General features: G+C 45.6%; 2 protein-coding genes across 15 annotated transcripts; both read right to left on the reverse strand.

Annotated features, from left to right (window-relative positions):
* Positions 1–12,104: 12,104 nt before the first annotated feature.
* On the reverse strand, positions 12,105–140,782 carry ZMYND8 (zinc finger MYND-type containing 8; the record flags this gene model as incomplete). Of its 14 annotated transcripts, XM_079720310.1 has the most annotated exons (23): positions 12,105–13,684; positions 15,546–15,629; positions 19,928–19,994; positions 21,149–21,306; positions 23,169–23,408; positions 25,894–25,972; positions 27,793–27,873; positions 39,047–39,237; positions 41,180–41,563; positions 46,484–46,996; positions 49,676–49,828; positions 59,408–59,548; positions 69,971–70,452; positions 75,803–75,918; positions 77,212–77,289; positions 80,113–80,168; positions 83,204–83,291; positions 84,411–84,503; positions 87,022–87,135; positions 90,594–90,812; positions 101,012–101,160; positions 132,182–132,252; positions 140,748–140,782. In XM_079720310.1, 23 exons carry the CDS (start codon positions 140,780–140,782, stop codon positions 13,545–13,547), a joined length of 3,732 nt encoding a protein of 1,243 aa, XP_079576436.1. In that variant the 3' UTR covers positions 12,105–13,544. The 14 variants fall into 14 exon arrangements, with proteins under 14 accessions (XP_079576436.1, XP_079576442.1, XP_079576448.1 ...); XM_079720316.1 differs by lacking the exons at positions 15,546–15,629; positions 140,748–140,782 and adding an exon at positions 134,185–134,213 and having other exon boundaries at positions 90,594–90,737; XM_079720322.1 differs by lacking the exon at positions 140,748–140,782 and having other exon boundaries at positions 41,327–41,563; positions 90,594–90,737; positions 132,182–132,221.
* LOC307063548 (spliceosome-associated protein CWC15 homolog) lies at positions 113,311–114,128 on the reverse strand. The gene has a single exon (XM_079719753.1). The coding sequence runs from the start codon at positions 114,044–114,046 to the stop codon at positions 113,351–113,353; it is 696 nt and encodes a 231-aa protein (XP_079575879.1). The 5' UTR covers positions 114,047–114,128; the 3' UTR covers positions 113,311–113,350.
* Positions 140,783–288,358: the final 147,576 nt, after the last annotated feature.

Consider the following 288,358-nt stretch of genomic DNA (forward strand, 5'->3'; position numbering starts at 1 on the left):
TAAATCACAGCAAGATCTTTTTTGATCCACCTCCTAGAGTAATGGAAATAAAAACAAAAATAGACGAATGGGACCTAATGAAACTTAAAAGCATTTGCACAGCAAAGGAAACTACAAACAAGATGAAAAGACAACCCTCAGAATGGGAGAAAATATTTGCAAACGAATCAATGGTCAAAGGATTAATCTCCAAAATATATAAACAGCTCATGCAGCTCAATATCAAAAAACAAACAACCCAATCCAAAAATGGGCAGAAGACCTAAACAGACATTTCTCCAAAGAAGACATACAGATGGCCAGGAAGCACATGAAAAGCTGCTCAACACCACTAATTATTAGAGAAATGCAAATCAAAACTACAATGAGGTATCACCTCACACCAGTTAGAAAGGGCATCATCAGAAAATCTACAAACAACAAATGCTGGGAGGGTGTGGAGAAAAGGGAACCCTCTTGCACTGTTGGTGGGAATGTAAATTGATACAGCCACTATGGAGAACAGTATGGAGGTTCCTTAAAAATCTAAAAATAGAATTACCATATGACCCAGCAATCCCACTACTGGGCATATACCCAGAGAAAACCATAATTCAAAAAGACACATGCACCCCAATGTTCATTGCAGCACTATTTACAATAGCTAGGTCATGGAAGCAACCTAAATGCCCATCGACAGATGAATGGATAAAGAAGATGTGGTACATATATACAATGGAATATTACTCAGCCATAAAAAGGAACCAAATTGAGTCATTTGTAGTGACGTGGATGGATCTAGAGAATGTCATACAGAGTGAAGTAAGTCAGAAAGAGAAAAACAAATGTCGTATATTAATGCATATATGTGGAACCTAGAAAAATAAGACAGATGAACCGGTTTGCAGGGCAGAAATTGAGACACAGATGTAGAGAACAAATGTATGGACACCAAGCGGGGAAAGTGGTGGGGGGTTGGGGGGGTGGGGGGATGAATTGGGAGATTGGGATTGACATGTATACACTAATATGTATAAAATGGATAACTAATAAGAACCTGCCGTATAAAAAAATTAACAAAATAAAATTCAAAAACAATTCTGTTTAGAGTTTAATAAAGAGTAAATTACCTATAAAAAAGAAACTTTAACAGGCTTCCATTAGAGGCGCTAATAGCAGACTCTCAGCCATCCACACAGGAAGAGGCTTGGGGTGAAACAGATAGACCTGCCCCTTAATCCTGAAATTAACTGCCTAGACAGTCAACTACTTCTCTGTTGTGATGACTAAATGTCAAAGGCTGGTGCTGACAGTCCACAGTCTGTAAGGTAAGTGTTTTACTCTGAATTCTACATGACTCAGAGCTGCCAGTGGGCACGGACAGTGTCTTTCTCATTCTGTAACAGAGATGGCAATTACTGTATGTTGGATGATGCATGGATGGATGAGTGGATGGAAGATAGATGCATGCATGCATGGATGGATGGATGGATAGCTAAGATTCAGTGGTCCCAGGTTGCTTTCCTTCACTGTTTCCCCAGCAGTATCTTGCAGCTCTCTAGAACATTCTTAGAAGTAGAGTAACTGGACTATGCAGCACTCCCAAAGAAAAGCTCTTGGCCTCCCAGAAGTCTGAGCATTGACTCAAGAACTTCCTGGCCAGCTCAGCAGAAGGACAGTGAACCAAAGAAGTCTTCAGGTCAACCGCTGGGGCTGAAGGCATTTGCCTGTCAAGGGATTTAGAAGTCAGAGAGCTACCACTGGGATTTTTTCCAATTGCAAAGGACACAAATACAATCAAAGGAGCTTAAGAAACAGAAGTCTTTGGCTTACTTGACTGAAAGGTTCAGGAATGTGTGATCTCAGACCCCGTCACCACCACCCCCCCAAATGCAGAATTCAAGATGTGTCTTTAAATTTTTTTTAATTTGGTCTCTTTCTCTCTATCCCTGGATTCTGTTTCCTCTAATTTGGCTTCATTTGTAGGCAATAATCCACATGCTTGGAATAGAAGCTGTGGCGGGAATGATTCAACAAAGATTTCCATTGATAAAGTATTGCTTAATTCTTAAAAGGATAACTGTTTAGGAAAGATAGGTTAAATTTATTATGTGAGTTTAAAATGTCCTTATGGTTTAAGTATTTTGAGTTGATTCTTCCTTAGTTACTTACAGCCAAAAGCATCTCAACTTATATAGCACATAGTAAATAATGTTATTAGTAAGTAGTAGTATTATATCACATGGGCTCATATTTCTACTCAGGAAATCAATCACTCATGTTACCAACTGGACCAGGCATTTTTTTCATCAGATATTCATTGAGCATCTACAAGGCACTGATAGTGTCCCAGGCACAACAGACACAAATTTGAATAAGACATTGTCCTTGCAAAAAAAATTTGATAAATTTGACCACCTTAAAGAAACATTATTAAAAAACATAAGTAGAGACAAAAGCCAAATTGAAATTCAAATCACAGACAAGAGCAAGAGTTAATCCCTGTAATATATAAAGAGCTCTTAGAAATAAATAGGCCAACAACCAAATAAAAAATTGTCAAAGGTCATGAACAGCCATTTTATATATTTTTCCAAAATATAACTGGTTCTTAAACTTATAAAAAGATGCTCAATCTTACTCATAATAAGAGAAACGAATACATCGATACCATATTTTTCATCAGATTGACAAAAATTTGAAAGTTTTATGACTCACAGTACTGGTGGAGCTGTGCGGCTTCATGCGTTGCTTGTGGAAGCTGAACTTGGTACAAATCCTAAGGAGGGAAAGTTGGCAACGTTTATCCAATTTGTAAGTTTCACCCAGCAATTCCACTTCTGAGAATCTATCTACAGATATATTTACGTAAGTATGAACATTCTGCACAGAGTTATTTTCTACAACACTGTTTCTAACAGCAAAGAATGAAAACAACCCAAATATCCATCAGTAGTGGACTGATTAAATGGAAATAGATATATATAATGGAATATTATGCAGCCATAAAAAAAGAACAAGACCAGTCCCTATGGATCAATTTGGAAAGATCTAAACATACCACTAAGTGAAGAAGAACAATTGTAGAACCGTGTGTGTTGCATGCCACCTTTTGTGTAAAAAGGGAGAAAAAGTAAGAAATATTTGCAAGAAACTTTGGAAGGATATATGGGACAACAAAACAATGACCCTCAGAGGGCTATCAGACACATGGATGACAAGTGGGAGAGTGCCTTATTCATATATTGAATTTGCGAATGGATTACCGTAAGAACATCTTGAAGGTCAGGTGTCAGTTCTGGAGACTTCTCTGTCAATAGCCCATTTCCCTTGGGGGCCTGTTTCTAGCCAGTTTCCCCCAAACGGCAACACTCACCCTTTCACTCTGTGCCTCATGGTGCTGGTGCAAAGGCTGAGGAAGACTGTTCTGGAAATCAGGCGACCTCGTTCCTGCTCCATCCCAGGAAGCCTCACCCCCACTGAGCCACCATTGCCAAAAGCAGGGTCTCAGTGGTCCAAGTCAGGGACTCTATCATGTTTCGGGGCAGCTGTGCTACATCCATTCCTCTACTCTGCCGGGTGAAGCCCACTTACCAGGCGCTCTTCTCGGCTTCTGGAAGCAGAGGTGAAAACACACAGAGGCATCCCAACTCTCATGAACCTGAGGTCACAGGCTTGCTCTCCTGCCTGAGCCACAACCCAAGTTCCCTTCCAAGAGCCGCCCGGAGGTCCAGAGAGATGGGGCCATGGGACCCTCAGTGGGGAGGGGAAGGTGGGCCTTGGAGGCCTAAGTCAGTCAACTTCAAAGGGGATCCTGAGAACGTCCTTTGGAACGAGATCACAGTATCCATCCGGTGAAACATTCAGGGTCCACAACTGGCCCCTGGGCTCGTCCAGGGGTAAACACAGAGGATCTTTTTCTTGAGTGAGATTTTGGCTTTCACGATACACAGCGAGGCAGTGTTCTGTCAACGGTGAGGGCTGCTTTCCTCACCGGACACTGGCTGAGTCCAGAAGGAGACACTGGGGTGATGCGGTGCAATCAGAACAGCACGGGTGCACAATGGACAGTCTGGTCACCTCTGAGGAGGGGACACCTGAGCTCAGACCTGGATGATGAGAAAAGCCAGGGAAAGCATTCCAGGGAGAACTTCCAGGCAAGCAAAACTTCCGAGCTGGGTGGAAAGAAAGGCCGGAGTGGCTGGAGGACAAAGGCCAGGTCAAGGCCAGGCCAAGGCCAGGCCAGATCTGGTTGGACCCCTTTGGCTGTGGATTTTTGATTTCATTGGAGTTTGGATTTTATTCCAAATCCAGTGAGAAGACACCAGAGAGTTTCAAGCAGGAGAAGGGCATAATCTGGCTTATATTTTTAAAAATCACCCTGGTTGCTGCGTGGGGGAATGATTTAGAGGGGGAAGGATAGAGGCAAGGCATCCGATCAGGGGCTTCCCTGGAGGACCAGTGGTTAAGATTCCGCGCTTCCACTGCAGGGGGCACGGGTTCGATCCCTGGCCAGGGAACTAAGGTCCCGCATGACGCATGGTGTGGCCAAAAAAACAAAAGTGGGGCTTCCTTGGTGGCGCAGTGGTTGAGAGTCAGCCTGCCGATGCAGGGGACACGGGTTCATGCCCTGGTCCGGGAAGATCCCACATGCCGCGGAACAGCTGGGCCCGTGAGCCATGGCCGCTGATCCTGCGCATCCAGAGCCTGTGCTCCGCAACGGGAGAGGCCTTAGCAGTGAGAGGCCCGCGTGCCGCAAAAAAAAAAACACACAAAAGTGGTCATGGGATTTCTCGTGAACTTGAAGATATTTTCTCATTTTATAATCTACACACATTTTACTGCACGAAGCTCAAGTGTGCATCATGATGTGTTTTTACACGATTACACTTGGGTAACCACCCCCCAGATCAGGATGGACGACGTCTCCAGGTGCCCAAAAGGGCCCCCATGGTCCTTCCCAGCCTCTACCAGCCTTCCACCACTCTGATTTCTGTCACCCAGATCTACAAGTTCCTATAAATGGGCCCATACAGAATGCAGCCTGGTTTCTTTACTCACAATGATTTTGAGAGGCTTCTAGGATGTTGCCTGGATTGATAGTTCATTCTGGGTAAAGGACAATTTGAGTTGAGAGCGCTCGTCCATTCTCCCCCCAGCGCTGTCAGCCCCCGTGATGATGCCAGCTCAGTGCCCGAGAAGCTATGCTTGCAGTGACCACCAGAGGGCAGTGCGACCCCTCCGCTGGCCCAAGCTGCCCGCAGGTGCCACCTGAAGTCATGCCTGGAAACAACGCTGCAAGGATTCCGGAAGCATCTCCTTCGGACTGAGCCCTTGCTTCAGGGATTGCTTCCCTGAAATTGCAGCGCCATCGACGATGTGTTCAGGCCCAAGAGTTAAGGATTAATTGACCGGCTGCAGCCACCATGGGGCTCCCAGTAGAGAACACCATGGTGGCCTCAAGAACCATCAGCAACCACAGGGCCAGGAAGCACTTCTTCCCACACTCAGCCCAACTTGAAAAGTTAGCTGCTCTAATGCTTCACAGTACCATTGTCATAATAGTTTAAATTGCTGGACAAAATGTTGGGATTTCTTTTTATATCCAGAAGTTTATTCGAGGATGGTGGATAAGCCAGCTCCAGCCAAATACTAATTTTAAAATTCAACCATAAGTATTTGGCCAAAAATGAGTATTTGGTGAGCTCCAGTTGCAGGCAAGGGGGTGTCTCTTTGCCCTTCTCGCCGCCTCCCCACTCCACGGTATCAGGACCGCAGAAGCCCAGCCCTCCCCTCTCTCGGCCCTTGGATCCTACTGACCACCTGGTGTGGTTGAATGGGGAGCTGCACAAACAAGCCCGGCTTCTAACATTTATTAAACGCCTACTGTGTCCCAGGCACCGGGCTAAGCCCTTGACCTGCATTAGCTCCTTTCATCCTTACAGCCATGCCAGGTGCTGTCTGGAGAGGAGGGAGAGCAGGTGGTTAAGACACGGGCCTGGGGTCAAAGCCCAGCTCTTCCTTTTACTGTTTGTAGGAACTTCACCTCTCTGAACCTCAGCTTTCTCAGCTGTAAAATGGGGGTGACAAGAGAACCCACCTCACAGATTTGTTGCCAGCACTGAATGCATTCAGACATGAACAACACTTTTTGTTTGAAAGCCACTTTTTTGGTCACTCCACAATAAGAAATGCATATTATGTTGAGACCCAGTCTAACACAGATACGTGTGTGTGCATATAAATACAGATGTATGTATATTATGTGTGTATAACTAAAATATGTTTCACAAAGCAATGCTGACCCATAATACTATGATACATCCTGTTATTTTCCATCCTGTTCTATTTTTGTTTTAAATGATGCATGTCACAATCCACTAAATCGATTCCATGACCCACTGTTTGGAAAATACTGGTTTAGAAAAAGGCCCGGCAAACCATGTTGTTTTCAGAAGTCCCATTTTACAGAAGGGGGAAACTGAGGCCCAGAGTGTTGTGGCTTGCCTATGACCTCACAGCCAGAAGGCTGGCAGAGTTCAGACTCCAACCCAGGATCTCTGACTCCTAAATTAAGGCTCTTCGGTACGAGATGCAAACTGGTGGCTCACAGGCCACACCCACCACACAGACAAGTTTGATTATTAATATGTTCTCAAAATTTGATCACACTATATAGAACTTGGGAGATGTAACACAAAATCTAAATTTTCAACTTCTCCCTAAAAAATAAAAAAAGGGCAATCTGGCAACATGGGGCCTGCACACATGTACACGTGATCAGCAAGAGCCACACCGCAGGTGCCCCTTTGAGCTGCTACATGCTGCTCTCCAGGCTCGCCCATCTGCCACAGTCTCCACTATGCCCTATTGTGTCCCTGACACCAAGGCCAAGCATCAGTTGCCATTTATCATCACACATGCCAGCTGTGTTTTTCATAGTGGAGAAATATTTTTCTATCAAAAAAGGAAAAACAAAAACTAAACCAAGGAACCAACATGTTTCAAGGGGAAAAAAATAGATGCACAAATGTCTTCTCACATATTTAAATACAAAGAAAACATGTCTATGTCAACTTTATTCCCAACCTGTTTCACTGATTTCTATTCCCTGACTTGTCCGGGAAGCAGAGTTTGTAACCCCCATCTTAACCACTACCCTTTATCTACCTCTGTCTGTTTGGTCCACAGTTGTGTCCCCATCACCTGACACTGCTTAGCCAAGAAAAGGTGCCTAATTAAGAATGAATGAAAGAGTGAATAAATGGCTTTTATACAAAAGCTTCTCCAATATTAACAAATATACGGGGACTTCCCTGGCAACCCAGTGATTATGACTCTGCACTTCCACGGCAGGGGGCCGGGTTCGATCCCTGGTCAGGGAACCAAGATTCCTGCATGCTGTGCTACACAGCCAAAAAACCCAAATATATGGTAATGGTTAGGCGCAGGCATTTTTTGGTCATCAGACAGCTCAAGTCCCACTTCTGCCACTAACTAGCTGTGTTACCTCAGGCAGTTTCCTCGGTCTCTCTGGGCCTGATATCCTCAGCTGCAAAATGCAGGTTATTAGGGTGCCATGTACATAAATGAACAGGAATGTGAAAGATGCTGAATAAACGAAGTTCCCTTCTCCTCCTTCAGTTCATCAAGGTGAACCGAGGTCAGTACTTGATTGTGTTAACAAGTTCCCTGGTACCCAGGTGACAGGCCTTGGATTATCTGCTGGGCCAGGGAGGCAACGGTTTCCCATTAACATCACGCCCTGAAAAGAGAGGCCTGGGTAGGGAAAGCCCTGGGCCAGATGGCAAAGCCAAGGGTTTGATCCCCAGGCACATCTCTGGGTGAAAACTGGCTTTTTCAACATCCAACCATTCCTCCCGCTGCTTACCTTCCTGAACTGAAGAGGCTGGAAAGCTGAAAATTCAATTTCCCAGACTCCCTTGCAGCCAGGGGTCTGCGGCATTTAAGGGCCTACCAATCAGCTGTGTCCACAATACACCTGGACTTGTGCTGAGTTAAGAGAGTTGAAAGGGCTGGGCATGGGGCACCAGGCTGCAGGTTTAGACCAAGGCAAAGCAGCCGTGGGTCTGGCCCCAGAAGCTGACTCAGCAGTGATGCCTCCTGTTCCTGGGGCAGCAGTGGCTCCCCTGGAGCCCAGTCCTGCAGTGTGGCTTCCTCAGCCCTCCCTGTGATTCTGTAAATACTCATAATGTGTCAGTCACACGCCATCAGGGAAGCAGCTAGATTTAGCCCACGTCCTTGGGGTAGTTTATTCCGAGAGTAAGACCTTACACGTTATCCGTGGGAGGAGGTACAGAAGTGAGGTCTGAAAAGGGACTTCTGGAGCCACCAACCGGGCCATCTGAGAGGCCGTGGGGTCTGTCTAGCCGCCAAAGTGAGGCTGCAGAGGGATGCTAGTAGAGAAATCGACGGGGAACCATTATCTCTGCAGCCAAACGTCCAGTGACAGGCGAGGTGCTGATGCCCAGGAGTCAGGAGGAAGACCTGGACGCAGCCGGAGGACAGCAAGGACACGCTGGAGCCTGCTGGCACACCTGCAGCTATTTGTCACCACATCAAACCGCAGCGACCTTGCAAGAGTAGAAGCTGTTACTTCCTTTCCGCCTTCAAACTCTCACCCGAGTTGCTCTTTCGGTCGATTCCAATTTGAAACCCTTCAAAGATAGGGATTCTGGGAAACGTAGTCCCAGCCTAGCCAAGTTGACACAGCTGAGTACGGACCATTTGGCTTACTAAACCCTTCTGCTTTAACTAGCTGGTTGAATTCTGCTCTCGAAAACTGACCTGATAAGAGACTTCGGACAGTTCCTCAGTGGGTGCTTGTCAACATTTTTGTCAACTCAAGGCCTTTTGTTTGGACAATTTCCCACCTTAAGACTCTCCACCAGAAGCAGCCTGAAACTCACTTTCCCAGCTTCCCTTGCAGTTAGACTGTAAGCATGTGACTAGGCTCAACCAATCAGATACACCCAAATGGTACCCAGGCTCAGCCAATCAAACACATCCAGATGGTACTTAGACTCAATCAGATACACCCGCGTGGAACCTAAGCTTAGCCAATTCAGATACACCTACAGGTGAAAGCAATGAAACTGGATTCTGATGCATGGAATTCAATCTAGCAGGAGGTGGAAGGCACATAACCAGTGTCACTAGTGAGAGTTGCAGTGTCTGGGCCCAGTGACAGTGACATGAAGGTCCCGCGATGTAATTTATATATTGTTCATGGCTGTCTCTCCAGCCCTCCCTTCCAAAGATGTACAAGTCAATTAACATCCTTTGATAAATCCCTTTCCTGCTCAAACTACCTAGAGTGCACTCTGTTGTTTGCAACCAAAAACCTGACTCACCTCTAAATTCACTTAACCATCAAGTCTCAGTTTCCCAACCTAAACAAAAAGCAAAACAATACCCACCCCATGGGCAGTGGAGTCAGGGAGAGGCGTTTTGTAAACTTACCACGGTGCCACAGACACTGGGGCAGCGTCTTCTGAGGGACCACTGCACTGAGCTGTAAGTCAGGCAGACTGATTTGAATCCTGGCTCTGGCACTGACTGACCTGTTGTGTGACCTTGGGCAGGTCAATTTCCTCACCTGGAGAATGGGACTATGATTAGTGCTTGCCTCGTGGAGTTATCATGAAGACCAAAAGATTCCAGCACAGAGCAATCCCCCAGCACACAGCTGAGCATGTGGGACATACCCACACTGGTGATGCTGGAAGGAATATGAGTGACCTTTGTCTTGCTGGATTAAAGAAAATGAGCAACAATATAGGTGGTGTTCCTGATGTACCCTGATGTGAAGGGGGCCTGTGAATGCTGAAGTTTAGAAAACATTTATATGTTCGAAACACAACCCTGACTACACTTAAATCGTATACTTAAAAATGGTTAAAAGGGCAAATTTTGTAACATATATTTTGCCACAATTTTTAAATAAAAATTAATAATGTAATATACCAAAAATCATTGAATTATATACTTTAAATAGACAGATTTATGGTATATGAATTCTCTCTCTAAAGCTGTTTAAAAGAACCAACCACCCTGGCTTCCCATCTCCTTCGGATCATAATTCAGCCCCGACTTCTCTTCCCTCTCTGATCTCATCAGCCCCACCTCCACGCTGAATCCCTCGTTCTGGCCTCACTCGCCTTCCTCCTCTTCCTGGATGACGCCAGCCCCACCTCAAGCCTTTTATATTTGCTTTTCCTTCTGCCTGGAATGTTCTTCCAACCAGGTTAGAGGCTCTGAGCTCTGGCTGCCCATCGGAATCACCTGAGGAGCTTTACAAAGCCCCACCTCGGAGAGTCAGATGTCATTACTTGGGGCAGGAGGGTGGTGCCTGCTTTGCTGTTTTAAATCCGCCCAGGTGGGGACTTCCCTGGTGGTCCAGTGGTTAAGAACCCGCCTCCCCATGCAGGGGATGTGAGTTCATATCCCTGGTCGAGGAACTAAGATCCCACATCCCACATGCCACGGGGCAACTAAGCCCGCAAACCACAACTACTGAGCCCGCAAGCTCTGAAGCCCGTGCGCTACAACTAGAGAGAAGCCCGCGCACCGCAAAGAGGAGCCTGCGTGCCGCAACTAAAACCCGACGCAGCCAAATAAATAAATAATTCAAAAATAAATAAATAAATCTTCCCAGGCGCTTCTAACATTCAGCCAGTGTTAATAAATCGCTGCTCCAGACATCATGCTCAGTCCCCACCACGTTTACATTTCAGCTCAAAGGGCAGCTCCTTCGAGAGGCCATCCCCAATCAATACCATCTACCTCCCCTCCGTACCCTATTTACCTTCAGTGAGTCTATTCTACCTAGGATTCTATCATATGCATATCTGACTGCTTCCCAGTGAGAATGTCAGACGGATGAGGCCAGAGGCTGTGTCCCCAGTGCTTGGCTCACACAGATGCTCAGGACAGAGCTGTTGCCGCAATGAACCTCCACCAGTTCCCCTTGGTCCAACTCCGGCTCTGGGGACTGCAGTTCTCCATGGAGGCCACCAGGCGGCGATAGTGCCCAACTGCGTTAAAAGTAGCCCCTAGGACCCACCATCCTGCCCTGTGTCTGGCCATCGCTGAGGAAGAAGCAAGGACCATGGCAGAGAGCATGGTGTCCTCCCTCTCCTCATTCCTAGACTCAGAGCCACGGGGCCCTGAAAACATTCCACCCAGACTAAAGTCAGAGGGAGAAGGCCCCGCTGCCCTGTCTGGAACCTCCAAGCCCTTCCCCACATACCTGGCCACTCACCGAGCCCCCGATGCAGCTGCTTGGGTTGACTCCCACGGGTCCCCTCACATAGCTCATGACTCGCACCAAGGAACCTGCAGGTCTGTTTGCCATGGCCAGTGTCTGCAGACACGCTGAATATCCATCGACTGGGGGCTGTGACATATGCTGTCTCCTTCCACACGACAGGTTCCCACACCCACAAAGAGGAACAAAGAAGCTGTTGTAAGGTCCTCTCTAAACCAGTCCCATTTTGTTCCTTTCACAGCACCAGTCAGTGATGGCCTGCGGGCCAAATCCAGTCCATGCCCTGCTTTTGTCCAGCCTTGAGCTGAGAAGTGTTTACATGTTCAAATGGTTGGGAAAAAAAAATCAAAGTAATTCTGTGACACATGAAGATGAAATGACCAGGGTGTGCCTGGGTACAGCCAAGGCCCCACGCTGCCCACGGAACTCCTAGGAGCTCAGGACCCCATCGTGGCCACGGAAAGGCAATTCACTCCCCTGCCACTGTTTTTCCAAGACTGACCCAGGATTTCCCTTCTGTTCTACATCTCTGTCAGTAAATTCCCAGGAACTGGACTTCCCAGGAAAGCACCACTAGGGGCCCTTATTTATAATGTGCCCGCCACCCATGGAGATGTCGTTCCTAACCTCTCGTGGCCCCGTCTCCTGTGTTTGATCGGGCAAACGTGACACGGCCATCCTGACCAAATGGAAAACTGCATCGAGGACGACCAAGCCATTTTTCCAAAACAGTTTAATTAAAAAAAGGTGAAGAATCTGAAAAAATTGGGGGGTGGGGGAACCCAAAAGAGCATACCGTGCGAGTCCACTGGCTCAGTCACAAAGAAACACCATCATCAAAAAAGATATTTAAGTTTAATACAAATTTTATACAAAGAAAATGTGAAAAAATACTTCCATATGCTAAAAGCAATTATGCTTCACAAATAAGGCCAGCTAGGCTATTTTTTTTTTTGACAACTGCAATTCACAAATGTTCTTTCTCTCCTGTTTTCTTTTAATACTCTCTTTTTATTTCTTCTCTAATATGGGTAACTAGCTGGAAACTGTACAGTTCGCATCCTCTTATCAACAATGAAGAGAAAGGAAACGAGACTAAAATGTACAACAGAAGGTACTGGAATGATATCGTACAATTAGTTTTTCTCATATACATACATCACCTTTTTGCTTTGTTCAATGCTTCTTGTTTTACACAACATACAAAATGGTACTACAGCATACGTAGTGTAACAGACAGCACGGCGGTGTCCTGCGTCCTCTCACACTGCCTTTGTTTCATGCTGACATAAAACGTAAAATTCCATCATATAAATAATACATACATGCTTCATCCCAGACTGAAATGCCCTCCGCGTGCGTCTTGCCTTGGACTTCTCACTTCCGCAAAGCACAGCCCGTCTCTTACCAAGTGGGCGTGAGTGTCTTTAAAGGAACCACAAAGCAAAGAAAAGATCTGTTTCAGAGCTTCTGACTTGAACGCTTTCTAAGTTCTTCCCTTCTGCAACCGAGCTGAGCAGGGCTTGTTTCTAGTTGATATTCTGTAAACAAGGACATTGGGTTTTTTTTCCCTTTTATAGGAGTCATCACGGAAATCACAGAAAATAAACGAGCTCCTCCACATGTCCTTCTGGTCCAGAGAGCTTATCTTGTAAAACATGATAACATAGCATTTGAAAGGGGGCCAATGGTTGGATGTGATGTGCCCACGACAGCACCGAATCTGTGCCAGAAATTCCTGATCCCAATGTGCTGTGTACAGACATAAGAATGGAAGCGGCTCACTTTCCCCTGGGCATCCCAGGATGAGGACCTGTGTGCCACGGTGATCCCCATGCCCTCTCCATACCACTGTGACAGGTGGGCTGACTGACCATCCCTTCTCCAACATCCAAACATTCTTTTTGTTGTTGGGTGTGTTTCTTTTTTTTTTTATTGTTTTTCTCTCTCTCTTTTTTTTTATAAGTTAAAGTCAATACAAATATAAAAAGGGGAAGGTACTCTAGGCTCAATGACATCCACAAATTGTACATTATTTACATCTAAAGCATAGGTTTCATGTGGGTGGAACAGTCCTCTGTCAAGGCTAATGCTGGACGTGACGTAGTGTGGGCTGCCCTCCGTGCCAGGTGCAAAGGCCAAGTCTGAATGGTTGGCATCCTCCAGTCTGAGGGTGGCGATTCTCCTGTCTCACATTTCTTTGCTGTTTCCGGTTTTCCTGGTGTCTGGGTTTTTTTTCCTCCATGGGATGGGTGACTTGTGCCCCGACGTGTCCCTAGTCCCAGAAGGTGTCCAGCCGAGACTCTTTCGGGATGAGGCTCTTCGAACTGGTGCCGGCGCTGTGCTCAGAGCGAGCCGATCCCCGTTTCTCATCGCTGCCGCTCCAGCAACTGGATTTACTGCTCCGGGAATGGTCTGGGTTGGGGGGAAGTCAACCGGAAGGCAGGTTTTTAGCATTCCTGCCCACCTCCAGTGAATCGGGGCCATCCCTCTGTGTGATCTGCACCTGCTTCCTGGTACCACCTTCCCCGCCCGACTCCACACAACACAGGTGGTCCAAATCCTGCCACCATTTACCGCCCTGAATTTGCGGGTCTGTGGCGTATACGGGCAGAACTTATGTTTTTAGGATTTAACGAGAGCCGATTGGAAAAACAGGAGGGAATCACGCTCAGAGAGAATAAAGGTGAGTGGGGACAGGTACTCAGTTATTGAGGAAGGCACTTCTTGTGTGGTACCTGGGACCAGGCACCCCTCCTACATGACCAGACACCAAGCACCCCATGCCCTTGTGTCCTACCTTGGCCACTAAAAAAGGCACTGAAATTTGGCATTCGATCTACTTACTTCTGTTAATGGAGTTTCTTGAGTCAGTTTATAGGCAACTTGAAAAACAGGACTTATAACCAAACCACCCAAAGCAGAGGAGTGAGGACCAGAATGGTTAAGCCCAGCTGGGCTTAATGGTGAAGACCCAATGGCTCCCAGTAAGGACAAGCTTAAGGGTCACTGAAGGATGCAAGAACCAGAGTAAGACCTACGGGAGCTTCAAGGACACGTGTGCCACAAGGAGCTACATCGTGGCTGAGTAAGATACGAGGACACTGAAGGAAGAGCCAAGTGAGGTGTCTGTCCAACTGTGAGACAGCCCCAGCCTGCAGGCTCAGCGGGATGGCTGACTCTAAGAGACCCCATCATATCTTAGATCATTTACCCAGTTCAGACAGATTGGGACAAAACTTTCTTTTTTAACTTCTTGAGGTGGGGTGATAATATTTGATTGAGAAGAGTTGGCTGTCAAGCTTAGAGACAGAATTGGAGTGAGGGAGCAAGGGACCGTATCATCGCCTAGGGGGTGACCTTTCTGGTGATACGGCAGGCATGTATGTGGTCCTGAGGTCTGTTTCTGCAAGATAAGTAGTGAAGAGAATGATCAAAGGATCTCCCAAGTAACATATTCATTCAGGAGAGAACTATTCTTAGTCGCTTGCATCTGTGACCAAAAGGGGGCAGTATTGTGGTGGGCAGAGGGCAGGGGCGCGGAGGGGCGCCAGGGTGGAGCTGTCTTACGGATCCTGAATCCACCTCTTCTTAAGCGGTCTTCCCTACTCGTGATGCCTACACCGTGAGTTCTCTGGAAGGTCAGTGATACAGCTGGTTATCACCACAAGGAGAAAATCCTACAACAATGCGATCAAGTCACACTGAGTCTCCCCAGCTCTGCTGAAGGCGGAGGCCAGCTGGGCCACTTAGAAGAAACAGGAGCAGGGCTGAGCTCAGCACAGAAGCTGCATCCCAGAGCGAGGCTGGCCACCTGAGTCACTGCAGAGCCTGACTCCTCCCACAGACCGGACATGGGGCGGTGGTTGATTCGCCCCATCACTGCAGAGGACAATGGGTGTTAGTCTAGGACCCTTTATGAAAAGAGCGAGGATGAGGCCCCTTCAAGAAGCCAGACTGGGGACTTCCCTGACAGTCCAGTGGTTAGGACTCCACGCTTTCATTGCCGAGGGTATGGGATCGATCCCTGGTCGGGGAGCTAAGATCCCACAAGCTGAACGGCGTGGCCCCCCAAAAAACTCTTTTCCTACTGCGGTTTTCCGATGGCCACCAGAGGCAAAGCTAAGAAGAAACAAGGCAAAGCAAGACCCATCACTCAGGAGAACAGGAGAAGACACGCCCACAAAGAAAAACACACACAGACACACACAAAACGAGCCTTCCGCGCGCCGGGAAAAGTTCCCCGGCAGCTTCCGTGAGGCGGGGTCATACTTACACTTCTGGGCTGGGTAGCTGGGGTGCGGCTGGTGGTCTGTGCTGGTTGGGACAGAGGCAGGTTGCTTGTCACACCTGTTGCTAACTGAAGAGATAGCACAGGCAGCCTCAGAGTCTGGCAGAGGGCTCAAATCCGCACACCCCCAAGGCCTCGCTACTCTGCTCAGCAACAGGCTACTACTGGTCTTAGCGCTGGGTGGCTGCTTTGTTGATGTCCCCATTTTCCAACTTAATGCATTCACAGGAGACTAAGGCTTTTAAAAATGCATATTAAACCATGAACAGGATCACGGGACACAGCACGGCATTACAGATGGGAAATATGGTGTACAATGACATAAAAGCAACTACGTAAAGCCATAAATTCGCAGAATTTTGAAAGCAAAATTCTAGGAACCACTAGCTCTGCCAAGACCTTAATTCAGCCAGGGCAAGGGGAGGCACCAGCACCCCAATTTAGGTGGAAAGCTCCACCCAAGGAATCCAGATTTTTCAGGGCAAGTAATCACTCATCTACTGCCAAGGCTGATGACAGAACAGGGAAGACAGGGCGACGGAGGTGCATGTGGTGAGAAAGACTGAGGAAGAGGCTACAGATGAGATATCAGTGGGCCACTCCTCGGCCGTGACGGAAGGACACCAACAAATAATACCTGAGATGGAAAGGGTCTAAAATGCGTGATAGGAAAAGTGTCTCAATAAAATAACTGTCATAGGGCTTCCCTGGTGGCGCAATGGTTGAGAGTCCGCCTGCCGATGCAGGGGACGCGGGTTTGTGCCCCGGTCCGGGAGGATCCCACATGCCGCGGAGCGGCTGGGCCCGTGAGCCATGGCCGCTGAGCCTGCGCGTCCAGAGCCTGTGCTCCGCAACGGGAGAGGCCACAGCAGTGAGAGGCCTGCGTACCGCAAAAAAAAAAATAATAATAATAATAACTGTCATAGTGAAGAATTTGGGGGAAATCATTGAAGGTATGATAAAGGAAACATTAAAAAGAAAAAAAAAACAACCAGAAACTCCAGGGAAAAGTAAGGCTATATACAAAGGTGGAAATGTAATCACAGTAAACATCTGCAACAAACGGCACGATCAGAATGATGGAAACACAGATTATCGTTTGTCCATTTTTTAGGCTCAGCCAACAGCTGAAAGTGAGAAGACCCAACTGAAGTTACAGGAAAGGATGCACATGTTCTCCACCTTGGTGATGGGAGAGTCAAAGTGGGAAGACGGGGCTTCCCTGGTGGCGCAGTGGTTGGGAGTCCGCCTGCCGATGCAGGGGACGCGGGTTCGTGCCCCGGTCCGGGAAGATCCCACATGCCGTGGAGCGGCTAGGTCCGTGAGCCATGGCCGCTGAGCCTGCGCGTCCGGAGCCTGTGCTCCGCAATGGGAGAGGCCACAGCAGTGAGAGGCCCACGTACCGCAAAAAAAAAAAAGTGGGAAGATGGCAAGTCTGGATATGACAGGGGTAGGAGAGGTGAGGGAGATGGTGGGCACCCAGAGAGGGGGCAAGAGATACTGTCCCCAGCTGATAGAACAAGAACTAAGGAGGAAGTGTTTTACTTGACCAAAGTAACCCATAGGCACATCAAACAGTGACATAAGTAGTTTGGGAGGGGGGCGAGTAGAGAGGTGATAAAAGACCCCAATTATCTTCTAAAGCCAGAAGTCAACAAGCAACGTCTAGATAAAAGTCCAGAAACAGAAGTATGGGGAAACACGTTATTTACATTATTTACAAATAAGGTGGTTAAGTGCCAGATGTACCCAAAGACAGCCATGGAGACTGGGACTAGAAACTCTTTTTCCCAGTACAGCTTTATTTTCTCTAACTATAGTCATCCCTTGGTGTCAGGGATGGTACAGGGGATTGGTTCCAGGACCCACCGCAGATACTAAGTTCCATGGACACTAAGTCTCATGGTCGGCCCTCCATATCCAAATCCATGGATTCAACTAACCACAGATCGTATAGAATGGTATCGACTAAGGGAAAAAATCCACGTATACGTGGACCCGTGCAGTTGAAACCCGTGTTGTTCAAGGGTCAACTGGATATGCGCGCGTTGCTTTACAGTCTTAAAATGAAGAGACAAGTGAACAGGAGAGGCCCACGCCCACCCCGAGGAAGCTCCTACCCCCTACTAAACCTTCCTCCCTCCCGACTAGACCCTCATCTTAACCAGCCTAGTTCCAGAAGAGTATAAAGAGCTCAGAAACCTCGGTGTGTGTCAACCTCTGTAAAGCCCACGTTCCTCCACAAGACTCCATCTACACGGTCAGCAAGCAGTGAGCGCTAGCAGAAACCATCAGACGTAAGAGGAATCAGAAAACGAGCCAGTCTGTCTGCTCTGACGCCAACCATCACCCAGGGTGCTTTGGTGAGTAAATAGGGGAAAGTGAGAAGTCGTGAGCTCACTGTCCTGACCTGGCCTGCAGTGACCTCCCGCCTGGCTCCCTTCGGCCCACACTCCAAGATAACACGGCAGCACTGCCTGAAAAATGCTTTTTCCTCCAGCTGCTGACAATGTGGGACCTTTCCCTCCCTCCCTGCCCCCCCATCTCATCATTAGCCTCCTTGGGATGATCTTCTCCCCACTCCCCACCCCCGGCGCCAAGTCACCAGCGTCTTCCAGGCTGCTGGCTTCCTCTCTCCAACTTCCCTTTCTACCCCCTCGGACACCAGGGTGCTTCAGGTCGAGGAGGTGGGGGAGGTCAGCCAACAACGGCCCGTGGGCCAAATCCAGGCCAGTGCCTGTTTTTACAAGTACAGGTTCACGGGAGCACAGGCCCACCCATCTGTGTATGTCATCGGTGGCTGCTTTCATCCGACAACGGCAGTCGAGCAGTTCTGACAGACACTGTGTGGCCCTCGAAGCTTAAAATATTTACTCTCTGGTCCTTTACAGAAAGTCTGCCAACCCCTGTGCTAGGTAACATCTCATCCACCTCGGAACTGGGGTACGATGCATCTCCCAACCGCCTTCCTGCACGCAAGCTTCCCTGTCCCAGTAGATTCCATACTCCCAGGGCATCACTAATCTTCCCAAGGCCCGTTAATCTTCCCACATGGATTGCACCATTTTGCTGCTCCAAAACCTCAACAGCACCCCCTGTCTGCAGCAGTATTTCCAACTTGAGCCCTTCTCACTCCACCTTGGCAATTTTGACATGTCCACTCAGTTCATGCTTTTATTTCAAACTCATTTTCAACATAAGTCAAACAGAAACTCTTATATCATCACCAAAAGCAGGAAAGCAATAATACCTGCCATACATAGAAGACAACTCTACAAATCAACATAATGAAAACCAAACTGTAGCAGAAAATTCTAGGTGGGTGCCATGCTGCTGAAGTTAAAAAGACAGATATCAAAAAAAAAAAAAAGAAGAAGAAGAAGAAGATATTAAAGGGATGAAGAAGATACCTTAGCACCAAACTGAACTTGTTCTCAGAGATGTAACCAGAGGACTGAAGGGGGAGTGAGAAGTGAGTTTTTTCAACAGGTGGTTCAATTGTATTTAATGCCAAGTTCGTGAAGTCAGCTCATGCCACTACCCCTGGTGCACCCCGAACCTGAATCCCACTTTCCAGCCCTTCAGGAAACTTTCTCCAGCCACCCTAACAAAGGACATCGCTTCTTCCTCTATGCACTAAAAGAAAATGTTTGGTTTTCAGTTGAAGAGAATGACCCGGCAGACAGAAAGATCCTAGAGCTGAAGGACCTTGAATTAAGCAGAACTGTCCTCACTGAAGACACCTTCTTTGAACCCTTCTGGAATGCCCTCAAACCGGTTTAGGAGGGTGCAGGGGAAAGACCCTTTGGGCTAGAAAAGAGGACAGCTCAAACTGCACAGAAGGGGAAAACCAAATGTCAGTGTCAGATAATCCCCCAAAACAGCCTACCAGGTTATCCCTCAAGTAGAAAGAGTTTTACAGAAAGATCATCTACCTAAAAATTTTCTTTTTTCCTCTGAATGCTCAAGTACCCTCATCCACTAAATGAGGGCATTGGGACCTCAGGGATAGTTTCACAGTTTCATTTCCTGTGGTCATTTCTCTGAGGGCAGAAGAACTGCCCAACCCAAATGCATCTTCTACGCCACCCCAGGTCAGCAACGGAACCCTATGTCTTTGATGTGGAACCCCAAGAAATCAAACAAGTACAGGTAAATCCTGATCCGTTTGGAGAAGTGCCTGAAAGCCACCTTGCCCCACCACTCCTTCACCCCCGCTGACCCGCCCAGGGCACCCCCAAGGATCCCTAAGGACCCACAGTTTGAAAATCACGGCCCTGCACCCTTCAGCTTCTCTCTGAGGACATGGCTCCCCTTTGCCTGTGTGGACCGTGACAGCACCATCCGCCCACCAGGGAGCAACATACCAGAGCCTTGGTTGGAGCCTAAGAGAATGGAGGAGGGCGTCTCCCTGGAGCCAGAAAGGTCGAGGGTCTAGAAATACAAAAAGAGAGAGATGGAGGCAAGGCACTGGGGCCAATGCAGCCCCCCAGGGAAGCCCAGGGATCCATGGGGGCGCTCGTCACGGCCACTACAGCGCCCTCGTGCCCTCTGCCTGGCGTGCTCAGGCGGGGGAGGCCAGGTCAGCCAGGGGGGCCGGCCCTGCACCTGTGCCCTTTTCTGCTCTGCCCCCCCAGAACACAGCACTGGGGGCTCCTCACTGAACTCTAGAGCTGCGGCTTCAAGAACACTGGTCCTCAGCTCCCCCCTCTGACCTAACGCCCACCCCAGATTTCTGCCACATCCCAAAAGGAAGCACAGCCGTCCCTCAGTACCCGAAGTGGGATGGTTCCAGGAGTCCCCAAGGGTACCAAAATCTGGGGATGTTCCAGCTCCTTATACACACAAAAAGGCCTAGTACGGTGAATACAGTGGGCCCTCTGTATCCGAGGATTTCGAATCCATGGATTCAACCAAACATGGATGGAATTTCGGTTAGTTGCATCCAAGGATGAGAAACCCACGGATACGGAAGGCTGACTGCATATTACATCAAATTGTATCAGTTCACTTTTATTTCACCTTAACCTCTTATTAGGCAATAATGTCAATGAAATCAAAGGGTTTTAACTGCTGGGATGACTTGCTTTTTTCCTAATAGACATGAAATAAATACATACATAATGACTACAAATGTAAAAAAATGATCAAGGTGCCACCTTAACGTTTGCGTGCAATTACATATACCACACACTGGGCAAGTAGGAGGTGGAACCTATGTGTCCAAGAGAGCAGCCACCACCCTCCTGTGACTACCTGTATTTAAATTAATTATAATTCAGTAAAATTTAAAATCCAGGTCCTCAGTCACACTAGCCACAGTTCAAGCGCTCAACAGCTACATGCAGCTAGTGGCTCCCATACTGGGCAGAGCAGATACAAAACATTCCCAACATCTCAGAAGGTTTTGTGGACAACGCTGCCCTAAACACGCACCTTGTGAAAAGGAGCCCTGCTAAGACTGTCACCCCCATCTGCAGCCTGAAGACAGACAAACCTCCCTACAGCACAGGACTCGCTGGGGTGGCGGGCACAGGGGTGGGTCTGAGACTCTGCGTGGCCCAAAGGCATGTGGGATGGAGACTCACCGAGCCACTGTCCTTGCTTTTCTCAGCTGGCGTCTCCTTCTCTTTCGAGCTGCTGGTTTCCGGGGGGGCTGCCTGCGTGTTGGAGGAGGTCCCCTGGGATGACTTGTTTAGTGTTTCCGTGTTCACCTCGGCATCTGCTTCCTGCTGAGGTGCAGTAGCTGAGGGCAAAAGGGGACAGAAGCCAAGTATAAGCCGAGCGTGGTGACCCCCCGGGCCCACGGGGAAGCCCGTTCTGTGCAAACCAACACCTGTAAGAGACGCAGCTGCCACCCAGGCCCACTCAGGGCACAAGCACAGGCCCAGGGTGGCTGGACCAAAGCTTTCCAGACGCAGGAATCCCAGACTGTGCATGAAAATATCTTCATTTCTAAGACTCTGTGATTCAAGTTTTATTCAATCATTCTGGAGAGAAAGGAACGTTCGTGAAACAAACACCCTGTAAACTGCTGTTCCAATTACTCATTTCATCATTTCTAATTTTAGACCAGTTTTCACCACCCCATGTTTTACCCTATAACAGCAGAGTTGAGCGCTTCTGACAGGCCACCCAGGCCACAAATCCTGAAATATTTACTCTCTGGACCTTCATTAAAAAAAGCTTACCAACCCCTGCTCCAGAGCTTCTCAAATTTGGGTCATTCATGTATCACCTTTGAAAAACTTACCAATCCGTAGATATACTCCCTTATCATATTATTTATGTTACTTGTATTGAATTAATTTATTTTATTTATTTTCAGGTGCGTTGGGTCTTTGCTGCTGCACGCGGGCTTTTCTCTAGTTGCAGCGAGTGGGGGCTACTCCTAGTTGCAGTGCGTGGGCTTCTCGTTGCAGTGGCCTCTCTCGTTGTGGAGCACAGGCTCCAGGCGCACGCATCCCAGCAGCTGTGGCTCGCGGGCTCCAGAGCACAGGCTCAGGAGTTGTGGCGCACGGGCTTAGTTGCTCCGTGGCATGTGGGATCTTCCCAGACCGGGGCTCGAACCCGTGTCCCCTGCATTGGCAGGCAGATTCTTAACCACTGTGCCACCAGGGAAGCCCTGTTATTTGTATTTAAATTATTTGAAATGGAGAGTTTTATTTCTAAGCATAGAAATCTAATATTAGCCATAAATAAATGCTAACTTTAAAATAATCACTAATAAATATTATTAATAGATTCTAACTAGACAGTGTTTCCTGCCGGAGTCTCCTAGCCTGGGATCTGCTTGCTCTGTATTAGAAAGAGACTTCAGGGGACTTCCCTGAAGTCCCCACAGTGCGCCACAACTACTGAGCCTGCGCTCTAGAGCCTGCGAGCCACAACTACTGAAGCCTGCGAGCCACAACTACTGAAGCCTGCGTGCCCAGAGCCCATGCTCTGCAACAAGAGAAGCCACCGCAATGAGAAGTCCTCGTACTGCAATGAAGAGTAGCCCTCGCTTGCTGCAACTAGAGAAAGCCCACGCGCAGCAACGAAGACCCAACGCAGCCAAAAATAAAATAAATAAATAAATTTATAGAAAGAGATTTCAAAGACCGATTAGTTCCAAACCAACACTTTTTCCTTCACATGAGCACTGGGATCCCTTATTTAATGCTATGAGTCCAGGATGGGCTCCATTGTAGGGGGCTGTCCTGTGCATTTTGCAGGGTATTTAGCAGCCTCCCTGGCCCCTGCCCTCTCGATGCCAGCGGCACCCCCCTCAGTTATGACAACCACAAACGTCTGCAGTCATTGCCAGTGTCTTTGGAGAGGGGACAGAGACAAAAACTGCCCCCGGTGGAGAACCAACCACGGCAACTCACATGAAACTAAAGTGATCGTCACAAGCCCCGCACCTTGGCGAACAACACTGTGGCCAAGGAGACCAGAGGTTCAGAACACCTGTGTCTGGAGTCTCGGCTCCATGTCTGTGTGCTGCTCTCTCGTGTGTAAGAGTCACACAGGTGGTGAGCGAGCATGACGAGGGCCCTGTGGTCCAGGGGGAGCCAAGAGCCCGCCCTCCGCAGCCTGGGCCAGGAGGTGCCCCCAGGGCCCTACCTGACTGCGTGCAGGACTTCATGTGCTCAGGCCAGTGGGCCTGCTGGCAGGGGTAGTCGCAGTAGCTGGTGTTCCAGCAGCAGTAGAAGATGGCCTCCTTCTTGCAGTTGGCGCACCACTGCTTCTTCTTGGTCTCGTCCACCGCCTGCTGCTTCTCCAGCTCCAGCTGCTTCTTCACCTCAGCAATGAGCCGGTCCCGCTCCTGCTCTAGGCTCTGCCGCATCTCAGCCATGGTCAGCTCTGTGAGCGGAGGGGAGGGGACGGGAGGAGGGGGAGGGGAGGGGAGGAGGGGAGGGGGAGGGGGAGGGGAGGGGGAGGGGAGGGGAGGAGGGGGAGGGGAGGGGGGAGGGGGAGGGGAGATGGGAGGAGGGGGAGGGGAGATGGGAGGAGGGGGAGGGGAGATGGGAGGAGGGGGAGGGGAGATGGGAGGAGGGGGGAGAGGAGGGAGAGGGGAGGAGGGGGAGGAGGGGAGGGGTGATGTGAGGAGGGGGAGGGTACGAGGGGGAGGGGAGGAGGGGGAGGGGGAGGGTACGAGGGGGAGGGGAGGAGGGGAGGGGAGGAGGGGAGGAGGGGGAGGGGAGGAGGGGGAGGGGAGGAGGGGGAGGAGGGGAGGGGTGATGTGAGGAGGGGGAGGGGAGGAGGGGGAGGGGAGGAGGGGGAGGGGGAGGGTACGAGGGGGAGGGGAGGAGGGGGAGGGGAGAGGAGCGGATGCCAGCTTCATCACCCGTCCCCTGGCCCAGGCCGTGGGGTCATTCACACCAGGTCAGAACATGGATTCCAACAGACTCAGGTGTGGATCCTGGCTTGGAGATGCCCTGGCTGTGTGATACCCCCTGGGTGAGTCACCCAGCCTGCCCGAGCCCCAGTGTCTACATCTGTAAGATGGGCATCCATCACGCTGACCAACAGAGCTGCTTGTGATAATGCACGTCAGGTGCCCAAGATGCAGATAAGGGGGCCCCATGGGGATTCTGCAAGAAGCCCTCAAATAAACCCTTGAAACGATTTCCACTAAACTCACTTTGAATTTTATCATTAGTATAAGCCTTTTTTTCTTTTTTTTTTTTTTTTTTTTTTTTTTTTTTTTTTGTGGTACGCGGGCCTCTCACTGTTGTGGCCTCTCCCGTTGCGGAGCACAGGCTCCGGATGCACAGGCTCAGCAGCCATGGCTCACGGGCCCAGCCGCTCCGCGGTATATGGGATCCTCCCAGACCGGGGCACGAACCCGTATCCCCTGCATCGGCAGGCGGACTCTCAACCACTGCGCCACCAGGGAGGCCCAAGCCTTTTTTTCTATCAAATACTTACATAGCACCTACTATCTGTAGGCACTGTTGTAAGCACTTTATAAACATGAACTCCTTTAATCTTTTTATACTACTAATCCTATGAGGTAAGCATTACTATAATACCCCTTTCACAGATGAGGAAACTGAGGCACAGAGCTAACAAGGGCAGAGCTGGGGCTACAACTTGGACATGCTGTCTTCTTGGTGTGTGGCTCTAATCTAGCAGACAGGGCATCGTGACTGATCATTAGGCTAACAAAACAACTATCAAACTGCTCACGCTACTGAGATGTCTCTCAATTTTACATCAGACAACAAGTCCAACACCTGGGAGCAACTTGCACACTGGAATAAAAGAAAAATAAATGGTTCCTCGATTCCTTAAAATCCTCTTCCTGAAATTAAAAAAAAAAAAAAAAAAAACACCCTCCAAAAACCCACAAAGAAAGAAAATTAACCCCTGGTAAAGATAAAAAGCACTTGTATCCGGACACAACATTTCCAACTAGGCGCCTGCCAACCATGGCAAGCTCTGTCCAGCCCACATGTATTTTTTCAAATGTGTGGCCACTATTTTTAAATGAAACGATTCTGCATAAAAATAGATTCCTTGACTCTACAAGAAAAACAGGAAGAAGTGACAGCATTCCAATAAACTTCCCTCGTGGCAACAAGGGAAGGGGCAGGGCGGGGGCGGGGCTTCCCTGGTCGGCTTCCGAAGGACTGGAGTTTGCGTGATTTAAACAAGTATCACCTGCAACCAGGTGGGCACCCCCTGGGTCTGTCGCCCTAACAGAACCTCCCGGTTGCCAGCGTTCTCTGAGGCTGATACTACTCAAGGGTCTGAAAGAAACTGCTCTGCCTTTGCGGGGAGACGCTTTTACAATATCCCCACAGAGCGGTAAGCGAAACATCAATCTTATCTATAATCCAGTGGTCACAAGGAGGAAAGTCCAAGACTTTAAGGTGCCTGACGGTCAGTGGTTACAAGGAGGAAAGTCTGGAACCACAGCGCCCAGACGTGAACTACAGCTGTGTGACTTTGCACGTGTCTGTGCCTCAGTTTCTGCTGGAAATAACAGACCCCTTTTGATCAGAAGGGTCTCTGTGAGAATTAGCTAATTCATGAAAACTTCAGCCGGTTGCTGGAACACGGTCAGAGCTCATAAGCAGGAGCTGCTACCAAGGCTGTTGTGATGACTTTGTTGCTGATGTTGCTATTTTGAAAAGAGGGACGGAGGGAGGGTTCCCTCCAGCTCCAGCCTTCATATCTGGTTTCTCCAGGTCAGGCTCTCCAGGATGCTGTGGTCTCCCCACGAGCGGTGCATCCCCCTGCCCTACTTTTGATTCAATTCACATCTGGGTCGAACGCCAGAGGTGCCAAGAAGCTCACATCCAGAACCTTCCACAGTGCAGACCAAGTCAGCAGGACTTACCCAAGTTGTGTTTCATTTCCGAGAGCTCCTGCTGGTGCAGCCACTGGAGCTTCTCTATCTCAATCCTCAGCCTGCGAATCTGTAAGGAGAGAGAAAGACGTTTTACAAAGTGCATCCGGGGGCCTTTTACCAACAGGGCTCGGAAGCTGCAGCTCTCATTACAGGGTTAATGTCATGTGCTGAGGCAAAGAGAGGGCAGCCCGTGCTGGCCTCCCCACAGCTGCAGTAAGAGAGGTGGGCGCCAGTGGGTTAACCCAAATTCGGGAGAACTTCTGCTTCAAAAAGCCAAATGTGAGTCGGCTGTCTTTTCCAAGAAATGCTCTAGGAAAAGCCACTTAAAGTAAGAAAAGAAGACCAGGTTTTCATAATAAATAGTATGTCGTAGGTTTGATGAGGATTTTGGTCTAAAAAATGAAACAAATAAAAACAAGCTTTACTGTATCTCTTACCTAAGATTTTGGGCAGGAGGGTGCATGATCATTCTCTTGAGAGTCCAAAGCTTAACATTTCTGGAAACCATAGGGTATTTTGGGGGGTAGGAGTAAATTTGGGGCCAAATTCATTTGGAGGAAGGAAAATGTAAACCCAATGTGAACCGATACAAGGCTGTTGACGGTGCTGAATAATCACAATGGTTCTCAACCGCGATGATTTTTGCCCCCCTCCCTCCTTCCATGACACTGCAGTGCCTGGAGACATTATAGCTTGTTTCTGGCATCCGGGGTGGGTAGAGGCCAGGGATGCTGCTAAATGTCCCAGATGCACAGGACGGCCCTCACCACAGTGAATCATCTGGCACCAATGTCAGTAGCGTCAAGTTGAGAAATCCTGATTTATCAAACACAGTGGGAACAACTGTACTGTTTCACTGCAGAAAACATTGTATCTAATTGTGGGAGGGGGCTGCATAGTACCTCATTACAATCTGGAAAATTCTGGCACATATCTGGACCCAAGGTTTCAGGTGAGACATTACGGATCCATACTTTCAACTCCACGCCAGTTAAAATGAACAAAAAGGAATGAAGTATGGTAGCAGGTGGGGGTGAGGATGGGGAGGCTTTTCTAAGACGACATTTCCCCTTCTTGTTTGACGTCCCAGCACAATCATAAAGGGGGTCACGTCAGCAAAAACACCCAAGGAGATTCACCATTTCTCTTGGGACCTCCCTGAAACCTTTACATTCATGCGGTTCTCTGTTGAAGGCCTATAGGGACACCTCCTCCTGGAGATTTTTTCCTCTTCGTCTGGGTGCCAGCCTCACCCTGCCAGGTCCTCACAGGTCAATGGCTCTGCATGTGACTCCCCCCAGTTTTCCATCATGACTTTCAATGACCTCTAGAAGTCCTGCCATTGTCATTTCCCATGGTGACCTGTTTGCATCTGGCTTGCAGGGAATTAGCCTAGGAGGGAAATTCAGGGAGGCTTTTTTTTTTTTTTTTTAATAAATGGTCACTTCCTAAGTGGACATTTCAAAGTTTTAACCACGCTCTTCTCTAAGCAATCACCTAAATTAAGGAGGCTGGGGATACACATTCCTGGACAACAAGGATCACTTGTATAAAAAAGTCCAAACTTTGGGAGAAGATGAAGGATACAATTTTACATGGGGTCAAAAGCACTATTGTCCAGTCTCACCAGTGGAATAACAACTCAAGCTCTGGTTTTGGCTGTTTGAGCAGAAGTGAAGTGATTGCACAGAGCAGGGTGTGTCTCCAGAGCACCAGCTTCCTAGCAAAGTGAAGAAATACCCTCACCACCAACCCCCATCAGCAGAGCGAGCCTGGTGACCAGAGACGGGACCCGAGAGGGATTTCCAGAGAAGCTTCCTCACGGTGCCCCTACAGCAGCCCATAAAACACTCTTAGCAAATAGGGAATGAATGTGTCATCTCTGACCTCGGCTATTGTGCTTCCAGTAGTGTTTTTAGAAAGGTCGTTATATATTTCCGTCATTGTGCCTTTTATTGCATCCATCATCTGAAAGATAAAAACAGAAATGATTCAGGTGATCCCTTCCCTGAGGCTTTTTCTAGATGACATACATCTAAAATTTATCTGCATAAAGCAGTGGTTTCTCCGCTGGGGGTGATTTTGTCCATCCTGGGACACTTAGCATTTTTGGTTGTCATGGCTGGCGGGGGAGGGGGAGAGGGGTGCTGATGGCATCGAGGAGGTGGAATCTAGGGATGCTCAAAACACCCTACCGTGCTCAGAACAGCCCCTGCCACAAAGTTACCCAGCCCCACATGTCCCTAGTGCCAAGGTTGAGAGCCTGGCATGAACCAGGCAGGGTAGGAATCACCCACAAGTTCCCTGTCCCACATCATGGGAGTAGTTCATAGCCATAAAGCTAATTTATAGCCACAGGTTAAAGTGGGGAGGCTGAATTTGGCCCCAAGATGGTTTGGCCAGCACAGTGGGCTCGAGGGAGAGATTGTTTTGCTGCTGTTGGTTTTTTAAAATTGTTTCTCCTTAAAAAAACTATCATTTTACTGAGATATTCATATACCATACAATTCACCCATTTACTATGTACAATTTAATGGCTTTTAGTCCATTTGGGGTTGTACATCCATGACCACAATCAATTTCAGAACCTCTTCATTACCCCAGAAAGAAACTCTGCTCTGAGCCTTCACCCCCCAATAACCCCATGACCCCCCGCAGCCTCTGATAACCACAAATCTGCTTTCTTGTCTCTAGATCGAATCTAGATTATTCCATATACATGGACTCACATAATATTTGGTCCTTTGTGACTGCCTTCGACTTAGCAGAAAGTTTGCAAGATTTGTCTGTGCCGTATTCCTATTTAGGGATGAATAATATGGTCCACTGTGCAGATCTAGCTGGTTTGCTATTTTAATGCTTTTGGTCGGGGCATGCACTGCCTTTCCAGTTTGTTTCCCATCTTCCTTTTCTTTAACTATTTGATCCCTGAAGGCATCAGCAAGTCTGTGGCAACAGCTGACGTCCACACAGCAGGCACCCAGGTGGCTGCTGACGGAATGTGTTTGCAGGGTGGGTTTCTCTTCTATCTCCCATTTGGCCACTGACCTCCCACATCACAGGAGGAAGAGGAGGGGACAGGAGAAGAAACTAGGTCTCAGATCTGCCCTGGCCGCTGCCAAGGACCCCCTGTGCTTTGCAGTTTCTTCCAATTCAGTAAAAAGGCAGGAAAAACAGCACCTTCGCATCTGATGCCCGAGATCTGTTCCCACCATTACATCTTCCCATCCACAACTCTGAGCCTCGGTTTCCTCATGTACAAAACAAGGATAATAACAGTGCCCCCCTTGTAGGGTATGCACAAGGATTAAATGAGAAAACCACAAGAAGACTGTGGTTTAGTACCTGCTGAGGAGTGGGCAGGTACTGAACCACAATTCAGTGTGGTTCCTAAAGAAATACCTGTTTGTCTCATTTTCACAGAAAAATTAATTCACGTGAACATGTAATTGCAAAACTGCTCCCAACCCCCAAAAGAGTAACCCCCAATTCACCCCAAAATGGGAGGAAAATGAACAAAGTATCTGTTGAGATTTCCGCCCCCAGCTTGTTGCAGGTGCCACAGGGGGACACTGCCAGCAACAACACTTTCTGCTTGGGCTTCCCTGGTGGCGCAGTGGTTGAGAGTCCGCCTGCCGATGCAGAGGACACAGGTTCGTGCCCCGGTCCGGGAAGATCCCACATGCCGCGGAGCGGCTGGGCCTGTGAGCCATGGCCGCGGAGCCTGTGCTCCGTAACAGGAAAGGCCACAACAGTGAGAGGCCCGCGTACCACAAAAAAAAAAAAAAAAAAAAAAAAAAAAAAAAAAAAAAAAACCACTGTGCTTTATGGTCAGTCACTCTGTATGGGCCTCCTTACCCACATCCATTTAAAATATTAAAACAAAATTGCTTTACAAGAAAACTTCAGAAAGTGGATGAAATTCAATACTTTACTAATGCCATAGTTACATTCCATTTTAAAGAAATCATGAATTTGCGGACGGATCTTCATTCTAACTTCCAAATATAGCAAAGAAGCCAACAAAGAGCCCTTCTGCCAAAACACACAAATCTGGGTCTTCAACTCTGGGTCACCTCAGACACAAGAAAGTTCATCAGCTACAAAAGTATGTCACTGTGTTCATTTTCTTAGCTGCAAAGAAAACGTCTGTCAAAAAGTTCATTCTTCAATTTTGCTCTAAAAGTGCAGGGGGCAACAGCAGGGGATGGAACAGAAAGAAATGGCTGCAGGAGCTGAGAACACTGGTTTGGTGCAAACCACTAGCCAGAGCCGCAAAGCAGCCTCAGTTTTCTCTTCTGTAAATAGACAACTTGGACCAAATCAATGGAAGGTGATACAAAAAGTCAAATCAATTGCAAGCAGAACAAGAAGCCATTTGGGCAATACCAGACATTTTCTTAAATCAGTAATTTTTAAAATTACCCCGTTTCAATTTTCTTGCAATCCTACAACAGGTTACATTAGGAAGAAAGGATCCGTTTGGTGCCATTATGTCTTTAACACTTTCATCATAATCTCTCTTTTTAACAAGAGGAAGACGGACTTAAGCCTCAAGCCTTGACAAAGAACAGGATCTGGTGAGGTTAGACTTAATTTTATTTCAACTAGTTAAGTCAATTTAAATAAAAATACTAAGTCAATACTAGTTCAAGGTGATGAACAGGTAAGACAAAAACTTTGAGGATGGCAACAAGTAACTAATACTTGAATCCTTCCTGTTCTGAAACTTGGGGACTCTGTAACAATTCTTGTGTTTTATTCAAAAGGGGGCAGAAATACTAAATAAGAGACAAAGTTACCCCCAAGAAGCAGAGTTGCTTGAAAAAGCCACATGTAAGAACAATCAATTTGTGGACACTGGACAGCTGTGCTCAGCAGGCTTGGTGTGAATTCACAAGTCAGCTCAAAGCCAGGTTAAGAGCACACTCACTAGATCCTGGCGGCTACCATCCAATGCCAGCTTGGACATTCACTGATTATGTGACCCTGGACAAGCTGTGTGACCTTGCCAGGTCTCAGTGTTCTCATCTATAAAATAGGTGTGCTAACAGTACCTGCCTCATCAATCTGTCACGAAGATGGAGTAAGTAACATATAACACGTGCTTGGGACAGTGTCTGGGCCAGAGTAAATGCCATGCAGACACTGGCTACTGCTAGTATCATCCTACCTAGTGTGACAGACACTCTGAGAAGGCTCCCCGTGACCTCAGCCCTCTGGGCTTCGTGCCCTGGTGTAATCCCCTCCAAGCATGGGCTGGCCCAGTGACCTGCTTCTAACCCACGGAATATGGCAGAGGTAATAGTCCGTCACTTCTGTGATCACCTACATAAGACTGTGACTTCCATCTTGCTTGCAAGCTTTCACTACCCCTTGTTGTCATGAAGCAAGCTGCCATGCTGGGCAGGCCACAGGGAAAGGGACTGAGGGCAGACTCCAGCCAACGGCCAGCCAGGAACTGAGGCCCCCAGTCCAAGAGCCCTCAAGGGAGTGAATCCTGCCCACAACCACCTAAGTGAGCTTGGAAGTGGATCCTTCCCCAGTCACATCTTCAGATGAAATCCCAACCCTAGCAGACACCTTGGAGGCAGCCTGCAGAGGTCCTGAAGCAGGGGACCCAGCCCAGCCAAGCCTGGACTCAACACCCACAGAGACTGTGAGATAAATGTGTGTGGTTTTAAGTTCCTAAGTTTTGTAGTGATTTGTTATGTAGCAACAGATAATACACCTAGATAGAATTTAAAAAATGACCAACAGAAATTCAGGAGTAGAAAATTATATATACCACTCTCGCCATCTAGAACTAAAAAAAAAAGATTCTACCTTTCACACTCAATAATAAAGCAACTCCTATCATGAGACTTCAAGAAGTCTAGAAACAACTATCCTCAACTCTTGTCACCCATTCTATCAATTTGAATAGTTTACCCACTGGTAACTAATTAGTAATTTACTCATTACTAAAGAGTGAAGTATTATTATTGCCTACTTAGTAATTTACTAAATACTCTTAGATTATTGTCATTAGCTACTATTAAGAGTTACTGAGGATAGGAAAACACTGGAACTCACCAAAGCAGATACCCCACATCCAAAGACAAAGGAGAAGCCAAAGTGAGACGGTAGGAGGGGCGCTATCACAATAAAATCAAATCCCATAACTGCTGGGTGGGTGACTCACAAACTGGAGAACGCTTATACCACAGAACTCCACCCACTGGAGTGAAGGTTCTGAGCCCCACGTCAGGCTTCCCAACCTGGGGGTCCGGCAACGGGAGGAGGAATTCCTAGAGAATCAGACTTTGAAAGCTAGTGGGATTTGATTGCAGGACTTCGACAGGACAGGGGGAAACAGCGACTCCAGTCTTGGAGGGCACACACAAAGTAGTGTGCGCATCGGGACCCCCAGGAAGGAGCAGTGACCCCATAGGAGACTGAACCAGACCTACCTGCTGGTGTTGGAGAGTCTCCTACAGAGGAAGGGGGTGGCTGTGTCTCACTGTGAGGACAAGGACATTGGCAGCAGAAGTTCTGGGAAGTACTCCTTGGCATGAGCCCTCCCAGACTCCACCATTAGCCCCACCAAAGAGCCCAGGTAGACTCCAGTGCTGGGTCGCCTCAGGTCAAACAACCAACAGGGAGGGAACCCACCCCACCCATCAGCAGACAAGTGGATTAAAGATTTACTGAGCTCTGCCCACCAGAGCAACAGCCAGCTCTACCCACCACCAGTTCCTCCCATCAGGAACCTTGCACAAGCTTCTTAGATAGCCTCATCCACCAGAAGGCAGACAGCAGAAGCAAGAAGAACTACAACCCTGCAGCCTGTGGAACAAAAGCCACATTCACAGAAAGATAGACAAGATGAAAAGGCAGAGGGCTATGTACCAGATGAAGGAACAAGATAAAACCACAGAAAAACAACCAAACGAAGTGCAAATAGGCAACCTTCCAGAAAAAGAATTCAGAATAATGATAGTGAAGATGATCCAGGACCTCGGAAAAAGAACGGAGGCAAAGATTGAGAAGATGCAGGAAATGTTTAACAAAGACCTAGAAAAATTAAAGAACAAACAAACAGAGATGAACAGTACAATAACTGAAATGAAAAATACACTAGAAGGAATCAATAGCAGAATAACGGAGGCAGAAGAACGGATAAGTGACCCAGAAGACAGAATGGTGGAATTCATTGCTGTGTAACAGAATAAAGAAGAAAGAATGAAAAGAAATGAAGACAGCCTAAGAGACCTCTGGGACAACATTAAACGTAACAACATTCGCATTATACGGGGTTGCAGAAGAAAGGACCCGAGAAAATATTTGAAGAGATTACAGTCAAAAACTTCCCTAACATGGGAAAGGAAACAGCCACCCAGGTCCAGGAAGCACAGAGAGTCCTATACAGGATATACCCAAGGAGAAACACACTGAGACATAGTAATCAAATTGGCAAAAATTAAAGACAGAGAAAAATTATTGAAAGCAGCAAGGGAAAAATGACAAATAACATACAAGGGAACTCCCATAAGGTTAACAGCTGATTTCTCAGCAGAAACTCTACAAGCCAGAAGGGAGTGGCATGATATACTTAAAGTGATGAAAGGGAAGAACCTACAACAAAGATTACTCTACCCAGCAAGGATCTCATTCAGATTTGATGGAGAAATCAAAAGCTTTACAGACAAGCAAAAGCTAAGAGAATTCAGCACCACCAAACCAGCTCTACAGCAAATGCTAAAGGAACTTCTCTAAGTGGGAAACACAAGAGAAGAAAAGGACCTACAAAAACATACCCAAAACAATTAAGAAAATGGTAATAGGAACATACACATCGATAATTACCTTAAACATGAATGGATTAAATGCTCCAACCAAAAGACACAGGCTTGCTGAATGGGTACAAAAACAAGACCCATATATATGCTGTCTACAAGAGACCCACTTCAGACCTAGGGACACAAACAGACTGAAAGTGAGGAGATGGAAAAAGATACTCCTTGCAAATGGAAATCAAAAGGAAGCTGGAGTAGCAATACTCGTATCAGATAAAACAGACTTTAAAATAAAGAATGTCACAAGAAACAAGGAAGGACACTACATAATGATCACGGGATCAATCCAAGAAGAAGATATAACAATTATAAATATATATGCACCCAACATAGGAGCACCTCAATACATAAGGCAACTGCTAACAGCTATAAAAGAGGAAATCGACAGTAACAGAATAGTGGGGAACTTTAACACCTCACTTACACCAATGGACACATCATCCAAACAGAAAATTACTAAGGAAACACAAGCTTTAAATGACACAACAGACCATATAGATTTAATTGATATTTAGAGGACATTCCATTCAAAAACAGCAGATGACACTTTCTTATCAAGTGCACATGGAACATTCTCCAGGACATATCACATCTTGGGTCACAAATCAAGCCTCAGTAAATTTAAGAAAGTTTAAATCATTATCAAGCATCTTTTCTGACCGCAACGCTATGAGATTACAAATCAATTACAGGGAAAAAAACGTAAAAAACACAAACACATGGAGGCTAAACAATACACTACCAAATAACCAAGAGATTACTGAAGAAATCAAAGAGGAAATGAAAAAATACCTAGAGACAAATGACAATGAAAACACAACGATCCAAAATCTATGGGATTCAGCAACAGCAGTTCTAAGAGGGAAGTTTATGGCAATACAAGCCTACCTCAAGAAAAAAGAAAAATCTCAAATAAACAATCTAACCTTACACCTAAAGGAACTAGAGAAAGAAGAACAAACAAAACCCAAAGTTAGCAGAAGGAAAGAAATCATAAAGATCAGATCAGAAATAAATGAAATAGAAACAAAGAAAACAATAGCAAAGATCAATAAAACTAAAAGCTGGTTCTTTGAGAAGATAAACAGAATTGATAAATAAACCATTAAACAGACTGATCAAGAAAAAGGAGAGGACTCAAATCAATAAAATTAGAAGTGAAAAAGGAAAAGTTACAACAGACACCGCAGAAATACAAAGCATCCTAAGAGACTACTACAAGCAACTCTATGCCGATAAAATGGACAACCTAGAAGAAATGGACAAATTCTTACACAGGTATAACCTTCCAAGACTGAACCAGGTAGAAATAGAATATATGAACGGAGCAATTACAAGTACTGAAATTGAAACTGTAATTAAAAATATTCCAACAAACAAAAGTCCGGGACCATATGCCTTCACAGGTGAATTCTATCAAACATTTAGAGAAGAGCTAACACCCATCATTCTCAAACTCTTCCAAAATATTGCAGAGGAAGGAACACTCCCAAACTCATTCTATGAGGCCACTATCACCCTGATACCAAAATCAGACAAAGATACTACAAAAAAAGAAAATTACAGACCAATATCACTGATGAATATAGATGCAAAAATCCTCAACAAAATACTAGCAAACAGAATCCAACAACACATTAAAAGGACCATACACCATGATCAAGTGGGAGTTAACCCAAGGATGCAAGGATTCTTCAATATATGCAAATCAATCAATGTGATACACCATATTAACAAACTGGAGAATAAAAACCATATGATCATCTCAATATATGCAGGAAAGCTTTGGACAAAATTCAACACCCATTTATGATAAAAACTCTCCAGAAAGTGGGCATAGAGGGAAACTACTTCAACATAATAAAGGCCATATACGACAAACCCATAGCAAACATCATTCTCAATGGTGAAAAACTGAAAGCATTTCCTCTAAGATCAGGAACAAGACAAGGATGTCCACTCTCGCCACTGTTATTCAACATAGTTTTGGAAGTCCTAGCCACGGCAATCAGAGAAGAAAAAGAAATAAAAGGAATACAAACTGGAAAAGAAGAAGTAAAACTGTCACTGTTTGCAGATGACATGATACTATATATAGAGAATTCTAAAGATGCCACCAGAAAACTACTAGAGCTAATCAATGAATTTGGTAAATTTGCAGGATACAAAATTCATGCACAGAAATCTCTTGCTTTCCTAAACACTAATGATGAAAAACCTGTACGAGAAATTAAGGAAACACTCCCATTTACCACTGCAACAAAAAGAATAAAATACCTAGGAATAAACCTACCTAGGGAGACAAAAGACAAAAGTGCAGAACACTATAAGACACTGATGAAAGAAATTAAAGATGATACAAACAGATGGAGAGCTACACCATGTTCTTGGATTGGAAGAATCAATATTGTGAAAATGACTATACTACCCAAAGCAATCTACAGATTCCATGCAATCCCTATCAAATTACCAATGGCATTTTTTACAGAACTAGAACAAAAAGTCTTAAAATTTGTATGGAGACACAGAAGACCCCACATAGCCAAAGCGGCCTTGAGAGAAAAAAACGGAACTGGGGGAATCAGGCTCCCTGACTTCAGACTATACTACAAAGCTACAGTAATCAAGACAGTATGGTACTGGCACAAAAACAGAAAGATAGATCGATGGAACAGGATAGAAAGCCCAGAGATAAACCCACGCACATATGGTCACCTTATCTCTGATAAAGGAGGCAGGAATGTACAGTGGAGAAAGGACAGCCTCTTCAATAAGTGGTGCTGGGAAAACTGGACAGGGACATGTAAAAGTATGAGATTAGATCACTCCCTAACACCATACACAAAAATAAGCTCAAGATGGATTAAAGACCTAAATGTAAGGCCAGACACTATCAAACTCTTAGAGGAAAACATAGGCAGAATACTCTATGACATAAATCACAGCAAGATCCTTTTTGACCCACCTCCTAGAGAAATGGAAATAAAGACAAAAATAAACACATGGGACCTAATGAAACTTCAAAGCTTTTGCACAGCAAAGGAAACCATAAACAAGACCAAAAGACAACCCTCAGAATGGGAGAAAATATTTGCAAATGAAGCAACTGACAAAGGATTAATCTCCAAAATTTATAAGCAGCTCATGCAGCTCAATAACAAAAAAACAAACAACCCAATCCAAAAATGGGCAGAAGACCTAAATAGACATTTCTCCACAGAAGATATACAGACTGCCAACAAACACATGAAAGGATGCTCAACATCTTTACTCATTAGAGAAATGCAAATCAAAACTACAATCAGATATCATCTCACAGCAGTCAGAATGGCCATCATCAAAAAATCTAGAAACAATAAATGCTGGAGAGGGTGTGGAAAAAAGGGAGCCCTCTTGCACTGTTGCTGGGAATGTAAATTGATACAGCCACTATGGAAAACAGTATGGGGGTTCCTTAAAAAAATAAAAATAGAATTACCATATGACCCAGCAATCCCATTACTAGGCATATACCCAGAGAAAACGATAATTCAAAAAGACACATGCACCTCAATGTTCATGGCAGCACTATTTACAATAGCCAGGTCATGGAAGCAACCTAAATGCCCATCAACAGACGAATGGATAAAGAAGATGTGGTACAATGGAATATTACTCAGTCATAAAGAGGAACAAAATAGGGTCATTTGTAGAGATATGATGGATCTAGAGACTGTCATACAGAGTGAAGTAAGTCAGAAAGAGAAAAACAAATGTCGTATATTAACGCATGTATGTGGAACCTAGAAAAATGGTACAGATGAACCGGTTTGCAGGGCAGAAATTGAGACACAGATGTAGAGAACAAACGTATGGACACCAAGGGGGGAAAGCGGGGTGGGGGGGGCAGGGGAGGGGAGGGGTGTGATGAACTGGGAGATTGGGATTGACATGTGTACACTAATATGTATAAAATGGATAACTAATAATAATTTTTAAAAAAGAGTTAACGATAATAAGAAGCCCAATAATGAGAGGTAGTTAGGCAGCAACATGCTTTCATTCGACCACTATATATCAAGCATCTGCTGTGTGCCAGGCACTGTTCTAAGCCCCAGCAATGAGCAGAACAGACAAAACCCTGTTCCCAGGGAGCTGCCTTTCTGGTGGTTATTCTTACTACCAGGTGGTCTACTGACATGAACCTGCACATCACTCCAGAGCACTCTCATTTGACAACAAGGAGAGCTGAAGCCTCTTCTTTTTTTTTTTTTCCCCCTACTTTTTGGCTGCACGGTGCGGTATGAGGGATCTTAGCTCTCCAACGAGGCAGCGAACCCACACAGCCTGCAGTGGAAGCGCAGAGTCTTAAACACTGGACTGCCAGGGAAGCCCGAGAGCTACAGGCTTTTTATTCACCTGAATTCAACGGTAAGTGTAAAAGCACTTGGCAAATTAAAAGAAGAGAGAGGGAGCAGGGAAGGAATGGACTGGAGTTTGGGATTAGCAGATGCAAACTATTATAAATATATAGAATAAACAACAAGGTTTGACTGTATAGCACAGGGAACTATAATCAATATCCTGTGATAAACCATAGTGGAAAAGAATATAAATATATGTATAACTGAATCACTTTGCTATAGAGTAGAAATTAACACAACATTGTAAATCAAGTATACCTCAATAAAATAAACTTTAAGAGAGAGAGAGAGAGAGAGAGAGAGAGAGAGAGAGAGAGAGAGAGAGAGAGAGAGAGAGAAGAAAGAGCCTGCACCGAGAGGGTGCCCATGAGTGAACAGAGAGCAGGCAAGCCTGCTCACCACACTGCCGGACAAGGAATGTGCCAAGAGTGTGCCTGAGTCCGGGAGGGAATCCATCCCTCCCCGGTCCACCTTGGTTGCTGGAAAGATCTAAGTGCAGGCATGGAACCTTGCAAGTCTCGTGTTTAAGCCTCTGTCACTTTTGTCCCACACGGCTTCTAAATGCAAACTAACCCCTTGGTCGGTTTTGAACTGAAGGACAGTCATCTGCTTCAGCAGCTTAAGGAAAATCTGTTCCTAATGAGTGACTTGAATGCTGAAGGGTAATTTCGATTCTATGTCATTTTCCTCTTAGAATCTAAGCCCTCTCAGAGGAAGGATCAGTCCTTTCTGTATTTCTCTGCTTACACCCCACGTCAGCCCCAAATGGAAGAGTTTGGTCTTAGAGATCTTCAGTAAAAGCAGGGTCTTCCCTCCCAAGCATCCTCTAAAACCTGCAAGGTCGTGACCCAAGTGGTTCCTGCTGGGAAGCTGATCCTCCCACGTCCCGCTGGCACTCACTTTGCTAGTGTACTTGGCGATGTCCGCGGCAACATCGGCTGAGGCGGTGGCGATGGGCAGGTCTGCGCTTACTGAAGAGGCAAGGGTGCTCGTGGACCCCGAGCTGGTGACCAGGGGCGACGACTGGGTGCTAGTCACCAGGGTGATGGTGGAGGTGGACGGGCTCTGCGTGATCTCCTTCTGCTGGACAGCTAGGAAAGCAAAGGGTCCTGGTCATCCCACTGCCGCGGGAAGGCCATCCCAGTAGGAAACTGTGGTGGGCAGCAGAGCCTCTGACAAACGCCCTGTGAGTTTCTCTGCTTTCAAGTGACAAAAGATTCTCTCCTTGGCCAAACCCTAGCCAGGCTCCTCTGAGCCCTTTCTCAACGAGGCTTCCACCTTGGTCTATAAAGTCTAATATAGTTTCTAACAGCTCAAGGCTGCATCCCTAGGATGACCCTTGCCCCCTTCAGGTCCCTGCCTGATAAAACGCAAGGCTGCCGAACGAACTGACTGCATATTCCAGCCAACCCCTACTGATGGGGCCCATCTCCCAGTCTCTGTGGGAGGGTGGGAGCCTACCTTCAATAGGTACCAGTTGGCAAACCCAGATGTTTCAAATGGACCAACACCCCCTTCCCACTTTACGTAAATTTTCACTTTCTGACTCTTGAGAGCCTCCGCCCACCCCCCTCCCTATTCCCGAATTCTCCCTTTAAAAAACGCTCAGTCCCCTGCGTACATGGTCAGTTCACACTGGACTTTTTGCCCTATTGCAATAGTAGACAGCTGATTAAAATCTGTCTTTACTACTTTAACTAGTGGCCAGCTCTGCTTATGTTTGACAAGACAATCTGGGATTTAAGAATCACACCATCAATGAGCTCCTTCTTGTCAGCACCTAAATTCCCCTGGGGAAAAAGCTCGCTGTGCTTAAGGGGTATGAATTCAGAAGACCGGAACTGGTCACCCCAACAGGAAATATCCTAGACTCGGTTCTGTCCCAACGACTCTGCAAACAGCGAGATCAATCCAGCTGTACTCCAATGCTGCGTGTCCAGTCTTTCAGTCCGCCCTCCCCTCAATCTTTGAAGGGTTTCAGTGGGAGCCAATGCAAGATCTGGCTACTCTTCAACCCCACGTCCTGCTGTGACTCTTTTAATAGTCCTACTCACAAGGGTGCACTCAGTATGTGAGAGTTTCAATCAAGGAGCCCAACCTTCAAGGATCTCGATGCAGGTTTCCCAGGGGAACAAGATTCTACATCAGTGCTCACAAGAGCTGGGCCAACTGGTACCCGTCAGATGGTTCAGCTTTCCGTCAGCTCCAGATGGAGCCTCCTGCCGGAAGCTATGATTCCGCACTTCAGCAACTGGTTCTTGATGCTGGCTCTTCTTGTGTGTGAGGCTAATCGCTAGTTATTAAGGTAACCTTTGCTACCGACTTCTCACACTGTACTCTTTCCAAAACAATGTCCAGGGGTTCATGGATGTGCACAAGGAAACTTAAACAAAGGTATTCACTGCAGCACTGCTTACAACAGGAAAAAACTGGAAGCAACCTATATGTCCATCAGTAGGGGAATACTTTAAATAAACTGTGGAGTACTATGCAGCAGTCCAAAAGAATTAGGTAGAGCTATATGTACTGATATGTACAGACCTCCAAAACATGCTGATGGGGGGTGGGGGGGTGGGGCGCGGAAAAAAGCAAGTATGGTACCATTTTTATGTTTTAAAAAAGAAAAAAGAAAAAAAAGTAATATTTTTATGAAGTCACATATATACATAAATATATATGCATACATGCATAATAAAGATCTTAAGGTTAACAGTGACCTCTGAGAAAGGGTGGAGAATGAAATGGCAAATCAATCAAGACAACAGATTTTTGTGTCTATGTGTCTACTTCACCCCTTTCTAAGAAGAACATATGCATGTATTTATAAAATGAGAAAAAAAGAAAAAAGAAAAGTACAAAAGCAAGTTGGAAAACAATTTTTAAAAATAATGCCAAATGGAATGTGTGAGGCCTCCAGGATACAGTAGCCAGGAAACCAAGGGGAACTGAAAAAATAAAACGATTATTTTTCTCCTGTCCATGTGGCCAAAAAGGGACCGGGCGCCACGGAGAGCAGAAGGGGAGGCTCGGTACCTTTCACGGCCTGTCTGGTCTGATATCTCGTCCCCTGGGAAGACTGAGGCTGCTGGTTTTGCTGCTGGTTTTGCTGCTGGTTTTGCTGCTGCTGCTGGCGCTGCATCTTCTGCATGTGCCACTTTTGGGAGGACGTTTGAAACTTACTTGAGGAGTTCCACACGACCCGCTGCACGGCTGGGGCAGTCTCCTTCGGTAAAAGCGGCCTCTGCTTTTTCACTGGGCTTCCTGTGGCAGCGGCGGCCGGGGCCGTGACCGTGGATGTGGTGCTGGTGGTGGCCGTGACACCAGCCGTGGGAGTTTGGGCAGAAGAGCGGGTGAGGACCGGCGTTTCGGGGGGAGACTGGCTGCCCGCCGTCGTGGATGGTGGAGCTTTACCTACAACTAAAGCCAGTGCGTGAAAAAACAAACAAACAAAAAGTGGATTTGACTCTGGCTGGCCTGCAGGATCTCTATACCACCAAGTTCTGGGTGACCATCAGAGGCTAGCATGCCAAAGACCCCCAGTGAATGGGCACTTATACAATACGCTCAGGCCACTTCTGCAGCATGCCGTATCTTAAAATATCACCCCCCTTGTGTTCCATGCACTTGCTCACATCTGAGACGTATGTCAAGGCATCTGGGGGACCGAGGCCAACCTGACCCAGCCCCTGCCCTCAAGTTGCTCACCTACTAGTAGACGACGCAGTGGATGAACAGAATCACTGCAAGTATCTTGTTTTACAAAGTTAAAATTGGGTAAGCACTTTGAGAAAGACCCAGCCAAAGTCAATCCGGAGATTAAGAGAAACGCTTTCTTTGGCCAGGGAAACTAAAAGGCACGCACCCCTAAGAACCAGACGGATTCCCATAGGCCAAAGCACTGAATAACAACAAATGACCCAGAAAGAAGAGTATCTTCTTTAATCTCTTCTGATTCCCTTCAGAACAGTCTCGGTGTGGTCCTGGTAGCCTTGACACCTAACACTAAAGGGAATTCCACCCCACAGAACCTTCCTCAGCACAATGGTATTTATCTAGAATTTAGAAGCCTTGCTTTTGTTTTGATTGTAGTTATTCCTGTTGCGTCTTTTATGTAGAGCACACAATACTGTTTTACCTATTGTGTGGTGGTCAAGTTTAAGTCTAAAATTGAGTTTAATTTTTTTTAAGAGCTGTTGTTTCAGATAAAAATATTAATTTCGTAATTATACCTGCAGGACTTAGGAATGGCAAAAATAATGAATGCGAGTGACTCAAGTTTGAAAAAAGCTGCCTTTCAGAGTATGTCTCCTGGGAGGAGCTGGGCTATGGGGGGTGGAGGGTAGGATTTCAACAGGTAGCAGGGAGAATTTGGAGGGGAACAGCTTTAGCCAAGACATGTTCAGGAATAGACAGCATTTTGGTAAGTGAGGGCAGGCAGTGAGAAGGGGTGGCCGGAAGGCAGGTTAGAGCCAAAAGCACTGAGCAGCGTAGAAGGGGGTGGTGTGACCTCGTGAGTGCTCATCTGTAAAAGGGGTGTGTGGTCAGTAATCACTGCAGCAGCCCCTGGCACTGGAGAGGTGAACCTGCCCCCAGAGAGGATTCCCTGGGGTTCACACACAAAACACGGGTGCAAATCAGCACCCTTGATCTTGACAATGTGCCTTGACATCAAACTCTTTTTAATAAGGATTACACCTGTCTTTTTTAGATTTCTATCACCCAGGAAAGGCATGGGCTTGATTATTCTAAGGGGGATTTTCAGTAAACTGTGGGTTTGGGGGAACCAAGGAGTGTGAGAGGAAAAGACAGGCTGACTTTTCTGACTCGGCGTGGGGGCGGGGGTCTGTCTTCTTGGTGGTTATCACACCTGGCTGGCCCTCCTGATCCTCTGGGGAAGAGTCCAGCCAAGTTCATGGGCAGGAACACAGGGTGGGCTGGGAGGAGAGCTCTACCTGCAGTGAGGAGCCCCCATCCTTCCCCAGGATGACCTGCCAGATACCGGATATAGCCCCTGCCCCTTCCAGGGGCAGAGGTGGCTTTGAACTTGGCCCTTCTAAAAGCCCCACACTGGGAGGGTCCCCCCAGGCAGTGCTTCTAACCTGCAGAAGCAACTTTAATGCCTCCCTTTTCTTCCATGTGACCAAAAAATATATTGTCCTGGTTGATTAACTAGCCTGGTCCCTCCTTGGGCAAAGGGCAACCGCAAAAAGGTCCTTTTCTCTCTCCTGTCTTGCAAAAGCAAACAGCTGGCTTTGCAGATGGGTAACCAGTCTGCATGAGTCACGGCTGGAGCTCTTTCCCAAATTAAAAAACAGGAGTGTGCAATCTGAAAAGTTTCCAGGCTCGAAGCACTCTTGGTGGGGGGGGGTTTCATTTAGACACGAAAACATTTTAATTTCTAGAGGATTCTGATGGTTTATGGAGGCGGAGTAAAGGCCATGGAAAATTCCATTTGTCCTAGAAATTGGGAGTGTATAATCACCTGTAGCCTCAAAAAGGGTGAATTTCTTAAAGGCCAACACTCCAAAAGCGGCCCCATCAAACTAACCTACTTATTCCAGACTTTGGTCATGGTCGTGTACCTTAAAAAAACGACTTTTAAGAGAAGGATGGAAATGACTGATGTTACAGGGTAAGCGTAGTAAAGGTTTAAAGCGAGCTCCCTTGGTCTCTGTTCTGAGAGCACTAGCTAGAAAAGCCATTTTGCTATCTGAGGATTCATATTCTGTGCAGAAGCCGCATTCCTAACTGAAGGTCAGTTGGAGGTCACCAAGCACTCTCCAAAACGCCTTTCACTTAATAAACTCATAAGTGAAAGTACATCACTGAAAAGATGCTCAGCTGCAGAGTCTGACATGAAGCTGATTCTTCAAGACCCAAACCACCATCAGGGGGGCTCTGGATTTCAGACTAGGCAGTCTTGCCCCAACCCCTGGGAAGCCGCTCTGAATTATGTTTCAGAGACATCTTCAGCTTAAAAGTCCACCACACACTCGGGGACTCCTGGAGAAACTTCCTGCAGATACCAGTGAGAGGAAGAGCTCACTTTCATTTAATCAACTGGAATGCTTTTTATTTTGGAGGAAAACATGAGATCTTTTAAGGGACTCATATGTTTCCCTTTTTGCTTTGACTACTAGGGAGGTCAGAGTCAAAATGGAAGCCCAACTTTGCTAACTCTGAAGGCTGGAACGGTATGTATTTTTGTATACAAATCTTTCCCAGACCTCTCACTATTCTACCTTCACCTTTTACACTCATTTCTTGATTTTCATTTCGTTTCTTATCAATCTGTCACAAAGTCTTTCTGGAAGGGGCAAAAAACCACAACCCATCAAAAGATCTACTCCAGGGCTTCCCTGGTGGCGCAGTGGTTGAGAGTCCGCCTGCCGATGCAGGGGACACGGGTTCGTGCCCCGGTCCGGGAGGAACCCACATGCCGCGGAGCGGCTGGGCCCGTGAGCCATGGCAGCTGGGCCTGCACGTCCGGAGCCTGTGCTCCGCAGCGGGAGAGGCCACAGCAGTGAGAGGCCCACGTACCGCAAAAAAAAAAAAAAAAAAAACCAGATCTACTCCAGAAAGAGAGGAATAGCATAAATGTATCATTCACAGGAACACTGCCATCTGTGCCCCAATATTCCCACAAACCTCGTGGAATAAATGCTACTCCTATTGTTTTCTGCAACACCTGCGGTGGTTCCTCAAACCCCAATCCACAAAAGAATCGGATTTTTCAGATGCCATTCATAATTCTAAAGGATGGTGTGGTGGGCATCCCTCATGTCCCACCCAACTGCCTCTCTCTCCTCCTCCCTGGTACCATTGAGAGACATTCCATCCTCTTTTGATGAACTGCAGGCCTTGAGGTTCCAGAACAGGTCACGTTGATACAAACACAGAGGAAAGATTCTCAAAGCCCATCCCCCTCTTGCTTTAAGCAAACCAGACTAAGAAATCCCCAGGGGATACAGAACTCAGAAGTTAGCTCCTGTCAGAAGTTAAGCAGAGTCAAAAATTAAACCTGGGGCTTCCCTGGTGGCGCAGTGGTTGAGAGTCCGCCTGCCAATGCAGGGGACACGGGTTCGTGCCCCGGTCTGGGAAGATCCCACATGCCGCGGAGCGGCTGGGCCCGTAAGCCATGGCCGCTGAGCCTGCGCGTCCGGAGCCTGTGCTCCGCAACGGGAGAGGCCACAACAGTGAGAGGCCCGTGTACCACAAAAAAAAAAATAAAAAAAAATTAAACCTGGCTATCCCCTTAAGTAACTCACGAAGTCCATGAGGTTTTATGGCTACAACCTCTAATGTGTCCTTAGGCCATGCTTCTCCTGTCCCTTAATTAATTCTTCATTATCTTTCTCAGGCATGTTGGAATCCCCTCACCACCCACTAGCCAAACCAGTTGAAAAATGTGCTGACTGCTTCTTCAATGGGAGGAACATCCTTCAAATCATTCCCACGGTCCTGCTGGAGGGTTTGCCAACATGCCTGGGCTGCAGCAGGTTTGAGGGCAGCCGCTGCTGGTTCAGCGGCAAAGGGAGAACTGCTGAGCTCAGGCGGTGGGGTTCTCAACTGGGGGAGATTTTGCCCCCGAGGGGACATCCGGCCATGTCAAGACATTTTTGATGGCCACCCCTGGGCAAGTGCTACCAGCATCCAGTAAGAAGAGGCTAGGGATGCTGCTAAACATCCTCCAGTGCACAGGACAAAGAATTACCCAGCACAAAATGTCAACAGTGCCAAGGTTGAGAAACCCTGGGCCCATGTCAGTTAACTGCAAATATGGTAGAACACCAACTCAGGCAGGCATCATACAATGCCCCTTTGATTTCGAGTGGCTCAAGAACTCAGCGTTCTCGTGCCACCTACCCAAATGGCCTTGTATTCTAGGAAGAAAAAGCACTTTGAGATGCCTGGGCAACGTGAGGGGAGGTAAGGGAAGCTAAACTTATCAAGATCTTCCAACTGAGCACTTCTAACAATTTCAGCCTTGTCAAATGTCTAAATGTTGACAAACACTCTAGGGAAATGAGTGAGCCTACTGGAAAAGAAGCTGCTTAGGCTAAAAATGACTTAACAGCTAGAAGCAACTACTTTCTAAGAGACTTATTTTTCTGTGCTCAAAATCAGCCACATTGGGTATTGAGCAGGTAAAAGGTGGGCAGGCTTAGTTTAAGTCCTGGTCCAGCTCAGTAACTAGCTAGGTGACCTGAAGCCAATCCAAGCTTTGCTATGCCACCCTTTGTGATATGAGAGGGTCACCTGACTTGAGATAACACAAACTGCAAGGTGGCATTCTAAAACCAAATCAAGAAACCAGAAACAGGTACAGTCACTTACCCTCCTGCTTGGGAGACGGTTCTTTGGGTTCCTTCTTATTTTTTCGACCCTCCCGCCCAGAATGGTCTTCTCCTAAATCTATGACAAGTTCGCTCTCTGAATCGGAGTCCAGGCCCAAATGCACTGTTGGGGAATCCGTCTCATCTTTTCCCTTCAGCTTATCCTTTGTGGGATGAGGCAAGGGTTTTGCTTTGTCTGAGAAGTCCTTCTCGGGCTGAGGGCTAGTCTTCTCCTTGACCAAGCCTGGGTCTGCTTTCTCGCTGGCTGGCGACGTGCTGACTTTCAGCTCCTCTTTTGTCTCCATGGGGTTCGCCAATTTGGGCTTTTTTTTGACAGCAGATGGCTCGTTGTCCATCTGAGCATCCTCTTTGTCTTCAGCATCTTCCGGCTCATTCTTAGACCTCTGCTCCTCATCACTGATTGAGTCACTACCGCTACTATCTGACTTCTCGGAATCCTCCGAATCGCTGTGTTCTACAGCCGTATAAACATCTTCGGAGATTTCATTTATGCCTAAATTCAAAAAGAAAACCCAGCATGTGGCGTACTCACAAAATAAAGAGCAGGACCAAAAAATCACAAACATTTTCCACGCCCAACGCTGGAATAAAAAACAAAACAAAAAAAAACATTTCAAATCGCATCACACTGGCCTGGTGGGGTTAGCAGTGCGCTCAAGCTGCAGCTGACGACAGCTGACAGATGGAACTTGTCTGCAAAGGGTTTCAGTTATTGACATGCAAAGATGACATGGGACCAAACAACATGAATTTCGAATTTATCCAGAGCTCAATCTTTGCATTATGGATAACTCACTGGGACACTGACAATGCGAGGGATGGAAGGGAAGGAATGCCGGACCTGTGCTGTTCAAACTGATCCATTTTACGGATTAGAAAATAGAGACCCAGAGAAATCACTTGTTCTAGGACACAAAGAAAACCAAGACAGAGAAGCGAGGCCAGAACCCTGGGCTCCTGACTCGCCACCAACACTCTTCCCACAAATTCCCAAAGCATTAAAGTCCTTTACCCTTTGTGTCCAGGACTCAAAGAGATAAACCAAAGCCTTAAAGCGGAGGTTGCAATCTCATAGCCCATGAGCCACATCTGGCGAGCAGACGTGTTATTTAGGAAGCAATGGTTCGACCCAATGCTTTTGGGTATTTTGTTATTTGTTGGAGTTTTTGTTTTGTTTTTTTTTTGAACTTAGAACTTGCTGGCCAATTCACAAATCAGGAAATTTCACAGAAATCAAGATGGCGGGCTTGTGCTGAAACAGCAGAAGATCTGGCCTCTCTGGGTCACAGGCCTGCAAGGCTCGCTGGGGCTGAGAACCACTGGCCCCTTTAGGTGGGGGAGTACTGTCTACAGGTGACCCAGCTGCCCAGTCCCCATCTTGCTCCCTGAACTGAGGCACAGTCAACTGTCATTGTGTTTGCGTTGTTTTTCTACATACAATGGAGTCAAGAGGAAAGTCATCCATTTCCATGTCTCTATCAAAAGGCAAAAAGATAAAATAGCAGGAGTTTCATACATATACAGACAAAAATGGGCAAAAGTATATGTCTAACAATAGTTCCATTTAACCCATTTATGTTTCCTGTTCTCGGTAATGGGTTTCATCCGTCTGTAGGTAAGTAATACTACACCCTAAAATTTTGAAAAGAGGAAATCCCCATCAACTCTGTGTTTCCCTCATTCTAGAGCAATGGTTATCGTGAGTGGGGTCACTATCCTGACCCAGACACACGGAAGGGAAACTCTTAAAAGGATAAGAGCCATGAACAGCCCAGCAGAATCATGAGTGAATCATACCGAATTCCTCCAGGGCTCAATCAAAACTGAAAGAATCAAAATACAAAAACCCAGATCTGGTTTAATTTCTGGATCCTAGGGCTTATGCGACCATTAACTAAAGGTCGGACGCCAGGACAAGCATGACCACACATGTGATAGGAAAAGCTTGGGTACTGGAGCCCAAAGGATATGAATTCAAATCCTGTTCCTCTGCTTTTATTAGCCGTGTGACCCTGAACGAATGAACTACCTCTCTGAGCCTCAGTTTCTTCACCTAAAAATGGTGTTGATAATAGTATCGACCTCCCAGGACAATCTATGCACAGCGCATGTGGCATAGGAAGCCCTCGGTAAATGGAAATATTAAAATTCTTATTAACAACAGTAAACCAAGGAGTTAGACCAGCTGCATGGAAGGACCCAAGAGGGGTGTCTACATGGCCTACAAAATTTCATCCATGTCACTGAATATCCTAACCAAACAGGCAACCCAGCAAGGAATGCTTTCCTCTGACAGCCTGGATGACTCCCAACTATAACTCTTTTCTCACCCAAAGGTCCAGAGAAACCACTGACATGTAAACCTCACCTTGGACTGGCTTTCTCTCCTGAGACCCAGCCGGCCCCTACTTCTTTATAAATACCTTCCTGGCTCTATTTACCTGTTCAACAAATATTCCAGAGCATTACTACGTGTATAAGACCAAGTACACCTTGGAGAAGGCAAATCTTTATAAGGCAACCTCCCTGCCCTCAAGGAGCTTCCAGTCTAGTTTGGGAGGGATACCACCACACAAAGGAACCACTGATGCTTCAGAGACATAAAGTAGCAAAGGAGGTGGGCAGATGGGGAGGGCAGTCAGGGGAGACTTCCTGGAGGAGGTGATGCCCGAGCTCAGCCTTTGGGACAGCATTCAGGTAGGCAGTGTAAGAAAGCAGCAGCACAGGGAAGAGGAAGGGAGGCAACAGATACAGAAGCAGGATGGATGTGCCGAGGGGGAAGCGGCCTAGCCTGGAGGGAGAGGGTTTGTGTTGGACACTTGTGGGATACACTTGACCCTGAAGTGGAGACAGTGACATGAGCAGAGAGGAAGCACAAAGGCAAGCTCAGGAGGCTCTTTCTGCTTCCAAACTTTCTTACAACCTGCACCTCGAGTTGGCAGGCCGCCACAAGGAATACACTCTGAGGAATTCAAAAAGCCCTTCTGAACAATTAACGAACAAATCTGAAATATTCTGCCATGGGTAGAAATCTATTTTTGTCGAACAAACAACTCAAGGTTAAACCAGCTGCTAAAAAAGGCAGCCAGGATGGGGCTTTAATTTCATCCGGGTGGTATCCCTAAAAAGAGTAATGATGAGGAGGAGGAGGTAAGCAAACCGAGAGACATACCTAATTGTGCTTTGCAACTCTCTATCGTCTTATCAAGATTTAGCTGGAATCTGCTGCGAATCTGCCGCTTGGGAGAGATGAGAGGCACAGGGGCCGACTGCTGCTGGACCGACTCACTCAGCTCCTTCAGATCCATCTCGGCCTTGCTTCGATCTGGAAGACACCATCACACCCTCGTAAGACCAGGCACTGGAGGGAAGAGCGGACAATGCTCATCACTTAGCTTCCTCCTCAAAAACACACTTAGGAGCCCGGGAGGAAAAAAAAAACCTAAGACGTTTTTGTCATTTGTCCCAACGATATCATCTGCTTGACGGCCTGGGCTGACTTGGAGATAAGAGCCTGAGAGAACATTTGGCAGGTTTGTACTGAACCATCGCCTGGGTTGCTTTCCATGTTGAAAACGCACAATCCCAGCCAGAAGGTTGGTTGTCTGTGACACTCAGCATCATTATGGATCCTCCAAAGCCAAAGGTTACAGTAATATGTTCAATCGCAACAGCAGCAGATAAAGTGACACTGAGTCTGGCCAGTTTGCTTTGAATTCCAGGCCCAGATCAGAGAGGGCTTGTATCCGAGAGAGGCACCGAGCCTCGCAGAGAACACATTGGTAAGAGGGAGAACCAGCTCCTTGTTTACCAAGGAGACTTCAATCTTCATTCTTAGTCGACTTAGTCTGGAGCTCAAATTAGAAAGAAAGGGAACACACAAGATAGGCAGACCCTCCAGCCAGTGTGCTGTACCTCCCTTTGGCTCACAGCATCTATCTGAGGAATGGGGAACAGATTAGCCTTGGATATGAACCTGTGTCTTCTTGCTTTACTCTGACCCCAGGCAAAGGTCCCTGCCTAAGGACTCAGGCCCAGAGGTCCTACTCTCCGTACTTCTGCCATGGGCTCTTTGCACGACCAAACTGGCCCAGGTTCCAAAGGGTCCGTGAGCTTGCATTTCTTGAATTCCTTCCCCACCTCCTCTGCTGCCTCCTCTAGTGGCCCCCAAAACATAAAAAGGGGACAAAATGGTGGTGACTGCAAAGGCTCAGAAAGCAGTGAGAGACTGTCTTTCGCCCTGGCATCCCCTCCAACAGACCCTCAAGCAGAGAATGCGGGTGTCTACCCTACCCTGGCCAATCCGAGAAAGCAGGTCACAAAGGATGTGGCATCCATCAAGGACAAAGATCAGCCACCTGTGAGCTGGTTCTACCAGCTGTGAGCTTACTCCCTGACATCTCTCCACCCCCCTGCTACCCTCCACCCCAAACCATCAGGCTGCTACAGAGACCGAGATACAGAATGAGAGCTGGACTGCAAAGGCCCTCCAAAGCCTGCACTCTCTCCACTCGACCTGACCCTCGCACCCTGCCCTGCACCCAGGAAGGGAGGCATGCTCTCACAACGCATGCCGGAGGTTCATTCCTTTAAGGGGATCAGAGGTCTCCCCAAAGCCCCACCCAACTCACTCATAGGTGATTGGAGCCACAAATCGCTCCCATTTCATTCATCACCATAATGAGGTAAGATGAGAAAGGGCCCCGTCCCGAGAACACACTTGCAGTTCGTCACCAGGGAGACCAAAAGTGAGCTTTCAAAGCAAACAGGGACAGCATCCTTGTCATTAAAGAAATGGCTCTTAAAAAACATACCTGTGTGTGCACATGTGCATGCATGTGTTTGTCTGGTGTGTGTGCATGTGCTGATTGGGGACTCTTCAGAGAGCCTATCAAGGCCAGGACTGAAGATGCTTGCGGGGAGGACGGTTGAATGCACAACTATTTCGGACGGGGAAAGAATATACATTCAATTGTACTGGAGAAGCACCTTACAAAGAGAACAGAGAGAGTGTGAAACAGGGATAAAACAGCAAAAAAAGGAGGAAGAGGAGAAGAACTGGGGAACGAAAAGAAAGAAAGAAAAAAGGGAAGAACCAATTAAACAGCAGTATGATCAGGACTTACAGACTTCAACACCTGAGCTGTGAACATGACAGTAGAAGGGGAAAGACAGGAGGTCGGTCTCGTCATTTCTGCTCTCAGAAATGAGGAAGCACACTGCATTCTGGAGGGAAAAGGCAGCCTTTTCAAGCATAAAGTTGGAAAAGAAGTATCTCACAAAATCACCTTCCGTGAAGGGGGGTAGCAGGAGATGGCGGTGCTGCCCACGTGACTGTCCTCAATAACATTCCCATGTGGTTAACAGATTCCACACAGCAGTTACCAAAACGCACAACTGACTATACCAGGCAGGGATCAGCCAACTTCTTCCATAAAGGGCCGGAGAGTAAATTAAATTAGGCTTTGCAGGTGTATAGGCTCTGCTGCAAAAGCAATCATAAAATGATGTGCTAAATAAATGGATGTGGCTGTGTTCCAATAAAACTTTATTTACAAAAACAAGTCGGGGGCCAGACTTGGTCCACAGGCTGGAAATTTTGCCAGCCCCTGTACTAGTCCAGTGACTGCTAACCTTAGCTGCACACTGAGATCGCTCCCCTCCCAGCCCAGAGCTTTAAAAAAAAAAAAAATCCTGATGCCTCAGCCCCACCCCCAGAGACTGAATTCAGTGGTCAGGGGGAGGCCTGAGCATTGGCCCTTTAGAAGTTCCCCAGGTATTCTAATTGGCAGGTAAGGCTGTGAGCCCCTGTACTAGACCAATCTTGTCTGTGAACAAAGGAAATGCCTCATGATTTGCCTTAACCCTTGTGTACCTAAACCTCGGGGATCATAAAAATAGATCTACACATCACCAGAATAATCGAGTGTGTGTGTGCACATGCGTGTATACCGGTGTGGGTCTACAGTAAATGCAATCTCTTAACTTTAGCCTAAAGCCTGAATATTCATAATCAAAAGGAATGAAAAGAAGGCAAAGCATTTCATTTCACAAAATAAGGTTTCTCGGGTCAATGAGCCACTGTAACGTTTATTCTAAGAAGAAACCACCGAAAGCCCGGGAGGGGGCTATAATCAGGTCCCTGGGAGCGGACTTTTAGGAGTTTAGCCAAATGTAATTATCTTTCTCAAACTTTCAGCTGTGTGTGAACTCGACTCTCCTCCGCAGGGAGAAAAGAAGAGCTTCTCTTTCTCATTTAGCTCCTAGCAGCTTATCAGGACTCCTTCCACCTCTGCCCTTCTATATCAGGAATATCTGCAGAATCCACCCTTGCTGCCAACATTTTGAACTTTTCAGCTGATATGAAGACAGCTGAGGCTATAAATGGAAACCGGGAATAAAAAAAAAAAATACCCGCACTAGAGAAAAGAGGCACGATCTCCCATTGCTGGAGGGAGCATGAATCAGAACCACCCTTTAGAGGGCAATCTAGCAGTCTCTCTCCAAATGTCAACAGCACATGGCCTCTGACCGTCAGGTTCCACTTCTAGGAATGTATCCTGTGGATTCACTCCCACGTGGGCACAAGGGTCTTCACTGCAGCAATTTCCAACAGCAAAAAATGGAAAACTACTCAATAAATAAGGTGCCTGGATAAATAAGTTACAGTTTACCTTTAAACGGAAAAAAATACAGCTGCTAAAATAACACAGCGGCAGAGCTCTCTATGTGGTGATATGGAAAGCCCATCTGTTTATGGAAAAGGAAAATAATCAGTAAAGGACATTAGCATTGGTGTGTGGGAGAAAAGAAGGAAAGGGAATACAGATACAAATATATGTGTTCTTGGGGCTTCTCAACGCTGACATTTGGGGCTGGATAAGTCTTTCTTTTGGGGGGTGGGGAGGTCGAGGTAGGGGCCGGAAGCTGTCCTGGGCACTGTAGGATGTTTGAGACCCTGGCCTCCACCCACTAGATGCCAGTAGCACCCATATCCCAGTTGGGATAATAAACAGGTGTCTAGACATTGCCAAATGGGGACCAAATCACCCAGGCTGATGTCTAGAAGAGCTCCCCAAGGAGACTAAAAAGGAGCCAACAGGGTCAGAGGATGACAAAACAAAAAAAAGAGCCAACAGTGTGGTCACCCTTTTTTGGGGGTGAATAAGGGGGTCACAGAGACAGGTGATCAGAGGTTACAGGTAGACTAGTTTTTCATTAAACATCTTTCTGTACTTTGAAATTTCTCTTACCGTGTGCATTCATTACTTATAAAAACAAAACTTTTTTTTCTTCAATTGTGTGACTCCACAAAAATCAGAAGGCACTAACGGACAGCTGAGCCATCCCCATGGTGCCCTGATGGAAGACAAGCCACTATGCGGTGAGAGGAACAGCCATAAAAACAAAATGTTTTAAAAGAAAACTATAAGCACTTCTTTTTTTGTTAAAAAAAAAAAAAAAAAAATCTTGGGCTTCCCTGGTGGCGCAGTGGTTGGGATTCTGCCTGCCGATGCAGGGGACATGGGTTCATGCCCCGGTCCAGGAAGATCCCACATGCCGCAGAGCAGCTGGGCCCGTGAGCCATGGCCGCTGGGCCTGCGCGTCCGGGACCTGTGCTCCGCGGCGGAGAGGCCACAAAAGTGAGAGGCCCGCGTACCGCAAAAAAAAAAAAAAAAAAATCTCCTTTATTCAAAAGATGTAGGCAGGCTATAATGAATGGTCTTCTAGGAGGCACAAAACAGCGGCTCCATCAAGGGAACAACGTCCTTCAGACGAGAGACCCTGGCAGCTGCTCTTATCCATCAGTCAAGCAGAGACCTTCCCCACCTCATTCACTATTTTTAAAAAAAATATCAAGACAACATCTGGGCAACCAGGGTACCCAGCCCTGCATCCACGTCCTCAAAGTCTCACTTTCTGCAGAGAAAAGCAAGCAGGCCTGACAACAGCAACAGTGGAAGAATAAACAAGCAGAAAGCCTTCAGGTCTGACAACGTTCCACCATCGGCATCTCTGACAGAGCATCAAGACACATTTCTGTCACTAACAGGACGACTCAACTGCTGTGTTTGTTGAGCCAAAAGCCAACACCATGTGCGAGAGAAGAGGAGAGAGGATTCCCAGAGAAAGCACACAGGGGTCTAGAGGGAGGAAAGAACCACTCCGGTCCCCTCTCCCCCCGTGCCACAAACTCATTCTTATTCAGGACTTATTTTATAACTGCCGTAGAGGCACAGAAGGGGGCCGGAACCTAGCCTGGCTCCTTATTTTAGAGCAGAGAGAAGGGGCCCAAGACAGCAAATGAGGCCCGGTGTGTTGGCGTGCAGGGCCTTCCCCTCCGTCATGCAGCAAAATAAATCGTAAGAGTAAAGTACCCACGGGCTGGTGGTTGTATGTTTGGTTGTACTTGTTTCCTTTGGCCTAAATAGAGGTTTTTATTTTTACTTTTTATTTTTGATCCCGCACCTTGCGGGATCTTAGTTCCCCTATCAGGGATCGAACCCGCACCCTCAGCAGTGAAAGAGCAGAGTCCTAACCACTGGACCGCCAGGGAAGCCCCCAAATAGGTTTTTAATGAAACTGATGGTCAACTTTTAAAAACTAGAAGAGTTCACGTAAAAAATCTGGATTTCTGGTTTTTTCTTGAAAATTCAGAGTTGGACAGCACAGGTTCAACTTGTGGGAGCTGCTTCCTTTAGAAAGGCACTTTGCCCTTCATGCGATTGTCCATCCAAATCTTCACCTGACCCCTGACCCCTACAGCCGGGCAGACTAACCCAGCGGCACAAAGGGGCACAGTGGCGAGGGCCCATGAAAATCAAAACACGCCCCTGTCCTGCAGCATTTCAGTTCTCGTATCTCGGTTAAAAGTCCGAGATACAGGGCTTCCCTGGTGGCGCAGTGGTTGAGAGTCCGCCTGCCGATGCAGGGGACATGGGTTCATGCCCCGGTCCGGGAAGATCCCACATGCCACGGAGCGGCTGGGCCCGTGAGCCATGGCCGCTGAGCCTGCGCATCCGGAGCCTGTGCTCCACAGCGGGAGAGGCCACAACGGTGAGAGGCCCACGTACCGCAAAAAAAAAAAAAAAAAAAAAAGTCCGAGATACACAACAGACAAGCCCGAGTCTAAAGGCCAAACTCAACCACAAACCACAAGTTGATCCTAGGTATGTAACTTTGCTTCTCTGTGCAATGGGGTTATTACCTTACCTTGAAGGTCACTGTATTTTTTTTAATAGTTTTAACTTACAGAGAGTAAAATTCACTTTTTGGAGAATATATGACTTTTAACACCTGCATAGATGCGAGTAGCCACCAGCACAAACAGAATGCAGAACAATTCCATCTACCAAAGAATCCCTTTGTGATGTGTAGTCAACCCTCCCCAACTCCCGGCAAGCACTGATCTTTTTTCCATCTCAGTAATTTTTTTTTTTTTTTTTTTTTTTTTTTTTTTTTTTTTTTTTTTTTTTTTGCGGTACGCGGGCCTCTCACTGTTGTGGCCTCTCCCGTTGCGGAGCACAGGCTCCGGACGCACAGGCCCAGCGGCCATGGCTCACGGGCCCAGCCGCTCCGCGGCACATGGGATCCTCCCGGATCGGGGCACGAACCCGTATCCCCTGCATCGGCAGGCGGACTCTCAACCACTGCGCCACCAGGGAGGCCCCATCTCAGTAATTTTGCCTTTTCCAGTTATTTTTTTTTTAATGAAACACTGTTTTGTTAGATATAATGATGTCATTATTATCCCTAGCACTCTGTCTCATTTCTGTCTGTTCAAAGTAGTTACATGGATGCCAGACATCAAGTCCCATGAGAATTATTCAGCATTTCCCTCCACTTTCTGATTTTTCTACCCATCCATGGCACTTTGCACCAGTCCCTATCTGATCCTCTTGCCACTGGGTAACTGAAATTCCTACCCATAAAACGCCACATTCCCTATGCTTTTGTTTCCGCTGACAAAACGATGCATTTGTCCCAGGAATGGAAAGAGATGGCGGGGAGCTTCTGCACAGGAGAGCCTTGTACTCTGCCGTGCCCACCGCCAATACACACCCCAGGAAAAAAACCTCTCACTCCCACGCGTGGGTCAAGCCAAATGGAAAAACCCAGAGCATCACACAGATGCCCAAGGACAGCCTGGTTTACGAAGGAGCTATTCCTGCCACGCATGACTGGCAGAGAGGAAGCATGACTGTGAGAACGTCTCTGTACAGCTTTCTTTTCGGGGGTGCAGAGGTGGGAGGAGGGTGTGAGAAAGCAAACCACACTGCTGAGAACAGTGAGCGTTCCCCAGGGGAACAGATGGGTCCCCGTTTGCTCAAGTGAAGAATTCCCACCAGCCAACCTGAGCTGGAGCCCCTCAAGCCACCACCCGGACTGTCTCATCACTTCCAGGCTGCACGACCTGGTGACCTAGGTAAATGAGGCACCAGCCTCCATGGAAACACAGGCTCCCTCCAGCCCGGCCACCTCTGGCTCTGTAATCCCAGATCCGGGGGTCGCCTCTCCAGTCCTCTGTTTCTCCATCTGAAAATGGCATCTCAGGACAAGATGAACCCAGAGGGCAGTGACCACCAGAGGCTGTGGATTCAGGCTGGAGCATCACTCCACACGGGTGGCCGCCCCTCCCTTCCTGAAACCCTGTATACTCAAGGCCTCTGGAGTGGGCCACACTCCCTGAGTGTTGCTTTCTCCTTGTTCCCCTGCTCTTTCTCAGCCTCCTCTCCTCATTTTTCCTGAGGTCTACATGTGCAAGTGGCCCAGGCCCCTCACTCCTTCTTTATGCTCTGGACCAGGGTCTCTCAGCCTCAGCACTATTGCCACTGCGGCTGGATAATTCCCTGTCGTGGTGGGCTCTGTCCCGTGCGTTGTAGAAAGTTTAGCAGCATCCTTGGTCTGCTACCACTAAATGAATGCCAGCAGCGTCCCCCACTCTCCGCCTGCCCTGAGTTATGAGAACTACTGCTTGAACCCAATTCCATGTATAAATCAAGATTCCCAGAATTACACCTCCTGCCCTGACCTGGCCTGACTCACGCCTCCAATTGCCTTCATGACCTCTCCACCTAGGAACTTAGCAGGCATCTCAAACTTACAGAATCGAAAACTGAACTCCTGGCTCCCATTTCTCCTGCCATAACCAAATCTGTCAACACAGGTGCAACCCAGTAAATCTTTGTTGGGGGGACCTGTACTAGATGCTAGTGGCGAGAGCCCACCCCACCCCCCGCCACTGTAACAACTGAAAATGTCTCTGGACACTGCTAAGTGTCCTCTGGGGGGTCAGGGGAACTGCCCCTGGTTAAGAATGGCTGACACAGGCTCTTCCCAACACAACACCCTGAGAGGTCCTTCCAAAATGCTCAGTCAGTTCACATCCCTCCTCTGCTCAAATGGTCCCACACCAAGGTCCATGAGGTCACTGTGTTCTCTGATCTCATCTCCCCTTCACCCACTAGGACACGTCACCCGGGCTTCCTTGCCATTCCTACAATACACCAAGTTCATCCTGACCCTAAGGCCTTGAATTTCCTGTTCCTTCTAGAATGTTCTTCCTCTTAACACCGACATGGCTGGGTTTTCTTGTCATGCAAATCCTCAGCCAGGTATCACCTCCTCAGAGGCCTTCCCTAACCACTGCCTCTTGCTCCTCCCACCCCCATCCTGCCCACCTCTCTCCTTATCATATGAATACCTTTTACCTTCCATGATGACATGACCTCTCTTAGTTTTTTTAGCTTGATTATTATTTCTCCCTCTCTAGAACCAAGCTGTGTAAGAGAGCAGGGCCCTCACTCGCCACTGTCCGCCCCAGGTCTAAAACAGTGCACAGCACATAACAGATGCTCAATAAAAATCAGGGCTCATGACGGAATGACTTAATAAAATAGCTTCATAGTTGGGTGTTTAGCATTTCTGGTGCTAATTTTTGTTAAAGACCTTGGCCTCAGGTAATGCTTTCAAAAGAACCAACTGAAACTCAATGAGTTTCAAAAAAAAAGAGAAAAAACTACTACATCAAGGATGAAGACTAACATTTAAAAAAAAAAAAAAACTGGGCTTCCCTGGTGGCGCAGTGGTTGAGAGTCCGCCTGCTGATGCAGGGGACATGGGTTCGTGCCCCGGTCCGGGAAGATCCCACATGCCGCAGAGCGGCTGGGCCCGTGAGCCGTGGCCGCTGAGGCTGCGCGTCCGGAGCCTGTGCTCCACAACGGGAGAGGCCACAACAGTGAGAGGCCCGCGTACCGCAAAAATAAATAAGTAAATAAATAAATACATACATACAGAAGAAAAGAATTAAAACAATATGTCGGAACACACTATACATAAAAAAAGTAAATACTGAATCATAAAACAATATATACCGTGTGTGCGTGTGTGTGTGTGTGTGTGTGTGTGTGTGCGTGTGTGTATATATATAAAACTTTAAATATATATATTTACAAATATAAGAACTGGGTTACTGTGGTCCAGGGCAAGTAAGGTTGTAAACACTGGCCTAAGGTATTTCAAGATAAAACAGCCTTGCATGTCAACAAGCTCCGGGAAACCCCTTGCTAGTTCCTTGTATTGATCTCTCTTCATCTCCATCCACTGTACCTTTTCAAAATTTTGTACAGAGAAAAGAGTTCAGGGTTCAAGAACCACACACAGGGACTTCCCTGGGGGTTCAGTGGTTAAGACTCCACACTTGCAACGCAGAGGACACAGGTTCGATCCCCGGTCAGGGAACTAGGATCCACATGCCGTGCGGCCAAAAAAAATAAAAATAAAAATACCAATCTTGAAAAAAAAAAAAGAAAAAAAAAAAGAACCACACACAAAAGAGGACATTACAACTTGCAGAAATACTCATAGCTGCTACAGAAAGAGGCTTCCCAAAATTCCAACTGACCCAGGTTAAGATTCAGGATGCTTCCCGTGGTGGATGTCTTGTCCGTTTTCGTCGTGATTGGTGTTGATACTTGAGGAGAGAAAGGTTTCGGGCTGCCAGATAAACTCCCCGCTTGTCCCGTCTTGGTGGAGGCTGGTGAAGCTGAAAAAGTAAGTTACTCATTAAAAGACAGATCTACAAATAAAGAAACATATAAAGCTTGTAGGTGTGGGGCAGGCAGGAGAGTACAGAAATTCTATTTGATTTCAACCAGGCCGCCAGAGCACCACAGAGGGGGTTGGAGCAGGAAGGGCTGGCTATTTATTTCAAGCAAAGGGCTTTAACCCGATGTTAAAGCCACGAAGGAGGAAGGCTGCCCCAGTCATTCTATTAAACACAAAGCTCTAAGACAAATCGGCTAAGCTGCCACTGAAATTGGTTTGGCCCATTCACGGGTGTAAATCTCAAAACAAACAGTGATTAAACCAGCCCCCGCCTGGGTCCAGATGCAGACACCAGAGCCAAGCTTACAAATGGCATGTCGTCCATTTGTGGGAGACACAGGGGCCGTTTCACCCAGCCACTGCACCTGCCAGGGGCCAGCTCCACCCCTTGGGAGCTCGCAGGCTTCTCATTTCAAAGGTCCTGCAATGCCGAACGAAGCCAAACTCCACAACAGATGGAGTGAGGGCGCTGTTGGTAAATTACCTCCCTCCTTACTGGGTTTCAAACTTTCATACGAGGATAGAGTCGTACCTATGCCCGAGTCTTTTAAAAATACCTTAAAACTCCCTACTTCCTGCTCCCCTGAGCCCTGTCCACTGGGTAGGGGAAGAGAGAACAGAAACCAAACCATTTAACCAAACAAAGTGTTCAGATGGGCCAACTGGGGCCTCCCAAAGATCTTTTAGATCCTGCCCCTTTGCTGAAACGGCTCTGTATTATTGGGCTATCCTGTTACCATAAACGTGTGACAGGCAACCAAATGGCCAGCTTCCCTCAGATGTGCAAGAAACCTCGAGAAAGCTGTTGATGGTGATGGGGTTAGATTCGCGACATCCCAGGGACTTCACAAGTGCTTAGACACGCTGGTGGGTTCTCGCCTTGGTTTCCTCATCTGCCAAATGGGGATCCTCAGAGTGAGGATTCAATGGGTTAAACTCTACACCAGCTCAGCCAGTCAACATACATGAGCTAGCCTCAGCTCCAGAGCCAGGACCTGCCAACACTATTTTTAATGCAACAGAGTGGGAAAGACTCTAGATGTAGGGAGAAGTGGATTAAAGCATGGATCAGGAGCCAAAAGAGAGGTTCAAATCCCAGCTCTGTGGACGTGCTGTGTGACCTTGGGCAAGTGACCTGATGTCTCTGAATCTCCTTTCCTGATAGCTACAAAGAGGGATACTGATAATATAATACAAAAGGATTGATAAAAGTACCTAACTCATGGGACTTCCCCGGTGGCGCAGTGGTTAAGAATCCACCTGCCAATGCAGGGGACACGGGTTTCAGCCCTGGTCCGGGAAGATCCCACATGACGTGGGGCAACTAAGCCCATGTGCCACAACTACTGAGCCTGGGCTCTAGAGCCCGTGAGCCACAACTACTGAAGCCCGCGTGTCACAACCACTGAAGCCTGTGCGCCTAGAGCCCATGCTTTACAACACGAGAAGCCACTGCAACAAGAAGCCCGTGCACCGCAACGAAGAGCAGCCCCCACTCGCCGCAACTAGAGAAAGCCCGCGCGCAGCAACAAAAACCCAACGCAGCCAATAAATAAATAGAAAGATAAATAGAAAAATAAAGGTGTTTCAAAAGATTTAAGTATCACCAATAAAATCTTTAGTATTAGGATTTTTAATTATTATTCATTCATTTATGTTCTGTTTCCAAAAGAGATCTGCAGTGGCTGAAAAGATCAGTGCAGTGTATTCCCTCCACAAGGATTAAAGACCAGAGTCTTTCTAATTGTATTCCCTTAAGCAAACTAGCAAGTGGGTCTAGCAGGGAGGGTCTTAGCATACCAGCAGAAGCACTGTTTGGGGCTGCAGGGAACTTTGACAAGGAAGACTAACCCTAAAGGGTAGCGGGAACCAAAACCACACAAAGGTGCGGGGTCACACACAGAGAACTCAAGCAAGGGAGTCCACATTTCCCTGTTTAACAGTTCAAGTTACATAGTAAGAAGGAGAGGCCGGCAGGTGGTCTAGCAGAGCTCTACCCCGCTGTGGGCCTGCAGGGAATTTACCAAGAACACAGGGAGAGTCATTAGTTTTATAGTTCTATATATGTATGTTCATGTAGTTAAAAAATAATCATAACTGGAACAACAAGCCTTTAATTTCATAGATATATAGGGAATTTACCAAGAACACAGGGAGAGTCATTAGTTTTCTTATATATATATGTTCACGTAGTTAAAAAATAGTAACTGGAACAACAAGCCTTCAATTTCATAGACATATAACATTTCCTTTGTTAATAAGACTTAAGTATTGAAGGTTCAAGAGACACGTTCTAAATTTTTTTAAAATTTGAAACACAGCACTTGGATACGGCAAGAATAGCAGTGTTACGTGAACGCCGGTTTCCCATGGAGACGGGTCTGGTTCACTTCCCACCCGGCCAGCAAAGGGCAGGGGCCACCCTCACAGGCGTCTGGTACTGCAGTGCTTCACGTCATCAGGACCAGGACAGCACCTCGGGGTCACCTAGCAACCCACACTGCAGAACTCGCCTCTGCGAAAGTGGGGGCCAGTGCCCATCCCTGGCTGCCCCACCTCCCCAATTTGTGAAACACCTGTGTCCGTCTTGACCTCCCCCAACCACTCACCCAGTTGTTCAAGGCCAAACACGTCTACACTGTCTCAATTCCTCCTCTGCTCTCCTGCCTCAGCCTACCCAGCCCTTCAGCAAGTCTTCTGCACACCACTTCCAAAATACACCCAAATCTCCACACTCATCTCCAACCCAATCTCCAGGGCTATCACCCTCGTCTGTTCATTCTCAACAGGGGCAATATGGCTCCCAAGGGGCAAAAAGTAGATCTTAGGGGGTGAAAAAATCTTACTCTTTTTATAAATAAAGCACACATGCAGTACGTAAAAGGACATACAATACGTTTAAATTTCATGAGGGCCCACTCTGAAGTATAGACCCCAAAGAACTGAAAACCTATACTCAAAACAAATTCTCAAAGCAGCACTATGCACAGTAATGCAAAGATGGAAACAACCCAAGTGTCCATCAACAGATAGACAAGCCCTGGTATAAAGGAATGAAGTTCTGATGCATGCTGCAATGTGGGTGACCTTGAAAACACCACACTAAGTGAAAGGAGCCAGATACAAAGGTCATGTTTTATAGGATTTCACTGAAATGAAATATCCATACTGAGCACATCCATACAAATAGAATGCAGATCGATGGTTGCCAGGGGTCAGTGATGGAGCAAAGGGATGGGGGTCGGAGAGGGGGCAGGGATGAGGAGTGGCTGCTTGGTGGGTACAGGGTTTTGTTCTGGGGCGATGGAAATGTTCTGGAACTACGTAACAGTGGTGGATGCACAGTATTGTGGCTGTACTAAATGCCACTGAATTGTCTACTTTGAAATGATGAATTTTCTGTTATGTGACTCTCACCTCCATTTTAAAAAATATTCACGGGGCTTCCCTGGTGGCGCAGTGGTTGAGAGTCCGCCTGCCAATGCAGGGGACGCGGGTTCGTGCCCCGGTTCGGGAGGATCCCAAATGCCGCAGAGCGGCTGGGCCCGTGAGCCATGGCCACTGAGCCTGCGCGTCCGGAGCCTGTGCTCCGCGACGGGAGAGGCCACAACGGTGAGAGGCCCGTGTACCGCAAAAAAAAAAAAACAAAAAAAAAAACTGGAGCCCAGAAGTGGAGATAAAAAAATAAAAAACTTTAGCTTTTCTTTTATACCTTTCTATACCGCTGTAATATTGCTGGGTTTCATTTTGTTGTTTTAATTCTAACCATGTGCGTGTAGTCCTTTCATCGTTTAAAAAAAAAAGGGTCAACTAGAGGCATTTAGATTATGGGCCATTTTGCTCTTTTAAAAATGCTTTTACTGTGGTTTTGTTGGGGGGAAAAACTTTAAAACAGGTTCAAAAATGTATTTGTTAATATAAAAAATGTAATGAAGGGAGAGGAATTCTGTAATTGTGTGACTCCGGCAAAGTTCAATCACTGATAGGTTCTTGAAGACTTTTATTCCTGACCATCTAGAGAAACATGGAAAATACTAAGCTGGCCAAAATGTCTACAGCACTGGGGGTTAGAAAGTGAGCAAGGACCATATATATAGAGATACAAATATATAATTAACATATACATGTCAGTAGTGATGAGGTTGAGAAACCCTGTTTGAAATCGCTCTAGATACACATATATACATTACAGACATTAAGAAAACAGATCAATGTATCTGTTTAAAACATTTGCATTCACATGACTTCATAAAGTCTACCTGCTACTGATGATGAGAATATGTGCACTCAAATAGAAAGATGTCAAAGAAACATTGCTAAGTTGAAAGAAACAAAAAGTTTAGTACAATCCCATTCCATCACACACACACACACAAATTATTATTGTCATCATCACTGTGATTATATACATTAAAAAATTTTAGCCACCCAATTCTTAATAGTTGTCACCTCTCAGGGTGAAATTATGGACTATTTATTCTATAATATTAACATGTGAAAGGCATATCTTATATTCAGGGGAAAATGATGTAAAATGAAATGTAAATATTGGAGAGCTTCAAAGTTGAAGGTTAAGCAGAGTTTTATCAGTGCTGAAATTCAAAAGCATGGTACATAAATCTATGGCTCTCAATGAGGACTGGAGTGGTGACCATGCCCCCCAGGGGACACGTGACAATGTCTGGAGATGTTTTTGGCTGTGATAATTGTGGGCAGGGGTGTGCTACTGGCATCTAGTGGGTAGAGGCCAGGGACGCTGCTAAAAACCCTACAGGGCACAGGACACCACAGAGAATCATCCAGCCCAAAATGTCAGTAGTGCTGAGGTTGAGAAACCCTGTTTTAAATCACTCTAGACATTTTTGAAAGCAAAAAGACAATTGGAAACGCACGTTTCAATTAAGCCTTGAAACAGACGCCAATCCTTTTTTATAAAGCCATAAATCTTGCCTAAAGGAAGACCTAATTGCCTTTGAAGTCACAAATAATTTAATCAGATTTTACACTCTGATGTACAATTCACAAGCAAGGGCTCAAACACATCATTTATGATCTACGTTTACAAAACCCCCAGATTGTGCTAAGTACAAAACCCCCAGATTGTGCTAAGTGCCCTTCTGACTACATGAAACATTAGTCGTAGGATTAAATTAGAAAAAAAGGCCCCTTCCCTCCCATGCACCCCAGCCCTCTGGGGGAGGTGGCAGTGGGGGAGTTAATGACTCACTCTGAAGTTCCTCTACTTATAAAGCCCTGGCAGCAACCTACACATTCAAAGGGCTGGCAGCATCTTGTACCACACTCTTGGTGGCATGAACAAATGAGCTCCACAGCATAGAATCACTGGTTGGTCTAGGACAGGACAGAAATGCTGTCCTGAATGGTTATTTAGTTCATGGAAAAGTATTCAGAACACAAGGTTAAGTTAAAAAGGAAAACCCTAAACAGTCTACACCAAACAGGTGATCCATGAAGCCAGTAGTTCACGGATGCATTTGATGCGCTCTATAGGTTTTGTTTGTTTTGTTTTGTTGTGGGTTTTTTTTCGGCCGCACAGCATGCAGGATCTTAGTTCCCCAACCAGGGATCGAACCTGTGCCCCCTGCATTGGGAGCATGGAGTCTTAACCACTGGACCGCCAGGGAAGTCCCTATAGTTTTTTTTTTTTAATTTGAGCCAATGTGTAAAAGTTGGGGTAGTTTGCATTTTAAAAATATTTGAGGGCTTCCCTGGTGGCTCAGTGGTTCAGAGTCCGCCTGCCGATGCAGGGGACACGGGTTCGTGCCCCGGTCCGGGGAGATCCCACATGCCGCGGAGCGGCTGGGCCCGTGAGCCATAGCCGCTGAGCCTGCGCGTCCGGAGCCTGTGCTCCGCAACGGGAGGGGCCACAGCAGTGAGAGGCCCGCGTACCGCAAAAAAAAAAAAAAAAAAAATTTGAGAATTCTCTTGAACAACCAGAAATCTGGCAACAGAGCCACATCCCCACTTGGCTAGAACCAGCAGAGGGAACTGGCCCCCAGTGCCCTTTAAAAAAAGCACACCTCTCTAGCTCAGCACACACGTATGGAAAGAGTAAGTACTGCTTTGGAAAGTGTTACACACACAAGCACCCATGAGTGTGTCAACACTCACGAAGACGAGCGGATTTCTGCTTTAGTTCACCCCAGTCCTTATCACTTCCAAAACTCACTCATTTCTGTATCTGCCTGATCCCTGGAAGTATTTGAATTTTCAACTTGATAATATGATGTATAAACCAACATAGAGTAAGTCCAGGACGGGAATTCCCTGGCGATCCGTGCTTTCACTGACAAGGGCGCAGGTTCAATCCCTGGTCGGGCAACTAAGATCCTGCAAGCCACCCAGTGCAGCCAAAAAAAAAAAAAAAAAAGTCCAGGAAACAATTTCTAAGGGCTGACTGTGGGAGGTGGGATTATCCCTGACTTTAGTTTTTGTAACTAACACTTGTTTTAAGACAAACATTTTATTGATTTCACAGGACAAAAAGAGTACCTGAAACCGTCTTCCCTTCTCCCTGAAGGAACCCACATGGGGCTGTAAGACCAAAAGACCACTATTGAGAGTGGTGAAAGCCAGGCCCCAGGACTCTTACCCTAATACATATTAATGACTTAAATCAGGATCCCGCAAGCAAATACTGGCAAAGGCATCAATCTGGCCAGGAGGTCTAGATAAAGGAGGAATCAGACAAATCATGGAGAATATAAACCACTCTGACCCTTAACACAACAAGATTCCAAGAGTGAAAGGCATCTGGCTGAACAAAGGGCTCCTCAGAGAGCTAAATCCAGCCCTAAGGGTTATAGACACATGATTCTGAGCTCCTCAATCCTCCAAACAAAAGGAGGGTTTCTCAACTCTCATAAAAATTTTATCTAATAACTTATTTCAATGTGTAGTCTTATGCGGCTGGCTACAGATTTTTCCCTGCTGAAACTAATAAGGTTTTTCAATACTATGACAATCTTTTTTTTTTTTTTTTAAACACACTTTTGGATAAAGCGCGGTCTTGTCTCAATTATACTCTCTCTGATTGTTGGGGCATTTCAAAAAATAACCCACTTTTCCTTCCACAAGGTGCTATTATCGCTGCTAACAGCAGAGGGCAGTGGTGTGCAGTGCAAAGAAAGCCCATCTAGATTCAGGATCTGGCTATGGGAACTTCAGCACCCCTGTACTCTCCGCAGGGACTTCAACTTGCCTTCTGTAAAATGGGGAGACTGACTCGGAGTTTCTCTTAGTCTATAACAGAAACTGGCAAACCAATCCATGGACCAAATCTGGCATACCACCCATTCTTGTATGGCCTATAAGCTAAGAAGAGTATTTATCATTTTTAAATGGGTTGGTGGGGGGATTAATAGTTCATGAAACATACAAATTATATGGAGTTCAAATTTCAGTGTGCCAGCCACATACTGCCTATGGCTGTTTTAGTAACACAACCAAGGTGTTGAATAGTTGCACTGTTGTAACAAGAGCCCTACAAAGCCTAAAATATTTACTGTCTGGTTCCTTACAGGAAAGAGGGCAATCTCTAAGACTAAAACAATTTTTAATAAATACCTTCTCTTCCTACACTATTCACTGGCTGCCTATGATCAGCAAAATAACCCAGGCACATACTAGTAAGCAGTTATATTTCGGGAAACGGCTTTAAATTCTACTGAAATGGGGTATCTGCTAACTTACCACCTCAAAAGTCACTCATATAATAAGGAGTTTTGTCAGGAATTCTGACGTCCTTTCAACCTCTGAACCTCTTGAGGAAAGAGAGAAGCTTAATTAAACCCATTACACGTGTTCTTCTTATTCCTCTAAAACTATGTTTCCTGAAATATGGTGCTGGAACATCAATAGTGGTTCAGGGACCAACATGTTTTATTTTACAAGTTATGTGCTAATTTCATGTATATCAGGAAAAAACACAGCAAAAAATTTAAACAGATGAACTTATATTTTTTATTTAGCTTAGCATTTATAAACTGCATCTGCAATTTATAAATTGCAGATTTAATATTTAAGAATGTAATAAAATAGGTGGTACTTAAGATTATGGCAAAAAATCATAGCGGTCAAAGTTCCGGCAACAGTAATTCATGGGATTGCTGCCGAGTTAAAACACTTTCTCAAAAGCATGATCTCGACGAGAACTAAAAGCTGCTGAGGAGTTTGTGTGATTATATGCCATGTTAACTTGGCTTAAATGGAATCATGTCATGGAATAAAAGTAAGACTTTAAGGACTCTGGTCAGAAACTAGGGGGCAAAATGGAAGTTTTTTCTGAGGCTGGTGAACAGAAGTTATGTCATCAGAACAAAGCTCTAAAACTCAACTGTGAGTCCCTCGACCACATGGCTGGATCAGACCTGGAGAAAGACTGCAGCCTTTATTCTGAAGAATCAAAAGCTGTTGGTAATGAACTCTCTATTCCACCTATAGCCATTTGGAAAGCAGCTACAAGCAGTACTTGAAATAAGCAAACCAGAAAGAAGCAACAACACGAACCAAAATGAGTGGAATTCTTTGAGTTTACCACTAAGTCCCCAACATTTTATCTTCCAGGGACATTGGTGGTCTCTTAACTGATGCCTGCTCCTTTTCTTTTTTTTTTTGGCCACACCATGCGGCTAGTGGCATCTTAGTTCCCCGACCAGGGATCAAACCCAGGCCCTCGGCAGTGAGAGTGTGGAGTCCTAACCACTGGACCGCCAGGGAATTCCGGACACCTGCTCCTTAAAGAGTTCTTATGTGAAGGAAAGAAGGGGGAGGGTGGTGTCTGAAAGGCTATCCGAGGGTAATGCTCTGGCCAGAGGTCTAATACTGGTGATCCAACTTGTAGATGTGCTTTATTCATTCTGGAAAATATCTTAAGAGATTTTGAGCTGACATTTCATAACTGGAGATTCTATATTAAAATGCAGATTTCCCATTTCTCTGGAAGAATGTTAAGATGTGAAAACAGTTAAGTCCACATTCCTGTGGACATTCCATGGGCTGAAACCCTTGAGAATAGGGTGAGTGTCCTGGGGTTCATCAAAAGTCTCCCCAGCCCAGAGCCTGAGGGCTAGCTGCCTTCATCACTATGTTCAGTGTGGAGCTTCTTTCTACCCATGCTTCTCTAAGATACAACAAGAAAGAACAAAGAGTAAAGGCCGTGTTTCAAGAAAAATGAGAGTACACCCATTTCCTTGTGGAAGCGGAGCTCTTAAAGGTTTTAACATGCAACCAAACTGTCTGGATAGAAAGAATTCAATTTAAGTCAGCGTTGCTTTTGTTACACTCAGCCAGCATCCCTCATTTGTAACACCTCTCTGAATCCACATAGGCATGGGATGAGCAACTATCAAAAGAAATAATATAGTAGCCAACATTTTTGTAGCACTTACTGTTTCAGGCGCTGTCCTAAACCCTTTATGTATGGTGGTCCATCTATCCTCACAAGAACCTGAGGCAGGTCCTACCATTATGGTCGTGTTACCGGTAAGGACACCAAGCCACGGAGGGATTACGTACCTTGCCTAAAGCCACAGGGCTAGTGAGTAGCAGAGCTGGGATCTAATCTGAGACCAGCATCCTCATTCGTCACCACTGCTACAGCAGCAAGGCTCCAAAGTACAACACAACTGTTCAATGGGTGGACCTTTGAGAAGTGGGACTGCTCTGGGGAGAGAATATTCTTGTTTCCCTTACATGTTCCTCTAGTATTTGAGCCTTAAGTAATGTGAATATCTGGTTTTGATAGAAAAATGTTTCAATTAAAATAAAATCCTTGAGAAAGAAAAAAACTGTTGTAGGAAGTTGTGATTCATCTCAGAGGCATTTGAACAGAACTCTAAAGGATTTCTGGCCACCTCTGCCCACTTCTAGGAACGACCTCCAGCTGGCCTTTGGGGAACACTTTTCTCATTTTTTGGGTCCCTAACAGCAAGAATCCCAATGGGTTACTCAGTTAAAAATTAAAATTTGAGGCTTCCGTGGTGGCGCAGTGGTTGAGAGTCCGCCAGCCGATGCAGGGGACACGGGTTCATGCCCCGGTCCGGGAAGATCCCACATGCCGCGGAGCGGCTGGGCCCGTGAGCCATGGCCGCTGAGCCTGCGCGTCCGGAGCCTGTGCTCCACAACAGGAGAGGCCACAACAGTGAGAGGCCCGCGTACCGCCAAAAACAAAAAACAAAAACAAAAACAAAAAAAATTAAAATTTGCTCCACTGGGATGAAACGCCACACAGCTCTCTTTGACTCTGTGATGCTCATCAGGTAGGGCCAGACAGGTGTGGCCCCGATGGGAGCCCCTGTGTCCCAAGGGGCCCCTGTACCCTCTCCCACCTGGGGCTGACCTGTGCTCTTGTCCAGGAAGTCTATGGACTCCTCACTCGCGCTGAAATGGCTGGACGTGGCCTTCTTCTCGGCGTCCTGCTCCACGTCGGAGCCCGTGTGCACGGAGGAGTTGGTGCTCATGGGGGAGCGTGGCATGTCCGACAAGGAGATCCTGCGGCCTGTGGCCCCACTCAGCATCGGCTTGCTCATCAGGATCTTGGGCGACGCCGTCATGTCAAAGTTGAGCTTGACCTTCTCCTGCTTGTCTATCTTGGCAGCACCAGCGCTGGGGTTGGAGGGGTCGAGCAGCATTTGGTACTGGCTGTTGGGCGTGTAGGGCGTCCTGAATGGAGAGTAATTAAAGACCCCAAACTTCCGGCGGATGTTCTCCACGTAAACCTCCATCTCTTGCATTGCACTGTTGAAGATGCTTTTGGTCTTTTTCACAGAAAAAGGAATCTCTTTAGACATGAGGTAGCAATTATTTATTGGAACCCAGGCCCTGGGAGTGCAAAAGAGAAAGGGAGTTTAAGTCAACTGTGGTCATTTCCAAGACTCTTAAGTTTTTTACAAGTCTATTGTGCAAGAACACTTAACATGAGTTCTACCCTCTTAAGAAACGTTTAAGTGAATCACACATAACTGCTGTATCAACTGAAAAACAAAGCACAACCTAAAAGTTGAGAATTATTTTTTATTTGGCGGACAAAACTGAGGACTTGGACTTCCCTGGTGGCGCAGTGGTTAAGAATACACCTGCCAAAAATAAAATAAAATAAAATAAAAAAATACACCTGCCAGCACAGGGGACACGGGTTCAAGCCCTGGTCCGGTAAGATTCCACACGCCGCAGAGCAACTAAGCCCGTGTGCCGCAACTATTGAGCCTGCGCTCTAGAGCCCGGGAGCCACAACCACTGAAGCCTGCACACCTAGAGCCCGTGCTCCACAACAGAGAAGCCACTACAATGAGAAGCCCACACACCGCAATGAAGAGCAGCCCCTGCTCGCCGCAACTAGAGAAAGCCTGCATGCAGCAACGAAGACCCAATGCAGCCAAAGATAATAATTAATTTATTTTTTATTTTTTTAAAAAAGGACTTAAGCCTGGACGCGGCCTCTCAGATCATGCTTGAGGGACTACTCCCAAGAGGTCAGGGAGGAGCCAGTATATATAGGAGATTTTGCAACAAAGGCCAGGTAGTAGGAACTTCAAATATTATTGTTAATTAAAGAAAACCAAGCATCTCAAGTTAAAGAATTTAGCATTTTTTTCTATGTATGGGAAGATGTAAGCATCAGGGCTCACGACATCATTCCTTTGATGTGCACTTTAGCTGTCCAGGGCAGGATCCTGTGCTTTCCCCTCCTGAGTGTCCTCAGGGTGCACCGCTTAGGGTGGCTACAGTGGCTGAGGGCGGGGCAGCGGGCTGCCTGCTTGTCTTCAGCCTGAGTTCCCTCAGGGCTCACCATCCAGGGTGCTTGTACTGGCTTGATGGCTGCAACATCCTTTGTTTACTGAGAGGGCAGGCAACACTTCTTTCGACAGCTGATTATAGGTATATGTTGGTACAGCAGCTCTCTAGAGCTTATTCATTTTGTTTAACTGAAACTTTACACCTGTTGATTAGTACTCCCCACTTCTCCCTGCCCCCAGCCCCTGGCAACCACAGTTCCACTCTTTGATTGTATGAATTTGACTATTTTAGATAGCTTGTACAAATGGAGTCATGTGGTATTTGTGTTTCTGTGACTGGCTTACCCCACTTCGCCTGAAGTCCTCCAGGTTCAGCCATGATGCCACATACTTCTTAAGGCTGAACATTATTCCACTGTATGTACAGACCACATTTTCTCTATCCATTCATCTCTCGATGGTCATTTAGGTTGTTTCCAGAATTGTTTTTTTTCCTTAATGCAAACCAAATTACCCTAGTGGATTTTCCAAGATTCTTAAATACATATTCCTTTTTTTTCAATGACTTGGTTTGAATGGTTAAACGATCCACTTAACAGGCATGTTCTGTCACAAGGACCACACGTGAACGCGAAACTTAGCTACGACATTAAAAGGCTCAATAGCTTAGTCATTTTAATTGATTAAAACAATAATAAAGCCCCTTTGGCTCTGGGTTGGTAGAGAGTAAGAAAACAGTCTGCATCCTAGACTACACCTCTGAAAAGAGAATTATCCCCCAAATCTCACTCTCCTGCACTCAGACATAAAGCACTTTCTTTTCTCTTTTAAAACTGCCCCTGGAAGTGGTAGCAAGGTTCCACAGAAAAAAGTAAAACTTGCTGCTGATGAAGATGAAGATGATGACGATGAAAATGATGATAGTGATGACTTTGATGATGAGGAAGCTGAAGAAAAAGCTCCAGTAAAGAAATCTGTACGGATACTCCAGCCAAAAATGCACAAAAATCAAACCAGAATGGAAAAGCCTCAAAACCATCAACACCAAAATCAAAAGGTCAAGAATCCTTCAAAAAACAGAAAAAAACTCCTAAAACACTGAAAGGACCTAGCTCTGTAGAAGACATTAAAGCAAAAATGCAAGCAAGTATAGAAAAAGGTCCCTTTCCAAAGTGGAAGCCAAATTCGTCAATTATGTGAATAACTGTTTCAGATGACTGACCAGGAGGCTATTCAAGATCTCTGGCAGTGGAGGAAGTCTCTTTAAGAAAATAGTTTCAACAGTTTGTTAAGCTTTTCTGTCTTAGTTCATTTCTGTAACAGTTGATATCTGGCTGTCCTTTTTACAAGGCAGAGTGAGAACTTTCCCTACCGTGTCTGATCAATGTTGTCCAGGTTCCATTGCCAAGAATGTGTTGTCCAAAATGCCTGTTTAGTTTTTAAAGATGGAACTCCACCCTTTGCTTGGTTTTAAGTATGTATGGAATGTTATGATAGGACATAGTAGTAGTGGTGGTCAGACAAATGGAGATGGTGAGGAGACAAAAATATACATGTGAAATAAACTCAGCATTTTAACACAGAAAAAAAAAAGCTATTTTTTAAGCTCTGCAGGCATTTGATAAAATATTTTCTACATTTGTATATAATAGTGTCTCTGAAATAAAACTGGAAAAAAAAGAAAGGCAAAATCTTTTAAAGGACAAAAAGCCCATGATGAGACTCTTCAGAACATGCCTTGATTTGTGCAAAAGCCTCCAGGGGCTCTCTCTCTCTAACATTTCTTAAATTGACGGTGGGGGAATTCACTGGCGACCCAGGGGTTAGGACTCCCAGCTTTCACTGCCAAGGGCCCAGGTTCAACCCCTGGTTGGGGAACTAAGATCCCGTAAGCCACACAGAGCAGCCAAAAAAAAAAAAAAAAATTGACAATGAACATGCAGTGGTCTGTGCTATTTCTTATTCTGCTGTCCTGCCTTACTTTGCTTACCCCTGGTCCAGGCTTATGTTTTGGCTCCGCAACCTCGAAGCGAGCTCCCTGAGAAGGGACGGCACATCACAACCCTTGCAGCCTCCCCTGAGTCCGTGTCCTGTTTCTGGGTCGGACCCAGAGCAGGCTGTCAACAAGCCTGCCCCATTCTGCTTTAAGAACATCCTGGGGGGCTTCCCTGGTGGCGCAGTGGTTGAGAGTCCGCCTGCCGATGCAGGGGACACGGGTTCGTGCCCCGGTCCGGGAAGATCCCACATGCCGCGGAGCGGCTAGGCCCGTGAGCCATGGCCGCTGAGCCTGGGCATCCGGAGCCTGTGCTCCGCAACGGGGGAGAGGCCACAGCAGTGAGAGGCCTGCATACTGCAAAAAAAAAAAAAAAAAAAAGAACATCCTGGGGAAGAAGGGACGTCCATCCTTTCAGAAGTGGCTTCCACTACAGCTGTCAGGGACACCCTGCCCAAGGCCGACTGAAACCTCCCTACAACTCCTACCTACCGTCCCTCCAACACCGGGATATCCTTAACGACTCCCCCAATGTGCACCCTGCACCCAAAATGAGCCCGACAGTTCGACAGATCCCCTCCAAGGGGACAGGAGACACCACGGAGGGAGCGTTAAGGAAATCTCGTGGGCCATCAGACTTGGGCAGCTGTCTTTTTTACAAATGTAGGGGGGCCGGCTTCCAGGACAGCTCCCACCCAGAACCAACCTACACCTGCAAGTTCAGGGGAAACAGCCTCTGGAAACAGGGCCGGTGAAGCTCATGGCCCCTAAGCCACCTTCAATGGCTGTCAGTCAGGCAGGAGGTCCATGTAGAGTGGGCACAGCTGGAGTAGAATCCACGACTCTTAAGGCTCTGGGAATATCTGGTGCTTAGGGGACAGCAAATCTTGCTCCCCGCCATGGATATCCTAAGTATTATCCACACTGAGTTACACTATAGAATAATCCCGAATCATCAAGATGGTTCATTAACACTTGCCATGCTCTAATGAAGAGGCAGGAAGATATAAAACCTGCTGTATCTCTTGCTCTTCAAATAAAAGCCAGACTTCTGACAAAAGCCACCCTGGTGACCCAGGCCCAGCCCACCCCTCTGATCTCACCTCTTACCCACCCTCTCCTCCCTTATCCTGTTCAAACCACACTGTGTTCCTGGATTTCCCCGAGCAACTAACTCAGCCTTGGCCTGCCCTTCCCTACCTGAGTCCCTGCTCTCTCTGGTCCCCTCTACCCAGATCTTCACCCAGTCCCGCCACTACCTCCTGACCCGAGATCATACTGTCTATTCCCCACTTGTATGCCATCTGCCTCCCCACTTCCGACGGGCAGTGTCTGCCTGCTCGCTCCTGTATCCCAGCATCTAGTACTCAGCCTGGCACACGGCAGGCACCAAAGACATGTTTCTTTGAATGAATGAATAAAGGAATTTTAGGAAAACTTCCCCCAAAATGGTCAAAATCAAAGTATAATACTTCCTATCAAACCTAGAACCATCTCAGCTAATTTCCATTTTGTCTCCTATCAATGGATTGCCGGGATTCCTGGTAAATGATTTCAGATTACTTTGATATTCTTTTTTTTTTTTTTTTTTGGCAAGCAAAATTTAACAAAGAGCAATATTTCAGATTCTGGTGTTGTTTAAAATGAGAAAGTGTATTTTCTGTACGTCCTGTGGGTGGGTATAATTTTCAAACTATGTCTGTTAAATATTCTCCCCTACACATACACGCGTGCGCGTGCTTTCTCAGACTGCTTGGTAGGGTTTCGGGAGGGTTTTTGCCTCATTTACTCACAATGTAACTCTTGCTAAAAGAGAACCAGGAAATCACCCGCCGCTCATCTCTGTCTACCTGTTGTTCTGAAGCAGGCAGGGGGCTGCGCTCCACAGAGAACTGCTATTAGCTGGAATAATTCGCGTCGCTGAGAGGGGGAGAGGGGAGAGCAGGAAGGCTGGCCGGGAGGGCTCCCACCTGTCAAAACAGCAACCCCCTGTAACTTCCCATTTTAGCTCCACAGAAAAGGGAACAGGAGGGGACTACCCAGCACAACGATGGGAGATTCATTTTACCGGCAATCTGGGGAAACGCTTCTGATGCCCGAAAGCATGATTTTGAAAAGCAATTTGTGCGGTGATTTAATTTACTGCGGACGAACCCAAAAAAGAACAGCAGCACTTAACATAGCCGTGGAACCTATGCCGATGCCGGCTGCGTCCACAAAACCACGAAAGCAAGATTCTTTTCCAACACACCTGAAAAAACTGAAGCCTGTGCGTGATCAGGCTTATTAACACGGCCCAGGACAGTATTTTTAAAGTACAACCTCACTGGCTGGTATCAAGACAATAAAATAATAGCCGTACCCACCGCCCCTTCTTGTATTCACTGACAGGATCAAAGGTTCAGTCACAGCTACGCGTTTGAAGCCTGTGTTTAACTCCCACCTGTCGTGTTGTCCAAAGAAACGGGCATCAACCTGCCCGTCTTTATCCCTCAGAGCTTTCGCAGGCCAGAACGGAAACCCCTTCAGTTTTGCCCAAACCAAAGGATGTGGATTGCTCTAGGAAAAGAAAAACAAAATCCAGAGTTTGTATGTATTCGATAGCAAGATGCACACATAAAGCTTGGTGGGTGAGGTTAAGCTAAGGCAGAGGTGATACAGGCCACAGAATGAAAGCAAACAATTTCCAGCAGGGTCTCCCCAAGTGGCAGTCACTAGATGTGTGGCCAGTAAGCCTGGGCAAGGCTGGGAATGGGGTTAAATGGGGAAACCAAAAAGAAGTGAGCACTGACCAAAACGAGGCTTCAACTCTGGCTGTGCCGCTCTTGCCCGGGTGGGAGCGAACAAGAGACTGTACCTTTCTGGGCAACACAGGGATAGTTATACCTACACCCTCTGTTAAGCTGGAGGGTTAAATGCACCTTACATCCAGCATATAATAAGGGACGGTAGGGGCTTCCCTGGTGGCGCAGTGGTTGAGAGTCCGCCTGCCGATGCAGGGGACATGGGTTCGTGCCCCGGTCCGGAAGGATCCCGCGTGCCGTGGAGCGGCTGGGCCCGTGAGCCATGGCCGCTGAGCCTGCATGTCCGGAGCCTGTGCCCCGCAGCAGGAGAGGCCACAACAGTGAGAGGCCCGTGTACCGCAAAAAAAAAAATAAAAATAAGGGACGGCATTAGCTAACTTTATGCTTTACCGAGAGCTACTCAGGGCCTTAACGATTCAGATGTCCATCTCGAAATGCAGGAAAAGACAAACTATGTTTTGATTCTCAACTCTACTTGCCCAATCTTGCGGCCCAATACCCTCCCCCACGCACCCCCATCCTCCCAGCTCACCCCAATGACACACTTCTCTGCAGAACATCAGTTTGGAAAATACAGATCCATGGGGACAACTAGGGTGACTTTCTCTCCCCACCCCAATCCCAGCCTCAAGAACCACAGTTTGGAGAGACCATGGAGTTAACCCTGGGAGGGATTTCCAAACCTCTTAAAATAGACCCAACATGATTTGTAAGTAACATACTCATTTAACACGACTCGGCTCATCATCGGCATGACTTTGGCATGTCTCTCCTCTCTGATGAGCTTCTTTTCACCGTGCATCCTGCTGTTTTCGAGGGCTAATAAACCCAGTAAATCGTGACGCTACCTCTGGCACATGACCTTTCAGCCAAAGATGTTTATCCCACCTGGATTCCTCCCATTCTGCCATAACTTAATTTTCAGTAAGAAAATTATTTTAAAACTTTATCCAAAGCTTCATCCAATAAGCCACCTGGAAAAAGCTGTCCTGGGTCACCCAAGGCATAGAGTTCAGAAAACAAAGAAAGGAAAGGAAATCCAACTTACACAAGGCTCACAAAACCAGTTATCTCGTTTTTGGCAAGCAGCTAGATAACACTCTGGACAAACTTCGATTTCATTCATCTGTAAAGCAAAAATGTGTTAGAATGTGTCATTCCCAGGGGCCTTATATCTGCAGGCCCTCAAGAAATGCATGATGATATTGGCAGGCAAGATTAGCTAACCTAAGTCCCACAGTGGGGAACACCCTGGACATCAGTCCAACTATTTCTCACCAGCCCCGACTCACCCACCTAGCCCCAGCCGCCATCCTCTCTCGCTGGACCATGTCTCCCAGCTTCCTAAGCTTGGACCATTCCCCACACAGACAGAGCAGCCAGAGCCACCTTCTACAAACACAGATCCCATCTGGTCCCTCTCCTTAGACCAGCGGCTCTCTACTGGGACAGTTTAACCCTTCCAGGGACACTTGGCATAACTGGAGATATTTTTGGTCATCGGTCATCACAACTGGGGGTGGACAGTTGAGACTGGAGTCTATGATGGTACAAGGACAGCTCCTGCAACAAAGATGTCTCTGGCCTCAAATGTCAGTAGTGCCAAGGTTGAGAAACTAACAATGAAATCTAAACACCTGGTCAGGGCTTCCCTGGTGGCGCAGTGGTTGCGAATCTGCCTGCCAATGCAGGAGACATGGGTTCAAGCCCTGGTCCAGGAGGATCCCACATGCCATGGGGCAACTAAGCCCGTGCACCACAACTGCTGAGCCTACGCTCTAGAGCCCACAAGCCACAACTACTGAGCCTGCGTGCCACAACTACTGAAGCCTGCGCGCCTAGAGTCCGTGCTCCGCAACAAGGGAAGCCACAGCAATGAGAAGCCCACGCACCGCAACGAAGAGTAGCCCCCGCTCACCGCAACTAGAGAAAGCCCACGCGCAGCAACAAAGACCCAACGCAGTCAAAAAAATAAATAAATAAACACCTGGTCAGTTCCTTCAAGGCCATGCGTGGTCTGGCCTCAGTCTACCTGTCTGAGCTCCCCAATCCCTTCCCTCGACTCTGGCCTCTGCTTGCCATGCTCAATTCTATATATCTCTAATCACACCATCCACAGCAATTAATTAATACCACGTTACTCTATTTTATTTCCACGGATAACTGAAAATTCTGTAACTGACCGTCCTCTCTCTTGAGAAAGTGCATTCCCCCAGAGAATCGTCATGACTTAGAACTAAGGGCCCTGGAAGCTCCCTTCTTGGATCTAAATTCAGACTCCACTACATCCTAGCTCTAGAACTTCAGGAAAAGTTGCTTATATTGTCTGAGCGTCCATTTCCTCACCTCACAGAATGGGGATGAAAGCAGTACCTACCAAACAGAATTATTATAAAAATTAGATGAGATTAAAAAAAAAAAAATTAGATGAGATAAATGTAAAGCACTTCACGTGACAAGGTGCCAGACACATAGCAGGTGCTCAACTAATGATTATTAATTAATAATTTTATAGTAATTACTAATTATAATGGACTGACCGACTGAGGGCAATGAATAAATGAGTGAATGAATGAATGAGTGCATGGTGGACCATATTTCTTCCTTCTACCCACTCTCTTTCTGGGCTATTCCAAAGGTACTGGGTAGAACAAAGCGGCAACATCAAGTCCAGAATAGCCCTGGCATTGGAGCCCACAAAGCAGCACTGTGTTGCCAACAGGTAGGTTCAGAATGCCAGACAAAGAGCATCTGGGTTCAATAAATTTTACGTTATGACAACCCACCAATTAAAAGTCTAGGCTTCAGCACCCAGATCAAGGAAAACAAATCCTCAAGGGGGAAACAACTGAACAACTCGCCCAGACACAACTCCAAGTCTCCAACAAGCATATCAAAAACAGTCCATCACCACTTGCATCAAAGAAATCAAAATCACAATCACAGTGAGATGCCACTGTTTTTTACTGATCACACTGGGGCAAAAACATATATACAAACAGTTTTCAAATTGGAACTTCCAACACAACGACACAGAAAAACCACCACGTTTGTCCATTCCACTTCATTGTATAAGTAACGCTGTAGCATTTCCAGAAAACAATCAAGAGGTATCTACCCAAAGCCATGCTGATAGCCTCAGACCTAGTAGTTGCATTTCTAACAATTATACTAAGGAAATAAATCATCAGAACAGCCATGATAAATTCTATTCTTCCTCCGTGTTTAATTACCTAGGAAAACACTCAGAGTGAAAAATGTAGATTATAAAACTCTCTCTATACAAATATATAGACATGGACATATCCTAAGATATACAAATGTTTTCTTTACAAATGAACGGATGGATAGATGAGAGTGCAGACAGGCTGAAGGCCATTACATCTCAGTTTTTTGTGCTCACAACAGGGATTAAACAAAGAAAGGCTCCCCTGTACCATTTCTGCCATCAGCCTGTCCTGCAACCACTAGAGCCTCAGGGCACCCAGCCCAGGAGCTTCATTTCATCCACACCATCAAAACTAGGGGGTATTTTTCCAGGACACCTGGGCCACTCTCAGAGAAACTCAGGACCTTTCCTGCAAATAATGTCAAAACCCAAATACCTCTGCAAGAAGACTGAAAGGGACCTGAGGGGATGCCACAGATTGTGGGGCAAAGAAATCATAAACTCTATTTGACCCAGAAAACTCAGGATGTGCAGTGCTGGACCACGACTCAAGGCTGAAAAATCCCATCTCTCTTAGATCTAAGATTAGGGTGTTGATTTATAACATATTATGGCATATCTGTTGCTTTTACTTTCCTTGAAGAGAGGGGTGCTATCTGTACCTCAACAAATTCCAAAATTACCAGAGCTACCCGCTGGGAGATTCCGCAAATGGAAACTTCAATCACCCCAAGCCTTCACTCTAGGTACACTTAAAAGGGGACAGTAGGAAACACATACCTCATGCTCACAGATTTTGATGACTACTTTCGCTATTTGCGTCAATTTGTGATTTCCTGAGGGAATAAGAAAATAGAATTAATTCAAATGGAAACACAGAAATACCCAGCCTTGGGATTATACTTCCACTTACAACATTTTAACTTGCTTTCTTCCAGGATTAACCTTTTAAAGGTTAAAAACCATACATTTCTGGCTTCTAACATCAGTTCAGATTAGGTGACTTTTCCCATGAACCAATCTTTGGTGCTTAGACGTCATCTTCTCTGAAACATAACAATTTGTGTTGGTTTCCGACAGCTCATGAATGAATATTTGAAAGATGCTTTTATATTCTCAAGGCTCAAATTAGTGAACAGGAGCCTTCTTCTGCCCACTGTCCCAGACGCCAACCCAAGGACAGTACAGGAGAAAGAAGACATTTAATTGAGTAACTCTAGTGTTCCTGGTGCTTTGAAATACATTTTCTTGTTAACTCTTCAAAAAGCCTTATTAGGAAGCAGGCATGAATGTTCTCATTTCACCGAAGAGTAAACCAAGGCTCAGGAGTCATCACTTATATGAGACCATTTAGCTAACGAGTTGAGGATATGGCCCCAGGTCTAACTCTTAACCTTGAACCTTTACACTAAACCAGAGAACAAGATGGCCAAAAAGCCGTGTTTTCTTCGAACATTATGACAATTTTTAGAAATTGTAAATTTGGTGGCAAAAAGATTTCATATGCACACACACAAATATCTAGATTTCTGGCCTGTCTTGAAAACTCAGAAGATCTAAGAACTCTGTATCCAATAAACCACTGGAGTGTCCAGGGGAGATTCCCCTCCAGACCAGGTGGGAGTTCCCTGTAATCCGAAGTCACTCGCTCTCCCCATGGCCAGTGGTCATCCTGGCTTATGCTATTTTTCTGCTACCTGAGCTCATTCACTTGTTTATATGATCTTACTGCCCTTTCTATATATTTGAGTTTATAACCTTTACACAACTTCTCAATGTCTAGGGTACCTCTCTTTCTCTCCTCCCTGCACCCCAACCCTGCTACTGAGTTAATAATGCAAAACATGTACTTTAAGCAGACAGCCATCCATTCATATATCTTTGCTCAAACATCAGCTAACAACAGTCTACGCTAGGCCCAAGGGTATACAGGAAACAAGTTTGGCATCTGCCCTTAACGGGCTTACATCCTGGTGAGCAACTCAAATGAAAAAAGAGCACCATCCAGAAAGTGTGATAAAATACTGCCATGGGGAAGTACAGGTACTGTGAGAGCCCTTTATAAGAGTACATAGTATGGTCTGGGGCACGAAGGAAGGCTCCTCAGAGGACTGAGAGGCTGAGACTGAAGGATGAGGAAAACTCATCAAAGCAAAGAGGGGAAGAGTGTTCCAGCGGGGAACAAGAAGAAGAGAACAGGGCAGGACCCTGAAAGATCTACCTGGCCAGAAGGTAGACAGAGAGGATTGTGGGAGAGGGTAGGACAATGGGAAAGGTGCCCATCGAGGAGATTTTAATGGGAGCTCTCCTCCATTCTGTCCAGAAGGCTTAACCCACAAAAATGCAACGGACAAAACTTTAACCAGAATATAAAAAACTCCTAAAACTCAATAATAAAAAAACAAACAACCCAATTTTTGAAATGAGCAAAAGATCTGAATAGATGTTTCACCAACAAATGATATACAAATGACTAATAAGCACATGAAAAGATACTCAATACCATTAGTCATTAGAGACAGGCAAAACCACCATGACGTAATATTTCATGCCTTCAAGAATAGGTAAAATTAAAAACAGACAATACCACATGTTGACAGTGATGTGGAGCAACAAAGGTTCTCATATACTCTGCTAGAAGGAGTGTAAAATAATACAACCAATTTGCAAAACAGTTTGGTAAAATTTCTTATAAATTTAAATATAAACCTACTCAATGATCTAGCAATACCAGTCTTGGGTATTTATCTACGAGAAATGAAAGCATGTGTCCATACAAAGACTTGTATAAGAATGTTCACAGTGGCTTTATTCATAACAGCCAAAAACTGAAAACAATCCAAATATCCATCAACATCAACAAAGGGAATGGATGAATAAACTGTATGTTGATACAATATTGTTACCGGACTTCCCTGGTGGCGCAGTGGTTAAGAATATGCCTGCCAATGCAGGCGACACAGGTTTGAGCCCTGGTCCGGGAAGATCCCACATGCCGTGGAACAACTAAGCCCCTGTGCCACAACTACTGAGCCTGCGCTCTAGAGACCGCGAGCCACAACTACTGAGCCCGCATGCCACAACTACTGAAGGCCGCGCGCCTAGAGTCCGTGCTCCACAACCAGAGAAGCCGCCGCAATTAGAAGCCCACGCACCGCAACGAAGAGTAGCCCCCACTCGCCACAACTAGAGAAAGCCCGTGCGCAGCAACAGACACAGCGCAGCCAAAAATAAATAAATAAAATAATTTATAAAAACTACATATATATATTGATACCACTCAGCGATAAAAAGAAACAAACCACTGAGAGACACAAAATGAATGAATCCCCAAAATATCACACTGTGTCAACGTAGCCAGGCATAAAAGAGGGCACTCTGACTCCACTGGTATGAAATTCTAGAATATGTAAAACTAATCTCTAGTTACAGAAAACAGAATAGTTCCTTTTCAGGAGGGTGGATTTACTGGAGAGGGGCAATTGGGAATATAATGGGGTGACAGAAATGTTCTAGGATCTTACTTGGGGTTGTAGTTACAGAGGTGGTTACACATTTGTCAAATTCATGGAATGCACCTGTAAAATCTGTGCTTTTTATTTTATGTAATTATTCCTCCATTAAAATAAGGTTTTTTTTAAAGGACAGGTAAAAGCATCATATAGTCACAAGCCACTGTGGACATCAGCTCATACCTTAAAATGCATGTAGTCACTGCCCCCTGTTCACACACGTCAGCAATCTATACACCAGTATTCTCAGCTATTGGCCCTGATGCATGAAAAAAGAGCCTGATTTTTCATGAAGGGCAGGAGAACAGGCAACACACACAGCATACTCTCATTCTTAAAGAGTCATCTAATCCACTCACCCCCATTATAAATGATGCAGTTGTGCAAAATCCATTTTGCATCAGCCAGGAAGGCTTCTGTGCAGCCATACATTTTCTTTTTAGCGTTCTGGGAAGAAAAGCCACAGAAAATAATCACCAGTGAGTCTCTATAAGCCACAACCAGTAACACCTGCGTCCCCACATAATTTTCTTAGCAGTCATTTGCCAAATTAATTAATGCTTCTACTCATTTCCCAAGATGCTATTATAGTTGAGATCTATAACTCTATAAAAATGCATTCACTGAATTCACCACACTAACTTGAATTTTCTCATCTTAGAGCACTGCCATTTATCAAGCAGCTTCTTCCACCAAACCAGGATATTTTACATATTTACACATTTATTATTAATTGTACAGCCTCACATAAGCCTCATAATTGAAAACTCAAGGAAGCAGTCACTATCCCCATTTTACAGACAGGGAAACTGAGGTATGGTAATGTTAAAGGAACTAATCAAAGTTCCAAAGCTAATAATTTGGGAAGCCAGGATTCCAACCTTGTCTTTTTGGAATTCCTTCTTTTGTTTAATACCATAAGGGTGTGTGCAATTTTCCAAAGCAGGCTGGATTTACTGTTTTGGGGATCATCAATGCATACAATATAAAGTAATGTTTTCACCTCATCCACGCTTTTCTTTAACCATATTTTGGTGCCAGCAATTTGAAAATCAGCACCAGGATGACATACACAACCTAAAATGTTACGTGTGTAATTTTTCAGCATGGAATTTTAGTTTGAACCTTTAAAAACACTTTCAGGCATTAAAGAAATACTCTTATCAGTGAAATAGGTCAAGATCTAAGAAGCCACTTATTCACTGCTAACACGAAGGTCTCCCAGACACTTAATTTTCTCTTCTTCCTTCCTGCTGATCTTATTAGCACCTCCAAAAGAAAGAGAAGGGTAAGGCCAAATCAACCAAATCACTAATTCTTAGAAGCTGTGACTTTCTCATATAAAAAGCTAGAATCACCAGCAGAAGTATAATACTATTTGGAGCTAAGCAGTGGATTTCAACACCCATTGCAATCCTTGGGAAAATGTTACAGAAGAAGTTAGGAGAATGAGAGTTCTTCCATCCAAATAAAAATGGCACAGAACCATCTAACTCGAGATGGGGCACGGGAAGTGAGGGAGGATCTTTAATCATCTTGACAATTGGCTTTTTGATGGAAGCCAACCTTTTCCAATGTACAAAGGTCCATGGGATGGAAGATGTATTCCGCATAGTCAGGATGCTGTTCCAACGGAACGGGCTTCTGGAATGCATCTGTCTATAAAAGAAAAGATGCACAGACACAAACCCATCACTGCTATGGAGGACCAAGCATTAATACCAGCAATGCACTTTAAAACCGAGACAACTTTCCAGAAAACACAGTTCTAAAACTTTCTACAAAATAGGCCCTTGAGAAGCTCCAAACTGGTTCACCTTCAAATTCTGCCTGGTTATCCATAATCATGGGCCCAGCTGTGTTCCAGTTTTGTCATTTGTTTTGTTTTCAGTACATACTCCAGTAACAGGTCCAGGCCTCTTCAATTAAGATGGACAAGAACACGCTATCATTACTTGAGACCTGAATTCTGAAGGAGGCTTATCTATACACTGAAAATGCCCATAATCAAAACTGACTGGGGGTGAAATCTGGCTACACCTAGAGATGACACACCAAATAAAGTTCCCCTAAAGTGCCAACAGATATCTTACACATGGGCGGAAATTTTAGTGAGGTTTTGCTCCTCCTTTGAGGGGCCAAATTACTTTCAAAGCAGGGACTGTGTGAGGACTTCCCTGGTGGTCCAGTGGTTAAGACTCTGCGCTTCCAATGCAGGGTGGGGGGCGCGCATTCGATCCCTGGTCAGGGAATTAAGATCCCACAGGCCACGTGTCACAGCAAGAAAAAAAGAAAAAACAGAAACAAAACAAAGCAGGGACTGTGTAAAGGTTTTATATCTTGATCCACTTTCTTATGGAGTAATAAGAATCAGTTCAAAATGCAAGGCCTGGTTTGTTGATGGGTACCATTTACTTATCAATAAAAAAAAACCTAAAAGATTTCATTAAACACCAAATTATGCTCAAGCAAGGCATCTGAACGGATTACCATTTGCAGTCATCCAAGCTCTCTCTCATCCAGAATCAGTTTGGCCGTTTTTTTTGTTTGTTTGCTTTTTGTTTTTTTGCGGTACGCGGGCCTCTCACTGTTGTGGCCTCTCCCGTTGCAGAGCACAGGCTCCGGACGCACAGTGTTCAGCGGCCACGGCTCACGGGCCCAGCCACTCCGCGGCACGTGGGATCTTCCCAGACCGGGGCACGAACCCGTGTCCCCTGCATCGGCAGGCGGACTCTCAACCACTGCGCCACCAGGGAAGCCCAGTTTGGCCATTTTAAGTTAAAAGGATGCTTCCACAAAAATCAGCAACTTTCTGTTCTGATTTTGTAACAAACAATTTACATAAGAAATTAACACCTTCTTTGATTTTTCTTTTTGGTTTATAATTAATTCCACGGTGTTGACAAATCGACATGAATCAATTCTCCTTGTCAAAGTTTGTTTTTTTTGCAAAACTTAGGCTATATAATTTTGCTTCCATTGACAGAGATTTTGGGAAAGAGACAGGTTCTCAATTTAGCAACCCCCAACTGGCATGCTCTGAATTTTTCTCATCATGATATCAAACTTCAGAATATAATCTCGAAACTAAAGCTTCTACTTTATTTTAAAGAAATTAAACCAGAATGGCTACTAAAAGCACTCAGAATCTACATTTAAATTACATTTATTTGACTTAGAAAGCAAACTCTGAAGAGTTTCACAAAGGGTCACCACTAGCCCATATGGTGCCTTTGTGTAAATCGGAAAAGAACCCTACCCAAGAACCCAAGTTTCCACAGGAAAAATGTCATAACATGTTGATTATCTTGTCATAACATATTATTTTTTTATTTTTTGCGGTACGCGGGCCTCTCGCTGTTGTGGCCTCTGCCATTGCGGAGCACAGGCTCCGGACGCGCAGGCTCAGTGGCCATGGCTCACGGGCCCAGCTGCTCCGCGGCATGTGGGATCCTCCCGGACCGGGGCACGAACCCGTGTCCCCCGCAGTGGCAGGCGGACTCTCAACCACTGCACCACCAGGGAAGCCCATAACATTATTTTTAAAAACAAGGTATTTTACTGCCATCTTTCTGAAACCTGTCACCAAAAACTACAAAACCACCATCACAGCTATGATATGACTGGGACTTCTGGGAGGGAAACCACGGAGAAGTACACTGCTTGCCAGCTGAACATGGCAGGCCTGCTTTCACATACAGATTTTCCTTAAAGGGCAAAGGCTGTACATCAAATCCCGTTTCAAAATTCTCACCCTTTACAGGAATCTCACTGGTTGAGTTTTACCTGAAGGTTCCACCATTAGGCCTTGATTACAAAGAAACTGGGTTGTACTCAGCTCTCTCACTGAAATGGAATTCTAATAACTCCCCCTTACCCGATGCAGTCTGAGGTTTCACTTCGCAACCACTCAGAATTTTAAATCCCCACCAGCTTTCTAATATATGTCACTTCCTGATTAAACTTCCTTGGTCTCACAAAGTGCTCACTTTTGAGAATTAACTTAATGCCGTTGTCCAATTTAATTTACAGGTATCTGAATCTGGGCACACAAGACCCAAAGAGTGATAAAGCACAGGTGTTTGAAAAGCTAAGGCAACTACAAGGAACAAAAATTTAACAGAACAAAGGTCACTATTCTCATTCACACTTATAACAAGAGGAAGTGTCATCTTACCCCTGGCTGTTTCATTTTCTGAATGGCAAACTTGAGCAGGTAGGATAACTGTTCAATGGTGAGCATTGTCATGGCTTTACTCTGAGTCTCGATGCATTCTGCTACTGTAATCTTCTACAAATCAAAATCACACAAATATCCAGTTAGAAAAAAGAAATTACGATCCCATGTACTCATTTCTCTTTCCTCCTAATTTTCCAGTAAGTTCACATGTAAAAAATAATTCCCATCTAAATGAGACCAGTTGTTTCGCTTGACGAGCGCTCCAATCTACTTGACCTGGGTGCTGGATCAGTGGATAAAAATTAAGAAGCACACCGATCCATCGATTAACTCATTAAGAACTGTTTTTAGCTCATGTAGACAATATAATCTGAAAAAAGGGTGGGGTAGGCAAGGACTATAACCTTGGGTTTCAAGAATAGGACATGAAAGGCCACTGATGGTTTCAGGGTAATCTCTTCACACAATGAATCAGCCACTTTCCTTGATCCTCTTAAGGTTCTGGGCTATCTTTCAGGAAACTGACAAGGAATTAATTCAATGACGTCACGGTTGGAAAGGGACAATCTTCCCTGTAGAAAGAATCCAAGGGACGGTAGTGAACTAAGAATAAAAATGACTTCATTCTCCGTCACCACTGATGTGAACCCACGCAGGACATTCTGGCAAATTACCCACGGAGCAGTCTAGCTGTCTATCTCTGTGGGAAATAAATGTCACTTTGTAAGAGAAATTCCCATCAAAGACATGTCTGATACCAGATTCTGCTATGTAAATCTGATACTTGATCTAAGAGCTTCGGAATCCTTAGGTAGCAGAACAAAAACAGTAAATTCAGATGCTATCAGGAAACACTCTTGAACCATCTCTGCAGGGAGAGCTGAGAAAAGTTTTCTCTAATTAATTTGGTTTGCATTTCCATTCTTCAGATCTCCTGATCCTCGAAAAGGAACTTCCAGGCGTGTCTGGTTGGTTGCTGAGAAAAAGGGCAACACAAGAGGCGCTCATAAGCTGAAATCAGTCCGTGATGCCCAGATCTCATTGCTTAGCTACCAGAGCCGAAACAGCTAGTCTTCCCAGTTGACCACCTCACCAATTCACCACTAGAAGAAATTCAGGACTCTAAATCTTAGACATAGAACACCTGTCTGTCTGAATTCCAGTTCATTTCCAGGTAACTATCCACACTCAATACTTGGGTCGCCCGCTCAACTGGCATTCGCCTCTTCTCCCCCAGCCCTGGCCACGTCCTCCTGGTTGGCAATGGCCGGTTCCCACGATACAGACTGAAAGTACCAAACAAACATTTTTGAGCCTTTCCTGTGTGGGGACTGGTGGTCCAATCCTGACCAATGAGCCCAAGGGCGTGTCAGCTGGAGGCTGATGGGCAAAGTCTTCTGCTTGATAAGGATTGAGAAGAGACACTCCTCTCAGGGGGACTGTTATCTAGTCACATGTGATAAAACCCCCAACAGCCACCTTATGAGGGACACACTGCCTCAACAATGAAATGCAAAGAATCTGGCTCTGAACAAACGCTGGCCTGGCCCTGCCTCTGGATTCTTTCTATACACGATAATAAATCTCTCTTGGTTTCAGCTGCCTTTCATCAAGATCTATTATTTACAGCAAAAGCATCCTATCTGAGCCACTATCTTCTCTGCGAAATTATTAAACAATTGGGAAGGGAAGGTCAAGACAAAAGAAAATAAATGAAGGTTCCAGTTCCCACATTAAATGCAGGATGAGTTCAGGCTCTGGACAGGAGGGCACTGCTGAGCAATCTCTCCATCCATAGGAACCCAAAGAAAACCAGTGACCATCTTTTGCAATTTTAGAGGTAGAACACCATTAAAATGTCATCATCATACTGACCTGGCCTCTACTTTCTTTCCACAGATTTTTGCTGCATCCACTACACAAAAGCAGTACTACTGACACTGTCCTAAAGCTTGCTTTTTTCCCCACTATCGACAGCTGGGAGAGCTTTCCAATTCCTACACAGAAAGTACCCTCGCGTTTGAGATCTAATGCCAATATACCTTTGAATCCAGGTGACACTCCATATTAAAGGATTTTGTAGATGACGTTATTTGGGGTTTTTAAAATAAATCTATCTATCTATTTATTTACTTATGGCTGCATTGGGTCTTCGTTGCTGTGCAGGGGCTTTCTCTAGTTGCGGTTAGTGGGGGCTACTCTTCGTTGCAGTGCGCGGGCTTCTCATTGCAGTTGCTTTTCTTGTTGAGGAGCACGGGCTCTAGGCGTGCGGGCTCAGTAGTTGTGGCACGTGGGCTCAGGCTCGCGGGCTCTAGAGCGCAGGCTCAGTAGTTGTGGCGCACGGGCTTAGTTGCTACACGGCATGTGGGATCTTCCCGCACCAGGGCTCGAATGCGCATCCGCTGCATTGGCAGGCGGATTCTTAACCACTGCGCTACCAGGGAAGCTCTGTTTTTCTTTTTGTTTTTGTTTTCTAGATGACATTCTTATTTTCAGCATTTTGAAAAAGCATCATAGTTGGAAGTTGCTGAGGCTAGAAGACACCTCAGAAAAGTGGAAACCATGATAATTGTTTTCATGAAGAGCGTTTAGGCTTTGCTACAAATGAAATATGCACGTTCCCTTCACTATGCCCGTGTGCCTCTCCCTTGGGTTCTGTACCTGCAGCCCCCTCAGCCTGGAAGGCCGTCCCCCCACTGCCCCACGGCTCACTCCTTCCCTTCTTCAAGTCTTTCCTAGATCTTAAGAGGACTTCCTGGACTTCGTCATTTAAAATGGAAACACTCTGCACCCCCCCTCACTCCCTATTCCTCACTTTCAATTCATTTTCTCTAGAACATTCTTCTTCTAACACATGGTATACAACTTTATTGTGGTGTTTGTCCTTTTCTCCTGAAAAGAATGGGATTCCGGCCTCTTTTTGTTCACTGTTGAACCCCTAGTATGTAACAGGCACGGGAGAAACAGCTGTCGCGTGAATAAAAGCATCAGATGGCAACCACGTGGGACATACAACCAACACTGGTCTTCCCAGCTTGGCTACTGCCGATGATTCAATGATGCAGCAGGAGACAACATCCAAGAAGGAAGAAAACAGCGTGGGATCTCTTCAAAACATACAAACTGTCAGAAGTTTATAACTTCTGGAATGTTCATTACAGGAGAATCAGAGAAGGCTGCAGATCTCAAAGTGATCCAAAGACCCATGAAGAATCAAAATCAATATTCAGTGCAGGGGACCTTCCTGGCGGTCCAGTGGTTAAGACTCCACACTCCCATCGCCGGGGGCGCGGGTTCGATCCCTGCTAGGGGAACTAAGATCCCACAAGCCACGCAGTGAGGCCAAAAAATAAATAATCAGTGCAACTGTCTGTCTTTCCAAGAGCTGCAGTGCTAAGGCCGTTGCCTATGTTGGTCCAAAAAAGGGGGTGACCAGGATAGAGCAGAGATGGAAGGCAAGAAACTCCTCTTTTCTTTGTGTTTGGATTATTTGAAAATTTTGAAATAAAAGGAAGAAAAGAAAGGAGAGGAAACGAGGCAGACAATGCATTCATTCAGCAGGAACTAACCTCACATTCAGGACAAAACCAGTCCCCCTCTGGTTCCGATGTCAGTCTCAGACACTTAGCGTGATAAACCCGGGGACAGAGCTCACAGCAAAGGACTTGGCCTTCCCGGTGACAAACCCAGCAGTAGAAATCATTTCGTCCATCCTGCGGTACAACATCAACAGGGTCTGTGGTGAGTGGCTGCTTCATATAGTAAAACGGACCATGTCTTAGTTCTGACTGAAATGTAGGCAAGAAAGACAGGTTTGGTTTCAAAACAAATGTGCATTCTCAAAAGGAATTTGAACAAATACATCAATAACAACAGAAGAAAATTAGAGCATTTCACACATTCATTAAAAAGCTAGCTTGGGTTACTCTACTTAATACAGAGTTTGCGGGTCATTAGATATTAAGATTGATTTTTCTTTCTTGTATTTTAAGAGGCCATGGATTGAAAAGCTGGTGTCTAAGAGTTAACAGGCAGCCCTAGCAGGATAGCACAATGGTTACAACCCAGGCACACCTGGGTTCAAATTTAGCTCTACCAGCTGCATGACCCAGGGCAAGTCTCTGAACCCCTCAGCTTCAATTTTCTCATCTGTAAAATGGGGATGATAATAACTAACATCACTGTATTGTGGCTGGAATTAAATGGGATTGTATAATGTATGCATTTAACACAGCGCCGCCATTACAAATATTGCTAATACGGTTAAAAGTCCAACAAATGGAAGTCTAAATGTACAAAGCCAAGAAAAGTATGGCAATTTGCCCTGGGAGTCTTTCAACAACAGGTCTTCGTCGAACAGATCCATTGGAAATGAGTCACCAAAAATGATCATTCATTTTTTGTTTGTTTGTTTGTTTTTGGTTTTTTTGCGGTATGCGGGCCTCTCACTGTTGTGGCCTCTCCCGTTGCGGAGCACAGGCTCCAGACGCGCAGGCTCAGCGGCCATGGCTCACGGGCCCAGCCGCTCCACGGCAGGTGGGAACTTCCCGGACCGGGGCACGAACCCATGTCCCCTGCATCGGCAGGCGGACTCTCAACCACTGAGCCACCAGGGAAGCCCGATCATTCATTTTTTAAAGTCTACCCCCAATGCATAAAGTACTTAATAGCCAACAAGAGGCTTTCCTAAAACCATGATTCTCCAACATGGTAAGTCCTGGTGTTTGCAGAGAAGCCACATCTCCTACTGAGAACGAAGGAAGAATGGCAGAAAGATGAGAGAAGGGGGGTGGCCAATTCATGGCCAAAATAGCAAGAGAAATGGTCCCTATAGAATCCAGCAGAGCCACTCTCCGAACTCACACAACCACTCGGAAGAAACTCGTTGGGAAAATGCCTACTGGAAACCAATAAGAAATCCTGTTCCGGAAGTATGAGAAAGTCTGGTGGTAAGTGTCAAAATGACCTGGTAACTGGCTGTGTGACCTTGAGAAAGCTACTCGACCCACTTTAGCCTTGATTCCATGGACAACAGCTCAGCCACAACCACAGGGCCTACCTCTGAATAAACCTCCTGGTATAACAAGCTTTTTCCTGTCTTTCAGTTAAGACATGACAGTTTTCTCCATAAAGATCTCGTATACTGGTTAGGGGCTGCATAATTCTTGTTGCTGCTGTGAATAGGACCTTTTCCAATTTCAGTTTCTAAATAGTTCTCGTTGGTATATAGAAGCACTGTTAGATTTTTAATACCGACCTCATATATAAACAGTTCTGATAGTTTATTGATTAAAAATCTTACCATCTCTAAGTAACATTAGTTTTGTCTGTCCGTGTCTAGTATTTTTACATCACTTTCCTGTTTTCCTTATTTTACTGACTAGGACCCTCAAGATAACAAGGAAGAGTGACCAAGATTACAGGCACCCGTCTCGCTCCTGGTTTTTGTTTTGTTTTGTTTTGTTTAATATTTATTTATTTATTTATTTGGTTGTGCCAGGTCTTAGCTGTGGCATGTGGGCTCCTTAGTTGTGGCATGCGAACTCTTAGTTGCGGCATGCATGTGGGATCTAGTTCCCTGACAAGGGATCGAACCCGGGCCCCCTGCATTGGGAGCATGGAGTCCTAACCACTGCGCCACCAGGGAAGTCCTCTCACTCCTGGTTTTTATTATGAAGTGTTAATGTTCTCAAAATGCCTGCTACTTCCACCTTCGTTGATAAAGAGCCTCACAGACGCTTATTTAGCACTTCTTTATGAACCAATCCTAAGCCCCCCAACTCTCACTTCTACTAAGAAAACAGCTACGACTTATAAGGGCAATTGCACAATTCTTGAGCTTGGTTATTGCCCTATTTCAGTTCAACATTTAAAATAGAGCGCTCTCCTTGGTTTCCAGAGGAATTAACATCATCGGTACGCTATTCCTTCCACGTTACGTTTTCCAACATATTGTCACACATACCATCTTCATTTTGTCCTCACCATCATCAAGAGAGGTACTCAGGGGAGACACCACTTAGTCTTACTAGACAGATGAGAAAACTAGGTTAAAAAGACTTATCGGACCCCCAAGCCCAGAGCAAGGACTCCCACCCAGGTTTCCGAGCACTTTCTCTCGTCCCTGTGCCCCACAAAAGATGCTGCTGGATGCAGAAGAGATTCTGATGATTAAGTGACCCCTCACAGAACATTCTCTGTAATCCAAACTAACTTCGGCTTAAACAAATTTACAGTTACTAGGGGGTAAGGGAGGGAGGGGGATAAACTGGGAGATTGGGGTTGACATGTACACGCGACTGTATATAAACTAGGCAACTAATAAGGGCCCACTGTATAGCACAGGGACCTCTACTCAATACTCCATAATGGCCTATATGGGAACAGAATCTAAAAAAGAGTGGATATATGTAGATGCAGAACTGATTCACTTTGCTGTACACCTGAAACTAACACAACACTGTAAATCAACTATCCTCCAATAAAACTTTTTTAAAAATAATAATAACTTCTGCTTAATGCAAAAAGCTGAAGAGGAAAAAAAAATCTGAAAATTCGGAAGACATCTAAAAACATACTAGAGGAGACATAAAAAGATAACAGCATCTAGAGCAAGGAGTTCTCAATTCGTATGACATCTTGGGCCAGAAAATTCTTTGCTTCAGGGAGCTGTCCTGTGCACTGTAGGATGTGTAGCATCACCCTTGGCTAGATGCCGGTGGCAGCCCCCCTACCCCCATGCACAAAATGATGACAACCAAAAATGTCTCCAGACACTGCCCAGTGTCCCTGGGTGGGGGCAAAACTGCCCTCAGTTGACAGCCATCCATGTAGAGGATCTGCTGTCTGCCTAGGAAAATGGTTGTTTGAGTTTCTATGGGGAAGAGTGTCGGGGCGGGCCGCGGGAGGGGGAGGAACGTCCATTCAAAGATAAACTGTGGGGCTTCCCTGGTGGCGCAGTGGTTGAGAGTCCGCCTGCCGATGCAGGGGACACGGGTTCGTGCCCCGGTCTGGGAGGATCCCACATGCCGCGGAGTGGCTGGGCCCGTGGGCCATGGCCGCTGAGCCTGCGCGTCCGGAGCCTGTGCTCCGCAACGGGAGAGGCCACAATAGTGAGAGGCCCTCATACCACAAAAAAAAAAAAAAAAAAAGAAAGATAAACTGTACATATCAAGCAAGCAGAACTATTTCTAACCTGAGTGGGGTCTTCCAGGATGCTTTGTGGCTTTTGCAAGATAGCTGTAAGCTGTATTTCAGGGCCCAACTTCCTTTCAGTAAGTTAATAATAGGATAGGAAGAGTCATTAAGACCTAAATGAAACTAGAAGAATCGAATATTACAGCTCAGCTCTCTAGCCGGCAACCTAAGTCCTTTGCATCTAATAGAAGGTGGGGTTATTGCCACTTGAGAAGCTTCCCCCGCCCCCTGTCCCTGCCCCTACCCTCAGCTAGCCAGGGGTGGGCGTTCCTGGGAGGACCATGAGGAGGGAGGGCCAGGTTGCCCCCTACTCTTTTCAGGAGTTTCATCCTTTCTCGAAACAGCAGCTGTTGACGAGAACTAGCTGCCTGGTAATAGCCTTGTCAATCAGATACCTGCCTTATCTGCTGCTTGTGTTTCCTGCTCCGTAAAAATAATCTGATAACAAATACGGAACATTTAAAAAAGGAAAGGCAAATCATTTCAGGTAGAATGAGTTTATGATTTTCCTCCCTCACATGCACAAGGTGCGTTCCCAGCCTGCTAGTAAGGCAAGCAGGCTACAACCCGTGTTGCTATGAGATTAACTGCAGGCTGTGAGCACACATGTTCACATTCCCTGCTTCTTCCACAGGCCGGCTTAACAAGAAATAGGCTTGTTCATTCACTTCTGGAACACCTCGGTCTACACCAGGAGCCAGCAAACTTTCTCTAAAAGGATTCTATAAAGATAGTAAGTAAACAGTTGAAGCTTTGCAGGTCGTGTGGTCTCTACTGCAATGACTCAACTCTTGTCAAAGGAAAGCAGAACCGACTGCAGATGAGATGTCACTGAGTGGACGTGGCTTTGTTCAGGTAAACTTTATTTACAGAAACAGGCTCTGGGCCACACCTGGTCTGCGAAAACCAGAGGATGGGTTCTGGGGCTGTGTGTGAGCACAGGGTACATGTCTGGGGGGGCCAGGGGCTGGGGGGAGAGGACCACAGACTCAAATTCCTTCTGGGGCCACATAGGGAACACAGATGAATGAAAACAGTCCTGGTTCTGGCCTGCATTCTCCTGCATTTGATAAAAGCACAAGGACTGCAAAATAAAGAAAGACCGCTTAGCCCTGGAGTGTGAGGATGATGCTGGCACCCAGCCTCAGTGCTGGCGAGACGGCGGGAGGGGCAGAGCACGTGCCCGTCTTCAGGGCTCTCAGCTCCAGTGATCAAGGCCGCCAGGCAGACACACACACCAGGGGCTGCCTGGCCTCAGGGAAAAGCGGGCAATCCTGCTGTCTGTCCCCTGACCTGTCTCAGCTCTTAATACACTGCCCCCACCCAACAAGGAGCTTCTGTGAAATGTCCCAGTTTTTAAGACAATGCATGGGCCCAGCAAAATAAGTCCTGGCCCACCTCTTTATAATACGTATACCCCTGGTCTCAGAGGAGACAAGAGGGGCCCTGTCATTTCTGTGCCATATTCGATCTAAAGGTACACCTAAGGCCATTTTGCACCAATCTGTTAGCAGATTATTGTTCGATCCTTTAATGAGAAAGAAAAGAAAAAGAAAAGAGGGATGGAGGGGGGGAGGGGAGGGGAGGGGAAGGGCAACCTCCCAAAAGGACTCAAACTCAAAATGTCCCAAGAACTACAGATTAGATTGGTATTTTACAGTAAAGGGCCAATGTCACTTGGGACAAGGCATTTCTTGCCACGTCTACCACAGGACATTCAGCGACCTGACCCTCCTCCTCACAATGCCAGAAGCACCCTTCCAGGCTTTGGGATGTCCCCCACCGGCAGTCCCAAGAAAAAAGCACCGAGATGTTTTCAAACCTTTCCTAAGAGGTAAAATCACTAGACAAAAAGGCTGTAAAAAATTAATTATAGGACTTCCCTGGTGGCGCAGTGGTTAAGACTCTGCCTGCCAATGCAGGGGACATGGGTTCGAGCCCTGGTCCGGGAAGATCCCACATGCCGCAGAGCAACTAAGCCTGTGCGCCACAACTACTGAGCCCACATGCCACAACTACTGAAGCCCGCGTGCCTAGAGCAACAAGAGGAGCCACCGCAATGAGAAGCCCGCGCACCGCAACTTAGAGTAGCCCCCGCTCGCTGCAACTAGAGAAAGCCCATGCGTAGCAACAAAGACCCAACACAGCCAAAAATAAATAAATAATTTTTAAAAAAATTAATTATAAACCTCAGAATATTCTTTCCCCTAAAAATAAAGTGCATTCTAAACCTCTTCTTAAAATTCCCCTGAAAGTAATGAATTCCCAATATATGAAAAATGGGTGAAACCTTAAATCAACAGACAAAGGATTCATCTCCAAAATATATAAACAGCTCATGCAGCTCAATATTAAAAAAACAAACAACCCAATCCAAAAATGGGCAGAAGGCCTAAATAGACATTTCTCCAAAGAAGACATACAGATGGCCAAGAAGCACATGAAAAGCTGCTCAACAGCACTAATTATTAGAGAAATGCAAATCAAAACTACAATGAGGTATCATCTCACACCGGTTAGAATGGGCATCACCAGAAAATCTACAAACAACAAATGCTGGAGAGGGTGTGGAGAAAAGGGAACCCTCTTGCACTGCTGGTGGGAATGTAAATTGATACAGCCACTATAGAGAACAGTATGGAGGTTCCTTAAAAATCTAAAAATAGAATTACCATATGACCCAGCAATCCCACTACTAGGCATATACCCAGAGAAAACGATAATTCAAAAAGACACATGCACCCCAATGTTCATGGCAGCACTATTTATAATACCCAGGTCATGGAAGCAACCTAAATGCCCATCAACAGATGAATGGATAAAGAAGATGTGGTACATATATACAATGGAATATTACTCAGCCATAAAAAGGAACGAAATTGGGTCATTTGTAGAGACGTGGATGGATCTAGAGACTGTCATACAGAGTGAAGTTAAGTCAGAAGGAGAAAAACAAATATCGTATATTAACGCATATATGTGGAACCTAGAAAAATGGTACAGATGAACCGGTTTGCAGGGCAGAAATAGAGACACAGATGTAGAGAACAAATGTATGGACACCAAGGGGGGAAAGCGGCGGGGGGTGGGGGTGTGTGTGTGATGAATTGGGCGATTGGGATTGACATGTATACACTGATGTGTATAAAATGGATGACTAATAAGAACCTGCTGTATTAAAAAAAAAAATTTATTCAAGTCATCCAGCGATGGAATGACCCAGTTGATTGTATGACTGATTTGACCAATAACAGAGTGATGTGAGTTAAAAAAAAAAACAAAAAAAAAACCGTATCTCCACTTCATAATAAAACGTCTCTACCAAAAATGGAAAAATACGGGAGCGGGGGGGTTATTATGCTAGAATGGCTTTCTTTTTATAACACTAGAACAACCTCAGAGTAAAGAAAAATCAAAAATCAAAAGAACCTGACCGCCTAAGACCAGAGACAGAAGGAATGAGCAAAGCTGGCAGGGTGTGCCACATAAGGGAGGGGTGGGGAGTGCGGAAAACTAGAGCACACAGGCCCCGTGTCTATAGAGCAGGCTCTACTCAGCTCCTGCTATTGCTGGATTTTTCTGAGTTTTTATAGGAACCCAGAAATACAAGTTGTTTTTTGAAATCTCATGATCTTCAAACGTTGGTGACTAACAGAAATTACGTTGGTAAAACCCGGCATATGCAGATGTACATTTTGCTTTTAATTCCATAATTTTTTTCAATTCTATAATCTAAAAGAGGAAAGAAAAGGGAAAGGGAAGAAAAGAAAAGAAAAACATGCCCAGAAGAATTTTTTTTAAAGATTTCAGTTCCTCTTAGGAAAACAGACTGTGCTTGAGGGAGGGTGCCCCCTTCTATGCAAACACTACAAGCTGGAATGAATTATGGGGTCAAGGGTCAGGAATTTCTTTTCTTTACAGTTAAGGCTATTTCTCCTTTGCCAACTCCTGGCCATTCAGCCCCAGGGAGTTTTAGATGTGAAAAACAAAAACCTACGATCAACCTTAGAATGTTCCTAGGCCAAACCCTATTTTACAAGGTAACTGAAGCTCAGAAATGGGAAAGCAACTGACAAGGTCCCGCAGTGAGTTTCCCAGATGCAGTGGGACGGGAAGGAGTCAGGTCTCCAGGTCTGGAGCCCTTCCCTCCAGAGCCATGGCTCCGTTAACTCTTCTATCAGTACTGCAGATAGGAGAACCATCTTCAGAAGCATAACCGTGCCCTGTGTCCGGTCACCCCTGCTCTGTTCCACATCCACAGTGCATTCTGTATTCATGAGCTCCCGCCCTGTGTCCAACGCTGGGGCGAAAGCAACCACTGGACACTGACCACTTTCTGAGGCTCCTACCAGATGGGGGACAGAGATTTACAAACACACCATTGTGGTCACGAGGCTTAAGTGTTATAGAAGTGGTATGAACACGTGGATGAGGAAGAGAGAGAAGAAAATGTGTGAAGTGCCTAAGAGTTGATCAGTTTCTAGAGAGAGAGATGTGAGCCAATTCTTTTTAATGTCTTTTATCTTTTTCTTTTTTTTTTTTTATGTGAGCCAATTCTTAAAAGGACAGAAGGAAGTCACAAAGCACGAGTGCATGTGTGCACACACACAGAGGAGCCACTAGGAGACCGTCTCTGTCCAAGGGGGACAATATCTGCTTCATGACTTACGGGAACTGGTAAGAGAGGGTTTGCCGTAAATTAAGGTTTGAGGATTATTTATAGCCTTCGTGTTTCTTTCTTAGTCTTCAAGCTCAACAGCTATGGGATGGCTCCCGGGTGACAGGGGTGGGTGGTCACCGGCTTCAAGCCAGCCAGGCAAATGTAAGCTTCTTACTCACTGTGAGGCCTTGGGGAGGTGACTTAACCTCTCTGAACCTCTGTGTTTTTCATCAGTAAAATGGACACAACTGCAGCCCTTCCTCACAGCATCATTATAAACATTAACACACAAAAAAAGGCTTACAACAGGATGGGCACACTGTAAGTTCTGCTTTTAGTATTATTCTCACCAACACTATTATTATACATGTTTTTTCAAATTGCAATTCCTCCCAGAAGTTTACTTAGAACTCACCAGTTTTTCCTCCTATAATAGGATTCCCAATTCATTAAATCTGGGCTATTCAACGCAGAAGCTACGAACCAGAGGTGGCCACCTAAATTTATTAAAAATTCAGTTCCTCAGACACATCTGCCACTTTTGCAAATGCTCAGTGGCCACACATGGCTTGTGACTATCCCACTGTACAGTGCAGGCCTAGAACATTTCCACAGCTGTTGTTTAATTATTTCATGGATAGTCCGGGTGACTATTCCTCTTAATGTAGACTCTGGCTTAACTTCTTTTTTTTTAATTTACTTATTTTATTTTTGGCTGCATTGGGTCTTCGTTGCTGTGCGCAGGCTTTTGCTAGTTGTGGCGAGTGGGGGCTGCTCTTCATTGCGGTGTGCGGGCTTCTCATTACGGTGGTTTCTCTTGCTGTGGAGCACAGGCTCTAGGTGCGTGGGCTTCAGCAGTTGTGGCAATGTGGGCTCAGTAGTTGTGGCACGTGGGCTCAGTAGTTGCGGCTCACGGGTTCAGTAGTTGTGGCTCACGGGCTTGGTTTCTCCGCGGCTTGTGGGATCTTCCCAGAGCAGGGCTCGAACCCGTGTCCCCTGCATTGGCAGGCGGACTCTCAACCACGGCACCACCAGGGAAGCCCTGGCTTAACTTTAATTATTATTATTTATGTCACTTAGATCAAGTCCTCTTCACAACAGCCCTGCAAGTTTGGTAGCACTAAGATCATTATTCCCATTTCAGTAAGTGAGAAGACAAGACACAAAGAGGTTAACTTGCCCACAGCCTCAAGAGAACAGGAGAGCTGGCACTTCACTATGTAATTCTGAGAGAGAAAATAGATTCACGCACAGAAATGTCCCCCTCTCACAGTCCTGGCCATTTAACCATTGCTAGGTTTCTTCCCGCGAAAGCAACAATCTTGTTTTATTCAACCTCAAATCCCCAGGGCCCACTTCGGCATCCATAATCTGCACAAATCGATGAATACATCCCCATGAATCCCCGCTGAAATGATATCAGACCTGCTGGGCATCCTGTTTCCTCCAACGCTAGGAGACTTGACCTCATAGTCCACTAAAACACCTCTCATTTTTTTAAGTCAGAAGAGTAGCTAGCCTGCAGCAGAGAATTTTAGAGCTAGAAGGTTCCTGAGACAAGATCCAAGATGGCATAGATTTATGCATCTAGTTGACTGGTCCTGGCTGCTGAGGGAGGGTGGAGTCTGCCAGAGACTGTGCACTCTGAGAAGGGTGCAGAGTGACCAATTACCCAAGTTGCAGTGGGCAGCGGGTAGGAGGGCAGCTGTCTCTCACCACAGGCCTAAACCCATTCTTTTACAGATGAGAAAATTGAGAGCAGAAGGGAGCATGCCTCAGCCACACAACCACCTCCAGGCAGAGCTCGGCACTGTCCTATGGGCACAGCCTAGGAGGGCAACACCCTCAGGCCACATGGGCAAACAGTCCTAAGGCGTGGAAAAAGAAATCCAAGGAAAATCCCCAAATCCTAGAGCACGGTATCTTATCTGGGTCACTGCCCTTGTCCCCCAAAGAGATCTGAAAAACCCACTGGAAATTTCTGCACAGGCCCACTTTGAGCTGTCCTTCTTGTCCTATGCAAATGACAGCCGGAGCAAGGCAGCTTGCTAAATGCCAAGCGCACCGGTGGTTAGAAAAAGGACAGCCTTTGTCCCCCGGGTGTGGACGCCATTCCCACTGGCCTTTTACCTGCTCTTTATTGTTATTGTTCAGTAAGCCGGGTTTCTTTTTCTTTTTAATGGGGCTTGTTGATGTGTCCTGTGGCGAGTGGCCATTGGAGGAATGCGGAGGGCTGGGGAACTTTCTTTTCTGGGCTGTTCTCTCTGTGGAGCCAGGATCTGAAAGAGACACAGGACCACATATTTTAAAGCAATCGGGGAGGACTAGGCCCCACGGGAAGGGGGTGTTAGGGACACAACCTATTTTGTCCCCAAACCTAATGCCATTTTAGTGACCTTCCTCCTAGAATATACTCCCCCCCACCCCCCATCTTCACTGCTTGTGTCAGAGGTCAGTCGGTCTTTCTTTAGCCGACATAACATTACTGTAAAAGTTTTAATTCGCTGCCAAAATATAAAAATGAAGAAACTTCACATAATACCCTAGATTTGGGGCTTCTATTTAAAAAAAAAAAAAAAATCAGGGCCTGCAGGGCCTTATGGGACCAGATAGAGCTGAATACCAGCCAGCCACTTTTTAGATGCGAAAATGTCCCCCATTTTGTCACAGTCCCCACCCTTCCCTACTGTGTCCCTGTTGACGAGGCCATGACCCAGCTGCCGTGAGCTGTCACACACCCATGTCTGATGGCAAAAGCAGGAAACCATAGGAGACAGGCCAAGAAAAGAAGGCCACACACTTCAAGAAAATGAAGGCAAACATACTTCGTGGTGGAAGACAACATTTATTCATGTTTATCAGGTTAAAAAAAGTATAACTGTGTAAAAAAATATACCCCACCCACCAGAGTCCCCGTGGCCCAGTCACCAGTAGGCATCAAGTTTGCGACTCTCCTCCAAAGAGATCAACGCAAACTACATTCTCACCCGATTCTCATCTGAAAAATGCCAACCCCACCCTTGCCGATCCACTCCTTTCTATTTTTATTCTCCCAGCATCTCGTTAAAACACATACACTTGGGACTTCCCTGGTGGCGCAGTGGTTAAGAATCCGCCTGCCAATGCAGGGGACACAGGTTTGAGCCCTGGTCCAGGAAGATCCCACATGCCGTGGAGCAACTAAGCCTGTGTGCCACAGCTACTGAGCCTGCGCTCTAGAGCCCACAAGCCCAACTACTGAGCCCGCGTGCCACAACTACTGAAGCCCGCGTGCCTAGAGCCCGTGCTCCACAAGAGAAGCCACTGCAATGAGAAGCACACGCACCGCAACGAAGAGTAGCCCTCGCTCGCCGCAACTAGAGAAAGCCTGCGCGCAGCAGCGAAGACGCAATGCAGCCAAATATAAATAAGTAAATAAATTTATAAAAAACAAACAAAAAATAGAGATTATTGCAATTAAAAAAAACACACACATACAATTCCACCACCATCCAATCTTCACCTGCGAAGATTTTTAATCCATTCCATGCCAGATGGCTGTCCTGTTAGCTTAGGGAGGATACAATGGAATGCCCAGGGGCACCTTCTATCCTTGAGGAATGAAAGCTACAGGCACCAGAAGAGGAGAAAGCTATGCCGGGAGCACAGGTGATGAGACGGGATGCGGAGTCCGGAAAGATGACTATCCACGAAGATGGCCTGATGACGTTCCCCGTCCAGGTTACCTCTCAGGCAAGTCCCAGCACGCAGGCTGTGCTGTGTGTCACAGCCCTTTGGACAGGAGCCGCTGGGGCAGATCAACAGGGTCCAAGATGGCCACATATAAGGCCTCCTAGTGGTTTACTTTTTTTTTTTATTTTTTTTTTTATTTTTTTTGTGGTACGCGGGCCTCTCACTGTTGTGGCCTCTCCCGTTGCGGAGCACAGGCTCCGGACGCGCAGGCTCAGCGGCCATGGCTCACGGGCCCAGCCGCTCCGCGGCATATGGGATCCTCCCAGACCGGGGCACGAACCCGTATCCCCTGCATCGGCAGGCGGACTCCCAACCACTGCGCCACCAGGGAGGCCCCTAGTGGTTTACTTTTGACTGAAAGCTGGAGCGTCCTCCAGCAGGCTCATAAAGACAATGGACCACTTTTTCAAAATCCAATCTACACAGGGGAATTCCCCAGGCTCACCAGGCCGACTGCAGGAAAATCCTGAACAAATGTTCAGGTTGCTGTACTGAGACACAGCCCAGAGAGGAAATTAAATGCTAACCACAGACACCTTGAGGGAGAAAAGACCCCAGAGTCAGGGGACCATCCCACAGACATCAAAACAGCGGCCTGGAGAACCCAAAGGGTTGGCCCAGCAGCACACAACAGCTAGTTAGTGGGAAAATGCACTAAAAAGACGCAGCCTGGGATTGGCAAGCTTCCCCAGAGAGCACCTCCTCTCATTCCCACAGGGATCCTCAGCCCACTTCCCCACCATATGTAAAAACTCTCACTTTCTCTATAGGGTCTTTGACCCAACCATCTCCTCCTAGAAGCACGTTCTACAGACGTGGTCACAGGGCAGCAAAGCACATGCAAGATGATTCAACTGCAGCACTGTGTGTTATACTTAAGACTAGAAAGGACTTACGTGTCCACAAACTGGGAGCTGGCCTGATAACATACTGCGGGATACAGCCATGAAGAAGAATGAGGCACCTCTAGACAAACTGACGTATGACAATCTCCAAGCTTCTGCATCAGGTTAAAAGAGCAACACATGAAAATACCAATGGCATTCTTCACAGAACTAGAACAAATAATTTTAAAATTTGTATGGGAACACAAAAGACCCCGAATAGCCAAAACGATCTTAAGAAAGAACAGCGCTGGAGGACTCACGCTCCCTGACTTCAGATTATACTACAAAGCCACAGTAATCAAAACAGTATGGGGGGCTTCCCTGGTGGCACAGTGGTTGAGAGTCTGCCTGCCAATGCAGGGGACACGGGTTCGTGCCCTGGTCTGGGAGGGTCCCACATGCCGCGGAGCAGCTGGGCCACTGGGCCTGTGCGTCCGGAGCCTGTGCTCCGCAACAGGAGAGGCCACAACGGTGAGAGGCCCACATACCGCAAAAAAAACAAAACAAAACATAACAAAAAAACAGTATGGGGCGGGCTTCCGTGGTGGCACAGTGGTTGAGAGTCCGCCTACTGATGCAGGGGACACGGGTTCGTGGCCCTGTCCAGGAGGATCCCACATGCCACAGAGCGGCTAGGCCCGTGAGCCATGGCCGCTGAGCCTACGCGTCCGGAGCCTGTGCTCCGCAACGGGAGAGGCCACAGCAGTGAGAGGCCCGCGTACCGGAAAACAAACAAACAAACAAACAAACAAAAACAGTATGGGGCGGGCTTCCGTGGTGGCACAGTGGTTGAGAGTCCGCCTACTGACGCAGGGGACACGGGTTCGTGGCCCTGTCCGGGAGGATCCCACATGCCGCGGAGCGGCTAGGCCCGTGAGCCATGGCTGCTGAGCCTGCGCGTCCGGGGCCTGTGCTCCGCAACGAGAGAGGCCACAGCAGTGAGAGGCCCGCATACCCGAAAAAAAAAAAAAAAAAAACAGTATGGGGCTTCCCTGGTGGCGCAGTGGTTGGGGGTCCGCCTGCCGATGCAGGGGACACGGGTTCGTGCCCCGGTCCGGGAGGATCCCGCGTGCCGCGGAGCGGCTGGGCCCGTGGGCCGTGGCCGCTGGGCCTGCGCGTCCGGAGCCTATGGTCCACAACGGGAAAGGCCACAAAAGTGAGAGGCCAACGTACCACACACACACACACACAAAAAAAAGTATGGTATTGGGACTTCGCTGGTGGCACAGTGGTTAACAATCTGCCTGCCAATGCAGGGGACATGGGTTCAAGCCCTGGTCTGGGAAGATCCCACATGCCGCGGAGCAACTAAGCCCGTGTACCACAACTACTGAGCCTGTGCTCTAGAGCCTACAAGCCACAACTACTGAGCCCACGTGTCTAGAGCCCGTGCTCCGAAACAAAAAGAAGCCACCGCAATGAGAAGCCCACACACCACAATGAAGGGTAGCCCCCACTCGCCGCAACTAGAGAAAGCCTGCGTGCAGCAACGAAGACCCAACACAGCCAGAAATAAAATAAATAAATAAATTTATCCAAAAAAAAAAAAAAAGCGATGCATGTCTAGCACCATTAACAGACTAACACACACAGCCCAAGAAATATGGGGGTTTTGTCTTTCTCTTTTTTTTGTCTTTATCTTTCTGTTTTACTTTGTCTATTTTTTCCTTTTTTAATTTTTTTTTGAAAAAGATGTTTTATATATATTCATAATTTACATAAGCCTAAAATATTCCTGGTTGAACACAAGAAATACAAGCTCTTAATGGAGACCGGTGGTTGCCTCAGGGGAGGAGAGCTTCTATAGGGTGGGGGAGGGATTATTTTCCACCATGTGCCCTTATTTATCATGTGCCTGGACTACTTTTTCAAAATAAGGAAAATAAAAAAGGATAGAAGGTTCAGCGTCACATAAAAAAGCAGCAGGTGCAAACCAAAGCCAGTAATGAGCAAATAACAGAGACCTGATTCAGGATTAAAAATGTCGCCAAATGAACAAACCTGGGGCTGATCAGCCTGAGCGTGCAGACCCCAGGAAAGAGTTTGGGATTTGTTCTACATGGATCTAATAAACCCAGGTAACTCTGCTCAAGTGTCAGAGGATGGGCATTTAAGAAAAGCATTTTGGGGGCTCAAAGGAGATGTATCTCAGAAGAAATGGCACCCTAGCCAGGCAAAAAGGGAAAGCCATTGGGCCAAGGTTTTGATTTCGCATGTATTATTCCGTTTGTGGACAGATTTTGAAAGAGAGCACGTGAGCAACGTCAGGCCAGTGGAAAGCTAGGAACAAATTCAGGGAAAAAACAAGTAATGCTGACCCCTGAACAACACAGGGGTTTGGGCTTCGACCTCCACACAGTCGAAAATCCACGTACTGCTATCTCTGCCTCAAAAACAAAGGAACTGATAAAGGACTCACCCAAGGGGGGGAAGCCGTCTGGACAGAATCAGGACTCAAACCCTAGTTTTTTGTGATTCCACATACCGTGCTCTGTAATCAAACACAAACTTTCCCCTACACTTAAAGATTGGTCAAATGAAAACACGGGTACTCTATTTACTGAAAAAAATCCACGTGTAAGTGGACCAGAGCAGTTCCAACACGTCTTCTTCAAGGGTCAACTGTAGTGTGTCCATGTTTCTCAACAGAGCACTAGTGGATTTTGGCAGGGACGGCTCCTCCCCGTTGCCAGGACAACCTCAGCCCCCTCCCACCCACTGCCATTGACGCTCCCAAACACTGACAACCAAAAGTGCCTCACATACTTCCCAATCCCTACCCAGGAGTGGTACTAGCCTCCTGGAGCACCGCAGAGCTGGAGCATGGGGCACAGTGGACGAAACCCACAGCCCAGCCCACACCTGGTCGACCCCTGGGGCCAGAAAGCTCTCCAGCTCCTCCCACTGCAGTGTAAGTCATTCAATCACCTGTGGCTGAGATCTCCTAGGATGATGGTTCCCCAAGTGCTGTCCTCACACAAGCAGCAGCAGCATCACCTACGAATTTGCTAGAAATGCACATTCTCAGGCTCCATGCCAGATCTACAGCATCAGAAACTGGAATAGGGCCCAGTGATCGGGGGTTTAACCAGCCTTCTGGAGGATTAAGGTGCACACTAATTCAAGATGCTCTAGGTTGTATGTTTGGGGGATGGTTGTATGTTTGGGGGATGGAGTGTGAGTTCTCCAGCCTAGAGATTCCTCTCCTTCCTCATCGCTACCTGTAGGGTTGGCTCAGAACCCAGGAAACGAAAGAAGCCAAGCAAGGAGGCAAGGAGAAAGAATGAAAACAGCTAAACACATGACCCCAGGCGACTCCCCCTACTTCTCAGGGCCTCAGGGACACATCTGTAAACTGGGAGGAGAGATGGAGAAAAGGAACAGACCAGTTCTTACCTGGAGCCCATGAAAATGCTTCAGGGCCCCATGATCCGCATGCCAAGGTTCTGTACGTGGATGCAGTTTCTTGGGAAGAGGGGCCATAGCCTACCTTCACCTTCTCACAGGAGACATCCACTCTAAAGATTAAAAAACTACAGGGCCAGAGGATCATAAAGTCTATTTTAACTTTGCAATTCTTTAATTCCGTGTGAAAGCGGGGCAGGGGGATCCCTAGAAATGAATATACTCATAAGCCATTGAGCACTAAGGCCACCAGGAAACGAAAGGGCAGCAGGGTCTAACTCAGTGAGAGGAGGGGTCTGCCCCAAGGCTGCCCATACCTAAGAGGATCCCCAACCCTCTAGTCTGAGCAAAAGAGAAAAACCCCAATTCCATTCCTGCTTACAAACACACCGACTCCCTCCAGAGTTAATGAGCATTCAGTGGCTGTATCCAAGGGGTAGAAATTTAATAGATTCCACACAACAGACACATCTGTCAACAGCAGAGGCTTTCACTGAAGCCTCTTAGGGAGAAAAATTGAGAAATGCTGGCTGGATTCAGTGTCCTTCCCAGAGAGGAGACAGCAGGCCAGCATTCTAACTTAAAAACCTACCCACTCCAATGGAGGCTAGGCCTCTGCCGGTGAGAGAATGGTGGGTGGGAACCTTGCTGTCGTCATGGTAACAAAGCTGCCCTGAGGACCTTTCCCAGAAAGCTGAGTCAAAGGTTTTGTGTGGGGGGGGGGGGGTCCTCCCCTCTTTAATGATTTAATTCTGACAGGGACGTATTTCTAAATGCATTTCATGTATAAACGTGAATGATGACACACAGCCACTGTACAGTGAATCACCAGGGAAACGGTTCACCCTTGATCTGAAAGACCTTCCTGGCAAGTAGCAGGACCTGGGATTCTACAGGGCTGGCCCACCCCCTCCGTCCCAAAATAAGTCTGGTTCTGAAGGAGTTAACGTGGGCGAGGAAGTAGAGCCGTCTAGAAGAAAAGGCCAGAGCCGTGACTCAGGGAAACAGCTTGGCATGGAGCAGGAAGCAGCAGCATTTTCCCCTCCCGTGCCAATTCACTGAAATCTTCATAATAGGGCGAGGTCTACTGGGTATTTAGGAACCAAGCGTGTGAGGCATCCTCCCTGAACCTGTGTCCTGTGATGGGCCAAAAATAATCCCGCTCAGGCCTTCCTAGATGTCCCTTGACCTAAGGGACTGCCTTCCTTCAAGATAACCCAGCCTCTTAGCTTTCCTGAGCCGCTGGTAGTAACAGCTACGATGTTCCTGCATTGCACACAATGCACCAGACCCTGTTCAAAATGCCTTTCACGTCCTTCCCTCGAAGTCACCCACCCAAGATCACACAAGTAGCCGGGATGGGATGTGAACCCAGGCAGTGCGGCTCCAAAGGCCCAGTGGGTGGCCTCACCCCAGGGAGAGGTTTGTCTTAGCTCTGCAGCCCAAAGACTTCCTAATTCAGGGTCTCAAAATGTTTTAAGAGTACACTCTCGGGCTTCCCTGGTGGCGCAGTGGTTGAGAGTCCTCCTGCCGATGCAGGGGACACGGGTTCGTGCCCCGGTCCGGGAAGATCCCACATGCCGCGGAGCGGCTGGGCCCGTGAGCCATGGCCGCTGAGCCTGCGCGTCCGGAGCCTGTGCTCCGCAACGGGAGAGGCCACAACAGTGAGAGGCCCGCGTACCGGAAAAAAAAAAAAAAAAAGAGTACACTCTCATTTTGCCTTTTTCCTTTCCAGCTGCAGACGGTGGGCTGTGGGGATTGGAAGCTCCAGGAACCGGGAGAAAAGTGGAAAATCATGGTGTGTCACTTGCTGATGATGCAAGTTGTTCTCCCAAAGGCGCTTCCCAGGAAACACAGTCACCTCCCGACCTTCACTGGTGGCACCACAGGCTGGTCTACACCACAGAACAGGCTGGGGGGGCTGCGCAGCCATCTCCCCTCCTCCAACACTTCTTCCCAGTGTCCATGCATCCAGACCAGGCACACCCCACCCCCACTCACATCCGGCGCCTGAGTCACAGCACTCGCCCTTCTCCAGAGTCTAGGAAATGACACACCAGTTACAGGGAATTGTCTCCTCCGGAGAGAGAACGGGCCCCAGCTGAAGGCCAGGCGCTTCCCCTGGACTCCAGGGCCTGGAGGACCGGCCCTGTGGTGTGTTTCTGTGGGTGTTAAATTTCCTTGATGAGGTCAATGGCAAGATGGACAGGGGCTGAATGAAAGACTCTCGGTCAACAGGCCCGAAACCAGCAGCCAAGGCCACGGAAGCAGGGTGACCAACCATTGGTTGGCTGGAGATGGACAGTCAAGTGGTCACCACCCGACAGTGAAGTCAGGCCGGGTGGCAGAGGATACAGAGTGGTCAGGACCTAGTCCTGCTGCCACCCCGCAAGCTCCTCAACCTCTCTGGGCCTCTGCTCTTGCTTCCGTCACATGGAGATGGTGGTACCCCGTGGAGTTATCCACAGATTAAATGAGTTAATTCATGTGATGGATGCTCTTAGTGTAATACCTGGCAGAGAGGAAGCGCTCAATAAACAGCAGCTGTTTTCTTTTTTTTAAAGCCACACACATTCCTCTTCCTCCTCCTCTTTCCCCTCTGCCTCCTCCACCACCAGCCCTCTCCAAAAGCAGAGCCTGAGTTCTCCGAGGAGCGTGTTAAATCAATGCCACGGCTTCAGTTACGGAAACGCCAGCCTATATAAAGTGGAGCCGGGAATCGGCCCAGGGCACGATTTCTCCACGTCCACAGGACCACGCGAAGTCCAGGTTTCCTCCTGTAACAGCCAAGGCAGGGGCAGAGGCCTGTGCGGGCTCGGCCACGAGGACACACGGGGTAACTGCCAGCCCTCGCCGCGGCCTCCCCGAAATGTGACCACACGCTGCTCTCCAGGGGCTGCAGAGCCTAGCGCAGTGCATCATTTCAAGGCGTTTCCCAAAGACACAGAGTGGGTACCTTAACAGACCTCCCTTCCCCAGGAATCTCAGGGCCCTCTCCAGCCAGTAATTACATCCTAATGAAACAAAAGCCCGGAATGTCCTCCAGGTCCGGGACCAGAAAAGGAGAGGAATCGGGAGCAAAGCATGGGGGTGGGGAGGGCACATCATTTTTCTTGCCACAGACAATGTCCAAGCCACAAGGAACACGTAAGCGACAGAAACTCTCAGGCGAATAGTTTGCTGACTTGGAGCATCTCCTGGACCCACAGACTCTGGAAGACGGGGCCGCAGCCTGGGCCTCCCCGGGGAAAGGCTGCACTGGCCTAAGCTGGGCTCCTAAAAGGTCTCCCGCATGTGACTGTGAACTTCCAGATCAGGAAAAGAAGGGCTGGAATGGAGATGAGGCAGTGGAGGAAGAGGGTCACTCTCAACTTGGGGGAAATGTCACTGTACCAGGAAGCCGGGTACCGCAGAGGCCAAGCAAGCGAGGGGCAGGTAACCCTGGGACGGGGCGCTTACCTGCCATCGAGAAAGCTCTGCTGTTCTGAGGGCCTAGCCTCTCTTTTAAAGAGAACTGAGGCTCCCACACGGCACACATTCCTGCTTCCGGATCCTCAGCAGCCTCTCCCAGGGGGAGGAGGAAGCAGCACAGCCGACAGGCTAAGAGTCACCACTTACCAGGCTGACCAGCGCGGCCAGGACAGCCTCACCTCCCTGCAATCAGGCAGCCCGAGGCCCGGCGACGTGCCTTCGCGTCCCTGGGCTTTCGGCTCTAATTTACCACCCTCGGCAGACGGCAGCTCGGCTGAGCTGAAAATCTTCAGCGCGAGCACCGAAGAGCCATTTATTTCGCTGATGTGGATAAACACAACAAGCTGCAGTGGTGCTACTCGCTGGAGTGCACATATCAGAAGGCGGGTGGAGGCAGGGGGATGAAGTTGGGATGGTTTGCATTTTGAAGGTGTTTTGAAATAATTGTTTCCAATCATCTTTAGTTCTGATGTGCCTCTCCCAGAAATGAGAAAACCATCTTCCCACTGTACACACACAAACTCAACCATCTTCCCACTGTGCACACACAAACTCAACCATCTTCCCACTGTGCACACACAAACTCAACCATCTTCCCACTGTGCACACACAAACTCAGTCTCCCTCTCCCCTCCCCTCCCCCACCCCTCTCCTCTCTCCTCCCTCCCTCCCTCTCTCCCCGCCTCCCTCCACTTTTCTCTCTCTCTCTCTCTCTCCCTCCTCCCAATAATGCAGAAGTGGTGATTAATGGGCACATTCATATGTAAAAGATAAACTTCCAAACTCTCCAGGCAAGACAGAAATTGCTTCCAACGAGGGAGAAGAGGCTGATTTACAAATGAATTCACTGTTTAGGCCTCAACATCTAGAGGCAATTGCCACCACGTAGCCCTTTCTCCCCACACCTCCCTCAGCTGGGATGAAGCCCTCTGGAAAAAACGACGACATCTCAACAGGAATTTCCTGGTTCCAGAATGCCAAGCTCTTTTGGTCTTCACAGAGAGAGAGGGAGGCCGGGCCTGACTCCCTACAAGAAAAACTGCTGCACCCCACCCACCCGTTCAGCAGGTCCAGGCCCAGAAGGCTTGCATCCGACGTTGTGTACATATTTGAGGCCCTGGAAACTCTGCCAAATCACCACAAAGAAAATGTGGAGAAACCAGTTGCCTTTGGCCTTTACGGTAGCTGGCGGAGGAGCAAGCTCGCAGGAAGCCCTGGTTCTCGTGGCTGAAGCCCATGTGCACTATTATCTAGGCTGCAGGGACTCAGCTCAGGTTCTGGAAAGTTCAGGTGCTGGTGGGTGGCTTTCAAATTGCAATGGGGAGTTACAGCATCAGAGGGACAGTTCAAAAACAAAAAGACTGCCAGCAGCAGCTGAAAGCAGCAAAGTGGGCTGGAGAAGAAAGGGGGATGAAGAGGCTGCAGGGAAGGGGGCAGATGCAGGAAGAGGTGCTGCTGCTCATAACCAGGCAACGTTCCCCACACGTCCTGGGCGGGGTCTGGCCTCTCTAAAAGTCACCTTAACTGAAGCCTAAGAAAATTCTCTGGGAAGACACCAGGGAAGGGACCGGCCCTCTAGTCACCGCATGGCCTTTTTTCGAGGAAGCAACGATTTTTAGGCCCAGAATGTCACCCAAATTACCCTGGTCAAAAGGATGCTTAACATCACCTGGATACGAAGGTCCCCAGGCTTAAGAGTGCACGGAAGGATGGATTAGCACAGCCCTTGCAACACACCTTAGATGGAAGCCAAAGATGGGAAGCAACTTCAATGTCATCCATAGGGGACTGACATGCAGCCATAAAATGAAACAGAGAAGGAATCACGTCTTTATGTACTGGCCTGGGGCAAAATTCAAGTGGAAAAAGGCCAGAAATAGAACCTGGGTGAAAGAAATAGGAGCTGCGTGGGTTCTGGGTTTGCAAAGGCCTGAAGGAACATCCAGGAAATCAGCCAGCACTGAACTCCTCTTTGAATTCTTTCTGATCCCTGTCACGTATTTAACTATTTAAGGTATTTTTAAATCACTGTGGGGAGAAATGGATGATAACAACAAGATTTATGGGACCCTCACTACATGCCAGGGATCACGTCTGCATCCCCAGCCCCCAGCAAGCAGAAGGAATTCAGAACATCCCCCCACCCCACCCCCGCATTCATCAGGTATTACTTTTAAGGGGCTCAGGTGTCTAGAACGGTGAAAAACGGTGGTTCTCAACCCGGTCCCCCCCAGGGGACACTTGGCAATGTCTGCAGACACTTTCAGTTGTCACCCCTAGGCAAAGAGAGAGGGGCTACTACTGGCATCTACCGGGCAGAGTCCAGGGATGCTGCTAACACCCCACGGTGCACAGGAGAGCCCCCCACCCCAGAGAATGATCAGGCCCAGGACATGTCAACAGCACCCGATGTTGAGAAACCCTGGTGGTAAAGAAACTTCCAGCAAGCCGCCATGCAGGTCTAACCTTCTGTCAATACACCACCCACAGAGACGTCTGCAACCATTAAGAGGAAAATAGTGCCTTCTGTTTCACCTGGCGGCCCTGACTTCAGATTTCAAAGAGAAGAAAACAATGGGACCAGTCAGTCAACAAATAGTCACTGAACAACTCCTAGACATCTGGGCTCCTGGGGAAGGGTCCTGCCCGCCGTGGGAGGGCAGCCAGAAACAAATAATAGTAATAACAGCTACCTTTTTTTTTTTTTTTGATTATTAAACATATTTATTACAAGCAAATTCCTTTTCCCATATTCAAAAGAAAAACATGACTGGAAATACTGAGATGGCAATTGGTTAAACCAATTCCCAGTCCTTATCAAGTTAGGAATCAAGAAAGGAAAAGATATTTTGGAACTTAAAATTAGGGAAGCCTATACACAATTTAGATGGGAGGGGAAGAGAAAAACAAAAAAACCAAAATAAAGTCATATCGTTTACATTTTATAGCCTTTAATTAAGCACATAAAACTGTACTATTTAATATATTTCTCCATGAACTTTTTGTGAAATTCAGATCGCAGCGTATCATTTACAAATCTTTTGTCTTTCTTCTGATCATCTACACCTTTTGCACAGTTCTTGAAAACAACATCATCATCCCACCTTCTTTTAACTTTGAAGTTGGCCTGAGGCTGGGATGGGCCAGTGAGATTAAGGAGAGGGTTTCCACTCAAAATGTTTTCCATACGAATCCTTTCTTCTTCAGCCTTTTGTTCTTGTTCCTTCCTGGCCTGCTCTTCAGCTCTTTCTTTTTTAATTTTTTCCAGCTCCGCAAGAAGAGCTGCAGTATCATCGTCATCACTCTCCTCTTCAAAATCTTCATCTTCATCTTCCTCATCTGTTAGAGGGTCGTCTGCATCGAGGTTGGCAGCGGGAATCTGGTCCAACCGAGGCTTCTTTGACACTGAAGAGGAGGTTGTATGTTCTCGGGTTGGCCGGTCTCTGTTTTTTTCTCTTGCAGCAGCTCTCTCTCTCTCTTCCAACTCTCTCCTGAAGTCACGGTTCCGAACTTCTTCAGGGGCATCCTGAGTGGTCTGTCTATATTTTATCTTTGTATGAGAGGGTAGGTCTCTGCTTGAATATTGCTTTGAGAGTTGGCTCAAATCACCTTCTCCTTTTCCTCTCCCCCCTCTTGCAGGTTCAAAAGTTGGCCTAGCTGCTGTTGTCATCTTCTATGAGTCTGCTCTCCTGCTGCCGCTCACTTTGGCCGAGCTCCGACGCAGTTGCCTCAGGAGATCATACAGCCGCCATTATAACTCTTGGCTCCCAGAAACCTCTGCCAACAGCTACCTTTTGTTGACCACTTATCACCTGTGAGACACTGTTCCCGATACAAATGTCAATTGACTCACTCCTCACCACAGCTCTAGAAGGAGGTAGGACCAGAGACTCCTCATTTTATTGACGAGGAAACTGAGGCCCAGAGAGAAACAAGCCCATGAGGAAGTGGCTAGTAAATACAGGATGAATACAGAATATGTTCAATCTAGAAATACTGAATAAGAAACTGATTACAGATGGACAAAAAGCTGAGCAGGACAAATTCCGGGAATTTGTGAACACACATCAGGGAGAGGGGTAGCCAGGAAAATCTCTCTCCTCTTTCCTTCTCAAACTGGGCTCATGTGATTCACAGCTAATGTTTATTAAGAAGCTACTTTACGAATCCTCCCCAAAATCCCACGACGTAAGGATGGGTTTTTGTTCTTGTTTTGGCCGCGTCGCGTGGCGTGCAGAACTTCCCCGACCAGGGATCAAACCCGTGCCCCCTGCAGTGGCAGCGTGGAGTCTTAACCACTGGACCACCAGGGAAGTCCAAGGTTGGTGTTTTTGTACCGATTTCATAGGTGAGGCTCAGAGAGGCAAAATCTTCTGTGGCCTTGAGGCATGCGGGTCAAAGCAGCATGCTGGGGGCTCCATCACAGCTGGGTCCCACTCCAAAGCCCTCCAAACCAGTCAGGTGACTTCTCTGAGTTCCGGGATGCCACCTTGTAATTCTCCATCACTAAGGGCGTGTTTGGTGCCGGCCACTGTCAACACAATGCTGTAGTTCAGGGTGTGGGCTCCGGAGCCAAGCCACCAGCTCTGCATCCAAGCACTGTCACCTGCCTGCTGTGTGTTCTTCGGCAAGTTACTTAGCCTCTCTGTGCCTCAGTCAATTCAGATGTAACTGTTAGAGCTGTAACTGACTCTTCTTTAAAGGGCTGTTAAGAATAAAGGAGGCAATGCACTCACAGGGAACAGCTCATCAAAGCACCACCAGTTATTACTGGTAGGTAATTCTCCTTTAGGGGAGGGAGGCACCAGCGCAGAGAAAAGACATTAACCCAGCAATCTCAAGCCAGTTTCCCCAAATCATTATGCATCTTCACCCTGATTTGTGCCCGATCAGCCCTTCTCAACAGGCTTCTGAAAGGGGTTCACTGATGGGAAATACAAACTTTCACAGTAAGTCCTCCCAGGCTGGCACAAGTTCAACCCAAGCCGGCCTCAAAATCCCCTCAGGGCTTAGGATTTCCTCCCAGATCAAAGCAGAAGCACCAGGTGGTGGCCCATAGACCCAGCCCTACCCTTGCTGATTGACCTTCCACCCCAGGACGCCTCCTAATGCCCTCTCCTCCCTACTCAAATGAGGCTCAGGAAGCCTGGGAGAGAGGAGGCCTCAGAATCCCCATAATCTGCAACGTGCGTGAAGAATGCTGAACCCTGCAGGGTCAGGACGGAGGCATGGAAGTGCCTACGTGGTATCTGGCACACAGCAAGCGCTCTGCAGAGAGCCGTCCCTCCCCTGCCCACCCTCACTTCTGCCTGTTCCCGTTCAGTCCACCCTTCACAGTAGCCACCTTGATCCAAGCCCTGGGACTATTCACTTGGCCTTGCTAGCAGCCTTCTTCAAACCTAAATAAAATAAGCCGTCCCCTACTTAAAACCTGCGAGGACTTCCCTGGTGGTTCAGTGGCTAAGACTCTGTGCTCCCAATGCAGGGGGCCCAGGTTCGATCCCCGCTCAGGGAACTAGATCCCACATGCTGCAACTAAAGATCCCGCATGCCACAACGAAGATCCTGCGTGCCGCAACTAAGACCCAGTGCAGCTAGCTAAATAATTAATTAATTAATTAATTAATTATTTTTAAAAACCCGCCAAGGGGCTTACTGTAGACACCCAGCATCTTATCAGAATCTACCACGCCTCCAGGGATCTGGCCCCACCCACCTTTTCTCCTCCTTTCACTCAACCCTAACCACAAACAGCCTCTAACGAGCCAAGCTCATTTGTCCTTGCTGACTCGTCCATCTAGAACGTTGTATGCCCAACTTTCCCATAGTTGACAACTTCAACTTTTGGCTTAAATGTCACTTCCCCAGAGAAGCCTTCCGTGGCCACCCCAAATCTCCAGCCCTCTTACGGTATCATCTTAAAAGTAGGTTTCCTTCCCCCTTCACTGTGGTCGTCTACAGCTGAAAATTGTTGCAACTTATTTTCTTTTTTGCTGGTTCGTTTGTTCATTGTGTCTCCTCCAGCATGTGACCTTGATCTCAGTTTTTCTGACTTCCTTTGCTGTAGCCCAATGCCTGACACACAGTCTGGCTCAGAGGCAGCCCCCAAACAAACCTCTGTTCAGCTAAATGAGAGTGAGATCACTGGAAAATCCAGTTTTTCCTCCCAGGTCTAAGAATTTGTCCCGGCAAACCAAGACGGGCAAACCAAGATAGCCGTAGGGTCGTGAAGTGGACAGGGAAGATTACACAAAAGGGAGCCTGGCCATTCCAGGGTCAGAAAGAAACTAGAGGAGGAAACTCCCTTTTCAACAGGTACTCAGCCATTCTCCTTTCTGGGGAAGCCCACTTCCCCAAAAGTAGGCGATTAAGTGAGGATTTATAGCCTGAATGTGATGGGGCCTTGCAGCTAAACGCAATTACTGAGAAACCAAAGGGGGAAAACTCAGGAGAGGGTTTTCTCAGGCCACTCACTCATTTCCTAACTCCCTTCCCCAGTCTTCTTGGGGAGAGCTATCATTGAGCATTAGAAAAGAGGAATGACTTTCTCCAGGGAAAACACTCTCCCCACTGGGAGACCCCCTACTGTGATGATCATTTAACCAAATTTTTTAGTCCAGACTCTTTGCCCTTTTTTTTTTTTTTTTTTTTAAGTTTTAAGTTTTGGGGTTTTTTTAAATTCTTCAGCAACACAACTTTATTTATTTATTTATTATTTGGTTGCACCGGGTCTTAGTTGCAGCAGGCAGGCTCCTCAGTTGTGGCATGCAAACTCTTAGTTGCGGCATGCATGTGGGATCTCCTTCCCTGACCAGGAATCGAAACCCAGGCCTCCTGCATTGGGAGCGCAGAGTCTTACCTACTGCGCCACCAGGGAAGTCCCCATCTTTGCCCTTTTTCTTATCAGACCCTTTCAAGGCTGGGGTTCTCTTTTCCACACCTCCCTTAATGCTTGCCTGGATTGTCCAGCGCTGCCCCAGCAGGATAAAGCAAGAGGCCCATCACGCAGGTACTTATCCATGTGAAGCCAGCAATATGGGTTCAGCCTCAAAAAGGGAAAGTAAAAAATGACTTTTCAAGTTCATCTTCCCTCCGTCCCACTCAAAAGGCGTGCGTCGAGAGAAATTACATCTGCTCTTTCCTGTCTCCATCCTTGTTCCCTCGGGCTTCTCAGAGGGAAGCATCTCACCAGGCTTGAGAGTCTAGAACTGAAAGATATCTGTCAAGCAACTCTCAGCAACTACTAGTATATCTGGTCCCAACCCAAGAAATAGCAGCCTGGTTTGAAAGACGGTCCCCACATTCCTGTGTGGCAATGGGGAGTTACTAGAGGCTGGTTAAGGAGGTGAAAGACAAACCAGGTCAGCCTTATTAGGAAGAGGGCCCGAGTGACAGCCGATGAGATGAACCAGTGATCTAGAAGGGAAGCAAGTGCCCGGAAATCATCTAGGGAAACTGACAGCCATGGCCTGGGCCAGAGGTGGCCCACTGAAGGACCCCAGACTGAATCCAGTCCACCCACAGCTGGGTAATTCTTTTAAAATTTAAGTTAGGGCTTCCCTGGTGGCACAGTGGTTAAGAATCTGCCTGCCAATGCAGGGGACACGGGTTCGATCCCTGGTCTGGGAGGATCCCACATGCCGCGGAGCAACTGGGCCCGTGCACCACAACTACTGAGCCTGCACTCTAGAGCCCATGAGCCACAACTGCTGAGCCCATGAGCCACAACTACTGAGCCCGCATGCCACAACTACTGAAGCCCATGCACCTAGAGCCCGTGCTCCGCAACAACAGAGGCCACTGCAGTGAGAAGCCTGCGCACCATGACGAAGAGCAGCCCCCGCTCGCCGCAACCAGAGAAACCCCGCGTGCAGCAACAAAGACCCAACACAGCCAAAAATAAAACTAAATAAAATAAATAAATTTATTTAAAAATAATAATAAATAAATAAAATTTAAGTTAGTTGTCAATATTTAAAAATTAGGAGAAACTGCATCTGGAAATCCAGATTACTAGCTTCTCTTAAACAAACAAACAAACAAAATCAAGATCCAGGCACACAAGGTCCCCATTTCCACACAGTACAATCCTCCAGGCTGTTTCCCCCACCCTTAGGATGGAACATGAAATTTGCCAAGGTTTCCATCAGTCTTAACTGTCAAGATAATTAAACGTAACCTTGAAAATCCCTTCAAGGCAGAGTAAAGCATAGAAGGGCACGAGGGTAAACAGAGGGATAACAGATAAAGGATACTTTGCTAGAATGGCCAAGAACTAGACAGTTCAAGCCCAACATGGTATATACATTTGTTTATATTTTTCTAAGAGAGAGAGGAAAAGTATATCGAACTGTTAACATGGGTTACCCGGCAGAGAATTTTTAGCCTTTTTTTTTTTGTATACTTCGTTTAGTTTGTTGCCAGGAGATGCACTGATTTTATCATTTGAAAGGAAAATCCAATAAACCATTTTATTCCCTTAATTAGTTTCTATTTCTTGGGAGAGAGTCTTTATTCAAAAAGCATTTACTGAGCAGCTACTTACAAATCACTTGCCTCACATTAAAAAGGTCAGAGAGACCTGGTCCCCTTACCAGTTTAGGTGAGGAGACACACAGGGAAATGAATTCCACAGCAGAGCATTTTGAAGGCTGGGGAGAGGGCTGCCCAGCACATTCTGGGTTATTTTTCCCCAGCCAGTGTGCCAAGATGCCAAAGGGCCCGGCAGAAAGGAGGTTCAGTGTGGCCTGGATAAGAAATGCCAACTTGGGAAGATGGGAAGATAGCTGTGTTCTCTCTTTACATAACTTTTCAAAGAAAGAGCAGGCCCAGGAGAATCTAATCAAGCGAAACTTAAGACACCGATACAGTAATTTTTTGAACATGTTCTATGCTGTGCCAATCCATGGCTAGGTGTTTCCACCTACTGCATCCAGCATGACATATTAATATATGAAAGCTGTAGTGCAGTGCTGTCCAAAAGAACTTTCTATAATGATGGCAGCATTCTGTATCTGTGCTAATATCTGTGCAGCCTCTGGGCACTTGCAATGTGGCTAGTGCAACTGAGGAAGGAATTTTTTTTTAATTAATGTAAATTAAAACAGCCACATACAGCTAGTGGCTACCTTATCAGACAAGCATAGCTATAGAAGCTCAATATATAACAGACAAGGGAGGAAGCCTAGCAGGCAAGCAGCACCCTTCAGAATCCTCCACCCACCCCTACTGGAGAGATCTTCAAGGCATAATGATTTGACGTCTAGAAATGTGTACGTGGACTTGCCACCTTTAGCCTAGCTTGGAAATACTCAGACCTTTAGGATGCATGAGATTGTCTGATCAGAGCTGATTATTGTCCTTTCCTGGGCAATTTAAGGGACTTTCCCGGTGATTACTGTTTTGTTTTGTTTGGCAATGCCACGCAGCTTGCAGGATCTTAGTTCCCCAACCAGGGATTGAACCCGAGCCCTCGGCAGTGAAGGCTCGCAGTCCTAACCACTGGACCACCAGGGAATTCCCCCGGGGCGATTTCAACTTTAGAAGCTAAAGAACTCCACTGTAAGAGGTATACATGAAGGCTGTGAAAGAAGGGAGCCTGGATCCCCAAGGATGTGGAGAAGCCAGGGGGAAGGCAGGTCCTCAGGGAGAGAAGCCTGGAAGGATCTACAAAGGTGTGAACCCAGCGAGGAGCAGGAAGGAACCTGGCACATCACAGGACCCAACATTCGGGCCTGGCAGTCTGAACAGGAGGGCAGCTTCTGCCAGAAAGGACAGATGGAGCAGGACCTTGAATCTCTGCTCAGGACTGGGGTCGTCTTCAGGAGCCACTGGCAACCCACAGCAGGCAAGCAAAACAATCGCACTTGTGTTTGGGAAAGGGCCCATCAAAAATGGCCTTGGGGGGCTTCACTGGTGGCGCAGTGGTTGAGAGTCCGCCTGCCGATGCAGGGGACACGGGTTCGTGCCCCGGTCCGGGAAGATGCCACATGCCGCGGAGCGGCTATGCCCGGGAGCCATAGCCGCTGAGCCTGCGCGTCCGGAGCCTGTGCTCCGCAGCGGGAGAGGCCACAGCAGTGAGAGGCCCGCGTACCGCAAAAAAAAAAAGGTCTTAGGGACTTCCCCGGTGGTCCAGTGGCTGGGACTCCACGCTCCCAATGCAGGGGGCCCAGGTTCCAGCCTTGGTCAGGGAACTGGATCCTGCATGCCAAAACTAAAGATCCCGCATGCTGCAACTAAGACCCGGCGCAGCCAAATAATTAATTTTTTTTTAAGTGGTGTTAATACCAGGGGAAGGAAAGAAATCAGAGGGAAGGGGGCCATTTCGAAGAGTACTGTGTCCCTGGGGGGGAAAGACAGACAAGCCACCAATCGTTTCAGAGAGCAGACATTTGAGCTTGGGTAATTACTTCCACGCACCGATGATGCTGGAAATAAAGCCATCCGCTCTGGCTGAAAGGCTGCTTTTACATCCTTCTCCAGGAGGAAAGTTCTGTCCGGACTTCCCTGGTGGCACAGTGGTTAAGAATCCGCCTGCCAATGCAGGGGACACGGGTTCCATCCCTGGTCCGGGAAGATCCCACATGCCGCAGAGCAACTAAGCCCATGCACCACAACTACTCAGCCTGTGCTCTAGAGCTTGCGAGCCACAACTACTGAGCCCATGTGCCACAACTACTGAAGCCCACGCGCCTAGGGCCCGTGCTCCGCAACAAGAGAAGCCCGCGCACCACAATGAAGAGTAGCCCCCGCTCGCCCCAACTAGAGAAAGCCCGCGCGCAGCAACAGACACAGCGCAGCCAAAAATAAAATTAATTATTTTTTTAAAAAAGTACTGTCCATCTGGTAGACAAGGTCAAATCATTCACTCATTCATTCAAAAGACGTATTTATCGTGCACCAACTAGAACAGGCACAGTGGTAGTAAAAGGGGCACAGGGGAAAACGAGATGCGCAAAAACAAAAGGCAGGACCCACCCTCATTTGGAGCCTTCGCATCCAGGGGGGTAGGAGGTTAGGAGAGAAAGGAGAGAGGAGGATCTTCCTTTTGAGGACCTGGAAGATCAGTGTAGCTGGAGTGGAGAGAAAGGGGGCCATGGAGGCAGGAGGCTGGAAAGGTGCGCGAGGCCCGCACATGAGAATTTTAGGACTTTGATCTTCATCCTAAAAACAAGAGCAAGCCCCTAAGAGTTTAAAGTAGGAGGCAGTAGCCGGAAGAGAGGTTCCTTTTAGAAAGATCAGGAGGTGGGGTGGAGAGAGATGGGAGACCAATTAAAAGACTATTGCAGGGGCTTCCCTGGTGGCACAGTGGTTAAGAATCCACCTGCTAATGCCGGGGACACGGGTTCAAGCCCTGGTCCGGGAAGATCCCACATGCCGCAGAGCAACTAAGCCCCTGCGCCACAACTACTGAGCCTGTGCTCTAGAGTCTGCAAGCCACAACTACTGAAGCCCACGCGCCTAGAGCCCGTACGACACAACAAGAGAAGTCACCTCAATGAGAAGCCCTCGCACCACAACGAAGAGTGGCCCCCGCTCGCCGCAACTAGAGAAAGCCTGCGCGCAGCAATGAAGACCCAACACAGCCAAAAATAAAAATAAATAAAATAAATAAATTTATTTTTAAAAAAGACTACTGCAGTTCACTGGTGATAACCTGAAAAAGAGTGATGTTTACGACATATTATTTTAAGTAAACGACACAAAAAGGCAAAGGACAGAAGAATCGAGGATCAGTCGCACAGCCCTGGCCTAGCCAACTGGCAGAGTCCTGGCTAACTGATCCTAGTGGAGAAGCAGGTGTCCTGTTGGGGGTGGGGGGTAGGGAGCAGGAGGGAAGGTGGACAGTGAAATCGGTTTTGGACACGTTGAGTCTGAGACACCCATGAACAACAAACAGGCAGGGCAGTCAGGTGGGCAGCTGGCCTTCTGCATCATGACTCAGGAGAAATCCAGGCTGGAATTAAAATATCTGTGAGTCATAAAGCCACAGATGTGGGCAAGATCACCCAGGAAAAGAAAGTGCTGGGCAAGGTGAGGACTTTCAGCAACTCCAACGTTTAATGGAGAAGAGAAGGAGCCAGGGAAATCGAAGGAAAAGCACTGGAAGCGACAGTTTCCAGGAGAAAAATGATCAGCAAGATCCAATGCCTCTGTGAGATCAAGACACGGGAGTACTGACACCATCCACTGGAGTCTACAGGAAGCCCAGTGATAACTGTTAACGTGGAGGGTCTGGGTGGAGCTGGCAGGACAAAGCAGGAGGTGAGGAAGCCAAGACGTGAGTACAGACACTCCTCTTAAGAAGTTTGGCTTTGAAGGGGCCAGAAATAGGAGAACTGCTAATAGGAAAGATGCAAGGTCAAGAGAGGAAATGTGGAAGAGACCTGAGTATGTTCAGAAGTCTGTACAGGGGACTTCCCGGGTGGTCCAGTGGTTAAGACTCTGCGCTTCCACTGCAGGGGGCCACGGGTTCGATCCCTGGTCAGGGAGCTAAGATCCCACATGCTGCACAGCACGGCCAAAAAAATATTTAAAAATAAAATAAAATAAACAAATAAAAATAAAAACAAATGTCTGTACATTCCTCCAAAGGTAAAACACAGAGCTAACCCATGACTCCAAACCACACTCCTAGGTCTACACCCAGGAGAAATGAAAACATACACCCACACAAAAACTCATTCACGAACATTCACAGCACTGTTCTCCATAATAGCCAAGAAGAGGAAACAACTCAAATGTCCATCAACAGATGAATGGATAAAACAAAACAAGACAATGGAATAACCCGACGGAACATTATTCAGCCATAAAAAGGAATCAAGTGATGTGTGCTACAACGTGGATGAGCCTTAAAAACATTATTCTACGTGAAAGAAGCCAGACACAGAAGGTCACATATTGAATGATCCCATTTACGTGAAATGTTCAAGATAAGCAAATCCAGAGAGGGAGAGAGTAGATTAGTGGTTGTCAGGGTAAAGGGGCAATGAATGGGGAGTGATTGTTAAATGTTCTAAAATTGACCGTGGTGATCACCACTGCACGATTCTGTGAACGGATTAAAAACGATGTTACTGGGAATTCCACAGCGATCCAGTGGTTTGGACTCCACGCTCCCACACAAGGGCGCAGGTTCTATCCCTAAGATCCTGCAGGCCGCGCGGCATGGCCAAAAAAATAAACGAATAAAATTTTAAAAATAAAAATAAAAACCATGTTACTGTTGGGACTTCCCTGGTGGCATAGTGGTTAAGACTCCACGCTCCCAATGCAGGAGGCACAGGTTCGATCCCTGGCCAGGGAACTAGCTCCCACATGTCCCAACTAAGACTTCCCATGCCACAACTAAGGAGCCCACGTGCGGCAACTAAGACCCGGTGGAACCAAATAAATAAATAAACAAATAATATTTTTTAAAAACATATAAAGATGATCAACATTTAAAAAAAAAAAAACATGTTACTGTTCACTTTGAAATGCTGGATCTCTGGGCGCCAGGAAAACTGGAAACAGGTGGAGGGAAAGTGGAGGGGGAGGGACGGGAGCATGGGGAGGGCCTGGAATATGTAATACCGCACACCCCCCCACTGTGAGATGTGGCCTTGCCAAACTCTCTCCCCTCAAGCCAACAGTAAAGGGGCCCCCATCAGTGGAGAAAACTGAAATAACTACTCTTTGAAACTTTCAGGCAAAAAAAAGTGCCAGGATCTCTAAAAGGCCTCAGACCTAGAAAGTTAACTCTAGAGGCATTTGGAGGAGGAAAAAGAAGAGGCGGTTCTTTTGAAACTATGGTTGAAAACGGTCCATTGTAGATCACAGTCTCCTGGAGTAACAGTAGTCACATAAACATGTAACGTGGGTCACGCTTCAAAACGGGGGCAAACACAAGGTTTTCCACAAGTAAACCACAAAGATAAATTGCACGGATGTGCCGACAGGATTCCGTGAACAGACGCACGGATGCTAGGCTGGCGAAGAGAAAGTAGAAGGTTTCTCATTTGGGAAGGCGTATCCAACATCCTCAGAGTTCCGCGATATCTTAGACCTTGTTGGGAGAGGAACAATCTGGTAGTTATCTAACTCGCAAATCAATTCCTTCCATTGCACAGTACATGGATGGCACTTCTTGGGCTGGAGGAGATGTAGAAGAGCCAAAACAGAGTTAAAAATACTGATGCTCATTTTTGAAAAGAAAAATTCTCAGCACTTCCGTATCTCACTGTGATTTAAGAGTGTTTACGGTTTTATTTTCTTAAACAGTTTCCTTGGGGTAAAAAAAATGATAGAAGGTCTCTACCTCATAGCCGTCCTCATAAACAACCCCTTTGTGAAACAGTCTTAATTTACATACAACAGTGAGAACGAGTATCCTGTACTAATTGAGGTCTGGGGCTGGTTAGCAAATTGCTGTAATTGTACATCCTCCAGCATCCTGTCTCGGAAAACATATCCATACCCAGGCAAATCTCAGCAAGAATGATACTGTTCAAGATTTTAATATCCTGGGCTTCCGCTGCATCTGTGCATGGTTTCCAAGTGGCTCGTTCCCTTGTGCGGGTGACATTACACAGACATTTTAAAAAATGGTTTCAGCTCTGGCAGCCTGGCATCCATACACCACAATCATTACTGCAAAATGCACACACAGCAGGATCAAGATGCAAGCAGCCCAAACAGGGGAGCCTTTGTATGGAGATGTGAGCTAGCTCCCAGCGTCCATCATTTTTCAGACTTTAAGTCCCTGGCCTTGGAGGAGCTTGTTCTGACCTCCTGCATCGTGTGGCCAAAATCCTGCAATGAACAGTGCTGTGTCCAGTCTCACACAGAGAAAGCAAACCCACAACCCTCCACCACTTGTGGCCCAGAGATGTGTTTTGTTGGGTTCATGCACGGTCTTTCAGAAACTGGGCTATACGGATCACGTTTCTAAACCAGGCATTTTTACAGGGGCAAAAAAAATAAACTCCCAGGTGGTGACACCCAGTGAGCCATATTCCTGCTCCAGCTCGTCAGCAATCAAATGGAGGTACCCTCCCCCTTTAGGACAGATACTCTCCAACTCACCAAAGGCCCCAGCACCCCTGGATGCCAGCTACACTCACTGGTCCACCTGCAGGCCCCTGCAGACATCTCACCTGGGATCCTTCCGGTAGAGCTCATGACCAAGTACAAACGTTTAAAATCAAAGATAAAACCTGACCCCAATTCTCCAATCTGCCACTTCATTAATCTCTCTCTGCCTCAGTTTCCGGAACTATAAAATGGGAATAAAAACACCTGTAACACAGCGTTATTATGAGAATCGAATGAAGTAATTTGCATATAATACCTGGCACCTAGTAAGTACTCAGAAAACATCAGCGAGGCAAACACACTTGGCATCTAGACAGTATTTCCAAGTTTTGCTTGAGCATCTTTCAGCAGATCATTACCCCCAGACACAAATGTCAACCTGACATCTTGAAAGCATGAGAGCTTTGTCTCCCGAGAACTAAAATGCTCCGGTAAATGTCAAGGCTGGCGTTATGGCAATGCCTGGCTTGGGAATTATTCAGTTAATAAGTGAGTATGTGTCAGGGGTAAGAGGGTGTACAAATTGAAATTTAGTTAGAGAACCTGAAAGGTCGTACAAACTAGGTGTAGGAACAGAATGAAAGAACTCTGAGCCAATTATTGTCAGAGTTTCTAAGTTTCTCAAGTATATACAGTTCGGAGCCTCTTCACCCACAAGTAGGGAATGATGTTGCCAGTTTCCCAAGATGCCTGGTGGTCACCTCATCCTCTTTTGAGGATTACCTCTTTCCCAGTGGGGGCAACGTTGGGGGGGTCCAGATGTCTAGATACCGGCCCTTCCCCAGCCAAAGGGCAGAAACATGACACTAGGTAAGGGACTCTCCCTAGGGACTTTGCCCTATTGACCCTGAGGAGGCTGTATACTAGCTCCGCCCCCCAGAGCAGCCCTGGGCCTCCACCCATTCCCTCAACCCCATGAGCCAACCGACCACCTTCCAGTCCATCCTCTTCCTGCTCCAATTAACCAGAGCCGGATTCCATTGCTCACAACCAAAGAACCCTGATCAGACGGTCCCGAGGGGGAGCTGAAGCACTGAATGTCCCAAAGCATAAGAAAAGCAGGCTAGAGAAACAAGTTTGTGTTCGCAGAGCCCACACCATCACAACATGGATTTTGAATAATTAGGACTGAAAGAGAAATAAGCCTTCACCCCAGCTTTTGCTAACTGGTCACATTTGGACCAGGCTGACCTCAGCTCTCAGAACCCCAGCCACCCTGTATCATAACTCCAGGCCTTTCTTTACGTATGCGATTTCCTCACCTAACCGGAGAGGTTCTATCAGAAAGGTTCGCAGGACACAGAAGCAGCCAGTCACCTGGCCATACAGTGACCCTGGAGGATAGGAACTCACCTCCACACAAAGAAAGCCATCCAACACAATCCCTGGGGAGAGAGGAAGGTCTCCCTCTAAACCAGGTGACACCATCCCCTTCACGATTCGCCACCAGAACAGGGGCTCCAAAGGCCCTGAGAAAATCAGTCCAAAAGGCTGCAGACCGGATTTCTTCAAATGTCTCAGAGGATAGGATGCCGGTCCTGAACCTGCCTGCTGGGGTGCCCTACACAATTTTTTGACTGATTTGCAGTATTTTATTAGTTTTAGGTGTATAGCATGGCGATTCAGTATTTTTTGTAGATTATACTCCAGTTATTACAAAATAATGACTGCAATTCCCTGTGCTGTACAATATATCCCTATTGCTTATCTATTGTATTTTACACATAGGAGTTTGTATCTCTTAATCCCATACCCCTACCTTGCGCCCCTCCCTGCTTCCACATCCCCACTGAAAATCACTCGTTTGTTTTCTAGATCTGTGAGCCTATTTCTCTTGCTATATACATTCAGTTGTTTTATTTTTTTAGATTCCACATGTAAGTGGTATCATGCAGTAATTGTCTTTGACTTATCTCACCAAGCCTAATATTCTCTAGATTTATCCATGTTGCTACAAATGGCAGAATTTCATTCTTTTTTTATAGGTGAGTAATATTCCACTGTGTGTGTGTGTGTGTGTGTGTGTGTGTGTGTGTGCGCGCGCACGCATGCGCATATATACACATATATCTTCTTTAACCCTTCATCTGTTGATGGACACGGGTTGCTTCCATATCTTAGGTATTGTAAATAGTGCTGCTACAAACATCAGGGTGCACATGTCTTTTCAAATTACTTTTCTTTTTTTCATATATATACAACCAGGAGTGGAACTGCTATAACAGGGTAGTTCTATTTTTAGTTTTTTGAGGAACCTCCATACTGTTTTCCATAGTGGCTGCACCAATTTACCTTCCCACCAACAGTGCACAGGGGTTCCCTTTTCTCCACATCCTCACCAACACTCATTATTTGTAGACTTTTTGATGATAGCCATTCGGACAGGTGTGAGGTGATATCTCGTTGTTCTGATTTGCATTTCTCTGATGATTAGCGATGTTGAGCATATTTTCAGGTGCCTGTTGGCCATCTGTATGTCTTTTTTGGAAAAATGTCTATTCAGGTCTTCGGCCCGTTTTTTGATTGGGTTGTTTGATTTTTTGATATTCAGTTATATAAACTTTATATATTTTGGATTATGCAATTCTTTTTTTTTTTTTTTTTTTTTTTTGCGGTATGCGGGCCCCTCATTGCTGTGGCCTCTCCCGTTGCGGAGCACAGGCTCCGGACACGCAGGCTCAGCGGCCAAGGCTCATGGGCCCAGCCACTCCGCGGCATGTGGGATCTTCCCGGACTGGGGCACGAACCCGTGTCCCCTGCATCGGCAGGCGGACCCCCAACCACTGCACCACCAGGGAAGCCCAAGCCAGGTTTTCTTAAATCTCCATGCCATCCTGCCTCTCAAATGGGAGGGAGGTTGACCATGGTGGTGTAGGGCCTGGAGAGAGAAGGAGCCTAACACTGTAGCAGAAGAGACCATCAGCAAACAAAATAAATAGAAGTACAAGGTCATGGACAAGGGGCTACAAAGAGCCTTTCAGAATGCCACGAATGTTCAACTAACTTGATCTGGGCCATGGTCCCATAAGTGTATACACGTGTGAAAGTTCACCAAGCTGAATGCTGAATGTAAGATTTTAAGTATACCACAAAACGGTAAAGAATGGCAGGTGGCAGGAGCCACTTTCTCACTGTGGGAGTGGGAAATTACAGATAAGTAAGGGGAGAAGGCTGGAATGATCTATGTGGTAATGGATCAGAACTGGAGACAAGTGTATGAACTCAATTTAACAGAGATACAGATAGAAATGTTTATAGATGTGTATACATGTGGGTTCCTATACACATATATATGCTTCTTTGCTCTGTCAGCTGACAGAACCTAGAAGCAAAGACACCTCAGCAGCAATGAGCACATCCAGCACCCAGATCTTGGTTTCTAAGGCCATTCTCCGATAACAACCAGGGTCCTTGGGGAAAATATACAAGATGAGCCTAGAGCATCCTGCAGTGCCAGAAATTAAGAAAGTGTTCAATCAATCAACCAACAATGACGTCAGAGGGACACAGGACACAGGAGCCGACTAAAAGTGCTCCCAGTGGCCAAAGCTAGAACAATTTGAGCAACAAAATAAGTAATACAAAACCCAAAGTATAAAACAGTTGAGTCCTTGCTGACGTAAATAAATGGCTGAACAAATAAATGGGAGAAACAAGACAAGTCTCCCATACAGAACAACATGAAATAATTTATGTAGATACTCTGGCCTTCGGAAGCTGGAGCATGGCTCTCCACACTTCGTAAGTGTGGGCCGGGCACCGTGACTTCCTTCCAAAAAGGAAGGGGAGAAACCTGACAAACACTCCCTTGGCCAAGTGATCGAGGTCAACACCACCAGTGATAAATCATGTTCATAATATAGACCCTTGATATGATGTGATGGAAACGGCCCTTTAAGGTCTTCCTCTCAAAAACCCATAATTCCGGCCTACTCCAATCCAACCATGAGAAAAACATCAGATAAACCCCAAATGAGGATCATCCTACAAAATACCTGACCGGTTTTCCTCCAAACTAGGAAGGCCATCAAAAACAAGGAAAGTCTAACAAACTGTCACAGCCAAGAGGATTCTAAGGAGACACGAGAGCTAAATGTCATGTGGGACCCTGGATGGGGTGCTGGAAGAGAAAAGGGATCTTAGTGGAAAAACTAAGGAAATCTGAACAAAGCATCAACTTTAGTTGGTAATAACACACTAATTCTTTAATTGTGACAAATGGACCAGACCAATGTATGGTGTTAATAACAGAGGAAAAACTGTAACTCCGTGTGTGTGTGTAACTATGTGTGTGTGCGTCGGGGGGGTGGTATGGGAACACTCTGCACTAGCTTCACAACTTACCTGGAAATCTAAATCTAAAACTGCTCTAAAATTAGAAGTTTATTTTTAAAAACATAACAGAAAATGATGGAATGGCTCCTGTGGACAGGGTGGCCACTGAAGGCCTCCCTCAGGAGCTGACGTCTGAGAAGAAGCTGAGATGAGAAGTAGGCAGCAGGACCCAGGGGCAGCGTTCCCGGCAAAGGGCCCCCAGGAGAGGACAGAGGGGAGGGAGGCTGGGGAGCTCAAGTGGGGTCAGGTGCACAGAGCATCTGTCACAAGGTAAACAAAAGTAAAGGAAGCTGAAGGGGTCAGGCCAGACAGGTTGGTCACAGTCACTTCAGACTGGAGCCTGAGGGCACTGGAAGGTCAGTGGATGGACTCAGCAAGATGACATGCACCTGATGGAGTGTTTTTCCAAGATCGCCCTGGCTGCTGGCGGGAGAGGATGCGGTGGGGCAGATAAGGGATTATGATGGCCCCAGAGTGGTCACACCTCGGACAGCCCAGACACAGAAGGTGAAGGGCTAGGAGCACCCGGGGGTCTGAAAGAAGACAAGAAGCGGGGTCTCCACGCTCAAGGGGAAGAGAAGAGGGGTCTCCACACGCAGAGGGAAGGGCCTGAGCTGAACAGGCCTCCTGCTCTGGCTGACGGTCCCCGATTCTGACCCTTTTGGAGAAGTCTCCACAACGGGGCTCCAGGGCCTTCCAGGCACCGAGTGCTCAGGAAGGAAGCACCTCCCTGGAGTCCGAGCCTCGGTTCAGTTCGATCCCATCCTACACTTTCTGCCTGGGAGACATTACCACTCGGAGCCTCGGTTTCCTCAACGGCAAAATGGGACCACCACCTCCCATCTCTTGTCAGGTAAGAAAAGGCTCCTGGACCCTACAAGCACAGCCTTCATAAATGCCACCAGCAAGTATTACTTTTACGAGAGTAAGCCCAAGGTGGAAGGAATCTTAGAATCTCATCTGACAGCCCGTTTTACAGATAAGAAAACAGCGGCAGAGCCAGAACGTGTCCAAGTGAGCGAGCAGAGCAAGGACGGCGAGCCCGGTTCCCAGCCCCCGTTCTCTGGGCTTCTCCACACTCAATTCTGAGCCCAAAGCGGGGGGACTGAGACAGGCTTCCCCATCAGCAACTGTCTCCAAACACCTCTTGTTCAGACTCCCCTGGGGCTCTCCTCACCATCAGAGGTGCTGCGGGCCCAGCCTGGCCTGGGCTGGGGCGGGGGTGGGGCTCTGGTGAAGGGGAGCAGCCCTCCGACGGGCCCCCCCCACGCACCGACCACCCACCCGGACAGCCTGGCCTGTCCACCTGAGGGGCCTCCCCTCCTCTCTGAACCAGGCCCAGGCCCCCATCAGGCAAATCAGGCAGCAACAACGGCCAGCCCCTGCTTCCCAGGTCACCACCATGCCACCACTATCTGACCCTCGTCTTTGCCCACAGCGACACGCTGTCTTGTCAAAATCCTCAAAAAGCTCTGTTGTCTCAGGCGACTTCACGGAGCCACTCTTTGTGAAGCTCTTGGGCTGGAGGAGAGTCTTTCTGGCCGAGTCTATACTCACCCTCTGTCTAGTCCAACCCGCCTCCCCCCCAGACTCCAGCACAGGTACTCAGCGACTTGTTGAAAGAATAACACCACCGTGGTACAACAACTAAGTCTGGAGATGAGCATTTTCGTCAACCAAAGAGGTGAGAAACGTTCCCGCGGCTCATTTCTAAAAGCACCCTGAAGGCAAATGTGAATAACTGCTTCCTTGCGGGAAACCTCGTGAGATCTCACACAGACCAATCAGAAAGTACCAATGCCTCAATTAGAAGATCCTTGAGGAGCTCTAACACAGGATTCTGAAGAGAAGCACATACCATGTTTACTCCGATTTGCACAATTCTGTCCTACATGCAAACACTGGCCCCAGCATTCCAGGAAGTCCTAACATTTCCCTTTAATCTCTAACCAAGACCAACGTTTACCAAGGAAGTGGGTCACCTTCGTTCCACCTCTGCGATTCCAAAGAGGCCTGTTACTGAAATCAGAAACCTAGCAGCGGCTGGAGACTCCAGTTGCTTCTAGAACATGCTTTATTTAAATTGATTCCCGAAAGTCACCCTGCAGAGAGCTAGCCAGCCGCCCTCCGTCATGACACTCACACGTAAAATTTACTGTCCGGACAATTTCCGACAGGTCGGAACACCTACACAGACACGCCAAAGGAAAGCAAATCAAAAGGAGATTTCTGTATAAATGAGGTTCATCCATCAAAGGTGCCAACCTCTCAAAATCGGAGGAGTGTTAGAGCCTCCACTGGTAAGCCACGCTTCACTGCACTGAAACAACAAGAAAAAGAAATTCCAATTTCCTCCTCTGCTCTGGATAGATAATACGAGATTTTTACTTACCTTTGGAGCGAGTAGAGATATCCATGCCCTCCACCACCTCCTGTTCTGTTTTTATTTCCTCTTCAGCCAAGCTGAAATAGAGCAAATTATGTTCACGTTTAGGTAGACTGAGAACTTGCCCCATGGGGGCGGTTATTTAGAAGTTCTAACAGCAAACCCACATTTTTCAGACAATCTTCCAAGGGCAGGGGGAAAGGAACCCACACCCTGCTTTCAAACAAAGTGTTAAGAATCCTATAGGAGTGTTTTTAAACACTAGCTTGTTCTTTAAGTCAAATTACTATTCCAGTTGTCATGCTATTGGAAGATGCAAAAGGCTTTTTTAAGACACACAATTACAATCTACCCCCATGGACCAATGAAAACCCAGCCTTCAAGTAAGTAAGTTTCTCATTGTTAACACTGGGTTCAGGTTGGAGGTGGTTTTTGGGGCACCTGGAGTTCAGATCTCTGAATTCTGCAAGGCAAAGAGTATTTTCCCAGACCTCCTGGCTAAATCTTACTATTCCCCAACGAGGCAGGAACATGAAAAAATATATAGGTTAAGCTACAAAGTAGAAAAATATGCTCAGGCGAGAAGCAAAAGGCCTGGTCTCAAAACATTCAAACCACCAGCACTTAGCCCAGGAATTAGGATTGGGGTCTCCACACTCCCAACCCCTGGGATATTTCCTCTCTGTAGCAGGAATGGCTTAGAGAAAGCATTCAGCACTCTTTTGAGCTGTGACTAATTACCCCCACCACAAAAGTGGAATGAGGAAGGATTATTTAAGACAGGATGAGAGTTGGGGGTTGGGATAAGAAGCAGGGAAAACAGGCCCCTCTGCTGGGCCATCCACCAGAATCTTCTCTCGCTCTCTCGGCTGGAACTCCCCGCTGAACAGGGTGCCGGCAGGCCATTCCCTATCTTCCCCACGGACATACACACACCTCTCAGGCCAAGCCAGGAAAAGTTCTGCTTTTCTAAGTGCCAACAGTTTGAGGTGCTGGAACTTTCCAGGCATTCGTCTGACGACGAAGTGATAAGAACCTGAGCAATTATTCTAGATGCAATTCCATCGGACTGTGGTTCAACAAGAAGAAATGGGCGCATCTCCAACTGAAATGGCTGAAATCTTCCACCTGGAAGACTCAAAAACCAGGACAGGGGGGACGCTGGGTAAGGCAGGAAGGATTAGAATGTCCCTTCTGTGTTTCGTGGTCTGGGACTGTGACGAGACAAAAGGTAAGTCCCAAAAGTCCTGGAACCTCAGGGTCAGATGGAGCTGCATTTAGGAGAGTTCCGTGTTTGATGGGACTACATAGAAAGGACGAAATGAGAGCTGAGAATTAAGTAAGAAGGACTTAAAGGGCTCCAACTTCACTGGTCCCAGCAGAGAGAAGAAACAGAAAGGCAGCGTGCTTTTAAATCAGAATGTTAACACATTTAGGTCTCTGATATTGAACCCCGTTGACAATTTCATCCACACTGCCTTTGTAGAGAAAGCCTGGGACACAAATCACCGAAGAAACAACAGACGTGTTGTCACAAATGGTTTTCATCAGAAGACATTGCTTCTGAAATTAAACATGTCACTAACGTGCACTAATACAACCCTGATTTTGTGGCAGGTGATTTTAGCACGGATACTTTTTACTCCAACTTAAGAGGCAAACAATCTCAACTCAGAAACACACCCTGCCTGCAACTTGCCCAGACTGTCCAAATGGATACTGCTGATGGTTTTTTGCTTGGAGTGACTGGAAATAAATTTTAACAGAAAGCCCCATGCGGCCCCTTCAAAGAGGGGGAGATGGTCAGCTTCAAAAGAACAGACAGCAACCCTGATCTTTCCAGCAACTAGAATTTTGCTCCCCTCTCTAGCATGAAGTATGTGAAATCCTAAACTTCTTGAAACCGATCCCATATTTTGAGTGATGGAGAAAACGCTAATCTGGGATCCAACCAAAATGTTTGGTAGTGAAAAGAAACAATTATGCATTACAGACTCCCCCAAACCCACTTGAAGGATTTCTGCAGCGCTGAAAACATTCAAAGGTGTATAGATCATGGAGTTGGGCTGCATTCAAGAGAACAATTATTTGGCTTGTAACAGCCTAGAGGAGGCTGAATACTTCAGGCAGGAAAGCTGCTGAGAGGCTAAGAAAATGCAAACTAGGGATGGGGTGGCTATATGCTGCTGAGTTTAAGATAATTCTGGAGCAGAAAAGAGGGAAAAGAAAGTTAAGCTGTTTTATCTTTCCAAGTATTACAAAGTGGGCACCATAATCACCTAACTTTAGCAATAGCACCACCAGGATTTAGCCAAGGATTTGAAGGACAACAATTTCAGAAAACCATCTTTTTCAGATCAGCAAGCCACCCTTTCAAAGGGAACCCATGCATGCACATGCATGCGCGCACGCACACACACACACACACACAACTTGTATTTGACTAAAGGAAATTGCAATGTCTATGCACCTAAAGGAAAAAAAATTTTTTAAACTTCATTTACAAAAGCAAAGACCAGAATGCAAAATTAGTCATTTTGAATAGCCACATCTAAAGGGACTTCCTTTTTTCTACACCACTGATCTCATTTTTTTTTTTCTTTTTTGGTTTAGTGTTAAGTACTAGTATGTTATTAGGGGAAGAAAAAAAAAAAAAACTATGAATATTACATCAAAAGTGATGGTGAGAAAAGATTTGTACCTGTCTGAATGCCCCACAGATCTTGGTCAGTTTAGGTTAAGAACTGTTCAGTCATATGGAGGGGAAAAAAAACAGTCAAATAATAATTGTTAAAAAGAAAAAGCAGCTGCGTCTGAAGAAAAGACTTTGAACTCTCCTCATTAACACATTAAAGTCTATTAGAAAATACACAGCATTTTTCCTTCCATATCTGCTAGATTCCAGCAACCCCAATTATTTAAATCCAAAACAATGGAACAAGCAGCCCTTGTTTCAAACTGACATTACTTTTTTTTTTTTTTTTTAAGGTCAGCTGGGGAGGCTGGGGCCCGCTAAAGGAAAGGGTAAAATTAGCTGAAAATCTCACCCCAACAGGACAATACACCATCAACTAGTTATATACATTGTTATGTTCCCACCACCATCACCTCTTGCACTCACGGGTTCCCCTAAGTCACTTGCCCCTGGATTTCACCAACTGATACATTTCAGGCAATTAAAGAAGAAATAACAGGCGCCTGCACATACAACCAAGACCATCCCATCCCGTCCCAGAAAGAATAAAAGATTTCTCCCCCAATGCCTGAGCAAGAAAACCTCTGCTTACTTCTTCACCTGCATGCACTGGAAAAGAGCAATTAAAAGTTGCAGATGAACTGCACCTCCAGGATGTTTTAAGCCTTCTGATTTTTAATTCTGAAGACTCAAGGCTGGTCCGTAACTCCCAGGAATCCCATCCCCTCAACACTTCCAGGAGAGAGAGAAAAGAGAAAACATCTAGTTTGGACAGAAAACTGCCTGGAAACACAATGCCCAGATATTTCTTTTCCCCAAGTGCCCCTACTTGACTGTTAACCAAGAATATCTAACCCCTCTAGAATATATAACCAGCATGCACAAGAGTCTGGGTCTACAGCTGAGGATCATCACACAGCAATTCAAGAATCATGCAATCATACGAAAGGACTTTTCCTTCAGCTTTTTACTTTCATTCAAAATACCAAAGTGGTCCAGGCTGTAAGAAATATTTCATCCCCAAGACACAAACATCTTTCCTCTTCTAGATCACAAAATAGTGAACATTAAAATCAAAACACCATGCTGCCCTAAATCTGCAATTAATTTCTTTAAAAATTGGGGGGAGGGGAGGGAATGGTTAGCAGCTTTATATAAGCACTCACCTAAAACAGGCAGAGTCATCGGTAGCTAAGCTATTTATGCAGGATTCTTAAAATGGCGTCTGGCAACACTGCCTCATTCCTGTATTGAAGCTAAAATGGTAGCAGTTTGTTCAATAGCTGTAGCTCTTGCTTAAGCAGCCCTGCTAGTTTCAAAGCCACCTTCCTAAATATCAGAACTAGGAAAAGCTCAACCAAAGGACACCAACAACCCAACGTTTAGAAGCTTGGGAAAAAAAAAAATCTGCAGTGACAGGGGGAGTTTGTGAAGTCACAGGTTCCTAAGGAAAACCCTTCCCCTTCAGATCCTGAGCCTTCAACGTGAGGCTCTAAAATGAGGCCCCCTTGGCTTCGAATCAGGCGGGTGGAAGGTGAGGAATTAGGCAGCCCTGTGGCATGAAGTGCAGACAGACAGGTGTCTGTGCAAACAACCAAACTGTTAAAAGGGAGCAGGCTTGGTGGGGGGGGGGGTGCGGAGGAAGCCCATTCCCCCTTTCTGGTAGATGAGAAACCAGCTCTGCATCCCTACCAAAGAGGAGCTAGGGAAAATGAAAAGTGCTTCCAGGGCAGCAGGCATCTGAAGGGCTGCACCCCAGCCTGAGGCAAAAGTCAAATAAAAAGGCTGTTTAATAAGCCTGAAAACGGCCACCAAACACCCAGCCAGTCCTAAGACAGTTAACCTCGAGGAAAGATAATCCGAGTCTGCAGAGAAGAAACAACAGGAAAACATCGCCCTTAGCCAAGGCGCAGGATACTCACAAATTAGATTTTTGTCCACCCCCAACAGAGCCCTCAAAATTAACCATGGGTTTGGCAAAACCCGCTTTCACAGGCCAAGCTAAGAGCCCTCATAGTGGATAATGTAATTGACTGTCACAGGTCTGCGCATGGCCTCAGAACTCTCCTGGTGCTGCGGGTGGAGAGTTTCAAGGTGACTGTTTGTGAGCTTCAGGAGAGAAAGGAGGGCAGAGTGCCCAAGGCTGCACCAGGGCAAGGACGGGCGGCTGGCTCCCGGCCGGCCGGTAGGTAGGTAATCTTGATGACGAGGGACAGGCTGGCAGCCCAGCTTGCTGCAGTGCTGAAATGGCTCCTGCCTGCTTGTTTATCAGTAAGCAGAGTGGGGTGGAGGGGGAAGGGCATCCATAGCCTTAGCAACCTGAAGCCAAGGGTGAATCCTTCCTTGTTTCTGCCTTTGAGAGCAAGAGCAGGGCTGCTACACAGATTCCCTTCCTCCTCCTCTGCTGTGGGGTGGCCAAGGCACTTTTGCACGTATCTTTCTTTTCAGGGTCAAACCAGAGGCAAAGCCAGACCCAGGGCTTCCCAGCTGAAAAATGTTTGTGGCCTCTGCCCAGGAGAGAGAAGGGGGGCGGGGTGGGGGGAAAGGAGGCAAAAGAAACAAAGAGATCACACATGTGAAGTGGCTGGACTTTGGAAAAAAAAGAAAAACCTACCTTTGCCTTCAGGGTTTTCTGGGCTGCTGTCACCCCCTCCCCTTTTTCAAATGGTGACTCATTTCCACCCCCCTCCTATTTAAGACCTGAAGCCATTTCCCCACTGTTCTCCCGGGGAAAGAAAAGGGGGAATGTTTTGTTTAAAAGAAAAGGGGTAACAAGAAAGAAAGAAAAGAAAAGAAAAAAAAAAAGCTATTGTTTTCATCCCTAATTTATAATCCAGGAGGCCCCATTGTTTCTTTCTTTCTGACTCAAATCTTTGAGCTGTTAATTATAAAAGTAACTGGACTCAGCTCCAGAAGGCAAACCACGTTCCTGAGCAGCAATTAGAAAAACTCTGTAGAAAGTTTACTGAGTGATTATATATAATTAATTCCTAGTTACAGCCGGAACACTGACCATTTTCTGGCGCTAATAAAAGCAGTTCCTCCTGCTGCCCTACAGGAATGTCACTTAATTTCCCAAAGCAGAAAGTGAATCCATCCTGGAGGGGCTTCAAGGGAAAAAAAAAAAAAAAAAAAAAGGAGAGAAATCAAAAGCTCCAGTGTGTCTGTGTTTGTTCCTTGCAGCTGTGCATCCTCTTTGGGGGCTGAAGAGGCAGAAGGAAAAAGGAAAACAGCCCAATGTTCTGTTCCTCCCTCTGCAATTTACAAACGTGGCAGAGGGAGGACCATCTACCTTGATGTAAAAAAGAAAGGGGGGGGGAGGGGAGATGCCCTAGGCATGGAATGTAGGAGACGCTTCAGCTCCGCGGATGTGCTTTTCCTAAAAGGAACAAAGATGGTAGAAATTTCCAGAAGGCCCGCTCTCGGTCCAGCCACTGCAATTGTCAATCTGTAACCTTTCCTCCAAGTCTATTGGTTCAAAAGCTGGAGAGAGAAACCCCATTGGGCTGCACCGTGAGCCTGCACTGCTGTTCCTAGCTAGTCCTGCTGCAATGCAGACATTTATTTTTTTTCCCCCCTGAGTGAAACTGGAAAACAATGCTACCTTGAGAGCCATTAACTTTTACAGACTCATGTTTGGTGGTGCCCCCAGGACCAGAGGCAAGTGGCTGGCTTGCTCCAGGGCTGAGAACTTGCTGGGGCTGCACATCTGAAAACAGATCTTGGCTTTGCAAACCTGTGGGAGCCATTTTAATGCAAGCTTTTGGAGGACAAATGCCTTGCCCTTAGGTTTCCTTCCAGCCCAACAAATGCACCATTATGCAAACACTGACGGCACCAAAGCAGGAGTCTTGTGATTAGATATTGCTTCCCAGGAGGCCACAAGAACCTCAATATGTAATTTCCATTTACAGCCAGGAGATAAGAACAAAGAAAAACAGCTAAAGCGTCTGAACTTTCTTGTGTGGGGTAGTAGCACGCAAGCAGTTCAGTTCTAAGTATGTTACATCATTAACGGCCTGTCCTTTTACTCTAAGGAGCTGGCCTGTCTTGCAAAGACTTCTCAGCTTAGAATTGGGTACATTCCTCATTATTAAATGAGCCCTTTTCCAATTGGTTCTCAAAGGTGGGTTGCTGGACACCAGTTTAAAAGAAGAAAGATTATTGACTCCATCAAGTTGGCATAACACAGCAACCGAATATACTTCCAGCATTTACGGTCCTGCTGGATTGGTCTCCAGGCTGGAAATTTATGCAGTGAACTTCTAGGGAAATGCTGAAGCAAATGCTAAACAAGAAGCTACTTTTTTCACTCTGAAGTTCTAGCTGCAGCCTTAAGAGATCAGGAGAAATGTAAAAAGTGAGAAATAAATCAGAAGTAAAGGTAAGTGTGCATATACAGATGTGTGGGTCAGGCTTGGAAAAAGGCCGGGTCTGTCGTGTATGAGTCCTGAATCAAGACCAAGTTTGGTGGTGGGTGGGATTTTTACAGACATGTAAGTATCTTAAAACATAAGGACTCACACCACCACCCCCAGCTCCTCCCCACCCCCATGTTTAAGGCTCTGTGACTCTTAAGACCAAGCAGTTTCCTTACATTTCACAAGCAGATCACCTACCCAGAGTTTTCTATCTAATATCCAAACAATCCCAATTCAAGGTCTCCAGTCAAGTCACAATGAACTGAACGTTTCTTCCCTGAGGGTAAACAGGAAGTATAATCTTCAATCCTAGCCCTAGGTTATCAGGAAAAACAGTGGATTCAAACAGTCACCTAAAATCAAGACACTATGAAAAAGCCCTCCTTGGGTTCCTGCTCATAAAAAGCCCCCAACGGCTGGAGCCAAGACCCCCTGTTACAGACAGACCCCAAATGTTCGCCAAACTCTTTATACATGGTCACAGAAATGGATTGCTTTACTTACCCAACAAATGTTCAAGCAACCGTCTCATTTTTCCACAGTTAAGAAGAGAGAACAGGCTGGCAGATTTGGGACTTGATCAAAAAGGAAATTTTTTTAAACAGTTACACGGGATTATTAAAAACACACACACAACAACAACACAACCCAACCACTGAATATGGAATGCTGTCATGAGCCACAGACGTGATTTTATTTCCTCTGCACTCTATCACACAGGAGGACAGAGGATGATACAATGTAAAAAAAAAAAAAAAAAAAAAGGTAAAGGAAAATGAAAACAAGGAGAAAAGATCCATGAGTCCACTGAAAACCATGCAAGAGGAGAAAACTAAGGGATTCAAAAAAAGACTCCTCAGATTTATTGCAGGATGTTGTCCAACATCTCTCCCCCACCCCCCCTCCTACACTCCCCCCCCACCCCCCATCCCCATCCCTACTCCAAAAACTTCCTCCAAAGCCTAGAAAACACTTTCAGAAACATTTGCTGGCTGCAGGCTGGCTTTGCAGAAGAACACTCTGTATCAATAGAAGTCGGGAAAACAGGCTGAACAATGTAGTTTCAAGTGAAGAAACCCTGTAGGAAGAGAAAAGACCATGGGGAGACACCACCACCCACCTAGGCCCCAGGAGCTAGGATCTGTCCTTAGCACTGCTCTGCTGAGGGCTTGGTTCTTTTGCAAACACACGTCCTCTCTGGTCAGAACTGAGTCCAGCCTTCCCAGCACCTCTTTGGAGAGGTAAACTTGCCTGCTTTGCTGTCTGCCATGAGCTCTCCTTGGAGGGGAGCCTGCTTGCTTACCTTCCATTTTCTTCCCCCAGCAGGCATGTGACACAAGAGAAGACAAGAGTGCAAGGGGGAGGGGGGGAACTGCTCAGAGAAAGAGAGAGAGAGGGAGAGAAAAAGAGAGAGGAAGGAGGGGGAGGGAAAAAAAAGCTTCCTTTTTGGCAATACCAGGATCTAGCTTCACACTCTTCTAGAAACACCATGTCCTGGTGGAAGAAAAGGTGTGCCAGGCCCTTGCCAGTTTGCAAAACCGAGCTCTGGCTAATGGCTACTTAGCCATGTGACCCAAGAAAGCAAAAAAAAAAAAAAAAAAAAAAAAAATCTCTCTAAACAGTTCCAAGTTAACCTAAGTGCTGTAGGGGTGACTGTGGCACAGCCAGCCACAGAGAAATCACACTGCTCGCCCACAATGCGGATGTCTCAGAGGGAGGGGGAGAAAAGATGGTTAAAAAGTCGAGCTTACCTCTGTGGATGCATTGTTAACACTGTGTAATGTCAATACTTATAAAACATGGAGGACAGGCTCCTAGTTCTCACAGAAAAAGGGTTTGGCACTTCGGCTTGATGATCTGGCCGCCTAATAAAAGCTCATCCCCGATTGGCTTCCCCGGCAAATCGGAGTGTAAGGCGGCCCCGGATTGGCTGAAACACTTCCTGAGCGATTATCTTTGTGAGGCTCTGGTGAGCAAGAGCCATCCTGTGCATAGAAAAAGACAGGCTAAGCTAGGCCTTTTGCAGCAAGAAAAACTTAGGAAAGGGGCCCGCAGTCGCCCTTCTCCCACACCCTGGCTAGATTTCGCGGCACGAGCAAACCAGTGCAGCCAGCCTGACCTGCTCCAGCAAAGCCCGAGGCCCAGAGGCCACAGGCAAGAGAGTTTTGGGGGTGAGCTGCAAGGGCTCACCCTCATCTGCCCCCCACGGAAACGGCTCTGTCGCTGGGAGGAAGGCTGGCTGTTTTCTAGAACAATCCAGCAGAATGTTCTCCCCACCACCCGCGGGGGGCGGGGAAGTGAAGCCGAAGAGCGGGGAGGCCCAGGAAAACAGCCCAGGGGGCAAGTGAAAGAAGAAGCTGGAGCCAGGCCTCTGAGGCACACCGGCTGGGCCAGGCGAGCCCCCCAAGTCACTCCAGGGCAGCCCTGGCTTCCCAGAGGCCAGAGCACTCGGGCTGAGAGGGGAGGAGGGGAACCAAGTGGTCAAGTTTGCATCGTCATTATCAACATGCCTCCTGGACAAAGCAGACCAGAGAGCCACTTGCCTGCCCCAGCCCAGAATCTAACCTGTCGTCACCCCACCACCCCCAGCCAGAACTCAGAGGAAAGCCAAAATGGGTTCCTGCCTCCCTGCCAGGATGCCAGGGGGCCCCCCTCCCCATCCTTACCCTAAGAAAAGCCAAAGGCGCTCCTAGCAGGCCACATGCCTAGCTCTACAAACTTCCCTTCCCCTCCCGGCCCCCTCCCCCAGCGCTGAGGCCTGCTAAACCTGTCAGTTAAACAAAAATCTGACTTCCGTATTAGTCTGCGATGGCTTCAGCTTCCTGCCTGTTAACCCTCTCTCAGACTCTGGGCCTGGCTGGGAAAAACTAGGCCCTGAGAGCGCAGAAAAGGCCTGTGGAAAAATACCAGCGGCAGCTCTCCCGGCAGATGCAGAAAGAGAGAGAGAGAGAGAGGAGAGAGAGAGAGAGAGCTGCTGTCTCTCGCCTTGGCTTCCCAAGGAGGCGTGTACCTTCTGAATCCAGGGCACAGGCAGTGCCTCTCGGGCTGAGAAGCCATTTAAATCCAGAGGGAGAAAGAAAGATGTCAAACTCAGCCAGGGAACAAGAACCCCCATTATTAGGCAGGCCTACACCCACTGCTTAGACCTTCCTGCCACACAACCAGCCCTGTAAGGTTGTTCCTGGGAAACTGGGCCCTCGGTGGCAGAAAATCCCATGAGCTTTGTAAGGATTCTTGCTTAAATTTATTTCCACAGAGAACGGCTTCTTCGGGTCCCCAAAGGCAGGTGGAACAGCTCTTTCACACACAGCTCTACCCCACCCCCATGTCTCTGGCACTGGTCCCCAGTAAAATATTAACTACTGTTGCAGAACTGCTTATAATTCCACCCATTTCAATAGTATTAGGAGGTCTTTGCCTGTTGCCTCCGTCAAGCCGCCTTGGTCGTGGGTCTGTAGCCTGAGAAAGAAAAAGCAAATCCGAAAGGATCTTAAAGCATCCGTGCTCACTTGCTGATGCTTTTTTTTTTTTTTTTTTTTTTTTTAAGACAAGGTGCTTAATTAACAAGGTTTTTTTAAAAACAGCAAGCGAGAACAACAGAAGCTAAATAAAACACCATTCTTTAGAGGCTGGAGAAAGCTTCCAGAGGTGACACAGCCATATGCCAGGAGGTAAAACTGGGGCCCAATAAAGTCTCCCCTTCTCCTCCTAAAATTAGGACTCGTGGGCTTTCTCATCCCACACGGTTCGTTGCCACAAAGAAGCCACAAAGAAAACGGTGGAGCTGAGGCCCTGCTCACCCTGCCCACCCCCACGTGGACGACAGATGCCCACAGTGTGTACATAAATTCCTCCTGGCTGGGAACTTCTATCAAACAGGAGCAAGCCAGGAATCCAAGCACACTGTACCGCAGGGGCAGGGCCCAGGCTCTAGGAAAAGGGAGGGGATTCTGTAGCCGCTGTTGCTGAATTTTAGGCTGAGGAGGCCGGGACGCAGGGAGGGACACCTCCACCACCACTCGGTGGCCTGACAGAGGTCCAGCATTCCGGACAACAGGCCTGGGCCTCACCAGAAGGGAGGGGCCTCCTCTTCCTGGGGGTAGAACCGTGTACGGGGAGGCCAAACGGGGGACAGGAGGCCAGAGTTAATCAGACGGCGCTCTCCCTCCCGGCAGTGCGGGGCAGCGGCCCGGCACCACCATCCTATAAGGGATACTGTTTGTGTCTGTTGGTGCCGCTTTGGGGAGGACAAATAGGACGAGTTTGTGGCGGATCTCGTGTACAACTACCTGACCAAGCCCACGAGGAAATAAAATACGGCGCTGGTTGGCGTGTTGGATTTTAGCCCCGGATTAAAGCCGGTTGCATAAGCAACTGCAGCATCCTCCCCCTCCCTCTCTCCCTCCCCCTGATCACTTGATCACTTGAAATGTTTTCTGGGGCAAAGAGCAGGAAGCTGCCGGCTTATTCTGGCAGCTCTGCTCTGTTTGAGGAATGCTGGTGGCATTCGGGTAGGTCTGAGGTTATCTAGAAAACAGCAATTCGGCTGGGGACAGAGACAAAGGTATGGTGGCAGATGGAATCCTGGGAGGGACACGGATTGAAAAAGGCTGCCCAAGGCAGGCCTACTAAGGGCCAATCCTGGGTTTGATGGAATGTGGCTGATAAGCAGGGAATAAAGAAAACCAAATGTTGCTGGCTTCAACCTAGAGATTGCCCCCTCTCAAACCCCCGCTGCACAGAGTAGTCCCAGCAGCTTCTGCATGCCTGGCACTGGCTAAATCAGCACTTTACACAGACTGACTCCATGAGGTGGGGAGCATTGTTAGAGAGCTGGAACTGAGCCCAGAGAGGTGAAGTGAGCTGCCCAAGGTCACACAGCAAGCCAGTGCCAGAGGTCAGACTTCCAATTCAGCGATGACTCCACATCCCTAAACCCTGTACTTTTGCCTGCCTCTAAAGAAAGAAAGAAATGAGAAGCCGAACCAAGCAGAGCAGAAACAAGGCTAAAATCTACTAACGGCAACTGCATGATCTGTGTTTTCTTTTAGGAGTTGGACTCCTTCAGGAATGTTTTAAGTACTGAATGATGAACCTGGGAGATCTTTAGATCAGAATCATTCAAAGGCCCAGAGAAAGCTCCTCTCTCCCTACAAACCTCCAGCAAGATGTCAAGGGGGACACTTTGCCATCTCTAAAATCAGGAATGTAAAAATTCCTTGAAATCAGTGTTTCTCAACCAGGGGTGGTTTTGCCCCCCAGGGGATAGATGGCAATGTTTGGAGACTTTTGGGTTGTCACAACTTGCGGGGAGAGGTGCTATTGGCACCTAATGGGTAGAGACCTGGGATGCTGCTAAACATCCTACCGCACACAGGACAGCCCCCAGCAAGGAATTATGTGATCGAAACGTCCACTGTGCCGAGGTGGGAAACCTTGGCTTAAGTGAAAGGAAAAAAATCCGACCATTAGTGCCTCTGGATAGCAAAGCCAGCACAGGCCTAAATAAGCAGGTTCCGTGGTGATATGAATAAGCCAGGAGCTAATAAAAATAGATTAATACGTGTCTCTCAATATTTCCAGGAGTCAGAGAGAATCTGGGGATAGAATCTGTCTGAAGGAAGCCAGACAGAGTGTCTCAGTGATAAAGCTGGCCTCCAAGGAGAGCAAAGGGCTGACCCCAGCCCCCCTTCCCCAGGCATCTTACTGGCCAAGGCCTGGCCCCACTGAAATGGCCCGCAGCCAGGCCAGCAGCAAGCGCGGCAGCCTCGGCAAGCTGCATCCCAAGATAGTCTGTTCTGCTGACTATGAAAATAAGCACACTTGGAGTTATCTGCCTTCAGTGAGCAACAGGCCTCTCTGTCCGTTACGTGAAACGGCCGGGACTGAGGCCGGGAAGTGTCTTAAATATCTTGTTTTGTTTTGTTTCCTTTTGGCCAGTTGGAACCGAGGCCAACTTCGGGCACGGTGACAGAAGGGCTCACCTTCAGAGCACGGAGCTGACCGAGTCATGTTACAGCCACAAAGAGGCAGTTAGGACTCGTCCCTGCCTTGGAGAAGAGGTGTCCTCCAGAAGATTTTTTTATTTTGTGTTGTTTTTTTTCTTCTCTCTAGGAGGGATTGGCAGGATTACGCTAATGGAGAAAGGAGGGAAGGGAGGGCAGGTGGAAAGAGGGGAGGAGATGGTACTTGACCATGAAGCAGATGGCGGCAGTGTGGGTGGGAAGAGATGTAAGGGACGCAAGAAAATACAAATCAAAAGGAAGAAGAGGGACTCCCCTGGCGGTCCAGTGGTTAAGACTACGCGTTGCCACTGCAGGAGGCGCAGATTCCATCCGTAGCCTGGGAACTAAGATCCCGCGAGCTACGTGGCGCAGCCAAAAAAAAAAAAAAAAAGATTCGGGACCTCCCTTGACCTGCTCTTTTTACATCCTAGCAATTACCATTATGGATAGAAGCGCACATATTTATTTGCCCTGTTCGTTTCTGTCTCCCACTAGACCAGTGCCGGTGTCTGGAGACATTTTAGGTTGTCACATCTGGAGGAGGGGTTGGGGGTGCTACTGGCATCGAGAGGGTGAGAATCAGGGATGCTGCTAGATTCCCTACCGTGCACAGGACAGGCCCCCACAGCAGAGAGCTAGCCGGCCCCAAATGTCACCAGGGCCGAGGCTGAGAAACCCTGCATTAGCCTGAGACCTTCAGCAAGGCAAAACCTGGTCTGAATCCTTCACCATTGTGCCCTCAGTCTAACACTGTGACCGATATGTATTAGAGCTCAATTAAACATCATCTCCCACCTGGGTGGCTGCACCTTTCTCCTACCTGAGTCCCCTGCTTCTGCCCTTGCAAACGTGTGCGCACGTGCACGCACGCATACACACACACACATACACACACAGAGAGAGGCAGCCAGGAACCCTTGTAAAACAAGTCAGATCTGGGATTCCTGGGTGGCGCAGTGGTTAAGAATCCGCCTGCCAATGCGGGAGACACGGCTTCAAGCCCTGGTCCCAGAAGATCCCACATACCGGGGAGCAACTAAGCCTGTGTGCTACAACTGAGCCTGTGCTCTAGAACCCGAGAGCCACAACTACTAAAGCCCTCGAGCCTAGAGCCCGTGCTCCGCAAAAAGAGAAGCCACTGCAATGAGAAGCCTGCGCAACCCAACGAAGACCCAATGCAGCCAAAAGTAAATAAATAAATAATTTTTTTTAAGTTGTGGTTTAAAAAAAAAAAAAAAACTCTCCAAGGAGGATAATGATAAATACTGATAGCTACCATGTTCCAAGTACTGTGTCAAGTACTGTTAGAAGCAACTTACATGAACTAACCCATTTACCTTCAGAACTCTGTAAGGTGGGCGCCATTAGAATCATCAATCCCATTTCCTAGGTGATGAAACTCAGGTAGGAACTATTAACAGTACAATTCTATTAGGAAAACTTCTCTTCCAGTCTCTTCAGCCTCACTACTCACCCACTCCTTAATGCCTTTCAATTAGCTATTTACTCAGAAGTCACCATGCCAACAGTAAGGGAGTAATTAGAGATTTCCCTGGTGGTCCAGTGCTTAAGTCTCCGCGCTCCAAATACAGGGGCCACGGGTTCGATCCCTGGTCAGAGAACTAAGATCCCACATGCCACATGGCACGGCCAAAAAAAAAAAAAAAAAGATAATAAGGGAGTGATTAAATAAACATGGTCCTGCTACACAACAGAATACTATGCAGCTGTGAAAAAACTCTGGAACTAAAAAAAAACCGAAACAGAAACAGACTCATAGATACAGAGAGCAAACTGGTGGTTGCCAGAGGGAAGGGCGATGGGGGGCTTGGAAAAACAGGTGAAGGGGATTAAGAGGTACATACTCCCATGTATAAAATAAGTCACAGAGGGCTTCCCTGGTGGCGCAGTGGTTGAGAGTCCGCCTGCCGATGCAGGGGACACGGGTTCGTGCCCCGGTCCGGGAAGATCCCACAGGCCGCGGAGCGGCTGGGCCCGTGAGCCGTGGCCGCTGAGCCTGCGCGTCCGGAGCCTGTGCTCCGCAACGGGAGAGGCCACAACGGTGAGAGGCCCCCGTAAAAGAAATAAATAATAAAATAAATAAATAAGTCACAGAGATGTAGTGTACAGCATAGGGAATATAGTCAATAATTGTGCCATAACGTTGTATGGTGACAAATTGTAACTAGACTTACCGTGATGATCAATTCACAATGCATATAAATGTTGAATCACTGTGTTGTACATCTAAAACTAGTAAAATATTGTATGTCAACCATACAGCAATAAAAATAATCATAAATGATTTTTTTTGGCAGGTTTTTTTTTTTTTTTTTTTGGCCAGGCCACACGGCTTGTGGAATCTTAGTTCCTCAACCAGGGCTTGAAGCCGGGTCACCGCAGTGAAAGTGCTGAGTCCTAACCACTGGACCACCAGGGAATTCCCGTTTTTTTAATCTTAAAAAAAAGAATCTGGGAGCCCTTTTATGGAACAATCTCTAAGACATATTGTTGAGTTTAAAAAACACAAGAACGGAACATGGAATATAATGTCATTTGTTTTTCTTAAATAGACAAACCTGTGTGTATCTATCTTTTTCTTAACACATTTGCTTATTATGCATAGAATCTCTTGGAAGCATACTTAAGAAATTGCTAGCAATGTTTGCCTCTAAGGGGTCCTGGGTGTCTGGGGGTCAGGAGTGGGGAGGAGACATCACCATATCTTTTTTTTTCTTAATTGAAGTATAGTTGATTTACAATGTTGTGTTCACCATTATAACTTTTTTTTTTTTTTTTTTTTTGCGGTATGCGGGCCTCTCACTGTTGTGGCCTCTCCCATTGCGGAGCACAGGCTCCGGACGCGCAGGCTCAGCGGCCATGGCTCACGGGCCTAGCCGCTCCGCGGCATGTGGGATCTTCCCAGACCGGGGCACGAACCCGCATCCCCTGCATCGGCAGGCGGACTCTCAACCACTGCGCCACCAGGGAAGCCCCACCATTATAACTTTTGAATTTCAACCATGCGAATATATTACTTCTTCAAAAATAAATTAATAAATGTAATATTAGGAAAGTTGTGAAAGATTGGGAAATGGGCACAAAAAAATTAACGTGTAGCTTGTCTAGCTTCCCCATTGGGTTACCTGCATCCGTCCAGTGTTTTGGAGCTATTTACAACTCTGTAACTTGTAGAAGATGAATAGTTATGCAAATGACTCTTCTCCATAGAAATGCAAATGTAATCCCCTGGAATGCAATTGATTATTGCCTGGTGGATACTGAACTGAGTTTTTGCCAGTTTTTGCATCTATTTGTAAATTCAGCATTCCTTCCTTAGGCCTTCAGTACTTTGAATCCACCTTTGAATTGATCATAACACCTTACAAGTACCCTCATTAATAATGAGTGAGACAAAATCTCTGATGTGTTCATTTTATATTTGTATTATTTTTGAGCACTAATTTTTTAAAAGAAAAAAAATCATCACTGACCTCCAAGAATCTACTTCAACAAGCCTAGTTAGTACTGGGTCCACTTGACCTCTTGCTAACGTTTGATGCCGGACATTTCCGAGTTTACAAACCACTGCCCCTCCCAGCGACCAGCTCTCCATCTGCATTGACACCTCTAACTCCAGACTCTGCTCTGTCTTTCTAGCCAACGATGCTCCTCATCTGGGCTCTGGAGCCAGCCTGTTGGGGGAGAGGGGTCCATTCCGAGATGCCTCTCTTCCTACCTACAGAACTTGAGCAAGTTATTTCATGTTTTTGCGCCTCTGTTTCCAAGTCTGTGAACTGTCGCCTAAGAGACATTGTGAGGATTATTTAACACAGGCACGGCATGCGGGCTCAAGAAATGTTAGATGTTTTTTCTTTCCTCGAAACCTTTTCATGCAGTCATTTCATCCGCTGCCACAGGAGATTCCAAATCTAACTACCCAGATCCAACCTCTCCCCTGGGCAGGCATCTTCGTGCTGTGGCTCCAGGTGGTCTACAAATATGCAGGGAGCGCTTTTTGTACCTCTAAGATTTATTGTCTGTTGCTCCTGTCTTCAAGGAGCTGACAGCTGAGCAGAAGAGGTAATGAGGTATTAAACAAATATATGAATAACATAAAATATCAAATTATGAATGTTATGAAGAAAAAACAAAGCAGGGTGAGGGTATAGGGAAGTGACAGGTTGCGGGGGGCAGTCTGCTTTAGACAGGTGGGGGAAGGCTTCCAGTGAGGCTGTGACATAGCAGCTGAAGAAGATGGAGCCTTCCAGGTGGAGCTGGCAGCAAATACAAAGGCCCTGAGGCAGGCCTGAGCTTGGGAGCTTGGTGTTTCAGAGCAACAAAAGAAGTCCAAGTGCGGCTGCAGTACTTGAGCACGGAGAGGTGAGACACAGGCTCACTACTTCCTCTGTCATCCTTCCGTTACTCAGATGCAAAATCTTCCAGAACATTCTTTACCCTTCCACACATACTCACACACCCACACCTTGTGCACACCATCTCCAAGTCTACCCCAAATGAGAGCCCCCTGGAACATGTACACTCAGGACCTGAGCTCCTTGGGACTATGTCTGTCACTGTCTAGTGACAAAACCCCAAGTAATTTCCATAACTCTCTACACCTGGCTCTCTACCTATAAAACAGGAACAGTACTTCCTATCTCAAAAAGTTGTACTGAACAGTAAATGAATTAAAGGAAATGAAGGGATAAATTAGGCGTTTGGGGTTGTCAGATACAAACTACTATATATAAAATAGATAGGGACCTCCCTGGAGGCCCAGTGGTTAAGACTCCAAGCTTTCACTGCAGGGAGCACAGGTTCCATCACTGGTCGGGGAACCAAGATCCCACATGCCAAAGAGAAACAAATAAAATAAATAAAATAGATAAACAACAAGGTCCTACTGTATAGCACAGAAAACTATATTCAATGTCTTACAATAACGTATAATGAAAAAGAATATACGTATAACTGAATCATGTTGCTGTTATTAACCAGAAACTAACACAACATTGTAAATCAGCTATCCTTCAACTTTAAAAAATTGATTAAAAATGGTAAAAATAACGGGTATGAAAACACCTGCCATTAAACAAAACATTCAAAGCAAACGTTGGCTGCGATCCTTTTCACTGCTGTTTTCCAAAAACTCTCAACAATTCTCCACTAACTAAATGCACCCTGACTTCCCCATCAGCACCCCTTTATCTGGCTCCACACCTGACTTGCCCGCCTCATCTCCCTCTATTTTTCAGTGAAGCTCGGAAGCATGACCCACCGTGGCTCGTTTTCCACGCTTGTTGACATAACAGCCACCCTAGGCGCCACCTCATGTCCAGAGGGTCTTTCCTGATTTCTCACCTGAGAGGCTTCTCAGCTCCCCAACTCCTCCAACACCAGAGCCCACGTCCCCTGCCTGTGACTCCTCAGCGTGGGGCTCCTGGGACCTCCCAGTGAGCAAGGCAAGCCCATCTTCTAGACTCTCCCAAACCGCTTCTCCAAAAGGCTCCCCATCCCAGTCAACAGAATCACCCTTCCACTGGTCGTTTGAAACTCCCACCCTCAACTCCCCACTTCCGCACACACCCTCATCCAAAGCATCAGCAAGAGAGGACGGCCAAAAATTAAAAAAAAAAAAAGACAAACCATCAGCAAGAAACCTGGGCATTCTGCTCCCCCCATCCCATCCCCCGCCCCCCGCCCTCCCGCCAGTGTGTTCTGAACCTGGCTCTTCTGCCTGTCACCTAATCCCCTCAATCAGCATCATCGCCCCTGCTCACCCACGGGACCTCTAACAGCTTCTTCCCAGTGGTTACCAATCCTCCAGCCTTTTTCCCTTTAGAATCACCTGGGTATTCAGCTCCAGTTCTGCGGGAGTGCATGTTTCACCTCCCAGAGGTTCGCCCTGCCCAGTCAAGACTAGGAATCCTGTTCTAATTGGTCTCCAGCCTCCCCTCCTGCCCTCTCTGGGCTCTTCTCCACACAGCAGCCAGAGGGATCCTGTTAACAAGATATCACCTGTCTGCTCAGAACTTTCTGTGGACAGCACTATTCGCAATAGCCAAAAGGTAGAAACAACCCAACTGTCCATCAACGGACGAAAGGATGAACAAATCCAGTGTAACCACACAGTAGAATATCATTCAACTACAAAAAGAAATGAAGTACTGATACACACATGAATGAACCATGAAAACATTATGCTAAGTGAAAGAACCAAGACACGAAAAGCCACAGATTGTATGATTCCATTTACATGAAATACCCAGAAGAGGCAAACCCATACAGACAGAAAGAACGGTGAGGGTTGCTGGGGGTGGGGGAGGGGAAATATGAGAAGTGCTTGCTTAACGGGTATTGGGCTTTTCCTTTTGGGGTGATGAAAAAGTTCTGGAACTAGATAGTGGTGATTCCACAACATTGTGAAAATACTTAATGCCACTGGATCGTACACTCCAAAATGGGTAAAATGGTAAATTTTACATTATATGTATTTTATCACAATTTTAAAAAACTTTCCGGGGCTTCCCTGGTGGTGCAGTGGTTGAGAGTCCGCCTGCCGATGCAGGGGATGTGGGTTCGTGCCCCGGTCCAGGAAGATCCCACATGCTGCGGAGCGGCTGGGCCTGTGAGCCATGGCCGCTGAGCCTGCGCGTCCGGAGCCTGTGCTCCACAACGGGAGAGGCCACAACAGTGAGAGGCCCGCGTACCGCAAATTAATTAATTAATTAATTAATTAATTAATTAATTAAATGGTTGAAAAAAATAAAAAATGAAAGTAATCTGTAGCATGCATGAATTATAGGAAATTCAAGTTTCAGTGTCCGTAAGTAAAGTTTTATTGGAACACATCCTCGGGTACCCACTTATGATTGTCCAGGCCTGCTTTTATGCTACAGTGGTAGGGTCGCGTAGTTGCAATAGAGTTCGTATATGGCCCTCCAAGCCTAATATAATTACTATCTCGTCCTTTACAGAAAACCTCTGCAAATCCCCTTTCAGATGAAAATCCTATCTCTGAACATGGCCTGCAGAACCCTCTCCAGGCTGGTCCCTAAATCTCTAAGCTCCAAGAGCCCTTTTCTGATTACCCATCTGACGCCAACTCCCTTACATTTCTGGGGCATCACCTGTTATTTCCTTCCCAGGACATAGCACAACACATAAGCACCTTATTTCTTCGTTTACTTACTTTTTGCCTGTGTACAAAGGAAGGCGTTTTGTGAATCTGTTCACTAGTGTTCCCCAGGCTAGCATAGTCCTGGGGTATAGTAGTTGCTCAATAAATATTTGTCCAATGAATGGCATTTTCTTCTTACTTGTAGTTTCTCTACAAGATCTTCAGTAGATCAATCATGGCCCTGCTTTGGATTTTGAACTGTCTTACACAGTATGGAGTTATAATTTGTATACAAATAAAGTTGACCACCAGGAATCTCATCTATGGCAATATATAGAAATGTAAACGAAATAGTTCTCCCCTTCAACTGTTTATTGCACTCCAGCCACCCTACCTACTTTGGGGTCCTGGAAATGTGCCACTTGTCTCCTGTCAAACTAGTTCCCACCCCTTCAGGACCTTTGCGCCTGCTCCTTCTGCTTCAAAGCCAGGACCAAACGTCACCTCCTCCAGGAAGCTCTCTGGGATCATTGCATCAGGTTCAAACAACGGTTTGTCTTCCCAGCACTTAGTACATTCTAAAGTTAAGTGTTGTATATGCTTTTCAAGGCAGGAAATTTGTTTTCATATATATAGTTGTCACCCCAGAGTCCAGAGCAGGTCCAGCACTCAGGACTCTCTCAATGCTTGTTCATTTGAGTGACTATCAATTCCTTGAGCTTCTGTGCACACTGTTTAAACAGTTTGCTTGTTACTGGGTACAGAAAGATGCTTAACATGTACTTGCTGAGTAGCTGGAGTGACTTCTATGGGCTTTCACCTCCTTCTACAACCGCCCCTGCGTCCACCTCCCTCCTGGTCATAAGATATCAGCAGCGTCTGCAGCATCATCTTTACCTTGAAGAGCGGCCAGCACCTACTGAGTTTACCACATCCAAGCAGTGTACGAAGCACAATTTATGTATCATTTAATTAATCATCCCAATAACTCTGAATCAGGCACTATTATTAACCTCATTTTACAGATGAGAAAACTGAGGCGCAGAGAGATTAAGTAACGTACTTGTCTGAAAAAGGAAGACATTCATAAGAAAAATGAAGTCTAAGCCCTCTCAGCCTCTAATATTCCAAGAAACAAATACTTTGGAGAAAAGGAACTAATGTAGACAGGAAACACTCAAAGGTGATCCGAAACCAATTTCCCAACAACAAAAAAGCACACCAAAGCCCCAACAGAAATCCCAGACTTGGGCGATTTGGCCAGCACTCAATACTCAGATGCTCTCAGGCCACCAAACCTCGTATTTCCCAGCCAGTTCTGCAAGCCCCAAACCTGGTCATTACCCTTGACCTCTCCTCTCCCACCTCCCATCCCGGAGCCCTGTGGAATTTACCTTCTGAGCGTCTTACACTGTCGATTCCGGCCACGTAACTCCATTCTGCAGAGCTGGTGGCCCGCTCCAGATCCACCATTAGCTATTATCTGGGCAGGAAGGGAACAGCCTCCCACCAGCCCCCAGGCCCCAGTCCGCTCCCATCCCCCACCTTCAGCAGCCGGAGGGATCTTTTGAAATTTCAATTTGGACCAGGACACACCCCCATCTCCCGCCCCCTACCTCTAAAAACCCTTCAAAGGTTTCCCATTGTTCTCAAGCCAAAGTCTTTAATTCTTAACTGGGCCTTCTGGGGTCTGCAGGATTCCCTTCTCCAACTTCAGCCTGGGTCTCAGCTCCAGCCTGACCCCAGCCAGCTTGGGAGGCTCTGAAGCCAGCTAGACTTCTGGCTGGATTCAAATTCTGACTCTGCCATTCACTCACTGTGTGACCTTGTGCAAGTAACTTAACCTCTCTGGGCCTGTAAAATGTGGATAATGACACACCTCTAGTGTTGACAGGAGTAAATTAGTTCCTTTAGTAATAGTGTTTATTTGGCACAGTGTCCGGCACCACTTAACTATCACTGTTGTTATCAGGTAACTCCTACCCATCCTTCAAAACCTAACACGAAATTCATTTCTTCAGGGTACCCTTCCTGGACTCAGTTCCCAATAAATCAGACTGCCCCTTGCTATTTGTTGCCCTCATGCTGCTATGGCAATCATAAATGAATACTTAATACAAGTTTAATAACTGGATATAAATTCTTATTATCGACTTCTTATTTAGTGTCTGTTTTGTTCAATGCTGTACCTCCCTCTCACACAGTAGGTGCTCAAAAATAATTTGGTGAATGTTGAACAAGGACTGGCTGAAGGGATCAGCCATAAGAATGCCTGAACCCGCAGTGTTCACGTCAAAGAATTCGGAAACTCAAGTTTTAAAGAGTCAGGAAAACTGAAGCCAGCCAGGGGGGTAACCAGGTTACAAAAGGAAGCTACAGTGATTGGTAGGTAAAGCAAAAGTGGGTGTGGCCGGAGGAGCTGCGTGCAGGGGCGGGTCAACCTAAAGTAACTACTCAGAATTCCCGCGAGAACAGCTCAAACAAAGGAGCCGCTGAAGAGCTGAAGGCCCCCAGGGAGAAAAGGTGTTACCCTGGGGCTGGAAGTTACTTGGGTTTTGGGTCTTCCCATCCTTGCCCCTCTCCCTGCTGTTACTGGCACACACACACCCGCGACCCCTCTTCCCCATCTTCCACCTCCCCGGGTCACCAGGACCAGAAGCGCTGACTCACCCCAACGCTTCTTGTCCCAGCTACACCCCAGGCCTCCATCAGCCTAACATCAGAACCTCTGTAGGGTGGCCAGGTTTAGCAAACAAAAATAGAGGACACCCAATTAAAGTTGAACTTCAGATAAACAATGAACAGCCTTATAGTCTAAGTCCATCCTGTATTTAATCCGGCACCCCTAACTCTCTGGTCCCATCAAACTCTCCCCAGCAGGGTCTTCTCTTCCTTACCTTTCTGTTTTGGAGTCCTGAGCCTCCTTGGAAGAGTCACTCAACCCCTCTGACCTGCTTCTGCCTCTGGGTAAGGGAGATAGCAGCACGAGCCACCCGGGGTGGAGTTGGGGCTCCAAGAAAATGAGCTACCCAATTCTTAGCACCCAATACAGATGCCATAAAGAGCAACCAGTAAGGCTATTCTGCTACTGGATGTCATCTCCTAGGGCCTCACCACAAAGCTTTCTGAGTTACACAGCATGAGTGGCTGGACCCATTTAACAGAGAGGAAAACTGAGGACAGTTAATCAGTGGGAGGGCCAATAAGCAAAGTCTTTGGAAGGCTCATGCTAAAGCTCTTCTTGGCTCTTTGTCAGATGTGAATGTACAGTAAACTGTAAGCTACAGGAAGGCAGGGACTCATCTTGGGTTCTGATGATGGACTCCCAGAGCCTAACACAGTGCCTGGCCCTCAGAAGGTGCGCCATAAATATCTGTGGAATGAGTGAATACAGATCCACCAGAGTCCCCATGACGGAAGAGAGTGCACGCTCTTGTGTGCTTGCGCGCTCTCTCTCTCTCTCTCTCTGTGTGTGTGTCTCTCTCTCTCTCAATTCTGTGGATCTTCAACCCAGGTCTGCCTTTCTGTACTTTCTCCATAGCCCCAACTACATTGGGTTGGTGGGGGGAGAGGAGAGGGATTAAGCTTAAGGCAGATTTCGGGGTTTTTTCTGAAACAAAGCAAAATGACAAAATGCAGATTCAGAAGAAAAGAAACATGACCATGGGAATGTCAAAACAGCCACCTTGGTTGCTTTCTACCTGGGAAAAAAGGACTTCTGGGAACATGATTCAACACAGTTGCATTCTGCGTTCATCAGACACCCCATACTTTCCCACCTGTGGCAAATTGTCCTGAAACAATTAGGGGATAAAGGAATTTTCAGGAGAAAAGGATTTTCGAGGGTATCTGAGGAGCTGTGTTGAATTCAACCCAGAGAGCCCACTGAGAATATGGAACCACCTGATGGTCATGTGGATTAACTCTCTTTGAGAGTCACCAACGGGTATGCAGGGGCAACCATGGTACCTGTTCTTAACTGCTCCCACCTGGACCTAAAGTCAGACATAAACACTGGGGTCTAACTTACGGAATTATTTTCTATTTTCTATTTTTCTATTATATTTTTCTATTTCTCACCAATATTTTCTTTATTCGGAGGTAGGGATGGGATGGCCGTGAGGGATGATAAAAGAAGTCTGGGGTTTGAGACCAATTTGACCAGCATTCATGCTCTTTGTAATTAACCTGAAGTGACTTGCAGGTCTTCTTAGTTTCATTAAATTCTCACCTTTGGGGCACCGCCCCCTTGGCCAATGGCAGCCTAGTCATGGATCTAGATATGACCAGTGGACCTTTCTCCACGGACGTCCCCTGGAGGAAAGAGACTTTAGCTCCAAGGTCACCTCCTCTAAGAGGCCCTCCTTGATTGCCTTATCTAGTGGCACTGCCCCAGCCCCACCCAGCAATCACCTTCTATGACATCACCCTGTTGTATTGAGCCCTGTGGTTGTCAGCAATCACGCCATAGGCTGTTCTTTGTTTGTTGACTTATTGGTCTCTTGGTTTCCCCCAGCTAGGTGTTCAGCCCCAGGAAGACAGGTCGCTGTCTGGCTAGCTCCTTCTGGATCCCCAGCCCTAGAAGGCTGCCTAGTCCAGAGTAGACACCGAGCCAGAGCCTGTTATTCCTCTGATGAATAATAATAATAGTAATAATAATAATAACTCATATTAACTGCCTGCTAACTATATACTCAGCAGGGCTCTTAACTTTTTTGTGTGTGTGTGCTCCAGGTGAGGCTTGAATTAACTTTTTTCATATATTAAGCCATTGAATCCTCCCAGCATTGTGAGGTAGGTACCCTGATTATGCTGCTTTGCCCTGGCTGTTCCCTCTGTCTGGAATGCCCTTCCCCCAGAAAGCCACAGGAACTCACCCCCTCTCTTCATTCTGGACTCTGCTCAAATGCCACTAACTCAGAGGCCTTCCCAGCACCCTCTCATCCTGTGCCCTGCTGATAGAGGCTGAACTTTGTCTCCCCCACCAAGAAGCATAATGAATCCTCCACTAGGTCAGAATGCGGCCTTTGGGGAAATAGGATCTTTACAGAGACCAAGTTAAAATGGGGTCATGAGGGTGGGCCCTCATCTAATAAGAGTAGTGCCTTTATACAAAAGGGACATTTGGACAGACATGCACAGAGGGAAGACGACGTGAAGACACACAGGGAGAAGGCCTTGTGAAGACGGAGGATTGGTATGAGACTTCTACAAGCCCAGAAATGCCCAAGAGAGCTGGGAAACCACCAGAAGCTAGGAGGAGGCCAGGAAGGATTCCCATGCAGGTTTCAGATGGATGGATCACATCCTTGCCAACAACTTGATTTCGGATTTCTAGCCTCTAGAACAGTGAAACAATAAATCTCTGTAGTTGTAAGCCACCCAGTTTGTGGCACCTTGTTCACGGCAGCCTGGGAAACCAGGATATCTGCTTTCTTTCCTTCCTTGCACTTACTACCACCTACTACTGCATGTATTCATTTGTCTGTTTACTCTCAGCACCCACCGTGGGATGCAGGTCTCTCAAGGTCAAGGTCTAACGTTCTTCATGCATCTGTTACAAAGCCTGGCATGGATTTGTTCCTTCCAGAAGCATTTACTGAGTGCCTACTGTGTGCCAGGTTTGGCTGTAAGTGCTGGGGATACAGCAATGAATGCAACAGACAAAAATCCTTGGCTTTTTGAAATTTAGGGTCTAATGAGAAGAGACAGATAATATACAGGAAATGGGGATGAGTGCTCTGGGGAAAAATACAACAGGAAGGGAAACGGGGAGTTTGGGGTGGGCAGTAGTGATAATCAGGGTGGACAGAGGCCTCCATAAGGAGGTGACAGCTGAGTGGAGACCCCAAGGAGATGAGAGAGAGGCACAGGGATGTCTGGGGAGCATGTTACAGGTAGGGCCCTGGTTCCCAGCCTGGCGATTTTGCCCCCCAGAAGACACTTGGAAATTTCTGGAGATACGGAGATGCTATGGGTGGCTAGTACGTAGAGGCCAGGAATGCACTGACATCCTACAATGCACAGGACAGCCCCCAACAACAAAGTGAATTAGCCAGCCCCAAAGGTCCAGAGCATGAAGCTGAGAAGCCCAGAGGAGGTGGAGAGAAGGGGTGAGATTCATCTAGGATGCTTGGAAAGTCCAGCTGACAGGGTTCATGTGGGGTGGGAGAGGTCTGGATGACTTCAGGGTTTTGGGGCCTGAGCTGCTGGAGGATGGAGTCAAAGGGGCCGAGATGCGGAGGCAGTGGGAGGAAGCGAGAGGCGGGGAGGGACTATCAGTCACCCAGCTGAGGTCGAGGAAGCAGTTGGATAGCCCAGTGCAGGAGGGGAGTTTGGGCTGGAGGCATCAGCATATACATGGGACTTAAAGCCATGGTAGGGGCTGAGATCACCTAGAACTGGGGGTTCTAAGGGACAAGAAACAGGTCCAGGGACTTCGCTGGTGGCACAGTGGTTAAGAGTCTGCCTGCCAACGCAGGGGACACGAGTTCGTGCCCCGGTCCGGGAAGATCCCACGTGCCGCGGAGCGGCTGGGCCCGTGAGCCATGGCCGCTGAGCCTGTGTGTCCGGAGCCTGTGCTCCGCAGCGGGAGAGGCCACAACAGTGAGAGGCCCGTGTACAGAAAAAAAAAAAAAAAAAAAGAAGCAGCAGAGAAAGAGATGTGGATTCAATCCTGGCTAGGGCATTTCCCAATTGTGTGACCTTGGACAAGTTCCTGCCTGCCCCAGTTACCCCCAACACTGTCAGGGTAGATGAGATCATGATAAGTAAAGAGGCTCTCAGCCCTGTAAACACCTTACAGGGGCCAGCGATTGTTGCCGACTGAGCACTTCTGTAAAGACACCACCGCTGAAATCAACATTCAAGGTCGCTCAGCTTCTGCTGACATCATTCGGCAGAGAACAGACGGAGAATTCTCAACCTTTCAAGAATGGCACGTGCTGTTAGCATGAGGTCCAAAACCTTCGTGCTTCCTGGCAAGGATATAATGCATGTATTAATCTAAATGATTTTGAATAGGAAATGAATGCACATAGTAAAGAATTAAAATATAGAAAGGTATCCAGGGAAATAGTAAAGAATTAAAATATAGAAAGGTGTCCAGGGAAAAACTAAGTCTCCCTCCCATCCCTGATCGTTTGATGCCCTCCCCAGAGGCAACGACAAGCACCAGTTAGCAGAAAGCACCTGTGCATCTTCCCCAGCATGAGACCCTCCCCCTCCTCTTTCTGTTGACATAAACGGTGGCACGTCCCCCGCACTGCTCTGCTCCTTCCTCTCTGTACTCATCAGTTTGTCTTGGAGAATTGCTCCCTATCCATAGCCAGAGACCTGGTTTACTCTTTTTTTTTTTTTTTAATACATTTATGTACTTATTTATTTATTTATCTTTGGCTGCGTTGGGTATTCATTGCTGAGTGTGGGCTTTCTCTAGTTGCGGCGAGTGGGGGCTACTCTTCCTTGTGGTGTGTGGACTTCTCATTGCAGTGGCTTCTCTCATTGCGGAGCACGGGCTCTAGGCACGCAGGCTTCAGTAGTTGTGGCACATGGGCTCAGTAGTTGTGGTGCACGGGCTTCGTTGCCCCGTCGCATGTGGGATTTTCCTGGACCAGGGCTCGAACCCCTGTCCCCTGCATTGGCAGGTGGACTCCTAACCACTGTGCCACCAGGGAAGCCCCATATATATATATATACATATATTCTTTTCCATTATGGTTTATCACAGGATATTGAACACAGTTCCCTGTGCTATACAGGTAGGACCTTATTGTTTATCCATTCTATATATACTAATAGTTTGCATCTGCTAATCCCAAACTCCCAGTCCTTCCCTCTCCCACCCTCCCTCCCCCTTGGCAACCACAAATGTGTTCTCTATGTCTGTGAGTCTGTTTCTGTTTTGTAGATATGTTCATTTGTGTCATATTTTACTTTTTTGTTGGCCACACTGTGCAGATTGCAGGATCTTAGTTCCCCAACCAGGGACTGAACCTGGGCCACAGCAGTGAAAGCATGGAGCCCTGACCACTGGACCACCAGGGAATTCATTGTGTTGTATTTTAGATTCCACATGTAAGTGATATTATATGGTTTTTGCCTTTCTCCTTCTGACTTACTTCGCTTAGTATGTATCATAATTTATTTAACCATCTCTCATGGATGGACATTTGAGTTGTTTCCAGTCTTTGGCTATTATGAACAATGCAACAATAAAGATTCTTATTTGTCTGTCTTGGGCAAGGGTTATCCATAGGAAAAATTCCTAGAAGTGGAATTGCCTGATTAATGGGTCTTGTTATATTTCAGCTTTGGTGTAAATATAGGGGGTGTGTGTCTTGAAAATTTGAAAATTTGATTTTTTTTCTTTTTTTTGACCACGCTGCGAGGCTTGCTGGATCTTTATATATACATATATACATATATATATATATATATATATATAAATTTATTTATTTATTTTATTTTTGACTGCGTCTTGTTGCTGCACGCAGGCTTTCTCTGGTTGCGGCGAACAGGGGCTACTCTTCGTTGCGGTGCGCGGGCTTCTCACCGTGGTGGCTTCTCTTGTTGAGAAGCATGGGCTCTAGGCTCGCAGGCTTCGGTAGTTGCAGCACGCGGGCTCAGTAGTTGTGGCTCGCGGGCTCTAGAGTGCAGGCTCAGTAGTCATGGCGCACAGGCTTAGTTGCTCTGTGGCATGTGGGATCTTCCTGGACCAGGGCTCGAACCTGTGTCCCCTGCACTGGCAGACGGATTCTTAACCACTGTGCCACCAGGGAAGTCCGGCTTGCAGGATCTTAGTTCCTGACCAGTGATTGAACCCACACCCTTGGCAGTGAAAGCACAGAGTCCTAACCACTGGACCACCATGGAAATCCCCTGAAAATTGGATGTTATTGCCACATTGCCAATGTGCATGCTACTTGATCGATCGTATGAGAGAGGTACGTGAAGGCAATGTTTTAGGAGTTTCCTTTTGTATGTATTGGGGTGGGGGCAGATTTGGGGTGACAATCTCTGAGACCTGAGGAGGCTGGGTACTTCTGGAGCAAGTCCACAACCTGGGGCTGGACATTCTAAGGAATAGATGCTCCTTCTTCTGATAGAGCTATGGCAGGCCTGCTGGGAAGACAGCAGAAGATATTAGCAGAATAGATATTTACCAAACTCACACTGTATAAGCTCAGAGTTCAGCCCTTAGGACATGCAAAGAGAGATTCCTCAAAAAACAAACAAACAAAGATAAAAAAAAAATCCCTAGCATGTAGCGCAAGGAGATGAAGTCAAAAGTTAATATGGGAATTAGATTAAAAGCTAGAGAACAGTAAGAATGCCAGGATGCACATCTGCTACCCACTGAGTAGCAGACACAGAATACTGGAGGTTTTTTGGACAAGAAATTGGGTGAGTTTGGATGTACAAGCTTATAGGAACAGGTGACATTTGTTCTACGCTGGGCAAAGCAGCGTCATCTCCTGTAAATGTCAGGACAATCCCCTAGGCTTGGAGCGCTTGTTGTCTCCAGCTAGCTATGGGGAAACTGGGGGTCAGAGAAGCTCAGCCAGTGGTGCCCAGCAAGTAAATGGCAGAATCAGGATGTGAACACTGTTCTTTCTGACACCAAGTCCCGCTATTTTTTTTTTTAAATAAATTTATTTATTTATTTATTTTGGCTGTGTTGGGTCTTTGTTGCTGCAGGCGGCTTTCTTTAGTTGCGTCGAGCGGGGGCTACTCTTCATTGTGGTGTGCGGGCTTTTTTTTTTTAATAAATAAATAAGTATTTATTTATTTTTGGCTGTGTTGGGTCTTCGTTGCTGCGCGCGGGCTTTCTCTAGTTGCAGCGAGTGGGGGCTATGCGGTGAGCGGGCTTCTCATTGTCGTGGCTTCTCTTGTTGTGGAGCACAGGCTCTAGGCACGTGGGCTTCAGTAGTTGTGGCACGAGGGCTCAGTAGTTGTGGCTTGCGGGCTCTAGAGCACTGGCTCAGTAGTTGTGGCGCATGGGCTTAGTTGCTCCACGGCATGTGGGATCTTCCTGGACCAGGGCTCGAACCCGTGTCCCCTGCATTGGCAGGCGGATTCTTAACCACTGGTGCGCGGGCTTCTCATTGTGGTGGCTTCTCTTGTTGCAGAGCACAGGTTCTAGGCACGCGGGCTTCAGTAGTTGTGGCATGCAGGCTTAGTAGTTGTGGCTCATAGGCTCTAGAGCATAGGCTCTAGAACACAGGCTCAGTAGTTGTGGCGCACGGGCTTAGTTGCTCCGCAGCACGTGGAATCTTCCCGGACCAGGGCTTGAATCCGTGTCCCCTGCACTGGCAGGTGGATTCTTAATCACTGCACTAGCAGGGAAGCCTCAAGGCCCGCTTTTTTTTTTTTTTTTTTTTTTTTTTTTTTGCGGTACGCGGGCCTCTCACTGCTGTGGCCTCTCCCATTGCGGAGCACAGGCTCCGGACGCGCAGGCTCAGCGGCCATGGCTCACGGGCCCAGCCGCTCTGCGGCACGTGGGATCTTCCCGGACCGGGGCACGATCCCCTGCATCGGCAGGCAGACTCTCAACCACTGCACCACCAGGGAAGCCCAAGGCCCGCTTTTAAAGACACCCAAGGAGAGCTTCCTGGAGTGGGTCACTCTTGAGCTGGGAAGGACAAGTCAGACTTCGAAACTCAGAAAGTACCAGGAGGCCCCTGGCAGGGGACACTCAGGAGGTCAGACTCCAGAAGGTGGAAACACTTCCTGGCCCAGGACCTGAGACTGTGCGTGCTAGCACATTGATGAAGCTCGGAGACATCACACTGAGAGAAATAAGGCAGAAACAGGATAAATGTTGTGTGATCCACTGATAAGAGGGACCTGGACAGGCAACTTCACAGACGTGGTTACCACGTTGTGGAGGGGTGGGGGATGGGGGATGGGGAGTGAACACTGAATGAGCTTGGAGTTTCATTTTGGGAAGATGAAAAAGTTCTGGAGATGTATGGTGGTGATGGTTGTACAACAATGTGAATGTACTTGGGCCTTCCCTGGGGGTCCAGTGGTAAAGAATCTGCCTTACAGTGCAGGGCACACGGGTTCAATCTCTGGTCGGGGAAATAAGATTCCACATGCCACAGGGCAACTAAGCCCAAGTGCCACAACTACTGAGCTGGAGAGCCTCAACTAGAGCCCACGTGCCACAAACTACAGAGCCCACGCGCCCTGGAGCCTGCACGCCACAACGAGAGAGGAGCCCACTTGCTGCAACTAAGACCTGATACAGCCAAAAATAAAATAAAGAAATAAATAATAGATCTTTATAATCTTTATATATATAATCTTTATAAATCTTTATAAGTGAGAATGTACTTAATGCTACTGAACTGTACACTTAAAATGGTTAAAATGGTAAACCTATGTCGTGTATATTTACCACAATTTAAAGAAAAAAGCCTGAATCATCCTTGCCTCCTCTCTTACATGTATACACACACACACACACGCACACACACACACACACACACCCCACCAGCAGATCCTAAGCCCTTCACTTCAAAATAAATCTGAAAAATAGATAACCAACAAGGGGGGCTTCCCTGGTGTTCCAGTGGTTAGGGCTCTGCGCTTCCACTGCAGGGGGCATGGGTTCGATCCCTGGTTGGGGAACTAAGATCCTACAAGACGCGCAGCACAACCAAAAAAAAAAAGATGACCAACAAGGACCTACCATATAGCACAGGGAACTATACTCAATATTCTGTGATAACCTACAAGGGAAAAGAATCTGAAAAAGTATATATATATATACACATAATACATATGTATAACTGGATCACTTTGCTGTACATCTGAAACTAACACAATATTGTAAATCAACTGTACTCCAATAAAAATCAATCAATCAATCTGAGTCCAGCTTCTCCTCAGCACCCTCCCTGCTCCCTACCATAACACAATCCACACCATCACCATCTCCCTCCTGCCTGGGTGAGGGTATCAGTTGCCTCAATGGACCTGCTTCCGCCCCTGGTCAGGCCACAGTCCATTCTCCACACTCCGGACAGGGTGACAGTCAGATCAGGTCCCTCTTCTGATCAGAATCTGCCTGGGGCTCCACCCCACTGTGAAGTTAGAATCTGTACCATGACTTGAAAGTGATGGAAATGCTTTAGAACCAGACAGAAGTGGAGGGTACACAGCATTGTGAATATACCATGTGCCACTGAATTGTTCACTTTATTTTTTTTTAGAAAGAAATTTATTTTTAAAATATTTCTTTATTTGGCTGTGCCGGGTCTTAGTTGCGGCACTCGGGATCTTCAGTGGAGCATGCGGGCTTCTTAGTTGCGGCATGCATGCAGGATCTAGTTCTCCAACCAGGGACTGGACCCAGACCCCCTGCATTGGGAGCACGGAGTCTTACCCACTGGACTACCCGGGAAGTCCCTGAATTGTTCACTTTAAATGGTTAATGTTAAGTGAGTTTCACGTCAATAAATTATTTGCCAAAATATTTTGAAAGGTGGCTGCAGTCCAGCTAAAACACTAAGAAGGTTCTATAGTGTAGAAGTGGGGGCCACTGAACTTGTATCTAAAGAGGACCAGACAGGAACAAGCCTGCTGGAGAAGGAAGTTTGCCCGAGTTAAGAAACAAGGCCCGGGGCTTCCCTGGTGGCGCAGTGGTTGAGAGTCCGCCTGCCGATGCAGGGGACACGGGTTCGTGCCCCGGTCTGGGAAGATCCCACATGCCGCGGAGCGGCTAGGCCCGTGAGCCATGGCTGCTGGGCCTGCGCGTCCAGAGCCTGTGCTCCGCAACGGGAGAGGCCACAGCAGTGAGAAGCCCACGTAATGCAAAAAAAAAAAGAAACAAGGCCCCCAGGCTCTACACGATCTGTCCTCCAAGCCCCATTTCTCTGGTGTCCTCTCCTTCCCACCCTCGCAGCTCACCCCACTCCTTCCGTGATGCGCCTCCACCTGTTCTTTCTCCACATTGAAATCCTCAGGCCTCAGGGCCTTTGCACTTCTCACTCGCGCTCCTTGGAATGCTCTTTTCTCATATACTTCTTGGCACCTCCCTCCTTCATTTAGGTTGTTGCCCAGGAATCACCTCCCTGGTTATTCTGTTTAAAATAGCACCCCCAGCCCACCCCATCATTCTATTCTCCTCTCACCCTGCTTTGTTTCTCTTCCTATACTTATAGTTACGGGCTGATTTGTGTCACTCCACCCCGATTCATATATTGGAGTCCTAACCCCAGTCTCTGTAAATGTGACCTTACTAGGAGATAGGGTCTTTACAGAAGTCATCATGTTAAAATGAGGTCTTTAGGGTGGGTCATAATCTAATATGACTGGTGTCCTTATAAGAAGAAGAAATTTGGACACAGAGACAGACTCACACAGAGGAAAGATGATAGAAACAGATGCAGGGCTGGGACTTCCCTGGTCGTCCAGTAGTTAAGATTCTGCGCTTCCTTTGCAGGGGGCATGGGTTCGATCCCTGGCTGGGGAACTAAGATCCCACATGCTGCAAGTCATGGCCGAAAAAAAAAAAAAACAGATGCAGGGAGAAGATGGCCATCTACAAACCAGGGAGAGAGGCCTGGAAAAAATCCTTCCCTTGGGCTTCCCTGGTGGCCCAGTGGTTGAGAGTCTGCCTGCCGATGCAGGGGACACGGGTTCGTGCCCTGGTCCGGGAGGATCCCACATGCTGCGGAGCGGCTGGGTCCGTGAGCCATGGCCGCTGAGCCTGCGCGTCCGGAGCCTGTGCTCCGCAACGGGAGAGGCCACAACAGTGAGAGGCCCGCGTAATGCAAAAAAAAAAAAAAAAAAAAAAAAAAAATCCTTCCCTTATAGCACTCAGAAGAAAACAACCTTGCCCACACACTGATTTTGGACTTCTAGTCTGTAGAACTGTGAGACAATACATATCTGTGGTTTAAGCCACCCAGTCTGTGGCACTTTGTTATGGCAGCCCTAGCAAAAGAACCCACTTAACCACTATCTGTCCTATTCTGTATCTGTTTGTTTCCCATCTGTCTCCACACCTGCTCCACCACCACTGGAAGACCAGCTCCATGAGCACCATGGACTTCTATCTGTTTTGGTCACTGCTGTACGTGCAGGGCCTAGGATGTGTCTGGCAGGTTGTAGAGAGTTGGTACATTTCCGGGAAGGAATGAAAGAATGCGTGTGGGGCTTCCCTGGTGGCACAGTGGTTGGGAGTCTGCCTGCCAATGCGGGGGACAAGGGTTCGTGCCTCGGTCTGGGAGGATCCCACATGCTGCGGAGCGGCTGGACCCGTGAGCCATGGCCGCTGAGCCTGCACGTCCGGAGCCTGTGCTCCGCAGCGGGAGAGGCCACAGCAGTGAGAGGCCCGCGTACCGCAAAAAAAAAAAAAAAAAAAAAGAATGCACGTGTCTGCTCCATTCCTGGGGGAGTGAGTGTGTTGAGGTGAAGGGTTGTGTAGGGGAGCTGTGAGTTAAGTTTAGACAGAGGGGTGGGTAAGGATAAGAAAAACATGCTGTCTTGTTCTGTCTGGTCACTATTCTCCAAATACATAAAACTCTGTATGAAGTGTTACAGAGGAGAAAATCAAGGTTCAGAGAGGGGAAGTGTAGTAGGTTGATGAATGGCCCCCAAAGATATCAGAACCTGTAAATGTTACCTTGTTTGGAAAAGGCGTGATTGCAGATGTGATTAAATGGAGGATGTTGAGATGCAAGATTATCCTGGATTATCCAGGTGAAACCTGAATGCAACCCCATGTATCCGTCCCTCTAAGAGAAAGGCAGTGAGAGATTTGAAGATGGAGAGGAGGAGGCCATGTCACCAGGGAGGCAAAGATTGGAGTGATGTGGTCACAAGCCAAGGAAAGCCAGCAGCCCTCAGAAGCTGGAAGAGGCAGGGAACGGATTCTCCCTTTGAGCCTCCAGTTCTGCTGACATCTTGATTTCGACCCAGTGACACTAATTTTCGACTTCTGGACTCCAGAACTGTGAGAGAATACATTTCTGTTGTTTTGAGCCAAACAAAAACAAAAGCAGCCTAACTCTATATAAGGAGTCTGAGTGTTAAGGACACTCCGCGAGCCTCCACCCCATCCGCTGCTCCCACTCTGGACAGAGCCACCATATCTCATGCCTGGACCTCCATGTACGGCTTCCTTCCCGGTTCCCTCACATCCATGCTTATCCCCCAACCACACTACCTTCTCCACGCTTAGAGTGACCTGAGGATTGGGTTTCTCCTCACCTCAAAACCCTGCCTTCGGGGACTTCCCTGGCAGTCCAGTGGTTAGGACTCGGCGCTTTCACTGCCAGGGCTGGAGTGCAGTCCCTGGTCAGGGAACTAAGATCCTGCATGCCCTGAGGCGTGGCCAAAAACCAACCAACCCACCAACCAACCCTGCCTTCTCATTGCACTTTGGATCTCTTCCAAAATTCCTGACACAGCCTCTAAGGCCCAGCCCAGGGGTCCAGAACTTAAATGTTTACAGGGGTCCCACACTTTAAGGCCAATGAGGAACTCCGCTTTAACTTCATAAGTTAAAGCTCCATCTCCAGCCCTCCTCAGCTCCAACTGTTAGCTGCTACTCAGAAATGTGAGCCCAGGGCTTCCCTGGTGGCACAGTGGTTGAGAGTCCACCTGCCGATGCAGGGGACGTGGGTTCGTGCTCCGGTCCGGGAAGATCCCACATGCCACGGAGCGGCTGGGCCCGTGAGCCATGGCCGCTGAGCCTGCGCGTCCGGAGCCTGTGCTCCGCAACGGGAGAGGCCACAGCAGGGAGAGGCCCGCGTACTGCAAAAAGGAAAAAAAAAAAACCCAGCTCAGTCCATTTTAAAAAAATATGGAACAGGCAAAAATTTACATGGCTGCTCCACGGGCGTCTCCGGCCCATAAACCACTGGTTCTTGACTTCAAGTCCGCTGCTATGAGCCCTACTGGCCTTTCTCTCTTTCCTGCATGTCAGCTGGGCTACTTTAAGTTTTAGTTTTAGTTCCTAAAACTGAGCCCCTGCTTCTGCCTTCCAGCTCTTTCCTCTGCTCTGAACGATGCCCTGCTTTGCCTCCCTCTGAGTCTGAGGGTACATTGACTCATCTGCTTCTCAACTTCCACAGAATTCTCCCGAAAAAGCCTGCTCTGGCCGCCCCCAGCTAAGTTAGCCCCCTCATCCCAGTTTGAATCTCCCTTTACTCCTTTTTGGTTTGCTTACCACATTGGGAAGAATCGATTCATTGGGGAGATCACTTGTGGAATTCAGGGCTTCCCTGGTGGCGCAGTGGTTACGAATCCTCCTGCCTAATGCAGGGGACACGGGTTTGACCCCTGGTCCAGGAAGATCCCACATGCCGCGGAGCATCTAGGCCCGCGAGCCACAACTACTGAGCCCGTGTGCCTAGAGCCTGTGCTCTGCAACAAGATAACCACCGCAATGAGAAGCCCGCGCACCACAACATAGAGTAGCCCCCGCTCACCACAACTAGAGAAAGCCCACACGCTGCAATGAAGAGCCAATGCAAACAAAAATAGAATAAATTAATTAAACTTGTGGAATTCAATCTCCTCCTCCCAGGATGTCACTTCTGAAATGTACCTATCTTTCTGCACATCTTTTTCACATCCTTTCGCAGGGCGTCCCTGGCCTGGCACAGGTCCCTCATGTGGTCCATGCACAGTTAGGTGTGACCATGTGACTAATGTAGGGCAACCTCAGTCACTGGGCTCAGAAGGGAAGTGATTTGCCGGAGGTCACATGGCCTGAAGGTGCCTGAGCTGGGTTTGAATGCAGGGCTGTCTGATTCAGGGCAGAGTTGCTTCTTTCCTGAGCAAAGGAGAGAACTTGCATGACTCCTTTCTAAGCGTTAAGATGCTTGACTGTATCCAGGGTGGACCAAGGATGTGGGGATGGCCTGGCACTGACCACCCCGGGGGTGGCGGAGCCACGAGATGGAAGGAACTGAGGGTCCTGAGTGGCCATGTGGAGCTGAGCATCCTGCCCTCCTCCTATGCTGAGCAAGTCTGGGAGCTGACTGATTCCAGGAAATCCTTGCTCCTGGAATATAAGACTGAACCCACTAAATTAGCTTACTTATCAAGGTTGAGACTCACCCTTGCTTTTTTGTGCCCACCTGTCCAAAGCTGTCATGTCAGGCTCTGCCAGTTCTAACTGTCTAACTGCCAGTTCTAACTCCCTGTCTGGCGAGACCTGTCAAGAAATCACCCAGTTCAAGGCCCTACGGTCCTGTAAGTCTCCTCCCCTGCCTTCTGCCTTCTGCCTTCTGAGATACTACTGACTCTCTCAACATGCTTTGGCTTGAACAACAAGCTCTTTGGCGACTATTTTGAGGAGTCAGAAGCCGACACTGGAGTCCCTTGATGAGCAATCTAACTTTTACAACAATCCATTGCCTGATAGAGAAAGAAACTCACATGGGCAAGTTGATGCTGATGTCAGCATATTAAATAAATCATATCCTGTAAAATTGCCCTGGGAAGCCCTTCCTGGCACCATTGTTGAGAGTCCATACTACCTCTCAGTGAGTCCAGACCTGACAACTCTCCCTCTTCCATTAGAACAAAATGACTGTTTCTTTGGGCTCTAGATGAAGCAGTTGTTCAGAGGTAAACTGTATGCAAATATGCATCTTTGGTGGCTAGAATCACACTTACTATAAGGAGTGGACTGGGGTCACCAACTCCTCCTGGTTTGCTTGGGATTGTCCCAGTTTTCTTTTTTTTTTTGGTCCCAGTTTCCTAAAACTGAAAATCCCACATCCCGAGAACTCCTCGGTCCCAGGCCAACAGGGACCGTTTGGTCACCCTAAGACAGAGCTGCCCTGGAAGACGCACACTTAAATCAAGGCTGACCCAAGGACCAGGGGGGATAAGTGTCCATCACTGCCTTTCTCAGATCCTCAAGCTCCAGTGGGTTGGTGGATAGACTCAACTACAAAATTTATTTTATTTTTTAAAATTTATTTATTTATTTTTGGCTGCGTTGGGTCTTCATTGCTGCACACGGGCTTTCTCTAGTTGCGGTGAGCAGGGTCTACTCTCCCTTGTGGTGCGTGGGCTTCTCATTGTGGTTGCTTCTCTTGTTGCGCAGCACGGGCTCTAGGTGCGTAGGCTTCAGTAGCTGTGGAGAGCGGGCTCTAGAGCGCAGGCTCAGTAGTTGTGGTGTATGGGCTTAGCTGCTCCGTGGCATGTGGGATCTTCCCGGACCAGGGCTCAAAACCGTGTCCCCCGTACTGGCAGGCAGACCCCTAACCACTGCACCACCAGGGAAGTCCTGGCGGGTGGATTCTTAACCACTGTGCCACTGTCCCTTGTCTGTTTAAGAAAATACACCTAGCTAGAAATAAAATGTTATTTAACACAGATTTCTTTGTAAAGTGTGTGGATCTATGTGTTTGGGTAAATTAAAGGGATTTGGAATGAGGATCCACTACTTAGTCTCCGTAACTACGCTCAACCTGCATGTGAGTTCTTGGAGTTAATCTGCTTTTCTTACCAGAAACTCTCCATTTCTTGAGTGTAGACATCAGCTGTGGGTCCCTTTGTTCTCTCCCTCTGTTAGGGGAAACACTGAAACCACTCACCCTGGCCAGGCACCACAGTAACCATTTGCATGAGTTACTTTAAGACAGGACGTCCTGGTAAGGAACACGTAACTAACAAGCTACCACCAACCTGAGGAACACGTAACTAACAAGCTACCACCAACCGGGAAGAATTCGGGAAAGGTCAAAAGGAGAGAGGAGACGCCAGTCCATATGTCCTAGCAACCTCCCAGAATCCTTCTCGCTGGAATCCATCTTGGCTGAGTGATGCATGCACCACCAGGAAGGACCCTGAGTCAGAATGACTGGCCAGAGACAACCCAGAAACTAACCCCATTACCGTAAAACCCCAGACTGTGAGCCACGTGGCAGAGCAGTTCTCCTGGGGTCCCTGACCCGCCTGCTCTCCCCCGGGCTCCCCTTCTCAATAAATTCTCTTGTTTTGTCAGTACGTGTGTCTCCTCGGACAATTCATTTCCGAGTGTTGGACAAGAGCCCCCTCTCGGGCCCTGGAAAGGGTCCTCCTGGAGCTCACATCTAGGTACTTAGTAAACTGTTCCTTTATTTGTTCGTTTGTTCATTCATTCTAGGGACAGTAGAATGCAGACTTTGAAAAGTTTGCCTTAAGGGCCCCAAATTTAAATTTCTAACAGTGGCTACACTGCAAAGTCCACAGTACATCATTATTAATCATTAACTCACCTTCCTGGTGTGCATTTCTATTTTTGTATATTAATTTGTTCTCTGCTCAAGGGGAAGAAAATTCTGTTGCTGCAACAAAATGTAGGCTTTTTTTTTTTTTTTTTTGCGGTCCATGGGCCTCTCACTGTTGTGGCTTTTCCCGTTGCGGAGCACAGGCTCCAGACGCGCAGGCTCAGCGGCCATGGCTCACGGGCCCAGCCGCTCCACGGCATGTGGGATCTTCCCGGACCGGGGCACGAACCCGCGTCCCCTGCATCAGCAGGCGGACTCTCAACCATTGCGCCACCAGGGAAGCCCAAAATGTAGGCTTTTTAACAAGGCTGCCTTTGCCTGGCCTGGCCTGGCCTGGCCACCCCTCCTCCTCGCAGTCCTTCATTCTGACTGAGATCTACCCTAGTGACTTAGGAAGGCTGCCTCTGGAGCAGGGCTGGGACCTGGGGAGACCAGAGAGGCCCAGGGCCTCACATTTAAGGAGGCGCTTGTTCTCAGGCACCCGCTCAGCACTCGCATGACCCTGAGTGGCAGCACCTCCTTAAATGCTGCCTTCTGGGTGCCTCCTCACCCCACCCCAGTCCCAGCCTGCTTTTCAGAGTCCAGGGCTGTAGAGACCTGGCTCTGTGACAGACCAGGAGGTGTCCAAGCCCAGTGACGGGGGGTTTTAGGCTACTAGTGAGGGTCTTGGTGAGGATTAGGTGAGAAGGTGTTTGTAAGGGGATTTGCACTGTGCTTTGCATACTGCAAACACTTAACTGTTTGCTTCCCTTTTACCAATTCCCCTAGCCAAGGCCCAGGCCAGAAGCCTTCTGGAGTTTCTCTAGTTTCTTCCTCATAAAACCCAGGAGAAGCCTGCATCTCAATTTCTCATTCTACAGATGAGGAAACCAGGCCCTGAACCCAGGTCTCCCTCTAACTCCAGCTCCTTCCTAACTACCCAGAGGTGGGGGCTTTATTATAAATAGCAAGTTAGGTGCTTCTTGGTTGGGGGTTTTCAATCCTCACTGGTGTCAATATTACCTGAGGAGTTTGTAAAAGCACAGGTGCTTTGGGAAATTCTGAATCAATTGGTCTGGGGAGAGGATCACGCATTGATACCGTTTTTTTTTTTTTTTTTAAGTGGTACGCGGGCCTCTCACTGTTAATGGCCTCTCCCATTGCGGTGCACAGGCTCCGGACACACAGGCTCCGCGGCCATGGCTCACAGGCCCAGCCGCTCCACGGCATGTGGGATCCTCCCGGACCGGGGCACGAACCCGTGTCCCCTGCATTGGCAGGCGGACTCTCAACCACTGCGCCACTAGGGAAGCCTTGATACAGTTTTTAAAGAGCTACAAGGACTTCCCTGGTGGTCCAGTGGTTAAGACTCTGTGCTTCAAATGCAGGGGGCGTGGGTTTGATCCCTGGTTGGAGAACTAGATCCCACATGCTGCCTGGCACGGCCAGGAAAAAAAAAGAAAGAAAAGAGCTCCAGCTGATTCTAATGTACAGCCGGAGTTGAGAACAAAAAGCTTTTTAAGCTATCCCTAAAGAGAACTCCAAGAGGTCATTCTGAATTTCAGCCTCTTGTGAGTTGTGTGTATGTGTGTGTGCGCACACATCCATGCAAGCTTTGCAGTCAGGAAGAGATTTTTTTTTTCCAATTCCAGCTCCACTTTTCAAACAGCTGTGATTTATCATTACCTCTCTGAGCCAACTTGAGTACCATCAGAAAATCACCTAGAGACTTTATATTAAACACTGAAAGACCCACCCCATAATATCATCAAAACGTCTTATTTGGGGCTGAAAATCACAAGTCCCCAGGTGCTCTGCTGGCCCAGGGAACACACTTTGAGAATCATTGCTCTGAGTCCATTGCCGCGGTAATAAACAATCCCTGATCAGGTCACCATCTCCCATTTCAGGCTCAATCCTTGGCACCTGCAAGGTGTATTGCATTCCCTCCATGCAGCAATGGGGTCCCATGATTATCATTATTTTATGAAGGAGGTAACCCAGGCTCCCAAATGTGAAGTGACTTGGCCAGGGTCACACAGCTGGAAAGTTGCCAAAGTCTGGGTTTGAACGCTGGTCTATGTAATTAAAGGCAGGGGAGGACCTGTGCCATCAACTTCTTTGCAGGCATCGAGGCAAGCTCTCCCACTAGATGCTGGAGCTCGCAACGAAATCCGCGCGGCACACTCAAGGGTACAATAGGCAAAAGCCTCCGGGCTTCTTACCTGATTCAGCTGCTTTCGGAGAGGCCAGCGCTGAACTCCGTGGAGGAATGGCGCCCCCTTGTGGTGTCTGTTTGGAGTGCAGCGTTCCGCTCCCCTAACGGGGCGCTCTGGTCTTCTGAGTCATCGGCATTCTTGGGCCTCATTACTAACATGGAAACTATGATTCAGTTCATTCCATCCACAGAAAGAACTCTGGGTGTTGAAAGGGGGTGGGGACTTCAGAGCTGAGGAATGTGAAGGAAGGGCGGTGGACCGGGCCCTGGGGATCTCAGGGGGCTGGGGTAAAATGGTGAAGATGGTGAAAGCACAGCTGAGAACAATCGGGACTTTCACCTTTTGACCTTCCCCAAGACTCCTGCTGAGGAATTTCCAGTACTAAATCTCCTAGGGTTGTTATCAAAGTCCGGCGTGTTCCCTGAAGGCCAGTGTCCACTTCCTGATCTGGTCCATTTGTTCATTCATTTATTCATTCAACAGATATTTTTTGAGTGCCCACTATGTGCCAGCACTATTCTAGGTTCTGGGAATACAGAAATACACAGGACAGAAGCCCTAGAATGATCTATGAATGAATGAATAGAACACAAAGAGAAAAATTAAAAGGGGGAATGGAGACCTCACTGAGAAGATGACATTTAAGCAAAAACATGAGAGAGAGGGAAAGAGGCAGATATCTGGGGAAAGAATGTTCCAGGAAGAGAGAATGGTGGGTAATAAGAGCAAAGGCCCTGGGGCAGGGCAAGCATGTATGTTTGAGGACTTGGACTAAGTTCTTGATGGCAGATTGGGATATATTTTTTCATATCAAGGAACCACTTGCCCTGTTATGAATGGAATGGTTTTCACTAAATTCCAACACATAAATACTTATTTCAGCCTGATCAGGGTGGATTGAGGAGAGCGCAGGAGGTGAGAAAGGGGGAGATAGGAGCTATAAACCAGTCTTCGAGAAATTTTACTAAAATAAGGAGCAGAGAAATGTTGCAGTCCCTGGGAATGACATCTAGGAAGGGGTCCAGGTGGAAGACACATAGAAGGACTCATGTGTGTGTTGACCTTGGATGACCCCAGGATTTGGGTCCTGGATCCTGTCCTCCTAGAGGATTTTGTTTAGTGCCAAGATTTTAACTGGCATCTTGATGTTGATGACTTCCCCATTTATGTCTGCTAATTTTTTTTTTTTTTTAAATCTTTTCCTTTTTGGGTAAATTGATGTGATTTTGATACTTAAGGTTATTTTGCATCTTTTATTTTGTATTTTTTTTGCGGTACACGTGCCTCTCACTGTTGTGGCCTCTCCCGTTGCGGAGCACAGGCTCCGGACGCGCAGGCTCAGTGGCCATGGCTCATGGGCCCAGCTGCTCCACGGCATGTGGGATCTTCCCGGACCGGGGCACGAACCCGTGTCCCCTTCATCGGCAGGCGGACTCTCAACCACTGCGCCACCAGGGAAGCCCCTATGTCTGCTAATTTATGTCCCCTAAGCATGTCCAAATCTACAGACTGGTATCTCCAACCATTGTCAATTGTCTCATTTTGAACGCTTGACTGCTCCATCGAAAACTGCCCCCTTCTATTTGGCTTTGATAAGCACAAAAGTGAGGGCTGGTCTTTGTCTCTCTTCCCTCCCACTCCACATCCAGGAATGGCAAGCCCTGTGGGCTCCAGCTCCCATGCATGCCCTTCCCCACCACTCCCCATCTCTCCGTCTCCCAGCCTCCCACCCTTGCCCACCGCAGTTTCCTACCCAGTAGTCAGGTGGATCTGAAGAAAAAAATCATGCCAGAAGGCTACTTAAAATTCTCCATTGGTTTTCCATAACAAAGAGAAGAAAACCCCTTTTCCATGGCCTCCAATATCCTGCATGATGGCGCCCTGGCCTCTGATTTCATTTCATACATCCTCTGCCACCTCCATTACACTAACCCCACCTCGCGTTTCTCAAAGATTCCCTTCCAACGGAATTTTCCTTGAGATACTCTCTTCCAATGTCTTCACACAGCCAGCTCCTTCTCATCCTCTAGTCTCAGCTTAAATGTCACCTCCTTGAGAGGCCTCCCCTGGTGCCCGTTCTAAAGTGGCCTCTCCAGCAGATGCTTTTGTGTAAACGTAGCCTCTCTGCCCTGTAAAACACAATCTCCTACTCTAGTGCTCATTAGTTCCTACCACCTGGTTTCCTGGACTAGCCCCAGGTCCTGGTTTTCTAGAAGCCTGGTTCTTCAGCCTTTCTTTGGAGTCAATGGACTCCCCCACAGCCTACCAATACATTCCTTTTTTTTGCTTAATTTAGCCTATTTTTGCTTAATTTAGTGGTTTCTGTCACTTGCAACTAAAGAACCCTAAGGATTATAGCCTCCACTATCAGGGTTCGAAGGGAATTCACTGAGCTGTACCTAAGAAGTGCTTTAGGTCAATAAAATAATAATAATGATGATAATTGAGGAGAGAGCAATAATAATAATATGAAATTCACAACCCTTATTGAGCACTGTATTAGTACATAGGTTCTATAGCTGTACAAAGACCAAAAAAGAATAGGAGACTAAACAATATAGATTTTTATTTCTCACTTAATAGTCCATATGCAAGGAGTCAAGGGCTGTTTGGGTGGCTCTGTCTTGTTGCTCAGTATCATCAATATATGGTTTCCACCTGATGGCGCAAAATGGCTATTTCAGCTCCCAAGTGGGAAGGGAGAGGTAGGGCGCTGTCTTCTTTAAGGTCTTGATTCAGGAAGTTGCATACATTACTTCTGTTCCCATCCCATTGGCTGGAACTTTGCCAGGTGGCCACGCCTAGCTGCAAGGAGAGCTGGGAAATGTAGTCTTTAACGGGGCAGCTGTGTGCTTCCTTCTAGTCACATTCTGCAAAGAAAACTATCCTGATTACTAACAGTGTCGGCATACGTTTTGCGTTTACACAGTCTTGTGTAACAGAGTTCATTTTTTTTTTCACTTTGTTTTCAAGACCTACTCATGTCTCTGTGAACATCTAGTCCCTTCCTTCTGAGTACTTTTCCATACTCTGTGCATCCGTCACATTTTACCAACGCACTCTCCTAGTGGTGGACCCTCATCCCTGCCTCCACCTCTACACATGTCGTCACAATGGGCGTCTTTGTGCATGTTCCCTCTGGAGCAAACGAACAGCTCTGTGGGTGCTATACTCAGGAGAGGAGACGCCAGGTCCTTGGGTGTGCAGGCGGCAAGCACCCCCAGGTTGCTCTCCAGCACAGCTGCTCCCGGTCTTTACTCCCACCAGCAGCCATAGGGGTTTCTACAGTCCCCAGAAGTTCTTTATTCACCTTTATTTTACGCATAGTTGGACATCTGTTGTTTTTTTCATGGCCATATCCATTCTTCTTTTTCTGGTCACTGCACCCTAGTGTTCCTTTGGGGAACTACTTCCAATCTTAATCCATGTGATTCGGATGGAACTGACCTTGCTCTTTCACTTCCTGGTTTGACCATGTGACTGTGCACTGGCTAGTCAGCATGTTGCATCTCTCAGTCAATCAAGTGAAGGCACCTGACTCAAGCTGGGCCAAATTATAGCCAATTGAGCACTTCCACTGGAATTGTTGAGGAAAACGCTCTCTCCTTCCCTGGGGGTGGCTAAGCTGGTTAATCATCACTGCTACTATCTTAGGGGAGAAGCTGCTTGAGGGGTGCAGCCTTCACAGAAGAAAGCACAGCTGAGGGATGAAGACCAGATATTGATGTTGTTGCTTGTGCCCCTGGAACTGACCCCTGTGCCCCTGGAAGCTGATGTGCACTGAAACTTACAGTTACATAAGCCAATAAATTCTTTCTCTGCTGCAGCCAATTTGAGGTGGGCTCAGGTTACTCACAGCCAAAAGGATTCACTCACAGCCCTTGCCCTACCTATCCTGTTGCCAAGCACACAGTGGGTCAGAGAACAAATGTTTGGTGAATGAATGTGTGAGTCCATGTGTGGGAATAAATAAGACATGAAAAACAGCCCCCATGAGCTCTCCAAGAGTTCAGATGAGGTAGTACTACTGGGAAGGCCCAAAAATAAGAAAATGGACTTTTAAAAGAATTCCTTTTGCTAAAGTCAAATTATAAAGCTAAACAAGACATAGGTAAGCTCATGCACTGCCGTTCAGTTTTGTTCTTTTTGCTCTTAAACAATCAAGTAATCCTCATTAAACTAGGCAGGTAACTTAAAACCCAGCCACATTCCACCTAGAGGGATGGAGATCAGACAAGCAGGCACAAGACTTTCTCTTCTACAGCTTTCCAGGGATGTTTTCCTTTGTGCTTACTTTTATGAAAAGTGTGTTGACATAGCTACTAAGAAATCCCAAAAGTGCCACCCATCTGACAGTGATTTGAACTAAAAATAAAATTTGAATGTTTTTGTCTTTGAATTTTTTTTATTCATAAAGAAGTAATATGTGGGGACTTCCCTGGTGGTCCAGTGAGTAAGACCCCGGGCTCCCAATACAGGGGGCCTGGGTTTGATCCCTGGTCAGGGAACTTGGTCCCACATGCACGCCACAACTAAGAAGTCCACATGCCGCAACTAAAGATCCTGCAAGCTGCAACTAAGACCTGGTGCAGCCTAAGTAAGTAAGTAAGTAAGTAAATAAATAAACATTTTCTTCCAAAACAAGGAATCTGGAAGTAGGTAGCTGCTGTCGCTGGGTGAATGATACAGAGCCAGCTACTCTGTGATCATCGTGGCCTTTCTCTCATGGTGCAACAAGATGGCTGTTGTAGCTCCAGGCATCATGTCAGCGTTCAAGGCAGGAAGAAGTAAGAGAAGGGCTGGAGCCAGTTTCATCTGTCTCTTTTATCAGGAAAGCAAACATATTCCTGGAAATACAACAGCATAGCTGGCAACCACAGCTCTCCAGCTTCTAAAATAGGAGGAAGAAAAGAATCAGAGGTTGGGAACAGTAGCTGGCTCAGCCAATTGGCTATATCTGCCACAAGAAACATAAAAAAGCCATAGTGTTTTGCAATATCGAAATCTCTTGTCTTTCCTTCAGTTCTTGCACCTAAATGATGGACACTGCCATCATTTTTCATGTCTGTATACATCCCCAGGACACTTAATGGTAATTCACTACATGAGTTATTAAGGGTTATTAAAATGCGGTATTCATGAACTAAAATAAGCCAATTTATCCACATCAGTGTTCTGCCTAATCCATTTGGCTGCCACTCAATGCTTGGTGGCCTTGCCTTTGCACAAATAGCTGAAATTCCTACAGTTTCAGGAAAAGACACTTTGTTATCAGAGTTATCTTGAATTAGTTATGGTTCTCAATAGCTGCTTCTATTTCCTGTATACAAAAAGATATTACACCCTATCATGGTTGAATTGTGTCTTCCAAAGAGGTATGTCCAAGTCCTAACCCTCCTCCGTGGAAGTGTGACCTTATTTGGAAATAGGATAATTGCAGATGTTATTAAATAAAGATGAGGTTATACTGGGTTAGGCTGGGTCCTAAATCAATGACTGGAATCTTTATAAGAAGAGAAAACAGAACTTTGTGCACTGTTTGTGTGACTGTAAAATGGTGCAGCCACTGTGGAAAATAGTTTGGTACTTCCTCAAAAAGTTAAACATAAAATTACCTTCTGACCAAGGAATTCCACTCCTGGATATACAGTTGGCCCTCCATATCAGTGAGATCTGTATCCTTGGATATGGAGGGCTAACTGTTAGTGACTTGAACATCTTCAGATTTTGGTATCCAGGGGGGTGGCAGGGGTGCTGGTGGTCTTGGAACCAGTCCCCTTTGGATATTGAGGGGTGACTACATACCCAAGGAAACTGAAAACAAGTTTTCAAATACTTAGACAGGAATGTTCATAGCAGCGCTATTCATACAAGCCAAAAAAAAAGTAGGAACAATCCAAATATCCATCAGCTGATGAATGGATAAACAAAATGTGTTATATTCATACAGTAGACTATTATCCAGTCACAAAAAGGAATGAAGTACTGATACATGCTACAACATGGATGAACCTTGAAAACATGCTAAGTGAAAGAATTCACATGCAAAAGGCCACTTATTGTGTGATTCCATTTATATTAAATGATCAGAATAGGTAGATCTTTATATAGAGAAAGCAGATTAACAATTGCTGAAGGAGAGAGGAATGGGGAGTGATGCTAATGGGTATAGAGTTTCCTAAATTTTAGGGTGATGAAGATGTTTTATTAAAATTTTTTTTTTATTATGAGTTCTTTTTTTTTTTTTTTGGCCACACTGCTCAGCTTGCGGGATCTTAGTTCCCCAACCAGGGATTGAACCCAGGCCCTCAGCAGTGAAAGCAGAGTCCTAACCACTGGACTGCCAGGGAATTCCTGATGAAAATGTTTTAGAACTAGATAGAAGTGATGGGTACACAACACTGTGATTGTGCTAAATACCACTGATGGTTAATTTTGTGTTATGTGAATTTCACCTCAATTTAGAAAGAGAAAGGGGAAGAGGAAGAGGAAGCAGAAGAGGGAAAGAAAGAAAAAGAAAGAGTCATAACATTTATTGCTGGTGGCCATATGGAGGAAATCCGTATACATTTGTATATTGTTACAATGGCCTTTGGGCAATATCTTTTAACATTTTGACACTTCTATGGGGTAGGTTCCACTCTTAGGAACCAATATGTCAGGATATACATGAAAGATTTATGCAGTATTATTCATAGTGGCAAAAATGGCAAACAAAGTAAATACCCATTCAAAGGGAGTGGTGAATACATTATGGTATAGCCACACCACAGAATCCTACACAACCATTAAAAGGGTCTCTGCTATCTCACCTGGAGGGCTTTCCATGTGATACTGTTTTTTTGTTTTTTTTGTTTTTTGTTTTTTTTTTGCGGTACGCGGGCCTCTTACTGATGAGGCCTCTCCCGTTGTGGAGCACAGGCTCCGGACGCGCAGGCCCAGCAGCCATGGCTCATGGGACCAGCCACTCCGTGGCATGTGGGATCTTCCCAGACCAGGGCACGAACCCGTGTCCCCTGCATCGGCAGGCGGACTCTCAACCACTGCACCACCAGGGAAGCCCCCCATGTGATACTGTTAAATGAGAAAATCAGGGTGCAGAAAAATGAGGACAATATGATCCTATTTATATAAACTCCTGTGTATCCAGTATATATATATGCGAGTATATATATATGTACTTGTATATGTATATGTATGCAAATACATATGTCTATATGTATTTGCAAAAAAATTACATAAGCATGAAGAAAGGATAGGACTATATCAACTAGAGGTGAGGAGTGGAGAGGAAAAGGAGAAAAGGGGAGAGAGAAGCCAACCGGAGAAAAGGAAGAAATTTCATTAGAAAAGGGAAACACCTCAATATATACAATATGGTCACCTCTATGATTTTATGTAAAATTATATACATGTGTATATACACAAATAAAAATGTGAAATCAGTGCTTCCCTGGTGGCGCAGTGGTTAAGAATCCTCCTCCCAATGCAGGGGACATGGGTGGGTGTCCAGCCCTGGTCCAGGAAGATTCCACATGCCGCAGAGCAACTAAACTCGTGTGCCACGACTACTGAGCCTATGCTCTAGAGCCCACGAGCCACAACTACTGAAGCCCACGTGCCACAACTACTGAAGCTCCGTGTGCCTAGAGCCTGTGCTCTGCAACAAGAGAAGCCACTGCAACTAGAGAAAGCCCACGCACCACAATGAGAAGCCCGTGCACAGCAATGAAGAGTAGCCCCCGCTCGCCGCAACTAGAGAAAGCTGGCACGCAGCAATGAAGACCCAACGCAGCCGAAAGAACAAAACAAAAAAACAAAACAAAAAAAAGTGACATCAAAATTTACTTTTAATGCATTATAATCAATGAAGCAGAACTTAATACAAAATTAAAATTACTGTTACTTTGGCTTCAGCATTATCAATTAATCCATGATGCCTTCTTCGTGCAGAATGTAAAGATGTATATTTGCATGAATATTATTTCTGGTGTATAATTTTCCACTTATCTGGTATTAGAATATGTATGCATTATGATTCAAATATGTATTATTCAGAATCACCCCCAACGTATATCCAGAATTTTCCATAGTAATTTATGTGATTAAATAATTAATATAATCTCTCGCCCCCAAAGAAAAGAGCATTCAGTCATTGGCTGCCCAACAACTGAGGCCCTGAGAGCAGATTTGTCTTTGCCGTATTGTTTCTCTGGACTTTTGTCATGTGGAGAACAAACCAGAAGACAGAGAGGGAGCTATGGAGTATATGTCTGTATTTTCACCTGCTGAGCATTCCCATTAGAGGATGATCCCACCCTCCTTGTCATTCGATCCGGTTCTTCTAAGTCCACACCTGCGTCCCTCAAGTCCCGGTGCGAACCTGTGCCACAGGCCTAGCCAATCAAAGGGCGTTAATCATCTGGCCACTGTGATTGGTTCAGGGGTGGACACCTGACCCAAGCTGGACCAATCAGAGGATTCACTTCCTCCCCTAGACGCTGCAACTATCGGAGAAACTCCTTCCTTTGAACTGAGAGCGGGTGTGTTTTGCCGCCACGTTGAGAGTGAAGCCCAGACAGAGGGAAGCTGAGAGCCTGAGGGAGTAAAAGATCCTGGTGGCTTTTTTGAGTACCCGGATCCGCCAGTGATGGAAGATAGGACTACTTCGGACATTTTATTTTAGTTCTACAAGTCATGAATGCCCCGTCCCCCACTTTTTTTTCTTTTTCTTTTTTTTTCTTTAGCCAATTTGAGTTTGATTCATTTATGGTTCTGGGAAGGAATCCTGAGACAAGAGAAGAAGGATGAAGGACTAAGACTTAGACCAGTAGTTTTCAAGCCTGGCTTCATAATAATGAAGCATTGGTGCTTAACCACAGATTCTGACTTAATTGGCCTGCGGTGTGGACGGGACATCCACATTTTTCTAAACTCCCAAGATGTGCAGCCAAAGTTGAGAATTACTGACACAGGTAAGGGGCTTCTTAAAGTTTGGTGTGCAGAAGGAACGCCTGGGCCCCACTTTCGAGCAGATTCTCACTGAATAGGTCTTGGTGAGCGCAAGAATTTACATTTCAAACAAACTCGCAGATAATGTTTGCTGGTCCATGGACCACACTTTGAGAACCTCTCAACTAGAGGGCTGAGGGGAAGGAGGAAGACAAGAGCATAGGCTAGGGGGTGAATGAGGGGCTTGGCAAGCCAGGCACTAGAGTAGCTGAGGGGCATAGGGGGACAAGGACTTTTAATTAGTATTGCTGTGAATTTCAGTTTATGTTCTTGAGAGATGGGGGTGGGGTGGGAAATGCGATTCCTTTTTAATTACTTTCAGCTGTTGAACTGTGTTTCTCACGTGTGACTCCTCCAAGGCTAAGTTTACATGGATCCGTGAGTTCATGACGGTTACAACTATCCAGTTACCCTCCAGTGTTGTCACTAGTATTTCTGTCCATTAGAAAGTGGACACAGGTGAAGGGTGGGCCATGGAGATTTTGTCCTTTAGAGTGGATCACAGTCTAGAGAGTTAGCTCCTGTGGAAATGAGGAGCTTGAGGGGTCTTGTGGAGCCAGACTTACCTCAGAGAGACAACATTAAGTGATTTAACACTCACCAGGTATTATTTTGTGTTGTTTGCAATACATCAGTGCTTCATCTGGGTTCCGTTTGTCTCTCCAGATTAATGGTACATCTATCGTGGGCAGGAATCTTGGGTTCTGTTTGTTTTTCCTTTGTTCTTTCTTTCATTAAACATTTCCTCAAAATTTACTATAGCCAAGCCCTGTTTGAGGCTCTGTAAATACAAATCAAACCAAGTAATATGGTAGAGACAGCTGGTTGACCACTAATATCCCCTTTCCCCTTCTTTTTTTCTTTTAAATTTAAGGATTTTTTTGTGGGACTTCCCTGGTGGTCCGGTGGTTGGGCCTCCGTGCTCCCAGTGCAGGGGGCCCGGGTTCGATCCCTGGTCAGGGAGCTGGATCCCACATGCTGCAACTAAAGATCCCTCGTGCTCCAACTAGGACCCAGTGCAACCAAATAAATAATTTAAAAAAAAATTTTTTTTTTATTTTGGCCGTGCCGCGAGGCCTGGGATCTAACATGTGCCCCCTGCAGAGGAAGCGCGGAGTCCTAACGACTGGACCGCCAGGGAAGTCCCCTCCCCTTCTTTCTTTCTTTTTTTTTTTTTTTTTTAAATGTAGTTTCCATCCTCTCTTTTTATTTTTAGCTCCCCCCCTCTTCACAGACGAGGGAGTGCCTTTTGTGTGTGTGTGTGTGTGTGTGTGTGTGTGGTACACGGGCCTCTCACTATTGTGGCCTCTCCCGTTGCAGAGCACAGGCTCCGGACGCACAGGCTCAGCGGCCATGGCTCACGGGCCCAGCCGCTCTGCGGCATGTGGGATATTCCCGGACTGGGGCACAAACCCGTGTCCCCTGCATCAGCAAGCGGACTCTCAACCACTGCGCCACCAGGGAAGCCCCCCTTCTTTCTTTAATAATAGAACTCATGAGTTTTATTTGGCACATGGTTGTCCAGTTGTCCAGAGGCTACATTTCTGAGCTTCTTTTGGATCTAAGTGTTCATGTGATTAAGTTCTGAGATGTTCGTGTGAGTTTATGTAAGATGTGAGCAGAAATGATGCATGCTCCTTCCAGGTCTGTTTGAAATATGGAGAAGGAATTCCCTGGCAGTCCAGTGGTTAGGACTCTGCACTCTCACTGCTGAGGGCCCGGGTTCAATCCCTGGTCAGGGAATTAAGATCCCACAAGCTGTGGCCAAAAATAAATAAATAAATAAAATAATGGATATGTTCTCTCTTGCCCTCCCCTTTACCACTGGCTGGGATGAAGATCTGTTGGCAGGAGCTAGAGCAGCAACCTTGGGCCCAGAGGTTGTGTGTTGAGATTGTCAATGTTTCTACCCTAGAACCACCTAAGTCTGGATTAGGTGAGAGAGAAATAAACTTGATTTTGTCTGAGCCACTGGCAGCCTGGATTGTACCCAGACTAATAAATCTCTGACCTCCACCTCCAGTGAAAGAAACAAAGAAACAAAAGAGGCAGTTACAAAAAAAAAAAAAAAAAAGCGTGGCAAGTGCTGAAAATAAAGATAACCCCATGGCGTTGTGGGGCTATAAATTAGGTCATGCTCAGCATAGGCTGGGATGTCCATTGATAAAGGCTAATTGAGAAGGATCCCCGAAAAGGATCCCCACAGATGGAAACTGGAGTAGAGTAGGACACTTGAATCAATTAGGCTTCTTTGGCTTTAAGTAACAGCGGTGAAATCCAACAAGGACTATCCTTAAGGGGTCATTCATTTATTCAACAAACATTTACCTGTCACCTACTATGTTCCTGGCACTGTTTAGGTGCTGGCGATATGGCAGAGACTAAAACAGACAAAACCCCCCAAATCAAAACAAAACTCTGCCCTCATGGATCTTATGATCTAGTGGGGAGAGATTTATTATCTCACAAAACAAGAAATCCAGAGATAAGTGGTCTTGGGCTGGTGGATACAGACCCATATTCCTTCCATCTCTTCACTCTGCCATCCTCAGTGTGTAGACTTTGTCCTCAGCCTTGTAACCTCATAGTTGCAAGACCGTTGCCACTGCTCCAGGCATCACATTGCATGCACATTAACCCAGTGGTGTAGAAGAGAGGCTGTTTCCTCCCATACAGCTCTTCTTTTATTATTTAGAAAGAAAACTTTCTCAGAAGTCCTCAGCAGACTTCAAGTCCCATTTTCTAGAATTGTATCACAGTCCTGATAAAGTTACTGGCAAAGGGAAGGAAACAACCATGAGTGGCTTAAGTCAGTGATCTCAAACTCTTAAAAATTATTAATGACCCCAGAGATCTTTTGTTTGTGTGGTTGTATCAATTAATATTTGCTGTATCCGAAGTTAAAACTGAAAATTTTGAATATATGTGTTTATTAGTTCATTTAAAGTTACCCTTTACATGTTAACATAAATACATTTTTAAAATAAAAAAATACTATATTTTCTCAAAGAAAAAAAATTAGTGAAAAAAGTGGCATCATTTTACATTTTTCTATATCTCTTTAATTTCTGTCTTAATAGAAGAAGCTGGATTCTAATATCTGCTTTTGCCTTCAATTCATTGTGATATGTTGTTTTGCTTGAAATATATGAAGAAATTCTGGCCTCACAAAGATACGTTGTTGCAAAAAGGAAGGCCTTGTGGACCCCTTAGAAGGGGTTCTTGGACCACACTTAGAAAACCACTGGTTTAGATCAATCAAAACTCTGGGCTATGAAGCGGCTTAGCTCCCACCCCTATCTCCACACAGCTCAACCTTCTATAACACATGGCTGCTTCCATTCCTGAACAAAATCACAGTGCTCTTAGCAATGAGAAAGGAGAATGAGTATTGGGTAGGCAACCCACAATCTTTGCCACAAACTGCTCTGTGGTAGTGTTTTTCAAACTTATTTGACTGTATCCATAGGAAGAAATACATTTTATTTTACTTATTTTTTTACAAATTTATTTATTTAATTTATTTTTTTTGGCTGCGTTGGGTCTTAGTTGGTGCGTGCGGGCTTTCTCTAGTTGCAGCGAGCAGGGGCTACTCTTTGTTGCTGTGTGCGGGCTTCTCATTGCGGTGGCTTGTCTTGTTATGGAGCACAGGCTCTAGGCGCACGGGCTTCTGTAATTGTGGCACATGGGCTCAGTAGTTGTGGCTCACGGGCTTAGTTGCTCCGCGGCATGTGGGATCTTCCTGGACCAGGGCTCGAACCCGTGTCCCCTGCATTGGCAGGCGGATTCTTAACCACTGCACCACCAGGGAAGCCCAAGAAGTACATTTTACATACACTACACACATAACATACAACAGAAATAAAAGTTTTCTAAAATAATACTTAGCCTTACGGCATGCAGTGTGCTCCGATATTTTCTATTCCTTCTATTCTATTTCTTTTTTTTTTTTTTTTTTTTTTTTTTGCAGTATGCGGGCCTCTCACTATTGTGGCCTCTCCCGTTGCGGAGCACAGGCTCTGGACACGCAGGCTCAGTGGCCACGGCTCACGGGCCCAGCCACTCCGCGGCATGTGGGATCTTCCCGGACTGGGGCACGAACCCGTGTCCCCTGCATCGGCAGGCGGACTCCCAACCACTGCGCCACCAGGGAAGCCCTCTTTTTTTTTTTAAGTGCTGGCTGTAACCCATTAATTCATTTCATGACTCACTATCACTCATGGGTCATAATCTTCAGTGTGAAAAATACTCCTCTCTAGGGACCTGTTGATTGGCTAGAGGGGCTGGACCGAGGTATCCAAGAGGAGGGAATTCAATACGAATTGTCTCAAAACTGACCAGAAAAATTTCCTGAGATGCTGTGTTGACCCTGCCTTTTTCCTTGTTACTTGTAGTAATTTTTTAAAAAGTTTATTTTGTTTATTATTTATTTTTGGCTGTGTTGGGTCTTCGTTGCTGCACGTGGACTTTCTCTAGTTGCAGCGAGCGGGGGCTACTCTCCGTTGAGGTGTGCAGGCTTCTCATTGTGGTGGCTTCTCTTGTGGAAGAGCTCAGGCTCTAGGCATGTGGGCTTCAGTAGTTGTGGCATGCAGGTTCAGCAGTTGTGGCTCGCGGGCTCTAGAGCGCAGGCTCAGTAGTTGTGGCGCATGGGCTTAGCTGCTCCACGGCATGTGGGATCTTCCCAGAGTAGGGATCGAACCTGTGTCCCCTGCACTGGCAGGCGGATTCTTAACCACTGTGCCACCAGGGAAGCCCCTGTAGTAATTTTTATGTTTATTAGGAGGAAGTAGGCTCTACTCAGTCTTAAGTTAAAAAAAAAAAAGAAGAGAAATTTATTGACTCACAGACTTAGAAAGCCCAGAAATTGCATGAGCGTCAGGCCTGGAACCAGGTGCTCAAATGCTGGGTATCCATCTGTCTCTAGCTATAAACTCCGATGCCCTCCATGTTGACATCAATTTCAGGCAATAGTGGCCCCTTTCAGTTGCTCAACTTTAAAACCCACAGAGGAAAGAAAACTATATCTTCCCAGTAGTTCTAGAAAAATGTCCCAGTGCTGATGCTCACTGGCCAAGCCTGATTCTTATGTCCACCTTAGGAAGCGGATGTTGAGGTCAGACTCATCTGAATCACATGGGATGAGAGTGGACGGGCAGGAGGTCTCCAGTGGAGAATTGGGAAGCTGTCGCTTGAAGAAGGGGAGAGGATTCTGAGCAGGCAAAACCAGCAGATGTTCACTGTCCCACGTGTCATGAAGAAAAAGAAGGCATTGGGTCTTGAGCAACGTTATATGCCCAGGGACTGGCACAGACTAGGCTCAGAAAATACTTGTTGTAGGAACAAGTCCTATTTGTTTGCATGACAGAGAACACTGAGCCAATTTGCATGTTTCAAAAGGTAAAAGAAGTCTGGATAGACCAATAGATCAATGGAAGAGAATAGAGAGGGCAGTTTAGACTGACACATACATGACAAACTTATTTTCAACAAAAGCACCAAGATAACTCAGTGGGGAAAAAATAATTTTGTTTTTCAATAAATGTTGCTGGCACAATTGGACATTCATACTGAAAAGAAATGAACTTGATTCCTACCTCACACCATACATGAAAAATGTTTGAGATAGATCATAGGCCTAAACATAAAAGCAAAAATAAGAAGCTCGTAGAAGAAAATGTAGGACCCACTTGGAATGGACAAAGATTTCTTAGACAGGACATCATAAGCACTAACCTTAAAAGGAAAAATTTATAAATTGGACTTTATTGAAATTAAGAAAACTCTGCTCTTTATAATTCACTGTTAAGAAAACAAAAAGGCCACTGAATTGTATACTTTAAAATGGTTAAAATGGTGAATTTATGGAATGTGAATTTTATGCCAATTTAAAAAGTTTAATAAGTATCATATTGCTTGATTGTAAAACTTTAGGATTCTCAAGTACATAGAATATTATAAATTATATTGTTGTCAAGATGACTAGAGAACAAAATTAAATCACTTCGGGAAAAAAGAAAGAAAATGAAAAGGAGAGCCACAGACTTAGAGGAAATATTTGTAATATGTAGATTTGATAAAGGAATTGTATCTAGAATATATAAAGAACTCTTACAATTGAATAAAACGAAGATGACCCAACAAAAATACTGGATAAAATGTGAATTCCCTGTCAGTCCAGTGGTTAGGACGTGGCGCTTTCACTGCTGTAGCCCAGATTCAATCCCTGGTTGGGGAACTAAGATCCTGCAAGCTGCATGGTGCAGCCAAAAAAAAAAAAAAAACTGGATAAAAGGTTTGAACAGACACTTCACAGAAAAAAAAAAAAAATGTATGTCCAATAAGTACATGGAAAAATACTCAACATCATTGATCTTCAGAGAAATGCAAACTAAAAACATAAATATCATTACATACCTATTAGAATGACTTAAAAAAAAGCAAAACAGACAGTATCAAGAGGTGTCAAGGATATGGAGCAGCTGGAACTCTCATTCGTTGCTGGTGGGAATGCAAAATCATACAGTCACTTTGGAAAAGAGTTTGGCATTTTTTTATAAAGTTAAACATATAGATACCATATGACTTAGCAGTCCTATCTAGATATTCTGTGTCTTGATTGTGATGGTGGCTACATGACCATATACATTTGTCAAAACTCCCGAAACTAAAAAGGATGAGTTTTACTGTATGTAAATTGGACCTCAATAAACCTGATGACTTTAAAACAAAACTAACAAATGAACAGACAGAAAACAATTGACAATAGCAAGCAATGGTGAGGATACAGAGTGAGTAAAATCCTCTTATATTGTGATGGGGGTATAAATGGTAAAACAACTTTGGAAAACTCTCTGTTGATTTCTTATCAAGTTAAACATACATCTAACATATAACAGAGCAATTCCACTCCTAAATACGTACCCAAGATAAGTGAGTGCATATGTCCACACAGGCTTGGACAACAATGTTCAGAGCAATTCTTTCCATCGTAGCAAAAACCAGGAAACAACCCAAATGTCCATCAGTTGGTGAGTGAATAAATAAACTATGGTATGTTAAGGACTTTATTTTATTCACGTCTGTCTCCCCGGTACCTAGGATACTTGCCTGCCCAGCACATAATAGGGTGCTTAATAAGATTATGTTGTGATGGTTATTGATTCTTAAACTTTAGTAAACAACGTCTATATGAATATGATTATGTAAATATTTTCCACTGCAGAACAACGTTATTGGACCGACATAAAGGGAAATGGAACTTCCTCTATGGTACCATCTTCTACCACATGGCCCTGGTCCCAAGGCTCCCGTAACATCTTATCCCATTGTCTCAAAGTGCGGTGGTACCTTTCCACCAATGGTGTGCTGAAGCTGTCGTGCACCAGCTCACAGAAACTGATCGTACACATCTCTTCCCAACTCCATGCTCAGTGACCTCATGTTGGCAGCTCGAAATTGGCCATGGTAGGAGGATTTACATCCCAAATTGGAAAACAAGACATATCAGGGCTTCCTGCCAGGAGCCAGTTGTTGACCACTTACTAGCACATCACTGCTTAGTCCTGTCCCTAATCCCTGGCTGTCTCTTGGTTTCCTTTTGGCTTCTCAGATCTTCCATCATCTGTGTAACAATTCCTCACACCAGATTCCTACTGTGAGTATTTCTGCCTTTACTAGCAAGACATTAAACTTGTTGAAAGAAGAGATGCATTTCTTTACTTTTTGCTTTTAGAAGATCTAGGTCTTTAATAATAGAATTTGTATGAAAAATATCTTCCTTCTTGATGGCATTTTTCATAGAGCCTGTTGACTTCATGTTCTAATTACTTGTTCTTATGTCTTCCTGGGCCTGGTGCCCATGTGTCATGCATTCTTAGGTTAATTCTACCAACTCTTGCATACCATGTCTCCTGCTTGTTTTGGTTTCCACACTCAATTTTCTGGTGTATATCTTTTTTTTTTTTAAGATTTTTTTGATGTGGACCATTTTTAAAGTCTTTACTGAATTTGTTACAATATTGCTTCTGTTTTATGTTTTGGTTTTCTGGCCATGAGGCATGTGGGGTCTTAGCTCCCAAACCAGGGATCAAAACTGCACCCCCTGCATTAGAAGGTGAAGTCTTAACCACTGGACCACCAGGGAAATCCCTCTGGTGTATATCTTGAATTCACTTTTTTTAGCAGGGTTATGCTTGTTGGATATGGAAATACAGGTTTAAAGCACTTTCTTGCTTAAAAACTTGGCTCTGTATTCTGAAGGATTTCCTTGCCCTGATATTTCTTTTTTTAAAGATATTTATTTATTTATTTATTTTTGGCTGCATCAGGTCTTAGTTGCAGCACTCGGGATCTTCCGTTGCAGTGTGCGGGCTTCTCTCTGTAGTTGTGACATGCAGGCTCAGTAGTTGTGGTGCGCAGGCTTAGTTGCCCCATAGCATGTGGGATCTTAGTTCCCTGACCAGGGGTCAAACCTGCGGCCGCTGCATTGGAAGGCAGATTCGTTGTTTTTTTTTTTTAATTAATTTATTTTGTATTTTATTTTAGTTATTTATTTTTTGGGTGTGTTGGGTCTTCGTTGCTGCGCACAGGCTTTCTCTAGTTGCAGCGAGCGGGGGCTACTCTTTGTTGCGGTGCGTGGGCTTCTCACTGCGGCGGCTTCTCTTGTTGGGGAGCACGGGCTCTAGGTGAGTGGGCTTCAGTAGTTGTGGCTCGCGGGCTCTAGATCTCAGGCTCAGTAGTTGTGATGCACAGGCTTCGTTGCTCCGTGGCATGTGGGATCTTCCCAGACCAGAGCTCGAACCCGTGTCCCCTGCATTGGCAGGCGGATTCTTAACCCCTGTGCCACCAGGAAAGCCTGGAAGACAGATTCTTAACCACTGGACCACCAGGGAAGTCCCTGATATTTCTAAACACTAATTTGGCGTTCAGCGTGTTTATTCTATTTTGCAGCGTACACGCGGATAGAAAATTTTTTTCAGTAACCGTATTTTTAATTTCCAAATTCTTGTTCTGAGGTGACTTCTTGAAATAAAATTGGAGATGACTATGCTTGTATCTACAGAAAAAATATGGCCAAAAAAGTTTTTTGCACAAACAGCATTGAACAGCAGTAATTAAAATAAGAACTGTCTCTCACACATACTGTGTGGGTGAGGCTACAGGAAAAAAGACACTGGCATACATTGATAGTACAAAGTGATACAACTTCTATGGGGACAATTTACCAATCTCTATTAAAAGTACACTGACATTTACCCTTTGACCTAGCAATTCCACTTTCAAATATTTATATTACACCCACATACATACAGAAGAAAGTGAGTACAAAGTTTTCATTGCAGCATTATTAGTCATTGCAGGAGTGGAAACAACCAAAGTTTCCATCTATAGGGAATGACATAGCCACACATGGAATAGTATGTAGTGATAAAGAAAAAAATGAGGAAGCTCTCTTTTTATTGATATTGAATGATCTTCAAGATATAATGTTAAGAGAAAAAAGCAGAGTGCAGAAAAAGTCTGTACAGGATGCCACCTTTTGTACAAGGGGACTAAATATTTATGTTTGCTTAAAGAAATACAGGAAGTGTTCACAAGAAACTAACAAAAGTGTTTATCAATGGTAAGGGGGAGAGAGAGGAGCTAGGTGGACAGGGATGGGTGGAAGTCAGTTTTTTCAAGGTATGCCTTTCTATCTCATTCTGCTTTTTGAACCTTATGAATGTATTTTCTACTAAAAAAATTAAATGCAAAAAATTTAAAGCATAAATATATCACTCACTTTTTACATCCCAGGTTCTATGCTGAGGGCATTTCATATAGCAGCTCATTGAAACCTCATGCTGAGAAGCAGGAGTAAAACCCTGACATCACAGCGGGGGAGACTGATGCTCAGAGAAGTTCTGTTACACTGTGGCTCTGTGATTTGAACACGATATGTCTGACTGCATATCTTTGCTCTTACATGTGGCTGACCACCTCTCGATTGTATATTTTATTTCCATTTTCCTGTGTCCCCACCGTGCCCAAATGAATATGTAATGCATAATTCTCATTGTAGGATAGATTCAATTTTATAACTAATATTTCTAACCACAGCAAAGAGAGCAGAGGAGAGGGGCAGAATTTGTACTCGAAAGCTTGTCACTTGGGCCACAATGAGAACTGCAGCGGTAATGGCTGATTAAGATAAGATGCCTTCTAAATATCGTATATTAACGTATATATGTGGAATCTCGAAAATTGGTATAGATGACCTTATTTGCCAAGCAGAAATAGAGACACAGACATAGAGAACAAATGTATGGATACCAAGGGGGAAAGGGGTGGGGTGGGAGGAATTGGGAGATTGAGATCGACACATATACACTTTTTTTTTTTTTTACTTTTTTTAGAATTTAAAAAAAAATAAATTTATTTCATTTTTGGCTGCGTTGAGTCTTTGTTGCTGTGCACAGGCTTTCTGTAGTTGCAGCGAGCGGGGGCTACTCTTCTTTGTGGTGCGCGGGCTTCTCATTGTGGTGGCTTCTCTTGTTGCGGAGCATGGGCTCTAGGCACTCAGGCTCAGTAGTTGTGGCTCGTGGGCTCTAGAGCGCAGGCTCAGTAGGTGTGGTGCACGAGCTTAGTTGCTCCGTGGCATGTGGGATCTTCCCAGACCAGGGCTGGAACCTGTTTCCCTTGCATTGGCAGGTGGATTCCCAACCACTGTGCCACCAGGGAAGTCCCGACGCATATACACTATTGATACTATGTATAAAATAGACAACTGATGGGAACATACTGTATATAGTACAGGAAACTCTACTTAATGCACTGTGGTAACCTAAATAGGAGGGAAATCCAAAAGGGAGGGGATGGACTTCCCTGGTGGCGCAGTGGTTAAGAATCCGCCTGCCAATGCAGAGGACATGGGTTCGAGCCCTGGTCTGGGAAGATCCCACATGCCATGGAGCGGCTGGGCCCGTGAGCCATGGCCACTGAGCCTGCGCGTCCGGAGCCTGTGTTCTGCAACGGGAGAGGCCACAGCAATGAGAGGCCCGCGTACGGCAAAAAATAAAATAAAATTAAAAAAATAACGCTTTCAGAAGAAAATGTATTTTCATGAATTCAAAAATGGGTCTGAATTCATTGCTCCCTCTTTAGAAATTGTAACGTGTGTATCAGTTTCCCGTGGCTGCTATAACAAGGACCTACCACAAACTTGGTAGCTTACAATGACAGAAATTTAGCTTCTCACACTAGGCTAGAAGTCCAAAATTAAGGTGTTGAAGGTTTGGTTCCTTCTGGAGGCTCTGAGGGAGAGTCCATTTCATGCCTCTCTCCTAGTTTTTGGTAGTTGTCAGCCATCCTTGGTGTTCCTTGGCTTGTAGCTCCATCACTTCAATCTCTGCGTCCCTCATGCCACGGCCTTCTTCTCCGTGGGTCTGTGTCTCTCCTCTTGTTAGGAAACCAGTCATTGGGTTTGGGCCCACTCCAATCCACTATGACCTCATCTTAATGATACACTACCCCCAAAATATGGCACTTAGGCATACTGAATATTTTAAACTTCAGGAGTTTGAGAAAGAGCAGGAGCAGGAAGGACTCTCTGACCTTCCCTGAGGCAGGTCATAAGACTCTCATGTGAGAGGTACCCTCCCTCTACCTGGAGGAAAGGAGCATCCTTATCTCTGAAGATGGAGCAATCTGAACAAACAGGCTGTGCTAAGTTTCCCCCAGTTTTCTACCTGGTAGAAAAACACTCAAGTTTAACTGTTTCTTTGGGTCTTCACTTCCTTATAAAGGCTTCTGTGTCTCATAAAACTTATATTCAGTACATTTTTATGCTTTTCTCTTGTTGATCTGTTACAGGGACTTCAGCTGAAAACTTAGAGGGGTAAATTGATTACATCAGCAAAGACCCTATTTCCAAAGAAGGTCACATTCTGAGGTTCTGGGCGGATATTCATTTGGGGGAGATACTATTCAACCCTTTGCAGGGTGTGACAGTATTAATATGCATTCCATTTTCCTGAAATTCCAGGTTCTGCTTTATGGTGTGTGCGTGTATGTGTGTTTGTTTGCCTGTGTGTGTGTTTGTGTATGTAGGGGCAGAGCTGGGGGGTTATGTTAGTGAAATCTAGAAAATCAAATTCTTTCTCCTGGTACCAAAAATAGTGGCCAGCTTGCACCTAGCAGTGTGCTCAAGATTATGTCATGATGGCCATTGATTGTAAAATCTGAGTATACAGCATCTACAATACAATTATGTCGTGTCAGCAGCACCCTGATTTTCCTCTGGGAAAATCACCTCCTCCTCACTCTCAATCCATGCAAGTAGGAGGAGCTGACTCCATGCTTTGGCTCTAGGAGTGGGCATGTGATGAGGCCTGGTCAATCAGAACATTCTGACATCCTGACCACAGTGATCAGTTCAAGCGGTGAACCCATGACCAAAATTGAGCCTATCAGAGCCATTGAGATTCAGTCCTGGGCTTTTGCCAGAGCCATTAGCACTAAACTTCCATTTGCAGGGGTTACCAAACTGAATATAAAGTTGGAGCTCCAAGGGGCCCCTGAGTGTCTCTGAGTACAAGTCAAAACAAAGGAAATCAGGGATAAGGGATGGAGAAGACATACTCCTAATGACATTGTCTGAGCTCCTGGATCCAGCTATACCTGAAGTCAGTCCTTCAGCTGGACTACCCAAGGATAAGTCAAAGAACTCTTTTATGCTTAAGCCAGTTTGAACTGAGTTTCTGTTATTTGCAACCGAAAGAGTTGCAAACTGAACATTCCTTCAATTTCCTTGAGTTTCCAGTTTATATCTTTAAAGTAGACAGGAAGACAGGATATGCTAGTGAAGTGTGGAGAAGGAAATTCCTTCCACTTAAAAAAGAACTGGGGAATTCCCTGGCAGTCCAGTGGTTAGGGCTCTGCGCTTTGGCTGCCAAGGGCCCGGGCTCAATCCCTGGTCAGGGAACTGAGATCCTGCAAGCTGTGCGGCACGGCCAAAAAAAAAAAAAAATCCATAAAATAGTATTAGTGGTGTCAGGAAAAATAGTAAAAGACTTTGAAATAGTAAAAAAAAAAATACTGATTTTCCTTTGGAATGCTAGATATTGTTTAGGGAACCCTTTCAGTTTATCTGATTCTACAGGATTCTGTGCTTTCTTTGTCTTTAGCTATTTTGCAATGCTATAATTTGTACAAAACTGATAACAGTGAAAATGATTCTTGCCTGTAGAGATGCAAGTGAACTTTGTCTAATGGAAATTCAATTGATTTCCACCCTATGGAAGAGATGGTTTCCACCATTACATGTGACCCATGGACATTGACCTGTTTTGCATCTACTAGCAGTTTCATTTCATCATTCTTGACTGCCTAAATATAATTTGTCTTTGGTTTCTCCTTTGATTCAGTATTAACATCTTTCTGATTCTTTTATTAATGCATGAGTTCAAGAAAATCTTTGACAGGTATTTGCTTGATATTTTTGAATGAATGTTATGATTTTACCTCTTCAGAGTTATGTTTTAACAGCCGTGAGTGTCATGGAGACGAAGCAGATGAGGGGCAGACCGGGGTGGACTGGTGTGTGGGAACTATATTAAATAAAGTGATGAAGATGGCCTCTCTGAGAAGGTGGCATTTAAGCAAGGATGTTGGGTCTCAGTTTTCTCATCTGTAAAATGGCTCCTAGGCTCTCCAGGACTTACTTTCAAGGAATTTGTTAATTCTTTCAGTGGAAAGGATAGCTCTGCACTGGTCTCACTGACAGTTTCTTCTTACAGACGTTTTTGTGACCAGTAGCAATAATCAGAAGCCAGCTGACAAGAAGCCGCCAAATCCTTGTTTGCTCATTTTTCCTGCCCAGCATCCCTTCTGTCCTCCCCTGGCAGCAGCACCCCAATTTTCTGCTAGAAAGCCAGCCCTTCTCCACTCTTTGTCCATGTGGTTTGGGAAGATCCCTTCTGTCCCCAGGATTCAGGAGTGAGCACGTGACCCAGGCCTGATGGATAAGATGGATAAGAGCATCACATTTTACTGGCCAAAGTGATTGGCTTGGAATGATTCACCTGGGCCAGTGAGAGCCCTCCTCAGAACTTTTCTTGGAACTATTGTCAAAAGGATTCTCTCTTGGGCTTCCCTGGTGGCGCAGTGGTTGAGAGTCTGCCTGCCGATGCGGGGGGCGCGGGTTTGTGCCCAGGTCCAGGAAGATCCCACGTGCCGCGGAGCGGCTGGGCCCGTGAGCCATGGCCACTGAGCCTGCGCGTCCGGAGCCTGTGCTCCGCAATGGGAGAGGCCACAGCAGTGAGAGGCCCGCGTACCGCAAAAGAAACAAACAAACAAAAAAAAGGGTTCTCTCTTGGGACATCCCTGGCGGTCCAGTGGTTAGGACTCTGCGCTTCCATGCAGGGGGCCTGGGTTCGATCCCTGGTCGGGGAACTAAGATCCTGCAAGTCGCACGGTGTGGCCAAACAACAACAACAACAACAACAGCAAGGGTTTTCTCTTTCCACTGGGGTCGCTGTGCTGGTGGGAGATAATCCTGGAAGCAGTGTGCAGAAAGCGCTTCAGGAGAGTGAAGCCAGCATGGGGAGAAAGACCCAAGAGCTGATAGAGAAACTGAATACTGACAACTTTGAGTCTCTGGATTCAACTACATCTGCTATCCCACCAACTTTTGGGTTAAGCTTGTTTAGGCTGGGCTTATATTTCTTACAAATGAGACTCCTGACTCATATAAACCCCAAGTCATTGTAGCAAAATGCTCTGACCAGCTGTGCTTCTAAGATCTGATCAGTTTACCTAGATTAGCTCCATAAGCATTTTGTTAGTGCTTAGTGATTCATAGCCTGCAGTGAAATCAGAAAGAACTGGGTTCAAATTATATCTCTATTACCTACTGGTTGGATGACCTTGGAGAAGTTTGATCAAGCACATAGAACTATTTACTGAGTACCTCCAGGCTCAAGGCATGGAGTCATGAACAAAACAAAACATTGCCATGCCGGGACTTCCCTGGCAGTCCAGTGGTTAAGCTCCACACTTCCACTGCAAGGGGTGTGGGTTCGATCCCTGGTTGGGGAACTAAAATACCACATGCTGTGTGGCCAAAACAAAAACAAAAACGAAACATTGCCATGCCTTTGGACTAGTGGGGCAATTAACTTTCCTGAATCTCGGTTTCCTCATCTGTAAAATGGGTATAAACACAGTATCTGATTCTCAATGTTGGTATATCAAATGTTACTATCTTTTTGCTGTAGATGCGAGTTGAGATGAATTCCAAGTGGTCGAGAATTCTTGTAGATTTCTACATGTTGGAACTTTCTTCACTTATTTATTTTTATTTTTTAAAATTAATTAATTTGTTTTTATTTTTGGCTGTGTAGGGTCTTTGTTGCTGTTCATGGGCTTTCTCTAGTTGCGGCTAGCGGGGGCTACTCTTCGTTGCAGTGCGCAGGCTTCTCATTGTCGTGGCTTCTCTTGTTGCCGAGCACGGGCTCTAGGCTCGTGGGCTTGGTAGCTGTGGCTTGTGGGCTCTAGAGCACAGGCTCAGTAGTTGTGGCATGGCTTAGTTGCTCCACAGCACCTGGGATCTTCCCAGGCCAGGGCTGGAACCCGTGTCCCCTGCATTGGCAGGTGGATTCTTAACCACTGTGCTACCAGGGAAGCCCCTTCATTTATTTATATACAATATTTATTAGTCACCCACTACATGCCTGTCAACCTGGCAGAAAGGGGGCTCAGGTTCAAATCTAAGCTCTGCCACTCCTTAGTCAAGGGGCTTCAGCCTCTGAGGCTTAGTTTCCGTAAAGGGGGCTGCCTCAAAGTGAAAATGAAAGGAGAGAAAAATAAGCAAAAGGAAAATTAAAAATGTTAAGGAGAAGGTTGAAGAGAATGATCTACAAAACCCAAGCGCGCAATAGGTGTTTCATGGTTGTTTGTCCCACCCTCCCTGTCTTTGGAACACAGACCAGACCACACTTTGTGTTTGAGATGTTCTTCCTCTGTCCCTTGGCTGAGGTGAACTTGTGCTGCTTCGTCTCTCCTTAAATATCCTCTCCTCTGGACAAGATGTTTCTGAAGGAGGCAGAACATCTCAGCTAACTTTAGTTTGCTATTTTCAGCCTGAATTTGTTCCTGGGCAAATCAACCACGGTCAGAGTATCCTCCCCAGGTTGGACGTTTCTTGCACGATGCCCTGGGTTTTTGTGGAATGCAAAAGCTTAGTTTTACTAAGATCTGAGTCATAAAACCTGGTATGTATCTGGGTTAGGGCAGCTCATCCAGTCTAAAAAAACCCTGAACTGCAGAAGGTATGGCAAGATGGGTGTATTGCTTAGATTCCTTTTTTGATGCAAGTAGAAAAAACCAAAAAAAGAAAAACCCTAACCTCCTGAGAATCGTCCCTTTAGGGGACTGAGAAGCTGGGGTACTTATCCACTGACTCCTGTATCCTATCACTTGAGGATGACCCCTGGTGGCATCAAGTCCCTGGCACTTTTTCTGGACTGCCCTGCAGCCTGCGCTGAAGACAGTCCTCAGGCTGGGAGACCCAGGTGTGTGAAGTGGGAGGCTGAGAGCAAGCCAGTGCTGTCCACCATAGTTGTAGCTCACCTCAGAGGATTTGGCGTGGGGCACTGAGAGCATCGGCTATAAAGAGAATGCATGTGTCGGCTGTGGAACTGGAAATATGGGGGGAATTCCAGTTTCAGGCAGTGCTGGATCAAGGACCTCGAATCATGCCAACAGAACTTGGGTTCTCACTACCTTTTAGCTCTTCTCACACTGTGTTGGCTTTATGCTCCACACAGGGCTCCTGGCAGCTCCAGGCTCAGTCCTACCGGTCCAGGAACCCCAGAAGAGAAAGCCTCTTTTCTAACACCTGAGCTGACTTTCCTGGCCTGACTTGAGTTACATGCCCTCTGTGGCTGGGAAGCTGTGACCCTCTGATTATCCAAACCTGAGTCATCCCATGCAGTGGTGTGCTGATAAATGTCTAACAACTGGCTTTTGGGGAAAACAAACAGTTTGATTTGTAGTGTTTGCCAAGTCCTGTGGTGTAAATACTCCTACCATAGCCAACTCAAGTTACCACCGTGATGTCGGCTAGCTTACAAAACTCTTGTAATTTCACCAGCAGCTCTTGTGAGCCTGTTGGAGACAGCTTAAGCATAGTGCTTGTCACATGTCTGCCCTTTATCCGAGGCAGTTAAACCACCCCGTGCAATCCATGTGGACTGAGAGTGGGAAAGGGATGGTTCCTTAGAGGAAAATCAGGGTGTGGCTATAAGAATAAGAGTGACTAGATGCTGGAGTGGCAAAAACAACCTATGTCCACCCAATGTCCAATGACATCTATCTATCATATTGTATTAATTCACATTTGCAGCCTTAATGCTGATTAAGAAATGTCCTCAAAACCTTAGACTAATAAGCCTTTTTAAAAAAATTTATTTAATTAAATTAATTTTTGGCTGTGTTGGGTCTTCGTTGCTGTGCGCGGTTTTTTCTCTGGTTGCCGTGAGCGCGAGCTACTCTTGGTTGAGGTACGCGGGCTTCTCATTGCGGTGGCTTCTCTTGTTGTGGAGCACGGGCTCTAGGCGCACAGGCTCAGTAGTTGCAGCACGCGGGCCTAGGTGCTCCGTGGCATGTGGGATCTTCCTGGACCAGGGCTCGAACCTGTGTCCCCTACATTGGCAGGCGGATTCTTAACCACTGTGCCACCAGGGAAGCCTGACTAATAAGCCTTTACTGTTATGCTCATGGGTCTGCAGGTCTTGGCTGGGCTCAGCAGGCCAGTTCTGCTGCAGGCTGAAGGCGTGCTGGGCTGAGTCGCCCCACGTGTTCGTCATCCTCTTTGGAGCAGTCACTACTTGAGACATGTTCTTTTTCAGGCACCCACGGGAGCTCCTGAGGCCAAGTGAAACTCATGGAAGGCTCTGCTCGCAGGACATTTGCTAACATTCCGTTGGTCAAAGCAAGTCATGTGGCCAAGCTCAGCTTTGGGACTGGGCAGTGCATTCTACTCACAGTGGGAGGCCCTGCAATGTTACTAGTTGCTCACAGGTTAGTGAAAAGCTACTATACATATTATTTATGTTATTCTGCAAATTTCTTTGTTCACGTAAAGCCTTATGGACGTTCATCCAGGTCAGCAGGTGCAGATCTCACTGGTTCTTTTGAACATTTTGCATAAAATTCCATCCTATAAACATACTGAAATTTATCAGCCAATCCACTAATGAACTAATGATGCATGTTTATGTTATCAGGTATTTTTCCTTTTTTTTTTTCTCCTTCCCCCCCTCCTTTTTGCTTCAAACATTCTGCAATAAACATCCTGGTACCTATATTTGTATATGTTCTTTTTCTAGAGCAGGGGTCAGCAAACCAAGTTTCACAGACCAAATCCAGCCCAGCACCTATTTTTGTAAATGAAGTTTTTTATTGGAACACAGCGAAACTCATTTATTTACATAATTTCTATAGTTCCTTTTCTCAGTACCCCGGCAGAGCTGAGTCATTGAGACAGAAACTAGATGGGCCACAAAGCCTAAAATATTCACTCTCTGGCTCTTTACAGAGAAAGTTTGCTAACCCCTCCCTAGTCCATAAGATGGAGTCCCCACTATGGAGATGCTGGCTAAAAGGAAAAGGATATGTGTTTTAAAAATTTTAATAGATATTGACATAATTATTTCCCAGCAGTTAGAATATCCCTGCTTTATTAAAGTTATACATGCTTGTTGTAAAGATAAAATTAAATACAGAAATGTGTAAAGAAGAAAACCCACTCCTCCATTGCAGGAGTTATCAGTTTGGTGTGGTACTTCCGGTGAATACGATCAATGCATACACACATACACAGACACAGTTCCTTCCTTCCTTTTTTTTTTTAAAGACAAGAATGAGATCAGTTTGTTCCTGTAGCTATAATCCCTGAAACATTTTTATATGATCCTCCCCTTTTTCCAATGGCTCATATCCAAAGAGATCACTGCAGGTGTTTGGACACAAAAATCCTAGCAGTCAGTGCCCTTAAAAGTAGAATTTCAGGGCTTCCTTGGTGGCGCAGTGGTTAAGAATCCGCCTGCCAATGCAGGGGACATGGGTTCGAGCCCTGGTCCGGGAAGATCCCACATGCCGTGGAGCAACTAAGCCAGTGTGCCACAACTACTGAGCCTGCGCTCTAGAGCCCATGAGCCACAACTACTGAGCCCACGTGCCACAACTACTGAAGCCTGCGTGCCTAGAGCCCATGCTCCACAACAAGAGAAGCCACCGCAATGAGAAGCATGCACACCGCAACAGAGAGTAGCCCCCACTCGCCGCAACTAGAGAAAGCCCATGCCCAGCAACGAAGACCCAACATAGCCAAAAATAAATAAATAAAATAAATTAATTAAAAAAAAAAAGTTGAATTTCAAGGGACTTCCCTCGTGGTCTAGTGGGTAAGCCTCCGAGCTCCCAGTGCAGGGGAGGTTTGATCCCTGGTCGGGGAACTAGATCCCACATGCATGCTGCAACTAAGAGTTAGCATGCCACAATGAAGATCCCGAGTGCCGCAGCTAAGACCTGGCGCAGCCTAAAAAAAAGTAGAATTTCAATTCGTCATGTTGAAACCTAGAATATTTGTTGGCTCTGAGAAAATAATAACTGCATGTTTCAATGCCCTCAGTCCCTGAAGAAGCCATGTTCGTATGACTCTCGTGCTTCAGGTCATCTGGTGGCTTCCCAATTCAGTGAGTTAAAAATGCAAAATGTATATTGTAGCCTGCAAGGCCTCTGTGACCCAGCCCTCAGCCACTCTGCTGGCGCTGCTCTCCCCCTTGGTCTCTGTGCTGTCTTTCACTTCCTCAAATTTGCACCAAGCCCTTTCCGGGTTTGTCCTGGCTTGGTCAGAATTCTTTCAGTTGCAAGGGACAGAAACCCCATTCAAACTGGCTTAAGCCCAAAGGAGTGTATTGACTCATGCGATGGAAAAGCCCCAGAGAAGGTTGGAATGAAGAGTGGACGCCTCATCCCCATTGGTTGCCTCTGGTCTCTACTGTATTATCTTCATTCTCAGTCTCTCCCAAAGGGATGTGAAGACTCAGCTTGCATCCTAAGTAGCCACCCTAGTGGAAAGAGTGGTACTTTCACTTGCTCCCAGTGGCTCTAGAAAAGAGCCTGTGGATAACACCTACTGAATCAGGCAGGGTCAACTGATATCCCTGAACCAATCGCTGTGATGATTCGTTGATAACTAGGTATCAGGATACACTGATTAGCCAACCCGGGGTCTCGTACCGCCCACCCCACCAGAACTGGAGGAGAAATCTGCCCCACCTGAAACTCAAGCACTGCAGTCAGGGAGTTCCCCAAATGGAAACCAAGGTGATGTTACCCAAAGAATGAACATGGCTGCTGGCAGGCAAAAACGACAGTTGTCCATGGCGGGCCCTTTATACATACTGTTCCCTCTGCCAGCAACACCCTTCCCCCACTTTCCACCATGACAACAGGGTTATTCTTTGTAGCTTGGTACAAGAGGCAAAAGATTGCAAATGGCACAAATGTCTATTGAAATAAGGGATTGGCAAAAATTGTGGCTTTTTTTTTTTAACATCTTTATTGGAGTATAATTACTTTACAGTGGTGTGTTAGTTTCTGCTTTATAACAAAGTGAATCAGCTAAACATATACATATATCCCCATATCTCCTCCCTTTTGCGTCTCCCTCCCTCCCCAAGATTGTGGCTTTCAAAATGCGGTTCTAAGATCAACAGCAGCACCTGGAAACTTGTTAGAAATGCGCATTCTCACCCTCAGTCTACTGGGTGGGCCCGGCAGTCTGTGTTTTAACAAGGCCTCCAGGTGATGCCTGCCGATGTACACGTAAGTTTGAGAACCACCGAGTTTGAATATTAATGTTGAATCATAAAATAGAAAGTTATTGGGTATTTCCGTTTCAGAAACGATTCTCTTAGAGGCTGAGAATTTGAATGAGAGCAAGTTGCTCATTAGTTACAAAAGCTGCCATCCTTTTCTGGCGCTGAACTTAGCCATTCAGGTTGTTTTGTGCCATCACTTCCATAGCTTCTGTGGCAGCCACTATAGGTGGGCTGCTCTCCCAACATCCATGCTCAAAACTCTTCTCCCTTGCCTAGAGGCCAGAAGGCTGAGAATGACATTTTCCAGCCTCTTCTCTCCTTAAAGCTAGGGGTTTCTCTATACAAGGAAGTCTGCTGGGGGGTTCTGGAGAATCCTCAATATAAATAGGGACAAATGCAACTATTGTGGCCTTCTTTCCTTCCCCATTGTTCTTGTCTGGAATGTGGATGTGATGACCAGAGGTGCATGGCCACCTTGCAAGCCAGAATATGAAAGCCAACATGTTAAAGGTGGTGCAGCAGGAAAGCAGGAACCTGAGATGAGACACTGATAGCCTCACTGAGTCACTATACCAGCCTTGGACTGCCTTCTCCTAATTTCTTGGGAGAAAAATAAACCCTCTTTTGTTTAAGCCACTGTATGTTGGGCTACCTGTTACTTGCAACCAAGTGCATTCCTAATACATGTACTACAGTCTTTTCTGACCCTGTTTGAGATCTTAAAAAAAAAAACGGCGGGGGAATTCACTGGTGATCCAGTGGTTAGGACCCTGTACTCTCACTGCCCAGATCCCAGGTTCGATCCCTGATTGGGGAACTAAAATTCCACAAGTTGAATGGTGTGGCCAAAAAAAAAAAAAAAAAAGAGACAGATGTATTAACTTTAAACTACAAAAAAGAAAAACATAAAATAGGAATTAATATGACTATAAACCAGAATTTTATAGCAGCATTATTAATTGTGGAACTCAGTCTTCATAAAAATGCCCCTATATATGGAAAGCAATTTGTTGGTTAGATTACCTCACTTTGCAAGAATGCAAAGTGTTGCGTGGTGACTGCCAAGAAGCTGCAGCCCGCAGCAGATTCAATGAATAATAATCTAGTCATTTAAATTACAAAATAATGTCAAAATTTTCTACAACATAATAAATTAATGCAAAATGTGGGTATATTTGAAAATCTCTCATAAGACATGAGGTTGGACGTTCCAAAGTCAAAGGTCCTTAAAATAGCTGTGCTCACTGTCGCACAGTAAGTGTGCTTCAGGATCATCATAGGATGTCTTCTCTAGAGTCTGATGAAATTGATTATACTTTAAGCCAATTAAATATCCAAGCTTCTAAGATGAGAAAACTTTGCCAAAATGAGCTTTAGGAGCAGGTAGACTGAGTGATTAGCTTTTTTGTTTGAAATATCAACCCTCCAGGGTGGGCACTGTGACTGTCCCCAGTATCAGTTCACTCTTTCCTCTGTTATTTAGGCCACTGTTACTTTGTATCATTTGTCACTCATAGCCAAAATGAGACAAAATTGATACATAGCTCTGCTTGACTTTTTAAAAATATATGCAAATGAAAAAAATATTTTATGGATAGTGGTGGTAGTTATACACTTGGATACAGGTGCACAAACTCATATAACTGTACACTTAAAATTTTATTGTATGTAAATTACATCTCAAATAAAGTTGGGGAGAGAGGAAATAAACAAAAGAATATATATATATATATATATATATATATATATATATATATTTTTTTTTGCGGTATGTGGGCCTCTCACTGTTGTGGCCTCTCCCGTTGAGGAGCACAGGCTCCGGACGCGCAGGCTCAGCGGCCATGGCTCACGGGCCTAGCCGCTCAGCGGCATGTGGGATCTTCCCGGACCGGGGCATGAACCCGTGTCCCCTGCATCGGCAGGCGGACTCTCAACCACTGCGCCACCAGGGAAGCCCCAAGAATATATATTTTTTTAATGTAAAGAAAAAATATCTCTTTTTGTCAGGATTTACCAAAGAAACAGACCAATAAAAGATATATATAGGGAATTCTCTGGTGGTACAGTGGTTGGGACTCTGTGCTTTCACTGCTGAGGGATCGGGTTCAATCCCTGGTCAGGGAACTAAGATCCTGCAAGCCGTGTGGCACAGCCAAAAAAATTAAAAATATATTAAAAAAAGATATATATATATATATATAAAATATATTTATTTATTTTGGCTATGTTGTGGTATGCGAGATCTTTGTTGCGGCATACAGGATCTTTAGTTGTGTCATGCATGTGGGAACTAGTTCCCCGACCAGGGACTGAACCCAGGCCCCCTGCATTGGGAACACAGAGTCTTACCCACTGGACCACCAGGGAAGTCCCTATATTTTTAAATAAGGAATGATTATGGAGGCTGGCAAGTCCAAAATCTGTAGAGTTGATGTCCCAGTTCAAGTCCAAAGGCCAGCAGGTTGTTGCAGAACCAAGCAGAGCTGATGTCACAGTTTGAAGGCTGTCAGGCAGAATTCTCTCCTTGAGAGAGAGTCAGCCTTTTGTTCTGTTCATACCTTCAACTGATTGGATGAGGCCCACCCACACTTTGAAGGGCAGGCAATCTGCTTTGCTCAGTCTACCAATTTAAATGTTAATCTCATCTCAAAACACCCTCACAGAAACACCTGGAATACTGTTCGACCAAATATCTGGGTACCCCATGGCCTGGGCAAGTTGACACATAAAATTAACTGTCACGCTATGAATGTATTACGTTAGTATGAAAGCAAAACAGAAAAGGAAGCTCACATTTTCTTTGCTTGATATGTCTATAAGCTTGCTTTTCTTTTAATTTATCCCTGAAAAAAGTGTGCATATATATGAAAACTATTCAAACTGCAACAAAAAGTTATATAATTAAAAAATAAGAGTCCTAGACCCTATGACCAGAGTCATTCCCTGCTTTTTCTGTGTGTTCTTTTGAAATATGTTATGCGTGTGCAAGTGTAACTCTGTATGTGTGTGTGTGTTTGGAGGATATTAAACCAATGTGTAGAAATACCTGGGTCCTAGGACTAGACACTCCATGGGCCCAAGATCCAGAGCCTGGCCTGCAGAATGAGGTCACAGGGTCCCTTGCAAGGTGTAGAAAGCCTTTGTCCTCTGATAGCAGGATCATGCCTGAGGCTGGGAGCCTTTGTGGAAGAGTCGTGAAGAGAGTTTAAGGGAATCATTTACAGCTCCTCAGCTTCCCGTTGTACCTTTCTCTCCAGTTGTTCTTTTCCTACTGCCCCTGCACAATAACCTTTCTTTACAAAGGAAAGTCACACTTCTCCTCATTTCTGACTTTTATTATGGTTCATTGTCCCAAGATGTAAAAACTTCCAGGGCACCACGCCAAAGGGCACTTTGAAATATTGGTGACCATTATTATCCTTTAATCAATCCACAACAAAAATTTATTATTATTTTTTTCTAAGCAGTAGGACCTTGTTTATTTTTATTTTTTTAAATTTTATTTTATTTTAAATTAATTTCTATTGGAGTATAGTTGCTTTAGAACAAAAAATTAAAAACATCTAAATGTGAACGCTTTATGATCACAGGAAATTTTTAAAAATTAATTTCAATCCTTAAACATTATTTCCAAGGACAGAGAGTGATCAATAAAAGACTCTAAGGGCTTCCCCAGCTGTCCAATGGTTAAGATTCCATGCTTCCACTGCAGGGGGCATGAGTTTGATTCCTGGTTGGGGAACTAAGATCCCACATGCCACAGGGTGGCCAAATAGAGAGAGAGACTCTAAAGCAAAAACAGGACTTCCCTGGTGGTCCAGTGGTTGGGACTTTGCGCTTCCAATCCAATTCAGAGGTCATGGGTTCGATCCCTGGTTGGGGAAGTCCGTGTGCCACCCTCCAACCCTGTGCGGCCAAAAAAAAAAAAAAAAAGGAAAAACATAATATCAATACGTTAGGATAAAATTTTGTGGAGGGAGTGGAATGCAAATTAAAGAACCACAGTGGGTGAAGTAAAATTTCCATTCTGTTGTTCGTGGCTTCTTTTTAATGGATGATGGTGGAAATCAAATTATTATGTATTGATATGCTTTAGGGATAATTACAGGGTGATGAAACTGTCTCAAGATGGCAATACTTGGACTTCCCTGGTGGTGCAGTGGTTAAGAATCTGCCTGCCAATGCAGGGGATACAGGTTTGAGCCCTGGTCCGGGAAGATCCCATGTGCTGTGGAGCAACTAAACCTGTGCGCCACAACTACTGAGCCTGCACTCTAGAGCTGTGAGCCACAACTACTGAGCCCATGTACCACAGTTACAGAAGCCCACGTGCCCTAGAGCCTGTGCTCCACAACAAGAGAAGCCACCGCAATGAGAAGCCCACGCACCACAACAAAGAGTAGCCCCCGCTCGCCCCACCTAGAGAAAGCCTGTGTGCAGCAACGAAGATCCAACACAGCCAAAAATAAAATAAATAAATAAACTTATTTTTTATAAAAAGATGACAATACTTATGGTATGCAAACATTACATCCTTTTCAGCTATTTTAGCAATTTGGTTTTGTAATTGAAGTATAGTTGATTTATAATATTAGTTTCAGGTGTACTGATTTTTCTTTTTAAATTTTTATTTATTTTTGGCTGCATTGGTTCTTCATTGCTGCACGGGGGCTTTCTCTAGTTGCAGTGAATGGGGGCTACTCTTCGTTGTGGAGTGTGGGGGCTTCAGTAGTTGTGGCATGCAGGCTCAGTAGTTGTGGCTCACAGGCTTTAGAGTGCAGGCTCAGTAGTTGTGGCATGTGGGCTCTAGAGCACAGGCTCAGTAGTTGTGGCACACGGGCTTAGTTGCTCCATGGCATGTGGATCTTCCCGGACCAGGGATCGAACCCGTGTCCTCTGCATTGGCAGATGGATTCTTAACCACTGCGCCACCAGGGAAGTCTGATTTTTTATTTAATGTGCCAAGTATCTGCATAATTTTTGCAAATGCCTTGAGAAAAGAGTGACCAAAAAGCTTGAAGACAATTAAGAGGGGAAGAGGAAGCCTGAAGGCCCAGTTTTCTGGCTTAGTGGGCTGTGATGGGGGAATAGACAGAGAGCTGAAAGCCTGGAGGGGAGATGGCGTGAGATGCAGGGAACGCAGGGGAGGAGGGCCTTCTCCCATGTCTGATTTGGACTCTGAGTGGAGGGAGCTCTGTAAAGCTGCCTCTGCTGATGAAAGACAGCACAGAGGCATGGACAGGCAGACACCAGGCACTCCCAAGACATTCCTGCATGCTGCCTCTTACGGGGTAGATTATGGCTCGGCTGGAGGTGAGCCTGTAGTCAGGCCGTGGGGATGGGCAGCCTCAGCAGGGCCTGGAGGGAGGCTGTAGTAGAAACTTAGGGAGGTCTCCAGCACTGGACTGAGCTCACAGCCTAGACTTGGGCAGCAGATGCCAGGAGAAAGTCCTGGGATGGGACCCAACCAGTACTCTTTGGAGGATACCTATCCATCCTCAGCTAAAGACCAGCAGAAGGCAAGGGGCCCCCTTGTCCCTGGTGCCCCAACCCATAAATCACACTTCTTCTGAACATCTTAGAGAAGGGTTGTAATATGGACTGAATTGTGTCTTCCCCTCCTCCCCCAAATTCATACGTTGAAGCCCTAACCCCCAATGTGATGGCATTGGAGATGAGGCCTTTGAGAGGTAATAGGTTTAGATGAGGTCATGAGGGTGGGGTCCTCATGATGGAATTAGTGTCCTTATAAGAAAAGAGCTTGCTGTCCCCTGCCCTCAGTAATGGCAAAAGTATTTACACCATGGGAATTGGCAGATGCTATAAATCAGGGCGTTCCCCCTGTTCCTTACCCTAGCAAGCCTGTTTACCAGTGCACTCCTTCCAAAGAGTATTCTAAAGGGTTCCACAGGTCAGGAGTCAGAGAGCAAAGCCAATTAGTACCAAGAAAACAGAACAAGCTTTGGCCAGAAGGGAGACACTTGTTGGTCAGGGGAGGAATTGAGGTCTGGGTAGCTGATTGACTTTTCTTCCAAACTATGGACACTTTGAAGTAAACCCAGGGCACTACGAGGGTGGGCATTCTTTAAAAAAAACAAAATTGAAGTATAATTGACCTACAACACTGTTAGTTCCAAGTGTACAACAGAGTGATTTGATATTTCTGTATATTACAAAATGATCACCATGGGGGGGGATTCTTAATCATATAAGGTGCTCACCGATTTTGGTTTAATACCCAAATGCCCTGGTCACTAGGACAGTGGTATTGCCTAGAGCTGAGGTAAAAGAGTATCACACAAGGTCAGAGATTCCTGCCCTGTTTGTGGTAGGGATCAAATAGGAAAATGGATGCTATTTTATGCTTGGAAAAGCACAAAATAGCTTCCCAAAATATTAGGTAAATATTAGAAAATCCCCACAGGATGATTTCTGCTACAATAAGTACCACTTTTCTGTGGAAAAATCAAATCCTTCTTGGTCCTGGCAGAGTAATGTTGCAACGTACAGGGCTTTGTCTCTGCATTGCCCCAACTACCATCATCTCGTGCCCCCAGGAAAGGAAAGCTACAGAATTAGGAGAAAACCAAGAAGTCCCCACCGTTATTGTTGACTGTACTTGTGGAGGTTAAAGAGGCAGTTTGGCCTCATCTGACTGTGAACTCGGTTCTTTTTATTTATTTATTTATTTATTAAGAAAAATTTGATTTTGGCTGTGCCATGCAGCTTGTGGGATCTTAGTTCCCCAACCAGGGATTGAACCCGGGCCCATGGCAGTGGAAGTGCCGAGTCTTAACCACTGGACTGCCAGGGAATTCCCCTTGATCCTTTTAACAGCAGGAAAAATCACCACATTTTTGTGTAAAGTACGCTTCGCATGAAAAGCCAGAAAACAAAACATTTCTGATTAAAGATGCACTTTTCTCCTGGGATCTCAGTGACTTTCCATCCAATTCCTTGCACCCTTCCTCCTTAGTCCTAAGGACATCCAGGCAGGACAGAGAATCCCTCCCTCCCTCCTTTCTTCAGATGCACTGGGAAATGCTAGCAGCTCTTTCTTAGTGTGTGAATTGTCCCCACGTAGTAGGGGCTGGAAAGGGAGACAGTGCTGGGGGAGAAAACAGCAGCAATTTCAGCAGCTCTGAAACAAGAGCCATGGCACCAAACCCCGCTGTCTGTTATCCCTCAAGCGAGGGGCTGCTCCAGGGGCAGCTGGACACAGCAGTAAGCTGGGTTCCCGAATGTGAGTTCAGGGTGGATTAAAATGGCCCCTCATATTATGAGATGTCAGGAGCGGGTAGTTCCTGACCAAGGAGGCCACTCAAGACAGATGACTTTGCTGGTGCGTGGAACCAACCTTGTGAGTGGCTGCCGTGTGTCACAGCCCGGGCTTTGCTTCCTTCCTGTCAACCACAGAAGCACATGGGTGCTGGGAGACCAGAGGCAGGAAGAGAAGGATGCCCCAACTCCATTATCAGCTGAAATCAGGTGAAAAAGCTTAACTGGAGGGGCCTGGATGCTGGGGGAGAAGCAGTGATGTCCGGGCAGCCCCGCCCAGCGTCTCTTCCCTGTCACTCCTTCCTCTCCACCGTGGAAGCTCTCACCACTCAGACCAAGCCCTCTGCACAGGGACTAGAAATATGAACTATCTCAGGACTTAGCACGGGGCCCCACCCAGCCTCCCGCTGCAGCCTCCAGACCTCACCGCACGGGGCTGAGCATTGACAGTCAGCGCAGCATGGGAACCCTGTGCTGGTATTTCTTCTGTTTTCTTTTCCATCCATCGAGAGCCTCACAACCTCTGAGGGGCCCTGTGATCCAGAAGCATCTGGTTTCTTAGCTGGGAAGGTCCAGCCTACTTCCTACTCCACAGTCTCGTTCTAGCTGCTATTGTCAGCCGCCCAGTGAGATTGCAGGTGGGACCTTTGGAAAGATGGTGTCTTGGGTTGGGTTCCTCCTGTTTGCCAGAAACAAAGATGCCAGTGCAATGGTTGATTTGGAAGGTGGTTCCACGAGGCTCCATGGAGGAGTGAGGACGTAACGCAGGGGAGGGAAGAAAGCCACCACAGGTGTGTTAATGAACAGGTTACTTCCGTGAGCAAGTGGGATGCAAAACCCCCTGGGGGCTTCTGGAAGATTCCAAGGCATGTAGAACCGATTGTATCACCAATTTATTCCACCTGAGGGGTGAGCGCCATCCGTGTCACTGAGGGCTGCTCCTAGGACAGCTCCCCAGCACTCCCGCCTGCCCAGAGCCAGGTCCACACATGCCAGGGAACATTCTCAGGTGGAGAATCCCAGGTGCGTGCAGTAGGCACTCCCAAAACTCGGTGGCTCAAGTTCCAAGTCCATCTCTGGTTTCTAGGGGGGCTCTGGAAATTGCAGTCACTTGTGGACCCCTGAGTCATTAAGTAGCCAGGAAAACCCGTTTACACATGAAATTACCTATTTATTATAAAATGATATTAAAGGGCTTCCCTGGTGGCGCAGTGGTTAAGAATTTGCCTGCCAATGCAGGGGACACGGGTTCGAGCCCTGGTCCGGGAAGATCCCACATGCCGGGTAGCAACAAAGCCCGTGTGCCACAACTACTGAGCCTGCACTCTAGAGCCCGCGAGCCACAACTACTGAGCCTGTGAGCCACAACTACTGAAGCCCGTGCGCCAGACTACTGAAGCCTGCATGCCTAGAGCCCATGCTCCGCAACAAGAGAAGCCACCGCAATGAGAAGCCTGTGTACCGCAACGAAGAGTAGCCCCCTCTCACCACAACTACAGAAAGCCTGTGCGCAGCAACAAAGACCCAACACAGCCAAAAATAAATAAAATTAAAAAAAAATAAATAAAAGGTTATTAAAGGGTATAAGTCAACAGCCAGATGAAGAGATACATGGGGCAAGGTCCCAAACAAAGGAGCTTCTGTCCTCGTGGAGTGTCGGGCCCCATACGATGGCATGTGGAAGCATTCTGGTTCCCTACATGGAAGCTCTCTGAGAAAGGACCACAGAGTTGTCCTTTGGGGTTTTTATGGAGGCTTCATCACATAGTCATGATTGACGAAGTCATCGGCCAATGGCAACTGGTTCAACCTCAAGTCCCTTCTCCCTCCCCAGAAATGAGAGGATGAGACTGAAAGTTCCAACCTTCTGATCACATGGTTGGTGCTCCTGGCAACCAGCCCCCTGCCCTTGAGTGGGAAACTGAGGACAAGAGCCCAAATATTATCCCATTGTTCTTAGCTTTCAGAAATTTCCAAGGGCTTTGGGGGCTGTGAGCCAGGAACTGTGGATGTATATTGGTCATCGAATGACCAAATAGATTTTCCTGTAAATTACAATATAGCACACCAACATTTGGGTGAGAGAAGTGGATTTTGCTTCTTAGGACCCCCAAGATCCCAGCAACAATTGAGGCCTGAATAATGCCACTGGTGGGTTTTTTTGTTTGTTTGTTTGTTTGGTTTTTTGTGGTACGCGGGCCTCTCACTGTTGTGGCCTCTCCCGTTGCGGAACACAGGCTCCGGACGCGCAGGCTCAGCGGCCATGGCTCACGGGCCCAGCCGCTCCGCGGCATGTGGGATCTTCCCGGACCGGGGCACGAACCCGTGTCCCCTGCATTGGCAGGCGGACTCTCAACCACTGCGCCACCCGGGAAGCCCACCACTGGTGGTTTTGATGGGGAGAAAGGAGGAAGATTTTCCAAAATCTATCAAAGGTCATTGATGTGATTGCACAATTGCTTTCCAGACAAAAGAGCAAATTGAACTCTTTTTTTAATGTCAAGAGCTAAATAGTCTGGAGAAAAATATAATATAAGCAATAAGCAACAGCCCTAGACATACATCAACCCCTTTCAACGTAACAGCGTGGAGAGCCCTGGCTTAACGTTTCCCACTTCCAACCTGTACCCACATGGAGTTAACATTCTCAGTTTGTCTTAACCAGAACCAGGGCTATGCATTCTTAGCCACTGGGGCATCTGATCTGAAAGCCTTCCCTTAAACTTGTCTCAATCTGTGGTTCAAAAAATGCTCCGATTACATATCCAGAGTGTCTGTGTTAATTAATGATGATCAGACTTAATGAAAGAGGGGGAACTTCCCTGGTGGTCCCATGGTTAAGAATCCATCTTGAAATGCAGGGGACGCCGGCCGGTTTGATCCCTGGCTGGGGAACTGGGACCCCACATGCCGCGGGGCAACTAAGCCCGTGCACCACAACTGCAGAGCCCCCGCGCCCTGGAGCCCGCGTGCCACGACTAGAGAGAAGCCTGCACGCTGCATTGAAGAGCTTGCGTGCCTCAGCAAAAGATCCTGTGTGCTGCAACTAAGACCTGACGCAGCCAAAAAATAAATAAATAAACAAAATTTTTAAAGAATGAAAGAGGGAATTCGTAAGCCATTCCCTGGCTGCTTTCATAAAAAGGAAAAGTGCTAACAAGTGCCAATGGCTTGACACGGAGAGTTCGCCTCCTTGGGAGCTTTTGACCTTCAGTCACATCCTGAAACATTACCCCGGAGGCTGCTCTAAGCAACTGAGGGTTTGATTTTCCTCATGTAAAGAGGGCCATATATACTCAGATTTCTCTACTGAATTCCCCCTAGAACATAGAGCGTTTACACCACAATGGGCAAAGTCCAACCACTCTGCCCCACTGACTTCATAGCTGCATTATCATGTAATATGTATTGTTGTATTCTTATGTGTTGTTACATTGTATTATTTTATAGTGTTACGTTTTATAACGTGTATATTGTATTTTATTTATTAGTTTGTCATCTACCTCACAAGAATTAAAACTCTGAGGGCAGGGGTTGGATATTGTTCACCTCTGTAGCCTCAGTATATAGTGTACAGTAAGTATTCATAATATATTTGTGGAATTAAATGAGTGATCTCTTTATCATCCAAAATCAAAGAAATTTAAAGAAAATGTCTGAATTCAAAAGTACATTGTTGGGGACTTCCCTGGTGGCACATTGTTTAAGAATCTGCCTGCCAGTGCAGGGTACATGGGTTTGAGCCCTGGTCCAGGAAGATCCCACATGCCGCGGAGCAACTAAGCCTGTGTGCCACAACTACTGAGCCTGCGCTCTAGAGCCCGCGAGCCACAACTACTGAGCCCACGTGCCACAACTACTGAAGCCCACGTGCCTAGAGCCCGTGCTCTGCAACAAGAGAAGCCACCGCAATGAGGAGCCTGCGCACCGCAAGGAAGAGTAGCCCCCACTCGCGAAAACGAGAGAAAAAGCCCGCACGCAGCAACGAAGATGGAACACAGCCAAAAATAAATAAAAAATAAATAAGGTAAAATAAAGTACATTTTTGGGCTTCCCTGGTGGCGCAGTGGTTGAGAATCCTCCTGCCAATGCAGGGGACACGGGTTCGAGCCCTGGTCTGGGAAGATCCCACATGCCGCAGAGCAACTGGGCCCGTGGGCCACAACTACTGAGCCTGCGCGTCTGGAGCCTGTGCTCCGCAACAGGAGAGGCCGTGACAGTGAAAAGCCCGCGCACCGTGATGAAGAGTGGCCCCCGCTTTCTGAAACTAGAGAAAGCCCTTGCACAGAAATGAAGACCCAACACAGCCAAAAATAAATAAATAAATTTATTAAAAAAACAAAAAAAGAATAAAGACCCAGTGATTAGGAGTAAATATATATATATTAAAAAAGTACATTGTTAAATTGAAAAATTGGAGACAACTTAAATGTCCATTAATAGGGGAATGGGTATATAAATTATAGCATATCCATGTTGTGGATTATGGGGTCATTTAGAATATGTTAGGTCGAATGTAACAAAATCTAATTCAGGGGGCTTCCCTGGTGGCGCAGTGGTTGAGAGTCCGCCTGCCAATGCAGGGGACACGGGTTCGTGCCCCGGTCCGGGAAGATCCCACATGCTGCGGAGCGGCTGGGCCCGTGAGCCATGGCTGCTGCGCCTGTGCATCCGGAGCCTGTGCTCCGCAACGGGAGAGGCCACAACAGTGAGAGGCCCGCGTACCACAAAAAAAAAAAAAAAAAAAAAAAAAGAAAATCTAATTCAGACTGAATATGGGGATCATTGAGACAGTTACAAACCTGGAAAGTCCATAGAAACGTGTGTGTTTGGTTCAATTTCTGGAGTGGGCTTGATGCTGTTATCAAGGACAAGGTTTCTTTCAATTTATCTGATCTTCTCCTGTGGCAGCAGCTATAAGCAAAAGCTGACTTTCAACCCCATGATCACAAGATGGCTGCCACAGCTCCAGTAGTTACATGCTTCCTCAGTCATGTTCAGAGAGGGAGAAAGAGAGTTCCTCTCCCAGATGCCCCAGAAAATCTAGATTCTCATTGGCTTAAATTGAGCTATGTGCCTACCCTTAATCTGAGAATTGTAGCCAGGATATTGGCTTGTGTGAATTAATTTGGGTCTATGCTACATGCTCACCCCTAGAGGTGGGTGTACACTCTGCTTTCCTAAAGATACATGGGCTGTGCAAAGGCAGTGTGGTGATGAGAATGAAAATTCAAGCATTTTCCAAAGAAAATATGATCTATTTTCTATGGTTAAATTTCTATAGTTAAATTTTTACAGTTATGTGAAAAAATACTATATATTTCCGATGGTGGCATATATGTCTATGGAAATTAATACGAAGAATTCTGGAAGGAACCCTGCAAACCTATATTAGCAGTTACTTCTGGGGAGGGGCCTCAGACTGCAAATTAGTCAAAGGCTATTTTGGATTTATCTAGAAGACTTTCTCAATCAGGGGCGATTCTGTCCTCCAGGGGACATTAGGCAATGTTTCCAGATTTTTTTGTTTGTCCCAGTGGGGGGAGGGGTGCCATCGGTACCTAGTGGGTGGAAGCCAGGGATTCTGTTAAATATCCTACAATGCACAGGACGTCCCCCACAGCAGAGGAGCGTTATCTAGCCTAAAATGCCACTAGGGCTGAGGTTGCGAAACTCTGATTTAGAACATTTTACTTTTTATAAGGAGATGCGATATTACTTGCGTAGCTAAAAACTGATTTTTTAAAAAGGTTGTAGGGCTTCCCTGGTGGCGCAGTGGTTGAGAGTTCGCCTGCCGATGCAGGGGACGCAGGTTCGTGCCCCGGTCTGGGAGGATCCCACATGCCGCGGATTCGCTGGGCCCGTCAGCTATGGCCGCTGAGCCTGCGCGTCCAGAGCCTGTGCTCTGCAACGGGAGAGGCCGCAACAGTGAGAGGCCCGCGTACCACAAAAAAAAAAAAAAAAAAAGGTTCTAGTGCTGTGCTGTCCACATCCCCGTTCAGGACCCAGTCACTTATTCTCCCAGCTGCGGGGAGTGTGGCTGCTGATGACTCACATTTCTGATGTGTCCCTCTTTAGAAACCGCCCTTAGCTGGAGGAAGCTACCTTGCCCAAGATTAAGAGAACTCTCCAAGGGCAGCCTTTATCTTTGAGGAACCTCAGCTGCTCTGACACTTTGGGATGATACTTCTTTGTGGTGGGGACTGTCCTGTGTGTTGGAGGGTGTGTAGCGGCGTCCCTGGTCTCTGCCCAGGAGATACCCCTCCTCCAATTACAATAATTAAAAATGTCTCCAGAACTTGCCAAGTGTCCCTGGGGGGAAAAATTGGTCCCCCTCCCTGCATTATGAACCACCGCTGTATCCAATGCCTGGTTGATGCAGGGATCCAAAGGCTTGACCCCCAGCCTCAATTCGGAACATCTCTGAGGGTTATCCCAGCTTCAGAGCTCCTCATGGGGTTGGCTGAGATCATTGCAATCGTGTGATGGTTCAGTTTCTTCCTCCGTCCCATCCTGCTTCTCTTACCCCTTCCTAGCTGTTGTTTTCAAGAACACTCCCCAGTAAACATTCTACTTGCAAATCATCCTCCCAGGGACTGTTCCCTGGGGCAACTGATCCAAGACCAAGATCAAGGCTCAGAGGGGTTAAGCAACTTACAGAAGGTCCCACAGCAGGAGCTAAGATGTGAGGTGTGGAGCTAGGACAGTAACCTGTGTCCTTCTTTTCAAAATGGTGCTCAGAAGCATTAAGCTTCCTGACCTTTTTATTACTGGGCTCAGCTGACATTATATCTCAGTGAGCTCTGACTTTCCCACCCCCATGCCTACCCCAAGTGTGCTTCTCTCATTGAAGGAGCAGAAAAATGCATAGAATGTTAAACCTAATGGCATGAATTCAGTTGCTCTCTTTCTTGTTCCTAAGCTACATACCTTACAGTGCCTGCCTGCAAACTCTTTTGACTAGTTGACAGGCAGCAAGTCCAAACATGTAGACATTTCAACTACAAGTACTTCAAACAAGTCCATAAAGGCCTTCTGTTCAGAAAACTTTTTTCTTTGGATAAAAATACGGATGTGAGGTAAAAGTCCCCTATAAGGATCATGGTTGGGACAAGGTCATTCCTCCGTGTAATGGTCCATTTTCAGTGACAATGGGACAGAGGATTAGAGTGCCATGGTCTGGCATGAGAGCTTTTACTATATCAATAATTATAATATAATAATAATAAAAATATTATATAATAATAATAAGCACTAATTGAGCCATTGCTATATGCCAAGCATTACATGCTTTTTATATATATTTTTGTATTATATATTATTAAATATATACTATCTTATATTAGAATGTATTTTACATGTATTATATAATATTTATATAATATATAGTATAACATATTGTATATCATATACCTATGGAAGAAGTATTGTTATTTTGCCCACTTACTGATGAGGACCCTGAGGCACAAAGAGGGTAAGTCATTTACTCAAGGGCATACAGCTAGTAACTGGTGCAGCTGCTCCAGCCTGCATGACTGCTCATAGTTTTCAGGAGCTGTGATTCCAACTTGGAGCACATTTCTTCAATTGAATACATTTATTAGGAAGAGGTGGAAAAATCTGTCTTCCTCCCTCCCTCCCACCTCTCCTCCCTCCCTCCCAGTGTATAGTAGGTGCTCAAAAAATAATTGAATGTAAAAAAAATTGGATAGTCTTTGTGTTAAAGGGGTCTCTTTAAGCTGGTCAACAAGGTTCCATCAAGGAACATGTATAAATGCTGAAAATGGATCGCTGTCCATTATATCTTTTTTTAAAAAATTTATGTATTTATTTATTTGTTTATTTATTTATTTATACAGCAGGTTGTCCATTATATCATAAAAGGAAAATGTAATTATGGATTTGTGATATATTTTTAAGCATTGGAACTGGAAAATCTCTTGTAACGCATGAGTACATTATTCAACTTCTGATCCTTGAAATGTCCCACTTTTTTTTTTTCCAGTCATGCATTGTATGTAAAAAGCAGGGGAACTGATCATTTACTCAGTGGTTCAAACACTTTCTGCATTGGATCTTTCTGTTTCTGTGGAAAGAGTATAGCGAGAACTGGGACTGCCTTTGTCGCTCATCTTTGTACTCGGAAACTGTGACTCGGGTTTTGTATTGGTTTGTGCTTTACCACTGGCCAGCAGGATCTGATCAGATGGAACTTCCTGTAGGATAATTCATAGAAAAATTATTTATGGCCTCTTAATCTTTCTGATCTGAAATAGCAACTTAGGGTAAAGGAAGAGTGTTGAGGAAGTGGCGCATAGGAAAAAAAAAAGGAGGAAGAAAGAAAAAAAGAAAGAAAAGGTCAGGATGCTAACTATCCTAGATGTTCTTTATAGGAAGAAACCGTTCGAAATCACACGCCGAGCGATATAGTGTATTTGTGTCTCATAAGTTAAAATCTAACAGAGGAAGGAAAAAAAAACCCCGAACTTCTTAGTTCTAAAATTGAAAGCTTCTGCCTCCTTTTTTTTTTTTTTAAATTTTTTTGCGGTACGCGGGCCTCTCACTGCTGTGGCCTCTCCCGTTGCGGAGCACAGGCTCCGGACGCGCAGGCCCAGCGGCCATGGCCCACGGACCCAGCTGCTCCGTGGCATGTGGGATCCTCCCAGATGGGGGCACGAACCCGTGTCCCCTGCATCAGCAGGCGGACTCTCAACCACTGCGCCACCAGGGAAGCCCTTCTACCTCCTTTTTAGGCTTGCTTATTCAACAAGCTTAGCTGCGTGGTCTGGAGTCAGATCACCTGGGGCCAGATCCTGCCCCTGCCCCTTCCTAGTTGTAAATCCTTGTGCCTCGGTTTATCTTTTTTTTTTTTTTTTTTTTGCTGTACGCGGGCCTCTCACTGCTGTGGCCTCTTCCGTTGCGGAGCACAGGCTCCGGATGCGCAGGCTCAGCGGCCATGGCCCACGGGCCCAGCTGCTCCGCGGCAAGTGGGATCTTCCCGGACCAGGGCACGAACCCGTGTACCCGGCATCGGCGGGTGGACTCTCAACCACTGCACCACCAGGGAAGCCTTCCTCAGTTTATCTTTAAAGGGTTAGCTGAATTAATCCACGTAAAGGGCTTAGAAAAGTGCCTGGCTCTAAGTAAACACTCATAAATATTATATAATAATAGTATGATAATAATAATATTAGCTGTTATTGTTTTAGAAGGAAACTTCTTTTCCTCATAGTTCAATTCAATTCATCAAATATTGGCTTAGTCCTTTTTTTTTTTTTTTTTTTTTTTTTTTTTTTTTTTTTTTTTTTTGTGGTACGCGGGCCTCTCACTGTTGTGGCCTCTCCCGTTGCGGAGCACAGGCTCCGGATGCGCAGGCTCAGCAGCCATGGCTCACGGGCCCAGCCGCTCCGCGGCATATGGGATCCTCCCAGACCGGGGCACGAACCCGTATCCCCTGCATCGGCAGGCGGACTCTCAACCACTGCGCCACCAGGGAGGCCCAGTCCTTTTTTTTTTTAAAGAGTGCTTCACTATTGTCTCTGAGATTGTTTGCTAAGCTGACAACCATTCGGTAGGTCTTTATTTATTTATTTGGCTGCATCAGGTCTTAGTTACTTTACGCGCTTTACGCGGGATCTTCATTGCGGCATGCGGGATCTTTTGTTGAGGCACGTGGGCTCTTCATTGTGGCGCACGGCCTTCTCTCTAGTTGTGGCGTGTGGGCTCCAGAGCACACGGGCTCAGTAGTTGCGGCGCTCAGGCTCTCTAATTGCGGCACGTGGGCTTAGTTCCCCTGCGGCATGTGGGGTCTTAGTTCCCCAACCAGGAATCGAACCCGAGTCCCCTGCATTGGAAGGCGGATTCTTAACCACTGGACCACCTGGGAAGTCCCTGGTTTAGTCCTTTCTAGATGCCCAAACTTGTGCTTGGAATCGAATCTGCTGAAGCCACCATCCATTTTTATTTTAAATTTATTTTTATTTTGGCCACACCATGTGGCTTACAGGGATCTCAGTTCCCCGACCAGGGACTGAACCTGGGCCACAGCAGTGAAAGCACTGATTCCTAACCACTAGACCACCAGGGAACTCCCCTGGAGCCACCATTTTAATTTTATTTGAGTTGTATGTTGGGCTAGGAAAGAAAGTAGACTTAGGGGACTAAAGACTTCTGTCTGATGAGCCTATGGTATCTAAATAGTGATGTCTGATTAACACAGTTCATTTGCAATGTAAAATGTGAGCAGATTCAAAAATTCATGTCCGCCCAGAACCTGTGAATTGACCTTGTTTGGAAATAGGGTCTTTGTAGATGTCATCAAGTTAAAAGGAGGTCATACTGGATTAGGATGGGCCCTAAATACGATATGACTTGTGTGTTTATAAGAAGAGAGAAATTTGGACATAGAGGCACAGACACACAGTGGAGACGGCCATGTGAAGACAGAGGCAAAGATTGGAGGGATGCATCTACAAGCCAAGGAACAGCAAGGAGTGCCAGCATCATCCAGAATCTAGAAGTGGCAAGGAAGGATTCTTCCCTAGAGCATTGGAAGGGCGTGCAGCCCTGCCAACACCTTGATTTTGGTCTCCAGAACTGTGAAACAATACATTGCTGTTGTTTAAAGCCATCAACTTTGTGGTAGTTTGTGATTGCAGCCCTAGGAAATGCCGCACGCTCATAATGAGAGAAATGAAAATTAAAATTACACTGACACACCATTTTTAACCTGTCAGTTTGATAAAGATCAAAAAGTCTGATAACACACTAAGTCAGCAAGTGCATTGGGAAATTTATTGCTTTCATTTATTGCTGGTGGGAGCGTATGTAAATGGATATAATCTCTTTGGAGATAATTTGGCAATTTCTATCAAAATTACAAATGCACATACCTTTTGACCCAGCAGTTCCACTTCTAGGATACATGTGAGAAATGTGCATGGAAAATTACGCATAGACAGGTTATGCATTGCGGTATTATTTGTAATCACAACAGACTGGAAACACTAAATGTTAGTGTCAAGTGATGTATGAACAAACTATAAAACACCTACACTAGGAGTCAGCAAACCCTTTCTGTAAAGGGCTAGAAAGTAAACATTCTAGGCTTTGCCGACCAAGAGGTCTCTGGTGCAGCTATAGCTCAAAAGCAGTCATACACTATATAAACAAATGGGCGTGGCTGTGTTCCAATAAAACTTTATTTACAGAAAACAGGCGATGGCCAGATTTGGCCCATGGGCCTTAGTTTGCTAGCCTCTGACTTATAAATGCAATTATGAGCTGAAAATTAATGAGACAGCTTTCTATGTCTTGCTATACAATGACTTCCAAGAGTAAGTGAAGAAAGCCAAGTTCAGAACAACATGGATTTGTAAGAAAAAAAATACCTGTGTAAAAACAATTCTTTTGTATATTCATTGACAATCTATATAAGGATCCACAAGAAAGTAGACCCCAGTGCTTATTTCTGGGACAGGGAATTGAGTAGCTCAGGGATGGGGTTGGGGGGGTGTTTTCTTTGTACCTTTTGAATTCTGAACCATGGTAAATTACCTGTTCAGAAAACAAAGTAAACATTTAAAATTTAAAAAGTGGGACTTCCCTGGTGGTCCAGTGGTTAAGATTCTGTGCTCCCAATGCAGGGGGCCTGGATTTGATCCCTGGTCAGGGAACTAGATCCTGCATGCCTCAGTGAAGATCCCAAGTACCTGCAGCAAAGACCCAGGACGGCCAAAATAAATAAATATTAAAAAAAAAAAAGTTACTAAAAATTATTGAATTGTATGTGTAAAAGGGGTGACTTATGGCATGTAAATTATATCACAATAAAACTGTCTAAAAAATGAAAAAAAGAAAGAGAATTCAGGAAGAGAGAGAGGAGGATGAAGAATCAGAGTCCAACCAATCAGTCTGCAGGATTTGGGATTCAGCTTTTAGAATCTGTGTACATTTGCCCAAGTCCAACCTCCTAGCCGTTCCCACTTTCCACAATATCTCAAAGATTACTGACAGCATTTCCTCGATAGCATCTGCAAATTATTTCAGTCCTTTGGAATGTAATTCATCAGGTTTAAAAACTTTTTGACAAGGTGAATATGATAACAGAGTCCAGAAATTGAACGTTTTTCCGGGGGCTTTCTCAACCTCTCCCCTTCGTGTATGATTCTCCTCTGATTACTTCTCCTTTAGTCTGTGTTTACATTTTATGATTTCTTAAAAGTGAGTTCCTAGGCAACAGACAGAGCTGGGGTACTTATGGTGCACAGGGAACTAGGAATTGGGAAGCTGCGCTCCTGGTGTGGCCCTGCCCCAATTCACCACATGACTGTAGTAGTTGTTTGTAGTTCAGTCTACCTAGCAACTCTTCCTCCTTCTTCTAGAAACTTCACTCCAGGTTTCCTCAGGGAATTTCCCCTCCCCACTTGGTCTCTGCTTATAATGAGGCTGACCCTGCCCTCCCAGCCCCCTGCCCCTGCCCGCCACCCTCAGGCTCCAGGAATAAGCAAGTGACTCAGGTCTGCCTGGACCCTAGCATAGCTCATCTCTGGCCACGGTGATTGGCTCAGAGATGGACATGGGACCCAAGACAGTCCAGTGAGAGTCAGTTCTGGGATGTTTGCTAGGAATCCTGGAAAAGAGGTGCTCTTTTTCTACCATGATATGATGGGATATAGGGTTGTATTTGCTGTGGGCTTTGGTGGGCCACCATATAAGGAAAGCCTGTCAAAAATGAAGCCAACACAAAGGAAATAACCAAGAGATGAGGAGAGAATCCTGATCTCACTGTTTGAGCCTCTGGATCCAGCCATACCTGAAGCTGATCTTTGCAATCTGTCAGTGATCTTTGCAATCCAGTGAACCTGTGAATTCTCTTTTCATAAGCCAATTTGATTTGCGTTTCTGTCACTTGCTTTCAAGAATCCTGATTCATACAGTCCTTGGGTGAGTTATCTGTTGTTGCCTCAGTTTCCTTATCTGAAAAAAAGGCGTGATAGTGTGAGGAGAATAAAGTGAAGCAATTTATTGAAAAGCAACTGGGAAGGGCTTCCCTGGTGGCGCAGTGGTTGAGAGTCCGCCTGCTGATGCAGGGGACACGGGTTCGTGCCCCGGTCCAGGAAGATCCCACATGCCACGGAGCGGTTGGGCCCGTGAGCCATGGCCGCTGAGCCTGCGCGTCTGGAGCCTGCACGTCCGGAACCTGTGCTCCGCAACGGGAGGGGCCACAACAGTGAGAGGCCCGTGTACTGCAAAAAAAAAAAAAAGAAAAGAAAAGCAACTGGGAAGAATATAAAGGTCATACCAATTTCTACTGTTGCCAATAATGTATGAGAATGCCTAGTTACTTCCCAACATCCATTTTTTGGTCTTTCTTCATATTAACAGAACACCAACTTCTACTATAGCATATTATCACCTAGAATAATGGTTAAATTTCCCAACTTCCCTTGAAGTTTGGTATAGTCACATGACTAAGTTCTGGTCAACTGGATGGAAGTGAGGCGGGCTTCCAGAAAGGAAAGGGTGTATGTACCTGTTTCTTTCTCTCCCTGCTTCCTGCTGCCAGGGATGCAGATGTGATAGACAGAGTTCCAGCCACTATCCTGAGTCCTGTGACTTTAAGAATGGCAGGCTAGATGAAGCAGGCAAACAGAAAGAAACCAGGTTCCTTAGGCAAACGGACATACAATACCAGCCCTGGACAGCTGACCTACAGACTTCTTTTACATGATAGAAGAAATAAACGTCTACCTCACTTAAGCCACCAGTTTGTCATGTTTCTGTTACTTGTATCCAAACCTGAGTTCAGTTGACAGTGCCATTTTCCCCACACCCTCAGTAAATTAAAAAATTTTTTCATTTTACCAATTAAAAATTGGTGAAATGTATTCAAATTATCATTAAATTAAAATTATTATTAAAGTCATTAAAAATTTTAAGTTATTTAAATTTATTATTACAATTATTATTAAAATTTTTTCATTTTACCAATCTGATAAGTGAAAAAACAATGCCACTTTATAGCTTTAAATACACTTCTCATAAGAGATGACTTATTTTTATATGTTTATGAGCCATTTGCCCTTTTTTTGTCTGCGAGCTGTCTGTTTTCATTTTTTTCTTGACTCTAATCTCAGGCCACCTCTTCCCTATGGTTGTAAAATGGCTGCCAGCTGCTTCTAGCTTCTATCTCATCTTCTCAGCAACCTCAGTAGGGAGAATGATGCTTTCCTGGATGATCCAACAGAAGCTTAGAAATTGTCAAGGGAATGAGAGGACAAGGCACAGATGGGAGAAAACATTTGAAAAATGACATATCTGATAAAACACTCTTATCCAAAATAGACAAAGAACTCTTAAAACTCAACAGTAAGAAAACTAGGACTTCCATGGTAGCGCAGTGGTTAAGAATCCACCTGCCAATGCAGGGGACACGGGTTCAGAGCCCTGGTCCGAGAAGATCCCACATGCCGTGGAACAACTAAGCCCGTGCACCACAACTACTGAGCCTGTGCTCTAGAGCCTGTGAGCCACAACTACTGAGCCCACGTGCTGCAACTACTAAAGCCCACGCACCTAGAGCCCATGCTCCACAGCAAGAGAATCCACAACAATGAGAAACCTGCACACCGCAACGAAGAGTAGCCCTCAATCACCTCAACTAGAGAAAGCCCACGCACAGCAACAAAGACCCAACGCAGCCAAAAATAATAAATAAGTTAATTAATTAAAAAAAAAGAGAAAGCTAACAGTCCAATTACAAAATGGGCAAAGGATCTGAACACATACCTCATCAAAGAAGATATCCAAATGGCGAATAAACATAGGAAGAGATGCTCCACATTGTATGTCATCAGGGAAATGCAAACTCAAACCATAAGTAAATTCCATTACACACCTATTAGAATGGCTAAAATCCAAAACACCAATACCAAATGCTGATGAGACCATGTAACAACGGGAACTCTCATTCACTGCTGGTGGGAGTGCAGAAATGGTACAGCCATTTGGAAGAGAGTTTGGTGATTTCTTTCTTTTTTAAAAAATAATTTTATTTGTTTATTTATTTTTGGCTGTGTTGGGTTCGTCTCTGCGCGGGCTTTCTCTGGTTGCGGCGAGCGGGGGCTACTCTTCATTGCAGTGTATGGACTTCTCATTGTGGTGGCTTCTCATGTTGCGGCGAGCGGGGGCTACTCTTCATTGCGGTGTATGGACTTCTCATTGTGATGGCTTCTCTTGTTGCGGAGCACGGGCTGTAGGTGCGCGGGCTTCAGTAGTTGTGGCGCTCGGGCTTAGTTGCTCCGCAGCGTGTGGGATCTTCCCAGATGGAGGCTCAAAGCCATGTCCCGGGCATTGGCAGGTGGATTCTTAACCACTGCGCAACCAGGGAAGTCCCGACAATTTCTTACAAAATTAAACATGCTCTTACCATACAATCCAGCAATTGCACTTTTGATATTTAACCCAAATTAGTTGAAAACTTACATCTACAGGGCTTCCCTGGTGGCGCAGTGGTTGAGAGTCCGCCTGCTGATGCAGGGGACACGGGTTTGTGCCCTGGTCCGGGAGGATCCCACATGCCACAGAGCGGCTGGGCCCGTGAGCCATGGCCACTGAGCCTGCGCGTCCAGAGCCTGTGCTCCACAACGGAAGAGGCCACGACAGTGAGAGGCCCGCGTACCACACACACAAAAAAACTTACATCTACACAGAATCTGCACATAAACATTTATAGTTGCCAAAACTTGGAAGCAAGCAAGATGTCCTTTGTTAAGTGAATGGATAAATAACCTGTGGTACATCCATACAGCGAAATATTATTTAGCACCAAAATGAAATGAGTTACCAAGTCACGGAAAGACTTAAATGCATATTACTAAGTGGAAATGAATAGGCTATGTACTGTATGATTACAGTTATATGAAATTCTGAAGAAGGTAAAACTATGGACACTGTAAAAAATCAGTGGTTGCCAGGGATTTGGGGGAAGGAGGGATGAACAGGTGGAGCACAGAGGATCTTTAGGGCCGTGAAGCAATTCTGTATGATGGATGCATGCAGTTCTACCTTTGTCTAAATCTACACCACCAAGACTGAACCCTAAGGTTAACTATGGACTTTGAGTGACAATGATGTGTCAATGTGGGTTCACCGATAGTAACAAATGTACTATCTGGTGGGGGATGTTGAGGGCGGGGAATGTATGTGTGTCTTAGGAGGGAGGGTATATGCAAACTCCCTGTACTTTCCCTTCAGTTTTGCTGTGAATCAAAAACTGCTCTAAAAAAAATAAAGTCTATCAAAAAACAAAACCAAACCAACACAAACAGACGGTTTGACTGACTAGATAAACTTAGGTCATGTGTCTCTCTCTGACCCACAGAGTGTGATCAGGGCCCTGAGCATGCTGGTTGATGAGACTCAGGTACATGCCCGTCTCTGGAGTGGAATCAACCCTCCAAAAGCACGTGGGATGGGGGTGGGGAGAGGTAGACCCCTAGAAAGAAAATAAGTGCTTGTTTCCCGAGAAGAGGAGAATGGATACTGGGAGCTTAAATCAATGGACCTCAACTATCTCTGGCAAAGAGGAGAATCTGATCCTATAATCAGGCAGAGCAGAGAGTCCGGAGGCCAGGAGGTGATAATAGAGATGGAGCTTTGTGGACGACTGATGCATTCTCTTTTGTTTTTTGGGTTTTTTTTTAATTTGCAGTACGCGGGCCTCTCACTGTTGTGGCCTCTCCCGTTGCGGAGCACAGGCTCCAGACGCGCAGGCTCAGTGGCCATGGCTCACGGGCCCAGCCGCTCCGCAGCATGTGGGATCTTCCCGGACCGGGGCACGAACCCGTGATCCCTGCATCGGCAGGTGGACTCTCAACCACTGCGCCACCAGGGAAGCCTGCATGCATTCTCTTTTGGTGTCTAATGAACTCCCATTCAAGTCCACAACTTTATTGAGCCCCAAATATGGGTCAGAGACTGTGCTTGGAGCTGAAGAAACTTTTTAAATAATAACTCAGTGGACAAGTCCATTAATTTTCAAAGGCTTCCTGTTTATTCAATGTAGGAGACAGTTTCACCACTTCAAAATTAAATTACATATGGCCTAATTAGAATATCCATAAGCCTCCTAAATCACTGCGATTTTAGAGAATTCCAGGGTTCAGAAGAAGCCGAAGTAGGTCCCATGACTCACCACGATCCCCCCACCCCCAGGCTCCCAGGACACATGGCTGACTTTTGAACTTGACTGACTGCAGTGGCCACTTCAAGGAAAGAAAGTGCTCACCAAGTGTTGCCCATGGTTACTCTTGAGGACCTGGCCCCCTAACTGTGTGTGTCAATCTGGAGATTTTGTAATTGTTCAAAAGAGTGAAACATGAACCATAAATTAATGAATTGTTTTCACACAGCCTTCAAAGTATTGTTTTTACATAGATCTTTTAAGGCCAACAAAACCAGCTTTTGAATATAATGTGTTAAATGAAACACAAACCCCTTTTCTTCTGAATTTTCGTCTCTAGATACTTTTGAAGTGGTTTTGTTAGTTTTTTAGGCTTTGCTTCACCAAGGCCTGCATTGTTCTGTTACTGTCTGTGATAAAGAAGGCAACATCAATTCCTCCGCCCCCACCACCCCGAATTGTTCCAGTTTCTTGGTTAAAGAGATATTTACCCAAACGAGAGAAAGATGGGCCACATCATTTACCCTTTCAGTCCATCTGCATTTATTAAGCACTTAGTATGGACTCAGTACTATGGAAAACATCAAAGAAATGGACCCTACAGGCTGTCCATTAAGGAATCAAGACTCCTTCCTTCTCTAGCTGTGTGATCTTCAGCTAGTAACTTAACATCTCTGAGCTTCCATTTCCTGCATGTAAAATAAGGATGAAATATTACTCCTGCAAGAGTCTTATTTACTCACTTATTCGACAAATACAGTTGGAGTTTCTGCTCTGTGCCCCTGTACTCTTTTAGAAAGTAGGGACACACAATAGTGCTTGGAGTTGTAGAAGGATTTCAGTGCGGGTGGAAGCCAGGCTGCAAACAGGAAGCCTTTGTATGTGAGCATTTACGGTAAATTACCTGCAGAGACCTCAGAAGAAAAGAACATGACTCTTGAAGGCCACTGTATTAGTTATCTGTTGCTGTGGAACAAATTGCCTGAAAATTTACGAGCGCAAAACAATAAACATTTCTCGCAGGATTTCTGTGGGTCAGGAATCCAGGAGGGCTTGGCTGGGTGGTCACAGTCTCCCATCTGGGGCTGCAGTCACCTGAAGACTCAGTTAGGGCTGGGGGATGGTGTTTTAGCTTTTTCACGTGGTTGTTGGCAGGAAGTATGGTCCCTCGCCTCACCAGCCTCTTCATAAGCTTGCTCCTGACAGGACAGCTGGCTTCCCGCCCTAAGCAAGCGATTTAAGAAAAAGAGAGAGAAAGCCACCAAGACAGAAGCATCCGTTGTGTCTTTTATAATCTAATCTCAGAAGTGATGATGTATCATCACTTTTGCGGAATTCTCTTGGTCTTGCAGACCACCCTGCTGCAATGTGTGTGTGTTTCTTGGGGGTGTGTGGGGAGAGCTATACAAAGGTGTGAGATCCAGGGGAACTATCTTTGGGGGCCATTTTGGAGTCTGGCTACTAAACCCCTCACAATTTTTTTTTTGATTTAGTTTCTCACTTTAAATCAATGTGCACCTTTATACTTAATTTTGTACTCATTATTTTGTTCATTTGCTCTTTTTTTTTCTTTTTCTCTAATCTTTTGGCCACCCCGTGCTGCGTGTGGGATCTTAGTTCCCTGACCAGGGATCGAACCTGCACCCCCTGTATTGGAAGCATGGAGTCTTAACCACTGGACTGCCAGAGAAGTCCCATCGTTTGCTTGTTTTTAAAGAAGGCTCCCCCAGATAGCATAAACTTCAGGTCCCACTAAACCTGGGTCCACCTCTGGTCCTAAAACAAATCTGTCTTTTGTGATACTGGGAGTGTTAGAGATTTTGCGTGCAGGGTTGGAAGCAGGACCCAGTTGCTAGCTGAGGACCTGCCCTGCCTGGGGAGGACCTGCCCTGCCTGGGGGGGACCGTGTAGATAGCAGCTCCTCCCTCCCTGCCTTCACTTAACATTCCTTTGGAAGCTTAAACTGCTAGAATCAAACCAGAGGTTTCCATGAGTGGCAAAGAGATAAAGTCCTGTTTGCACACTGTGATGGTATGTTTAAACATTTTGACAATGATCAGGTGAAACCTTCCTGGTATTGACTCTGCTCTCCTGTAATTGACTGTGCCTGGCCGGAGGGCCCATTGGCCCAGTGATTGGAACACTCACTTTCAAGTTAATTGACTTATTTGGTCTCTTTCTTCTTAAACCATGCAAGTGATGAAATGCAATTTTTTTCTTCCCTAATGCACCAGGAAAAACAAAGCTGGCTTTTAAACCCTAATGCATCTATTAACTTTTGAGGCTCCAGGTATGAATTAGCAAAAACAAAACAAAACAAATAAAACAAAAAAACCCCAGCTCAAAAACAAACAAACAAAAAACCCCAGCTCTTTTTTTCCTTGATTGAATCTCTATGCTCTGAGATAAATTAGGTTTCCCTGACCTCCCACAAGGTAGATAGTGAATGGTGTGTTGTGATTTGTTTTATAAAAGAAATGGCCACCATTTATTGAATGCACACTTCTTGTGTCACAATGTATGTATATGTCTATATTATCTCATTTGCCACTCATTTAACGGGGTAAGTTTGATGATCCCCATTTTGTAGATGAGGCTCAGAGAGGCTATCTGACTTGCCTAAGGTCACACAGCACATAAACGATGAAATTGGGTGTGAATGGAGGCTTGTCTGGCTTAGGAACTCATGTTCTTTCTACTGTGTGGCCCTCCTCCATCCCCTGATTAGGCCAGATTCTTCTACTATATGATTTGATAGCATCCAGTAGCTTTGCTGCATAGTACTTATTCAGTTTCATTATTATATTACACTGTAACAGTTACCTATTGCTGTGTAACAAACTACCCCAAAACATAGTTGCTTAAAACAATCATTTTTTTCTTATGAGTCTTTGGGCTGGTGTGTGGACCTTCTGTCCCTTACACCTGGGTTTGCTCACGCAGCTGCATGCAGCTGGCGGGTCAGCTGGGACAGCCAGATGCCTGGGTCTCTCTCACCCTGTGGTCTTTCTTTCAGGGCTTTTGCTGGCATGGTAGACTCAGGACAGAGTTCTAAGAGAGTGCAAGTAGAAGCTGCAAGGACTTCCAAGCTCTAGGCTCTAGAACTTTTACAGTATCCATTCTACTCATTATATTGATTGAAACAAGTTTCAGTGAGCTTCACTGTAGGTTTTTTTTTTTTTTTTTTTTTGGCTGTACTGGGTCTTCGTTGCTGCCTGTGGGCTTTCTCTAGTTGCAGCGAGCGGGGGCTACTCTTCATTGCAGTGCACGGACTTCTCATTTTCATGGCTTCTCTTGTTGCAGAGCACGGGCTCTAGGCATGCGGGCTTCAGTAGTTGTGGCACACGGGCTTAGTTGCTCCATGGCATGTGGGATCTTCCTGGACCAGGGCTAGAACCTGTGTCCCCTGCATTGGCAGGTGGATTCTTAACCACTGTGCCACCAGGGAAGTCCCATTCACTGTAGGTTTAAACCATGTCAGGTTTTTTGTTGTTGTTTTGTTTTCTTTTTTTGGCCATGTTGTGCGGCTTGCAGAATCTTAGTTCCCTGACCAGGGATCGAACCTGGGCCCCCATAGTGGAACCGCAGAGTCCTAACCACTGGACCGCCAGGGAAGTTCCTAAAATCATGTCAGTCTTTTCACAGATGTTTCCCCAGTGCCCAGAACAGAGCTGGTACATAGAATATTTGTTGACATAAATAAGATGATCACAGTGTATTTTTCTCTTAGCGCTGTGGTACATAGTATTCAATAGAAGTTCCCTAAATGGTGGTAATTATTTTATAGCTTTCCCATGGGAGATAAATCATGTAGATGATTATTATTGCTATGGGGACATCTCCGATTTTCACCGAGTGGCACAGAATGATCTTCATGGTTCTCCCCAACCTATCCCCAATTCCCTGTTATCTGATATTCAGTAAATTGCTAGAGATGCATTACCAAATTAATAGAGAGGCAGTGGAAGATAAGGATGAAGAGTATGGTTGTGGAGTTTAAATCCTGGCCCTACCTCTTACTAGCTATGAGACCTTGGGCAAGTCATCAAAACTCTCTGTGCTTTTGGTTTTTCATCTGTAAAATAGGCATAATACTAGAATATACGTCTAGAGATTAATGAAAGAATCAAATGGGTTAATACTTGTGTAAAGTATTTACAAGAGGGGTTGGCATGCCATCACTGTTATATAAGAGTTAACTATTATTATTTTAATTTTTTTATTATTTTTTATATTTTTATTTTGGGCTGCATTGGGTCTTTGTTGCTGCGTGCGGGCTTTTTCTCTAGTAGCGGTGAGCGGGGGCTACCCTTTGTTGCGGTGCACGGGCTTCTCATTGCAGTGGCTTCTCTTGTTGCAGAGCACGGGCTCTAGGCACGCGCGCTTCAGTGGTTGTGGCGTACAGCCTCAGTAGTTGTGGCTCGCGGGCTGCAGAGCACAGGCTCAGTAGTTGTGGCGCATGGGCTTAGTTGCTCCACGGCATGTGGGATCTTCCCAGACCAGGGCTTGAACCCATGTCTCCTGCATTGGCAGGTGGATTCTTAACCACTGCACCACCAGGGAAGTCCCAAGAGTTAACTATTATTATAAGTAGTCTACAGGGCCTGACTTCAAGTTTCCAATGAGTCACTTTCTTAAGATACCACATGGTCTTTTGAGAGCTGCTGTTCTCTGCCTTATCCAACAGTCTTCAGAGAATCAGGAAGCCATGGAGATGAGCTCTGAACAAGAGTGAAAGCAATCTTGCCCAGTTCATGGTTGGGTAGCTTTAATTCACCAATTTCTAATTTTATATATAGTGCTTAGATTTTTAACTGTAGTTTTCTATCTGTATGAAGGAAGGTGCCTTTGATAGGTAAGTCAGCTTTATAGGTTTACACAGAAAAATTTTATTACAGCATGGTGCTTTCCTTTATTGTATTATTATCTTATTATGGAAAATTTCAAACATATTTAAAAGAAGGGAAAATAGTATAACCAACCCCTATGTCCATCATGTGATGGTTTGAGAAACACCTAGTCGAATATATGGTGGTCTGTCTATGAAATGGCATACTGCAGTCTTTAAAAAGAGAAAAGTCTTCTGGTATGGAAAAGATGTCTAAGAAAATTAAGTAAAAAAAATTGCAAAACTTCCCTGGTGGCACAGTGGTTAAGACTGTGCTCCTTGGGCTTCCCTGGTGGCGCAGTGGTTGAGAGTCCGCCTGCCCATGCAGGGGACATGGGTTCATGCCCCGGTCCGGGAAGATCCCACATGCCGCGGAGCGGCTGGGCCCGTGAGCCATGGCCGCTGAGCCTGCGCGTCCGGAGCCTGTGCTCCACACGGGAGGGGTCACAACAGTGAGAGGCCCGCGTACCGCAAAAAAAAAAGACTCTGCGCTCCCAATGCAGGGGGTCAGGTTCTATCCCTGGTCAGGGAACTAGATCCCACATACATGCTGCAACTAAGAGTTCGCATGCCACAACTAAGGAGCCCACCTGCCGCCACTAAGACCCAACACAACCAAATAAATAAATAATTATTAACAAAACAACAGTCTATGCCCTGTGTTTCAGTTTGGTATAAAACCAATGTATTTTACCAGCACATATTTGTAACATTGTCATTTATTTCTGCAGAGCCTGGAAGAGTAGGCTGGGAGACCAAGCAAGCACACACACACACACATGGTGCTGTGGATGGGATCAGGGAGGTGGGTCCCTCTTCTCTCTGCCCCTCCCTGACTCCAGCTCAGGCCTGGATGGAGCTTGCAATCTTGGGGTTCTTGGGGATGTTGTGGTTTGAACTGGCAACACTCTTGATTGCAGTTGGAACTGTCTTGGCAGGAAGTCACAGCTTTCTGAAGTCCTCAGAGGGGAATGTTTTTGTATGACCCACGCCTCTTTCTCTTGCTAATGTTGGGTGCCTCCCTGGGCCCCACTTTCTTGCATTATCATTCTGGACTGAGGTGGGGAGAGAAGGAGGTGTGAAATCACTTTTTGCCTCCTAAAGGGCTAGGAGACACTGGAAGTTAACATCTTTGGAGTTAACTTTATACTTAAAAACTCCTTTGGTGTTTACAACCCCTCTGTGGGATGGGTATTATTACTATGCCCAGTTTAGGGATGAGGTAGCTGCAGAGAGTTCAGAGATGTGCCCAAGGTCACATTGCTAAGTGTGGGCTGCCTTTGAACCTCATTATCTTAAGGACTATAACCCAGCTGCCTAAACACAAAGAATGTTCTAGAAAGACAGCAGAGACTGAGCTCACGGTGGTTGCCTCTGGGGATGGAGCCTGGGCTGGGCGGAAGGGTGAGGGGAAGGGTGCAAGGAGGGTTTTAGTTTCCACCTAATTCTTTGGCCAGTTGATACAGCTGAGTTGTAGCTAAGGTCAGAGCACAAACTCAGGAGCCAGGTGGCCTGAGCTCAAATGAGGCTTGACCACTGACCGGCTGGTGACTTGAGCAAGTGACTGCCCTCCTCTGCAATTTAGTGTTCCCCCTGTTCATGTGGAGATGATGATTATCATGTCTGCTTCATGGAGTTACTTGAGAATTAAATGAGTTAAGGTGTTCCTAAGACATTTAGAAGAGTGCCCTGTCACATTGTAAATGCCAAACAAATTTCAACTATTATTATTCTGAACATTGACATTTTCCCATGAATATGTATTTTATTTTTTAATTTTTAATCTAATTTTATTTTATTTTGGCCATGCCACGTGGCATCTTAGCTCTCCAACCAGGAATTGAACCCACACCCCCTGCAGTGAAAGCGTGGAGTCTTCTTTTGGGCATGCGGACTCTTAGTTACGGCATGCATGCGGGATCTAGTTCCCCGACCAGGGATCGAACCCAGGGCCCCTGCATTGGGAGCATGGAGTCTTACCCACTGGACCACCAGGGAAGTCCCAATATGTATTACTTTTAAAATAATAAAAATAATAGATTAGTTCTTTTGAAAGGCCGACTACAGGGAATTCCTTGGCGGTCCAGTGGTTAGGATTCTGTGCTTTCACTGCTGAGGGCCTGGGTTCGATCCCAGGGATTTAGTCTGGGAACTAAAATCCCACAAGCTGCGTGTGGCACCGCCAAAAAAAAAAAAAAGAAAGGGGGCCAACTACAATGTCTAATACAGTTAGACATATACCTTCCCTATGACTCAGTAATTCCACTCCTGGGTTAAGAGAAATTCATGCACATGACCAAAAAAGACTTGTTCAAGAATGTTCATTACAGGTTTTTCTCATGATAGATCAAACTGGAAATGTCCACCAACAAGAGGACAGGTGGGTAAATGGTAGTATAGTCAGAAAATGGAATATTCAACAATAAAAGGAAATAAACAGTTAAAAAAAGGAATTATTGATGCATCTAACAAACAACATGATTGAATCTGAAAAAACATTATTTGAGTGAAAGAAGCCAGATACAAAAGAATTCATGCTGTATGATTCCATTAATATGAAGTCCAAGAACAGGCCAAACTAATAGCGATAGAGGTCAGAATAGTGGTTAACTGGTTTGGGGGAGGGGCAGGAGGGAACTTTCTAAGGGATGGAAATGTTTTGTGCCCCAGAGGACATGTGCCAATGTCTGCAGCCATTTTTGGGTGTCACAGCCGGCAGAGAGGGTAAGTACTACTGGCGTCTGATGGGTAGAGGCCAGATGTGCTGCTAAACATCCGACAGTGCTCAGGACAGCCCCCCACCACAAAGAATTATGTGGCCCCAAATGTCAATAGTACTGAGACTGAGAAACTTTGGTTTAAATTGCTTAAATATGATCAAGGATTTCTGCATCCTAATAGTTACTTGCCATTATTACAGGCAAAATCTGAGCGGCAGAGATGGCTAGTCACTCTTGGGACAGAATTGTCACTGAACAGAAGCTGCTCGGCCGGGAGCATCTCCCAACCCCCTTTGCATCCGGGCACAGTCACTCGATTCATTTTCGCAAATAGAATGAGCAAAGTCATGTATGTTAGCTCAGGGCAAGGCAGTCAAGAAACATGTACGACTTCCCCACCCTCTTTCCTGCCTCTGCTGTATGCAGGCAATGATGGAGAGCTGTCAATCAACTGGCAATCCAGCACAGGATAGCCATGTGAGCAGGAGATAAAATTCTGGTTATGAAAACCATATGGTTTGCATATCCAGGTTATGCAAACCCTGGAATGTTGGGGTTTATTTGTTACAGTAGCTCATGTGACTCAGAGTGTTCAACCAAAACTATAGTCTCCGAAGGGCAGATCTTCCAAGCTGATCTATTAAGGGACAGTTAATCTCACTTGTAAATTCTCTGAGAGCAGAGATCATATGATTCACATTTTCTTTCTTTTAAAAATAAATTTATTGGGCTTCCCTGGTGGCGCAGTGGTTGAGAGTCTGCCTGCCGATGCAGGGGACACGGGTTCGTGCCCCGGTCCGGAAAGATCCCACATGCCGCGGAGCAGCTGGGCCCATAAGCCGTGGCTGCTGAGCCTGCATGTCCGGAGCCTGTGCTCCACAACGGGAGAGGCCACAGAGTGAGAGGCCCGCATACCGCAAAAAAAAAAAAAAAAATTATTTATTTTTGGCTGCGTTGGGTCCTTGGTGCGCGGGCTTCTCATTGTGGTGGCTTCTCTTGTTGCAGAGCATGGGCTCTAGGCACATGGACTTCAGTAGTTGTGGCACGTGGGCTTCAGTAGTTGTGGCGTGCGGGCTCTAGAGCGCAGGCTCAGTAGTTGTGGCGCACGGGCTTAGTTGCTCCGCAGCATGTGAGATCTTCCCGGACCAGGGCTCGAACCCGTGTCCCCTGCATTGGCAGGCGGATTCTTAACCACTGCACCACCAGGGAAGCCCAATGCACATTTTCTTAATCCCCCATAAGGTGAAGCACCATGTTTCTTTGTTTTCCAAAGTCATATGACTCCGTGGATTGGAAGAGAATTTGTGTCCTTTTGTAATCTTTCCAAGGCATGTTTATTGGACCAGAAAGCACCAGCTTCCGCATTCTCATCCCATGTGTTCTGGGGTAGAAGTTACCTTACCCAATGCTCCAGACTTGGGTTCTGATTGACTTAAGCCAATCAATGTATTTTCATTCCCATAACATCAGTCTTTGGGTCACAGATGGGCAAATAACCAAGTCAGAGCTGATGTGATACAGGACAGTAGCTGAGGCTCCTGCAGGGAAACAATTTCTTCTCTTTCAAGAGAGAATCCTGTATAGATTCTCACTTTGCCCAGGTGGTGGTGTAGGTTTGTGAGACTTCAGCTACAGTTAAGTCCCCTACATACGAACCTTCACGTTGCAAACTTTCAAAGATGCAAACGTATCCCTGTATGCCAGCTGTTGTATTGTTCTATTGTACTTTTCAAAGTACTGTAAGATTAAAAATGTTTTCTTTATTTTTGTGTTTGTTTTTATGTATTATTTGTGTGAAAAGTATTATAAACCTATTACTGTACAGTACAGTATTATACAGCCAATTGTGTTAGTTGGGTACCTAGGCTAACTTTGTTGGACTTATGAACACGCTCTCAGAATGGAACTTGTTCGTATGTAGGGGACTTACTGTACTGCAGTCACTTTGCTAACAAGAGAGAAATGCTTGGAGCTGTCAAGGAGCCGCAGGTAGAGATGGTTCCCGGGGGCCTCGGACCCATCTCCCTGGAAATACATGGCCACCAGGAGGAAACCTGGTCACAACCAGAATTCTGATTTTAAAAAGGAGAATTTTTTTGAGTAGGCCAACAATAATGTCTGCAATTATAGATATTTAATTATAGATATTTGTATATAGATATATCAGTCAATTGTAAATAACAGAAAACCAAAAAGAAAAAAAAAGTTAGGGAGTAATTGATTGGTTTGCACTTCTCAAAAGTTCAGGTGCATCAGCCTCAGACATGGCTGGATCCAGGCAACAATGCCATCAATACATGGTCTCACTTTTCATCTTTTGTCTCTGTTTTCCTGAGTGCTGGCTTTATTCTCAGGTGAAGAGAATAAAGTGATGGCCCCAGAAGCTACAAGCTTATTCCCTACTTAGCAACTCTAAGGCAGTTGTTCTAACAAAAGTTTAAGAATTGGCTTGGATCACAACGCTGTCCTTGAACCAGTCAGTGTACCCAAGCTCTCATTGGCCAAGTCTAAATCTTGCACTTATCTCTTGAACCAGCAAGGTCATTACAATCTCCAAACAGATTAATAATGTGGGAAAAGAAGCCAAAATGCTACTACATTGGACTCTGAGTAACTGAATGACCCTAAGGGCACCTCCTGGTCCCAACACACTTTGCACCAAGGCAGCAGGGTTCTGAAGCTCCTCAGGCTTTCTCTGGTTCCTTCACTGATTGCTACCTGAGGATGAGACTTGTTCTCTGTTTCTCTGTACTTAGTTCCTTAGGCCAGTGCTTCTCAAAGCCTACACCTGGGGGTTGGGGGTGGGAGTCCTTTTAAAATTCAGATTCTTTTTTTTTTTTTTTTTTTTTTTTTTGCGGTACGCAGGCCTCTCACTGCTGTGGCCTCTCCCGCTGCGGAGCACAGGCTCCGGACGCGCAGGCTCGGCAGCCATGGCTCACGGGCCCATGTGGGATCTTCCCGGACCGGGGCACGAACCCGTGCCCCCTGCATCGGCAGGCGGACCCTCAACCGCTGCGCCACCAGGGAAGCCCCAGATTCTTTTTTTTTAAAAAAATTATTTATTTATTTGGTGGCACCAGGTCTTAGTTGTGGTTCTCCAGCTCCTTAGTTGTGGCATGCGAACTTTTAGTTGCAGCATGCATGTGAGATCTAGTTCCCTAGCCAGGGATTGAACCCAGGCCCCCTGAATTGGGAGCACAGAGTCTTAACCACTGCGCCACCAGGGAAGTCCCTAAAATTCAGATTCTGATTTAGCATATCTGAGTTGGAACCCGAGAATCTATGTTTCCATGGACCACACTCTGAGTAGCAAAGGGTCAGCATGCTTCCTGGATGTGATCTCAGCCTTCCAAAGGAAACCAGTTGGGTTAGGAAGAAAAGCCAATTGGGTTAGAAAAGAAAAAGATCATATGAACTTTCCTTTTTAAAGAGACTTAAATTAAAAGGTGAATCAACTTAAGAAAAAAAATTAAATAATTAATAATAAAATGATTTGTGGCCATGGCAAAATTCCAAAAGGCATTACATGACCGTCTGAAATTTGGGGAAATCTGGTAGAGCCAGTCTTTCTTCTGGACTTTATTTGGCTGAACCAAGCTGGCCAAAGATTCATTGCATGAAAGCTGGTGCTAGAGAAATCTTTCAAAGACAGACAGCTGCTGCTTCCTCCAGGTGGAGCTTCAAAGTCCAAACAGCTTTTATTTATGGCCTCTTTAAACCTGGGGGGCTATTTTTTCAAAATAAGATCTTCAGTTTTGGGAGAGAAGGCATTTTGTATACTAACTGCCAGTTGCAAGAACCAAGTGGCCAAGGCATCTGGCTTTTGAAGTCTTGCCAAACAGACTTATTTATAAAAGTTAGCAGCCCAGGCAAGACCCAGAGAGGCATCAAGAATCTAAGGCCTGGAAAGGTCCTAGCTTGTTTATTTTCAGAAAGCTTGCCTTTGCTCACCAGGCAGATTTATATCCCACTCAGTGGTGGAAAGATTGTGTGTGTGTGTCCCTCTTTTCCTCTTCTTTTGCTTCATCCATTATAAACACCTAATTTTCAAGGAACTCTGGCTCATGTCACCTAGGATGTACTTTTGATTTACCCCTGGAGCATCAAATATTTATTTCCGAGGGGTTTGACAGGCAGAAAGAGTGCCCACCAGCCCCAGAGGGGAAGTTTAAGCATGTTTCTTTTGTCACCTCTGTTCGCACCAGTGTCTCCCTAAAATCACACCTCATTTGGATTAATTTAGTGAGAAGTGAAAACTGACAAAGAAAAAAAATGCATCTTTATTCTACAACATGGTTGCTAAATCTGGTTAAGATAAACATACTGCTAAATCTGGATAATGGGGGATATTTTTAAAATGCAGATTCTGATTCAGCAGATCTGAGTTGGGGCCTGAGAACCTATATTTCCACACTTTGTTTTCATTTATTTATTTATTTATTTTTTATTATTATTATTTTTTTTTTTGCGGTACACGGGCCTCTCACTGCTGTGGCCTCTCCCGTTGTGGAGCACAGGCTCCAGACGTGCAGGCTCAGTGGCCATGGCTCACGGGCCCAGCTGCTCCGCGGCATGTGGGATCTTCCCGGACCGGGGCACGAACCCACGTCCCCTGCATCGGCAGGCGGACTCTCAACCACTGCGCCACCAGGGAAGCCCTATTTATTTATTTTTATTGAACATAGTTGAGTTACAGTGTTGTGCTAATTTCTGCTCTACAGCAGAGTAACTCAGTTACACACAAATATATATTCTTTTTTTTTTTTTTTTTCTTTTGGCTGTGCTGAGCAGCATGTGGGATCTTAGTTCCCCAACCAGGGATCGAACCTGTGCCCCCTGCAGTGGAAGTGCAGGGCCTTAACCACTGGACCACCAAAGAAATCCCTATACATTCTTTTCATATATTCTTTTCCATTCTGGTTTATCCCAGGAGATTGGATATAGTTTCCTGTGCAATACAGTAGGACCTTGTTCTTTATCCATTCTAAACCTAATAGTTTGCATCTACTAACTGCAGACTCCCAGTCCATCCCTCTCCCTCCCTGCCTACCCCTTGGCAACCACAAGTCTGTTCTCTATGGCTGTGAGTCTGTTTTGTAGATATGTTCATTTGTGTCATATTTTAGATTCCACATATAAGTGATACTGTACAGTATTTGTCTTTCTCTTTCTGACTTAACTTCACTTAGTATGATAATCTCTAGGTCCATCCATGTTGCTGCAAATGGCATTATTTCATTCTTTTTCATGGCTGAGTAGTATTCCATAGTATATATGTACCACATCTTCTTTATCCATTCATTTGTTTTTTTATTTTTATTTTTTTTTTGGCTGAGTTGGGTCTTCATTGCTGCACGTGGGCTTTATCTAATTGTGGCGGGCGGGGGCTACTCTTCATTGCAGTGCATGGGCTTCTCCTTGCAGTGGCTTCCCTTGTTGCGGAGCACAGGCTCTAGGCATGCAGGCTTCAGTAGTTGTGGTACGCAGGCTCAGTAGTTGTGGTGCATGGCTTAGTTGCTCCGCGGCACATGGAATCTTCCCGGACCAGGGCCAGGGCTTGAACCCGTGTCCCCTGCATTGGCAGGCAGACTCCTAACCACTGTGCCACCAGGGAAATCCCTCCATTCATTTGTTGATGGACATTTAGGTTGTTTCCATGTCTTGGTTATTGTGAATAGTGCTGCTATGAACATGGGGTGCATGTATCTTTTCAAATTATAGTTTTGTCTGGATATATGCCCAGGAGCTGGATTGCTGGATCATGTGGTAGTTCTATTTTTAGTTTTCTGAGGAACCTCCATACTGTTTTCCATAGTGGCTGCACCAGTTTACATTCCCACCAACAGTGTAGAAAGGTTCCCTTTTCCCCACACCCTCTCCAGCATTTGTTATTTGTAGACTTTTTAATGATGGCCATTCTGACTGGTGTGAGGTGGTACTCATTGTAGTTCTGATTTGCATTTCTCTAATAATTACTGATGTTGAGCATCTTTTCATGTGCCTACTGGCCATCTGTATGTCTCCTCTGGAGAAATGTCTATTAAGGTCTTTTGCCCATTTTTCGATTGGGTTGTTTTTTTTGTTGTTGTTGAGTTGTATGAGCTGTTTATATATTTTGGAGATTAAGCCCTTGTTGGTCGCATCATTTGCAAATATTTTCTCCCATTCTGTAGGTCATCTTTTCTTTTTCTTTTCTTTTTTTTTTATGGTTTCCTTTGTTGTGCAAAAGCTTGTAAGTTTGATTAGGTCCCATTTGGGTTTTTTTTGTGTTTTTTTTTGCGGTACGCGGGCCTCTCACTGCTATGGCCTCTCCCGCTGCGGAGCACAGGCTCCGGACGCGCAGGCTCAGTGGGCATGGCCCATGGGCCCAGCCGCTCCGCGGCATGTGGGATCTTCCCAGACCGGGGCACGAACCCGTGTCCCCTGCATTGGCAGGCGGACTCTCAACCACTGCGCCACCAGGGAAGCCCCCATTTGTTTATTTTTGTTTTTATTTCTATTGCCTTGGGAAACTGACCTAAGAAAACATTGGTACAATTTATGTCAGAGACTGTTTTGCCTATGCTATCTTCTAAGAGTTTTATGGTGTCATGTCTTAACGTTTAAGTCTTTAAGCCATTTGGAGTTTATTTTTGTGCACAGTGTGAGGGTGTGTTCTAACTTCATTGATTTACATGTCCATGGACCACACTTTGAGTAGCAAGCAAGAAAAAATGATCTTGCTCCATCTTCTATGCCTGGAAAGTGAGGAAAAAGAAACCCATACTAATCCTTTGGCTTACTGTGACCAAATCAAATCTCTGCTGGGCTGGCTTTCTCCTTCCCTCCCTCCCTCCCTCCCTCCTTCCCTTTCTTCTTTCCTTCCTTCCTTCTTTCCCCACTTCCTTCCTTCCTTCCTTTCTTCCTAAACTTTATTGAATACTTCCTGTGGCACTGCTTTTTGTTGGGGTATAGTGAAAACCAAAACAGTAGTAATCTCAGTTCAGATGGAGTTCAATTTCTAGGTAGGAGTGACAAACTCAAATGCACAGTAGGAGCCAGGGATGTGATGGATAGAGCTGGCTCCCGTGAAGACAATAGGTGATAACCTTCCATCAGCCTCTGTGTCTGGGAGACATTGGGGAATGGTGGGGACCTGGCAAACTGGAGAGCCCATACCCCTCTCCTGGTCCTCCTATTGGCCATGCAGGAAAGTAGACCCTGTTTTTCCACACCTTCATGTACATATCTCAAATGAAGCCAAATTTGACTGCAAGTTAGATCCTTATATGAAATCTATAAATATTCAAATACTGGCAAGTAATTTAGACTTTTTAACAAGTCTAAAAAATTGTATGGGCCAAACAGAACATGGCTGTGTTCTAGATTTGACCAAATCTAAAAGAGCAGCTTCAAAAAAAAAAAAAAAGGAATTCCCTGATGGTCCAGTGATTAGGATTCAGCATTTTCACTGCGGGGACCCAGGTTCGATCCCTGGTCGGGGAAGATCTCACAAAATTTGCAGCCAATAAACAAAGACACAAAAATGAAAAGAGCAGCTTCAAACATTTTTGATCTTGATTCACTGTTAGAAATACATTTTATATCATGGTGGTACACACAGACACTCACTCGTGAAATGAAAGTTTTCAGAATCCTTTCCTTTACTACTTGTGATGTAGTATTTTCTTTCCTATCCTATCCTATCCTATCCTAATCTACTCTTTAAAAGACTGATTGGAAAGATTAAATTGCTTTCAAGACCCATTAATGAGTCTTTGCATGATGTATGGAAAACTGAGTCAGGGCATGAGTCGCAATGGAGCTCTGCTCTGGCTACACATGAAATCAATTAACTGGAGAACTTAAAAAAAATACTGATGCTTGGGCTCTACCCCAACCAGTAAAACTAGATTGCCTGGGCATTGGAAGGTTTCCAGTGCTTCAGGTGATTCTAATTTATGGTCGGTACTGAGTATCCCTGTTCTGTATTCTGGTCAGGACCTCTGACCTGAATTCTAATCAGGTTCTGGTATTTTCTAGCTGTGTGTCCTTTGGCAGTTTGCTTAGCCAGGGGCTCCTTTTCCCCAGCTGTAAGATGGGAATAATGTACAGTACATAGCTTGCGGAGTTGGTCAAGGTTTAAATAAAATATGTAAATAGTTTTGCTCTGGGACCTAGTACTGTACTGTATATGTGGCAGGTGCCCAGTAAATAGGGGCTATTGTTATGCATGGGAAAGACAAACTTAAAGAAATGAGTTATTCAGGGCCTCAGTCAGACCTTTTTTTTTTTTTGTGGTACGTGGGCCTCTCACTGTTGTGGGCCTCTCACTGTTGTGGCCTCTCCCGTTGCGGGGCACAGGCTCTGGACGCGCAGGCTCAGCGGCCATGGCTCACGGGCCCAGCTGCTCCGCGGCATGTGGGATCTTCCTGGACCGGGGCACGAACCCACGTCCCCTGCATCGACAGGCAGACTCTCAACCACTGCGCCACCACGGAAGCCCCAGACCTTTTATTTAAAGACAACAGCTTCTGTTTGCTGTTTTCTACCTGCTGCTTCTGACTGCATGGGCAAGTGCTAGGGCTTACGGGCAGTCCTGGAGTTCGAAGGAAAGATGCTGGCAGAGCTCTGAGTTGAGGTACATACCGCAGATGTGTGATTGTTGTTAAAATAATAATAGTGGTAATAATGGTAACACATGTGGGGTGACCAACTGTCCTGGGGTCCCTAGGACTGAAGGGTTTACCAGAGGGTGAGCCTTATCTAAGTAGGTATCCAACTCATCTCAATTTGCCCAAGACGTACCCTATTTAAAAAAATATTTTATTGAAGTATAGTTGATTTACGTTGTATTAATTTCTGCCTACAGCAAAGTGATTCAGTTATCCATATATATATTCTTTTTCATATTCTTTTCCATTATGGTTTATCACAGAATATTGAATCTAGTTCCCTGTGCTGTACAGTAGGACCTTGCTGTGTATCCATTCTCTATGTAATAGTTTGTTATCTGCTAACCCCAAACCCCCATTCCTTCCCTCCCCCCTCCCCTTGGCAACCACAAGCCTGTTCTCTATATCTGTGAAGACAACGCTATTTTAGCACTGTAACCCACAGGCCAAATCCAGCCCACTCCCAGTTTTTGAAAATGTTATTGAGTTAATTGTAGGTTCGTGTGCAGTTATAAGAAATAATACAGGGAGATCTCTTGTGCACTTTGCCCATTTTCCCCAAATGATAACATTATGTAATACTATAGTATAATATCACATTCAGGGTATTGACACTAATACAATCCACCATTTTACTTGCTGTACTCGTGTGTGTGTGTGTGTGTGTGTGTGTTTATTAATTCTAAACAATTTTACCACTTGTGGTTTGTGTATCTACCACCACAGTCAAGATACCACACAATTTCAACACCACAGGGATCCTTCATGTTTCCCTTTATAACCACACCCACCTCTCTCCCAGGTTATGCCCCAAACCTCATCCCTAACCACAGGCAACCACTAATCTGTCCTCCATTTCTAAAAATGTCATTTCAAAAATGTTGTACAGGGCTTCCCTGGTGGCGCAGTGGTTGAGAGTCCGCCTGCCGATGCAGGGGACACAGGTTCGTGCCCTGATCCGGGAAGACCCCACATGCCGCGGAGTGGCTGGGCCCGTGAGCCATGGCCGCTGAGCCTGCGCGTCCGGAGCCTGTTCTCCGCAACGGGAGAGGCCACAGCAGTGAGAGGCCCGCGTACCGCAAAAAAAAAAAAAAAAAAAGGGAAAAAAAAATGTTGTACAATTGGAACCATATAGTATGTAACTTTGGAAATTTTTTTTTTTTCTGCTCAGCATAATTCCCTGGACATTCAGGAGAGTCATCTAAATGATCATGTGTCTCAATAGTTTGTTCCTTTTTATTGCCGAGGGGTATTTAGTGGTAAGGATGTGCCACAGTTTAACTCTTTACCTGTTGAAGCACATCTGGGCTGGTCCCAGTCTTTGGCTCCACTTCCTGTTTCTGTATACAGTTTTATTGATGCGCGGTCACACCCATTCATTTACATATTATCTACAGCTGCTTTCCAGATTCCACTAGACCACAGACCATAGGGCCTACAGCCTGAAATATTTACTATCTGGCTCTTTTTTTTTTGGCTGTGCTGGGTCTTTGTTGCAGCACTCGGGCTTCTCTAGTTGCGGCACATGGGCTCTAGAGCTTGCGGGCTCAGTAGATGCGGTGCATGGGCTTAGTTGTGATAAGTGGGATCTTAGTTCTCTGACCAGGGCTCAAACCCGGACCCCCTGCATTGGGAGCCTGGAGTCTTAACTGCTGGACCACTAGGGTAGTCCCTGCTCTCTGGCTCTTTATAGAAAAAGCCTGCCAACCACTATTCTAAGCACTTAACGTATATTAACCTATTTAACCGTTACAGCATTCCTATGCTATTGTCAGGATCATAATCTTCATTTTGCAAAGGAAGAAACTGAGGCACAGAGAAATTAAGTAATCTGTTCAAGGTCACAGAGTTGAGGCAGATCTTGAACCCAGATGGTCTGGCTCTGGGGGCTGCCCCTTAGCCAGTCCTCTCTCTTAACTCAAGGTATGGGAACACAAACAGGACAGGCAGGAAAGAGGCAGCAGCTGAGCTACCGGGGTTTTTCTTTGAGGGCTGAAAGGATAATAGGATTTAGCCTGTGGTCGTTTGCTTTCTTAGGAGAGTAATGCTTGGAACAGAGCTAAAACTTCTCACCAATTTGAATTTAACAATTCAATATAGGGTTTCTTACATTTTCCCAGGATTTAACTAAGGCTTAGGCCCCAGGTCCTGGTCACCTGGTTTCCACAGCTTATTGGCAACTGGAAAATTAGCACAGCCAGTTGTTGTTTTTGTTTATCTCCCAAGGATTTTCAGATAAGTAGAGACCCGATCCTAGAGACAACACTTTGGACCAGGGGGAAGCTAAACGGTGGGTTTAAAACGAAATACCTTCATTTTATTTTATTTATTTTTTGGCTGTGCTACACGGCTTGCAGGATCTTAGTTCCCCGACCAGGGATCGAACCCAGGCCCCAGCAGTGAACTTCCTAACCACTGGACTGCCAGGGAGCTCCCAAAATACCTTCATTTTAGCTGGGCATAACACTATGAGATGAGAATATTTGGGTCTCCCTTAGGGCCATAAACTATCCTGATTTTCCCAGGATTGAGGCGGGTTTCTGTCAAGTAAGTGTTAAAACCAGGAAAGGCCCCTGGCAGACAGGGATGAGTTGTTCACCCTAGTCCCAGCCCAGATTTGGAGGGCAGAGGGGGGATTTCTTTTTTTTTTTTTAATTGATTCATTTATTTTTGGTTGCATTGGGTCTTCATTGCTGCGTGTGGTCTTTCTCTAGTTGTGGCGAGCAGGGGGCTACTCTTCGTTCCAGTGCGAGGGCTTCTCATTGTGGTGGCTTCTCTTATTGTGGAGCACGGGCTCTAGGCGTGCGGGCTCAGTAGTTGTGGCACACAGCCTCAGTAGTTGTGGCGCGCAGGCTCAGTAGTTGTGGCGCATGGGCTTTGTTGCTCCGTGGCATGTGGGATCTTCCCGGACCAGGGCTTAAACCCATGTCCCCTGCATTGGCAGGCATATTCTTAACCACTCCGCCACCAGGGAAGTCTCCAGAGGGGGGAATTTCAAAAGACAAAGATTAGGTACTTCCCTGGTGGTCCAGTGGTTAAGACTTCATGCTTCCAATTCAGGGGGTGCCTGTTTGATTCCTGATGGGGAAGCTAAGATCCCACATGCCATGTGGCCAAAAAAGGAAAAAGAAAAAAAAGAAAAGACAAAGATTAAAAGAAGCAACATTTCTATTCTTTCTTTGGTTTGTTCTTTTTTCAGGGACAATCTGAGGGCTCCACGCACACAGAGAGGCTCTTCACCTGTAAGTAAGCCAGCCTCTATCTCCTGAGGAAAAGGGCCCTACCCTACCGCATGGAATAGTCATCATCATGTTCAGGAAATCCATCATGAACATAAAACTATTTGCTACTACGCCCTCTCATGGTCAAATTGCCCCAGCTGTCCCAATAAAATTCTTTATAGCTGCTTTAAAAAAAAAACAAACAAAAAGAAATAAGAGTCAAGGATCAAATATTGCATTTAATTGTCATATCTCCTTTGTGTCTCTTTTAATCTAGATGTAGTCCAGCTCCCTGGCCTTCCTTTGCCTTTCAAGACAGTTATTGTTATTTATTCAGAGTCTAGGCCAGTTCTACAGGATGTCCCTTAATTTGGATTTGTCTGATTGTTTTTCCAGGTTTAGATTCAGGTTAAATATTTGGCAAAATACTACAAAGGTGATGGTGTGTGTGTCCTTCTTGGGAATGATTTTTAAATTTATAAGAGCTGGCAGCCCAGCCCCTTAGAGGGGAAAATATTAAAATCACTGAGAGGAGAAGTACCTTGGTCAAGATCATATCTGCTCCTTTGTTGGTGAATCCAGACTCTAATTCTGGTCTCTGTGTCCCTCTGCACCTATGTAGTTGGTCTGTCTTCTCTGTTCTTAGAAATGGACTTATTTATTTATTTATTTTATTTTTATTTTTGACTGTGTTGGGTCTTCATTGCTGCACACAGGCTTTCTCTAGGTGCAGCGAGCGGGGGCTACTCTTCGTTGTGGTGCGTGGGCTCCTCATTGCGGTGGCTTCTCTTGTTGCAGAGCCGGGCTCTAGGCACGTGGGCTTCAGTAGTTGCAGCACGCAGGCTCAGTAGTTGTGGCTCACGGGCCCTAGAGCACAGGCTCAGTAGTTGTGACGCACGGGCTTAGTTGCTCCACAGCATGTGGGATCTTCCCGGACCAGGGCTTGAACCTGTGTCCCCTGCACTGGCAGGATTCTTAACCACTGCGCCACCAGGGAAGCCCAGAAATCGACCTTTTAACCTCCCTCCAAAGTATACTTCTTTTGTTTTTGGTCAGAACTCTGCTTTAAAAAACAGTAACAGCAACAGCAAGAAAAACCTTTTTTCCTCATTACTTTTGCACAACAAGGCTTGGACTGCTATTGTTTGCTGCAAACTTCTTTGCATCCATTTCTTCCTCTTTTCAAGATAAGGCCTGTTTTTTTCCCAGGGCTCAGGGAACCACACCTATAAGAGCTGTTCCAGGCACGTCCAGCATTGTTTCCCTTTTACTGATAAGGTTCCTTTGCTAAGAGCACTCCCTTTGTCTCTTACCTGTCTCCACTCTGAGCGTCACTTCTCTCTTAGTTTGATAGAATGGCCATTTCTGTGAGGATGCTAGTCAGTCATTCCTGTGTTGTGTATTCTTGAGAGCCAGTTAGCAACCATCCCCAGAATCGTGGCTTAAACCAAAGGTTCTAAAACTTGAAAATGCATCAGAACCACCCGGAAGGCTTGTTCAATCACTAATTGCTGGGTCCTACATCCAGAATTTCTGATTCAGTAGCTCTGGGGAGGGGTGGAGGATGTGCATTTCTAACATATTCTAGGCGATGCAGACGCTGCTGGTTCACAAGCTATACTTTAAGAATCATTGGCCTGGGAATTCCCTGGCGGTCCAGTGGTTAGGACTCGATGCTTTCACTGCTGTGGCCCCGGATTCGATCCCTGGGCCGGCAACTAAGATCCCGCAAGCCACGCAGCATGGCCAAAAATAAATAAATAAATAAAGGCTTACTGGCTTAAACTGGCGTTTATATAATATCCAGATGCTTCGATTGAAGTATTTTAAAGTAAATTACAGACATTATGACACCCTCAAAACCTGACAATGCCCTCTTCCCAGGGGCTCAAAACCTCTACTTTCCCTTCTTCTCACATCTAATCGGTCTTGAAGTTTTCTCTGTTCTAGCGTGCATAGATACCCCAAATCCGTCCCTTTCTCCTACACCATCGAAGTCCAGGCTCACATCCCCTCTCAACTGAATGCTGCAGCCACTTTCTCTCTGGTGTCCTCTCCCACTCCTGCCCCCAACCCCCAGTCGCCCAAGTGATCTTTTTTTTTTTTTTTGGTACGCGGGCCTCTCACTGTTGTGGCCTCTTCCGTTTTGGAGCACAGGCTCCGGACGCGCAGGCTCAGCGGCCATGGCTCACGGGCCCAGCTGCTCCGCGGCCAAGTGATCTTTGAAACATGCAAGTCAGATCATGTCACTCTGCTGAAAACACATCAGTGGCTATTGCTATTAGAATAAATTGCAGACTTCTTTTACAACCAGCCAGAACCTGCATGTCCCAGCCCCTGCCTCCCTGCCTGGAGTTATCACTTACTTCTGTGCTGGAGTCCTCCAGGCCCTGTGCACACCAAACCATTTGCTTGAAGAAATGGGTAACCCTGGTTACCTCTAGGGAGGGAACCTCATTAATATATTATCTATTGAAATAAATAAACAAATAAATACAATAAAAAATGTACTAAAGAAGTAGTTCTGTGATTGCTCTCTAGCCTATCATAATAATCCATGTATTTCTTTTCTTTCTTTTTTTTTTTTTTTTTTTTGGCCTTAACATGCAGCATACAGGATTCCCCCACCAGAGGCTGAACTCGTGTCCCCTGCAGTGGAAGCATGGAATTTTAACCACTGGACTGCCAGGGAAGTCCCCATGTATTTCTTTTATATAGCACTGATCACAATCTGTAATTAACTTGCTTCTGTATTCAACTTTTATTTCCCACCCCTCCCCCATCACTAAATTACAAACCCCCTGAGAGCAGAGAGTGTGCTCACTGGGGCTCACCATTCTCTTCCCAGGGGTTAGCAGAGTGCCTGGTGGGTGGTAGTAAGTTCACAAATGTTGAATGAATGGATTTTGTAAAATGGAGGCAAAATGGGGAGGAATGTGTACTGAAATCACCTGGGTATTCAGAACCTGCATACCTGAACTCCAGACCTGTTGGGACGGAGTCTTCCGGGGTTCATTACTGTGTAATGCGCTTTGAATGCCCGAACTTCCTCTGCCAACTCCCGTGCCAAGTGGTTGTGGCTGCTTGAACATGTCAGAGTCAGCAAAATAATGCCGGAATTGTGTTCGCCGCATCAGGCCTTAGGTTTCCTGCCTGCAAAATGGGCAGAGTGAATTAAAGTTGGCTTCAGTCTTTCTTATGCTGTCTTTAGGATTTTTGCCATATCTGTGGATCACCAATAATATTTTTATTTTATTTTTTATTTTTTTGGCCAAGCCGCTCGGCTTGCAGGATCTTAGTTCCCCCACCAGGGATCGAACCCAGGCCCCAACAGTGAAAGCACAGGGTCCTAACCACTGGGCCGCCAGGGAATTCCCTACCAATAATATTTTTGTTCGTATTTTTCTTGAAATCAATTCACTTATTTTTAGTTATATACATTTTATTTCAAAAGGAAATGTTCTATCAATGTGTAAGCAGAAAACTTGCATCAAGACAAAAAATAGAGTAAAAATAAAAGCAGTGAAACAACATGTGTTTACATTTTAGGTAGCTACTGCTGCCTGCTGGAAACTTTAGCATTTCAGATGGCGTGTCCTTTGTAAAAAAAAAAGGAAATTACACTGAGATTTCTTACTAAAGGTGGAAGAATTGGAAGGTGATTGAAAAATGGGTGATTTTCTCACAGTGCTATTTAGTGATGTCTGGATATTTTACCAAGAATCATCTCACCTGCCCATGGGGAAATGTCTAATTCAAGCAGCTAATTTCAAAAGTGGAGAAAATGAGGCCAGAATAGGGAATGGAATTTCTCCAGGACACTCATTGGGAATTTATCAAGTGGTTTGGATTGTGAGCTTTGATAATAGGGGCTGCAGGGACTTCCTGGTGGTCCAGTGGTTAAGACTCCACGCTCCCAATGCAGGGGGCCCGGGTTCGATCCATGGTCAGGGAACAAGACCCCGAGTGTCACAACTAAAGATCCTGCAGGCGGCAACGAAGACCGGGTGCAGCCAAATAAATAAATAAATATTTTTTAAAAAAATAGGGGCTGCAGCCACATGTGTCTGGGACAGGGACTGGCACATAGTGTCACTCAAGAAATGTGTCTGCAATTACTAACATTTCTCTTATACAGTCATCATCGACTCCATGTACTTCCGGGGCAATTGACATTTGATCTTTTTTGTCCTTAACTGAACTTTCAGTTCTTTGAGGGCAGGGACTGTATCTCATATTTTACATAACAGCTTTTATTGAGATATAGTTCACATACCATTCAATTCATCCATTGAAAGTGTAAAATTCAAATAAAAAATATACTTACAAAATTAAAATGGTTTTTAGTGTATTCACAGAGCTGTGCAATTGTCATCACAATATTACTACACTTTCATCACCCCAAAAAGAAACCCTGTACCCACTAGCAGTCACTTTCCATCTCTCCCTCCCCTATCCTTTGGTAACCACTAACCTACTTTCTGTCTCTATGGTTTTGCTTATCAGGATGTTTCATATAAATGGAATCACAACATGTGACCTTTTGTGACTGGCTTCTTTCACTTAGCATAATGTTTCAAAGCTCACCATGTAGCATGTATCAGTACTTTATTCCTTTTTTTATGATTTTTAAAAAACTAATTAATTAATTGATTGATTTTTATTTTTGGTTGCATTAGGTCTTCGTTGCTGTGTGGGGGCTTTCTCTAGTTGCGGCGAGCAGGGGCTACTCTTCATTGCGGTGCACAGGCTTCTCGTGGTGGCTTCTCTAGTTGCAGAGCACAGGCTCTAGGTGCACGGGCTTCAGTAGTTGTGGTACACAGGCTCAGTAGTTGTGACTCGTGGGCTCTAGAGTGCAGGCTCAGTAGTTGTGGCACATGGGCTTAGTTGCTCTGTGGCATGTGGGATCTTCCCGGCCAGGGCTCGAACCTGTGTCCCCTGCATCATTGGCAGGCAGGTTCTTAACCACTGTGCCACCAGGGAAGTCCAAGTACCTTATTCCTTTTTATGACTAGATAATATTCCATCGATGGATATACCACATTTTATTGATACATTCATTGGTTGATGGACATTTGGGTTGTTTCTACTTTTGTGGTCTTACGAAGAGTGCTGCTATGAACATTCATGGCCAAGGTTTTGTGTGGACACATGTTTTCAGTTCTCTTGGGTAGATATCTAGAAGTGGATTGTGGAGTCACATGGTAACTCTAAGTTTAACCTTTTTAGGTTGTCTTCCAAAGCAGCTGCACTGTTTAAGTTGTACCTCATAATATTTTGTGTCTTATGTTACTTTGGAGCTTTTGGTTACAAGGTATGAAGACTCACTCAATGGACTTTGGGAAAGGGTGGGATTGTGGTAAGGATATTTGTAGGAGTCTTACGTGTGGCTTCATCCTTATAGAAAGCCAGCAACAGCCAAATAAAGAGGCCTCGCAGGAGAAGCAGAATCAGGATCATCTCACCTTATCCTGTTCAGCCATACTGCCTTCCTGCTGCTCCTGGGACGCCCCAAGTAAATTCCTGCCTTGGCTCCCTCTGTTGGCAATTCCCTTTCCTCAGATATTTTGAGGGCTGCCGTCTTGTCATCATTTGTGGGTCACCTCAAATGTCATCTCCTTTCTGGAGTCTGACCTGACTTCCTAAAGTAGCCTCACCAGTCTTTAGTCTCTCTGTTGGATCACCTGTATTATTTCTTTCATGGCATTGATCACTTTCTTATAGTATGTATGTGTTTACTTGGGGATTATTCATCCCTCTGCCCAGTCTCGCCACCCCCAGAACCTGAGCTCCCTGGAAACAGGCCTGTCTTGTTCACCCTTCCATCTTCTGTCCTGGAGTAAGTGGCTGTATGTCACCTTACATGGTAGAAGGGACTTGGCAGATGTAATGAACTCAAGGATTTTGACATGGAGGGATTATCTGGACTTATCCGAGTGGGTCCAATGTAACCACAGGGGTCGTTGTAAGAGGGAAGCTGGAGGGTCAGAATCAGAGATATGACAACGGAAGCAGAGGTGGGAGTGATGTGAGTGCTGGCTTTGAAGACAGAAGGAGGCCATGAGGCAAAGAATGTGGGCAGCTTCTGGAAGCTGGAAAGGCAAGGAAACTGAATCTTCCCTACAGCCTCCAGAAGCACGGCACCCTTCGATTTTAACCCCATAAGTCCCATTCCAAACTTGTGACATCCAAAAATGTAAGATAATATATTTGTGTTAAGCCACTACATTTGTGGCAAATTGTGAGAGCAGCAATAGGAAGTAAATACAGCACTCGATAAGCACTTGGCAAAAAGATGGATGAATGAAGAAGGCCTCACAGACACTTAGGTCCTACAGAGAGCTCTGCTGGCATTGACGCCATGGTCGCAGGGCACCACTTACCACTAGCAAAGTTAGAGCCCTGCCCTTAACCAAACTCCATTTCTTTCACTATTTTGGGGTGTCTAGGGGTCGTCTTCCTTCCCTTCCTGCCACCTACTAGTTTCCCTTACCCTCTACTGGCTTCTCTTACCCTCTACTCTGCTTGGTTCCTGGTCAAACTGGCTTGATGTTTATATATATATTTATATGTATCTATGTGTATATATGTGCATATGTGTTGTGTGTATATATATATATATATATATAATTTTTTTCACATATTTTGGTCCCTTCTGTGTCTTTACTTTATTTTAATTTTTTTAAATTAAGAAAAATTTTTTGGAGTATAGTTCATTTACAATGTTGTGTTAGTTTCTGCTGTACAGCAAAGTGAATCAGTTATACATATACATATATCCATGCTTTTTTAGATTCTTTTCCCATGTAGGTCATTACAGAATATTGAGTAGAGTTCCCTGTGCTATACAGTACATTCTTATTAGTTATCTATTTTATATATAGTAGTGTGTATATGTCAATCCCAATCTCCAGGGACTTCCCTGGTGGTCCAGTGGGTGAGACTCTGAGCTCCCAATGTAGGGGGCCAGGGTTCGATCCCTCGTCAGGAAACTAGATCCCACATGCTGTAGCTAAAGATCCTGCCTGCCACAAGTAAGACCTGGCGTAGCCAAATAAAAACAAACAAAAAATCCCAGTCTCCCAATTTCTCCCTCCCCTCTTCTGTGTCTTTAATAATGATATTCTATCTCTTCCATGGTTTTGATCCTAGCATCCTGTCTGCTGAAGTTCCTGGGGTCTAATACCACCTTTGCTTGGTGTGCTGATTCCAAGGATTGTTTCTGTGGGTTGTAATTTAGTATTGTGTGAGCCCAACGCCTCATTTCCTGTCCTCGAATTTTCATTTCAACCCGAGACCCTTGCTCTCCGAGACATCTCTCTCTCCTGGCCGTCATAGTATCAGTTCGCACTTAACTGGTTTGGTTTTTTGGTTCTATTTTTTTTTTTTTTTTGGCCTCTGGGGGTTTCCCTTACTTTCTTGCGAACTCAGTTATTCATTTCAAAGAATATTTGTTATCTTTTACCCAGAATTTTCAGATGTGTTTGTAGTCGTGGGTAGGGGGGTAGGGTGTTTCAGGTTATCTAAATCTGCTATATTGCTGGGAAAGAACTGCCTTCACTTTTCTTTTTTTCATATCGTTTCTTTGAGTCCTTTTTTAACTAGCTAATTCACTCTATAGTTTCTGATTTAAAGTCATCTTCAATGGAAATCTGACAAGTCAACCTGTTTGCTGTTTGGCCAAATATTTTTGTACCCAGCTACATCGGAAATCACTCACCAGCCGATGCATTGGCTGCCTTTGGGGCTGAGGTTCATATATGATCCAGTCAGCCGTGGTGTGAGCAGAAGTGTCCAGTCACACAATACCAAGGACAGTGACTTCTGCTCTTCCTTTAGAAGGGTCTGTGGGTGGGGCAGGTATTATGATTGGTACGTATGGCCATCTATCTTTAATAGAGTCTGCAATCCAGTTGATTAATAATAGCCAGAGGGTTTTTTTTTTTAAAGCTAGAATCTTAAATTGGCTTATCCCTTCATCCCTGGCATAGATATTGTTTTTATGCCCCAACACTTCCATTTCTCTGATGTTCCTACTCTGTAATTACTAAATAATTAGAAGAGGGGTTAATCCTTTTAAGTGAGCTTACTGTCATCACTTTAAAACTCAACTTCATTAAAAAAAAGAAACTCGGGGGCCTCCCTGGTGGCGCAGTGGTTGAGAGTCCGCCTGCCGATGCAGGGGATACGGGTTCGTGCCCCGGTCTGGGAGGATCCCATATACCGCGGAGCGGCTGGGCCCGTGAGCCATGGCTGCTGAGCCTGTGCATCCGGAGCCTGTGCTCCGCAACGGGAGAGGCCACAACAGTGAGAGGCCCGCGTACCACAAAAAAAAAAAAAAAAAAAAAGAAACTCGGGCTTCCCTGGTGGCGCAGTGGTTAAGAATCCGCCTGCCAATGCAGGGGACACGGGTTCAAGCCCTGGTCTGGGAAGATCCCACATGCTGCAAAGCAACTAAGCCTGTGCGCCACAACTACTGACCCTGCGTGCCACAACTACTGACCCTACGTGCCACAACTACTGAAGCCTGGGCACCTAAAGCCTGTGCTCCACAACATAGAGTAGCCCCTGCTCGCTGCAGCTAGAGAAAGCCCGCACGCAGCAACGAAGACCCAATGCAGCCAAAAATAAATAAATAAATTTATTTATTTAAAAAAAGAAAAATAATGGGCCAATCCCATGACATTGATTTCCAAACCCAAGAATGGGTTTTGACCCACCATCTGGAAAACATGATGTGTTCTCATGAAGCCAACTCCAGTATTGCCTTTTGGAGAAACTGATTTGGCCATCTTCAAGGATGTCCTTTCACAGCTGAGCCCCAAAGCTCCATCCTCAGTGATTCTTTCATTTTGAGACGCTGAACCGCCTTGATCCAAAACACAGCCATTGGGAATTCCCTGGTGGTCCAGTGGTTAGGACTCTGCACTTCCACTGCAGGGGGGCCAGGTTCCATCCCTGGTCGAGGAACTAGGATCCCACATGCTGTGTGGCCAAAAACAAACAAACAACAGCAAAAAACAACTGCCATTGTGCTAAAGAACTTACTGCCTTGTCTCCTCCCCACGCCCCCCTCTGGTCCCATTCCTCTTCTGGTTCTGAGAAGCTCCTAAGCTTGACATCATTGAGGTCATGTAGAAAGAGTTTATTAGTGAGATCTTTGCTTCCTTCTTTGTATTTTGTGATTACTAATACCTATTAAAGCATTGCTTTAAAGTGAGAGGTACAAGGAAATTCACTGTAAGAGTAAAAGAAAGGAAACAACCTGAATGTCTACTAGTAACATCCACATACTTATAACAGTTGTTAAAAAAAAAAGCCAGACAGTTCTCTATGAACCTTACCATAAAGGTCCTTGTGGGGCAATTTCCATGATACATTATTAAGTGATACAACAAGTGTTGAAACATGGTGGACGGTAGGCTCTTGTTTGTACAAGAAGCAACACACATAATAAGGTTGTGTGTATGCAAAGACTGTCTCTAGAAGGACAAGTAAGAAATGGTGACAGTGGTGTCCCTGGAACACAGGTGGGAGAGACTTACTTTCCACTGTTTACCTTTTTATACCTTCTGAGTTTCTACCATTATTTAAAATTTCTTCTTTTTCATATCTCTGAGCAAGATAGGAAACAAGATAGGAAAATTTCACAATTGCATTAACCACAATAGGTACTTAAAAAAAACAGTTTTATTGAGATAGGATTCACGTACCATAAAATCCACCCTTTTAAAGTGTACACATCAGTGTTTTTAGCATATCCATAGAGTCACACAACCATCACCACTTTCTAATTTCAGAATATTTTCATCAGCCTAAAAAGAAACCCAGCACCCCGCCCCCAGCAGCTGACCACCAGCCCCCCATCCTCTGATCCCTAGCAACCAATAATCTACTTTCTGTTCTGTAGATTTGCCTATTTTGAACATTTCATCTAAATGGAATCATATAGCATGAGGCTGGCTTCTTTCACTTAGCACGATGTTTTCAAGGTTCACCCATGTTATCAGTACTTTGTTCCTTTATTTAAAAAAAATTAATTATTTATTGCTGCGTTGGGTCTTAGTTCCGGCACTCGGGATCTTCATTGAGGCATGCAGGATCTTTCGTTGCGGTGTGCAGGCTCCAGGGTGGGTGGGCTCTATACTTTGCGGCACGCGGGCTCTAGTTGAGGCGCGCAAGCTCAGTAGTTATGGCTCGCCGGCTTAGTTGCCCCACGGGATGTGGGATCTTAGTTCCCTGATCAGGGATCAAACCCGCGTTGCCTTCATTGAAAGGCAGATTCTTTACCACTGCACCACCAGGGAAGTCCCTTTGTTCCTTTTTATTACCTAATAATATTCCACTGTATGGAGAGACCACTTTGGCTTAACCATTCATCAGTTGATGGTCACTTGAGTTGTTTCCCTTTTTGGCCATTACGAATAATGTTGCTATGAAGATTTCTGTACAAGTTTTTGTGTGGACATATGTTTGAAATCCTCTTGGGTATATACCTAGGAGTGGAATTCCTGGGTCATATGGCAACTCTACATTTCACATTTTGAAGAACTGCCAAACTGTTTTCCAAAATGGCTGCACTGTTTTATAGACCCACCAGCAGCGTATACACGTTCCAATTTCTCCTCATCCTTTCATCCTCACCAACACTTAAAAAATGTTTTCTAAGCATAGGGTAGCAAATTATTTCTTCCTAAAGCAAATGCATTTAAGAAGTAAATCTCAGGGACTTCCCTGGTGGTCCAGTGGCTAAGACTCCACTCTCCCAATGTGGGACACCCGAGTTTGATCCCTGGTCAGGGAAGTAGTTCCTGCATGCCACAACTAAGGATCCCACATGCTGCAACAAAGATCCCGCATGGGGCGATGAAGATCCCACATGTGGCAACTAAGACCTGGTGCAGCCAAAGTAAATAAATATTAAAAAAAAAAAAAGTAAATTTCAGAAAGATGGGACTTCCCTGGCGGTCCAGTGGTTCAGATTCCGTGCTTCCAATGTAAAAGGCACAGGTTCCATCCCTGGTTGGGGAACTAAGATCCCACATGCTGTGCGGCATGGCCAAGAAAATATATTAAAAAAAAAAAAAAAAAGAAATCTCAGAAAGAAAAAAAGCCAAGAGTTAGCTGGGCTTAAAATTCTTCTAGCTGTGGAAAGTCATTTGCAGGTTGTAGGGAGGGGAAGGTCTGTTGCAGCCAGCTCTGGTGCCAATTTCAACGGGCTCCTGTGCCACCTCTGGCACAAAAATCACAGGTTGCCATCCCCTGATCTTGGTTTAAAGCAAGAGGCATGAATAAGTTTACTCTGGATTGAAAGGCTTGGACAGCTCTGTACTACCAGAAATGTGCCTTAATGTGATTCTTCACAGAGGTGTTTCCCCCCTTTTAAGCAAAACAACACACAAACATTCATTGCCTCTAAATCTCTTCTGTCTGTCTGTTCTCCTTCAGCTGTGTGTCCTACCTGGAGAGTGGAGTGGTTCAGAGTACAGTCTGGGCGTGGGGCCTGGGCCAGTGCCAGCTCATTTTCGGATTAAGTATTTTGAAACAGAGTTTTAGGCATGTACAGGGTTTAGGTATCCACTCAAGCAATCTATTTTCACTTGCAGGGAAATTTCAGACTGCAATCACTATAATGAGGCAAAATGGGGAGAAAAGGAGGAAATTGTTCCTAACCTTTGGATATTAGTCCCTGCAATCCCCAACTTTGGAACTGCCATCCATAATCATTATTAACATTTATTGAGGGACTTCCCTGGTGGCGCAGTAGTTAAAAATCCGCCTGCCAGTGCAGGGGACACGGGTTTGATCCCTGGTCCGGGAAGATCCCACATGCCGCGGAGCAGCTGGGCCCGTGCGCCACAACTACTGAGCCCGTGCTCTAGAGCCCGCGAGCCACAACTACTGAAGCCCGCATACCTAGAGCCTGTGCTCTGCAACAAGAGAAGCCACTGCAGTGAGAAGCCCGCGCATTGCAACGAAGAGTAGCCCCCACTTGCTGCAACTAGAGAAATTCCGCACGCTGCAACAAAGACCCAACGCAGCCAAAAAAAACCCCCATAATAATAATAATAAAATACATAAAAAAAAATTTATCAGGGGTGTACTTTGTGTTTGACACTGTTCTTTGGGCTTTTACTGTATTGTTTTATTTAAATCCTCATAATAGTCCTATGAAATAGGTATTATTATCATTGTGGTTCCCATTTTAGGAAGTGGAGGCACAGAAAGTCCAAGTAACTGGTCATCAGCATACAGGTTTATAAGTAGCAGAACCAGCTGAGCAATTCAGGCAGTGAGTGCTAAAGCCCACACTCTTATCCACTAGGCTATATGGTCATACAATGAAAGAGGGAAGAATATAGGGGACTGTGAGAAAGGCGGGGACAGAAGCAGAGCCTCTGCTGGCTGGACCAGACAACTGAGAAGCATTCACTCATCCACTTATTTAAAGCCTGTCCCTCAAGTAGTAAATGCTTAGGTTCCCAGATTCCCTTGCAGCGAGGGTGACCCTGTGGCCTATACCTCCACTGTAATGAGGTGGAAGGGGATGTTTGTTTGGGGGGTGGGGGACACTGAGAGGGAAGGGAGTAATTTTGGGGAAGACTTTTATATAGGAAAAAAAATTGAGAGGTATAATGTCTCTCTTGACATGTATTCACTCTTCTGCTTCCTGCATTTGGACTTGATGGTGAGTTGATGTGATGTTTCAGCTGTGGCAGCCATCTTGTGTCCATGAGGCTGTAAACTAAGGGCAGAAAACAAATACTCTGATGATGGTGGAGCAGAAGAGTTGTAATATCCTGTTCCTTGATGAACACACTCTGAAACTCTCTACCTTTAGACAAGTTTGTATGACAGTTAAATGTCTTTATTGTTTTTGTGTCTCTGGAGAGGCAGTAAAGCATAATAGTTAAGAACATGAGCTTGTGAGCTCTGGTTTATATCCTCATCTAGCAATGAGCGCTCATACTCTTGGGCAAATTAATTCCTTGTTCAACTGACCCCTTTACTCATCTGTAAAACGGAGATAATAAAAGCCCATTGCTTAGGGTTACTGTGAGGGTTAAATGAACTAATATATGTAAAGGACTTGGAATAGTGCCTGGTAAGTATAGGGTTTCTAGGAGTGCTGGCTAGTACAATCTTTTTGCTGCTATAAGTACCCCCTCCTCCTCTGCCCAAACTTAATTTTTATTTTGGAAAATTTCAAGTCTACAGAAAACTTGAACGAATAATGAATAAACACCTATGTACCCCTGAAACTAGATTTACTAATTGATAAAATTGTGTTGCATTTGCTTACATGCACTCTGTGTGTGCATGCGTGCATGTTTGTGTATGTGTGTGTATTTTTTTTTTCCCCATGTGAATCATTTGAGAATAAGTTGTAGGCAGGCTACTTAGCATTATCAGTCTGGTAATGTGTTACTTGCATATACAACATGTGACCCAAGCTAGACCAATTGAACAAATTCATTTTTTGAACTTGAATCTCAGAACAAGGTGATGAGAAGATGGGATAAAATGACTGATCTCTAGATTTACTTGCTGGTCCCAGATAAGATGTTCAGGATCTTCATTTCCCGTAGTTTTTGACATTTCTGGCCCCGGTCCTTCAGTTGTCCCTTTGATTCTGTGAGTTCCTCTGTATCATTTTACTACATTCCAGAGTCTATCATTGTTTCTGGCAACCCAGGAAACCTGACTGGCATCGCTGCCCTCGAGGAAGTGAGCACCCCTCCTGGGAACATGGAAGCAGAGGCTTTGTGCAATCAGAAATGTTGTAGGGAGAATCTCTTAATTTTTGGAGGGCTTTAGCTACATGACCTTCTAATCCATTTGCACCGAGTTTATGCTTCTGTGTCTCCTAGGCCAAACAATTTTATTGGGGGTAATTTCAGAATCTGAGACTACTCTTCCTGCCTATTGAAAGTTCTCAAGCACAGTTCAACAAAAGTCCACACATGTAGACTGTTTGACTTATCAATGTTGTGTAATAAACCACCGCAAACTTTAGTGGCTTAAAGAACAACCATTTTATTATCTCTCATGATACTGTAGGTCGATTGGGCTCAGTGGGTGGTTTTTCTTTTCCAGATCTTATTGATAGGGGCTGTAGGGACTGGAATGTGCAAGAAGGCTGACTCACGTGGCTGGCAGTTACTACTGGCTATTGCCTGGGACCTTAGCTGGGGCTGTTGACTGGAGTGCCTTGGCTTGGCTTCCCACAGCATGGCGGCTGGGTTCCACGAGGAAGGAAATGAAAGCTGCCAATCATCTTAAGGCACGGGCTTGAAAGTCTTACCATGTAACATCCACCATTTCCAGTGGTCAGTCCTGGGGCAAATCCCACTCAAGGAAGAGGAAATAAGGCTTACTTCTTTTTTTTTTTTTTTTTTGCGGTACGCGGGCCTCTCACCGTTGTGGGCTCTCCCATTGCGGAGCACAGGCTCCGGACGCACAGGCTCAGCGGCCATGGCTTAAGGGCCCAGCCGCTCCGTGGCACGTGGGATCCTCCCGGACCGGGGCACGAACCCACGTCCCCCTCATTGGCAGGCGGACTCTCAACCACTGCGCCACCAGGGAAGCCCAAGGCTTACCTCTTGATGGAGGAGGGGCTTGTGCAAACAAGGAGGAAGGAATGACGGCAGCCATCTTCACAGACTTTTTACTATAGAGCGTGTCACTCATTTGCCTTCGATTTTAAGTCTATAGTAGTGTTTCCCAGGTGTCAGTGTGGATCACGTACAGGTTCCATCCAAACCTTGCCAAAGTCAGCACTGAAGTCGCTTCCTCCTGGAAGCCTTCTCCGACGCCCCTTGAGTTAGAAGTCTGTCCTTGGGTTCTCAACTTGTGCTTTTTTTTTTTATTGTTAATGTCATTTATACTTTCTGTGAACATATATATTAATTAATATTGATAGACTGCATGGTTGATTTCCTTTCTTTTTTCCCATTGCTTCCCTCCTCCCTCCTTTCTTCTTTTGTTCTTTTTTTTTTCCCACAAACACTTACTAATTGCCTGCTATAGGTCAGATGCTAATCTAAGTAAGGGAGTCACTGCAGTGAACTCAACAGACAAATTTCCTACCCTCTTGGAGTTTACAGTCTAGAGAGGGAGATGGACAATTAAAAAAAAATTGAAATACTGTTGGGACTTCCCTGGTGGCACAGTGGTTAAGAGTGCCTGCCAATGCAGGGGACACGGGTTCGAGCTCTGGTCCAGGAAGATCCCATATGCCGCAGAGCAACTAAGCCCGTGCGCCACAACTACTGAGCCCGCGCGCCTAGAGCCCGTGATGCACAATAAGAGAAGCCACCGCAATGAGAAGCCTGCGCACCGCAACGAAGAGTAGCCCCTGCTCACGGCAACTAGAGGAAGCCCACGTGCAGCAACAAAGACCCAATGCAGCCAAAAATAAATAAATGAATAAATAAATATATTAAAAAAAAAGATTTCCTTAAAAAAATTCAGATGTTAATCATAATGAAGAAATTAAGGCAAGGTTATGTGACTCTGGTTGTGTGTGTGTGTGTGTGTGTGTGTGTGTGTGTTGCTTTAGAAGATCTACCTGAGGAGGAGACATTTTAGCAGAGATCTGAGTGACAATGGGGAGCAAGACAGGAAGAAAGAAAATTCCAGATGGCAAAGGGAACAGCAAGTGAAAGGCCCTGAGGCATGCTTGGTATGTTCAGGAAACATCAAGAATGTTAGTGTCTGGGGCTTCCCTGGTGGCGCAGTGGTTGAGAGTCCGCCTGCCGATGCAGGGGACGCGGGTTCGTGCCCCGGTCTGGGAGGATCCCACATGCCGCGGAGCGGCTAGGCCCGTGAGCCATGGCTACTGGGCCTGCGCGTCCAGAGCCTGTGCTCCGCAACGGGAGAGGCCACAGCAGTGAGAAGCCCACGTAATACAAAAAAAAAAAAAAAAAAAAAAAAAAGAATGTTAGTGTCTGGCATGGGGTAAGAAATATGAAGAGATAGATTATAGCTAGTGGGAAGCAGCCTCATAGCACAGAGAGATCAGCTCAGTGCTTTGTGACCACCTAGAGGGGTGGGATGGGGAGGGAGATGCAAGAGGGAAGAGATATGGGGATATATGTATATGTATAGCTGATTCACTTTGTTATAAAGCAGAAACTAACACACCATTGTAAAGCAATTATACTCCGATAAAGATGTTAAAAAACTGCAAAACAAAACAACAACAAGAAAAAAGAAGACATAGATTACTTGAGATCAGAGAGGGAAGCAGAGACCAAATCAGTTAGGGTCTGGGTTTTATCCCAAATGCCATGGGTTGCCATTGAAACAGGAGGGAAGGGGGCAGGGCATAACCTCTAAAAGAATGACATAGCCATTGAGGACACGGCCAAAACTGGTTAGAACCAACTAAGTCCAAGACGGTGGAAGATTTGACTTCCAGGAGACCTTGAGCCTCATTATACGCTCATTGTAATACACTGGCATGTTAAATGACACAACCACCAGCGCCATGACAGTTCCTAGGCTAACCATAAAAGGCCAAAAAGTGGGCAGTGGCCCAATTCCTTGAAAACCGTGCCCCTTCTCCAAAAGAGGTGGAATAATCCTCCCACTCATTGGCCTATGAAATTACTCAGCCCATAAAAACTAACCATCCTGTATTTTGGGGCCTCTCACCTTGTGTGATGGCCCACACTCTGTCTGTGGAGTGTTTCTCTCTATAAATAAATCCACTTCTTACCTATCACGTTGTCTCTCACTAAATTCTTTCTGTGATGAGACATAAAGAACCTGAGCTTCATTAAGTCCTGAGACCAGGTGTGTGATCTCAATTAAAAGACAGTGGGTTCTCAAGAAACAAGAAAAATCTCAAATAAACAATCTAACCCTACACCTAGAGCAACTAGAGAAAGAACAAAGAAAACCTAAAGTCAGTAGAAGGAAAGAAATCATAAAGATCAGAGCAGAAATTAATGAAATAGAAATGAAGAAAACAATAGCAAAGATCAATAAAACTAAAAGCTGGTTCTTTGAGAAACAAAATTGATAAACCCTTAGCCAGACTCATCAAGAAAAAAAGGGAGAGGATGCAAATCAATAATATTAGAAATGAAAAAGGAGAAGTAACAACTGACACTGAAGAAATACAAAGGATTATGAGACTACTACAAACAACTATATGCCAATAAAATGGACAACCACGAAGAAATGGACAAATTCCTAGAAAAGCACAGCCTTTTAAGACTGAACCAGGAAGAAATAGAAAATATAAATAGACCTATCACAAGTAATGAAATTGAAACTAATTAAAAATCTTCCCATAAACAAAAGTCCAGAAAAAAAAAAAAAGAGTGGGTTCTGGCTAGGTTCAAGTCCCACTCTGTGTTGTGCAGTTTCACCATTGGAACATGTTCAAGTTGGAAGTGACCTAATTTAATGTATGGTTTTTGAAAGATTCCTCTGGCTACTGAGTGGGGGAGTGGCTTATAAGATGATTAATGGGAGAAGCAAGGAGAGCAGCTGGGGGACAGCTGCAGTTGTGCAGGTGAAAGTTCACCCAGGGTCTTAGTATTTCATCTCTGTTTTCTCAAGATATAACATGGTACTTGGTATCTGTTGTTTGATGAGCAAATATTGACTGCATCCATACTATTGCTAAGCCCTGTTGTGGGTGTTAAGAATATATCAGAGAACAGAAGACTCAAAAGCCCTACCTTCACGGAGCTTTCATTCTAGTGAGGTAAAGAGATAATTAGCACCATAAACAAAATTACATGGTGTTTCCAATGAGAGAAAGTGCTACAGAGAGAGATGAAGCAAGGAGGAGGGGTGGGGGAAGCTGGGATTGAAGTAGGTGGGAATTTAAAATAGAGAAATTAGGGAAGGCAAAAAAAAAAAAAAAATTAGGGAAGGCCTCACTGAAGCAGTGACATTTGGACAATGACCATAGGGGAGGTGAGTGATTTGGATTTTCTGGAAAAAAGTAAGCTAGGCAGAGGAAATAGCAAATGCAAGATCTTTAAGGCCAGAGTGTGCTAGGTATGTTGGAGGGACCCCAAGGAGTCTGGTGTTCCTGGAATACAGTAATGAGTGGATGAGAAGTAGGTGATGAGCTTAGAAGGGGGAGGGGAGGGCACAGACAGGTTGTATGGGGCTCTTCAGGTAACTGCAAAGAGTTTGGAAGACAGACATAAAGTGACTTGGTTTTTACCAGGATCTCTCTGGCTGCTATGTTGAGAATAGACTCCAGGAGGCTACTGCAGTAGTCTAGGTGGGAAATGGTGGTGGTGGAGCTAGCAAGTGGTTATTTATTTTATTCTAGTCATGCTCAAGACATTTAATACTGATTAAATATTATTATCTAGTATACAGTCCATATTAAAAATTTCCCCCAAAATCCTTTTTATAATAAACAAACAAAACCTGGATTCAGCCAAGGCCCACCTATTGCATTTTTCAAATAATTAATTAATTTTTATTTTTGGCTGCCTTGGGTCTTTGTTGATGTGCGTGGGCTCTCTCTCTCTTCGTTGTGGTGCACGGGCTTCTCATTGCAGTGGCTTCTCTTGTTGCGGAGCACTGGCTCTAGGTGTGTGGGCTTCAGTAGTTGTGGCGTGTGGGCTCAGTAGTTGTGGCAGGCAAGCTCTAGAGCGTAGGCTCAGTAGTCGTGGTGCACGAGCTTAGCTGCTCTGCCTCATGTGGGATCTTCCCAGGGCCAAGGCTAGAACACATATCCCTTGCACTGGCAGGCGGATTCTTAACCACTGCGCCACCAGGGAAGCCCTGCCTTTGGTTCTCACCTTTCATGCTTGGATACTTTTACGAGTCCAGGCTAGGCATTTTGTAGCGTGCCTCACCATTCTGGATATGCCTAATTGTTTTTTTCATAGTTATGTTCAGGTTAGCTTTTTTTGTTTTTTGGCAAGAATACTACGGAGGGGGCGTTACATTTTCCCCACTGCATCATATCAGAAGACGCATAATTTCAGTTTGATCCATTATTGGTGATGCTAAGTGATAGTGGCTGGTGATTTGATCGCTTGGTTAAGGTGTTGTCTGCCAGATCGACCCAGTGCAAAGCCAGCTGTTCCCCTTTGTAGGTGCTGTGTACTCCGTGGGTTGATATTATACTTTGGGACTGAATAGTGAATATACTATTGCCCAACAACCTTTCACCCAGTGACTTTAGCATCTAATGAACAGCCCCGTGGCTTCTGACCTTGTGCCTCAGTTTGCTCATTTGAACACTGAGTCTAATAGTGGTCCCTAAGGGATGCTTGTTTTGAGGATCAGTGCTTGGCACACAATAAACGCTCCATAAGTGTTAGATATTACTGGACAAAAACAAGTATGAAAAAATTAAGGGGAAAGCTAGGGTTGCACTCCAGTTCCCCGGACCCCGCCGCGGGTCCCAGGTGGTAAGTGAGCAAAATTGGCCCCAGGGTCCACTCGGCCACGCCCTCGCGCCACGGAAGCCTGACTGGGCGGGACCACCCAGCGCCCCGGCCGCGCAAGGCCCCCTGGGACCGGTAGTGCTGGGCGTGGCCGCGAGACTACATATCCCGGCGGCCCCCGCGCCTCGGCTCCCGCGGCCACTGCCTCAGCTCCTTTACAGCAACGGCGGCGGCCGCGGCTGCTGAGTTTGTGGCGGCGGCGGCGGCGGCGGCGGCAGCAGCGGCTGCTGGCTGAACGCTGAGTGCTGAGCGGCGAGTTTCCGATTTAAAGCTGAGCTGCGAGGAAAATGGCGGCGGGCGGTGAGTGGAGATAAAGGAAGAGCGGCGGCGGGCAAGGGGGTGGAGTGCGAGGCGGAGGGAAGAGGGCGAGTCTCTCGGGCTGCGGCGAGCCGGCGGCTCCGGCTCCGCTGAGGCGCTGCGGGACGCGCCGTGCGGGGGGCGCGCGGCGATAGTTTCGGCGTGTCGGGGCCGCGCCGCTTCCCCACAGCCTGGGGGCGGCCCGCGGCCGGAGGAGGGGTGTCGAGGTTAGGCGGCAGCTGGCTTTGGAGTGCGAGGGGCGTCCCCGCGTGGAGGGGTCACCCCGAGGAGTTTTGGGGGGGACCGCGGGGGTCCACTTTTCCCGCCTGTCCCTAAAGTTTTATCCTCCCGCAGCCCTCGGGGTGCTTTTGAAAGCTCCCCGCGACCCCTCCTCCCGCTGCCTCGGCGTCTCGTAGTTATTCGGAAGAATCAGGGGGAGGGGGGAGCCGCACAGACCCCCCACTCACCCCCAGCCCAGCCTCCAAGTCGTACTGAGAATCGGGTTGGATTTTGTTGCCGTGTTTCCTCCTGCACTTGGGCATTTTAAATATTTTAACACGAATTATCTGCGGGATTTCAATTTTGGGCACGGGTAGATTCTCAGCAGTTTTTCTCAGTAAAAAGGCATTTTGCTACCTCGGGTGTGAAGGCTGGGAAATGGCAAGTGGAAGTTAGTGAATTAAATTTGGGATTGGGCTGTCTTTATTATTACTCTTTTTTTCTTTTCTCCATCTCTAATCTGCTTACGTACATTGATTCAATTTGTGATGGTTTAAGTAGTTTGTCTTGCACATGCTTTAGAAAAACAACCCACGAGTAGTTGGAGGGCTTAGTTGCTTCCTAGGCAGTTTGAGGGCACTCAGGGTGGAAAAGTTAACCAAAAGAGCAGCTGTGAGAGGCAGAGAGCGTCGTCTCGAAATCTCACTAGCAGGAGGAGTTGGGGCTTCTCAAATGGAAAGACACGAAAGGTCTGAAATTCTCTCGAAGTCGGAACTTTTTTTTTTTCCTCTCTCCTTCCCGAATGTGAAGACTTCCTTCTTGCACTTTTTGAGCAGCAGCGCTTCACAGCCAACCTGTTTTTGTTATTAAGCCCGTACCGTAAAGAAACAGGAAGGCGAGTACCAGCTGTCTTGCTGCAGCGGTTTGAAATGGAGTTGAATGAGATGAGTGAGAGTGCTAGTAGTATTGAGTGAGATTGCTTCATCTCCTTGATTCAGACGCTTGGTCTCGGATCCACCTAACTGGTCGCTGGCTGCAGGAACGCATCAGTTATTTGTTGCAGCAGGTTATTTAGAGGATGGTGGAAAAATAAAATCGTAAGTCTTGTGATTGCCGCATAAACCAAAATGTTAAATGGAAATCTGTAAGTTTGTGTTCTTGAAAACAAATTCAGTTATTGCTTGTTAGTTTAGGATAGGTTATACCCGATATAACTGGTCTAGGGACAACTGGGAGGGTACAAAAAGAAAAACGAACCTCTGTCCTACTCTAAATCCTCCAGTTCCCATTCCCAGGAGGCAACGACTGTTACTGGTTTCTAGAGTATTCTTGGTTTTTGGAATAATTAAAGAATTTTCATTCGAAACACACCCCTGTTGGATACCAAAAGCAGGGGAAAAGAATGAATCAAAGAAAGGGAAGATGGGGTGGGAATACTGCTTTCTCTTTACTGTCTTCAACAATTGTTGATGGCGATTAGAAAAGCTCTTCCAAACTTACTGCTTATGTTGCCTTATCTATTAGCACCCTTAAGGAAATAACAATCTGTCAGGCTTTAGGGTGAAGGACCCTGCCAGGGTTCATTGTTTGTATGTAAGATGAAGCCTCTGTAACATGTAAAATGATATTGAACACTATAGCTTCTGTTACTGGAGGTTGCTTCAGGTTCTGCATTTAAATGAGCAGTAATCTAGATTGCCTGCGATCCTAAATTATAGGGGAATCTTATGTATCGATAGAAATGACTTAACTGTCTAATCAGCATTAAAAAAAAGGGCATAGCTTCTGGTATATACAAGTACATATTGGACATGAGGATTGTGGACTAAGTGGGAAGCTGTAGTGTTTCTAGAGCAGTTATAGGAAATGTTTCTACCATAAAATATTCCTTCACTACAGAGGCTTTGAAAATGCATAACAACTGTAGTATAATTAACAGGATTAAAAAAATGTTTTAGAATGCTGGTTTTACATTTATTAACACTAACTGTTCATTACAAAAATTCAGTGATATTAAAGATTAGGGGATTAGGGATTATATTAAATATATTTTGAAAGTGAGTATGCTGTGTTTTCCCCATATAGAAATTATTTCTATACATCGCCACCCCCCACCCCCAAGCAAATAAATTAGAATTCATTCAATAAAGAGTGAACGTTCTGTTGGACCCTGGGCCCTTTTTCTAGGAGTCATGTAAATAAAAAATAGTTGCTGAAATGATTACTTACCAATGCCTTCTTGATTGGTCATTTGAAGTAAACTTTCTTACCATGTCAGGGACATATTACAGATAAAGAGGTTTATTTTTCTTTTAAATTCAGTCCTTTGAGCATTAGTAGTATGATTGTATATAGAATAATTCCTTTTAACTTGAAGACTAGTAGGTTTTTGAGAAGTCTTCTAAAAGAATGACTTATATTTTAGTTTGGACAATAGGGTAAGATAAAAAACCCAAACTACTGTTGTCCCATCCCTAATTGGTGTTAAAATAAACGGCTTCAGGGTTTCTTTCTACAATTTTTTTTAGACTGTATAATTTCAAGCCTTGGCCAGAGGATGTGGACTACTTTTGAAAACTTTTAATTTGTTGCAAGTTTAGAATGAATATAGCTTCCAGTGACTGTCTACACAGCCAGGTGACCACAATTTAACACAATTGTTACTCTTTAAATGCTACCTAGGACTAGAAAAACAAGAGTTGTTGATCATGATTGAAGAGGAACTGGAGTTTCTCAAAGGTTAAACTAGGGAGTACCTGTCCCAGTTTGGTTTGAATTTACTATACTCTGTGGTGTAGAATATTCCTTTTTTGCATTATTGAGTGGTTGAAGCTCTGGGAGCAGGAAATTAGTATTGGAAATGTATGTTAACTTTTCTTTTTCTTCATAGTTCAACACTTTAAGGAAATAGGTGAGTGTATGTTAGTTTGGATTCTCAGGGATAGCGTTGAGCTTGAGTGCTGCAGTAAAATGTAGGCATTTTCTTTTCCTTTATGAGTGCTTTTTGGGGTGGGGGAGGGGATTACAAAATGAACCTTTTACAGTTCAGGTGGAAGAGGGGTTCGATTGTACTGAGGTTTATTCCTTCACTTTGTTAATGATAGCTAGGTAAATTCATTTGGCCCATTGGTTTTCTGACAGGGTTTCTGGGAGAAGGTTATTTTGGGTTAAGGATGTAATTTATCTAGAGCCTAACCTTATTTTCAGCTCCCTAACAAATGATGGAATTGACTTCAATTTAATCGCCTTTCCCTTTCCTACCTTCTGGTGGAGAGTTGTTAAATGAACAGGAAAATTGCCAGAAGATACACAGCAGGAGTTGAAAGGAAGACCTGCAGTGTCTAGAAGGCCGATTTATCCACAAACCGGATAATCTTAGACTACATACTGCCAGTTCCTAATTTCGTCAGCATTAACTCAGTTTGGTAGGTTCTTCGGTCTAGGTTAATTTACAGGGGCACAGTAATAAAGGTTTATTTAACTACCTGTGTAGTAAACTTTGTGGCCTAGAGGAAAAGGAAAGAAGTCTGACCTAACTGGCACAGAGGCTTTACCTATTTCAAAGAATGGTCTAAGAGCAAATGGACTAGTGTTTCCTGTTTGTCCCTTTTCCTATTTTTCATTAGGAACATCAGTGTCCTATTTTTTCTTTTCTGTTAATATTTTTTATTGATATGTTCTAGGAAAGAGTGTGACTTTACTGTTCACCTATGAAGGAATTCTTCAGAAATTTTTAATCTCTTTAGTTAGAGACTGCAAGTGAGGGTTATGAAACTTCACTTTTTGGAAAGTAGGCTGACTGGATTACTAAATTTAACCTCTTCATCACCCACATGATGAGAGAATATTGGCCTGGGTATCACATAGTAATGGATAATCTACTGCTCCCTGCGGCTTTGCCTTTGGTAGCTATGGCAGCTGAGTAGGAGTGGTAGATGGATAGCTGGGAAAGGACTGCAGAAGTCAGCATAATCCTCAATTAGGATAAGCCTCATGGTTAATTGAACGTTGAGTGTACAGGTTAAATCCCATTATAACAAACTCCAGGGGACTAGCTAAATTATTTTGTTGTACTGGGATTGAGCTTTATTGAATATTGTTTGAAATAAATTGGTCTTTTTGTTTTTGTTAGGGATGTGGGAAAAATTTTTATTTGTTGCTTATGGCAAACTGTTTATTGTAACAATCTGACAAGTTGTTACTCATGAGCCAGTGTGTTTCACCTTCATTTTTAATGCTTTTGCCTTTAAAAAGGAACCCACTGTGAGCTGAGCAGATAATTTATCCCCCATTCCTCCCCCCATGTCTCTGTCTAGAGTATCTCCATTAGTTTATCTCAACAACCAAATAAGTTTATTAGTAAGTACTACTGCCACGATCCAAGTCTGGTCGTAGGAAATGGGAAATTCCCCAGGTTTCCAGGTGACTGCTGCTGGTCATTTTTTTCTGCCCCTGAAAACTTTTAAAAATAAAATATACCTCATTTTAGTGTGAACTATTTGTCAGTAATAATTAAGGTAACCCTTTTCTGTTCGGCTCAATGTAGTTTTAGGCCTTTAGATTTCTATATGGTATTGTTAAAAAGAACGAGATGGTAATGTAATCTTTAAGATTCTTCCATATAACTGTGGAATTTTTCAGAAATAGGGTTTATAAACATGAGAAAAATACTGTTCTTATGCTTGGCCAGAAATACACTTTTTTCTTTCTGTCCTCTACTTTTAGATTGGTGTTTGTCAAACTTCAGGCATTTACATCCTACCTTCATATCTAAAGCTAACATTTTTAGTTTGCTTAGAGCATTTTGATTGGGTGCAGCAAGACATTTTTGAAGTCATTCTTTTAAATAGATGTCCCATGAAGGAGGGAAAATCTGAAAGAGGGAATTTCAAAGCAACCCAACCAGTGTTTTGAAAGTTCTCAAGTCTTAAGAATAATGACTAACTAGTAGGCAGGAAGCCTGCAGTTGTATTGTGGTATTGTTCCTCCATCTTGTGCATTTGAGAACTTGAGTACAAAAGAGGAGAAAGCTTGGGGAAGGGGAAGAAAGGGTTTTAACATACAAGAAAAGGGGAGGGGGGAGACTTTTAGAGTAAATATTCTTTGCTCTTCTGTTTAAGTGAAATCTAAAACCAAGTAATTTTTACTTTGAGAGGAAATGTTTATCAAAATCTAAGTGTCCAAAACCGACATTTTTATAAATGAGAGTTAATTGTTACTGGTGGAAAGAGCAGTGTGATCATATGCCCAGTTTTAAAACAATTTTAATTAAAAAAAAACCCCTACACGTGAAAACCTTTAAATATTCCCCCTTTGTTACCTGAGCAGTATCATTTGTTAGCTTGTTATTTTGAAAAGAATAGTACCAGTGAAGAGTTTGAGAATAATTTGCAAGTTTGTACTCTGAGATTGCAAATCAACCTCTCTAGGTCTGCTTTTAAATTTATAACACAAAGAGATGGAGTATATGATCTTCCAAGGTTCCTTGTATTAGAAAATCCCATAAACTTAAAACATCGTATAGATATGTAGAATGGCCTTAAAATTTTTTTTTTTTGTCAAATATTAAATGGATTGAGCAGTTTATGCCAGATAATGGTGTGAAGATGCAAGTTTCTGTGCTGACTCATGAGTTTGGGGACAGGATGACTTTGAGATCCTGACTTCACCATAGTAATATATGTTACAAGGGCAAAATTTGTGTTGTATGTGTGTGTTGGGGCCCGGGAGGGAGAGACTTTTCAACCTCTTCCTTCTGGTGTAAGAAAATGAAGTCATATTTTCTTTACTCTCAGTAAAGCTGTCATCAGTGAAATGGATTATTGAATTTAAGTCACTCTGTAGAGTAGCTACATCAGCTTGGTTTGTTTCTAGATTGAAATTTGGCAACTGTATTTGAAAATACTTTAAGGGTAACCCAGTTTTCTCCTAACCAGATTGTGTCTAAATTTAGTCTACATACTCTCTGCACCAACCAGACTCATCTCTCTCCTCTTTTACCTGCCTGGTGGTGGTTGTGTTTTATGACAGTACTTTCATCCCATCCAAGAGAGTTGGCTCCATTGCTGTCAGAGAAGTATTTGGCTGCATCTAGGAAAATCTAACTTCACTAAGTGAGCAAAATAACTCCACACACACATTGCATTTATTGGAGGGTCAGTGGTATCTTTTCATATGAGACAGGACTATTATTATATTAAGTTTTACACATAATTTCACTGGGAACCAGTAACGTTAGTTCAGGAAGCTACTTTCAGAGTGCATAACCACATCTAGAATGGTGGAAGCCTTAGGTGTGTGGGCCTCAAATTAGGTGAACCTGAAATCATGAACTTGCCCAGTACCTTCAGTCTCCCTTTTTTTTAACCATAGTACAAAATAGCTCCCACATGTGACTTCTAAAACTGACTTTCATTCTACTGTTCTCTTACCTAGGAGGCCTTAAGCTTCAATCATCTTTTTTTATAGTTTCAATCATCTTTAATTGGCTACTGCTTGGCTGCTGCCCACTGCCCCATAAACACACATACTTAATCAGTGTTTATTAAGCTTGTACTATTTAAGGCACTCTGAGAGTTAAAAAGGTTTTGACCTCCAAGTGCACACAATCAATCAGGTACTCACATCACTTCAGAACAAGGTAATCTGTTTTGCCTATAAAGATCTTGGAGAAGTTCAGTGGAGGAAAGGGACCAGGTGATCAGGATGCAGGGCTTTGAAGAATGACTATGATTTTATTACGGAGAGAGCACAGTTCCTCTTGGTGGGAAATCGTTACCAAGAGTGCAGAGATAAAACATTTCAAGACTTGATTATTTAAATATTCAGTTATGGGGGCTTCCCTGGTGGTGCAGTGGTTAAGAATCCGCCTGCCAATGCAGGGGACTCGGGTTCGAGCTCTGGTCCGGGAAGATCCCACATGCCGTGGAGCAGCTGAGCCCGTGTGCCACAACTACTGAGCCTGCGCTCTAGAGCGGGAGAGCCACAACTACTGAGCTCGCGTGCCACAACTACTAAAGCCCACCTGTCTAGAGCCTGTGCTGTGCAACAAGAGAAGCCACCGCAATGAGAAGCCCACCCACCGCAACGAAGAGTAGCCCTCGCTCGCCGCAGCTAGAGAAGGCCTGCGCACAGCAACAAAGACCCAATGCAGCCAAAAAAAAAAAAAAATTATATAAAAAAATTCAGTTATGGTATTGAATAAATGATTTTGCTTTTGTAGACTCTTATTGATACATTTTTCTTAAATATATTTTAATTCCAGTTTCTAAAAGTAGTCCAGACCCTTTATTTCTAGATTACTATACTAGCTTTCCAGTTAGTCTCTGCCCTTTCGCTACTCCTATTCTGCCAGTTTAAAATTCTTAAACATTTTGATCACATTTTTTTTTTTTTTTTTTTTTTTTTTTTTCTGTATGTGGGCCTCTCACTGTTGTGGCCTCTCCCATTGTGGAGCACAGGCTCCGGACGCGCAGGCTCAACGGCCATGGCTCACTGGCCCAGCCATTCCACGGCATGTGGGATCTTCCCGGACCAGGGCACGAACCCGTGTCCCCTGCATCGGCAGGCGGACTCTCAACCACTGCGCCACCAGGGAAGCCCTTGATCACATTTTTTGCTTAAAAATCTGCAGAGTACAATCCAGATTCCTTAACCTAATGTTCAGTTCTTATCAGTCTTTTTTTTTTTTTTAAATCAATCTTTCCCACTTTTGTTGCCCCTTGTTTCAGTCATGCTGATTTTTTCTGCTCTCCTGCCTTGCTATCTAGTCTAGTCATAAGGCCCGGCTCAGATCCTGTCTCATTTAAGTAAATTTCCCAGACTACCACAACTGAAAATATAACTCTTATTTCCTGGTATGAATCTTAATTATCTCCTTCTGTGCATGAGTATTTATTTATTTTTTAAGGGAGTTTTAAATTTTTTATTTCATTTTATTATTTTTAAAATTTATTTATTTATTTTTGCCTGCATTGGGTCTTAGCTGCTGTGTGAGGGCTTTTCTCTAGTTGCGGCAAGCAGGGGCTACTCTTTGTTGTGGTGCGTGGGCTCTAGGCACATGGGCTTCAGTAGTTGTGGCACACGGATCAGTAGTTGTGGTGCATGGGCTTAGTTGCTCCAGGGCATGTGGATCTTCCTGGACCAGGGTTCAAACCTGTGTCTCCTGCATTGACAGGTGGATTCATAACCAGTGCGCCAGCAGGGAAGCCCAAGAGTCAGTATTTATTGATTGGTAGGACGGATTCAGTCAAATTGTCTATTCTTTGAGATAGGGACCATTATTTTTATAAGCTTTTAAAATCCTCTTTTCAGTAATACTCACTTTAAGTCCTCCCCAAATGCTTGGTGTTTGAATGTGAAAGTTTCTAGAGTTCAACTCTCAAGTCAAATTTTCTACCTGGAAATCGAGATAAAATTAGAGTCCTAACAGTTTGCTTGGGACTTACGTCTCCCTCGAAGAGTTGGCCCAGATAAATCATGTCTGTGCCTTAGAATACCACATTCTTATTTGCCACTTGCCCTAGGACCGAGCAGTCCTTCTGAAAGTTGCTCAAATGTTTTTATTCAGTACCACTGTTCTTCAAAGAATTGTGTTAAATGTTGTGGGCATTAAAATCCCTTTGTGATCTAGGAGTTTATAATCTAGCTGAGAAATGAGTATAATTGAAAAAACATAGTTGCAGCAACATAAAGTGGTTCAGAAGTTCAGAGGAAGAAAAGGTCATTTTCAGCTGGGATTGTTGAGGAGACTTCATGGAGGAGATGGAGTAGATCTGAACGAAACTAATTGCTGCTTCTAATCTTCTCCCTTGCCCACTTCTTTTATTCTGTAGTGTTTACTTAACATAAAATTATAATGTTTTAAAAATTTCATTTAAAAATATATGTGAGGGCTTCCCTGGTGGCACAGTGGTTGAGAATCTGCCTGCCAGTGCAGGGGACACGGGTTCGAGCCCTGGTCTGGGAAGATCCCACATGCCACAGAGCAACTGGGCCCGTGAGCCACAATTACTGAGCCTGCGCGTCTGGAGCCTGTGCTCCGCAACAAGAGAGGCTGCGACAGTGAGAGGCCCGCGCACCGCGATGAAGAGTGGCCCCCATTTGCCACAACTAGAGAAAGCCCTCGCACAGAAACGAAGACCCAGCACAGCCATAAATAAATAAATAAATTAATTAAAAAAATATATATATATGTGAAAAAGTGAAAGTAAGGCTCCTGGTACCCCTAGGTCTTTGGTCATTATAGCTAACCCCCCCACCCCAGGCTACTACTGTTAGAGGATAATTCTGTACATGGGATTATGGATGTCTCTTTAGTTTCTTTTTTTCTATTCTCTCCCCCTCCCTTTTTATTTTTAATTAACAAATGGGAGCTCCCACTATTTTTATTTAGCAAAAGAACTTGGAGAGCCTTCTATATCTCATATTTTTTTTTTTTTTTTTTTGCGGTACGCGGGCCTCTCACTGCTGTGGCCTCTCCCGTTGCGGAGAACAGGCTCCGGACGTGCAGGCTCAGCAGCCATGGCTCACAGGCCCAGCCGCTCTGTAGCATGTGGGATCTTCCCAGACCGGGGCACGAACCCGTGTCCCCTGCATCGGCAGGTGGGCTCTCAACCACTGCGCCACCAGGGAAGCCCCATATCTCATATTTTAAAAAGGCTGCATAATATTCCATTGTATGAATGGATATAATTTATTTAACCAGTTTCTCATTGCTGTTTCCAATCTTTTATTATTTTGAATGATGCTACAGTGAACTATATGTAGATCTGTGTGCTGGTATGAGTATGTCTTAGTACAAAAGTCTTGGAAATGAAATTTTTGAATCAAAAGAAACGTACATTTAAAACTTTAATACCTCTTACCCAGTTACCTCCAAAGAGGTTATACTAATGCTCTCACTTTTTGACCATGAGAGTGACTGTTTCTCCTTTCTTATTTAATCTTTGAAAAGCTTGTCCTTTCATGTTGTTTGACTGCCTGAAGGCATGAAATCTTCTGTTGTTCTTTGTCTAAGAGTTTGAAACTGAACTCCCATGGAGTTCCCATAGCCTTTCATAATATGACTCTAATCTACATTTCCAGCATCATCTCCTTAATTCTATCTGTATATCTTATACTTTATTTTTATTATTATTATTTTGGCTGTGCCACATGGCTTGTGGGATCCAAGTTCCCTGACCAGGGATTGAAACCTGGCCCTCAGCAGTGAGAGCTCGGAGTCCTAACCACTGGACTGCCAAGGAATTCCCGTATCTGTATATCTTATACTTTAGTTGCTATTGTCTCCTTTGCTCTACCTTCCCCCTCTTACCCCAATAAAATTCTCTTCCCTGTGTTCTGATTCATATTCTTAGATATGAAAGATAAAAGCTACCATTTATTGATTGCCTGTGTGCCTGGACATTGTTCTGTGCTGCATGTACATGATCTCATTTAATAGTCTGGGTTTTTCGATGCAGAGCCCTTTTTTTCTTCTTCAGATGAAGTCATACACAAAACCCTATTCAAAGTAGAAAAGGTGAGTCTTTTAAAATTTATTTTCTAGGTTGAAATTTAAACTGCTTACTGGTTATAAAGACAGTGAAGATGAAACTTGTAATGAGTAAAAAATTTGAAATTCGGTTATGAAGAGCTATTATGGACCTAAATCCATCTCTGCCTCGAGTTTATTTCTGTATTAAAAAAAACCCAACTCATACATAGATACAGTTGCAGATGGTCTCAGTTCAGAAATATTTTTTGAAATATGTAACAGGTGCACATGGGATAAATTCAAAAGGTACCAAAGGATATACAGTGGAAAGTAAGGCACCTTCCTCAGCTGACTTCCCTGTCCCCTGCCCAGAGGCAACCATTGTTACTCTAGGCATATAAATGCATGTGCTTAAAAACTTTAAGTTTAATGAATTTCTCCCATGTTTTGGGAAAAACTTTATATTGAAGTGTAATATACATTTAGAAAAGTGCACAGTACAGTGTGATAAATTTTCATAAAATGAACACCAATGTAACTGGCACTCAGAAGCCCTATTCTGGACTGTATACTTTTTAAATGATCTTGGAGAGGTTTCATATCTATATTTATAGGTACTAAGTTCTTTCTGATGGTTACACAGTGTTCCACTGTATGGATATATCATAATTTTTCCAGTTTCATATTACTACAAACAAAGCTGTAGGTGTAGTCATACATGTTTCTTTGTTCTCATGTTTTGTTATGAAGTATATAAAAATTTGTAGATGGAGAATGCTACTTTAAAGACTATGAATTTAAACTTTTTATAGATACTGCAGCTTGCTCCCTTTAGAGGTTGTATCGATTGACAAATCCACCAGCAGTGTGTGAAGTGCCTGATTCACTCATCTCTGAGTAATATATTGTGGCATCAAATTTTATAGTTTGAGAAATTAAAAAAATCTTTTCATGTGTTTCTTCTAGTGCTTTTTTGTTTTTCTTTAACATAAAATAAAAAAATATAAAAATTAAAAAATGTAAAAATAAAAAAAACCCTGTTAGGATGTCAAACTGGTAGCATAGATTAATGAGGTGATAGACTATAATATGTTGTAACTATATATATTTGTTCCTTTTAGTTTTAAAGATGTTTAAAATGTACCTAGATAACATTTGGGTATGCTGTTTTAAATTTTAGAAATCTGCTTTATCGAGGTGTAATTTACTTATAATAAAATTCAATCATTTTAAGTGTGCAGCTTGAGGTGTTTTTTTTTTTTTTTGCGGTATGCAGGCCTCTCACTGTTGTGGCCTCTCCCGTTTCGGAGCACAGGCTCCGGACACCCAGGCTCAGCGGCCATGGCTCACGGGCCCAGCCGCTCCGCGGCATGTGGAATCTTCCCATACCGGGACACGAACCTGTGTCCCCTGCATCGGCAGGTGGACTCTCAACCACTGCGCCACCAGGGAAGCCCTTTTTTTTTTTTTTTAAGCAGAGGTCTTCTTAGAAGCCCATATGATTTAAATTTATTTATTTATTTATTTATGGCTGTGTTGGGTCTTCGTTTCTGTGCGAGGGCTTTCTCTAGTTGTGGCAAGCGGGGGCCACTCTTCATCGCGGTGCGCGGGCCTCTCACTGTCGCGGCCTCTCTTGTTGCGGAGCACAGGCTCCAGACGTGCAGGCTCAGTAATTGTGGCGCACGGGCCCAGTTGCTCTGTGGCATGTGGGATTTTCCCAGACCAGGGCTTGAACCCGTGTCCCCTGCATTGGCAGGCAGATTCTCAACCACTGCGCCACCAGGGAAGCCCGCAGCTTGAGTTTTGATGAATGTAAACGGTTTTACCATCACCGTAAGCAGGATACAGAACATTTCCATCACCCCAGAAAGTTCTTGCTCATTTGCATTCAGTCCTGTTCAGGGTTTTGTATTCAATCATCCACTGTTCTGCTTTCTATCACTATAGTTTGCTTTTTTCTTTTTTTCTCCAACTTTGAGGTGTAATTGACAAATAATTAATTGCATATATTTAAATTGTACAATTTGGGTTTTGATGTGTATGTCTACCCATGAATCCGTCATAATTACAATAATGGAAATACCTGTTAGATTTGAAGTCCAAAATCTGATCCCTCCTGTATCCCTTTGTAATCCATCTCTCCCCCATCTTCAGGCAATTACTGATCTGCTTGGTGTTACTAAAGATTAGCTTGTATTTTTGAGAACTTTTAATATATGGAATTATACATACAGTATGTACATTTTCTTTGGGGGAGGCTGGCTTCTTTCACTTATAGTTATTTTGAGATTTATTCATGTTGCATATGTTAATAGTTTCATATCTTTTTATTGTTTAGTACTATTGCGTTGTATAGGTATATCACAAGTTATCCATTCACCTATTGATGAATATTTGGGTTGTGTCCAGTTTTTGGTTATCAAAAATAGAGCTTTTACGACATTTGTGTTGCAAGGTTTTGTGTGAACAAATGCTTTCATTACTTTTGAGTAAGTGTCCAGGAATGGTTATATGCTAAGTGTATGTTTAACATTTAAAAATTTTAGGAAACTGCCACCTGTTTGTCAACACGATTGTACCATTATATATTTCTCCCAGCAGTGTATGATAGTTCAGGTTGTTTCATATCCTCATGAGCACTTGGTATGGTCAGTCTTTCTAATGCTTGCCATTCTAGTGGGTATATAGTGGGTATGAGCTCATTGTGGCTTTGAGTTTTCCTAATGACTAATGATGTTGAATATATTTTTATGTGCTTACTTGCCATTGGTATATCTTTTTTGGTGAAGTGTCTGTTCATATCTTTTGCCCATTTTTGAGTTGGGTTTATCTTACTGAGATGTAAGACTTCTTTTATTCCAGATACAAAACCTTTTTTGGATATGTGTTTTAGAAATATTTGAGTCTGTGGTTTGTCTTTCCATTTTCATAAGTGTTTTCAGAAGAGTAGAAGTTTTTAATTGTTATTGGAATTCAATTTATTGATTTTTGTGTTGCATTTAAGAAATCTTTGCTAAAGATTTTTCTCATTTTTTTCCTGTAAGTTTTATAGTTGTAGCTCTTAAATTTAGGTCTCTGACCTATTTGAGGTAATTGTTGTATATGGTGTGAGATAAGGGGTGAGGTTCATATTTTGCTACATTGTGTTGAACTTTTCCAGCACCATTTGTTGAAAAGGTTATACATTTCCCATTGAATTGATTTGGCACATTTGTTGAAATTCAAATAGTCAAATATGTGTAGGTCAATTTTTGGAGTCTCTTCTCTTCCATTGATATATATTTCAATCCGTCTCTACTCTGGCCTTGATAGGGGAAGTCCTCCAACTTTTTCTTTTCTTTTCTTTTTTTTTTTTAATTATTTTGGGTATTTTAGGTCCTTTGCATTTCCATATATTTGTTAAAATCTTATCTATGCAAAATGTCTGTTGTGATTTTGATTGTGATTGCACTGAATCAGTTGATCAGTTTGGAAAGAATTGATTTCTTAAAAATATTGTCTTCTGTTCCATGAACATGTTATATATATCTCCATTTTTTTGGGTCTTCTTTAATTTCTCTTTAACAGTGTTTTGTAGTTGTCAGCGTACAATCTTATATAATCTTTTGTCAAATTTATCACTGTTTTATATTTTTTAAAATGTGATTGTAAATAGTATTTTTAAAATTTCAGTTTCCAATAATTTGTTGTTTGTATATATAAATATGATTGATTTTTGTATATTCCCCTCGTATCTTGTAACCTTGCCAAACTCACTTGTTTTATTATCTTTTAGGTAGTTTGGTTAGGAGGATTGTATACATAGGTGCTCATTGTTTGTAAATAAAGATAAGTTTTATTTCATCCTTTTCAATCAGTATGCCTCCTCTTCTTTTTTTTTTTTCTTTATTGTAATGGCTAGTGCTTCCAGTACAATGTAGGGATTTTGATTGTGATTGCACTGAATCATTTGACCAGTTTGATCAATTTGGGGAGATAGGTAGCTTTGTCTTGTTCTCAACCTTAGCGGGTAAGTATTCAATCTTCCACCATTAAGTAAGATGTTAGTTATTGTTTTTAAACTAATTTTTATTGGAGTATAGTTGATTTATAATGTGCTAGTTTCTGCTGTACAGCAAAGTGAATCAGTTATACATACACATATATCCACTCTTTTTTAGATTCTTTTCCCATATAGGTCATTACAGAGTATTGAGTAGAGTTCCCTGTGCTATACAGTGGGTTCTTATTAGTTATCTATTTTCTTTTTTTTCACTGCACAGCATATGGAATCTTAGTTCCCCGACCAGGGATCGAACCCGCGCCCCCTGCATTGGAAGCGCGGAGTCTTAGCCACTGGGCCGCCAGGGAAGTCCTGGTTATCTATTTTATATATAGTAGTGTGTGTATGTCAATCGCAATCTCCTGATTTATCCCTCCCCCACCTTTCCCCCTTGGTAACCATAAGTTTGTTTTCTACATCTGTGACTCTGTTTGTTTTGTAAATAAGTTCATTTGTACCATTTTTTTAGATTCCACATATAAGCAGTATCATATGATATTTGTCCATCCATGTTGCTACAAATGACATTATTTCATTCTTTTTTTATGGCTGAGTAATATTCTATTGCATATATATACTACATTTCCTTTATCCATTCATCTGTCAGAGGACATTTAGTTTGCTTTCATGTCCTGGCTGAACACTTAAAAAAAAATTAATTTATTTATTTATTTTTGGCTTCGTTGGGTCTTCATTGCTGTGCGTGGGCTTTCTCTACTTGTGGCGAGTGTGGGCTATTCTTTGTTGTGGTGCGCAGGCTTCTCATTGTGGTGGCTTCTCTTGTGGAGCATGGGCTCTAGGCGTGTGGGCTTCAATAATTGTGGTACGTGGGCTCAGTAGTTGTGGCTCGCGGGTTCTAGAGCTCAGGCTCAGTAGTTGTGGCACATGGGCTTAGTTGCTCCGCGGCATGTGGGATCTTACCGGACCAGGGCTCGAACCCGTGTCCCCTGTATGAGCAGGCGGATTCTTTACCACTGCACCACCAGGGAAGTCCCAAGAGGTTTGTTTGTTTGAAGTTTTTCATGTTTTTTCTGGTTATATACATCTTTTTATCAGATGTATTTGCTATTACTTTCTCCGGGTCTTTGGTGGTACAGATCTTTATTAGTTATTAGTGATGTCTTGGTATTAATGCTCAAGTTTTTGGTCATATGCATGTTGTTTTGGGGGATAACAAGTGTTTTAAAGCTTGAGGAACAGTTATACAGACATGTATTATAGATCCCATTCCTTAATTCATATAAATGCAAAGAAACTAAAATTGTTAACCTGGGCCATATCAGTTCTTAAATATAGTAAATTATTTTCTGCTGTATTTAACTGTTATGAGTCATTTTTCATTTTTAGATAGTCTGGAACTTGATTTTTTTATCTCTTTAATAAAAATGAAACAATAAGTCCTTGTCTATTTTCTCATTTATTATTACAAATTAAGATAAAAACATCAGATATTTTGGTCTGGTATAATCCTAATGAGAAGGTGCCTAAGACCTGTATAAAAACTCTGAATCTTACCTGTGAGGCTTGTCATTGGGTTTTTCAGTAAGGGTTAAAGAGAGAACAATCTTCATGGCTCACCTCCTTTAGTATGAAATGTATTCCTTTCTCACCAAGGTGTACTGTCTTTTCTTTTCATGGTTTCTATGCTTAACTGTTCTACTGGTTGTATTAGCTTTTGAATGCCTCCACTATAAGCTAATGAGAAAATATCAGCTTCACAATGTGCTGTTTGTCACAGTTAGTATTTTTTTTTTTTTTTTTGTGGTATGCGGGCCTCTCACTGTTGTGGCCTCTCCCGATGCGGAGCACAGGCTCCGGACGCGCAGGCTCAGCGGCCATGGCTCACAGGTCCAGCCGCTCCGCGGCATGTGGGATCCTCCCAGATCAGGGCACGAACCCGTGTGCCCTGCATCAGCAGGCGGACTCCCAACCACTGCGCCACCAGGGAAGCCCCACAGTTAGTATTAATATTACATTATTGTAACCTTAAATCACCTAAGTATCTTCCCAGACACATTTTTTTCTTTACTCAAATAGAGTGACACCTTAATTTACTAACCAGTCCCCTTACCCTAACTTGAACATACGTATTTTAAATCTTTTCTGTCTGATTTATTCTTTTTGTCATGCTTGGATTTTGGAACATTTTGCAACTTACATTTAAGAAGGCTCATTTAAAAAAACCAGTGGAAATTTCCAGGTTAAAAAAAAAATCCAACTACTGGTCTAATAACTGCTTTGCAGGAAGAAAGAAATATGAAAAAGAACCACAGACATTCTGGATGTCAGCCTGTGAAATTTTCCACTATTTCCCGTAATAACATGCAGGCATGCTTATACTGCTGGATTCAGCGCAACTGCAGTTGCACTCTGAGTGGAATTTGAAGCTACTCTATCAATGATAAAATGGCATCTGGCCAGCTTTTAGTGAGCAGTGCATAAATTCACACATCATACTGTATGTTTGTTTCATCTCTGCATGGATAGCGTGGCCATAAAACTGAACTTGCAAAGTTATTTAAAAATCTTTATTCCAAAATTTCTGTTAGTTTTAAGTGTATTTTGATTTTTAAATATTCAGTAGATTTATTATATAGCTGAGAATATAGATATATAAAGTCATTCTTTTAGTCATAATGCTGTGTACATTTTTATTTTAGAGGATTTTATACTATATTGAAGAATGCTCAGAAAATTAAAAGAAAGTTTAAAAAATTTGCATAAGCTCAGTATTAACTTGGTGTGATTCAAGAAACACTTTAACCTCTATTTCAGGTTCCTATTAATCTTTTCAAAGAGTCAGTAGGCTTTATATTAAAACTGATAACTGTGTTTTTATTTTGCTTTTTCAAATTTAAAGGCAAACAGTATTACACTCTTTTCCTAATGAGGGAAGTCCACGTTGCCCAGTTCTATAAGCTGGCAAAGCAGAATGATGAGGGGTAGATTACAAATACTGTACTGTAATCACCCACTTCTGCCTTGTTTCATCTCTTTCATGACAAATGCCTAACAGTGGTGTTAAGGAATGAAATAAAAAATTCAGATTTCATGAATTTAAACTCAAGCATTTCTGCAGTGGGGAATTTGAGCATTCAAAGTGATACAACAGATGTACATATCTTAGTGTGTTTTAAGACTTTGTAAGTCACGTTTTGGAATAAAGGCATATGATGTGTATCTTTTTCAGGACTATTAGGTCTTACATTTGAACAAGAACAGCTTTGTGACATAACAGTGGCCTCCACCCCTCCCCTGTGATCTATTCCTCCTCCCTTGTACAGTCTCACCCTTCCTCTTGACCTCTCCTATCTGTAACTCTCCTCCCGTCCTATTCATGCACTTCCTCTTCTCAGCCCTCATGCTATCTGCGACTGTTTTATCCCTTTCCTCTCAGCCTAAATTTTCTTCTGGCCCATAACCTTTTTTTTTTCCTTGTCAACTTTCCATCCTTCAAGTCTGTCACTTTTTCTAGTTGCTCACTGTTAACCAAGTCTCTTCTTTACCTTTGGAAGGCTTCTTTGCTCCAAGTTTCTCTGCGTCTGTCAGAGTGATTTTCTTTCAGTCTTTGAACTATCAAACACACACATCCTCACACTCTCCCAAATCCTTTAACTCTTTATTTCTGCCTCCATGTTTCAATTTATTCTACAGAGAGTTATTGAGTGCTAGCCATGTGTCAGGCTTTTCTCTAGATGTTAGGGATATACCAGTGATCAGAATGGCTGTGGGGAAAGAAAAGCTGCATAAGGGGACCAGAAACTGGTGTGTGTGTGTGTGTGTGTGTGTGTGTGTGTGTGTGTGTGTTGTGGGGTTTACATTTTAGATGGGTAGTCATGTGTGTGTGTGTGTGTGTGTGTGTGTGTTGTGGGGTTTACATTTTAGATGGGTAGTCGTGTGTGTGTGTGTGTGTGTGTGTGTGTGTGTGTGTGTGTTGTGGGGTTTACATTTTAGATGGGTAGTCATGGTAACCGGTAACCTTCTCTGAGAAAGTAACATTTGAGCAAAGAGGCCAGGAAGTAAGCCTTGTGAATATTGGCGGGGTGGGAGCGTTGGGTACAGAGGAAACAGCCAGTGCAAAGACCCTTTGCTGTATTTGAAGAATAGCAAGGTAGCCATTGTGCTGGAGCACAGTGAACAAAGGAATAAGTAGTAAGGGAAGAAATCTGAAAGTTAACAGTGGGACCTTGTAGGCAGTTGTAATGTCTTCAGCTTTTACTTTGAGCAAAGTGGGGAACCACCGCAGTTTTTTACTTTTGGTATTCCAAAAAGGTTTTGTGATCATTATCCTTCCCCCACCCTGTTAAAGCATTTCCTTTTTTAAATTACAGAAGTAACTCATGTTTATGTGGAAAATACAGAAAAATACAAAGGAGAAAGTAAAGAAATCAAAGAACAAATAAAGAGGGACTTCCCTGGCGGTCCAGTGGTTAAGACTTCGCACACCAATGCAGGGGGTGCGGGTTCTATCCCTGGTGGGGGAACTAAGATCCCACATGCCTCACGGCCAAAACAAACAAACAAAAAGCAATATTGTAACAAATTCAGTCAAGACTTAAAAAAAAGAAAAAGAACAAATATAGATTACCAGTATAACTCATCATCCATTATTGAAGATTTTGTGTCTATCTTCCCACTCATTTTTCTCTTTCACACATAACGCGCGTGCAACTCCTGCCCTGTAGGGTTTTAGCGGAGAGCAAATAAACTGAATTAGGCTTTACAGAGATCCTTCCAGCTGCTTTGTGAAAAATAGCCTATAAGAGGGCAAGAGGTAGGGAGACCATTAGAAGGATTTTACAGTAATCCAGGTACGAGGTAATGTGGCTTGGACCTTGGAGGTGGCAGTGGAGGTGATAAGAAGTGATCCTATTCTGTATATATTTGAAGGGAGAGCCGACAGAATTTTGCGATGGATTCAGAGTGGGGCATGGCTGGGTGGGGTGGGGCGGGGCCTGGTGGGAGAGAAGGAAGGAAGAGTCAAGGGTGACTCAAAAGTTTTTGGCTTAAGTGACTAGAGACCTTTGGTTTCATTTTTCTTTCTTGTCAAACTACCCATCCAAGGTTCAATTCTGGCTCTTTTATTATGTGTTTTTCCTGTTCATTTAAGCTCGTGATTATTTCTTTCACCAAGCTTCTAATCTGCTCTGCCCAGCTTGGCGCTTGGGATACACCACAAGACGCTATATATAACAAATTGTTTCATTAGTATTAGTCTTCCTAACTAGGTAGTGAGTAGCATTTTATTGGACTGTGCTGAATTTGTGAATCTGCTCTGGGACTCATAACTTTCTGAATACATTGTGGGCATTCAGTTAATGTTGCTTAATTGTACACTCCTCAGGCTTGAGAACAAGATATGAGAAAAATCTTAAAGTAAATGCCCTCTTTAGCTTTACTTTGGCATCTTGGCATCTTTGCAGAATGAATTGTTTTGGATAGTTATTTTCTGTCTAAAAATACCTTTTTTTTTTTTTTTTTTTCCGGTACGCGGGCCTCTCACCGCCGTGGCCTCTCCTGCTGCGGAGCACAGGCTCCGGACACACAGGCTCAGCGGCCATGGCCCACGGGCCCAGCCGCTCCGCGGCATGTGGGATCCTCCCGCACCGGGGCACGAACCCGCGTTGCCTGCATCGGCAGGCGAACTCTCAACCACTGTGCCACCAGGGAAGCCCCAAAATACCATTATTTTTATTTCCATGAAATGTTACATATTTTCTTGAATTCAGCAGTATGAAGACTTGTTTTTTAAATAATGAATGTTTATTGCTTACTTGATACACGTAAACCTTCTTTGGAGATAGAAAGATGAGTGAGAAAATGTCCCTGCCCAGGAAGGAGCTTATGTTTTGGTATGGACAGCATAACCTATATACCAATGTATGTCTCCTTTATAACATAACACTGTATTATGGTGTAATGCAAAACAAATTGTTATAATGCCTTTGGCATTCTAAAGATTGTAGGAGTTCTTTGCCTCTTTACTAAATGTTGCTAAACTTCTGTGCTTTGGGTTCTTATTTTTTTTTTTTTTTTATTTTTTATTTTTTTTTTTTTTTTTGCGGTACGCGGGCCTCTCGCTGCTGTGGTCTCTCCCGTTGCGGAGCACAGGCTCCGGACGCGCAGGCCCAGCGGCCACGGCTCACGGGCCCAGCCGCTCCGCGGCACGCGGGATCCTCCCGGACCGGGGCACGAACC

This window comes from Hyperoodon ampullatus, assembly GCF_949752795.1.
Source record: "Hyperoodon ampullatus genome assembly, chromosome: 14".
Taxonomy (NCBI): Eukaryota; Metazoa; Chordata; class Mammalia; order Artiodactyla; family Ziphiidae; genus Hyperoodon; species Hyperoodon ampullatus.

Coding starts and splice junctions, on each gene's coding strand:
- LOC307063548 (XM_079719753.1), bottom strand. CDS start 114,046: ATGACAACAGCAGCTAGGCCAACTTTTGAACCTGCAAGAGGGGGGAGA.